At 43.5% G+C, this 258,321-nt stretch overlaps 1 protein-coding gene and 1 long non-coding RNA gene across 4 annotated transcripts; one reads left to right on the forward strand and one right to left on the reverse strand.

Moving 5' to 3' along the window:
* Positions 1-239: 239 nt before the first annotated feature.
* Positions 240-219,965, reverse strand: GFRA1 (GDNF family receptor alpha 1). 3 transcript variants are annotated; one of them, XM_005566515.4, is made up of 11 exons: positions 219,647-219,965; positions 218,774-219,059; positions 217,611-217,904; positions 216,286-216,369; positions 158,105-158,119; positions 68,489-68,825; positions 40,130-40,239; positions 37,186-37,320; positions 33,305-33,486; positions 9,773-9,826; positions 240-8,307 (listed from the first exon to the last, which is right to left on the reverse strand). In XM_005566515.4, exons 2-11 carry the CDS (start codon positions 218,811-218,813, stop codon positions 8,155-8,157), a joined length of 1,404 nt encoding a protein of 467 aa, XP_005566572.3. In that variant the 5' UTR covers positions 218,814-219,059; positions 219,647-219,965; the 3' UTR covers positions 240-8,154. The 3 variants fall into 3 exon arrangements, with proteins under 3 accessions (XP_005566572.3, XP_045217533.2, XP_073856909.1); XM_045361598.2 differs by lacking the exon at positions 158,105-158,119; XM_074000808.1 differs by lacking the exons at positions 158,105-158,119; positions 216,286-216,369; positions 217,611-217,904; positions 218,774-219,059; positions 219,647-219,965 and adding an exon at positions 95,750-95,945.
* Positions 18,630-52,111, forward strand: LOC135965194 (uncharacterized). The gene is made up of 3 exons (XR_010578097.2): positions 18,630-18,845; positions 39,984-40,082; positions 51,975-52,111. It is a non-coding gene; the product is annotated as an uncharacterized lncRNA (long non-coding RNA).
* Positions 219,966-258,321: the final 38,356 nt, after the last annotated feature.

A 258,321-nucleotide genomic window follows, 5' to 3' on the forward strand; every position in this document is an offset into this window, starting at 1 on the left:
CATCAACAATGTATAAGATCTGACAAGCCCATCCACCCAAAATATAATTATCTGGCCCTGAGTGTCAATAGTAGCAAGGTTCGGAAACATGGTCTGGAAGTATTTGTGGCAGCCACACTTAGTCCTTCTGATCTGCTGTCAAGAAAACCCATTGTTTTGACACTGGGGATTTCTACATGTTTGCAGATTTCAAGAGCGTTTTCCAGTGAATGGGATAAAAGAAAAAGACACCACAATGATTTTTGTTTTTTAAAAAAAGGAAACAATGTTTATTAGGATATTCAGGGGTGGGAGGATGGCCAAAGGGACTATGTACATTCTGTAGTGCTTGAGCAATAGGCTAACAGAAAATTCAGACATCACAAAACCACTTCCAAAGTCCAAATTGCAAAACTTGTACTTCTACAGGAGATGTTCTTCCACGGGTGTTGGCAATAAAGGCTGTTGCAAAACAGCTGTGTGAGGAAGCCGTGTGGGAGTGACCCCAGGAGAATGTCCCAGTGTCCTCTGGAAAGCAGATACATGGGAGTGACCCCAGGAGAATGTCCCAGTGTCCTCTGGAAAGCAGATACATGGGAGTGACCCCAGGAGAATGTCCCAGTGTCCTCTGGAAAGCAGATACATGGGAGTGACCCCAGGAGAATGTCCCAGTGTCCTCTGGAAAGCAGATACATGGGAGTGACCCCAGGAGAATGTCCCAGTGTCCTCTGGAAAGCAGATACATGGGAGTGACCCCAGGAGAATGTCCCAGTGTCCTCTGGAAAGCAGATACATGGGAGTGACCCCAGGAGAATGTCCCAGTGTCCTCTGGAAAGCAGATACATGGGAGTGACCCCAGGAGAATGTCCCAGTGTCCTCTGGAAAGCAGATACATGGGAGTGACCCCAGGAGAATGTCCCAGTGTCCTCTGGAAAGCAGATACATGGGAGTGACCCCAGGAGAATGTCCCAGTGTCCTCTGGAAAGCAGATACGCAGGACAATGAGACAGATGTGTCATCTTCTACCAGTGAGAAGCTCAGTAAACACACAATAGAACATGGAGACGTGCCCGAAGCCTAACCGGAGGCTCCTCAACAAAGCTCAGTCAATCCCTCACCCCTGTTCTGAGGAGACTGGGTGTCTGAACCCCTCACTCAGGAATGAATTCTAAAAATACCCTAAAAATCAGAAGCCGCCTTCTCTACTCCACCGTACTATAAACCTGCATGAAACAGAACGAACATAAGCTGAAACACACCCTCGGGTTAAAAGTGAAAAATGCAACACCATCCAAAAGAGTACAAGAAAAAAATCCCACAACCTAAATCTCACACAGCTTCTCAGCAGGAGTTGGATTAAACTGAGAAAATAATTTCAATATCAAGGGATAATGCACGCAAGATGGGAAAACTCTTTAAAGCAAACTCTGCAGTGAAAAGTGTTTCCCCCACTCCCTTGGGCGAGGGAAGGGAGAAGAAGATAGATCATGAGAATGATAAGGCCCTGGATTCAGGTTTCTGAAACTGTTTTTTCAACCCTCGGAGGACAATCAGCTCTTTCTGAATCCAGAAGAGCACATCAGAAATGCCCAATGATAGTAAGACCACAGCCAAATATGGTGGGGCAAACTGACTTGGTTCTGCAATTTCCATTCTCCTTCTCCACATTTGAGAAATGCCGTCAGCTACAGCTAAATAATAATAACAATAATAATTCCAGATCAAGCATGCTTGGCGCACCAGGAAGATAATGCTGGATCATATAGCCCTCCAATCATTTTGTGTGTGTGTGTGTGTGTGTGTGTGTGTGTGTGTGTGTGTGTGTGTGTGTGTGTGTGATAGAGAGAGAGAGAGAGAGAGAACCACGCATTATTGGCGGAGCCTTATGAGCCAGTGAACTGAGAAGGTCCAGGGTACCTTCACCTGTACTGCCACAGTCACCTGGTCTGGCCCCAGGTCATCAACCTTTACTGATTTTCAACAGCCCTGGTTCCCTATATTCAGGACATCCACTGGATTTTCTAATTCTTCTTCCCACTTCACTCTAGTCTTAGGATCTGTGCTATGCTTGCAAATATCAGGGGTCAACGTGCACATTCGAAGTTTTGCTCCTTTGAGCACTGCTGATTGTTTGCTTTCCTCAGCTAAAGCAGCTCTGGCATCTCCTGTTCCCACCTGCACCATGGCCGGTACCTGACAGTTGTGATTTCCCCACTGCTGTGCCTACCTGGCCAAGCTCATGGCCCTCTGAGGCCCAGACGAGTGGCCGCCTAAGTGCTCTGAGGTGCCCTTTTAGGCTCAGGATGAAGGTGGGTGTGTTTGCCTTCTCCATCATGGAAGAGCTGGATTTGTCATTGTTTGCACGTGGCGCAGGACTTACCCCCTGGGAGCCCGAGTCTGAAGTTTCATGAATGATTTGTAAAGAGAATACAGCGTCTCCGAAGGACGTGAAATGGAAGGATTCTGCCAATCTGGAAGGGATGGGCGTTTCCCTAAGCTGCTGTCAGAGGGCCCTGTGTTCTCAAATTCAGCTCCAAATGCTAGTTCATTCCGTCAGAGTACTCACTCAATAAATGTGCTGACTTGATAAGCATTTGATGTTGCTTCTCAGGATACTGATGGAGAAGTTGTCATCCCTGGGATTCGTCTGGGATCGGCGGAGTGGTCTACCTTTCTTGTCAGCATCCTGTGCTTGAGGCAGATTAAAATCTCAGCGGACTAACTGGCGAATTTTCCACAAAGTCTACCCCCATTTTGGGCTCTGTCCTTTCTGGCAGATGTCAGCCTGCTGGTAAAGATGCTAGTTTCTCACCTCTCAGCAGGAAATGCCATGGGCAGATTTAAAGTCACTTGGATCCCAATGCTTTCTCAGACCCTTTCTCCCAGGTCACCCTCAAAAACCTCAGGAGGACACGTTCAGGGTCAATACAGCCCAATGCCAGGAATATGATGCCAATAGGCCAGTTCTTGCTACTGTATGACAGAATAAAGCCCTTAAATGTCAAGGTTTTTCATTTAACCAGTTTCTGAGTACCTACTATGGGTCATGCTTTCTGCCGAAGAAGCCTGGGTGTGAGCAGCAAGAGATGTTCAAACTAAGGAAGAGGCTAAAGATCTCTGGTCAGTCTCCTGGCACCCTACAAAACAAAATTGGGGATTGGTAAGAAAGCCTAGCCTGAGACGAAGAGAAGAAAATCAGAGAAAACCTTCCATGGATGCCGGTGCTGGGCTTGGCAGCTGCCCTGGAGCAAAAATTAACTCCCCATGGCAGTGGGACAAGATGCTGATATTGGCACCTGCCAGAGGCAGACAGCCGATGTCGCAGCTGCGCTGGTCAAATGAGCTTGGAGACCTTAGGGGGCCGAGACCTCAACGACTATTAGCAGGCTGTGGTTCTCTGCAGGCAGTTTATTGGAATAGGGTTTGTGCGCCTTCTCCACCCCTCTGGGCTGGGTCTCAGAACAATCAGAAGTGCAGGTGGCACATTCTGCTGAAAACCACCCCTGCATGGTCCCTGGGAGGGAGGAGAAGCTCATCAGAGACACTGGGAGCAACAAAGGGATTCCTGGCAAGGATAAGAACATCCCCAATCCCAAAGCTAAGGAGAGAGAGCTCAGAGGAGAGTTAGCTGGAGGAACTTCGTATTTGGGGATTAGCATCATCTTCAGATCATCTGGCTCCTGAGAGAGGCTTCTCTGTCTTAAAAGATATCTGTTGGAACAGAAATTAATTTGGGTTGAACTAAATTTAGAGCGATTACGATGAAGAATTGGGGAGGGCAATATTAGGCAATAAAGAACAAAGTGGTGGAGGGAGGCCTGAATAATAACAATGAAAGAGAGCTGAATCAGCCAATATCCTGATATAAATGAAATGTCCTACAGAATACATCCCAGGAAGGAGGGATTGGCAAAAAAACACAGATTTAAGGCCTCTGCAGTGAGAATCTTTTTCAGAGGTCCAGCCCTTACAAAGAATTCTAGACAACAGACTTAAATGATCACTTGAGAAGCAGAGCTGTGTCAAAGTCAAGAGGTGTCAGATATACACTTGAGATATCTATCTTAGGGATGAGAGAAAAATGTAGCTTCTAAGGGTATCCAACCAAATCCCCACTTGTTTTATTTTAGAATTTCTAATAAGAAATTCCTTCCTCTGTCATTCGGATATTATTATTAGCTCTGGCTTCCTGTCTCTAAATAACTTCTGCCTGATTCAAGGAACTCTGGCTGTTCTGTTAGAAGGTTCCTATTCTGATCAGTAAGGAACATCAGCGGACTCTGATCCATTCACCCTTCGAACATGGCCCACTGTTGCACCTTGATTTTGCCTTATCGCTCCAACTCTCCAAGCTCAGATGGGCCTTCTGCTGTCATTGTGCCCAGGCCAGTGGTAATTCACTCCTGCCTGTTGTCATCGCTTTTAGGTTGTTCTTGAAAAGATGGGTGTCACACAGTCTGATTTGCTTTATCAAAGAGCAGAGGCAAAAGCAACACAGATCATGGGGTTATGAATCCAGGAGATCATCAACAGCCTCAAAAGAGAATTAGAACATGTGAATTCATTTAAGCAGCCCTTTTCTGGTCTGCAGTTTATTGATTCAAATACATCGTGCATGTCTAACTGCATGAATGAAAACTTATTTTCCAAAAGACAGCTCCTCTGAGGCCACAATTTTGTAAATAATAACAACAGAAATACATTTCTGCTGAATTCTGAGAAAAGAATTTGCTAATTATATAAACTCCCACTGCTCTTACATCTCTTTTCCCAGGCACTTTACACGGACTCCAAAATGCTTTGGCTCTCCCACTCTCCTAGTACAGCAGATGGAGTGCTTGGGAGTGTCTGATTTACAGACAAGAAGGCAAGAGGGAGATGGGCAGCAGCTAGAAGCGGCCCATCAGAGTGTATGCAAGATAGGAAGTGTCTGAATATGGATCAAATCAAAGGCTGGGGCAGCTCTGGAGGAGCCCTGTCTGGTGTTTGAGTAACTCGAAGACACAACTTCTAAGACATTCTTACTACAGCAAAAAAGTGTGTTTTAAAAAAATGAAATGGAAATCACACTCATCACATTCTATTTATTTATTTATTTATTTTGAGACGGAGTCTCGCTCTGTCGATACTTCATGAAACATCACCTATGTTAATCTCAACTTACACTTTTTTTATTAGAGACTTGAAAAAAATCAGGTATGGAAAAATAAATATGTAATTGGCATTCTCAATTCCTGCTCTATGTTGTGCACTTCTTCCTTCATGTGCTCTATTAAAAAGATACTCAAGCATATATCGGTCAAAAATATTCAACATCAAAGTGGAATGAATGTGCTTCTAATCAGTGTGGCAATACTGCCTTTATTCCCCCTCTTTCTTTCTGAAATAATAAGTAGGGCATGGCTAGATGTAATCAGGGAGTCATGGGCTGCATGGACCCTAGTTACTGTTTCATTTCATCGAAATTAACTGCAATGACATACTTCCTGCAAGACACCCAAACCTCAGCAGATAACCCTTGTCTTCACTGGCACCCCAAATGCCCGGACTGAAGGACAGGAAGTAGTGAATCATGTTTGCTTTTAAGCATGCCAAGAAGAAGTGAGACAGGTAAATGATTTAAATCATTGTGCTCCAGTTCTGGGGCAAATGGTGGTGGTTGAGGGTCACTATGTCAAACTAAGATCACGCTGAATGGCAGAAACCTTGCTTGGCTTGCTTTGATAAGAATCTCTCCAACGTGTTGTCCCTGAACAAGATGCTTCCCCTTATTTATTTAATCAGCAACTGATTTTCAAATTGAGGATTTGGTAACTTGAATATGCTTTTATCACTGAAGAAAAATGAGATCTTTGTTGGTGACAGATGAGGCTTTTCAAAATTTAATTTATATGTTGCCTACCCATGCATTCTTCAATGAAGGCTGCCCTTGTTAGCACTGAAACTCCCATTTCCTCTTTGGTCATCTGAAGCTAATTAGAGCTGCTGTTACTGCAGAAGTAATCAATAGTTTTCTACAGTGGATCACATAGAATCAGATCCCTATGCAATTAGTCCAGTATAGATACACAGAGATAACTTAATGAAAACAAAATATGCTCTGTAAGAGCTATGCACTCATAGATAACTGGCATTCCAAATATTTTGACACATTTAATGTGTTTATTCAAAGTAAGAGTCTTTATAGAACTTTTCACTAATTAAATACAGTTGAGTGTCTGCTGAATTTCCCTTGAAAACATTTTGAACTGAAAAAAGTCAGTACCGAGTACTGTACATTTGTGTTGATTAACATTTGGACACAAATGCACTTTGAACACCAATAGAGCTAAAAGACTATGCCTTTATCTTGGATTTCATAGATTTCCCCTTCCCCCTAGCAATTTGACTAATCTTACAAGGCAAACACCAGCAGGCAAAGGGGATCTGTAGAAACGTGCACCCTGGTTTCCTCCTCCATCTCTCTACCAAGGTGGGAAAAAAGCCAGTGCTCCCCAGCACTTTATCAAGGTGGGATCTCTGCTGCTTTACTTAATGTTGGAGAAAAGTGGCCACCAGTACTTGATCACTGTAGATTCAGAATCTCGCCATCTAAACCAGACTTCGACAGTGCACTTTCGGGTCTACTTAGTCAAGAAAGAGAATAATGGTAGATGATATGTGGTTAGCAAAGCCAGATGCCTTATCACCAGGGTCCTGTCCTGCTGATCTGTGCCAACCAACTCACCTCGCCAGACCTAATGTCAACCCTCTTGATCCACAAACCTTCCTTCTTTTCTAACATGGTCTGCAGTCTGTTACGGAGGACATAAAACAAGATACAAGCAGATCCTTAATGACCTTCAGACCAAAGTGCTCCAAACAGTGGCCAAGACATTGCAGTCAGGAGTAAGGACAGTCCTTAGGAAAAGAACTGGGCATCTCAGCATGGATGTGCTTCCAAAGAAAGGACAACCTGCCCATGCCCACGTGTCCCAATCAAAGCTGCCTTTGTCAGATAACCTGAAAACCAAGGTGCCGGATTGCATCATGACAAGGGTGCCATGAGATGCTGCAGAACATTTACAAGCAGCCACCAGTTCCCTCCACAGGTATGCATGCTTGCACTTCAAGAAATAATAAAAGACAATGCTTGTCTGCTCTGTTTCCTCCTGCCTGTCCACGGTCACGTGATGCAGAACTTTCTGCTACAGCACGAGGCTTCTCAGTCTGCTTTTGAAGAGCTGTTATTTGTGAAGTTCATATTGGAGCGAACACTACTTATGAGGGGAAACAAGCTCTGTGTATTTTGTATTAAACCATCAGTAAAAAAATGAGACAATATCATTACTTTCAAAATATAGAAAGCCAATAGCTGAAATCATTTAGTAGTAAAATTTTTTCTACATATAACCTCATAAGTGTAAAGAGTATTAGAGCGACGTTTCAGCTATATTGGACTCTTGTTAGGTAAAGGGCTTCCCACTCAGGTAAGGCTTAGGATTAGAAGAGTGCTGTTCAGGGATTGAGGTACTGACTCGGCACACTCATTCCCCACTCTCTATTTTGACTAAAAGACAGATACTATATTTAGATGTGACAGGTGTTTTTTCTTTTGTACAAGAGTGCAGAACTGTTTACAGTACATAAACATCAGCATGGAAAATGCTAGTACATATAGAAAGGTGAACATCAGTACCAGCTGTTTCCACAAAGCCCACTCTTGATAAGAATCTTCTTTGTGGCAAAAAAAAGCTTGGCATCAATGTCAGGTTGAAATTTGTATCATTAGAAATCAATGTCATTAGATGAGATATGGGAGTTACCTTAGAAATATTAACTCCTTCTCTAGCTAGGAAAGGCCAGAAGTAAAACTGTTAAAATCATCATCATCATCATCATCAAAAACACAGCCCCAGTTTGCTTTACAGCCCAATTTACAAACCGTCCCTTTAAAATACAGCATATCCCAAAGCCTTCTGAGTTTGGAATGGAGCACTGCGTCAGGTTTTTCACAGAAGCCCCGAAGGATCACAAGAAGCTTTCTTGAAAGAAAAAAAAAAAAAGTTCCAGTTGGATGGAACTGTTTCTCAACTGAGCTCCTAAAACTGGAATTTCAGCTATACAAGAGAACAGGAAACAGATAACTTGGTTTTTGTCTTTTTACATGTCCATATTGTATTTTTTTTAATGCAGCTACGATGTTTCTGCTAAAGATAAAGATAATAGGGTGGACAGAGCGGTTACCACCAGAACCAGCAGTGGGCTCAGACCGCAGCTTGGAGGAGCAGCCATTGATTTTGTGGTTATGTGGCTGGAAGCACCGAGACCTTCTTTTTCATAATTACCCTGTAAGAAAGAATGGTTTCATTATCATTCACTGCATGTCTTCTCTCTACCACAGTATACTTTACACTCTCTCTCCCCCCAGCTCCCCATTGGCTGACCCACTCACCAAAGCTGACCAAGATTTTACCACTGAGACTCAAATTCACTGACTTGCAGTTTTATGGGAAGAAACCATGAATCTGGATTAGCACCAGATACTTTTGACAAACTGGTCAATGCTTACTGCTTGCTCTCCCGTTAAGGATTATTAAATTCATTTTGGGGGAAGATATCTGAGTTCAGGTACCCCTGCCATTCTTTACCTCTCTCTCCAGGGTTCCATGTTGCACAGGTAACTGTTAGCTGTGCAGCACGGAACCCTTCTCCTATCACCAGCTGAAGAGGAATGCTCACTGTCTCTCCCCATCAGGGAAGGAGGACAGCAGTCATCTCAGGAAACTTGCCCGAACAAGTGACAGTTTGTGTAGAGATGGGTCACAGACAGCACTGGAGACAGGCAGAGCAGCCTCTCCCTGCATGAGCCAGTTCAATCCCAGATTTTATAGATGAGGAGTTGGAGAGAGCAAGCGCTTGCTTGCTCGTTGCTGGGCGAACCAAACCAGAACTCCAGCTTCTGGACTCCCAGCCAGCACAGCTGTCCTTCCTCAGGATAGATCCTCCATCCCCAGCACCTGCTTAATCCCATAATGCCAACCTCCTACACCAGGAACCAGGGCCCACACACAGCAGAATTATCGGTCTCCTCACCAGTAAACTGGATTGAGTAATGTACCTGCTCTAATCTACCTATGGGGGCCTGTGGAGGTCACAGGCACCACAGATAGAGAACATCTGGTGAGCAATGAGATTTGCTATGTATCTTCTCTGTGCTGGATGATTTTACATGACTGTGATTACAGAGAGGCTCAGGGCCCTGGAACACTTGTATTAATCCTGGGACAAAGATCCCGGGTCCCAGGCTTACTTCCAACTTTGTGAACTGGAATTCAAAGTGTTCACCTTGCTCAAAGGGCAGATGGTCATGGAGGGTGGCTTAGATTTCTTGTGGACTGGATACTCTTGTCTTTGAATGCTTTATGTGATACCCTGCCCCAGGGGCCCAAAGGCTATGTTTCTTTTTTTTTTTTTTGAGATGGAGTCTTGCTCTGTCGCCCAGGCTGGGGTGCAGTGGCCGGATCTCAGCTCACTGCAAGCTCCGCCTCCCGGGTTTAGACCATTCTCCTGCCTCAGCCTCCCGAGTAGCTGGGACTACAGGCGCCCGCCGCCTCGCCCGGCTAGTTTTTTGTATTTTTTTTAGTAGAGACGGGGTTTCACCGTGTTAGCCAGGATGGTCTCGATCTCCTGACCTCGTGATCCGCCCGTCTCGGCCTCCCAAAGTGCTGGGATTACAGGCTTGAGCCACCGCGCCCGGCCCAAAGGCTATGTTTCTATAAATGCAGGAAGCCTCCAAAAGAAACATACTCACATTGGAAATACAGAGGTGTGTATTGCCCGACACATTGGATTTTAGCTTCTGTGCCTGGAGAGAGACAAGAAAAAAAAATGCTCAAACATAATACAGAAGAGTAATTACTGATGATCCATTAATCAGCTGTCTAGGGCAATGCTCTCTGATAAATATGTGAGACACAGCTGTGAGCTCCATATATAATTGAACATTTTCTAGTAGCCATGTAATAAAGAGATATCAGGTGAAGTTAATTTTAATAATATATTTTATTTAACCCAATATATTACCATTTCAAAATGTACTCAATATTAATAAGATACTTTACATTCTTTTTGTCCATACTAAGTGTTCAGAATCTGGTGTGTCTGGCGTGGCACATCTCAATTCCGACTTACCCCATTTCAAAGCCGAGCGGCTCCTGAAGGAGCAGCCCAGGACTAGGTTACTAAAGAAAACGTTTTGAAGTCATCCCTCATTTCTTAAAGTTAATTTTTGGGAAATACCTCCTTCTAGGTAAAAATATTGCAATAAACATCTGCATTTATGAGTAATATAGACAGAGGCCTTCCTGAGCTTGCTTGTTTGTTCATTTGTTTATTTGTTGCTCCAGTCAACAAACCCTTACTGAGTACCTGTTTACCAATGCTGGGTATATGCTGATGAACAAAATAGGACCTGGCCCCTGGGTTCTTGGGGCTCCTCTCTAGTGAGGAAACCACTCACTAGTCACTGTTTAGGATCACATAGAATCAGGGGCTAAGGCACAGGGCAGGGACCCTTTCAGATGGGCATCCTCAGAGAATCACGCAGAGCATTACGGATCCTCAATGTAGCCATTTGAAAATGGCTTCCCGAGCAGTTGGAAGGGGACTGGGCTGTGAAGGCACTGAGCTCCCTGTTTCTCCTTAACTGGAACAACCCTCCACTGGGCTTCTACCTGATAATTTCATCATAGGAAACATCCCATTGCTCAAACAATGACAGTGTAAATGCATGTGAAAACTACTGACTCTGGTACAACCCTCTCATTTCACAAAGGAAAACAGCCCAGAGAAGTTAAGTGACTAATTCAAGGTCGCATAGCAATTTACTTACAGACTCACGATGCAAACCCAGTCTTTTCAGTTCCTAAATGAAAATGTGCTACCTCTTGCATCACAGTGTTTCTCCCCAAAATCCACACAAAGAACTCCCACAATGCTCCTCCCTCATCCCCAGCAACAGGAGCCATTTGGCACTGACAGACAGAGAGCTTACTTGTCAATGGGCTGAGCCCTGGTTAAGCGTTACACGTTACACTTGAATCAAGGAGGACCTGGGCAACCAGCTCTGTGGCTGGCACTGGCAGGCTGCCCGTTGTGACTTTTGCAACTCCTGGAAGACATGCTAAGCTAAAATGATAGCATGTTCACCCAAGGAGTAATTTATTGACCATAATGCTACTTGGGAGGCATCATAATCTTTACCTATATTTGCATATGCCAGCTGTGAATATGAAATAGAAACCTTTAAACAAGCATCAAGAATAAGACACTGTGAAGCATCCCTGGGCTGTTCAAAGGTCACTAAATGTTATGTATAAGAAGATCAGAGGGGAAATTGGAAGAGGAATTGAACCTGATTCAAAAGCCTGCTTTTAATCTATATTAATAGCAAATCTGGTCCACTGCATTGTCACCTACAGAGAGTAATGTGTAGTGCTTTACATGTTTTATTTCTGTTCAAGTTTGGAATTGTGCCCAGACACCAAAATGGCCCTAAAACATCACATTCTGCCTTTTCTAGGCCATAATCTACAAAAGACATAAGCCCTTGCTAAGGGCCTTTGCATAACTAACAAATTTACTGAATTGCACAGGGGAGGCAGTGTGATTTCTAGACTGGGATGCATTATGCTCTCAAGTTCTTTCTATGCTTGTGGTCACAGCTAAGTTGCACCTCAGTGTCCTAGACCACAGTAGCTTCTAAGAGTTCCAAGGGCTGGGAAGGCCTCCTTCCTACTTTGTTAGGTATGATTAGCACTAGCAGACAGTGTTTTATTCATTGTATACTCAATCTGTGACACTCATTAGCTATACTGCAGGAGTATAATCCTACCATTATTAAATGATTAGAAAGGGGCTTTCATCAATGGACTAGAAAAGGCCTCTATCTTAACAGGTTTTCTTAAGTGGACTCTGCCTGCATAGGTAGATTTCTGACCCTCATTAGTCACGGAGGGTTTCACACTACATTCAGAATTGATAAGCTTTCAACCAGGGAGACGCGCCCAGGTGTAAACTCCGCGGATCTTGTCTTCTATCTGGAAATGGCAGGCATAACTTCAATTACACAGGAAAATGCATTTAGATCAGCTCCAAGTCTGTGCAGTCTCTAAGTTCCTGTTCCCCCAAAGCGGGTACCCCCTTGGCCTCTGTATAAAGGAAAAGGTCAGTTTCTGGCCTTGTCTCCGTGGAGTCCCATTGGCTAAAGCTGGAAGCAGCACCTCTCAGGCTCATCTTGCCTGGAAGACCATTCGATTGGCATAACTGGGGGAACTGATGAGTCCAAGTAAGAATGTGCAGCCACATTCCTACAGGGGATACTCTGAGAAAACGCCTTCTCTCTCGTTAAACATCTTCCCAACCCACAGAGGCACTCAGCACTCTAGAGACTTAGCAGTCCACACACAGGACTCTAAAGACTCTGCTTACATTGTGTGTTAACAAGCTTCCTACAGAGCGGTCTGGGTGCTCAGGAAAGCCCTACAGCAGCAGAGGCTGAGCAGAGAGGCTCTGGAGTTCCATCTAAACCTGGCACGGGCTACTGTCAGCTCTGTGAGTCTGATTAGCAGAATCAAAGGATTGCATATAGGTTTGAGATCTCTTTAAATCTTACACCAAATGAGCTGAGGGCCAGAGTGTGCTGGCTGTCTAGACTGGATGGGGTCGACAACAGACATCATCAGGCTGAGAGTTCAGGACCTCTCACAGTGGGCCTGCTGCTGAGAGAGGGTCACAGCCTGGGATGCAGACCTGTGAACTTCTGGCTAGTTGCATGCTTATGAGTCCTGTATGCAGTGTGAACTTCCTGTGACCACTGAGGGTCAGAAATCTACCTCTGCAGATCCAGAGTCTACTTAAGAAAATCTGCATCTTAAAACCCACTTTGAAAGCCTGAGAAACCTGTTATTTCCACATTTTAAAGGCTTTTATCCCCAGCATTTCTGAAAACATCATCAAGCTATCACTGTCTTGCTAGTCAGGTATGATAAATGCAAACAGATAAAATTACAGGGCATCCCCCGCTTTCAACTATCACAAAAAAAGTACTTACACACTTTAAATGCTGTTTCAATTGCTGCAAAGTGGGATGTCCCAGGAAAATTAAAAGGAAAAAATAAACCCCAAACTCCTGAGACTTTGTAAGGTATAAGGTAAATTAGAAACTGGAAGCGCACCTTTTATCCCTGAGTTACACACTGGTAAAACGAAGGGTACAGTAATAGAAGGGCTGGCACAGTGTTCAGGCCCTTCAGTGAGCCTCACAGCCCTGATGATTATGAGAAATGCAGAGAGCCGACACAGAGCTCAGCCAGCCAGTACCTATGCAGACACCATGCCTTGCAGTTTGTGGTTTTAACACGATATGCCTTTTAACAAGAGATGAAGAAGAGAAGATGCATTTCATTTTTCAAAAAATCAATTTGAACTATTCTTACAGTATGTTGAAAAATGAATTATTTAATCCTTTTTAAGAAAGGGTGTTTCTTAACTCTAATTTGTAGCTATAAGGTTTAGGGGAAGCTGCCTGACTCTGAGTTGGGGAAAACACCACCACCGAAATATAGCACACCTTGAGGTTTTCATCTTGAGAACGGGAAGATGAAAATCATACTAGAGAAGCCCGTCCCCAAACCAAGCGCCTTCCCTACATTCTGGAAAACCAGGGAAACCTATTCTTTAGGCACGTGAAGCCTTGTCTCTCCAGCAGCCGTTGCTCTCATATTATAAAAGTGTCACTGGTGGTAATCCCCAAGTCCAGGCACGTCGCATAAATGAATTTCCAGGGCACTGTAATTGTGGGGGGCCAGACCTCGCCAGTCCCTGGCACCAGAGGGTTAATAAATGCATTAGATGCTGTTAACCTCTGTTACCTGGAGTCAGAGCAGTGCCTCTCCTGCTTTTTACCCCAGTGATTAGCATTTGGAAAGCCTGCCATGGTGCCAGCAGCTTTCCTGTGCAGAACACAGAGATGCACACATCATTTATAGCTCTCAGTCCAGTCCCCACGCGGGTTCTGCCCACAGCAGGCTCTCCCCAAGCTCTGGGGACAGGTCAGGCTTGTGAGCAGCATGCTCACTCTGATTATGGAATTGGAGGCTTAAAAGCACACTCGCCCGGAGCCTGGCCTTTGCTGCCCCAGGACTCCATTTCTGTAGAGAAGCCAGTGTTTAATCTCCGGATTTTAGGCAGCTGTCAGCCAGCAGGGCATGGAACATTTCTCTGTTCTCCTCCACGCATAAGAAAAGCCAGTTTCTGCTCTACCTCCAGAAAATAAAACCAGGGGAAGTTGCCCAATCCAATAGCAACAGACTGTCCAGTCTGCAGCCAGATAGTCATAATTAATGATGCTCTGGTTCTTTTCTTCCTTGCTTTACTGATTAGAGAGATTTGCTATATTAGGAACCTGTTTGCTTAATGACAGAATACAAGCAATAAACAGAGAAATACACAGACTGTAAAATGCAATCAACTTTGCTCTCCAGCACTCACTAAGTACCTAGCTGCATCTATCACACTTGTCAATACCCGTTTATTAGCATACGAGTTTCTTCTGCAGCACAAACTGGACCTTTGCTAGGGAAAACCACTGTATGAGTTTTTCACACAACAGTCCAGAAGCAGAAGTCCAGAGCTCAAAGCCATTTCTCAGTTTAAGTCTACATATTTTATGCTCCCTTGTAAGACAAACCATGGAAAGAAGAGTATGTACTTAATTGAGGTTAACTGAGCAGAGGAACCGGCTACCAAGTAAGCATCATTCACATTGTATCTTAGTCAGATAGACTCACCTGCTTATAGACTTCAATAGGTAATACTATATAACAATTCTATTGTGTACCTGATACCAATTTGACCAAATTAATTTCTGTACATACAAAGACGACACAAAAAAGAACCTCCTTGCCAGTGAATCCAAGCTAAGTAATGATGGCCCAACAGTGGTCTGGAGCCTTTTTTTTTTTGGCTTTTGGATTTTGCCTATTGACGTCTGGGATTGCTGGGAGAAGTTTTATTGCTGGTCTGGTCCCAAGCAGTTGGCCAGCCTTTCTAAAACGTCTGGCACTGTCTATTTTGAAACTCACCTTCCTGGAGGTTTGCTTTTCCTACAAACTTTGTAACGATCACTTGCAACCACTGGTCTGAATAATGTCCAGTAAAGTCAGCTGCGTAAAACAAGTGGACACATAAATAAAGCCTGCTCTGAGCCTGTGGGCTTGGGTGTTTTTCTTCCAGAGCCTGAGCTCAGCAAGGAAGGGATTCATTTCCTCCAAGTTGAATTCTGCCAAGCCCCACGGACCCTGGCCCAGGCCAGGAAGAAAACCAGGGGCTGTGAGGGCAGCCAGGATGAGTTTGGGCAAGCGTGCTTCTGAGAAGAGGCTGGAGTAGCCCTGGGTGGCTCTTCTACCACTGAGCCTGGGACTGTCTGGTCTCCTCTACCTGCTCCCCCCGAAGATGCTTTGTCTTTCTGTCGCCTGAACCTCAGCCAGAGGCTTTCATTACATTAAGCTCTTAGAAGGCCTTGTAAAGATATTTCACTCAGCACAAGTTTCAGGAAGGCTCAGGGGTGCCAAGTTTCGTTAGTCTGGGCAGGTCGAGTCACAGGATGAGGGATCTGCAGTCATACTTTTGTACTCAGAGGAGGCATAGCTCAGACAGGTTGGGCTACGTTTAGGTGAAGCCTCCAATAAAGGGTGCATAGCGAGTTGAAAAAAAGCCAGATTCCAGATGTGTGTGTTTGGGTGTGGGGATCCTAGCCTTGAAGCTGACAGACAGGCTCTAGTGGCAAAGGTCTTAGATTCCTGGCACCAATGGGACAGTCAGAGTTGAACTGTGCAATTTAGTTTGAGCTTAGTGCCAAGCCTAGATCAGAAACCCTCTTCTTTGACCTGATTGGGGACTGGGCCCCTAGGTGGTCAATTGGGAAATTAAATGAAAGAATAAAATCACTTAGAAATGGTGTATCTATATGAAACTTTAACATCTAAATATCATTCCTTTACTGATTTTTGGATTATGCGACCAGGAGCACCTTTATTCTATTTTTTTTTTTTTTTTAAAGAGTCTATTGATTGGAGTTCCCTGGTTAATGTTTTGCATAAGCCATGTCTATAATTCCTGGTCTACAGTTCCCGGTTGCAGTTTCCTTAAAACAGGAGTGACTTTTGACACTCGCAGAAGAATCTCAGTACACAATATTCCTGTGTTTTTATAAATGCACTCGGTCCTTTATAGTCATCTCACCCACACCTAATCCAAAGGCTTTTTTTTTTAATTTTATTTTTTTTAAGGAATTTACCTTTTCAGATATATTCAACTTAGTGTGCATTGAAGCGATTACCCTTTTTTTGGGCTCCTATTTCAGTGATTTACGTAATATTTCACAAATGATGTAAGCAAAAATACCAACTACAACCAGCACAAAAGGGCATAAGAACAAATACAGTTGATGCTTGTTAAGCCTGCATCCCAACTGGAGAGAGTGAGGGGCACTTGTGGGCAGAAGAAGCGAAGCCTGCTAGTGTGGTCCATGCAGTAAGTCTTGTGCAGTAGCCAGTATGTTTGCAGGGGAAGGGACAGGTTGGCTTCTATGGTGAGCTGGCTAAATGAGTGTCAGTTAAGAGAACTTCTGCTACAATTTAGAAGTTGCTCCTGGTACTGGCTTGATTGATATGGTATGGTAAAAAGAGCACAGGCTGGCCAGGCATGGTGGTTCATGCCTGTAATCCCAGCACTTTGGAAGGCCGAGGCGGGTGGATCATGATGTCAGGAGTTCGAGACCAGCCTGGCCAGCATGGTGAAAATCCATCTCTACTAAAAATATATCTCTACTAAAAATATAAAAAATTAGCTGGGCATGGTGGCGCGCACCTGTAATCCTAGCTACTTAGGAGGCTGAGGCAGGAGAATTGCTTGACTCCAGGAGGTGGAGGTTGCAGTGAGTCGAGATTGCACCACTGCACTCCAGCTTGGGTGATAGAGAAAGACTGGTCTCAAAAAAAAAAAAAAAAAAAAAAAAAAAAAAAAAAAAAAAAGCACAGGTTACAAGGTTCCTAGTCCTAGCTTTCCAACCATCATCCATGATTCCAATCATTCCTGCCCGACTGTCTAAATCACAGGGTTGCAAAAATCTAATGTGATACTCTAGATGGAAGTCCTTTCAATATTCAAGTTTCTCTTAGCCTCTCTGTGGTTGATGGTCATTCTTTGATCAAGGCAAAAGTGGGAAAAATGCAAAACCTCACGCTAATTGGGCTTGTGAACATTGTATTGAAGAGAACCGGCTTGTGATCATCTGTGATTCCTCAGATTTGAAAATGAATGCAATGAAAGAGACACAGTCCAGTAAGATATATCAACAGTCCTCCATTAGCTAAGCATTCCCTCGGGCTTCCCTGTCAGTCTCCAGCGCACCATAAAAGGATGCCTGCAGCTTTGCACTTGTAATTTAACACTAATGGCAAGATGGCAAGGAGTGCTGCGTGCAGACTCTTGTCTACAGCATGGAGCTTCACAGGGGGCCCTGGCTGGGCTTACTTCTTCTTTTCATACCTTCACAGGATCACCTTACATCTCTTTTGCTTTTACCCACGATGGGGCAAACACAGGTTGCAGAAATACATTAGAGAACTGTTTGTTTTCATTCATGGTTAACTTGCTTGATTAGTAAAATATTCAGACAAGAAGCAATTATGAGCTCTATTTTAGAAAATTATGCGCAATTAACAATAAGATAATGACAAAAATGTGTGAAAGACATTTTGAAGACGTTGTGGTTTGGGGTGAGGGTAGCTGTTTTGTATAGCGAACATTCAGCATTAATGGTATAAAGCAACTAGGAGGGACGGCCCTAAAATGAAACATTTGTTTTCTCAGAATGTGCAGTTGGGAATGCAAATGTGCAAGAGCAACAGAAAAGATTCATTGTTGTCCCTGATGAGAAGTGCATGAAGCCTATCTCATCAGACACGCATCCTCATCACCATCAGATAATATTTATTAAGGCTCTCATTCTCCTGTGCATTTATGTGCAGCTGAGTGCGGCCCCGTAATGGCTCTGTGACTTATGGTGGTAACTAAGGTTTGATATAAAACACCACGGTTTGGAGACATAACGGACCAGGGGCTTTTGTTCATCCTCTGGTTCAGAAGATGGAACATGCTTGGTGCTGCAAAAAAACAAGGTAAAAGCAAAAAACCTTTAAAAATTTTTTAGAATATGTGCTTTTAGAGAAAAATATTCTTGAAAGTATAGGAAAACCAAGTAGATGAACAGTAATGATGACTGTGATCATTACTATCACAAATAGCCTTCACCGATCATGATCCCATCTGCCTTTTACCAAATACACCCATCGCTGAAACAACTTTCTTTCTGAGGGGGGCACTCCCCTTTTATATGGGTCAGGAACAGGGGTTCCGAGAGGTGATGACTTGCTCAGGTTTCCACAGCTTGAAGAGGCTGTGCTGAGATTTGAACCCAGTCACTCTGACTCTAAAAATCAATGCATATTGACTCCATGCTAGATACACTGTTCATTATCTCCCAGATCTCACATCAACCCTCAGAAACAGCTCATTATCCTGGTGACAGCTAAGGAAGGTTCTGGGTGGTGCAGTCATAAGCCCAGGCTCACACAGCCAGCATGGACAGAGACAGCTCAGGCAGCGCAGAATCAACAGAGTCTGAAAAGGAATACAGAGCCCAAGGGTGTCCTCCCAAGCTTCATCCCAGAAACCAGGAGCAACTTCTGCAAATGCAGTTTCTGGAGGAAGTCAGAGGTCAAGCCAGGCCAGGAGGCTTCTGCTCCTCCAAGACGCCAGTGGTGAGTGCCTCTCCGAGGTCCCTGCAGCGGAGGGGCAGGCAGGGGACAGCCATCCTGGGGAAAACTCCCAAAATGTCAACTCAATGTCTACCGTCTTGAGTTTTCTCTCTAGACAGTCTCATTTCCTTGGGTTTGAAATATAAGCGGCAGAGAGGAGGGATGCTCTTGGTTGAATTTTACCCAATAAGAGAACCAGAGTTGTTTGCTTCCACATAAGGGAGTTCCATGGTTCAAGAACAGGCAGAACCTATTATTCAGGGGAACATGGCTGGCTAGAAGTCCTAAGGATAAAAGGTCAGTAGGGGATATAAGAAATTGGATTTATTTATAGTATGTGATCTAAGTGTGCTCAGAGGTATTCTCACAGGTTACCCAGAACAAGAAGCATATTTATAGCTAAGATGGTGCAGACGTCCTATTCCTTTTTATTAAGCATGTTTATTACCCAGCAATTGGGTTAAGCAATTGTCCAAGGGCTGAATTACTGTCCTTCTGATGGGCTGGCCTCACTGCCCTCTGGACCACAGGTGCAGGTGGCCTAATGGCTTTTCCCATAATGCACTGAGGAGGACCTTGTCTTCCCATCCCCTCTCTAAGTCTTTCTCATTTTTTGAGAATAGTGGTTTAAAAAAAAAAAAAGCGCTTAGGAGGAGACATCATAAATGGGTGATCAAATAATTGGTCTATTTTTGCAAGGTAGCACACATATATGATGCTCAAGTTCACTTCTCAGATGAATTTTGGGGTAAAGGTCACTGGATGCCACCTCAGCACGGGCTCCTCCTATGTCATCATCAGCAAAGACCACCCAAGAGAATAAAATAATGGTATAAATAGTTACTGTCCTGGAGGCTGAGTTACTGTGATGCAGGATTTTAATTTGTTTAATAATTATAACACTCCTAGGCAGTAGCATTTATCATTCTCATATTTTAGGTGATAAATCCAAGGACCAAAGAGATTAAGCTACTCTCCATCTTAGCCCGCAGAGGGTTTGAATTTTATTGTAGCAAGAGGCCTGGCCCTTCAGTATCTTCTCCTAGGTACAACAGCCTCCTTTTCTTAAAAAAATCAACATTGGAAACTAACCACCCTGTACTTCTTTGCATGATCACTTGTCAGGCATCAGTACAATTGATGCTGTAGTTTGCTTGAGCTCTATTATCTTAAAGTGAGTGTCGGACTGGAGCAAAACAAAGGATGGTATTGCCTCCATTCTCCATGGGAACACAAAATCACTAAATGCTGTCCATTACATAGTACTAACATAGTACTGGGGTACTATAACATAGTACTGTTCTGGGGCGAGCAGTGAGAGGAGACAACAGCTGAAGCCCAGAGCTAATGCCTGTAGGCAGCGAGAATGTCTTCCAGTTGTGGCATCTTTGCTGAGATGACTGAAACCTGCCAAAAGATATCCAAATGACAGGCACGGACAGCTTTACATTGTTCCCAAGGAACACCAAATTTCCACAGAAACAGCCTGGAGCCAAGCTGACAAAGATGGGTCAGACGACTACAGAACTGAATGAGAAACAGAAAAAAGGAAGCCTGGGTCATTTCAGGGTAATAGAACAAAGGGGTTCTAGGCGCTGCAGGTGACCTCTTCTCAAAGTATTTACCAGGTGGAGAGTTCAAAATCAGCCTGCCCTTCGTTCACATAAAGGTACCACTGCTTATAGGAGAGTGGTAATGGGCTGTGAACCCCGGGTCACCAGACTGCACCTCAGAGAGAGAGGAAACAGCCCAGCCACATGGGACTTCCTTTGACCTCTTCCATTTCTGTGTAGCAGAAACAGGCTCTGAGCCAGAGCTGGTTCACTCAATAATCACACTGTATCCAAGGGTCCTGGGACCTAATACCCCATGATGTGCTCCCTGAGCTATGTGATAACTGTGTTTGTATCCCTGGGCCATCTCTTTCACTGGCTTTTGTTGCCTGAAAATATACCCATGGCAAATTCCAGAAATATAAATAACATGAACTATAATTCCAATGACAATGAGATCATGCCTTCTCCCAGATGCTATAATATATGATAACACTTGTATTATTAGGAACGAGAATATATAATTAAATGATCAGGTAGGGCTCCCTTTCTGCTATTCACTTTGTAGAATAGTAAACTATGAGTTATTTGGAGGCATTCATAAGAGACTTTACAAGAGTTAGGAGCTGGGGTTCAGGCAGTGTGATCAAGAGGCCATCTGTAAAATGAAAATATTCTCTGGAGAGAACCAATTTATCGCCTGTTTAAGCTGGAGTTCTCCTGGCCTCACTGGTGTTCACCTAGTGCTTGGAAAATAGGCTTATTCTAGCTATAGGAGATTAGGGATAAAAGAGTTTTTAAAAAGAGAAAAATTATAATTTAGAGATACCGCACTGCGTGTGCTTAATTGAGAGGGCATCTGGCTACATTGCTGCAGAGAAAAATAGATCCCATGACCTGCCTTTGTTGAAAAGGTGACATCTGGGTTCATTAAAGGTGTGCAATAGATTTTGATAAAAGCTATTTTTCTAAGTCATTAAATTGGTTTTTAGGAACTTTACACTCTCCTTCATTTGAACAATTATTAAACTATAAAATAGAATTGCACAATTGCTAAAACCGTAATCTGAAATTTTACAGCCAGCTATAAAATGCTGTATTATTAAACTATACTGAAGATGCTCAAGCCCATTACAACTTTTAAAATGAATTATAAAACCCTTTACTGCTGATAAAATAATCTTAAATTACAGTATTATGTATTCTAACAATATGTTGAACCAAAGTTTGCTACAATGCAAACACGCCAATCACGAAGAAATCATTTTTTGAATTAAGTCTGCAGAAGCTGGCAATCTGATAACAGCTGCTTCAGCAAGGCAGCCCAGCACCTGATGTCCGCAGGCTGGGCGGGACAGCTTGTCCTCCGTGGGAGCTGCCTTTTGCCAAGTTCCTGCAACCACAGGACTAAGAGTCAGCCTCCTGTTTTAAAGTCTGCACAACGGACACTTAGTAGGGACCCGGGGATCAAGAAAAGGCTTGCAGTAACAGCACTGTTTTCCCTTAATGTCTCCCCACGAGTGAGATTTTGTAAATGCAAAATGCTTAGTTACTAAGTAGCTGACACTTACATGTATGATACCTACGATGTCGGGTGCCACACATATACATACCTATCATGAGGCCTGGCCCCCAAGATTAAATTCCTATTTTTTTCTACCAGTTATACCCTGCATGTGTCCATTTCCAATTGAGTTGAATATACAATTGAAAATGTAGTTGAGCATGCTGGCTTGTATGGCAGCCTTAACAGGGTAATACCCAATTCTGAGCTCTGAATTCAAGCACTTTCTTGGCTGAAGGGCTTTGAATAACTGCTCTATAAGCAGTTATTACAAACGGTGTTTTTACAACAGTCTCTTTCCTCCCAAGGCTGACGTGGGTGGATTCTGGAATTCAGCTTCCCTCTAAGCTCCTCTGCTGGCGCTTGGAGCCAAGAAGATGAAGTCCAAGGAGGTCACTGGTAGCCTGTCCATGCTGGGAGCAGCAGGTTCACCACACAGGGCCTGGGACCACTTGGCAGCCTGGTCCAGAGCTCTGTGATGAAGCTTCCAGGAGGGCCCAGAAGGAAGCAGTCTGGGTGAGGGGCCCTGCAGCTTAACACTTCTGCTAAGGGAAGATCCCCCAACAGTTCATTCCTCCCAGAGTGGGGAAATAAGCTCAGTCAGAGCAGGAGACCATTACGCAGAGAAAACGCTGGGTATAGCCAAGGTTTGGATTTTTTTCTCTGTGACAAAAACAACAGCGGGTGCTAGAAAACAGTCTGTATCACACAGAGACAATGAAAACGTCACAAACACCATAAACCAAACACCACAAATAACATGCAGCCCCAAGACCATTCTCTCAGATAAAAGGCCCAGGCAATGGTATCCATGTTGCTACAGTCATTTAGATTCTATGCCTGTGCTATGGGCTCAGTGTTGACATGTCTGGTGCTAGTTTTCTAATCTCATTCAATCCCACCCCTCTTAAAGCTCCTCTGTCCTCAAAGCCATGTGTGAGAAACCTGACCACGGTTTGGCACAACACTTCCATCCACTAGGGTCGTTGGGCAAAAGTCTTCTCTGAGATGTTCTCTGCAGGGTCATCATCCAGCGTGCTGGATACACAAAAACACCAGAAGGTGATGGTGTGAGGATGAGACACCAGAGCTCTTTCTCTCCTCCATGTGAGGATACAGCAGGAAGATGGCCACCTGCAACCTGGAAGAGAGCCCTCACTGGGAACGCAATCTGCCCACACCTTGACCTTGACCTTGCCAGCCTCCAGAGCTATACAATATAAATTTCTGTGGCTTAAGCCACCCAGTCTACAGTATTTTGTTATGACAGCCCAGATGGACAAAGACAAGTAGCAACCACAGCTTCCCTTCCTTCTCCCTGCCTACACTACCTAGGAAAGATTTGGTCCAATGCACCAGTTTACACTTATATCTTCCTATGCTCCTTGCCACATAAGGAGGAAGAAACATGAGGATTCTCAAACGCCCCCCATTTTCTTTTAGTGTAAAGGAAAAGGGGGTCTCTGAGGCACCCTTTGCTTTGGGCAGTGATTGTCAAGCAGGTACGCTTCTGCCCCCTGGAGACATTTGGCAATGTTGGAAGGACATTTTTGGCTGTCATAGTTGAGGAAAGGTGCTATTGGCATCTGGAAGGTAGAGGCCAGGGATGCTGCTAAATACCCAGCAATGCACAGGACAGCCCCCTGTAACAATTATGGAGATCAAAATGTCAATAGTGCCAATGTCAAGGAAGCCTGGTCTGGAGGAACTGTTCAACTCATAGCCAAGAGGTTACTAAACAATCCTCCCTGAAATCAACAGGGTTGGCATAGGGGTGTGCAGCCCACCTTCAGCAGAGAATACCAGGGAAAGCAAGTGACTTCCCATGGAGAAGCATCTATCTCCAAACTCCATTTCAAAACCCCCACTCTAACAAGACCTCATCCTTTGTCTTATCCATAACAAGTTCCACTCCACACACTGGAGCTCCACAGGTCACGAAGACCAGAAAGCCTACTGGAAAACAGGCCCCATAAAGCAATGCCTCCTGAGTCCCATGACCCAACCTGATCCTTCAGCACTTCTCTGACAGTGAAGGTGGGACGTATCCAATTGCTGGGCCGAAAGCCCCTTGAAACTTACAACTAATAAAAATTTACATAGTACTACTTTTGAGCTGGGCACCATTCTGAGCATGCTTTACACTCACAAACACATTTAATCAGCAAACACCCCAGGAAGCTCTTCTACTGTCATCTCCATGTTAAAGATGAGGAAATTGAGGCAGAAAAGTTAAAAATTTGCCCAAAGTTTAATGGCTACTAAGTGGTAGAGTGCAAAATTTCAACTCCAGCTACCTTATGAGAAGTTTCACAGTGCTACAAATGGAGTTCAGTGTATACTGCTTGGGTGATGGGTGCACCAAAATCTCACAAATCACCACTAAAGAACTTACTCATGTAACCAAATACAACCTGTTCCCAAAAAACCGATGGAAATAAAACATTTAAAAAATAAAAGAAGAAGTTTCACAGTGCATCTCTAGAATCAAAATTATATTTTAAAACAACCAACTCTGATGAGGCATTGTTGCATAATTAAGAATTTGACTGGCTTTTGTCCTTCGTTCCTGAGAGATGACTTCTAAATCCTTGGAATTTCTTGAGTGCTAGGAGTGCCTATTATTCACGAGTTCTCCGGATCACACCTGAGTGTCCAAGTAATGGGATGACTCAGGATTAGGTCAGGTTACCACAAAGACCAACCATGGGTCACAGGTTGAGACTTTGAGCCACAGTAGGTCAGCCTGACCTCCTGATCCCCATGGTTTGGGGAGGAGGGCTGATGACTGCCAGTCATATGGTTAATGATTCAATCAATAGTGCCTATTTAATAAAACTCTAACAAAAACTTTGGAAACTGAGCTCCTGGGCAGCAAATACATTAATGCGGCAAGGGGGGTGACAAGCCCTAATTCCACAGGGAGAAGGCAGAGAAGTTCTCCATTGGAGAACCCCCCGCCCAAGACCTTGCCCTAGGCATCTCTTCATCTAGCTGGTTCTGATCTGTACCCTGATCCTAAAGCTGTAATCCTAGGTTTTGTAGCACTTTCCTGATTTCTGTGAATCATTCTAGTGAAATGAACTTGAGGGGGTCATGGGAACCCCTGAATTTGTAACTAGTTGGTCAGAAGTGCAGGTGGCCTGGGAACCCCGAAGTGTGGCTGGCATCTGAAGCAAGGGCCGTCTTATTGTGGACCACGCACGCCCATAACCTGTGGAGTCTGACACACCCTGAGAGGTTAGCTCGGAATTGAGTTGTACTGCGGTCTACCAGTTGGTGTCAGAATAGGCATCATTACTTTTCTTTACGCTCATTTATGAACCAATCTGACACTTCAGTCTGCCAGATGTTCAACAAGAATTTAGGGACTGATTTAATCTATAGCGATGCATAATGTTACCCAGAAACACAATGTTTAAAGTGCTCTGGTTTCGGCAATACGGTGTAGCCATTTATAACGGGGCAGGGAGGAACGTTGCTTTGCTCTTGCTCCTCTTCTGATCAAGTATCTCTGTGCCTCGGGTCTCTTGTCTGAAAAATGGGAATGATAATAGTACTGACCTTCTGAGGTTACTGTGAGGATTACTCAGGGGAGGCACTGTGTACGCATTTGCTTTATTAATGCCTGGCCATAAAAAGCTGGGGTGACCTAAGTTATCAAAGCGAATTGTTCTGGGATCTGTCATAGGATTAGATGGTTTATAATGTTTTCCAAAGTGGGGCTTGGGGACTGCGGGTGGTACATGACATCACTTTAGGTAGCATGCAAACTTTTTTATGGTTTTAATTTTAATATTTATATATTGATTTTAATATAGAGAAAGCACATTGAACTCATGCTTTCACATATGTTAGTAACAGCTTCAGATGAGTCTCAAAGGCAGTGGTGTGCATATAAATAAGTATAGCTCATAATTGAATTTAAAGATAAAGATGGAGCAAATAATAGGATCAGTGGAGTGCAGATATGGCAAAGACTGCAAAGTCCTGGGCTTTGAGGCTAAGAGGCAGGGCTAGTTCTCAAATACTGTCTTCTCTGCAACCAAGAATGTTTCCTGTTAACAACTACATCACCTCTTCCCATTGTCGGCACTGGTTAAAAAGATGTGGCAGGGACCCTGGCAGCCAGTTCCACTCTGGTCACCAGGCTGGACCAAGATCTGACCAGAGTGGCAGCTCCAAGTCACAGCTCCAAGAAGCAGATTAGTCAGATGAAGCTCCCAGGAGATGCACGGAGAGATGGAATTTGGATCAGTTCTAATCCAAGACCTAGTCCTTTTTTTATTGCCTTTGGTTTCCCTTCCTTCTTGGTCTGGTGTCCAAAGAACATTCTCCCCCTTCCCCTCCTCCCTGGGACTTTCTACCAAGACCACATCTTAGAACTGGCAGGATATCATTCAGCTTAAACCTTTTTTTTTGAGACGGAGTTTTGCTCTTGCTGCCCAGGCTGGATGGAGTGCAATGGTACAATCTTGGCTCACCGCAACCTTCGCCTCCTGGGTTCAAGCAATTCTCCTGGCTCAGCTTCCTGAGTAGCTAGGATTACAGGCATGTGCCACCATGCTGGCTAATTTTGTATTTTTAGTAGAGAGGGGGTTTCTCCATGTTGGTCAGGCTGGTCTCAAACTCCTGGCCTCAGGTGATCCGCCCGCCTTGGCTTCCCAAAGTGCTGGGATTATAGGCATGAGCCACCGCACCCGGCCTCAAACCCTTCTTATTAATTAAGAAGGCACAATACAATCTAAAGAGCTCCATCTTTCTTCCTCTGTGCCCTGCCCCCATCCCCGCTCCTGAGAGCAGCTCTTCCTTTCTGGCCCCAGCATCCTGTGTCAAAATCTCTAATGCATCTCACCAACCATGTCAATAGTGGAGGCCGCTTCCCCCAGTGCCAAGGGTCAGCCCATTGTTGTGCCTGGGCTCTTTGCATACTTGCACTGTTCTTTTATTCCTCACAAAAAACCAAGAGCTCAGTGGTGTTTTACAGCAGAGATTCAGGGTAAAAACCAAGCAATGGTCATGGAGCCACAGAAGGTGAGCCAGGATTCTTACTCAGGTCCAACTAACTCCAAAGCTGAAGCTTTTCCTGGAAAACCAACTCTTAGACTGTCAACCATGGGTGAAAAGGAAAGTGCAGAAGAAATGCTCTCAGGGTTGCTTCACCCTACTTGGAGGGGAAGGGTAAGGAGAGGGGGTTAACCCCCTTCCTGGAGTTTGATGTGGAAATAAGCACCTCTCTTTCCTCACTTCCATCGTCCCAGGCCTGCTCTCCTCCCGGTCTATCACCCTGTGCAAAATCCCAGCACCCTTGACTGGCTCTCAAGTGCCTCTTCTCTGGTGGAAGATTAACGGGCCGCCAAAGCACCCCATTGCTCTGCTAGCATAAATTGCAAGAAAAACATTTAGAATATTGATTAAGTGCTCCGTGCTAGAAGATTGAAATTTACCTCCTGTATTTCCAGGATTAGCTGACATAATGGGGTCAGTCTGCTGGCACAAATGATTTACAGAACGCCCATTGGCAGCTTTCCTTTTAAAACTCGACACTTAAAATTTTCACTTGGTCACAGCCAGTGGAGTCCTGGGTATTTGGTAGGCTTGGATAATCGCCTTCCCGCCGCATCTAGACTTTGGGGGTTGACCCCCACAAAGAAGAGTTTTGAAATTATGTCTGGTCTGGTCTGGCCCCATCTGGAACAAATGGACTTTGGCTCTGAGGAAGTACTGGGGCCGTGGGGAGAGGGTGGAAGGGACCATCTAAATATAGATTATTTTCAATATTCGAATGCAGATTAGGAGTTAAACAGATTAGGTCTGCCCTCCATCCCTCCTGCCACTCTGCAAACATTAGGCTGCATCCTACAAGTACCTGTTTTCTAAGCTTGACACGACCCCGGGGGGAGAAGGAAATGTACTGAGGCTTTGCTGGGAGGCTGGGAAGGAGTGGACCTAGGCTGAAATCCAGTGAATGTGGCAGGTTCTCTGCTCCAGGCGGATGCCCACCCCCCAGGCCTCTGCCCTCACCCCGCACAAAGAGGGGCCCGCAGTGTCTCTACTCTGAACCCCTTAGGGCTAGCATGGTCTGACGGCCAGAGAAGACCAGGCAGCTACTGGTGGAGTGGTGGGGGGACAGGGCAGCTGCCCTCTGCATGGCTGATTTTAACAAGAAGCATGCTTTCGAAGATTATCCACATGAACCCTTCATCTCTTTCATGATTGGGTGAGCTGCTTTGTGGTTTCTTTCTAGAATACTGTTTTAAAAGTCCCACCAGGATGAGCTGTGTCACACTGGTCCTCCATGTCTCACCCACAGATGTGTTTTATGTGACTCACAAAAAAATTATCTAACTTTGAATGTGGTTAGTGCTGTTTACTGGAGCCCCTGCCAACTGCCCACAGCTATCCTCACCTACCCTGCTCGCCCTGGGGCTTAGCGTGTGCCCTATGGTCTGTCACAGCATTTCCAGGGGCAAGGGGCTGAAGGGGCATAGAGGCAGTGAAACCTTCTCAGGGGGCCGGAGTCCCAAGGCTGTAGCTCCCAATCCTTGTTACTCTATTTGACCACAGAAATCAGAGGTTGACCAACACCACATTAAGACGTCTTCACTGTAAGCCACCAGAGTTAAGCAGTGTACAGTGATGCAAAATAGAGAATTTTTCTAATGCTCCAAAGATATTTACTTTAAATAAGTCACACACACATACACAGTCCATTCGGTTTAAATATCCTGAGCTTTTTCCAGCTACCAGACCACTCCAGTGCACGGAAGATGAAGTAATTGGTAGGATTATTAATGTTTCTTTGTTTTCCATATGACCATTTCGTACAAGTTGAAGGAACAGGCCAACAATAGCACAGCCTGTGCTATGCTTGTCAGTAATATGACTGCCAATTAATCCTGACATGGGAGCTTGGCGGGTTACCCAAAACCCGGTATTTTATCACCTCAGGGGGTTAGCACTTGGACATTTCTGTAACATTTTATACTAATCAATCAACTTTCCTTTTTTAAAGCAGAGCCTTTCATAGGAACCATGGATGCGTCCTATATTCTCCACATCCAAAGCCACCTAGTTCCCCAAACAGAACTGCGTTTGGTTTGTTGATAATTACACTTCAGAGCAGACTTTCGAAAATGTTTATTCGTGTTTCTTCCCTTCCAAGGGGGAAATCTATCTCAAATGTTAAGACTGAAACTCAAGTCCCCAAGAGTTTTCTCATATTATTGTATATTTTAAAATATTACAAGAGGGCGCTTCTCAAGGGAAGTGAACTTTAGAGCTGCCAAAGATAGTTGACTTTCTCTGAATCTGTTACCAATGGATCCCAAGCTGGTTAAAGTCAGTTCTATTCTGAGTAATGACACATGTGGCTGGGACAAACGCCATTCTAAGATATTTCTAGGACCCCCTCCCTCCTCTCCAGCAAATGGTAATTCATCTGGAGACGGCCATGCAGGCAGAGGAGGGTCAGATGGGGAGAATGAGTCTCCTGGGAGCCCTCCGCCCAGGCAAGAATCCTAAATCAGCTGGAGGGACCATGTTCTCGGGATGAAGGCCCTTCACTCATCACTCTCTCATTCCCCCGATCCTCTAGCCGCAGATGATCCTTTCAACCATTCTTCATAGAGGTCACCCTAGAAAATCAGCAGCTGCAAAATGTTACTGGCAAACTTTCAGTCCTTCCCCTATACTGTCTCCTGGAATTGAGGCATGAAGAAAGAAACCCAGTCTGAAGTCAGAACTTTGCCTCTGTCCCCCTTATTTGCATTAGTGAACCTCAGGAGGAACTGGGACATGCGGCTCTCTTAAAACCAGCTTCTCCTTTCTTATTCTTTCCTTCTTCCCTGCTGTCTGTTCTTCATCCAAAGAAAGAATCCCAGTTGTCCAGGGGTCATGGAGCAAGGCAAAAGTGCCTTGGCCTCAAAGTTAGAAATCTTGGTCTGCTACAGAATTACTGTGTGATCCTGGATATGTCACAAACCTCTCCCTGCCTCAGTTGCTCCATGTGTAAAAGGCAAGGATGTCTGCCACACCTGACTCACGGGGCTGCTGTGAGGAGTACAGAGGGCAAAGCACACAGAAGGTTTTGAAAAATAAAATAAACTACACACCTGTTAGTGTAACCTCCCACCAATGTCCCTAGCACACACCCAACACCCGCCCCCAAGGAAGCACAGCACCACCTTCCATCTGTTATAAAGGGACTAAGTGGCCACTGACTTGGGATCAGACACCAAATTGCATGTGACATTCATAAAGCACCATTCTGGAACATTCACTCTGTTCCACTGAATCCTAACTCCAGCAGCTAAGCCATATATGTGCTTTGTAGATGAGGAAGCTGAGGCTTGGAGAGGTTAGCACGCTTTCAGAGGCTACCATACTGGTGAGGACAAGAGCAGGGTCTGAAACAGACTTGGCTGCCTCCCCTGCCCTTATCCCTTATTCCCTGCCTCATTTGTGCAAAAAGGGGCTCATGCAGGTCATCACCTTAGGAGTCAAAGTGAGGTTCCATGGAACCCTAAGGGCTCCCTGGGAGTGAAATGCTGTTTAGCTCCAGGACATGTGGAGATGGTGCGTATTACAGGGAAGTGAAGTGTGGTTAGAGCCACCCTTTGTTCCTCGACAGCCCCAAGTCTTCATGTCCCCCTCTGCCAAGGAGTTAAACAGCAGCCCAGAGATAAACGTCATGCTTTACTTTTTGTTCTGTTTTTGTTTTGATACACAGTCTTGCTCTGTCACCCAGGCTAGAGTGCAGCGGCATGATCACGGCTCACTGCAACCTCCGCCTCCAGGGTTCAAGGGATTCTCTTGCCTCAGCCTCCCTAGTAGCTGGGATTACAGGCGTGCACCACCATGCCCAGCTAATTTTTGTATTTTTAGTAGAGACAGGATTTTACCATGTTGGCCAGGCAGTCACAAACTCCTAAGTTTACTTTTGTCCTTCTGTTTAGAAAGCAGAGTTCCTATCACTAACAGGAAAGGAAAGGCATGGTTTCTGGGGAATAGAGCTCCTGTGTTCCCTGATGTTGCTGGGACAACCCTGAGGCAGTACAGATCCTCCTTGCAGGGAAAGGTGTCTGGACAGATCTGTGTTAGGGGCAAAACCTTGGCTATCTATGTGGCCAAGCCATGTACTGCACTGTACCACAGGGAGCTCAAGTTAGGAGCTAGGATTTGGGCAGTGGGGTAGGGGCGGGCGGTGTGGAAGAGAACACCTCCTAGGGCTGACAGACCCCTCTCCTCTCATGTGGGAAACTCCAATTTCATGGAGTTTCCAGTGATGGCTATTCTGAGATGTTGCCTTTTAACTTCCAAAAATGTGGACAAGTTGCATCTCGCCCGGTATTCTAAGTTTACTGACAAGGCAACTTTTGTTTTTGAATGCCTGTCTCCACAAAGTTTCTAAAACAGAGAAGGGACTTAATAAACACTGAACACTGTGTTTATTAAGTTCAGGCTGAACACTGAACGCTGCCTCTGCAGTTACCCTCTGTGCACTGAGACATGTGCAGAAAAGAAGCTGGTTTTGTGGTAGCCAGAACTTGCTTTTTCTTTCCAGAAACCACCACTGGCTTCCTATGATCACCTTATGATAATAGGACCCTGCCCCTCACCTGGCCACTTGTCTTTACTGACACCAGAATCTGAATGGGCCCAAGAAGCTTGGAAAGCTGACCTAGGAGAAAGCAGGGTACAGAGCACCCGCTGGAGATGGAGAAGAGACCCTGTTCCCTGCCTGGCCCTAGGCCTGCCTTCGACTCGCTGGAGGACTCTGAACACATCACTTCCCTGCTCTGAAACTCAGGGCCTCGCTGCAGGATGGAGCAATGCCATGCCATAGTATTTCCCAGAGCTCCTCCTGGCTCTGGCTTTCTCTGCACAGTGCTTTGGAGAGAGTACCTGCCCAGGAAATGCTTTAGAAGTATGAAGCACATCTGGTTGACCTTGGGCTGTGCCATTTCCTTATCGGCCTCTCCTTAGTGTTTTGTGTGTGTGAGTGTCTCTGAGACTGTGTGTCTGAGGTGGAGAACCAGGAGGACAAAGGACACACAAGCTCAGATGAATGGCATGGAGGACATCCAAGATGAAGAGGGGTCTTAAGATACCAAGGAAATCAAAACCAGCTTCCGACACTTTCTAGGGAATTAAGTGGGTTGTAGGTCAAGGTGATATTTGGTGAAAGAAGGCATCTTGTGAGAATTCTAGTCAGGCTGACCCTTGATGGGGGCTGGGGGCCTCGATGTGCTCCAGTGATGAGCATGAGGCGACAGCACAGTGCTTGGCACAAAGGCCACCAAACATCCCCTTCTCTAGCATAGCGGGAGGCAGAAGTCACCATGTGGTCACCACTGCCCTCAAAATACAGGAAAAATCATGGAAAGAATGAGGCTCCTGGGTTCCCAGTGCTGGCTCTGTGATGCATTAGCTCTGCAGACTTGAGCAAGAGTGATCCTTCTCTGATCCCCTGTGTCCTCAAACCAAAGAAGCTACAATACTATAGTGATAGCATCTCTCCGGCAGTCGTCAGGAGGATAACACTCAAAGGGCTAAAGAATGTGAGGGTACCCTGTGAACACACAAATAAGAAATGTCTTGCCAAATAGCTGAGTACTCATTACTATGAAAAATCAATAAAAAGGCAGGATAAAGACTCTGCTTTTGACTGAAGACAGGAAATCACCACTTCTATCTTGCTGTGGTTCTGCCCTCGCAGACCTGGATTAACCCCAAAGAATGTTCTTGACCGTTCTCACTGGACTGTGTCCACATGCGGGAGTTTGCAGGGCAGCTTGTGCCTCCTCGCGGCTCCTCCTACTGCCAAAGAGCACTTGTTTTTGCTTCGGAAGAACCAACCCATCAAGCACTCTGCATGGGAGTTAACCAGCAACACTGTCTCTGGTTTACCTTTAGAGACAGTTAAATACTCCATGCCATGTGGTGATGTCAAACTCAAGAGCTCCTTTCATTATATTATGCTGCTGCTTTGCAGAGAACACAGAATCAGCATAATAAATATGTAACAAGCCAACTTGACAACCCCACGCACAAAAACTTCAGAGACGCATCTCCCCAGAGCGCTCGTTTTATAGGTAAAGAAAGTAGAGCCAGAAACAAGCCACACTCCCAGTAAATGACAGAGTCAGTTCCATAGTCTGACTTTCTCTCCACTATAAGACACATCACAATCTTCACTGGCTGTGTTTAAAATGCAGTTTTAAGACTCAAACCTGAGCACCATTTGTCATCTATCTCTGCATACACTTCGGAAAATGAGTCTGCCCGTGTTTCCCCCACACCAGGAAGGGAGCCCTAACAAGGAATCGGGACGCATTTCTCACCTGTAAATTTGCACACGGTGGCAAAACGTGAGTGGGAATTTCATTCTCAGACCCTGCTGGCCCCAGGGGCTTGTTCTTGATCCGGAAGGCAGTGGTGGTAGTGGCAGTGGTGGTCTGCACTGGGAGGGCTGGCTGCCACACAGTCACATCGGAGCCATTGCCAAAGGCTTGAATTGCATTTTCTGCAGTAAAACAGGAGGAAATCCAATTTCAAAGTCAAGCAGCAAATGTAACAGACAGGATATACACAGCCAGAGAGGCACACTAGAAATTCTGATTATAGCATTGGACTTTTCTGAACAAAACGCATCCATCCATTTGCCCTATACGTACTGAGAGCCAGTCTTTGGAGTCAGGTGTTCAAAAATCAATTCAGTCATGAAACCCTGAGCTGGACACTTAGCTATGCTCAGAATGCAACAAATATTTATTATGTTCCTATTTATGTGCCAGGTGCTGAGCAAGATCCTTGCCCTGAAATATCTATCAGTCAAGCCCTTTGAAACCCAGACTCAGTACTGTTACTTGGGATCATAACTGTCCTATTTTCCAAGAAAATTCTTGTGCTCTCTCAATATTCTATATTAAAAGGAAACTAGTGCTTTTTAAAAAAAATCCTAATCACGAAACTGAGGCAATTCAATGGCATTCCCATTAATATGGCAGGCAAAATGGAACCAGTTTCTTTAAAAAAAAAAAATCTACCCCAAATCTCATCAATGTCTAGTAAACATTTAAGTAGGATTATTTTTTCCTTTTCTGCTCCAGTCTTCCAAACAAAATCTGCATAATTAGGTAGAAGCAGCCCTGCTTAAATGAAAAGTTTAAAATGTGAAACTTTAAAAGCTTATTACAATTTCATAGGATTAGATTGTTTTTATGGCAAGAGTAAATTGGTTGTGTGTTGTTCCGCTCCCCAAAATGAATAAAAAACAGTTTCTAATCAGGTCTTTGGGGATTTGGCCTGGATTTAGGATTTTTTTTTTAAATTTCATATTCATTGTATAAAAAATCAAACTCCTCCATTTGGGACCTGAATGTGCAAATTGTTAATATATGACTCTTAGCTGGCATTTTTCGATATACAAGACAGAATAATTTAAGCCTAATCTTCCTCTTAGAAGTGACATTTTGTTCTAAAATTGTTATCCTTTAAGTTCAGTAAATTGGAAGCTTGTTTTCTGCACCTTTACCTTTTTGGGGGCTGTAAGAAACAGCTTCAAATTAATGTAAATGCTTTTTATGCTCCCAGCTATGTTCCATGGCTTAACTGGTGAGTGTGAGGCAGGGAAAGAGGCGCACAGGGACCAGTTCCCTTAATGCCCAGAAGAACCACCACTGCTACCCTTGCTTTTGCTTAAAACATGGAGATTCAAGAGACTCACAGTTTCTTGCAACTACCTGTGCTTTTCCCAGTGTGTTTGCCTTGCCAAATCAGCGGTTCAGTTGTTTACTTGCTCATTCATTCATTCATTCATTCAAATGTTAACAGAATATCTACTAAGTGCCAGGCACTGAACTATGCATGGGGCACACAGCAGTGAACAACAATAGCAACAAAAGATAAAAGTCCATGCCCTCATGGAGATCACATTCTGATTGTGCAGGCAAATAAGTGAAATATATAATACATTAGGCAGTGAGAAATGCTTGGAGAAAATGAAGCAAGGGAGCACCAGAAGCACTGAGTGGGGAGAGAGAGTTGGTACTTACATAAACGGATCCAGGAAGGCCTTCTGGTGAAGGTGCCATCTGAATAAAGACCTCAGTGAAGGCCACTGATACCTAACCTCAGCTCCATCCCATTTGTCTCTTCCCCATACATCTGTCATGCACATGGCTTAAAAACAACTGTTTCCTCCCCCAGACTAGAAATAAACAATTGGCTAGAGTTGTGTTCATGACAGGAAAATCTGGGAGAGGTTAGGCTTAATCTGAAGGGAGTGGAATTAAGTTTCTACATTTGGGCTGGAATCTACAAACTGCAATTCCTTCTAGTTGCAAGAGATTGAACTGATGGCCCTGTGTCTTTGGGGCTCTGTGCCCCACCTAGTCACAGTGGAAATGGAATGACTGTGGAAAATTCTGGCTGTCTTTGGCCCCTGATGCAGACAAAATGCATTTATTTTTATTGAAAAGTCATTAACAATGAGATATCAGACTATTCTCTCCTTCGTCAAAAAGGTTATACAGCAGGAACAACTTTAATTTCCCTGTGAGGGAGAAGTTTTCCAGCCAGCGTGAGCAAAATCTTTTCCTACACTGACCTCCATTGTCATTGCTTTATCTTCGTTAAAACTTGCATTCTGCCAGAAGACTGTGGGATGTGAAAGAGGAAATACACACACACACACACATTTTCGGTCAAGACCAAACAAGAGGTCCAAGTTGTGATTCCTTGGTATGCCCCAATGTCGTAGTGAAGGTTTCCTTACTTGACACTACTTTTGTGGGTGTGAATTTCACTTAAGAATCCAAAAGCTTGTTTTATTTTTAAGAGGACCAAAGCAATTGACTACAGCCACATTATTTGAAGTGCCTAGTAAGCAAATGACTTTCAACAAAGTAAATGATGAGGAAGTTTTAGAGTAACACTCAAAAGCTTTTTGTGTGTGTGTGTGTGTGTGTGTGCATAGTAAATTATAGCTACCAACCAAGCATCATGGAGAAACTGTCACTTGAAGACAGGGCTCTCAGAGGGGTGGGTGGCTGAGCCTTGATTCCTATAAACTTAGTCCACCCCTCCCACCAGGAAGTCAGACTGACCTGGTTCCTGAAGTTCAGGCCTATGTTCTCATCCAACAGGCTCTTCAACATTGGGGTGAACAAAGCTCTTAGGACACAGGGGACTGCAAAAGGAATCGCACTTTGGATCCTAACTGTGGCATACATGGCCTATGTGAATTACCAGGCTGTACTCAGCTGTATGGCAGGAGAAAACCACCTATGTCTGTGAGAACTCTTGTGCAGATTACAGTAAATGAGAATGTATATTTTACGCTCGCTATAGAGTGCGTTTGAACACGCAGAAGATACCCAATAAATGGTAACTGCCACAGAGTGGGTGGAAATTTTCAAGTATCTCAGCTGGATCGTCATCTAGGGCATGCACATCTGGGTGGATATATGTGAGTCCTGGCACTGTGCTTTTGGAGTTTGATGAATGCCCATTGTTCGCATCCGACCATTTCTCTCTATCCCTGTCCCTTTGGGAAACATGTTTCCAAACTGCCTAAAGGACATTGCAATAAGAACTGATTCTGCTTTCAAGCAGGAGCCCCCTCCCTCCTCCCCAGTGCTTATCTCGCCTCCAGAGATAACGGGCATCCCGAGCCTCCTGCCTGCATCGCCAGTTTATCCTACTCAAGAATTGTTGCTTCTCCTCTGAGCCAGCCCTGAGCATCCAAGGGGCTATTGATGTTAACATTCTAATTTTTCTCAGAGTCCTTGGAGGCCTATCCCCATCTAATTTGTCTGAGCTTCTCACATTGTATATTCCGCCCAGGTTTCAAGAACCTTTGGAACAGACTCTCCGCAGGCTGCCAAGATCAAAATTTGATCTGCGGGTAGAAGCGTTCTTTCCCACATAATGTACCCTCAGTTATTTGAATCTCTTGCTCTCTCAGGCCTTTGGATTCACAGTCTTAGAGGCACCCAGTTCATCACTTGCTGGGTTCCCTGCTGCATGACACGGGGTGGCCACAAAAGGAGCTGGATTTACCATCAGTGACTAAGAGGAAAGAGAGAGAGACAGACAGAGAGAGGAAGCAGGCACAAGAAAAAAGAGGTACAGGGACAAGGGACAAGGTACAAGAGGTACAGCTGGAGCTCGGAGAAGAAAGCGCGTTTCCTCGTTTGTTTCTTATTTTTTACAAACTCACTAAGACATGTATTGTCCTTGAAGAAATTCAAAAATTTCATGCACTCTTCTAGGTCGTTCCCACTGTTGCTGCAGTCACACCATGGGGCCACACTGAGGCTACTGGAGTCTATGTAGTTAGGGGTCATGACTGTGCCTAAAAGAATAAAAACAAGGCAATTTATTGTTGTACCATGATACTTTTTCCAGAGCCTAAAAAGAAACCAATATTCCTCTGACGGCGGATGCACCGTGGATAATTACAAACATTGTGTTTGCTGAGTGGGAAATTATGTTAAGCAGTGCATTTTCTCGGCAATTTATCTTGAGCACATAAAATAATTTACACATTTACTTTAAAAATTATAACAGAACTCCTTGAGCTGCACTTAGGGTATTCTTTTGTGCACAAATGGTATGGATGCTGTGGAGTAGGAAAGAATTAACTTAGAGAATGCATGAGTTGCCAGATCCCTTGCATTTTCTTGAAAATGTCATTAATCTTCATAAATAGATACAGCTGGTTTACATATCTTAAACAATTTTGTTTAGGACTTTGAGTCCACTTCTCCCAGAAGCAAATGGTTTCTTTGGAGTGACATAGGGAAGCTAGAAGCTTCCTAGTGGTTATCCCGCACCCTGAATGTATATACGTATATATGGGGTCTTCTCAACTGATCTAAACAAAGTCTTCCACATTGTGAAAAAAACTGGAAACAAACAATGGAAATTCTCTAAGCCAAGGGCCCCTAGAGTCTTGCCTGTGGACTCTCAATGGTGCTAACAGAAATGCTGGGTGGTCCCTCCTGCCTACATCTTGTCATGATATTTCTGATGAGTTCTACACTGGCGCAAACACACAAAGCATTTATACTTAATCCAAACCAACTGTCTTCTCCTGGGTGGCTGACACCAGGCAATGCCCACTGATGACAAGAAGGCTTTTGTTTTCACATATTTTCTGGATGTAAGAAGTAATAGGTGGTCAATAGTCCGCAGGGTGTATTTGGATCACAAACAGAAAAATAAGTTTGTTCTAAACTTCTCTGAGTAAAGGGCATACTGTCTTTGCCCTATATTCTTTACTGACTTAAACCGCATGATACCTTGGGATGAACATTTTAACCTACTGCATACAGGGAACTCCTAACTTTGATTGAGAAAGGAACTGGTACCCTAAACACTAGGGGAGGAGGTTAAGGCCATTGGATATGCCTGGTGCCACGGTGGACCCCTGGCATATATGGAAGAAGTAGGAATAAGCCTTGTACAGAAAGAAGTTGGAGAAAGAGATCCAGACCCAAGAGAAAAAGACATTTTGGTCTATGCAATGCATTGCCTCTGCCATTGGGCCCTCCATTCACCATCCTTAGGTGTGTAAGGGTTTGCCAAGTCTAGGAATAACTTCACGGAAATGCTGGCAGTACCTGGCCTTGGCCCCTCCTAAAGGGGTTAAGGAGCAGGTACATCTGGGAAGGGCACTGACTGAAGTGTTAACAGGGACTACATCCATTGACTTAGAGGAGCTTGGAAAAAAATTGCTTTTCTTTTTGAACCAAATATACCCTGCGGATTACCGACCACTTATTACATCTTATGTCCATAAGATGTAGACACTGTTAGCAGATGCAGCTAGAGTTGAGTTGGAGATACTCAACATTTTCTTCTGTGGGCTTCTCTGTATTTTAAAAACACTTTTTACAATGAGAATGCTTTGACTACTTTTGTTATTTCTGCAATTCCATAGTTGGTAAGTAATCCCTAGTAGAGATTAACTTACTCAGGAAAAGGAGAGAGTGAATGCAAGTTTGGAGTATTGGCTTAAGGAAGGTACACTCGTTGGTCCAATCAATAAAAATAGAAAATACTTGGGAATCTGGGGAAAGCTATTACCCACAGCAGGGCAGGTATCCTTCCAAAAAGTTGGGAGTAAAGAGCGTACCAGGAACCTGTCCTATCCCTGCATTAAGTACTGTTGTTGATTTTCCCAAAGCTGCCTCCTGAAGATGCTCTGGTGACAAAGAATGTAGTCTGTGCTGTCATTCTCAGGGTAGGTTCTTCCTGCTGGTGACGTGTGTGACCCTGACACAGACAGCCGGCAGGAACACACACCCTGGCTGAGCCATTGTGCTTCTGACAACTGTGATTTTCCTCGCCCTTCCATAGCCTTCACTTTGTGTTCCTTCTCAAATGCCAGTTGAGATGAGCCCTGCCACCAAGGCTTCTGCTGTCCCTGGTACCTGGGACACCTGCCTTTCCCCCTGACAGCCCTGGTATCCAGGGGTCCAAGTTTGCTTCCCTTCTGTCTCTCACGGTGGTCATGTGTAACCACACTGCTCGGAATGCTGAGAACATGGTTCTTCTAAAGCCTTGGGTCTTGAAAGACAGAAAATACTGTTTCTGCTATGTCTGTTTTCAGGAAAAAAAATTTAGCCTAAATCACCCTCTGTGCACTGGGAGTTGAATTACCAAGAACATTAACAGCAAGCAGGGCCCCTGTATTTAGGGTTTTTATTTCCAAAGGGCTGTTTCTGGGAAACAGCCTTTTTGATTTCCCCACCCTGAATGACTTCTCTTTCTCCAAAGTTCCCTAATTCAATTAACTTTGTTTGACTCACTTTCTTCTTCCATAACCAAGCGCTTTTTTCTCTGCTTTTGTTCTGCGTGGTCAGTTTCCCAACTGAGACGCCTCGCCCATCTGAGCACTCATAGCCTCCCCACTCCTTAATAATCCCCGCTTCCAGCCTCTGCCTTTCGCGCATCCATTATCTCATTTTTTTCTTTTCCTCTTCTTTTTTTTTTTTTTTTTTTTCTTTCCAGGCATGTCCTCAAGGATTTAACAGCCAAACCCCAGCCCAGAGGTTACTGTGAGATTTTCACTTCTGCAGACATCAGCAGGGTGCAATGGAAAGAACACAGGTATTTGCAAACCACTCTTCTCCCATCCTGCTTCTCCCGGATCTTACCAATAAGCCCCGAGTAGGCGAGGAGGCAGTCAGCGTAGTTTTCCTTTAGACAGCTGCTGACAGACCTTGACTCTGGCTGGCAGTTGGTAAAAAAATCCGCAAGGCGAGATCTACAATAGGAAAAAAAGGGTGGGGGGGTGGAAATGTGCTTTAAAACATCCTAAGCCTCTGGACAGACATGTTTTCTTTATTCCTTTGTTGATAGGCCTTTCTCTGCACACGTGCACACACACATACACACAAAATACATAGAAAACGTGAGCTAAGAAACTGTTGGCATCCTTTCTCATTCAACCACCTAATGTCCCTTTCCCCAGCCCTCGCTCACCTGTGTGTCTCTGTTTATTCAGATAGAAGTCTTCAGGGCCTATAACTGGAGGAATCTAGAGGCTTTGAAGTTTCCATTCAATATTTATTTCTGACTAGACTTATTTGCATCTTTAGGAAATATGCTGCTTCACACACTCACCGGAGATCCACACTGGGAAAATATTTACTTTATACAGAAACATGTCCCTGGCGTCAAAATAGGATCCTACAGCCCATCTGCTCCTCTAATTCCTACTGGCTTTAAGAATGTGTGTTTCTGTCTTGTAAGTCACCTCTCATCCACCAGCCCAGGGGTAGTGATTTATTCCAGCCGAGTGGCACTGAGGAGGAGCCTGCCTTTGGGGAACAGAAGGGGAAGGAAAGAGGGACAGAGAGGCTTGCTCTGGGCGGGTGGGCCTGTGGTCAAGGCTGTGCCTGGAGAGGCCGCTGCAAGATGCAACAGCTGCCTGCACGTTGGAATCTCTCCAGGGGCCGGCGCAGTCCGCACAGAAGCCCTGGGTGGCAGTGAAGATGCAGCGGCCCAGAAGGCGACAGAAGCCGCAGACACGCTGGCCTGGGGAGAAGAGGGCTCTTTGTGGCCAACTGGCTGTTTTTCAGTCTGAAGAGGATATTGTTGGAGAAATCCTGAATGAGAGCTGGGCCACCTCTGAGGTCATCTCTGCAGACAACTGCTCTGTTTCTATGGAAGAACACAATGGACTTCACAAGAATTTAAATTATCTGGCAATTACAGGAGACAATGGGAGGTTGTCTCAGTTTTCTTCTGTCTTTAGTTCACCCCAGAATTGGATGTCGACACACCCAGAGCTGTTTTACTTCTTTCCACCTAAGAGGCTGTGTTTTCTTGGCACGCTGTGTATGACATAAACAAGCTTGGTTGGGTGGAACCAAGACGGGTAGGATGTGTAGGGATCACAGAGGTTTCTAAGAGGCCCACAGGAAGCACGTTACACATCCATCTCCTGCAATTTTAACTAGAAAGGGCATTCAAAGACCTGATGAAATTATCCAAGTCCGCAGTATGCTGCAAAGTCATGTTTGTGTGGGGTTCTCTCCTTGAACCCTTGTAAACAAGGCTTGCCCAAGCTTCCCTGTCTGAGCCTATCTTCTGTGCTCCCTATGTTCTGGGGGCCTGACTCCATTGCGGTGAATGCCTGGGGCAGATGCTGAAGGTCTGCTTCATTTCCTTTGCACAGCACCTGACACTCCTCAGAGAGCTCCTGTATAAGGCTCCCCAAATGGCCATGTGCTGAAGCTAAGTGCCTTGGCAAAATCCTCCGAATGTAGCTGGGGTGTGCGCATGTGTATGCGCCTGAGTAGCAACCACGGTCCGTGCCTCGCTGGTGTTTCCTGACTTTAATGGAACACACTGAAAGATATAAAACCTGCCTATTTTCTGTAGCCCGGCTAAAGGATTTATTTTTCAGAGGAAATCCCTAAAGATGGCTCGGGCTTACTCAACTGGCTCCAGTGGCATCCAGCTTGGATTGAGTGTTAATTTCAAAAGAATTTTCCTGGTCATGAAAGTTAATGATCTAGTGGCACTGGGTTTCTAACTTTGCAAAGGCCAACTGCAGGTTCAGGCAGCTGGAGCTCCGGTTCTTCACACAACCTGGCTGCTGAACAGCTCTCTGACCTGGCAGTCCCATGCTCCCGGCTTGTCCCCCAGAGATAGACAAAAGGTCGCTCCTTCTCCACATCTCCTGTTTCTCACAGTCTCTCCAGCAGACTATTAACTGAACAACACTGTGATGAGGATTACTGTCCTTCAGTGAGAGACTAATGCCACCAGACTCATTTTGCTTAACAACCTCGGAATTGACTCACAATTGGACTCTGGAATGAAAGGCTAATTGAGTCAGTCTGCTGCAGAAAGCATAGCCCCGATTGGGAGGATAAAACAAAATATACTGCTCTGAGCAGAACTCTGGACAGGCTGCTTTTTGAGAGATCATCGGCACATATCCTGGCCTTATGACACACAGCCAGTGGATGGGAAGAGAGTTTCGATGTAAGGGTGAGCGCATGCGGCACTGTTAAAACACTAACATTTCCACGTTTCATCACATTTGACCACCTCCCCCTGGCAGCTATACTTGGAGACAGGATGCTCACATTATAGGATTCACATGTTACAGATGGAAACACTGAAGTCAGAAGTTTATACAGCGCTATGCTGGGGCCAGCTCATCACTGGTGAACTGGTACAATTTCAGGAATTTTGCAGGTTGGTTAATAACAGTGCAGTGGCAGCTTGAGAGTGGCCATGGTGGGGGGATTTACACCACAGTAACCAGCAAACACTATACATCAGGGCTTTGTGTTGTTCTTGGAGCACCGGTTGTTAAATATTTACTGGCATGACTCTATTTAAGAACCAGTATGATGTTAGTAAATCCCACTGATAATGCATGCATCATGTCTCCAGTTGAGTCCCAGCCCTTCTCAGACAGGCTTCCTCTCCCATCACCAGTCACCCTTGTGCCAAATGAAATAGGGCAACAGCAATTAACCTCCGCTCTTCAGTACTTTCCAAAGAAGGAAAAGAGCTCCACTCCCCCATCCCACTAAAACATCCTTCCTTCCCAACATCTCCTTCTCCTACCATCATAATCCTCTAACATCTCCTAAATTATGCACACAAATAGTCACATGTATTGACACAACAGCTGGATTCCTGTCCATCCCACTGGCTGACGTGTCAAGTGCCAAGATAAAATGATGAAAAAGACCCTGTCCTTGAACTTATATAACCCGCAATGTAGGTGCCAAGAAAAACAAGTAAAAAGACTATTATAATACAGTGATTTGTTCTTGATAAAAGGTAAGAATGAATGGCTGCTAACAAAAAACAAAACCTACCATGAATGAAGTGTTCAGTACATGTTAGGTATATTTTTACAAACTTACTTTTTATGACAGCAAAATAATTGGTATTATTATTTTATTATCCTAATTCTATAGACAAGGAAACCAAGGCTTAGTGAAGTTAGACTAGAATAAAAGAGTGAGTAGCAGAACGAGGATTTAAAGTCATACATTCTGACTCTACCACTTAAGGTTTTACTATTACACAGCTGCAGAAGCTGGTTTCCAAGAGGCTGTGATAATGGGATTGAGACTTAAAGGATGGGTAGAATTGGTTAAAGATCGAGTAGGGTATTCCAGACAGAAGGAAGCAGCAAAGTATAAAGTAATCACATTCATAATAAGACCTGCATAACAACTATGAAGTATTTGTACATGCCAGGTACTGATTTAATGACTTGACATGTATTCATACATTGGATTCTCACAACAACCTTATTAGGTGATACTTCCAATCAAGCCCATTTTACAGATGAGGAAACTGAGGCACAGAACCTTTAAGCAACTCCTTCTAGGTTGTAGAGCTCTGTGATGGAGCTGGAACATGACCACATTCAACCTGATGCCAGAGCCGGAGATCATTCTCAACCGCTGCACTGAATAGATGCATCGCCCAGAACATCACTGGTCACTCACTCAGGATGCCCAGGCCACAAGATACAAATGGGTAGCGATGGGAAAAGATGTTGATGAGGTCTTGAAAGCCTTTGAATGATCTAAGGGTTTAGGTTTTTATCTTAAAAGCAGTAGGAGCCACTGAAGGATTTTAAACCCAGAAGTAACATGATCAGATTTGCACATTAGGGAGACTCTTCGATCTCACCATTGTTAGCAAAGATATGCTTCAGACTCTGTGCCCTCACTGTTCCAGCAGCAATGGGAAGAGCAAGAAAATTGCCAGGAGGGGAAGGGATGGTTCCCTAAGAGACCGCAGCCTGAATCAGAGCAAAGAACCGAGGGCCAGAAGAGGAGAAAGAAAGGAGGATGCCCGGAAATGTGCATATCAATAGAATGAAAGTCAAGACTTCAGACCGGAGGGGTGAGAACAGAATCGGGATGAGGACAGTTCAGCAGACAGTGGGGCTCTGATGGGAAAGGTGGGGCCCAGGAAGATAATGAGGCTGGCGGTGGCTGTGTTGAGTTCATGATTCTATGGACAGCCAAGATGCTGACATGTTGTTAGAGCTCTGGCTGCTGCTTCTGTCCAGTCACCAACTGCTGCCTGAGCACCTACTGTATGCACAGCTCCAGTGCCCCAGGACAGCTCCTTTTGCGCACACTTCCCCCTGCCCACCCTGGGTTATGAATCATATTGTAATCAATGTCAATGGCTTCCCTGCCTGGGCTGCTGGAATACAAACAAGAAAGCTTAAATGTCCAGTATGGGATTAACAAAGAAACTCCTCAACTGGATTTCTTCTGGAGACATGAAATCTCCATGACGACAGCAATGATGAGCTCTGATTGTTTTTATCTGAGAAAATGAAAAGGAAATGAATAGGTACTAATGTAGAAATGTATCGCTCTCAGTAAGAGAAAATCTCCCACCCTTAACGAAGAGGAAAAGGCAGACAAAATACCAAGATGACCTTAGGAAATCTGCAGAAACCATGGTTTATGCAGAAAGCATCATATTAAAGGAAGTACACTGCTAACTGGAAATAGAAAAATTATAATGATAATAATATCTAGGAGACTTGTCTCAAACAGCAGATGGTCTTCTGACAACCGGGAGAAAATTATTTACCTACTTTCTCTGTGAAAGTTTTAGGAAAGTAGTATGATAGAAAACAGGTAAAAACATACCAGTAATGCCCAATTTAACTCATCCTGGATTATCATAATCCTTTAAATATTCTTCCAGAATAAATCCCATACTTGGATACAAGCCATGTGGTTGGTGGAATTGAGCCTTCAACTGAGAATTGTAAGATCTTGAATGGGATCCAGGCTCTGACTCTAATGAACCAAAATTTCTGAGTGTGTTGCTTTATGGTTAAGCTCCTAGCTTTCCCTTCCACCTCAGAAACACAGTCTATGAGATGCTCAAAGCAACACAGAGGGGCGGAAAACCCACTTGTTTTCAAAGCATTATTATTCTTACCCATATTCCATCCTACTGTTACTCATGATTTCAGTGTCAAGGGATTTGGTTTTCTTCGAGTCTTGAGAACAAGGTTTTTGTAGTGGATCCCTTGTCTCACATACAAGACAGGTAAGGGCCAAAGAGGTTAAGCCTTGCTCAGAGTCACATGGCAGGTGGCCACAGATGGCATTCACAGGAACAGGAACGGCCAACTGCCCAAAATGGCTCTGGAGAGTAGAAGCGTGGGGGCTGACTTGAATTTCTCTGGGATTTTATTACAGTCATCAAGTGTATACCTGCTTTCCCCTGCCACCATTGACTACATCGTTCTTTCTGATGTTCTGCTGGCCTTAGAGATGTGACAGACAGTCACTTTGAATATATTGCAGGAGCACAGCAGGGGCCAGAGGATGCAGATGGGACAGGAGGGTACTGAGTCTATCAGTGAATCAGGCCCCCCTTTATAAAGGAGTCTGTTGTACCCCACCAGGGACTGCACAGCACTGCAGGGTTTGACCACTGTATTAGTCTGTTTTTATGCTGCTGAGAAAGACATACCTGAGACTGGGTAATTTATAAAGAAAAAGAGGTTTAATGCATTCACAGTTCCACATGGCTGGGGAGGTCTCACAATCATGGCAGAAGGTGAAAGGCACATCTTACGTGGTGGCAGGCAAGAGAAGAATGAGAACCAAGCAAAAGGGGTTTCCCCTTATAAAACCACCAGATCTCGTGAGACTTATTCACTACCATGAGAAGAGTATGGGGGAAACTGCCCCCATGATTCAATTATCTCCCACTGGATCCCACCCACAACACATGGGAATTATGCAAGTTACAATTCAAGATGAGATTTGGGTGGGGACACAGCCAGACCATATCGACCACTCGGGAGAAACCCAGAACTTTGGGACAGGATCCCCTTATCAATCTACTTGTATAAGTCACTGGAGTTTTTCTCTAAACCCAACATGGACATTAGAGCTTCAAAGTCTTGGCTTTCAGTTCAAACCATTTAGTTTCTGAAAGCTTTCTCAGTGGGTCAGTTAGAGGAAAGAAAGTATGATAGATAAGAAGGTGCACAGGCTTGGGAGTGACACAATCTCGTGTCTAATCCCAGCTCCACTTTTCACGCAGCCTCTCACATCTTAGCAAATTATTCAACTTCCCCAAGTCTCAGTTTCCTTACCTGGAAAATGGCACCAGTGCTATGGTGCCATATCAGGTGCTATGTAGAGTCACTTTAAATGTCTGCTGTGAGACTTAAATGACAATTATATAAAGCTTCTCACCCAGAACCCAGAATACGCCACTTGCCCCCAAAATTTTTACTTCCATCCCTTCATATGTTCTCCCCAATTCCTGGTTCATTCTAATGTTCAGCCTTTGCTGCAAAAACACACAACAAGCTCAATAAAGAGAAACACATACTGTGTCTTAGTCTATCTTTTGCTGGCCGTTATATTACATACTTTCAACAGGCTACATCTATGTAACTAAAGGCATCAACTTTTACCAAAACAAATTTGAGAAGTCTGAAGTGAGGAATCTGTGGTGTTACTTAAAGCCTCTCCATTACATGAACTCATAAAATAAAGTCTCTTTAAGAAAAGCTACTTTTTCCCAGGGACTTAGAGCAAAAGGATATATTTTAAAAAGGACCAAATATCAGTAAGTTTGTTAAAACTGCTAATACCTTTTGCAGAAAAAAATAATTAGAAAAACATGCTGCTAATATTAGACCAGGAATGAAAAGGCTAGAACACTGGAACAGTAATTGTCTGGTATAGTGACACAAAACAGATTTTTCCTCTTTCTGTTTTTAGAAAATTACCTTAGCCCCCATTCTCTCACAGTCTGCTGTAACACACATCTGGAAAGCATCCTTCAGGAAACCAGGGCCTGTATTAAATACATTTTGCAGGGGGTGTTATTTTGTGTCACTATTTCTCTCTGTGCTGTGCATCTGGCTTCCTGGAGCAAAGACCTAGTATTTGCCTAGGAGTAGGCTGCAGAGCTTGGGAGCTGGGGAGCTGAGCCGAGATTCTCTCCCTGCCTAGGACTGAGTGTAGAGACACAAAGGCCCTGGGGAGGTCCACATACCCCAGGTGCAGATACGCAAAGCTCTGCACATCTTCATCAGTCCCTTAACACAGGTTCCCACCGGCAGTGGGATTATTAAAGCCTTGCCAACTGATGAGCATATGGCAATTTAGCAAGACTGTGGCCACATGTTGGTGAGAAACAGTACCATAAGGTCCAAGCAGCCTTCAAGCCTTTCCTAATGCCTTTGTTTCCTGGGACAGGAAGGCACCTGTGGCCAAGTACAGATCAATTCCTGCTCCCCTCAAATCCCTGCTCAGCCTCATCCTGATACATGGGGCTTCTCCGATCACTGTTGCTCCTCTGGCTCCTTGGCCAGCCTCCTCGGCAGCTGTTGGCTGCAAGGGTTCTCCTTGCAGTTTGCCCAGCACATGGGCCATGGAGGCTGCTGTCACTGTACTCTGAGCCTAACACACAGGGGGTCTGACAAAGCTTCATGGACTGAGAAGGGAGTTCCGGCGATACAGATGGAGTCCCCCGTCGTACGGTCGCTGCGTCCTGCCTTGGGTATCTCTGCAGGTTGAGGTTTCAGCAAAAGCAGGCTGCAGGACACAGAGGTGATGCTTTCTTAGCCTTTCTGATTGCATCAAACTGCAGTAGCCCCCAGAGGGAAGTCTAGGTTGGCATCTGATCAATTTTGGCATCCCTCCCGAAGCCACCTTGCATGAACATTGACAGCCATCAGTCAACATCGACAGAGCAGCTGACAGGGCTTGACAGGTACTCTCTACCTGGCAAATTTGAAAAGCAAGTCATGATAGTTGGCAAGAAAATTCATTCCAACCTGGAAGGGGCTTTCAGCAGCCTCAGATCAGATGTCCCTGAGCTGCCCTTTAGCCAGGAATCCACTGCCCTCCACCTATTTCTCCCAATGTGCAAACCGACGGTCGTGGTACAAGCAAATTCTAAGTAGTAATGGGAGCACAGCAAGATCTCAAACAACCCTGTGCTGCATCATGAAGTCAAATAAAATTGTTTTATATTATCCATACTATGCTACATCATTCATGCAGAAAACCTAGCTTCAGCTTTGGTAGTACTTGTTTTTAAGGGAAGAAATTGAAGAAGAAAAGAAATGTAAAGTTTTCTGGATGATGAAAGGATCGTAAAGCTCTCCGATATTCAATGGGATAACTGCAGGTGACAAATATGATAAAACTCTTTAAGAGTAAACCTTACCCAATAAGTCTTTTATATTTCTGCAGGCAAACTTTAGAAATCAGTTTTGTGGCTTTTGGCCACAAGAAAAAAATGGAAATCTAGATGTTCAATCAATCTTTCGCCAGCAGAACCACACCCTAAAACTCTAGACCAACAGTGTGGACTTGCTTCAGGCAGAATTCAGCAGCACCTCCACCTTCAGAAGTAAATCCCTGAAGTTGCCTGATATTTATTCTGGAACTCTAAGAGGCTCCATGTCAACTGCTCAGGAACCCTGGGCAGCAAAGGTCACCCACCATGGCTTCATTTAATTATTTACGCACACCCTATCTTCAGAAGGAATTTTGAAGTGCATTCAGACGTAGCTGTGATTTGGCAGAATAAATATAAAAATTAGCGAGAGAAATGGGGGCCACAGAAAGGTAAGATAGAGGCAGTAGTTCAGCTAGTACAAAATGTACACATGTCCCTGGCTAGATGAAAACTATGTATTTGGCTTGGAGATTTCCAGCAACCACTGGGAAGGGGGTTAAGATATTCATAACTAGTTCCACAATTAGTTCAGGATATCCCCCAAATTAAAAACAAGATAGATGCTCAGAAGAAAAACTACTGTGGCAGGCAGAATGCCTACCTTTGGGTAGGCTCTCAAAGGCATCTGGACCTGAATTCCTGAAACCTGAGACCATTACTGTTCATGGCAAAATGGCCTTTGCAGATGTAATTATGGTCATGGATCTTGAGGTAGCGAGAGCGTCCTGGATTTTCCCGGTAGGACCAGTAGAATCACAAGAGTCTTTAAAAAAGTGGAACAGGGAGGCAGGTGAGGGTGTCATCGTGATGTCATGTGAGACTCCACTGGCCCTTGCTGGTTCTGAAAATGGAGGAAGGGGCCACAAGCCTGCGTGGGGAAAGAAAGAAATGGATCCTCCCCTGCAGCCTCCAGAAAGAACTCAGCCCTGATGACACCTTGATTTCAGCCCAGTGAGAGCCGTGTCAGACTTCTGACCCTATAGATCAGAAAGAGAATAAATGTGTGTTGTTTGAAGTTTGTGGTAATTTGTCACAGAACCAATAGAAAACTAAAAGACTACTAAAAAGCAGTATACGATAGGGGTTTTTCATACAGAACTTCAAGATGCACTAGGACTTAAATTTCAGCTCAATGGCTTACTAGCCATGACATTCTGGGCAAGTATCTTAACTTCTCTGAAGCCTAGTGATATAGTTTGGATGTGTGTCCCCACCCAAATCTCACGCTGAAACGTGATCCCCAGTGTTGGAGGTGGGGCCTGGTGGGAGGTGATTGGATCCCGGGAGTGGACTTCTTATGAATGGTTTAGTACCATCCTCTTGGATAGTGAGTAGGTTCTTGTGAGACCTGATCCTGTACAAGTGTGTGGCACCTCCCTCTACTTTCTCTTGCTTCTGCTCTGACCATGTGTCATGTCTGCATGAGGAATACTTTTGGACTCTCAAAGGAATTCTCTCATTCCTGTCTTCCATCTTTCACTACTTGATATAGGTTGGACGTCCCCTCCAAATCTCACGTTGAGATGGAACTCCCAGTGTTGGAGATGGGGCCTGGTGGGAGGTGTCTGGGTCACAGAGGCAGATCCCTCATGGCTTGGTACTGTCCTTGTAATAGTGTTCTCGGGAGATCAGTTATTTAAAAGTGTGTGGCACCTCTTCATCCACTGTGTCTCTTGCTCTAGTTCTTGCCATGTGAGACGCTGGCACTCCCTTTGCCTACTGCCATGGATATAAGGTTCCTGAGGCCTCTGTAGAAGCTGAGCAAATGCCAGCACCACGCTTCCTGTACAGCCTGTAGAACCATGAGCCAATTAAACCCCTTTTCTTTATAAATTACTCAGCCTCCAGGTCTCTTTATAGCAATGCAAGAATGGCCTAACACACCTAATACACTCAGGTTGAGTGATAATAAGTCCCTCAAAATGTTCCTGGTAGGGTTAAATGTACCTGGCACCTTAGCACCTGTTGACATCTATTCCTGATTCCTAGATGAACAGTACCTCATCACAGCTGGTGTCTTCTCTTCTTCTCTGGATCAGCTCAGGGGGTCCACACTGACCCTGAGACCTTATGAAATCCTAGGGAGAGATGACCATGCTGGATGAATGCCCTTAGAATTCATCAAATAACTTGGCATATGAAATGCTTTGTCCTAAGGATATTGATCCGCTTTTTTTAGGAAAGTCATGATGAATATCAGCTTTATTCCCACCATTAAGACTAAAGAGAGATTTCTCCTGTGAGTCTTCAAACATCCTCAAGTAGCCCAATGCGTTTTATAGACCAATGAAATCATACTCCCTAAACAGGTCTAAGCAATTCTACAGGCCACTACCTGTGGACCCTCTACTGGTCTGGCAATTGAAGCATCAAGCCTGTGTTCATTTAAGGAGGTGCTGTCTGTACCCTTAGGAGGAAGTGCTGAGGTAGAGGCATCGTAGCATCTTGATGTTTATAGTCAGAGGAACTGAACTCTAATGAGCTTAGGAAAAAACACAGGTAAATTATGGAAATTATCCCTAATGCTACCTGGTCTTCTTCAGTTAAACTTTGCTTCTTTGGAAGTTCCCAGAATATGCAAAATTAAAATGGCATGGGTTCTCTTGATTTGAATAATTTGTGAATCCCCCCCCCACTTTCTCCAGTCCCCAAAAGACAAGACTAAATATCTCTGTGTACATAAGTCCCAAGTTCTACTCCGCAGAATATTAATTTACCTTCCACTCCTTAAAGGAGCCTAGTTTCTGAGAGCCCTGGGAGGGGGTGGGGAAGGGGGAGGCGAATGGCTTTCTGAAAGGCTAACAACCTACACTTGCACAAGTTCGCTTTAAACAGAAACACATTAAAATGAGATTCCCTATTAATCTTTAATAGGCTTGCAGACGTCCCAAGGAAAATTATATTCAATAGTAAATATACACTAGGTCATTTTTCTTTCAGGCAAGTTGTTTTAAGGTCAACAGAGATTTTGAGCTTAGCAAACAACTAGTTCCTAATATCTTCCTTCCTAGATAGGGCATTGAGAGTATCACTGTTACTCAGGAGACAGGGAATGGTGGCATTAGATGTCAAATGAATAAATCACTCCATTGCCACCAGATGATAATTCCCCCCTTTTGGGAAATTCCATAACTCCTATTAGTAACCCATTCTCACGCTTAGCATCCTCTTGTCAACAGCACCTCGACCCCAACCCCATTTTCTACATTTTCCCTAAAGCTCTTAGTGCTGCATTTAACATTTCTCCCTTTTTTATTTCTTTAGGGCAAAGAAGCTGATTTCCAGAGTCCACATAAGCCATTTTCTAATACATTGGCCCCTTCACACCTCCTCCCAGCCGAGTGGTCCCAAGGCTTATTTGGACCCATTCACAGTGATCCCAAAGGTCTCCCAGAGCCCCCCAACCAAGTCCTCTCACTGGCTCCGCGCCCAGAGCAGGGTGCCAGCTTCAGCCTTGCTGCCCACACCTCATGTCCATCACCTTCTATTCTGTATCTTCACATTGCTGATGGTCTTGCTTACACCAGGCAGAGAAGGACAGCACCTAGAATTATGCCCGGCACAGAGCGGATATCCTTTAAATAACGTTGAATGAATGAGTTAATGAATGAACGAATCTGACTGCCACAGACTAAGGCTCCAATCACCTACAGATCAACACTCATCACGGACACTTGGTGCTGAAGGTTCAGCACCATTAACAGGTACAGATGAGGACAAACAGCAGCCCAACTCTAAACGCTCCAACTACATTGACATAGAACCTGTCACTGTGCCCGGTGCTTTAAAACCTGTGTCATTTTTGTGCAGTGACCGTACTCGCCAGGTTTGCCTTATTTTACAGTTGAGGACAGGAGGTCCCAGAGAGGTCCACAACCAGCTGAAAGTTATGGAGCAGGCAAGAGGCAGAGCCAGGTTTTGGAAAGAAGCCGCAGCTTCTTGAGCTCATACGCACCCTCACAGCACTGAACAAGAATCAATGTTCCCTCTTTTCATTTTAATTCTCGGACTTTGGCTGCCATTTTAATGTGAATTGTGTGCTGCAGAAGCCCAAATCTGATTTAGTGGATATGTGATCTTTACTAGGTTCAATAAAAGAATGACAGAATTAGGGGGCATTCTTTTTGGTTAATAGCGCTTGTAGTTTAAAAACATAAAAAATAATATCTGTTGTTACTGTTCAGTAGGGCTCAAATGCAGTCCTGTGACAAAGCTGTGTGGGGAAATCATCCGGGCCTAGGCCTTGCCTCTCTGGGTACCCCTTCCCCGGGCTGTGTTTCCCAGACGGCACCCAGAAGTCAAGAAGTGAGGACACAACAGTCTTCCCCACACACTGGGAAGTAGGGTCCCTGGGCCCATGGGGAGAAACCCACATCCCCAAGCAGCCCTCCTTCACCACAGGGACCACTCCTGAGGCTGGAGACAGAGTGACCCAGGAGGGGCTGGCCTGGACCACCATCGCGGGCATCTGCCCTGGAATAGCAGACATACATGCAGAACCTTCCCAGAGCTGGTGGGCACGAGCACCAAATGTCAGATCAAATCCCAACTGCCCTGCAGGAGTGTCTCTGTATCTCAGTCTCCCCCCATATAAAACACAGACACTACCAGTATCTCCTTCACGGGCAGAGGTGAGGATTAGAGCCCGTATTCCAGTGTCTGGCACAGAGTTCAGTGCTCAGTGAAGTGCTACCTGTGAATATTGCTGTTACCACACTCAAGGTGTTTCCTGTGCCTGCTGCCTCTCTCCAACCACAGCCCTGAGAGGCAGGGATGCAGCAGGTGTCGCCTCCTTCCCAAGAGGGGACAAGAGCAGAGGAATCAGGCGGACTTTGGAATCCTCAGCCTGGGAAGCTGACCTGGCAGGGGGACGAGACTTCAGCTAAGTTCTGGATGCACCTGAGCTCAGTACCCTCTGCTGCCCACGATGACAAGGAATTTCACTGAGCACTGAACTCTGTGCCAGGCACCGGGCTACGGGCTTTAATCCTCACCACTGCCTGTGGAAGAGGTGCTGGTAGTGTCTGTGTTTTGTATGCAGGGAGACTGAGGTGCAGAGAGAAGAAACATGCCTGCAGGGCAGCTGGGGTTTGGTCTGACGTCAGGGTTCCTGCCCACCAGTAGGAGAGGACACTCTCATTCATGGGTTGGTAATAAAATCCCATGCACAGGGAGTATTTGGTGGCATCTCTTGTACACCAGAACACACCCCTTCTGGCTTTCTCTAAGCCTGGGAATACTGGGGAGCCACCTAGAGACAGTCCTCAGCCCAAGGCTTCCAGGATGGACTCATAAAATACCTCAGCATGCAGGAACCCAGGACAGAGACTGTTCATCTTCAACTTTGTAACCTGGCACCTAGTGCATGCCTGGCCCAGGGTTCGAAAGGCAACCAACCGTTCAATGACTGTGATCACTAAGCACCCACAATGTAAGATGCTGTGTAAAAGGTGGCGGCCGTGGTGGGACAGGAACAAAGATGAAGGAGGTGCAGTCCCTTTAGGATATGGAATCCAACCTCCTACCACCTGCATCCACCACCTGCCCTTGCCTATGACCCATCTGTGAACTGAGGGGTGAGATGTACCATGTACTTGTACAGGCAAGGGTTCATAGCAAGCTTGGTTCATCGAATCACAGCGCTTTTGCATCTTGAACACACGTGTGTGTTTGCTTGAGTCATCTGCATCCTGGCTCCACTGCAGGTACTGAGGATAGACCCTGTCCCTCCCACGTTCCCTCCTGACAACCAAGGGTGCTTCTACATGCAAAAATGACAAGAAGAGTGGAGCAAACATGGCAGCTTCCTTATTCGAATAGCCCAGACCAAAGACTGCTCCAAAGGCCATTTTAGAAGGATTTCATTACCTTCAAACCCTCTGTTTTGCTTTGCATTTTCAGGTAGAACCCAGCCAAATAGATTCCAATCCGAGGCCAAGGTCAGCCTAGAGACAACAGACTGTCTACTTCTTCATGTGCAGTGAGGGCAAGGCCCCAACTGCAGTGGGGCCAGCCCAGGCAGTGACTAATAGAGACACCATCAGCTTGTCTTAGTATCCTTCGTGTCTGAGGAACTACCAGCAGGCAATAGAGCCCTTCCAGTGGTCCCCACAGCCTTCCAAATAGAGCCCAACCTTGATGCAGCATGGAAACTTTCCATGTGTTGTCCCCACCCACAGCTCTGACTTCCTGGGCTACGATGTGCCCTCTGTGCCCCATACCCGACCTGGGCTGCCAGCCCACACCCAGCCACAGCAGGGGCTCCCTCTCCTGTGTCCTCTCCTAAGCCTACTCCCATCTGGTGCCTACTCCTCATTTTCAGCTTTGCAGACCCATTTGAGAGCAGGATGAAGCCATCAGCCTAGATCACCTAGCCAACATTCTCTAAGGCAGCATGGAATGGTGAACCCAGGCCAGCAGCAGCAGCAGCTCTGGGAATGCTTTAGAAATGCAAATTCTCAGGCCTTACCCTAGACCTCATGAAAAGAAAACAAATCCCAACATAGGCAAAAGCTGGAGATCCACAGCCCCAGAGCAAAGGCGCCTCTGAGAAGTCCCTGAGCCCATCCTTCCCCATGAGGCTGGGCTGGCACAGCACCGGTGACTGTCCCTGCATGTGCACTCTGTGGGCACAGGCACCTCCCTCATCTCTGGCCTTCGGGGCCCTACAAAGCACCTGGAAATCTGGTCCAACTGAACCAGTGAACAAACCAATCTCCGGCAATGACAAAACACCAGCCGGTCCAATAGGCAAAAAGCAAATGTTCTCAAGCCGTAATACCGCATTTGTAACTAAACATGTTTCACTTGAATTTTTTAGTGTGAAAGAGCTGTATCTGCATTCGCTTTTGCCTTATTTCTACGGAAAGGTTTCCTGGGACAGTGTCAAGCTCCTTTGCTGGAGTGAACATTCTTGGAGAGGCGGCATTCTCTCTCCAAGCTCTTAGATGAAGCCAGCAAACTCTCCAATAGGAATTCCAACTGCTGGCTGCTCCCCGGCACCTGAAACTTCCAGGTTCCCGGCTTTTCCAAGTCTAAGGGTTAGCCCAGGGATACTGTCATTGTCATCATTTAGTTGTCCCTGTGGCAAATGATTATGTATCAGAGCAGAGGGGGGCTGCCCCTGAGATGGCCCACATCAAGGCACCAGCCAGCATTCTAAGCACCAGAGGCTGACCTGTGGCATTCTCCCCAAACCCCTACTTGGTAAGAGAAAAGTTCCACTGAGCCCTTCTGGACACAAAGGTTTTTACACAGCAGCTCAGAGTTCTGCCTGATCAAGCTGAATATGACGGTGAAATCTTTCGGCATGCTAGACAAGAGAGGAACCATCTACAAAGGAGCTGTCAGGAGGGCATCTCTCAGAGCAAGAAACCAAGCTGGGCTCAGTGCTCCAGCCTGCCAAGCAGCCCCGAAGCGACTGCACAGCTCATGCTAGATGCTGCAAGGTTCTCTAATTACTCAACCCGTTTCCACCTGGAGGGGCTCTAGCGCTTGGCTGGGGCAGACATCTCACAGCCTCGGCGTCCTGACCCACTGTGGCTAACGGAGCTGGGCACAAAGCAGGCACACACCCCAGACTGTGCTGGTTCAGGGAGACCACAGGAGCCCTGGTGCACACACAAGTCTTCCAGCCCAAGAGTACTCTGGTCCATCTAGCACAGCAGTTCTCAAAGAGAGGTCCAGGGATCCCGGAAGTCTCAGGGAACCTTGTAAGGGGTCAGTGAGACCAAAACTGTTTTCCTAGCATATTCAGACCTTAGTGACCTTTTTCTCTCTCTTTCGATCTCTCCCAGCCGCCTTCCAGCCAGATGCTAAATTTGTAAACATGTAAAAACAATGCCACACTTTTTCCTAATTTTTTTTTTGGAGAATATAATGATTGTTAATAAAAGCATGTTCTGTTATTTATGGTAACATGTAATGAGCTGCTTGATGTTATTTTTAAATGAAGTAATAAATATGTAAACTGCTTTTCACCTTCAATCCACTGTGGTAAGTACCTATAGATTTAGCCCACATAAACAAAAGCCTGTTGAGATCCTCAGTAATTTTCTAAGGGTGTAAAGGATTCCAGAAACCAAAAAGTTTGAAAACCGCTGTTTTAATGATAAATGAACTATGTTTGCCAAGGAGCACTTAAGCCCTATTTTGACAAGACCCAAAGGTCCCTTATTTTAAAATTTTTGTTTTAAAATAAATAAGAAGTACAAGTCAAGTCACCCCCAGTATCCAATTCCACTCTCCCTGGGTGTCTCTGGGAGTTCTGTGGGTGGTTGACAAGACAGGCGCATTGTGTACAGAAATGGGCAGTGCAGCATTCGGCAACATGAGCTCCGCAGCCCCACAGACCCTCTGGGTTCCTTGACTGTGGAGCGGGGCAGCAGAGAGGGGCTGCACCTGCAGCATAATTAATTGCCTTTGGTTCCAGCAGCACCACTTGGGTGATGTGGAAGTTGTTCAAGATCTCACCTCCTCATCCAGCGACAGGGAGGATAACAGCTCCCACTTCCAAGGTTGCTGCAAAGAGCTCAGCCCAGGGCCTGGCACAAAGTAAATGTCAAGTATGTGTTGCTCATCTCGTCATCACCCGCACCACCGTCACCGCCATCCACTCGTTCCTATAACCATGTCCCCAGCTCTGCACATTCTGAGCTCCTGAGTCCTGTATGACAAGCCACTCTGCCCCCAGTTGTGGCTTTGCTTCCTAAGGGGAAGATGGGGTGATTCACAACATGGAAACAGCCAGAGGGAGGGGGCTTCAGATTCAGTCTCACTGAGTCAGTGGCTGCCCTTTGCTGGATCCCTCACATCACTGACTCAGACACAAGCACCTCTGAGAGCCCCTGATTCACAGTTACTCCAGGTCACAGAAGAAGCACGTGGCCAAGAGGCTGCCAGAGGGCTCCCACTGCCTATTCAGTCCAGACAATAGTGAATCTCCCCAGTCTGTGCCCAGTAGTCTCAGGGCCAGCTCTGCTCACATCTTACTGTGTATCTTTGTGTGCCAATAATTGTATATTCTGGGCAGAAATGTTCTTGAGATGACACATGCTCCAAACACCTCTAGACTCCGTCTGCCTCCGCCTCCACCCCCCCGTTTTCCCTAATGGTACAAAGGCTGAAAGAGGGTGATTATCAAGCTTAGCCATGTGGCATTTCCACATGACGTTTAGTGCTGTGGGTGCAGAGACGTGTAGAGTAATGGGAATCTGCCCGCTCATAAATCCTACTTTAATTATTATTATTATTATTTATTATTAGGGACAGGGTCTTGCCATGTAGTCCAGGCTGGACTTGAACTCCTGGACACACGTGATCCTCCCACCTCAGCCTCCTGAGCAGCTGACACTACAGGCACATACCAACACACCAGCTCACAAGTTCTACTTCAAAGATCTGTCTGTTCTGGGGGATATCACATTTAGAATCTTAAGCTTTGTCCTCCCTGATAAAAACTTGTGGGGAAAAGTGAAAGAGAAAGGAGGACATATTTATTGAGAGTTTTCTGGGTTAGATGGCAGGCACATGCTGATGTACTTGCACAAAAATATCTCATTTAGTCCTCACCGCAGCCCTATGAAGATGGAGTCATTATCTCCATTTATGGATGGGAAACTGAGGCCTCCAGCAGCTGGTGTCACAGAACTAACAAAATCGCAACGCAAGCCCAGGTCCGCCTAACTCACAAACGCTTACGCTGACAACTACTGGGGAAGGGAAAAAAATCCCAAGACTCCAGCATGGCATGGTACTTTTTCACATTGATGGTTCTTTTAAATTCTTGTTTTTCTTGGATGCAAAATTTTCTGCATAATTAATTGCCTTTGGAAATGACGAGCAATTTCCCATTCACTGAGTTGGAAATGCCCTGTAGAAATGTAAATGGCAATGTGACTGCAGGATCCTCACTTGTGGTAATGCCTGGGATGGGTGTGGGGGAGTCTGGAGTCTCCCTGGGTGGAGCAGGATTCTAAGCCTGGCTCTGACACCCAGGCCCACACTGGCCTGGCAGGTGGGGAGGCCAGGGGAAGAGGTGACTGCCAGAGGACCCTCCTAGCAGCATGGAAGAGGGTGCTGGCAGGTTCCCAGGGTCAGGCTCCCGGGGTGAGATGAGCCCATGCACGGGAGGAGGTGCTCTGGTGTCGCACTGCCCAGCCCAGCCCTGCCCTCCACGGAGCCCTCCTTAAGTCACTGAATGTTAATTAAACACAGGACATGCTCCTCTCCTTAAATACAGTCAGCCTGTAACTAAGGGGGCAGATTTCCCCATGCAAAGATGAGACTGCTCTGGGTCACAGGCTACTGACATCTTCCTTCTCCCCATTCTTTTGCACCCCAATTTGTTGCTCCGTGGATGAAACACCTTTGAAAACAGAGCTATAGGAAATGGAAACACCCCCTTCCCTGGGAATTAGAAAAAAAAGGATCATGAAATCTGGCTGGGTTAGGTTGGGCCTGGGCTTGAGGGGCCTGCAGCTGGTGTAGTATGCCTGTGAACTTCATGAGTGCTAGCAGGAGGTGGCCGGTGGGCAGAGCAGAAGGGTCCTCTTTGAAGAGAGACAAGCTGCACAGAGCAGTAGAGGGGATCAGCGGAGGTCTCCCTCCGCCACCTGCAGTTGAACAAGGTGGTCTGAAGTCCACGGACCCATAGACCCCCTTTGAGTCCCCCCGCCCACCTCCTCTTCTTCATGTCTGGTAAAGATCCAGAGGTCTTGTGTCCACCACCCCTTTCACCAGCACTGTACTCTCTCTCTTTCTTTTTTGAGATCGAGTTTCGCTCTTGTTGCCCAGGCTGGAGGGCAATGGTACGATCTCGGCTCACTGCAACCTCTGCCTCCCAGGTTCAAGCTAATCTCCTACCTCAGCCTCTGGAGTAGTTGGGACTACAGGCGCAGCACCGTACTCTCAAGATGCAATCCATAAAATGGAGGGTTTCCTGATGATTCACGTAATGGCCACAAGCCAGGGAGAAGGCAGGAAGCTGAAACACCTGGATGACCCCAAACTGGTGACACCATGGATTATTTAGAGCTGGTTGTTGCTCTGTGACAGCAAAGAATTCATTTGCTCTGAGACACAGCCAGGTGCCAGACGTCCACTGCCTTCAGGTAGGCTAGGGTTGAGGACACTGACGGCCAGTGACAGTTCAGCAGGGAGTTAAGGAATCCAAACCAGGTGAGTGTGCATGCCTGGGAAGGGGTGCACCACCCACACATGCGGGACCCTCACTGTCCAGCGGATTGTGCCCAATAAATGTGCCTGGACCAAATAATTGAGCTAACAATATTAATAGTAAAGCCAGAGTGGTCTGGAGGGGTATTTTTTTCCTATTTGTAGAAACGACTCTTTTGAAATCAGTAAGCTGTCACAGAGAAACCACTCTATAATAAGCAATGAGTGTTCAAAAGGAAATTAGATAAAGAACCTAATGAGCTTGTATTACCTGAGCAGCTTTTATTTTTTAAATGACGCTAAGAGGCTCTTATGGACATGATGTTCTACCTCTCTTTAAAAACTGCCTTTAACACGGATGCTGTCTTAGTTACTGAGCCATAAAGAGTGTCTGGATTCAGAGGCTGGCCAGAATTATCATTCTGGCTGTCTGGAACTAAAGGTAGTAAAGGCCGAACAGTGTAAGAACATTGTATTCCCATCATGAAAGACAGTCATCTGGAAATAGTGACAGACACCAGGTTTCGGAGTTAGGAAGACTGCGCTGATTCCTACGTCCTCTGTGTGGGAGCGGGGTGACCCTTGGGCTGGCCACTCCACTGATCACCCCCGTGCAGGGTGGCTGGGTTGATGAGAGATCACGTTTGTGAGGTGTGTACCTCAGTGCTGATCAGCAGCAGCACCTAGTGAATGCATTGTTGTTGTTGTTGTTTTGTTTTTTTTACTTCCTGTGCCTTCCTCAAACCCACAGCTCTGGGCCTTTGCCTTGTGACTCTCTTCCATGCCAGTCATTGGCTAGTCCAGCTCAGATGGCGGCTTCTCCAAGAAGCCTTGCTAACAGCCACACTCAGCTGGCTGTTCTCAGCACTTTGTCCCTTCCTGCCAGAGACTGTCACACCATGCTGTCGTGACTGTGTGTGCTTGCCTTCCTCTCTGCACTGTAGCTGAGATATCAGGTTGTTATTCCTAGCACAGTAAGTGCCGGCCAGATGGATGGATGGGTGGAGCGAGGGAGGGAGAGATGGATGGGTGGGTGGGTGGATGGATAGATAAATGGATGAGTGGATAGATGAATGGGTGGATAGATGGTGGGATGGGGGGATGGAAGTAGGTATAGATTGATGGAGAGAGGAATGAAGGTATGGACAGATGGATGATGGATGGACAGATGGATGAATGGAAAACTGAATGGATAAATGGAAGGAGAGAGAAATGGGTGGAGAAACAGATGGAAGGATATACTTCCTATGTACTGAATTGTTTCCCTGAGTTCTCCTGTGCTCTCTGAGTGATCAACACCAATGACCATCTCCCTTTTCTTCTTAAGACTCTGTTCCCCTTTGGCTTTTCAAGGTCCTTTGCTGGGTTCTCCAACTCTCCAACTTCTAAGTCCCGTTCAGACACCCCCACCATACACCTGGTGCTCCCAAGGTTCAGACTTTGGCCGATTTCTCATTTCACCCACTTTCTCTAGAGAACAAATCTTACCAAGCATCTTTTACGACAACCTCTATGCGGACGATTGGAACCTGACCCCTATATCCCAGCCCCTTCTCTGAGATCTAGTCATGTTTTAAATGTATTCATTCAGTAAAGATTTAGTCAGTACCTCCACAGTGTCCAGCGGGTCTCCCATATTCCTGTCCTGTTCATGTGGGCCTCTGTGCTCATCACTTCTCATGGGGTCAACTGCAGGAGCTTCCTAACTTGATTCCAGCCGCTATATCTACCACTCCAACCCTCCCTCCATGTTGCTCCCACCTGGGAGTTTTCTGATGCTCTCCTAAACCTTTGATAGATAAAATCCAGCACCCCTCTGACACAGGAGGCCCCAGTAGCTCGCCTTTCTATGGCACTGAGTTTTCTCCCTCTGCCGCCATGACAGTCCCCAAGGCCCCTTCTTCCCACCTCAACCACTGTATCCCCTTCCCCACTCCTTGGCCACCAAGGCCTGATCTGAACATGGCTCCTGAGGCCCTCTGCTGTGACACCCCTTCCCCAAAGAAATACGGGCCCTCTGTTTGGGCCTCCTGGGTGGATTCCATTCCATTCCTTTTCCATCCGCATTCACACTCAAAGATGATAAAAGATGGTCTGGTGCCAAGAGTCCATCTGTCCACACAGATCCAATGATCAACACAATATGCAAATGCAAAGACAAGGAGTCCCTGCTTCTTTCTCTCTCTGAGCCAAGAGTGGAAAAAGTGATTGGGAGGACTTGGGCAGGTGAAGGAAGACATAGCAAGGAAAATGAAGCAGAGACCCTGAGCTTGGGCAGATGCAGGGAGGGGACTGGCTGGAGAGAGGGAGAACAGGGAGTAAAACTAGACAGGGACAGGCTCCAGCAGGGGCAGACAAATGGCTTCACACCCACCTCTGCCAACAGAGAGATAAGGAATGAGATAGAAGGCGAGATGGGGCAGGTCATAGCTGGCTCCTGTCTGGTCCAGGGCTCAGGTTACCTCTGAGAGCCCGAGCTGATAGAGCTCTGCCACTGCTGAGTGGAGCTGAAGGGCCACACATCAGGAGGTGGTGCAGGCAGAAGGGGCAGGCTGGAAGAGCCAGCAGGAAGGTGCTCCTCCCCACAGGATGGAGTCAAGGAGCACGAGGGCGGGCAGTAGCAGATGTCAGAGAACCTGCTTGCTCTTCTCTCAGGGTCTTGATGAATCTGCTGCAGGCACATAGGAGTCCAGCAGCCCCCAGAGCAGACAGGGTGGCGGGTGGCTTGTGTAGGTGGGGCATATTAAAAACGCGCCATTCGGCACTCCGAACGCATTGCTAGAGACACCCATGTAATCATTTGAAATGAAAACTGCTCAAATGAACTGGAAAATGTTTTACTTGTATTTTCTCATATTCCCGAACCTTTCTTTCCACGGTTCAAAAGTTTGCATTGTCTAATTGCTGATTTCCATTTGTGAATGAATCAGCGTAAAATAAAATTAAGTGCCAAATTAATCTACCCATCTAGTTTTAGGCATTAATTATCCTCTGAGCCATTTTCTCCTGCGCTTGCTGCATGTCAAGGCAAGCCTGGATACAGTGATGTGGGATCCAGTATTTGACTCAGGAATTTAAGCCCAAATAGTAGAGGATGTCCTTGATCTCTAAGATCCACAGTTTATTGTGAAACGGGGTTCTCATTCCAGGCAAATGAAACACATTTCTCACCTTTTAAAGGTGCACTAACACTGTCAGACCAAATAAATTATGGGAGCAGAAATTCACTGCATGGTTTTATGACACATTTCCCCAGTTGCCCTGATCAACCAACTAACAACATTACATTTCCTCTAAGTGTCACGGGGTCAACCCCAGTGTGGCAAATGCAGTGCTGGTGAGGGCAGAATTTTGGAAATTGCATGTGCTGTTCTCCTGGAGTTATGCCAAGGAAGGCCTTCTTGGTTCTGCTAAAAATCCCCCAGGCATCCAGGATACAATTACAGGGTCCTCGATCCCTGGGGAATGGGAAAACCATATATGGTGATTTCGTCAAAGCCACCACTCTTGAAGACTATGGGGACAGAGAGTTGGACACCAGGAAGAACAAGTGTATCATATCTCCAGCAGGGTCAAGAGAACTTTGGGGACCGAGGACATAGAGCCCCTGACCCATTTCCTTTTGAGGTTCAGCATTATCAGAATCTTTCTAAAAGGAGGGAGATACCCTTAACCCAGCACTGTTGGCGATAGGAATGCAAATGTAACATTCAATTTCCAGCTACTCAGAAGGCTGAGGCAGTAGGATCACTCCAGGCCAGGAGCCCAAGAGCAGCCTGGGCAACATAGCAAGACCCTGTCTCTAAAATTAATTAATTAATTAATTACAATAAATTAGCCAGGCATGGTAGCATGCACCTGTAGTCCCAGCTACATGGGAGGCTGAGATGAGGGGATTACTAGAGCTCAGGAGTTAGAGGCTACAGAGAGCCTCGACTGCAATACTGTACTCCAGCCTGGGTAACAGAATGAGACTCTGTCTCTAAAAAATAATAATTAAACAAAAGAAAAAAGAGAAGCATTCAATTCCACCTAGTAACACACTGCCAGAAAACGTAGAGCCTGGGCTACTGGTGTTCAAGGTGGAGGGCTGGCTCTGATTGGAACCCCTTAGAACGTAGCTCCCCAGAGCAAAATGTCATGCTTCGGAAACAATGGCTGCATACGTGAGTATAAACTAGGTGTTGTCACTCAGGCGCCCAAGGATGCAGCAGGTCTGCCGCACATGCTGAATGCCCCAGAAGGAAAAGGCCACTAAACCACCAAGCATACCCTGAGTTTTTTCTCAACAGCGACACCATGTGGCAGCAGCTAAAGGCACAGGCAAGCGGGCTGCTTAGCAGACTTGGGTTCCCTCTTTGCTTGACACTGGAAGCAGAAGGGATTTTGGAGTCTACCTCTGTGGTTCTTTGATGAAAACATGAGGGAACTTGCCCAGGAGGAAGGCGCTGGACTGCCTGGTAATGAAGAATAGCTGAGGTACTTGAGCGATTAATTACAATAAAGTGATAGGAACTTATTTGTGGTACCCAAGCCAGTGCTTAGACAGGAGGGAAGATATAAGTTTAAATTATACAGATTTGCATCAGGAACAAAAGGTTATGCTTCCATTCGGACAAACCAGTCCTGATATCTTTCCAGGCACTAAGAAAAGCAACCAGAGGAAACCTGGCAGGGGAGACATTGCTTGGGGGGAAGACTGAGGCTTTGAAATTCCATCTCACCCTTCTAATAATACCTCTGCATTTGCTTTTCTGTAGACAAGCTTGGAGGCCCAAACAGTCAGGCTCTGACTCTCCCCAACTACCTCAAGGGGAAAGGAATCTGTCAGCTTCCCTAAAAGGGAAAAGGAAAAAGGAAAACAAAGTCAAACAGAAAAGCTAATGTTGCTTCTCATCTGTTTGAAGGCATAAGGCGGAAGAGACACGGGTTCTGTGCAGAGGCACTGTTGGACCCTGGGGAAGGAAACCTGTAGGCCCTCAGTTGGAAAATATTAAATTCAGGGAGCTTTTAATGAGCTTGAACAGCTCTTTGATGGTTGCTGATGTTAAGATGTAAATGGAGCATTTGAAAGTGTGAGCTTTCCAAGAATATGGTTTTTAGGAAGCAAGTTTCCCTCTTGCCATCCCTTCCCTTTGGGGCTATTCAAATGAGACCTCAAGTCATCACATCAGTGGTGGGTTTAGGGTTATAGCAACTATAATGTGAGACCCAAAGAACCCCCAGCTCCAGCTAGTACCAGCTGCTACTCTGGGTAGAACAGCAATGGCCTCACACAGATGGATTGAGAAGGGATGGGATAAAAGGCATAAAATTAAAGGCAAGAGTAATAAAATGTGATGGAAGCAAACACTGCTAGCCAACCTAGCAGCACAAATTACATTTAGCACCTCCGACAGGGAGGGGGTAATCATGAGTAATAAATCCAGGCTCTGGAAAGAAATTATGGGCTAAATCACTTGACAATGGGTAACAGCAGGGAAGTCATGGATTCAGCTTCCCAGGAAAGGCTCAAGACAGTGTATAAAACCCATCAATCACACTGAGACAAATTTCACTGGGTAGGGCCCCAAGACAGTCTAGATCTGGATTCCTAAACAGCCTCTGAGTTTCTCCCAGAGCCAGAAATGTGGCAGCAGCACAAACACGCCTCTAGTCCCACCATCCAGCCTAGGGATCCTTCACCCCAGTGCATGGTGGCTGCTGTCCACTCCAGGAAGATCAGGCAAAGTCAATACACAGACAAGGGTCGTCTGCTTCCTGTTGTACATTTCTGTGCTGTCAGCTGAGTCCGCTCCCTGCTATCATGGATGTCACAAACAGTTCCTGGAACTTGTTCCTTCCTCAGTCTGAGGCCCCAGACAGCACCTAAACCATCCTGTTATCTGCAGGTTCCTCCCATCGCCTCCTCTAGAGCCCTCTAAGTTCTCAACTCCCAGCTATTCTCACTACAGCTTAGCAGGAAAGCAATTTGATCTAATGAATTCTCACCAACCCTCAAATGATTATCTCTTTTTAGAAGAACAAGCCAGAGAATGCAAATTATCTGCTCAATATGGGCTTTCTCAATATGTGTAGGGGAGGTTCCAGACCTTCTCTGGCCATCTTGTGTAAGATAAACCTGGGAGAAGAGGAAGGAAAAGCTCCATCACCACCACCTCTCCCACCTCCCAGCCATCATTCCATAGATGGAATACTCATCCACAGCTCCATTTCTGCCCTATACAGCTTCCCATCTTGAGGCAGGACCGAAAGCCCAGGTCTCCTGGCTTGGAACCATCAGTGGACAAGATCCCATCTTATTATAGAGACACAGAGGAGCTGTCTAGCATTAAGCCAAGTAAGACCCTAGAAATCCAGTCCTGCTCCCAGAAGGGGGATCCCTTCTGCTCAGAGACTAAAGGGGCCCCAGGAATTGGGGTTTCACATCCAGAGATCTTCAGGATCTCTGCTCCATCCCATCCCTGGACCCCGAGCAAAGCTCCCTGCAGCTTCTTGGCTGCATTCATTTTATTCATCTTCAGCAGAAGGTGCTTCAACACCCTAACTGATTGGCTTCCCCAGGTTCCTGGCTTGCTGAGGATCTGCCTCTTTCTCAGGACCCTTCTAGCACACCTATCCCTGCTTCTAGCCCACAGCTAGAGTGCCTTAATGAACCAGGGGCTTGGAAGTGAGGAAGCGTCCTTGTATTGTGCTGCTGGAACACCGGTTTCTTCCCAAGATGCAAACTCAGTTCATAAGATGCTTGGTCATCCGAGTCCTTCCTCATAGAGCAGGTCACTTGCTTCCAACTTGTTTTAGAAAGGAGGAGAAACATTACTCCCAGAAAGTCTTCAGCATGAGAGGGTTATACAGATAACGAGGACTTACAATTTTCTTTGGTCATTATTACAGCTGGTTTAAGGAAAGAGTGGATTCCCATTCTACCGGAATAAAACTTAAGTTGAAGAGAAACTCAGAATCTTCAACATCGCAGACTTTTTTTTTTTTTCCTGCTCTTGGCTTTTTAGAAATGGGGAACCAATAGGAAACAAGTACATGGTCATACTCCCATCTGCTTGTCCACTGGCTTAGCATATATTGAGGGCTTCTACCTGGGGACAAAGTACAGTTGTTTTTCAATATGATACCCCAAATCTACTTGCTTCAATCAGCAACTGAATTCAACACTAAGTTCTGGGAGGACACACACGGAATGGTTAACAGTGACTGCCTGAAGCTTGGGGGTGAATGGGAGCAGAGTGAAGGGTAACTTTCTCTTTTCACTCTACCTACATCTATACTGCTGTGTTTGTGGTTTGTGTTTGTTGATTTGTTTCTTTTGAGACAAGGTTCTACTCTTTCACCCAGGCTGCAGGGCAGTGGCATGATCTCTGCTCACTGCATCCTTCACTTCCCAGGTTCAAAAAATTCTCCTACCTCAGCCTCCTGAGTAGCTGGGACCAAAGGCATGTACTACCACGCCTGGCTAGCTTTTGTGTTTTTGGTAGAGGCAGGGTTTCAGCATGTGGGCCAGGCTGATCTCGAACTCCTGACCTCGAGCAATCTGCCTGCCTCAGCCTCCCAAACCGTTGGGATTACAGGTGTAAGCCACTGTGCCAGGCCTGTGGTTTTTCTTTTTTTTCTTTTGAGACAGATTTTCGCTCTTGTCCCCCAGGCAGGAGTACAATGGTGCCATCTTGCCTCACTGCAACCTCCACCTCCCAGGCTCAAGTGATTCTCCTGTCTCAGCCTCCCAAGTAGCTGGGATTACAGGCGCCTGCCACCACGCCTGGCTAATTTTTTGTATTTTTACTAGGGACAGAGTTTTGCCATGTTGGCCAGGCTGGTCTCAAACTCCTGACCTCAGGTGATCCACCCATCTCAGCCTCCCAAAATGCTGAGATTTCAGGCGTGAGCCACCACACCCAGCCAGTTTTTTGTTTTTTAAACACAGAAAGTGTATTCATGGACTCCTTCAGATATCAAAGTAAATTCAGAAATGGCCAAAAAGCAAAAGGAAGTGAATATTTTTAACAACATGGTCCAGGCTTATCAAATTTCTGATGGAGGCTGAGATCTGGGAGATCAGCTAAGTGGGAGGATGACCTCTTCATAGCCACAGAATAGTCCAGAGCAGACCCAGGCATTCAAAGTTCACCCCAAGGCTGGACTCTGCTCAATCCCTCTCACTGGTCTCTTCCAGGTTTCTGCCCCTGAAGCTCAAGAGCCTCCAAAGCTCCAGCCAGCTCCTCTTTACTTAATCCCTGGCAGCCCTCAGGACCTGAGGAGCAGGTGTGTGCCTTGAGGTCACTGCCCCCCAGGTGACCCTCTCACCTGAGAGGTATCCAGGAAAGGCAGTGGTATTTTACCTCATTCTAGCATCCCTCAAAGCATTTCCGGGTTAAAGATGGGAACTTTCGCCAGCACAGAAGCCTGAGCAGCTTCTGAAGAACTCCGTGGCAGACACAGAGGTCAGATTTTTGCCAGTTCGTTCAAATGAACTGGGTTCCCCTCCCTCTTCTACCTTGGTAGAAGCACAGAAAAGGGAGTTTAGCAGCCAATGCAGCCACCAAGACTTTCCCTGTCACCTCATTAATCACCGGCTGCCAGTGCCCGCTTACCTGCAGATGTAATTCGTCTTGCAGGAGTCCTGCAAATTCAAACAGTTGGGCTTCTCCCTCTCTTCATAGGAGCACACAGGCACGATGGTCTGTCGCCTCCGCTCTGTGCAGGCGATGTCCCGGCAGGAGCAGAAGAGCATTCCATAGCTGTGCTTGGCCGGGACCTTGTCAAAGAACTGCCGGAGGGCCTTGTGGCACTTGCGGCGGTTGCAGACATCGTTGGACACGCTGGTGGTGCACGGGGTGATGTACGCTGATCTGTACTTCTTGCAAGTGTCGTCGAGGTTGCAGGCCTTGGCTGCATCCAGGCAGTTGTTCCCTTTGGGAATGTGCTCCACTGCAAATGCAGAGAAAGACAGGCATGGTCACAGTGCTTGGCTCTGTGTTCTCACCTACTCTGTTTTAATTGAGATCTTGCCATTTATCTGGCATTGCCAGTGGCTCTAGAACTTAATGAGTTTTGAAGCTAATAACTTAATGACTTCATGACAAGAGAAAGCTAGGAGTACAAATACTAGGAGTCTACAGCAGCACAAAAACTCCTAACATTCCCACAGATGTAGAATTAGGAGGTGCTAGGTGAGGCCAAAACAGAGGCACCTGCCTGGCTATGTACATACGAGGCAACAGGAGAATAAGCTTCCAGCCCCTGGTTAGTAAACTGAAATGAGGATAAAAGAAAAAAACAACAAATTATATACTTGTTCATGATATGCTGAATGCAAGTATAATTGCCATACAATCCTCCAAGAATATAATTATGTAATAAATGCATATAGTACATGCTAATTACTATATGATTACAGAGTAATTACATGGTTATTTGAGCCCAGAAGACAAAATATTATGCCAGATTCTCTAAACAGGAAGAAGCAACCACAACGAAGCTGTATTTAAGTTTTAGTTCGCAGGATGTTGAAAGAAAACCAGAATAAATCACATAAAAATTGGCAAACCTCTCAATTACCACTTAACTTACCATAGACAACACGTGGGCTCTGTGAGTACTAAGGTTCTAGATTAGAAAAATTCAGCTTGTATTTTGAATAGAATTTCAATGGGCTCCAGGAAACTCACAACCTATACACTCACACCACCAGAGAAGCCAATGCTGTCTACACTGCCTGCCCTCTGCTGTCTGCAGCAAAAGCATAGTGGAGGCAGGGCCCATTCGGTGCTGGGCAGGCAGGCCAAGGCCAAGGCCAAGGCCAAGCCCAATAGCGAGGTTAAAGGATGAACGGACAACAGGAATTCAACCCTGTCCCCGTTAGAAGGATGTTTCTGCTGGGAGAGGGAAGTGATGGAAAAACCTTCCAGAAACAATGTATAAGGTAGTCCATGGAGTACTGATGATGAAGTGTAGCAGTGATTCTCTGGAGCGGGCAGGGAGCTGTTGGACCAGCACTGTGCAGCCGTGGGATGAGATACCCAAGCAAGTTCCTCCTCAGGCCTCAGCCCCTCCATGGATTCTATGACTGCCTTTCATTCTGTTTATGTGCCTCCAGTTGATAGGGGCCAGGAAGGCATTTAGGAAATGACAAAAGGCTAAAAAATTGACAAGAGACAAGGAACAGTTGGGTTAGGTGGGACTGAAAGATAGAGCAGTGTATTTGCTGCCTGTCTAAAGGGCACACGGTATATTATTCAGCCTTAGTAAAAGAAGGAAATCCTGCAATGCGTGACAACATGGATAAACCTTGAGGACATTAAGCTAAGCAAAATAAACCAGTCACAGAAGGACAAATACTGCCTGATTCCACGTATAGGCGGAATCTAAAATAGTCAAACTCACAGAAGCAGAGAGTGGAATGATGGTTGCCAGGGGCTGGAGAAGAAAATGAAAAAAAAAATGGGGAGTTGCTCTTCAAAGGGAATAAAGTTTCAGTCATGCAAGATGAATAAGTTCTAGAGACGTGCTCTACAACACTGTGCCGATTATTATCAATATTGTATTGTACACTTAAAACTCTGTTCAGAGGGTAGATTGCATGCAAAGTGTTCTTGCTACAATTTAAAAAATTGTACATAAATAAACAAAGGGCACACAAAGCAAGTCCAACATTTTAGGAAAACAACTCTCCCTGTTCTACTGAAGATGTGTCTTGCTTTCAGAAAACCCATATGTAAATATCTGAAATCACACCATGATACCCTGGCACCATGAGTCATATTTTATTGTGCTCCGGGTTCATGTGTCTTCCTGTGACATCAGAGTCCAAGAAACTTGCTGTAGAGAGATATAGACCAATGGAACAGAACAGAGCCCTCAGAAATAATACCACACATCTACAAGCATCTGTAAATGGGAAAAGGATTCTCTATTTAGTAAATGGTGCTGGGAAAACTGGCTAGCCATATGTGGAAAGCTGAAACTGGATCCCTTCCTTACACCTGATACAAAACTTAATTCAAGATGGATTAAAGCCTTAAATGTTAGATCTAAAACCATAAAAATCTTAGAAGAAAACCTAGGCAATACCATTCAGGACATAGGCATGGGCAAGGACTTCATGTCTAAAACACCAAAAGCAATGGCAACAAAAGCCAAAATTGACAAATGGGATCTAATTAAACTAAAGAGCTTCTGCACAGCAAAAGAAACTACCATCAGAGTGAACAGGCAACCTACAGAATGGGAGAAAATTTTTGCAATCTACTCATCTGACAAAGGGCTAATATCCAGAACCTACAAAGAACTCAAACAAATTTACAAGAAAAAAACAAACAACCCCATCAAAAAGTGGGCAAAAGATATGAACAAACAGTTCTCAAAAGAAGACATTTATGCAGCCAACAGACACATGAAAAAATGCTCATCATCACTGGCCATCAGAGAAATGCAAATCAAAACCACAATGAGATAACATCTCACACCAGTTAGAATGGCGATCATTACAAAGTCGGGAAACAAGAGGTGCTGGAGAGGATGTGGAGAAATAGGAACACTTTTACACTGTTGGTGGGACTGTAAACTAGTTCAACCATTGTGGAAGACAATGTGGCGGTTCCTTAAGGATCTAGAACTAGAAATACCATTTGACCCAGCCATCCCATTACTGGGTATATACCCAAAGGATTATAAATCATGCTGCTATAAAGACACATGCACATGTATGTTTGTTGTGGGCACTATTCACAATAGCAAAGACTTGGAACCAACCTGAATGTCCCTCAATTATAGACTGGATTAAGAAAATGTGGCACATATACACCATGGAATACTATGCAGCCATAAAAAGGGATGAGTTCATGTCCTTTGTAGGCACATGGATGAAGCTGAAAACCATCATTCTCGGCAAACTATCAGAAGGACAAGAAACCAAACACCGCATGTTCTCACACATAGGTGGGAATTGAACAATGAGAACACTTGGACACAGGAAGGGGAACATCACACACCGGAGCCTGTTGTGGGGTGGGAGGAGGGGGGAGGGATAGCATTAGGAGATATACCTAATATAAATGACGAGTTAATGGGTGCAGCATACCAACATGGCACATGTATACATATGTAACAAACCTGCACGTTGTGCACATGTACCCTGGAACTTGAAGTATAATAAAAAAAAATAATAATAATAATAAAAGAAAAAAGAATTTTGCTGTAGAAGGCAATGAGCAAGACAGGAGCCCTTCTTGGGTGTGGAGTACAGGAAGCTGGCAGCTGCACATCCATCCTGGCTTTAACAAGCACACCTGGTACTGTTTCTCCATCTTGCTCTTTCTATGTCTGCTCTCTGGCTCCTCTATTTCTACACTCAGGCTTCCCAGGAGTCAGGAGTGAAATATTCACCACGTGTCCTGACAGGGCCACCAGGGCCTCTGGGCCTTGGTGACACTTCTAGCCTTCTCCTCTTTTGAGACTTCTAATATTTTGCTATTGAGCCCAAGAGCAGTGATTTATATTATTGAAAGTCAACAGTTCTCTAGATTTCTAAATTATGCATTTTTGATGATAATCTAAAACAAATTAAGATGACCATATTCTGGATCAGACTTTTAAGGCTGGGTACTGGTACACAATTTCACTACCTGCACTTACATTTGTATTGATGTTGAGTGGCACTTTATAATCTCTAGCCAAAAGGGAAAGAACAGAGGCACAGAGCTAGATGAATACTTACAGGAAGTGGCCAGTGAGATAAAAACAAACAGTTCAAATGAAGAAAAATGCCTGAAGAATGGTGTCAATACGTGGCACCCTAGTAATACAGGCCTGCCAAACTCAAAAGGACCCATGGAGAAGCCGAGCACTGCATTCAAACTGCAAGCACCAATTTAGTTTCAGCAAAATAATATTATCTCTTACACTAAATTAATGTTATTAGCCTGCATTTCATTGTTTTCAAAGTTCTGTTCGTATTTATGTGTGTCGTTTTCATAGTTGTGTAAAAGCCAAGAATAAGAGCTTACAGTTGTATGTTTATAAATGTCAAATAACATCATAATAAAAATAATGAAAGTCAACACGTAACATCTAGGAAATTAATTTTTCTCTGTAAGGAGTCCACCAACTTATACACAGGCTTTAAAAAATTTGGCCTAGTGTGCCAGGTGCGGTGGCTCACGCCTGTAATCCCAGCACTTTGGGAGGCCGAGGCAGGCGGATCACGAGGTCAGGAGATGGAGACCATCCTGGCTAACACGGTGAAACCCCGTCTCTACTAAAAATACAAAAACGTTAGCTGGGTATGGTGGCCGGTGCCTGTAGTCCCAGCTACTCAGAAGGCTGAGGCAGGAGAATGGCGTGAACCTGGGAGGCAGAGCTTGCAGTGAGCTGAGATTGCATCACTGCACTTCAGCCTGGGCGACACAGTGAGACTCTGTCTCAAAAAAAAAAAAAAAAAAAATTGACCTAGTGTATACCTTTTTTGTTATAATAATACCTTTTTAAAGTTGTTAAAACTACATATGCCATTAAGGTTTTCCTCTTAATGTTATCAGAAAAGCAATTGTTTTTTAAAAAAAGGCTTTGTACAAAGTTGGAACAGGGTGAATAATTTTATGTCTAAACCAATTGCTCAAAGTTTACTTCATGTAGCAGTGGGTGTGACTTAGCCTCACTTTCTACTGATTCTATTTTCATCTATGTATAACTCTTGCCAGAGCACCATCGCCTTACATTATTTCAGAGCCCATGACAAATTCTAGAATGCACAACCTGGCACATTCAAAGGGGAAAAAACTATTAATTCATTTCTAGCTCACAGGTGAACATGCGACTTCCTTTTTATTTCAGATTCTCATTCACACAAAATATTTTTATAACCCTTGCCAACTTGACATTTGAGGTCAGCATTACCCAAATACCAGAACTGAACAAAGACAAAAGAAGAAAATAATAGACTGATACTGCTTACAAATACAGATGCAACAATATTCCCCAAAATTTAGTAAACTGTATTGAGCAATATGTTAAATGGCTAATGCATCATGACCAATTTGGGTTTATCTCAATAATGCAAGGGTAGTTTAATACTTAAAAATATATGTAATTCACCACACTAACAGAATACAGTAGGAAAACTATAATTATTTCAATAGATAAAGAAAGAGCATTCAATAAATTTCAATACTCATCCATGATAGAAAAAAGTTCAGCAAATTAAGAATTAAAAAGAATCTCTTAAATCTGATACAGAACAGCTATGAAAAACCTATAACTAAAGTCATATTTCATGGTAAAATACTAAGATCAAGAACAAAGGATTCCCCTTCTTACTGCTTATAGTCAATGTTGTTTTGGATGTCCTATACATCTCTAAAGAATCCACAAAACAATTATTAGAAATAATAAATGAATTTAGCAAAGTCATATGATACAAATTTAATATATAAAAAGTAATTGTACTTTGAAAAATACGTACTATTTTTATTGATATATAATGTTTGTACATATTTATAAGGCATATGTGGTTTTTCATTAATGCATAAAATGTGTAATGAGCAAGTCAGAGTATTTAGGATTTTTCTGAGTCTACAAGCTTCATTTTTAAAAATTTTATTTGTAATTAGTAAATAATAATTATATATATTATGAAGTAAAATGTGATGCTTTGATATATGTTTAATGTTATGGAATGACTAAATCAAGCTAATTAACATAGCCATCACTTTCATATGTTAGCTGCAAAAAATTAGAAAATGAAATTTTAAAAAATAATTTTATTTACAGCAGGATCAATGAATAAAAAATATAAAAAGCACTTAAAATGAATGTAACAAAAGACATACAAGACCTCTACACTGAAAACTAAAAACACTGCTAACAAAAATTGAAGACCTGATAAATTAAAATATATACCATGTTCATGGATCAAAATACTCAATACTGTTATGATTATTAAGGCTCAATATTATTAAAACTTAATAGCTTATGTAGTTTTAACAACTTTAAAAAGGCAACTAATATTATTATAACGAAGAAGGTATACACTAGGCCAATTTTTTAAGCTTGTAAATAAGCTTATAGATAATTATCTCCAAATTATAATACATTTTGAAATTGTCAAACAGATTCTAAAGCTTATATGGAAATGAAAAGGACACAGAATAACTAAAGCAACTGGAACAAGGAAAACAAAGTTGAAGGATTCACACTAACCCTTCTCAAGTTTTACTATAAAGCTTAAGTTATCAAGACAGTGTGGTACAGTATAGGCATAGACAAATTGAACAATGGAAAAGAAAATAGAACTCATAAATATCCCACACACCTACAGTCATTTGATTTTTTTGAAAGCAACACTGAAGAAATCCAATGGGGGAAGAAAGTATTTTCAACATATAGTACTAGAATAATTGGATAATAATTTTTAAAAAAGAAAAACCCAAATACAAACAAACAAAAAAAACCTCAATCCCTACTTCACACCATACACAAAAACTAATATAATATGGATCACAGACTTAAACATAAAAGCTAAAATCATAAAGCTTTTAGAAGAAACATAAGATAATCCTGGAGATAGACAAACATTTCTGAGACAGGACCACAGAAAGCAATAACCATAAAAGATAAAACGTTGATAAGGTAGAGTTCATCAAAATTAAACACTTCTGATCACAAAGGACACTGCTAAGACAATGAATAGACAAACCACAGACTGGGAGAAAATATTCACAAAACATACGTCTGACAAAGGACTGGTATCTAAAATATATTAAAAATGCCCAAACCTCAATATAAGAAAACAACCCAATTAAAAATGGGCCAAATCTTTGAACAGACACTTCACAGAATAAGATAAATGAATGGCCAAGTAGCATCTGAAATGTGTTCAACATCATTAGTCATCAGAGAAATGCAAAATAAAACCACAATGAGATACACTCTACACTCACCACAATGGTTAAAATTTGACATCAAATGTTGTTTAAAAAATGTGATGTCTCTAGAATTCTCATACATTGTTGGTGGGAATGGAAAATGGTTCAACCACTTTGGAAAAACGCTGGGTAGCTTTTTATAAAACTAAACAGACAATTACCCTATGACCCAGAAATTCTACTTTTAGGTTTTCATCCAAGAGAACTGTGAACATATGTCCACAAAAGACTTGGACAAGAATATTATACCAGCATATTGATAATAATAAAAACTGGAGACAGCCCATGTATCCATTAATAGGAAAATGGCTTAACCAACGGCGGTCTATCCACAGTTATCCACCTGGACTACTACTCGGAAATAAGACGAGATGAACTATTGATACACAAAATAGTGTGGATGAATCTCAAAAACACTCTGTTGAGTGAAAAAAAATAAAAGACTACACACAGAAGTACACACAGTATGATTATATATGTAGTTCTAGAATAGGCAAAACTAATTTATGATTTTTTAAAAAATTAAAAGACTGGCTCCTTCCAGGGAATGGGGGTGAGGATTAGCTAGGAAGGAATAAGAGGTAACTTTTTGGGGGTGATGGTAATGTTCTCCACCTTGAGAACGGCTTGTGTTGCACAGTTTGGGCCAAAACTGAGAGAATAGTATGCTTAAGGTTTGTGCCTATGTAAACATTACCTCAAAAATGGGGGGAAGGCCAGGAATGGTGGCTCATGCTCGTAAACCCAGCACTTTGGGAGGCTGAAGTGGGAGGATTGCTTGAGACCAGAAGGTCGAGACCAGCTTGAGCAATATAAGGAGGCACTGTCTCTACAAAAAATTTAAAAATCACCCAGGCATGGTGGCATGTGCCTGTAGTCCTAGATACTCAGGAGGCTGAGGTGGGAGGATTACTGGAGCCCAGAAGGTCAACGCTGCAGTGAGCCATGATCCACACCACTGCACTCCAGCCTGGGTGACAAGAGCGAGACTGTGTCTCAAAAAACAAACACCACCAACAAAATAACAAACCACGAAAAGAAACAGCCTAAACCAATATTGAACACTGGTTAGTGATATGTGTGCTGAAGCATTTAGGGGCAGTATATTGATAAATGAATTTTAAAAATTTAGAAGATGGACATACGGGCGCTCATACAGCAACCATATTTAGATGTGAATATGGAATACAGGTGTTGGGTATATGCATTAACCATATTTTTTTCCACTTTTCTATATGTTCGAAAATGTTCATAATAAAATATTGGAAAAAATAAATTCATGCCTACCTTATTATTACTCTTTTCCAAAAGTTTCACAGGGGCAATTGCGCACCGCACATGGGAAATCACTCTTGGCCCCTCCCCTCCTTTCGCCTGCTAACTTAGTCCCTCACAAATCCACCTCCAGCTCTCTCCGGGGCCCTGATGCTGCGTATCCTACTGCAATGAAGTTCAAAATAAACACTGCTGAAATCACAGGATATATAAATTAGGGTTGAGTTTTCACCTGGTAAGAAGATTGATCCTCTATATCTATTAAATGGATCCCCCAGTGCACGAAAATACTACCTCAATGACTTGAGGGCACCGGGAGGAGAGGGGAGAATGATTCGATTTACACCCTTGGAGTCAAAGCCAGCCTTCCATCAGCTCGCACACCGCACAGAGGATCAGGAGCCCGCCTGTGTTTTACGGTCTGGGCACAAGCGCCTTCTCGCCTGCGTGGGAAGGCTTCTGAACAGCTTTACCATAACTCTAACTGCCATCCTCTCCACAGCTCATTTTAGAGCTCAGCATTAAAATGTTGCTTTCCCCCTCCCCTCCCCCTCTAATCTCTCCCTCCATCTGCTGTTATTCATTCTTTAACTTGGTAGAACGTCTGGGATGCTGTCTGAATGGGAAGTATTCTCAGAATGAACGCTGTTTACTAGAAATCCTTTTTTCTTGGGGGAGTGCATATGCGAGTGGGTTGTGCTCAGCTCATGTGCTCCTCTCCAGCCTCGGCTCTGTATTACGGAGAATGCCATTTAACCAGATTTTCATTTCAAATTCCACACAGCCATGTTGTTACTTTGCCAGTTACGTATTGCTTTCTTTACCATCATTCTAAGCCTCTCTGGCTGTGATCACATCTGGTGGTGACTTGTTTCTTGTTTTCTTGGCCATGGGAGGTATAACATTCATGGCAACTTGAGGGCGAGATCCCAAAACCTGCGATGAAAAGGGTCAGGTGCTGCTGAAGGAGCCATGGATTAGGAGTGAGGGGCATCTGGGTTTTAAATGTGGTCCAATCATCGGGGCGTCTTTGTACAGTCAGCTTTCCCCCCGTGGACGTCAGTTTCCCTATTTGTGGGATGATATATCTAAGGTCCCTTCAAGCCTTAAGACTCTTTGATTTAATGGTTCTAATATAATTTGCCTTTTCTAAGTATAACGTCAAATATTTAGAATAAAATGTGGTGATGAGGGACAGAATGTAAAACCCCAGCCAGAGGCTCTATGCACTTGAAGGCACTGGCCTCTCAGCAGTCTGCTACTCCAAAGGAGTACATGGACCAATGATTTTAGCCCTGACTTGCAGGCAGAGCAAATGTAAAAGGTCCCTCCAACACCGTGAGATGTGGAAGTGTCAGGGATGACTTATATAATCAGAGAAGCTTTCATATTCTAAACTCCTCTGGAGCAAGGAACTGCCTTTATCCCAAATACAATCCTCACACTGTCCCAAGTAAGAGGCTATCACTGTGGCCGGCAGCCCTGATTATTTACACTTAGAAAATGCCACCGTTATTGGCAAACACCAGGGCCAACTAACCAGTTGAAACGATTCAGGATGAAACACAGATGCAAGCAACTAGAAATCCATTTCTATAGATTATGAGGTGGAATAAAACAGTAAATATATTAAAATCTGCATGACCTGCATGAGATATGATTTACGAAGCAAAAATTCACAAGACGGTAAAAGAATGTTTGTTTGCAAATGCTTGCCAATTTCTGGTATCTTTCTGCCTTTCTTTTTAAGGCTGCAGAATTGAATTCACAATTTGTTTCCTCTTTTTCTGACTTGATTAATTACTATGTTAATATAACTACTGTTCTTCTTCTAATAGGCTCCCTCTAATGTGTTGTCCCAGAAAATTAAAAAATGGGTAAAAGATGCCAGATCTTCATAGGTGTAGGCAAACTTTTCTGGAAGCTCACAATGGCAGTCTGGGCTTCTGATATCCACACGGATCGTATGGCAAATTTGATCATACAGGTTGTGACCCTTGTAAATGATCCTTCAAGAGCTTGGTATTTTCCAGCTAGGGTGCTAAAAATTACATTTAAAAAGCACATGTTGGCTATTTGGAACCCATTTTGTCATTCGTACACTGTTTCAGACATACTGTATTACATGATGATGAAATTCCTCCTAGTTCTGTTTTTTCATACCTTACACAACTATATTAAGCTGCAAGCCATACCCAAGTTTTCTCTGGGGTTCACGGTGACTGAATTATGTTCAATACCTGTAAGTTTGGAAATAATTATTTGGTCTGGTGAAGACAGTTCCCCATGTTAACCACATGTCACGGGCTAGCCTTATCCATTAGAGCTTCCATTTCCTTAATGCACATTCTGTCGCCAGCCTGCACCCTCTGCTGTGCAAACCTTAAAAAATTGGATGTCTCCTGTAAGTGGTGTGCAAGTCACATGCTTGCTGCTGCACAATGATTAATAGTGCTGTCCCAGAAAATGGGATCATTACATTTTTAATTAACCTTTCCAACCTCCTCCACCTTTTCCTTTTGTTATACATTGGATCTCTGAAGTTTTCTACTTGTTTATGTTCAACTAGGTTTGAAACAAAGGCATGAAAAATGGTTGCAGGTGACACAGGAGTCGATGCTTCAGGTGAGATGCCTGGTAGGGTGCAGTGCCTCATTGTACATCAGATGGAGGGACAGGCGCTTGGAACTTGGTGGCTGGGTTCCCACCTAATTTTTGTTTTGGCAGCTTAGCGTTATTTAATGGCCTTGGCTACCAGAAAACTGGCTTTTTAAAATCTCTTTCAACCTAATTATAATTACGGTGTATAAATCATACAATGATCAATTATAAAAATCTCGGGTTCATAAATATTTAACTTAGCATTTAAATCCACACTGCAGGAGTGCATGAAATTTCTGAGCCCGTCTCTTCGCAAACAACTGCTTTATTACAGTTCCATTGCCAATTACTGAAAACTGAACCAAGTTTGTCTTGCCACACACTCAGGCACATATTTGAGCATAATGCCTTTCTGTGCGTTAAGCTGGCACAATTTAGTTATTTCTAAAATATGCCAGGTCTCCCATTAAAAAGATATTTTGCAAAGACTTCTATGGCCATCTTTTAATTCCTCAAGTATGGAGAGGCACAATTATAATATTAGACATAAAAACACTCATTAAAATAGATTCTATCTAATGTAAGATTGATTCCGAGATAATTGAGGTCAGATTTGTTTGGAAAATGTATTGTGACATGTGCAAATGGTGATGCAAAGAGGAAATGATCTTCTAGGAGGACTCAAGCACAACAGCTAAATATTTTTCAGCAAAATCATAAAACCATAATTGGATTTCAATTTAGTAATAGCCAGTCTAAGACAGGCCATTTTTAATAATCTAATTATGTGTTCAGGGCCTACCCAGAACTCTACAATGGCTACAGAACTATTAATTGTACTCAATCCTGTTGCATCTTCAACCATGAAATTTGCTATTACATGTAGGACTGGCTCTCAGTTATGGATACTTTTTTTTTCCCAATCTCAGATCATCTTTATAACATCCCAAAATGCCTATTCGTTTAATTTTCTAAAAGTGAAATTTTTTAATGACTTTCTCTGGACCAGAAAAAAATAGCTCAGATTTGTGGTCCTTCTACAGACAAAATTCACAATGAGATCTACAAACATTTCCCCTGTTTTTATGAAGGCTCAGAGATCAGCCCTTGCTTTTGTCTGATTTTCATTAATTAAAGGTATTTAATTGCTAACATCTCATTAGCAGTAAAATTAATGAGTACTTCAACTACAGGAAAAGATCTGCATGATAATATAAACCTAATTCATTTTATGGGGTACAAACTGTAGCTCCACTAATATTTAGCCTGTGCAAGCGCCACTGATACTTAGCTATTTCAACAGTAAAAGGCTAAACATGTCTTTAAAACCAACGCTGCTTCTCCCCAGAGAAAACAACAAATGTGAGCCAGCCGAGTAACAAAGAATCCAAACCCCCCCTTCCCCCTCCTTTTCCACCAATGTATTGGCATGGAGAAGACTAACTGGAAGAGAAATATGGAGTGATTTGCTTTTAACAATTTTCTAAGTTGCTACTAAATAAAAAGGTATCCTTAAAATAATGTGCACTTATAAACTAGCATACCCAGCTTTCAGAGTATCTCTGTGTGTGCCATGCTGAGCAGCCAGACAACACTTGTCCCAAAGAGGCTGCCAGTGCTTGGGACATTTCACGGAACTCTTTCCTGGAAGCCTCAGGCATGTTCTTTGGAATCCCTGAATGACATCGAGTTCCCTGCATGGAGGATGGACTTTAAAAGCCAAATGTCGTTTAGCACTAAGTGTGATGAATAAAGGAGGCCATGATGTTGGACAATGCACAGGAGTAGAAAACAAGGAATGAATATATGTAAGGATTTTTTCCTATGGGTGACTGAGATGTCAGCTCTGAAAATATTCACTGGCTTTCCCAAAAAGCCATTGCGTCAAAGATGGTCCAGGAATAAGTGTTTCGCTTCTCAAGGTGACTACTTTGAAGGAGAATATTCATTTGAATGTATGTGTTCTTAGTAGGCTCACTATCCATAGTCACATTGTACATTTGCTCTGCTCCTCCAAACAGCTAGAGCAAAAAGATGCCACCAGAAGGCAGGCTACAGGTCCGAATGTCACTTCTACTACACAATCTACAAACATTGTTCTGGCCTCAGTATGCATAGAGAGAAGGAAAAGCATGCATTCTAAAGCCAAAGAATCAGCTGAAACAATGAAAAATGAAGAGGCTGAAGATCCTATTAAGTAGCCTAGATGATGCTGAGATAATAATGAATCATTGATGATGTCGGCAGTTGTCAGGGCCCTCACAGTGTGGAGTTCAGCAAAGATAAGCTAAATATCAGGTCTTTATTTTTAGTTAAAGAGCATAAAATTCAATGCCTTTCCTCCCACGAGCCTATTTACATACCTGCTGTGCTACCTATTTGCCTTCACCTGCTTCCCAATTAATACCCCATTAAGCCACTCCACCTGCGGTGGCTTCTACCTTCACCACAGCCCTACAACCATCACTCATCTGCTACAGCTCAATTGTTTCTTCCGGAAAGATAAACAAAAGCTGCATGAATAATAATTGCAGTACTTCACATTTACAGGGTTCTTAAAAGACAGTAGCCAAAAGCTTGGCCAGTTTGTGAGGAGAGAGCCAGGAGCTGGGCAGAAAGTCTAGAGTAAATGGAGCTGCACTCAAGAGGACCAAGGGAGCAGAAAGGTCCATCTTAATAGATATGTGAATTCTGGCTGTGTGTGTGTGTGCGCACGTGCATATGTGTGTTTATTATTGAGACGGAGTCTCGCTCTGTCGCCCAGGCTAGAGTGCAATGGCGCGATCTAGGCTCACTGCAACCTCCACTTCCTGGGTTCAGGCAATTCTCCTGCCTCAGCCTCCCCAGTAGCTGGGATTACAAGTGCCCAACACCACACCTGGCTAATTTTTTATATTTTTAGTAGAGATGGGGTTTCTCCACATTGGTCAGGCTGGTCTCAAACTCTTGACCTCGTGATCTGCCCGCCTCAGCCTCCCAAAGTGCTGGGATTACAGGTGTGAGTCACCATGCCCGGCCTGTATATATATTTTTAATGGTGTTTTGCTTCATTCACGAAGGTGCTTCCTGTCCCTTTGGGTTGATAAAACTTTGGTTAAGCGCTTTTCATCACCTATTAGTACATTATTTCTTATTTATATAAACAGGTTTTAAGTGTTCCAAAATTTGGTTCCTTCAGTGGCCAAGCCTGGCCACCATCTGAAAATGTGTATTTTTACACAACTCCCAGGCACTTCCGATGATCAGACTTGGAATTCGCTTTCTGTAGGTTAATCTTTTTATACCCACCTGCACTCTTACTTACTTTCCTACTAAAGCCTGGCTTTCTATTTGGTTTTCAGGAATGTGGTCCTTAAGAGCTACCTGCTAGTGGACAGTATATTCCATCCTCATTCCATGAAGATCTTGTTGATGGGAAGGTTTTCTTTGCCCATGTTTCATGTGTGACTTCATAATTAAGGCTAGACTAGATTTACCAGGGGGTCCTAGAACATACATTTCCAGGTAGATTAAAATAAAGCAAGACGGTAGGACCCCCCTCCCCCAACACACACACACACACCTCCACAACTGCCCCACCAACCCCCCATGGCCTCTCATGAGCTTGAGATGAAGGAAGAACAGCAGAACTGGCGGCCCAGCTGCATGCCTCAGTGAGCCTTCATGTTTTGCTTTAATGGAGTGTTGGCGAGTCTTCCTGTTCATTTTGTTTCAAGCTTTAAATTGGTTCCAAATGCATTCACACACTTAACTGTTTGAGCCCTGGTATAACTCTTGTTAGATCCCCATTGGAAGGACGACACCAGTTAGCTGAAGAACGAAGTTTAAGCCCTGGAATTTTTACATTAAAATTCCTTAGTCAGGACCTCCATTGTGCCTCTGCAGCTGAATCCGCCACTCTGTCTCCCACGGGAATTGCAGAGTAAATTCGGCAATATTCTTGTGGTGTTGGGCACCAAGCCACCTCTCCACAGGACGTGCTCTCCCACCTGGCTCCTGCCCGTCGAATGTGGCTGAGAGTTTGCTGAGGCAGGTGGAAGCAGGTGAGTAATCCAGCACTCTCAAGTTGCTTCTATAGGTTGGTGCAAAAGTACTTGTGGTTTTTGCCATTACTTTTGCACCAACCGAATAGAACATGGCATTCCTGAGCTTTTCACACAAGTGTGTTGGTTTTGGGGTTGTTGTGTCCCTGATTACATGAGCACCACATCAATTAAGATCCCAGGGCTAAATAAGAACAAGCCCAGCATTCAGAACTGACATTTCCACCTAGCGATTTGCTCAGTAAGAAAGTAGGTACACAGTTTAGGTAAAATGCATGCGTTCTACCAAGGACTCCTTCATGCTTCAAAGTGTGCCTTTTCTAACAGAGATTTGGACTTGCACACTAGCTAGTTTCTGTGAGAAATGCTTGCTTGAATGGTTCCATTTAAGCATGGGTGAGGCTGAAGCCAAATATGAGTGTTAGGGTCAAGATGATTCCCTCTACTTTATGCCTGGAGATATCAGAATCACATTCAGCACAAGTGCCTGGGCTCAGTCCAGCTGCTAATGCTTCCAGCAGCACCCCAGGACATGCCAAAGGGAAAGGGTCGCCCTTTGGCTAGGGCATTCAGGGACGAGAGGAATGAGGACTATTGGCCTCAGAATGGTCAGCCATGCTGCCCTTCAGTGGGGAGGGGATAGAGGGCTGAGAGCAGCAGTGGATTTCCGCTCCATCGGGGGACAGCCGGGGTCCCTGCACTTGCACTGGATGGATGAGGCTCTGGATTGCAGGAGGTCCTGTTTTAAGACACAGGAAGACTCATACAAAGCCAAATTTCCATCATTTAGCATTCTTACCATGATATTGCCAACACAGGTACTAATTAGCCTTTTACCCTTTGGCCTTCAAAAAATGAATGATAAATGGCTCCTGAGAATTTCTCCTGGTGTGTCTAGGACTGCCTCCAGTGCCAGGAAAGATTGGGCAATCTTATTCCTACGGCATTAGCTAATGAACTTACCCAAGAGAACTGAGAGAGTCCTAAGGTAGGAAATATGGTAGAACACAATTCTTAAGGTAGGAGTGTGAAGGTTGGAAGTGGGGGCTGGCTTGACTCAGGAAGGAAACCGGCATTTCCAAGGACTATAGTGAGCCTTCCAGGAAGTTCTTGAATAAAAACAAAATGGAAGTCCAGTGGCTTTTTGGTGGAGGGCAAGGCTTTCTCAAAGTTTCTGTTTGATCTATTATGTGAAACAGATGATCTCCAATGGCAGATTTACGAGCTGTTAGTTTTCACTGAAAGGAAATCCATCCCTTAGAATCTTCTTCAAGCCCTTCAAGTACCGCACATGAGAAGTTCTATTTGATAGTATAAGTCGGACCACATTTAGTGATGTTTGGGGATTGAAGCGGTAGTGGTTGAAGTGTATGCAGTTCAAAGATTTGGCTTAGAAATACATTTGTAAAAAAAATTGAAAATTAAATGTGGCATTAGGAAAGACAGGTGAAATAGCATAATTTCACAGAAAGCCAAAGTTCTGGAAATCTAACATATACTCTGAAACTGGTAATCCATTTCTGGTATGGAGTCTGCATGGTAGAAAGAAAAAAAAAAAAGCAAATGTCTAAATCTATTTCTTGACACCAGCAAGTGGTCCTCTTTGTGTGCTAAAGACTTCTTTAAACTGTCAATAACTCAGGAGTGCTTCCGCATTTGAGAGAGAATAGAAAGGAAATTATAAATGTGATTACAAGCCCTCCATGGTCTTCTAAGGAAAGGAATCACAATCACCTGCTGAAGCTGAACACTGCAGAGGGGGAAAAGGTATCTACAGGAGATTAGTGTGTCAGTAAATACATAAAGTACCGAAGTCCCACATATTTGACATTTGAAGAACAAAGCTATCCATCAATGTCCTGGCACAGATCGATCAAGCAGAATGCTACTGCTGAAAACCTAATAGTACGATGGTAATAATGTAGCCATAAAACCTCTAGTCTATAATTGACTGCTTCCACTTGAAGCTAACATGTCTAAAACAGTGACTAATGTTCACGTAAAGATTTCACTTGCGTTGAATGACAATCAGTTACACCTCACACGATTCAGTAAATGGCTTGCGCTGGATATAATGGCCCAGGGACAGACACCAAGGTGGAGAGGGAGAGTATATCCCAAAACGAACAACGCAGGTATGTGATGTTGAAATGTGGGTCTTGGGTATTTCTTCTTGGCCACCTCCTTTAGATGTGATGAGGCTGCCACTTTCTGACAAAGTAACCCAATTCAAAATGTAAGTGGCTGCAGAGTCCAGTACCATTATAGCAAGCTCCTCAGGGCATCCAGGTCTTAGTTGCAAGCTTTGTTTAGTGAGCCTAGGACTATAAATCACATGCCTGTACCTTGAGAGTATACACTCTGTCTCCTGGCAATGAGTAACTAGAGGCAGAGAAACCAAGGGGTTTGGGGGAGAGAAGAACAGCATTCACAGATTTTGGACTTCTGTCATCTTCTTTTTTTTTTTTGAGGCAGAGTCTCGCTCTGTCACCCAGGCTGGAGTGCAGTGGTGCAATCTCGGCTCACTGCAACCTCCTCCTCCTGGGTTCAAGCAATTCTCCTGACTCAGCCTACCTAGTAGCTGGGATTAGAGGCACCCGCCACCATGCCTGGCTAGTTTTTGTATTTTTAGTAGAGACGGGGTTTTGCCAAGTTGTCCAGGCTGGTTTCAAACTCCTGACCTCAGGTGATCCACCCGTCTCAGCCTCCCAAAGTGCTGGGATTACAGGCATGAGCCACTATGCCCTACCTCTTCTGTTTCTTTTCTTTTCTTTTCTTTTTTAAAGCTCTAAGAACATCTGTGAATGCTGGGTGCCAGGCTGGTAAATAAGTTGGTTAGGCAGATCTTCTTAGACAAGAGATGTATAGCTGGGCTGTTAGCAGTGAGAACTGAAGTTTGAAAGGAAAGCTTATTGCTGTTGGTAGATGACCAAACAAAAGATTACTTACCTCTCGGCACAAATTCAGAGCCTTCCATTAGTATGAATGGTTGCTGAATGGACGTGGACCAAGCAGTGCAGGATCATTCATTGTGGGCATTTGCTACAACTACATTGATCAGCAATGCCCCGCCATGCAGCAGGAGGGAAAAATGGCTGTTTGTTACACACATCTCGGTATTTTGGTGTGTTGTGTTTTAATCTCAAAGGAGGTTTTGTATGCACTCTTTGAAAGCCACTTCCACTCTGGTCATGTTTAATTTCAAAATATGAGAATTCCCATTTCCCCTTCAACAAATAGGAGAAAAGCCCTATGCATCTTTGAGTTCACAGTCCTGAGTTAAAGCCCTTTTATAAGTTGGATTCAAGTAAAATAAAGTCATCTGTGGATTTTATTTTCACAAAATCCCCAAGACCTTTCTGTGCTCCAAAATGTTATTTGCAAACTTCAGCGTTTCAGTTAGCCAATAACTGTTTATTACCAAAAGTAGAAATGTGTCCCCACACTGTAAGGTTCATTGTAACTAAAAATTTTAATTAATATGTCTGGTAGCTTCTAATGGACTTTGCGTGTACGTCAGATTGCTTTGTGGCCTTTGATATATACTTAAAGGTAATTGGGTAGTCTAACTGATGTATTTTTAAAGAGCAAACTATTGATTAATAATGTTTCAGTATTAATATAACCACTTTGTGTGGATCAAGAAACATCAACAGTAGAAAACCCATATTTATCTACAAATTAACAACTCTATATAGATCTGTTACTTTAAGCTAAATGGGGTGCATCCACTCATTACATTCCAACAGGGACTAGACTCCTCTTAACAAAGATTAAAGCTGAAATTGGCCTTATTTTTCCACTGCATGAAATGAATGCTATTCACCACTTCATGCCCTATTGGAGCTGAAAAATAGTTGCAGTAAAGCACAGGTCCACTTCCTGCTCTGACAGGCCGGGATTTTTAATGCTTTACTTGATGAAAACACTCCATATTTTGGAAGCTTTAATTGCTGCCAGTGCTGAACAGAATGAAATAAAAAATGATTGTGCCATACAGGATGGAGGTGGGGACGATCCCAGCTTTGTCCCTACTTAAAACCAGTTGTACGGTTCATATACTCCAAGTGTATGTTCATTCAAATTGAATTACTACAAAGAGGGAAAGCTGGAGTATTTCAGAGACTTGTGATGAAGCAGTTCCCGAGGCTGGGTTTTAGGATACTGGGCAGAGCACTTCTCAGACAAACTGGAACTGTCAGTTCAATTTTTTTTAATTAAAAAAAAAAAAAAAAGTACCTAGAAGGCTTGAAGACTCTACTACAGAGGGTGGTTTAAATGAAATTCCTTAGTTGTCTTTAGTATAGGATGACGGATACCCCAACCTCCAGGCAGTCTGTGTAAACAACTGTCTGAGTGCCCAAGACAAGCCACAAACAGCAGCAATGGCAGTTGCCCAAGCCAAATTTCTGAAAGGGTCACTTTGCTCTGAGCCGATGACAAAATATCCATACATTGCAACTGCTACCTGAATGTTATTTAGATTTATGGAGAGAGAAAAAGATACCAGCTGGCAGGGTTCCTTGTCCTAGTTTAATTCTCATTCATTCTCTCTCATTCTCTCATTCTCTCTCTCTCTCCCCCATGCAATGAACATGGCAAATTTAACTCTAACTCTCTAACAAGCTGGAAGAGCCACAGATGGGAAATTAACATACAGAGAACTAAGAAATTTGCAGGAGGTCACACGATGAAGTTATCAGCGACCTTAGAAGGGGGCTGTGATATAAAGCTCAAGTATCCTGGTCCTAGGCCAATGTTCTCTCCACTCTAATGTGTTATAACCTGCAAGTGTTGACAGCTTTGCAAAAAAAGGTGTGCTGGCCTAAATGTTCTTTGTCACTGCTTGGTTTGGTAGAACATCTGAATAGAGGCTCTGAATGACATCCTATTAAACTAGTGATGCTTAAATTTTTTTGAGCATAAGAGTCGCCTGGGGAGCTTGCCTCTGACTCCCACATAGACTGATTTAGTGAGCTGGTCTGAGGTAAGACCTTGAAATCTGCATTTTAACACACTTTGCATGTGACTCTGCTAGACCATGTTTTAAGAAATACTGTACTGCTAAAAGAAAATGACTTCCTAGAAAGCTAAGTTCATTAATGAGATAGATATATTTTCTGTATATAAAAGCACATGATAAGCCAATAATAATCTAAGTTATAACAAGTATGTTTCAGTAATTCTATCACATTAACTCATTCATTCATTCACAGTGTTTACTAACATGCCAGGCCATATAAATTTTGACCCTAGTATTCCAAACTACACATTCAAATTCACTTCAAGCTAGTGAATATTAACTGAACAAATGATATGGTATAAATGCTGTGCTAGTTACCTATGAGGAATACAAGATAATGTCAGCTAAGCAAAACATAGCCCTTTCTTGTTTAAAACTAAAGAAGCAAATATACCCAAGGAATGATATAGATATCATAATATAATATTCATAATCTATATGTATGAATTGACAAATACTATCAGCTGGCAAGAATGAACTACTTAAAAACAGCCCTGTGACAACTGAGTATTCCCTTGAAAAAAGATAAAATTAGATTTCTAAGGTATCCATGCACAAAAATAAATTCTAAATAAATTAACTAATTAAAATGTGAAAAACAAAATGTTAAAACTTTTAGAAGAAAACATAGATTACGATTTTGAGATAGTAAAGCAATTTTTAAACAAGACATATACCTCCACACCATAAAGAAAAGACTGATAAATTAACCACATGAAGGTTAAAATCTTGGCCAGGGTGGTGGCTTCCACTTGTAATCCCAGCACTTTGGGAGGCTGAGGAGGGAGGACCACCTGAGGTCAGGAGTTCGAGACCAGCCCGGTCCACACGGCGAAACCCCAGCTCTACTAAAAATACAAAAATTAGCCCAGCATGGTGGCACACACCTGTAATCCCAGCTACTCGGGAGGCTGAGACAAGAGAATCTCTTGAACCTGGGAGGTGGAGGTTGTAGTGAGTCGAGATTGCGCCAGTGCACTCCAGCCTGGGCAACAGAGCAAGACTCTGTCTAAAAAAAAAAAAAGATTAAAAACTTACAACAACAAAAAAAAAATTCTAAAGGCAAAGTAAAAAGATAAGCCACAGACCAGGAAAAGATAGATGGACTCACAAAATGACAAAATAATGATTTCCAGAATCACATAGAACTCCTATGAATCAATATGAAGGAGAGAAATATGAGGAGGTAATCAATAAAAAAGACTGTCAAGCATAAAAATATGTTGCACCAAGAGAAAATTCTGAGGACAGGAAAGAATAGAATTTCAATTTCAAAGAACAAAGGGAACTTCATTATTAAGGAAAAGCTTAGTAGTGTACTGTTTAAATGGATGCTAGTGAGAGTTGAATCATTACACTATTTTCACTGGTTGCATTGAGAAGGGTGATCTTTAGTTTTATCTTTAAATATCTGTATTACAATATCATGCAAATTACATCCTTTCCAACTACATAAACTTATGTTAACATATTTTATATGTTAATGTAAAAATGTATGAGGAGGCAGCTTTCCAAAATTCTCTTAGAGAATACCTGAGCAAAAGAATTTAAAGACAATAGCTATAGAGAACTTCTCACACATATTAGTATGTACAAGTTTGTTATTGTACATTGTTTACTTCCAAATAGTCACTATTATAACCCAAATGCCCACTGATGGAAGACAGGACAAATAAATTATGGTATATTCACACAATGAAATACTACAAATGGCAATGAAAATGAATGAACAAGAGCTATAGCATATCAACATGGATAAATCTCAATGTTTGGAAAGGAGGCAAATTGTAGAAGTATTTGTACTAAATGGTAACATTTATTTAAAGAATAAAAACCTAGAAACAAAGCATACACACACACACAAACACACCATTCACATTTGTGTATAAATAATATATACTTATACATATTTATATATTTATTCACATATTTATATATTTATACACATATGTAACAATACATGATAATTTTATCTATTTCATACATATGAATGTATTAAAACATGCAAGAGAATGATGAACACCAACAAATCAGAAGGAAAACACAATTCACTATCTGAGTAGATCCCAGGTTTTATGAAAATAGATTTAGGGGACTCTCTTTAAGAAAAAGAACAGATAAATTTAAACAGAAAAAAAATATGATGTGTTTATAATTGTATATGCTACATCATCAAGTACATCCCTGATAGGAGAACCATATTAGTTTGAGTAATTGTCAATGAGACTAGAATCATTTGCTTATCATTTGACATATTTAATGATTTAATTTATCTTCCGTAGACAAGCTAATGGCTCTACACATTTCAAACTCTGCTTCTCAAGCATCAAGTGTTGGCACCACAGGACACATTCACGTCCCTGTATGACCTCTAATCCTGTTCCTCCATGTCATGTTGCTGGTGAGTCAGAACCATAGACAGTGGGAGTATTCCTGGAAGCCATCCACCACTCCACAGGGACATCTAGCAACAACCTAAAAATACATGGAATCGCCACACTGTCTTCCACAATGGTTGAACTAGTTTACAGTCCCACCAACAGTGTAAAAGTGTTCCTATTTCTCCACATCCTCTCCAGCACCTGTTGTTTCCTGACTTTTTAATGATCGCCATTCTAACTGGTGTGAGATGGTATCTCATTGTGGTTTTGATTTGCATTTCTCTGATGGCCAGTGATGATGAGCATTTTTTCATGTGTCTGTTGGCTGCATAAATGTCTTCTTTTGAGAAGCATCTGTTCATATTCTTTGTCCACTTTTTGATGGGTTGTTTGATTTTTTTCTTGTAAATTTGTTTAAGTTCTTTGTAGATTCCAGATATTAGCCCTTTGTCAGATGGGTAGATTGCAAAAATTTTCTCCCATTCTGCAGGTTGCCAGTTCACTCTGACAGTAGTTTCTTTTGCTGTGCAGAAGCTCTTTAGTTTAATTAGATCCCATTTGTCAATTTTGGCTTTTGTTGCCATTGCCTTTGGTGTTTTAGACATGAAGTCCTTGCCCATGCCTATGTCCCGAATGGTATTGCCTAGGTTTTCTTCTAGGATTTTTATGGAAGACAGTGTGGCAGTTTCTCAAGGATCTAGAACTAGAAATACCATTTGACCCAGCCATGCCATTACTGGGTATATACCCAAAGGATTATAAATCATGCTGCTATAAAGACACATGCACACGTATGTTTATTGTGGCACTCTTCACAACAGCAAATACTTGAAACCAACCCAAATACCCATCAATTATAGACTGGATTAAGAAAATGTGGCACATATATACCATGGAATACAATGCAGCCATAAAAAAGGATGAGTTCATGTCCTTTGTAGGGACATGGATGAAGCTGGAAACCATCATTCTCAGCAAACTATCGCAAGGACAGAAAACCAAACACCACATGTTCTCACTCACAGGTGGGAATTAAACAATGAGAACACTCGGACATAGGAAGGGGAACATCATACACGGGGGCCTGTTGTGGGGTGGAGGGAAGGGGGACGGATAGCATTAGGAGATAGACCTAATGTAAATGACGAATTAATGGGTGAAGCAAACCATCATGGCACATGTATACATATGTAACAAACCTGCACGTTGTGCAAATGTACCCTGGAACTTAAAGTATACATACACTAAAAAATAATAATAATAAATACATGAAGTAACTGGGAGCTCTATAACTCTATCCTGCTAAACCAAAACCAAATGTATCCCCAACATCAACTGCCCCTTAGCCAGATGCTCACATATCTGAGGCCTGTCCAATACTGTTGGACAGCAGGGAACATGGAGAGAAGAAAGCTCAGAGTGAAAAGTGACAGTGATCTTCACCAATTGCAGCTAAAATCTCTGACTTTTGCAAATTTTACAAATTTTTACAAAAACATATATTCATGTAAATGCACTACAAGAGACTCTCCTAGGGCTTGTGGAAGGGAGGTGCCACAATCTTAAACTTCATTCGCTTCACAGTAAAGACACCCCTGGGGGTCATGGGATGAAAAAAGATCTGCAGTGATTCATTTATTTGTGTGTGTGTGCGCGTGTGCATGTGTAAGTGTGTGAGAGAGAGATCAGATGCAAATATGTCAAAATGCTAAGATTTGATAAAGGTGGGCTTGTATATACATTTCTATTATTGTTGTTTACACTTGTTTGCATATTTGAAATGTTCCATTAAGAGGTAGAGATAGAAACAAGAAACAGAAACAGAGACAGAAACAGAGAACACACAGAGTGTGCTTGTGTCCCGAAATCTCCTGAGGAACAGCTGATGAGAGCTCTGCAGACATAGCTTTGAGAGAGGCCTTTGGCCCTAGGGGGAGGGGAGTAGTAGGAGGGGCAGCCTGACAGATCCTGTGGCAGCTGTCAGTCACCAAAGGTCAAGCACATCTGCATAATTGATTGGAGCTGGTGGTTCACACTGCACCACCGCATCTAAAAACATGCATGGTGTTGAGTCCTTTTTTTTTTTTTCTGGAAGACACCAGCTTATGCCCCAGCTCTTGACCCCCCACAGAAAGGGCTACCTGTTTTATCAAGAAAAAAGAAAGCGCTAGCGCCTAGTGTGACTCTGTCACCACAAGTCACTTCACGTCAGCTGGCACATGTCAAAGAATGACACAGAAAGCTGCCACCTGCCATCTTCACACAGAGCACATCAAACTTCTTTTTGTAAAACACTTCAACAGCAACCAAGAGAAAATTTCCTTTATGAACCACAGAGCAATCTCTGAATGAGAGCAGAGGTGAAAGCTCCTTTCCTAGAACTGGAGACAACAGAGGAGGCAGCGACTCTGCAAAAGGTCTCAGGTTAAAAATAGACCCTCCACTATTCTCACTCGCAAACCTCACACACGCTCCTCCCTCAGATATCTGCTTCCTGGGGACCCCAGTGGAGGTGTCAAAAAACCACAGGTGGGTTTTTTTTTTTTTTTTTGGAATACAAGTTGTAACATTTTCTGCCTAAAATGAAGGACAGTAGGATGTGACAGCTGAGATTCTTTTTACTGTGGTTTTATCTAGTGTGAAAGCAAAGAACATGTGTGTGTGTGTGCATGCATGTATGTGTGTGTGTGCGCGCGCGCGTGTATGTGTTGGGGGGGTAGGGACCGTTTTGAGGATTTTGCCTTTTGTCTTCTGGTTTCACCTTACAACACTTTAAAATAGTTACTAAGAATTAAAAACTTGAGGGCCAAATGTGACCTCAGAGAGAATCGAGTCCAACATTCTAATTGAAAGGTGAGGAACAGTAGTTAGCTAGCTAACGGCAGAGTCAGGAGGAGAACGCAGAACTTCTTCCCACAGCCGGAAGCATGTGTGGTATGCAGTGATTAAGGGTGAAGACTCTCAACAGGACTCCCGGGCTGTACCCCACTTCTGACCCCTGCGCTCATGCAAATGTGGGCAAGTCATTCACCTCTGTGCCTCCATTTCCTCATCCGTGAAATGGGGATATGATAATAACAGTACAAAGCTCAGAGGGTTGGTTCAAGGATTAAATGAGATAATATATGCCTAGCACATAGCAGACGCTAATAGTCTTGGCTGTTGTTAGTTCTATCATTCACCAGTCACTTGCTTCTTCCACCCTGCCAGGACTCCCACGCTCAAAAGACTGTTCCAGAATGAGCTTTACTAGGGGGTGCATATGGACAGCCTCATAAATATAAAACGATCATTTCCATGTGATGGCTTTTTTGAAGTAATTGGCTGTGATCTTAAGAAAAATAATCATTAAACACAAGAAGCAGCTTATTCCAGGGCGTGAAGAAAAGAGAAGAAGGATGAGAGAATAAAGAGTTGGCTGAAAGAGAAATGGGACAAGTGAGAAAAATGCAGCTGTATTCTAATGGGATCAATTTTTAACTTGATTCAAATTAAATTTCAAGCGCCTTATTTTTTAAAGGAAAGAAATTGTTCTAATAAGAGCACACTGGGTCTAAGGACTGTTGCACACATTCAGACAAGGGACTGGCTGGGCGCTGTCACCTCCCATATGCCCCACAAGCCTGTGGCAATGAGCAGTGAGTTCTCTGGATCAACTACCTCCAACATTAGACACATCTTTAAAATATGTTTCCAGGATGCTCCTGGAAAACGGGAGATGTTATAGCCAATAATTAAGGATCTCAACATGCTCGAGAATACTTATGGTATAACAATGAAGTCATTACTCTTTATCTCCTTGAATTCCAAGAAAGCAAGAAATAGCAGCACAATAAAAAATCCTTCATAATGGTTGATTAGAAAATATGTCCGGCGGAAAATCAAGCTCTTTGCACATTAAAAATCCAAACGTGTTAGAGAAACAGGGATTTTCAGCCCCACACAGCTTTAACACAGAAGCTCACATTAATAAGATACAATTTGGATTTGCATTTTTTAATAAGCTAGGGATCAAAGGGAACACATAGCTGAAGGGGTGTTAAGCTGTGTGCAGGCGAACTGCTCACTACACACTGGAGGAAGAAGACACGTTCCCCCCTGCAGGAAGACACCTATAATTTTAGAAATATAAAGTCTATTCTTTTGTTAAGACATCATTACTGATGAACAATTTCCAAGCATTCTGAATAAGTTCAGGTAGATTTAATCTGCCTGTCTACCTAATGGACTCAGTCTATCTTAATGATACTGATTCCAACGATTTAATTGAGGATATCAATGAAGGAATTGATGTAGGACTTTCCCTCCTATGTACATTTTAGTTATGTAAAAACAAGTACCAGTCCCTTAATTCCTCAGGCTGGGTAGGATATGAGTGTGGCTTCCTATTATCAAACCATTATGATTAAAAACAAAACCACTATTGTTTTAAAGCTTGAAATCAGGGTCCCAGGGGCTGGGAGAGACTCATGCAGAAACTCTACTTCTTAGTACGTTCCAAGCACTCCACAAAGGATCCCTGGAAGGCAGATGCAGTTATATTCTTCTAGAGCTTAATTATTAGTATTTGCTGATGGCTAACTAAATGTCCAACGTAGTACCAACTCACCACTCTTCATGGATTCTTCTTTCGACACTGTTCCTCCATTTTCAAAGCAAGGAAGTGGAGGCCCCGAAAGGCTAAGTGGTAGGGCTGGGATTTGAATTCAGGCAGATGAACACCAGAACTAATCTCTGGGTCTGCTGCATTCCTGAAGGCCTAGTTACTCCTCCTCTCCCACTACCGCCATCCTCCAAGCCATCCCAATAGTGGTACTTGGAGTCCAGATGGCGCCTCCTCCTTCCACCCTGATAACCGAGCTTCCTCTAATTAATGTCCTTGCTGTCACACTGCTCTTCCTTAAAGAAAAACTCTGGCCCTACTTCATTTCCTTCAGGAGCCTTCCCAGATCAGGCTGCTCATCCTTTCCTGCTGCAGTTCCTGGCCAATATGTGCTCTCTCAGGTGGGAGTCATGGAAATGCTTCTGAGACGTCTCATAGGACGTGCTCCTCTGGGTTTCCAAACAGTCCATGCCTTTCTAAGAACGGTTTCCCATGTAACCATCTTCCTGTCTGCCCCCAGAATATTCGCCAGCGGCACTTACAGCTGCAGCATTTACCCTGAGATAAGTCTGCCATGAAATATCTCGCTTTTATTATTATGTTTGCATCACTCTAGTGTATTGACTTTGGAAACAAAACACATCGTTTTATTTATAGCATTCTGTTTTTAGTAGTGACATTTCCATTTACAAAATATAGTAATTCTCGATTGCTGAAAAATGTCAAATCCTAGAAAATGTAGCATTCCTACACTTGATGTTAACATTGTGCTCGAACAGTTGTTAGCCAAAAATCCATTTGATGAATCTGATTTTTCTGAAATAGACGATTCAGATGATTCAGATGTTAGTTCTGTTTAGAAATAACTCCAAGAACAGCTTTTATATTTTATTTTCACATCAAAAATCAGTCAGATTTGCTTCAGCCTCAAAGAGCATGTTTATGTACAATTAAATGAGCACTGGCAGTGAGCTGCACATTTTTTTCCCCTAAACGGGAAAAAGGGTTAAAGAGCATCCCCTGGGAGTCCTTCCCACGAGCCACATCTGACTAAACTGGGACGTACCACCTGGATCAATGGAATACTGTTCTCCCAGAAACCTGGTACTGCTACTCTCTGTGGACTGCTTACAGATAGAACAGACATCAAGGCAAGCACCTGCACAAGCTCCAGATATGCTTTCTGCTCCTCGGTTTCCGGAGACATGCCTGGGTTCTTATTCCTCTCTGTGAATGAAGCAAGTTGGGTTGGTCTCTGTTAGCTGCAATCAAGAAACCAGTGACTAAGAAACACTCCAAGGGGACACTCTGGCAGTTTATGTTAGTGAATTGGTAACAGGAAACCCCTGGCAGAGATGTCAGGAACCCCCACACCTGTTAGAAGGCCAAATGGCGAAGGGGCACCCCACTACATCACAACCACTGACTCTTCTCTTGAGGGGACGTGGCCAATGTTCATTAACTAGAGACCAGAGCAGTAACTTTAGTCATTGGATGAAATGGAATTTAAGGAGAGACTTGAATGAAAACATAGATCTGCTAGGGAGTTGAGGGGCTGTAAGCTCCCATTGGAAAATAGAGGGAAGAGGGACGGCTCATGTGGAATTTGCAAATGACATAGAACGGGGCACCAGGAACTGGTGGTTAACAAGGGGAAGAAGCAGGAGGGTACGCACCACATGGTGAAGACCTGGCAGACCATTGGCCTTAAGGATAGCCAATGGCCATTCATTTCTTTATTGAGGATCTACTGTATTCCTGAAACGAGGCATACATTTTAGATACTAGCGGAAGAGAGAAGCCAGGCAAACAAGCAAATAAATAAACAAGATTCATTTTATGGAAGGAATAATATGATAAATGAGGAGACGACTCCTCTACTCCACTTTAGGGAGAGTAATCAGGGAAGAGCTCCCCAAGAGGTGAGTTGAGAGGTGGGGTGAGTTGAGAGGTGAAATGAGTGGAGGTAAGCCCTAGGGTAGGGTAAAGCTTGGCGTTTTGGAGAAATGAGGAAGGAGATTGCTGTGTCTAGAGCACAGCGTGTGAGTGGGCAGTGGTAGGAAACCAGGTGGGAAAGGCTGACGGGGCAAGATTAGACACTGAATCATCTGTATGGAAAGGAGTTTGCATATGATTCTAAGTGCAATGGGAAATCACGATTCGATTCATGTTTTAAAGAGATAATTTTAATGGATGGGCATGGTGATGTAAGGTGGACCAGAGAAGAAGCAGGCGCACCAGTTTGGAGGGTATTGCAATAACCCAGTACCCCACACTGTGGAATCACACAGAACCGTCTTCACGACCTTTTAGAAACGTTCACCAGAAAGCACGTGCACACTGTGTCCGTCTGTTCTTGTGCTGCTGTAAAGAAGTACCTGAGGCTGGGCTCAGCAAGCTTACAGTCATGGTGGAAGGCAAAGAGGAGCAGGTGGTGTCACATGGTGGGAGTAGGGGCAAGAGGCCCGGCAGGGGGCAGGCACCAGATTCTTAAGCAACCAGATCTCATGTGTACCGAGTGACAACTCACTCATCACCAACGGGATGGTACTAAACCATTCATGAGGGATCTGCCCACCTGACCCAACCACCTCCCACCAGGCCCCACCTCCAATATTGGAAATCACATTTCAACATGCGATTCAGATGGAACAAACATCCAAACCATATCACATGCCCTCAGCAGCAGTTGGATATGCTCCAATTTAAATATCCAAGGAAGTGTCTTTTGCTTTGATGATGTTTCAAACTCACACACATTTGTGACCATGATCACGAGGCAAAGATGCACTGTGAACTTCTTAAAAGAATTTAGGTTTCTTTTAGTATGTGCTACGTTAGATTCGCTAAGCTGATAACATTTTAGTATTCAGCAAGTAATTACTGTTTATTAGGAAGACAGTAGATGACAAGTGCTTTTATTGAGCACTGAACTGTGTGTCAGAGCTGGACTAAGTGTGTTATAAACCTGGTCTTATTTAATGGTTAGTAAAACCAACCATCCATCCATCCATGCATCCATCTATCCATCCATCCATTCATCCATCCAACAAATAAAAACTCCGAGGGGGCCTCCTTATTGTCCCAATTTTATAGATGAAGAAATAGGCTAAGGTAGTTACGGGATTTGTTTAGCACTACAAAGCCAGTCGTCTATGAAGTTCTAGAGCCAGGAGACTGGCTTTAGAGGTTGGACATGAAGGTTCTCAAATGATGCAGAGACAGAATGAGCTACGCTCTGACTGCTAAACAAAGAATGAAGCATTTCCCAGAGCACCCAGGGTTACCATTTCACCATCCTTCCTCCCTTTACATCCCTGCAGAGCAACAAGCTTTGTCAACTACATCCCACTTAAACCACCCCAGAGTTCCTGACAGGTTGAATGCTATCTGCTGGTTTAGAAATTAAACCACCATTGCCTTAAGATATTACTTTTTGGCTAGCTTCCATTTATTTGAGAACCCTTTAAAAAGTAGTGGCTCGACCAAGTGTGGAAATAAACTATAGCTTCTAAGAAATGAGAAACTATATTAATGACTTGGAGTAAGCAAAGATTTCTTCAACAAAACACAAAGAATGCCTAGCATAAGAGAAAACTGACAAATTGGACTGCATTAAGTAAACAAACTTTTGTTCATCAAATGATACCATTTGAAAAGTGAAAGGCAAGCTACCACATAGGAGGAGATATTTGTAATACATTTATCTGACAAAGGACTTACATCCAGATTTTATAAGCACTCTATAAATCAATCAGAAAAAGACAAGCAACCCAGTAAAAAAAAATAAACAAACAATAAGCAAAGCACTCAAACATGCACTCAAACAAACAAACAAAAGAGAACTTTTAAATAGAGAAAGAAACATACAGAAAGGTGCTTAACATCATTAGTCATCAGGGAAATGCAAAAATAAAACCACAGTGAGATACCACTACACACCCACCAAGATGGCTAAAACGAAGAGACAAAAACAAACATGAGTGTGTCCGTCCATCACTCTTACAATCTGCTGGTGGGCGTGTCAACTGGTAGAATCACTTTGGAAGTCTAAACTGTTTGGCAGTACTAAAGCTGAATATAAGCATTCTCTTACGATCTAGCAATTTTACTCAACAGGAATGTGTCTATATGTGCACCAAAAGACACAAACGAGAATTTTCATTGCTGCTTGATTTATAGCCCCAAACTGGATACGACAAAATATCCAACTGTAGAAAGGATAAACTGCAGTGTAGTCACATGATAGAAAAATATACAGCAATTAAAATTAACAAACTATCGCTACATGCAACAACATGGCTGAGTCCTATGAACTCATGTTGGGCAAAAGAAGCGAGTCTCAAAAAGTATGTATTTTATTATTCCATTTATATAAAGTTCAAACAGGCAAACTTAATCCATGCGACAGAAGGCAGAATGGTGGCTACCTCTGTGGGGAAAGTGACTAGAAGGAGTTAGGAGGGTGCTTCTGGTTCCTGGTCACGATTTATTTCTCCATTGGGTGGGCTTCAATAGATTGTGTTCACTTTGTAAAATTGCATCTAGCTGTACAGTTATGATTTGTTCACTATTCTGTGAATGGCAATGAAAGTTAACTTTTAAAATAGTGACTCCTAATGCCTTCACCACAAGCCCTTATTGAGCACCTACAGTAGACCAGGTCCTAGGCTGGCAGAGAGAGGAATGGGGATCTGCCTATACATAAGACCAGGTCCCGGCCACAGTGGACCTTCCAGCTTTGAGGTCTCTGTGCCTCCGTGCTCTTGGCCACTGCTGACTCATCAGTGGAGATGATTCCATGCATAGGGAGCCCCTCCTCAAAGGAACCCTGCTAGGGCTTCTTCAGAAAATACAATCGACTGCTTGAGACCTTACATACTTTCTGGAGGAGGGTATTTATGTATCACATATATTAAAAGTAAAGCAAAAATCCTTGCCATTTTTAGCCCCATTTAAAAATAATGATACTGTGAATAGCTTCCCAGAACTCTAATGTGTCAAGAACTTTATCTCATTTAATACTCACAACAATCCTATGGTTATGTATTATAATTCCCATATTAAAAATAGGGAAATAGATTTAAAATAGGCAAAATAACTTGCCAAGGTCACCAAGCTGATGACTGGCAGAGTAAAATTACTTCATCCAGTCTCTTGGGCTCTCAAACCCTGTTAGCAATTAACAGAGCCATTCCAAACACAGCCACATACCCTCCCTCTAAATCTTCCCCGTCTAGCGGAGGGAAGGAAGAGGCAAGCAGCTGATGCCACCCGTCACCTGTTTTTCCTCATAGGTTGCTGATAGAAGGTCCGAAGATGAAAATGATTTGCTGCAAGTCACCTGAAAGCAGCTAGAGAAGGCCTCAAGGAAAACAAAGGTTTGTCTCCCACAACCCAGAACTGATACATATCAATGGAATTTTTTACAATTATAAAATATGATTGTACATATCGCCACAAAACTAGTCAATTTTTCTGAGCACCTTTTATCCTTAAAGCACGGTCAGGTTCAGCAAAACATGGTAACAAAGGCAAAGCTTGGAAACCAATGCTGAGGAAAATGGGAAGGAGCACAATTATTTTTCCTAGTGCCTCATGAAAAATGGAAGGTTTGGCTGTTGGGGTATAAACAGCTCCTCTCTGTGCCACCAAATCATCACGCTGGACGCATGCCGGAGCCACAGGCAGTGCCAGAGACAGAGATGTTTATGGGCTTGGTGAAAAATAGATGGTTGTAAAACCAACTCTGCTTTATGAATCTGGCCAGTTAGAGAGGGAGAAGCCTTCTCCCGGGACAGGCTCTCCAGCACACCCACCAAAAGCAAACGCTAGCAAACAAAGAAGGCCACGATCTGTCCTGTGCAGGCCTGAGTGGCCCATGTGAATCAGCCTCACTTGGAGCAGGTACCGAAGGAGACAACATTTCCATTCAGAAACGGGCCTCTTTCACCACTGAAAGGAGGCAACACAAAGCTCAGTCAAACCAAGCAAAACTGTGTGCTCCTAAAAGCAGGGAACAGAGCCATCGCTTTCTGAATTCTCCTTGGTTGGAGATTCTAGATGGTAGATTGGGAAGGACAACACAAGAATATTCCTTTGAATGAGAATAATCTATCACCACTACATCAATCTGATTAATGTAATAGGATCATTTCGAAAGGAGGAAATGACAGGTCATTAGGAGGAATTTCAAATGAAGTTATGGGTTTAAATGCTTTTCTTCAGTTTTGTAAAGAATTTAAACAGAATTTTATTTTGCATGTTTCATTCAGGGAACAAATGATATTTACATGCTTTTACAAACCTTTCATGTACCCCAAGCAATGTGGAGGCCTGAATTCTGGAGTACAACTAGAACTGCTTCAAAAATCTGTTTTGCCCCAACATGGCCCATGCAATGTGTTTCTGGTTCAGCCAAACATGTTATCCATCCCCACTCATTCTTTATTTATCATATTCAGTGATAAAACAAACACCTCAATTCCAGGTTGTTTACAAAATAGTCTGATAATCTGATTCCAATTAAATGGTGAAGATCTACAATAAGAATAAAAATATAAATCCTGTTAACCATCTGTTTTCAGCTGATAAAAGCGGCAAATGGAAAGGTTAAGTTGATATTCTGCATTTAATCTGTGCTATTGTGGAAGGAAAACCCAATTAGAGATGATATTTCATTGCAGGCTTTACACTGTTTCCCTTTTGTTCTTTAATTTGAGCTGTACCCATTGTGTTTCCAAACTAGGTGGAGGGTTCATTATCTCCTCCCCCAATGCATTGCAAGGGGGTGCCCTCATTTATAAATTTAACATTGCCAATGCCAGCTAATTATAACTAGCTACTCTCAACTGCCGAAATAACTCCTTCGCAGAGTCTAGCAACAGAGCTGTCTTCAAATGATCAGACAACAATGGACTCAGCTGTAACCCGCATTGCTCTCCCAGATACAGTAAGGTGGGAACTCAGTGAAAAGGTGCTTTTAAACATTAAGAATTTAAAGGAAAGGTTAATCCAAACATTTCCTCTGGCATTAGCTCTCTGGGCACCATTTGTGAGTGGACAGTGAAGTCTGGAAGTAGAACATTTGGAAGTCATTTATTGAGGAAATGCTGCTGGCTGACTTGAAATCAAATTGTCTTCAATGTCTATGCCAAAGTAGAATTTTAATGACTTCTTTTAAGGGCCCAATACTCAAAAGCTGCTAGATCTGGGTATCAAATGTCTAGAAGGGGCAGACACGCTGCTGATCGCACCTTGTGGAACCAGCTGCTTGGCAATGCTTCGGCATATCCAGCACACCAGCAGTCCGGTGACTGGTAGCTAAAGGCACCATCCTACCCATCACAATACCCATGAATCCATGCCTTCCAGCCCCTCAGAAGGGATAGAGTTCTCTGTTCATTCAAGCCTTCATGCTTCCGAATATGCTGTCCCTATGCCTTGAACATCTCCAGGTAATTTCCTATTCATCCTTGAAGAAAGAAGCATCCCCCGCCTCTCCTCACCAATCTACCCTCTCCTCCCATGAGACTCCTCCTCCCCCTCCTGTGCACAACACCATCACATGGTCAGTGGTACTTGTCACAGTATCTGTTCACATGAATTGAATGTGAAATTGGGAGTTCCTCGCTATAGAACTACCTTAGTAAGCTTTCTATTTCCAGCACTGTATACAATGAACGACAGCCTGACAGAGGAATAAAGGAATGAATGAATGAACTGCCATTGTCCAGTTTTTTGTCCTGAACCTCAGAGCTGGTGATTGGGTGAGAGGAGCATCTCTTAGATGCTCTGATGGTCCCCTGGCTGCACAAACACTGCAATGTGAATACACAAAAGTCCTCCATTCCTTACTCTGTAAGCCTGGTGGGTCAGAAGCCTTCCTTGTAGGAATGTTCCTGGTCTCTGGGTTAATCTCACTATCTAGTCCTAGTGGCACATGGCTTGTCATTCCTACTTCCTCAGGAATAGTCCCTGAACTGTGTTGATGCGGACTTCCCATCAGATCACTTCCCCTCACCAGCAAAGGAAGTAAGATGTTCTCTGCAAAGAGTAAATGGCCATGCGGCTGGAAAGCGGAATCATTATTCCTGGTTGATAAGCTGCCCAGAAGGCAATTTAGTGAGAGTCACCCCAGGATTGAAGGTTTCCCTGCTGCCAGGATCACCAAGTACATAAAGAAAATATACAATTATAAATAGATTGTAAGCTCCATGAGGGCTGGCACTGTGGATGGGCATAGTGCCTAGCTCAAAAGATACTTGTTGAGTGAATGAATGATTCAGGAAAAAAATCTTAGGAAAGGGTAGAAAAGCTGGCTTCCCCATTTTATTCATGAGAAAACTCTGCATGCCCAAAGAAATTGCTCTATGCAACCTAGAATTACACTTCAAGCCTCCGGTGGTAGGTCAGGAGGGGGAAGGCCGTGGAGTGTGGAGTAAGGTCCAGTCCACAGGAAGGGACACCATTATTCCAGAGAAAAAGCCACCAGTGCTGGGAGGACATGATCAGCCTGGGAACAGTGACGTCTAGCCACTACTCAGCAGGATGCTGGAAGCCACCACGAACAAGGAAGTCAGGGAGATTCTCCCCACTGCAAGAGGCACTCACAGTGAGCAAAACAATGAGGTGTTCTGCAGAAAGCTAGAGCCCAGTACCAGAGGGGGTCACCCTGGCTGCAAAGGCAGTGGGTGCCAAGGTAAGCTTAGAGGGGCACAGGGACAGCTCTGTCAGCAGCACTGAGGCCTCAACACAGTCTCAGCCCCTGTGAGCCATGCACATGGTCCTTCCAATCACGGCACACAGAATGGACCCCTGGTTCTCACCAAATGCAGGGGCATCCCATCCTCCGCAGCAGAGGCTTTGCGTTTGAAGGAAATGGTGCATTGCCATCCTCTAAGTCATCAGGCGTGATACAGTCACATTTTTTTAAAAAGTGTGAACATGCATCCTGGCTATATTCAACTATGGACAATCCAACTAAGGACTAAAGTCAGTGAGTAGGGACCAAAACACAAACCAGTTTCTCACCTGACTTCAGAGTTACTAAAGTCAGGATCCCTAGTAGACAACTTCAGTTACCTTCTGACTCTACCTCTCTGAGGAGGGCAGTGTCTTCAGGACCCCACACTGGCCCAGCTTGTTCTAGTCTCATCTCTTCCCTAACCCAGAAGTTCCCACGTGTGTCCCTTGGAACTGAATAAAGAGGTCACTGGGTCATTCTGGTTTAAAGAAAGCTTAGCACTTTCCATCACTGCAGAACTTGTTGGCGCCTTTATATGCTACCATGTAGTGGATCCTCATGCAGGCCACACTATGCTGTCTGCTGTGTTCCCCACTCTTACTTCACAGAACAGGGGAAGTACTGATCTGATGCCACACACAGAGCTTAGTGTCAGGGTGTCCCCACAGCAAGGCCCTCATTTCAAAGTGTAAAGTTCAGTGTTTCCTGGGCCCTGGCTCTGGCTGTGAATGCAGAGGGCTGGCTGGAAATGAGCACTCTGACTTTGCACTACACCCTGCACCGCTTTTGTTAGGTTCACAGCCCTCCATGAACAAGTGAAGTGGGAGAGTGGCTGCACAGGAGACTGAGGCCAGAAGCCCTGCGGTGTGCAGGCCACAGGTAAGTACACATAGAGGTTTGAAGGGATAGCACATCCTCCTTGTCTTCCCACCCATCAGAGCTGCCCTTAGGTCAATTCAGAAAACAAAATGTGAAGACCACCTATCATTCCACAGCTTATCAATCATATAAAATAGTCACTAATCCCACCTCCTACTGATAACTGAACCATAAGGATTCCAATAGACAGAAGTTCTTTTCTTTACAAAAACAAAATCACGTGAAATTTACTTTTTCTTCACTAACCAGTATATCAGGGACATTTTTCCTGGCCAGCATATAAAACTGCCTCATCCATGCTATCAGCTTCATTCGAATCCATTGTGAGAAACTGTCATTTATTCCCCAGTCTCCTATTGCAGGATATAAAAGCCTTTTGGTTTTTGTCTTTTGGTTTTTATTATTAGTTGTTACAAATAATGTGGCAGGAAACATTCGGGAATTTATGTCTTTATGTACCACATTTCTGCACACTAAATTCCTAGAAACAGTACTACAGAGTCAAAGGAAAGATATTTTTAATTTCGAAAGATATTGTCAAATTATACTCCAAAACTCCTATAACTATTTTACATTCCCACCAACATGACAAAAGAAGGGTGCTTAGCACTTTCCCGTAATAGTTATTTCGGTATATGTCTTTTTCTGCAATCAGTCAGAAAATGCCCCGAAGGCAGCAAACATCACTTATCCATCTCTGTGTATTCACGTCCTTGGTATTTCGTCTCACTCACAGTAGATGCTCAAGGAATATTTGCTGAATGAATGTCAGTAAGAAATCATTAGACATCATTCAAGTGCCTGGGATGAAACCATAATCCACAAGCAATAAACGAAGATCCAGTGTTATACAACATGACAAAGGCATACAATTATCTGCAAGAATAACTGTCCTAAATGGGTTGGAGATCAATGACCAATTAATGGGCAATATAAGTTTCACAAAAGGATGTATTGCCTTTAACAAATCATGCATCTAGACAACCCCCAAGTGGCGGGGACCACCAGGCACACAGCCATGAATACATCTGGATATTCACTCACATGCCACATCCAATTCTACGCAAGCCAGTGTGGGTTCCTCAACTACTTAGAAAGGAGGGCACCTGTCAATAACAACAATAAATTATTAATTCTTGGGTTACAGGATCTTAATTTACTGCCGAACTCCTCAAAGGAAATCCATGCAAAAGTAGAAACCAGGACATACTCCTTTCTCAGGAGAATTCTGGGCAAGATGGTCTCATGCAGCCAGAGAGATCAGATGGCTTCCAACCTGGAGGAGAGTGGGAGGCAGAACTCAGGAGCAGAAATCAGAGTTGGGATGCCAACTGGGAGGTGAGAGGTGAGCCCTGGTGCTGGGATTCATCTGTGAGGGTGACTGGATAGAGAGGAGGACTAGGACAGGCATCTTTAAGCACAGTCTGGGAAGCAGATGCTCCATAATTTTCCAAAACTCTAGACTTTCTCCGTGTGGTCACTGGAAGGTCAGTTCTCCAGCCCAGTGCTTCTGCCCCAACACACAGTATTTGATGTGCTATGTTTTTCCAAGATCCTTACTTTCTAACTCCCAAATATGGAGATTCTCATTTATGATGAGGTCCACCATGTTCTGCAAGAACCAATTTGGAAGCAGCAGGGTCTCCATAATAAAAAGAACATGGGAAGCTTCTTACATCAAAAAGGAAGTCGATGACAACTTTGGCATGAAAATGTATACTCTATTGATATGGTTTGGCTGTGTCCCCACTCAAATCTCACCTTGAATTGTAATAATCCCCACATGTCAAGGGTGGGGCCAGGTGGAGAAAATTGAGTCATGGGGGCGGTTTCCCCCATACCGTTCTCTTGGTAGTGAGTAAGTCTCATGAGATATGATGGTTTTATATATGGGAGTTCCCCTGCACAAGGTCTCTTGCTTGCCGCCATGAAAGACGTCCCTTTTTACTGCCTTCATCTGCCATGATTGTGAGGCTCCCCCAGCCATGTGGAACTGTGAGTCCATTAAAGTTCTTTCCTTTATAAATTACTCAGTCTTGGCTATGTTTTTATTAGCAGTGTGAAAACAGACGAATACACCTATATAGAATTTCACTGCCATTGGTGCAAAAGAAAAAATTGTAGGCCAATGTTCAAATGGGCCACTTGGCCCTGTACAAACAAGAAGCACCATTTATGGCCATTTATAACATTGAGAATTATTTCAGGCTCCAATCTCAGATAATAACCCCCTTGCTGGGAAGAGGATAGTCTTCCAGAATGTTTTCTATTTGCCAGCTCTTTTTCAAGCTCAAGCTTTCTGAACAACATTCTCTTTCCCGACTTTGTTTGCTGGAATTTTCCCAAGTGCAGCCCACATCATGTTTCATCAGCTCTCCCAGAATCTAAAAGGCACCAAGACTGGGTTCATCAGCAGTAGTTGGACCTAGAGGCAGCCAAGCCAGCCCTGATTTGACCCATATCATGGATCTAAGCAGGCAGCATCAAGCTGGAGAAGAGTCAGGGACCAGAGTCTAGGGAGAAAGAGACCAGAGATCTGAAAGGACCCACAAGAGCATTAACTAGTCTTAGAGTCTAGGGGATGTATCTCTCCACAGGCCAAAGCCACGTTAATGGTGGTCATGGGGTGGTTGGAGGACGGGGGCCTCCCCAACCACCTCTCCAAGCGGTACTCGCATCCTTGGCAGGACTTCCCACCCTCAACTGGCTCTGGGGTCCCTTCTTGCCACGCTTCTGTGATCAGGCCTTACAGGTTCCTCTGCAAAGCGGTTCATCTGTGGAGGCTCTGGAGCATGTGAATGTACAGGGTTGCGTGTGCACATACATATGCACTCGGACACTGTGCTTAATGGAGGAGCTCACAGCCAAAAATCCGTGTTGAAAACTTTCCACTAATAAGACAGATTTTTAAAAAGACAATTATACATTGTTCCAAAGAACTTTGCCTTGTGATGATTGCACAACCTTATGAATATACTTAAAAACCATTTTAAAGGGTGGATTCTATGGTATGTAGATGATATCTCAGTATAAAAGAAAGAAAGAAAAAAAAAGGACTGTGACTTAGAAAAAATCCTGTGCCTGCTTTTGGTAGATGAGCAATATGTCTTGAGTCACAAGGACAGATTTGGGCTCTCAGTCACCTGTCTGAACATATATCTGCATGCGGAACAGGATGGGAAGACGACACCTCATTCTCTGTAACAGTCACATGTGCTGCTGACCATTGTAATGTCACATGCTGCTGCTGGCAGGCGACCCCTGGTCCACAGTGTGGGAAAGGCCACCTGCCTCGCTCTTAATCACCCCAGGCCTGGATGAGGAAAATCGATGTAATGACCCATAAGAGGAATCTGTTCATAAAGAAGGTCACTAAACACCTCTAGTTATTCTCTGGCTCTAAGGAAAGAAAATACCATAAAAATCTATGGGTAGGGCATAACCCCATGCTCCATTAACACACATGATTTGGGGAGGAAAAAGACTCATGGGTGCTCATGCCAACATTTTCTTCCTCATTCCTGTCCACACCAAGTGCTCACATGCCAGGCACTTAACTCAAGAAACACCAGAAGCCAAAGCATAGCTTGACATTGCAAACAAGCCTTTTTGTTCTCAACCCATTGAAGACGTTGTTGGGAAACAATTTATCCACAGACTCAGATTTCCAGCATCCCTGTGGTGCCTTCAAGGCCCATTTCTTCTTGGGCTGTCAGTTGCTAAGTGCAAACTCCAAGCAGCATCTTGAAATTCATGCAAATTCGTGAATAAATACAATTTGCTCATTGGAAGCATGCCTTCGCCTTTCCCACAAGGCCACCATTCCCGCGGGCTGTGCTGCGGTCACTCCCCCAGCATGGGGTGACTTGCAGCAGGGCCACAGACCCAAAGCACACAGTCCCCGCTCGCACAGCCTGGTCTTTAGCTTCCCTTTTCAGAGTGGAACGCACATGGTAAGTCTGTGAGCCACCGAGGGAGGGGATCTGGATGAGCCATAAGGTCAAACTCTCCACCAATGCTGGCCACACATTTCCTCCCCATTGCTCCACTCATTGAGGGGTTCTAACTTGAGTGAACCTCCAAAGGTCTGTGTCCCCGAATTTGATCTGTCTGTCCCACCACCAAGGAGATGTTAGACATGGGATGCCACCAGACATTGTGCAATGTCAGGAAGTCCTTGCTGGATATGCTTCATAAATGCTCCCATCGAACCCCTTGGTGCTTCCTTTGTGCTGACACCATTCCCACTCCCAAAGAGGCCTGTGGCAGCAGTAGGTCAGGAGATCCCTAAGGGAACCAGCAAAGGACGGCCACTCTTCTCAGTCCTTCTCCAATGTCATACAGGCCCTGCTTGCCACAGATGGAATGCTGGCTAACTCAAGCTGACAAGCCCACAGACTAGACTTTACTGGATGGCCTTCATACCCCAACTCCTCATTGCTAGATGTCTCAATGTTCTGTATGAATTAACAGCAAGACATAACCTGCGGCATCCTACCATTCACCGGGTTTAAAAATTAGCAGTACTAGACAAGTTCTGCATTTTCCTAAACAAAAAAAACCAACAATCCAACACTAACCTCCAAAATCTCATATTGTTTTGCTTTTCAGTTTTTGTGTAACCAATTAGTCTCTTTTGTGCTCTTGGTTCTGCTTTGGTTTGGGTAAGAGTGAACCGCATTTGAAATGAAGGCATTGTTTATTCACAAATCAAATAAGCTCCGGGCAGCTGCCCCAGTGGCTTCCTCATTCAGCTAAATTAATGCCCAAAGCCTCAGGGTGAACAGTCTTCTGGAGAGAACGTGGGCATTCATTTTCGGATTCTCATTCAGTGTTGGGTCTTTTAATGCCAGATCCTATTTAATATACTTGTGTTATGTTAAACTGTGTGCAAATTTATTCTATGGACTACTTGACAGAATTCATACTATTAAAGTCACATATGATTTGCACTTGAAAAATAAGGTCTTTACTTCACTTTAGCAGCAACCCAGTGTTGCCTTTAGTGGAATTTAAGCCCTACCGGACCCTGCCATCCCTCTGAAGCCGGCCCTCGTTTTCTTATTTTCTTTCTAGTCGGAGAGGTCACTGCAAAATATTGCAGGCATTCTGTCCTCCACCTGCGAAACCATTTATACAATTTTTAAAATAAGTTTTTCATAATAACTGTTGCTCTTTTTAAGTATGTAACCAGCACTCCTTTCCAATATTGTGCCTTCTCATTCCACCTTGCAAGGGACAGGTAGTTCTTAATAATGTGTTATTGGATTTCAGAACTATCCTTCAGACTTTGTATTCTCTGGAAACATGGAGCTTCTAAGAGCTTTGGGTCCTGAAATCTCGGAGTCCGAGGTGAATTTTGAATCAAGCAGAAACTCAGTGTCTTCAGCAATTCTATCTTAAGTTTGATTCTGCCTTTAACACGTCCTAGTCCCCAAACACAGCTCAGGAATGCTCAAAACAGCAGCCACACATGGAGACTGTGTGGCGACATTTTGTCTCCATCTCTCAACTATCCTCCCCGTATTGTGGATAATAAGAAGTCACTTCCATATGTTTGAAAGGTTGGGTCCATTTCTCTCCTTATAAAACTGAGGCTGTCCCAAGGGAAAAACTCTTATTCAAGCACAGGGCCAGGCTATAACTCACATGAAACTTACTTCCCGTTCTCTCACATGATAATGTACATCAGCTACTCAATCACGGCCATAAACAGCATTTCCCTTGGTCCCTGAAATCACTTCCAATCAGAAATCAACCTGGTGAATTGTGGTTACTCTCAAAGCTCAAGAAACCCTGGCCCTCACTGTGTACTTAAAGGTTTCTAGTTGTTCTGCCTTGGTGTCTCTGTCTGTCTCTCTCTCTCTCTCTCTTTCGCTCTCTCTCTCTCTCTCACACACACACTCACTCACAAGAGAGAAACTTACATTCTCTCTCATGAGGGAAAGAGAGAGACAGAGAGAGGGGCTAGCGAGGAGAGGAAAACAGGACCTTGTGGTGATGTATTTTTATTTTATTGTTTACTTTTAAGTTCAAGGGTACAATTGCATGTTACACAGAAAAACTTGTGTCATGGGGGATTGTTGTACAGATTATTTCATCACCCAGGTATTAAGCCTGCTATCCATGGGTTATTTTTTCTGATCTTCTCCCTCTTCTCACCCTCCACCCTCTAAAAGATCCCATTGTGTGTTGTTCCCCTCTATGTGTCTCCCACTTACAAGTGAGAGCATGCAGTATTTGGTTTTCTGTTCCTGCATTCATTTACTAAGGATAATGGCCTCCAGCTCCATCCATGCCCCTTTCAAAGGACGTGATCTCAGTCTTGTTTATGGGTGCATAATATTCCATGGTGTATGTGTACAACATTTTCTTTATCCAGTCTACCACTGATGGGCATCTGGGTTGAATCCATGTCTTTGCTATTGTGAATAGTGCTGCAGTGAACATAAACATGCATGTGTCTTTATGGGAGAATGATTTATATTCCTTTGGGTACATACCCAGTAGTGGGAATGTTGAGTCAAATGGTATTTTTGTCTTTAGTTGTTTGAGGAGTCACTGCACTGTCTTCCACATTGGCTGAACTAATTTATCTTGTGGCTATTTAAATCCACTACACCACTGCTCCTGGGTCTACAACCGTTCTGTGAGACCACTTCTCTTCTCTCTTGCCTCTTCATCAAATCTCTGTCCAAAATGTTTTCTTCTGGGCATAAACACATTCGGATCTCCTTTTCCCAAAAACGCCTTCCCCTGGCCCCCGCAGCCTCTACTATGTGACCCTGAGCCTCAGTCTTACTGTGAACGCCATCCCACTGCCAAGTGTCTTCTATCACACCCTAAGGAGGCTCCAGTGCACTTCAGTCTACTTTCCTCCCCTGCCAGTTCCTCCCACTCCTTAAACTCTGATTCCAGCCAAAACATGGAACTCCCTCCCTTGAAGGATCCCAACAATCTTCTTAATCTCAAATGCAATTGTGTCTTCTTGAGCCATATTTTCTTTGACCTTTAAATAGCAGAAGAACTTCCTCCCCAACATCAGACTTTCAAGGTTTTCCTAATTTGCCAATGGCTCCAAAAGCCTTTCCCAAATGAATACTTTCCAGGACTCAAACTTATCCTCCCATCAACAATGATTTAAATCCTACCCAGCATTGCAGGTGGGGCTCCAAGAGGCCTTTGGAGGCTTTGCCCCTTCATATTTTCTCCTTGGAACAACTCTAACATATGGTCTGGCATAAGCCTCCTACTTTCTCCTTGATGGTGATCCCTAGTTTCATCTCTGTCTGGCCAGATCCTAAGCTTATAGAGGGTGAAGACTGTCTCAATCCTGTTAAAATCCCTGTGGGTTGGGCCCAATGCCTGGTATGAAATGTCTGCAGAAGGCCAAATGAGTTCCTTTTCAAAATTAGTTGTAACCAAAGTCCTTTTTTTTTTCCTTCCCAGTTTCTGCATTAGACTCTCACTTGGCACAAGCCAAAGACCAAAACTCTCAGTTTTAATGTGCAGAATAGTCCAGAGAGCCTGACTTTTAAAATAGAGGTCCCTGGGCTCCAACCTTAGATACTCTCAAGTTGCAGGTCTAGGGAGGATCCCAGGAGAGAACATTTTTATCAAGCATTCTAAGTGACCAGGACACAACCTGAGGAATGCTGCTTTACATCCATGATCATCAAAGAAGCACTGCTATGAAATACTCAGGAGAGTCAGGCTTCATGTCAAGTGCAAAATCCACTCCTGATTCATGAAATCTTAAATTGTTAAGAGTCCATATTTAAATTGTTAAATCTCTTAAATTGTTAAGAGACTTTGGGGACTTGGTGGGGAAGGTTGGGAGGAGGGTGAGGGATATAAACAACACATTGGGTACAGCGTACACTGCTTCGGTAAAATCTCAGAATTCACTGCTATAAAATTCATCAATGCAACCCTAAACCACTTGTATCCTATTAAAATAATAAATAATACATAAATAAGAGTCAGTGGTTCAAACCTTCAAAAACCAGTGAAATTTTTTATTTTAGGTCAGACAGGCAAGCATGATTGTCATTCAACAATTATTTATTGAGGACCTACTAAGTACAAGGCACTGCTCTAGGTTCTTGGAATAGGGCAGTGAATTACACAGACAAAGCAGAAATGTCTGCCTTCCTGGGGTTTGCCTTCTGAAAGAGCTGCCCTCTCCCGCTACCATGTTACCATTAAGATAGGGTTCAAAAGAAGATTGAGCAAGGCAGGGAAAAATCATCTCCTGCAGTTTCCAATGCGATCAAAACAGAGTTTCCATAGCATGTGTAAACCAGTTCCCATGCTGGATGGTCCTGGCCCAGAGTCCTTCTGGGTCAGCTATTTCCTTCTGCAACTGTCTACCTGCTGTTGTGTCACTCTGCAGGCCTGGGCTCACTCCACTTGCTCATCAGGCAACAGGAGGAAGGGTATCGTGCTGGTCTGTTGAATTAAATACTCAAGCTCCCTTCAGGTGGATCATGGCCAGTGGGGAAGAAGGGCCAGTCTTGGGGGACTGAACAAGAAATTCTTTTAGGGCCCCCAAAGAGCTTCCCCTTCTCACCGTCTGTCCAGCAGAGGCTGTGGCCTCTGCTGAATATTTCATATGTATTGTCTGCTGCTAGGGTTGTTTTATTCATCATTAGTTTTATTTGATCCAACCGTTTCTTGAAGCCATCTGCATCCAGCATGCAGATTATACTCATACCAGATTTTCTTTCAAATATAAAACCCACAATGAACTCTGCTATATAAACAATTTCTCAGTATTTCAGATAACTTTAAGAGCTTCTCTTTGAAAACAAAACCCTTAGTGATATTTAGACATGGGTTCCAGATAGGGCAGTTAAGTATACCTTGCCCCTGGGAAGTTTCTCTGCAGCAAGGGAAGTGGCCTGGGCCCCCTCCGTCACCTCCCACTGATTTCCCTCATCACCCCTGAGGGATGATGCCTCCAACTCCAGGACACAGGACTAACTCCAGGGCCACTTGCCAAGAGGGACCACTGTCTTTATGGGACAAGAATCTGACAAACTCAACCAGTGCCCCTAAGAACATCAAGATCCCCTGACTTGATCTTAAATGTTAAAACATAAACTAAAAAGTACCTTCCCCCAAAGCTGATCCTAATCATTTTGATATGAACAGGAGGCAGGGAAATACTAGGTAGAAGATGGCAGGGTCCCTGGCGAGGGCTCCACCCTCAAGCTGGACCTGCAGCCCTAAACAAGAACTTCACATCCCTGTTTTCTCCCTGAATGTTGACTTTTGGCCCACCATGGCCCATATCCTGTGCCCATAAAAACTGAAAGCTCCACTGGCAGAGGAGCACGGTGCTGTGGCAGAAAAGGAGAGAAGAGAAGAAGTGTCTAAACGTCAAGAGGAGAAGAGGCAGCTGGACGGCAGAGACTACGGTCACAGAGTTTGGCCAAGGTCAGTTGGAGAAGAATTCTGTCCCCAGCCGAACTCCAGGGAAGATTATCTTCCCACTCCATCCCCTTTCCAGCTCCCCATCCCACTGAAAGTCACTTCCACCACTCAATAAAATCTCCACATTCACCATCCTTTAAGTCCATGTGACCTCATTCCTCTTGGGCACTGGACAAGGACCCAGGTGCAGGTGCAAGAAGCTGTCACAGTGACCCTCCACTGAGCTGTTTAACACTTAGCCATCCACAGACAGCACATGCTAAAAGAGCACTGATTATAAAACACACCCTCCTCTGGGGCTCCAGAGGTTGCTGGCAACCCCTAGACATTGCTGTGGGCTGGTACGGGGGTTTGTTCCTGCCGGTGCCCAAAGGCACTCGCCCCAGTTCCTGCACTCACTCACCTGCAATGCACCACCACCATAAGGGGTTTGAGCACACGTAAGCAGCTGAGCAAACGAGCCACCCCTGTTGCAAGTCCCACCAGAGGGTCAAGGGAGCTCTCCTGTCTCAATTGCTAATCAAAGGCCTCCTATGAGCAACGTCAAAGTTTAGGACAGGAAGAGAGTCACCACCACGGTTATCTGCTATGTGCTGCTGAGCCTGTCTTGATAGGAATTTAACTAAAAGGACAAATCCAAGGAGAATTCTTAACATGTTTTAATCACCTACTAGTTGTGTGGCATTGAAAAGGAAGTGGGGCAGTCAACTCCATTCTCTCTCTGGGTTACACTGCTCCCAAATATCTTCTCTTTACTTTCAAGTTTTCTATTGAGATAATTCATGTAAAATGCCTGGAATATGACCGGGTATCATACCTACTCAACAGATGGTGTTTCAATTTGCTCTTCTAAATTCCTCTGTTTTGGACCAAACCAAAGGAAACCTATACGCTATTTGTTACTGAGTAATGGAGCAGAAGTCTCTTTGGACTCCCTTTTCCCCTTTGAGCATTTAAAATACAGGCTCCCTACCCCATGACTTTTCATGGAAATTTATTCACATTCATTAAGGCTTTGGGAATTTTGAATTAATAACTCAGGGAAATGCAGATTCAATTCTCCAATAGGCCTCCGCTTTTTTTTAACCTAATCTTAATAAATCAAATAAAATAACCCACACTGTTTATGTAAATGTAAACCTACTGGTTCATAAAAGTGGGCTCAGATAAGCAAGAAAACCCCAAGAGTTTAGACCAGACAAAGAACTTCCCCTGAAAGCTTATCTGTTCTCCAGGGGCCTTGATTTCAACAGCTGCTGTAACCTCCTGTCTAAAAATCCTGGTAGAATACATTTGGAATTTTCAATATTCACAGGACACATCCTTTGCTAACACATCCCAGCCAGGTCTCCAAAGTCACCCTCACAGTATTTGCAGGCTAATCTTTCTACATTTACTTATAAAAGCTGTCAATTAGGAAAACCTGTCTCTCTGACAGTCAGGAACTGCATCCTATTTTCATGTACATAGACACACAATGAATCACAGGCTTTACTAATCCTTTAAGAGTGTTAGAGGTCCTAGGGGACTGTTAGAATGAAAGCAAACCCTGCCCTGGATTATGCTATTTCCGACTAATCCTAGGAAAATGAATGTTAATTTATCATGAAAAAGGGTTAATTATGCATTTATTTCCGACGTAGGTACATGAGATCAGGCTCAGAAATAATACGGAGTATAATTCTCTTTTAAATGAGGATTCCATTTTAAGCATTTTTATCAAACAGACGCTAAACTCGAAGCAACCATACCAAAGAAAAAGAGTAGCTTGGTAATGACAAGACCCAACTATAATTTTAATTAACCTTCTGATCCTGCTTAAATATATTTTGCCTTGTAAAAATCTGTAATAACATCTATTTCAATCTCCTCTGCTATTAGTTATTAAATTGAAAATGGATGCCTAGACTGATTTGGCAAAGATATTCAAGAAATTTTTCTTTTTTCTCTCTGGTTTATTAAAGTAATAATTTGTAGCATAAAATTTCTCTGATTAAGTAATTTAGTGTAATTAAATCACCAGATTTATTAAGCTTCCTGAAACAGCACACACACAGCTGGAATGATGGTGACTGTTAGCAGCTGCTGAGACACAAGCACATCTTGGCAGTGGCTTTCCTTGAATTTTCCTTCTGCTCAGATCAAGGAGTCTTCGGTTTCACCTGCCATCTCCCATGGTCTCTGAGGTTCTGAAGGCTTCTACCTACTGAGTCACTCCTGCTCACAATTAAAGAGGAGTCCTCATGAGAGGTCACTCTGCTGGTATCAGTGTGGTATCAGCAGAGGGAGGCTCAGCAAAGGAACTCTGTTTAGCCCCGATGTAATCATTGAATGTCCAGCTTGGTAGTTTTTCTTCTTCCCTCTCCCGTAATCACTCGGATCCCCAAAGCTCCATTCTGAATGTTTCCCTTGTCCCGAGGATATGCGTCAAGTCCTTCCACTGTGTTCACCCTCAGCCCTGAGAACTCTTCAGAAGATGAGACCCGGTTAAATGTTCCCAATTCTATCATCTTTACAAAAAGCCTTTGGAGCTTTGCTGGAAGACATGCAGGAGCCAGGATTACTTATGAATATTAATAGAATATACAATTCCTAATCCCTCTGCTGTGCCGTTCGCTCACAACTGACACACTAGACGTTAGAGGTAAGACAAGGGAGCTTACATATACCCACCCATCCATCTGCCCACCTACTTGGGAAATATTTACCAAGAGCCTATGATCTGTTCCCCATTGAAGTGGTATGGGGGAGCAAGGAAGGCCCAGGAACCCTATTCTCAATAGGTTCAGAGTCCATTAAGGAAGGCAGATATAGAGACTAAAAATTAGTCTGTCAAATAGTAAGGTTGTCAGTGGGAGATGAGGAGGAACTCCAGATTCAGTCGGAAGAGGGGATGCAAAGGCTTCCAAGAGGAAATGGCACTTGAGTCCCTTCTTGAAGGAAGAATGGGTTAGGGGGCAGAGGGTTCAGAGAAGGCAGGCCAGGTTGAACAGAATGAATGCAGGAGGCGGCCAGGCAGGGCACGTGTGCGGAATTCTAGTAGCTCCGGCTGGCTGGCAGATGGGCATGTGTAAGGGGAAGGTGGAGGGTTAGCAGGACTCAGCAGATACAGGGCTGTGTATCCAGGCCGAAGTGTGGGGGCCTTAACCTCACAGAGTGGGTCAGTCACCACCTGAGGGTGCCCACGTCCCAGCACCTCCAGTGGGGACAGACCCGCTGGCTTAGTTTGCACTTTGGAACATCTCTGGCAGTCATGAGGAGGTAGGTAGGTCTAAGAAAATGCATAGTCAGAAGCCAAGAGCACGAGACTGCTGCAGACACCCAGAGGTATGAGAATTTAAAACTGACATGAAATCATCCTGAATGGGCTTCGAGCAGAGGTCTGCTTTAAAGGAGACAACAATAATCTGGATACAGAAATTCTCCTGTCATAACACACACATTTGTGGAATATATTCTATGAGCCTGGTATTGAATGCAAGTATTTCTTTTTTAAATTGGAAATTGCTGTATGTTAAGTTTCGTACATCAATACACATTTAAAAGCACTTCCACATAGATGATTCCATCTCGTCCTCACCTGAGCAGCCATGGATGCTGGGCACACCTCAGAACCTGGGGACCAGTGCTGTGGGACCACTGCTTTTCCTGGTGGCTGAGCTCATGCTGTCTGCCGACCCTGTATGGGAGAGGCTGGATGACAGTCCTAAGGCTGTGCTGAATGGAGGCTTGATGGGGGTATGACGTGGCTTCCGTTTGACAGATAAAGACAATGAGGCACAAAGTATCCGGTGTCACACCTGCCAAGGGGGCTTAGGCAACATGCCCCCTTCTAATTTTCCTAGTTCCGCCATTTCTCCTACACACATTGCCTCTGGCATATGGTACACTTCATATTTTAACCCATATATGATGAAGAGTATACCTACTGCTTTCACCGTATCCCTTTCCAATAACTATTCATTGTTTTCAAGGGCACAAGATAGACCATGACTCCCAAGGGATTCAGAATGGCTCCTCTATTCTAAACAGAGGCCTAGAAACTGATTTAAAACAAACAGAACAGAACCGCTGCCTTAAATACCAACCCAAACTAGAGAAAGTTTTCTGACATATATCTGTTTAGTTGGGCTGAACAGGTTTTTTTTCCCCCAAGTAAAAAAAGTCAGTTGGCTGGGGCAGTGGTTCACACCTGTAATCCCAGCACTTTGAGAGGCTAAGGCGGGTGGATCACCTGAGGTCGGGAGTTGGAGACCAGCCTGACCAACATGGAGAAACCCTGTCTCTACTAAAAATACAAAACTAGCTGGGCAAGGTGGTGCATGCCTGTAATCCCAGCTACTTGGGAGGCTGAGGCAGGAGAATTGCTTGAACCCGGGAGACAGAGACTGCGGTGAGCCGAGATCGCGCCATTGCACTCTAGCCTGGGCAAAAACTGTGAAACTCCATTTCAAAAAAAAAAAAAAAAAAAAAAGTCAGTCAGTAGCTAGGTCTGCCAACCCTGATCTTTTCAACAAATTAGGCCTTCTCAAAAAAAAAAAAAATTGCTTTGCCCTTTCTCTGCAAACCTACCAAAAGTGATTGTGTCCTTGTGGGCTAAAATATGATTCCAGTATATTTTTGGTCTATATAAATTTGCCATGTAACCAAGTAACACTTTTCAGCTTCAGATATGTCTATATTTCAGAAAAGAGTGCTAAGTGGAATCTAACGGACAAAATGAGCTAATTTTGTGAATCTTCCAACTAGTCTTTTCCCTGCATTCTTCTCCTTAATAACCTATAAATTTTAGTCACAAGAATCATTCTTCAGCGTCTGGGGCAGTAAAACTCTTGCTAAAAATCAATAGTCTGCCTACTTTTAAGACTTCAATGTGTTGTTAGGCAGCAGAGGCCTTTCTTTATAAAACTCCATAATGACCTAAAACAGATTTGATTCTAGAAATCAGAATTCTCACACTAATAGGCTTTCATTTAAGAAGGCTCTCGTAGCTGAGAACAGACTACCAAATGGGTTAGATTTTTCAATTTTATACCTTAGTCCATAAGTGCTAATTTCTCAGTGGAACAGTCAGATAATATACTACTAGAGATTACTGAAACCTCTAGTCACAGCTCTGAATTATTAATTTAAAAGGTTATGCACCAGTGCTAATATAAATTATCTTTAAAAACTATCTATATGGGTAACATTTTAATAAGCTTTAAAATATGATTTTTCTCTCTCAACGTTGAAAGCAAAATATAATATAGAATTGGCTCTGAGTGAGCTATGGATTTATTGCATTTTTTCCAAAAGATTTGCACCACCTTTCCTTATAACTGATGAGAAAGGCCCCATCATGGATCCTGCCTGCAAATGCGCTGTCCTAATCAATTTAAAGGGGCAGGTACACAGTCCTTGCTCCCTCTATCCTAGGACTCAAAATGAAATCTCACTCAGGCACACCCCGAGTGTTGGGGCTTCTTTCTTCCGCAACCTGTTAGAAACCCTGTACGTGGCATTTAAGCTTCACCCAGGCACATCACCAGGAAGGGGAAGGATGCAGTCAGGCCCCAAGGGAAGCAAATAAAATACCAACACTGCGGCAGCCGGCAGAAATGTCAGCTTTCCTCCAGGTTAACAGTGTTTGTTCTGTGCCTAGTGTGGAATGCTTTACCCTCAACACGGTGCCATATCCTTGGGAAGGAGGATAACTTAGAGGAAATATGTGACTTCTTAGCTGTCTAACTACGTCCCAGCTCCAAGAGATGGCTTGACATTTATCAGGAAGCCTGAGCAAGCAGGAGCTCAGCAGGCTGCCTTCCGCCAAGGACAGAAGGAGGAGGAAAATAATGCAATGTTAGATGACCATGCATAGATCATTAACAGACGAGATTAATGTTAGTTGATTTTATACTCGTTACAAGCCTCGCCTGGGAACCTCATCCAGAATTTCCTTGCTGGCTTTGCTTCAAGAGCTACATTCAAAGTTTCAGAAAAATCGGTAAGGTAGCTAGCCCAGACCTCTACCATCGTCAGGGTCCCTTTGTTTGGCATTGTCCTATCCTGGGGAAAGGGTGACCTCCCACCCCTCACCAAGGGACTGCTCTATGACCATAGTTACAAAATGTAAACATCATATGGTAATAAAAGGAAACAAAGCATTCAGCTGCACCGCTTTTCAAATTCAGGAGGAAATGAAAGTCTTGGTTATTCTCCTTTTATGTGTATTGCCTTATTTTCCAAAGGGACCTACCCATTTCAACTTTGCAGGGCCTAAGCATGCAGTCGAAAAACAGACCCGCATGTGAGATGGAGTTCCTAGCTGGTTACCAAATGATCTGTCTTCAGCTTTTTCCTAAGTGGATGAAAAAAAAAAAAAAATAGGGGCTAGTAATGTCTGATGCAGGCTGACCGTTTCCACCACAATGCAGCAAATGCAGTATCATTTGGAGAAGATGACAAACAGAAATGTTAATTTATCAGCAGAAAGAGTATCAACCTATGCTTTTATAGCCCAAGGATTTTAAAGCTATAAATGTCAATTTGTGACATTTTTCACAAACATGTGTCGATCTGCCAATATTTACTAAGAGCTGACTATGTGTTAGTGCTCTGAAAAAATTATGTGACATGTTTAGACCTTGGGAAGGTGGAACAGAAGTGCCTGCATGAACATTTCAGGAATCTTAAAGGCATCCCCTTATTCGTTTCTTCCATCTTTCACTCCTTGAGATAGTCTGGACGTACCCTCCAAATCCCATGTTGAGATGTAATCCCCGTGCTGGAGGTGCAGCCTGGTGGGAGGCGTTTGGGTCACGGGACAGATCCCTCATGGCTTGGTGCTGCTGTCCTCGCAATGGTGTTCTTGGGAGATCTGGTTGCTTAAGAGTGTGGGGCACCACCACTCTATCTCTCGCTCTGGCTCTTACCATGTCAAATGCCACTCCCTCTTTACCTTCTACCATGATTGAAAGCTTCCTGAGGCCTCACAGAAGCCGAGCAGATGCCCAGCACCATGCTTCCTGTACAGACCCCAGAACCGTGTACATTTCTTTTCTTTATAAATTACCCAGCCTCACATATTTTTTATAGCAACACAAGAATGGCCTAACACACCCCTTTCTCCCTCCCTCCCTCCCCATCTTCCTTCCCTCCCTCCCTCCCTCCCTCCTTCCTTCCTTCCTTCCTTCCTTCCTCACCACCAGCAATGTTGGGCCTACCATGGACAAGGCATTGGATTTAAAAAGGTAACACTCTGTGATAGTCCTCAGGAAGTTAACTTCCATGAACAAATAGACAAGCAAGGGATCACCATGTAATGTGGCAGTGGCAGATGCTGGAGTGGAGCGGTGGTCCAGGCACATGACTTCACAGAGAAGGAATTTTTAAGTTGGTCTTGAAGAATGAACTGGTCTTCATTAGGTAAACAAGGGAGACAGAGACCAATGGACAGTGGGAACAAAAAGAGACAGGCTGTAATTTACCTGACTTGTTCAGGGCCAGGTAAAAAGTCAGGTGTGTCTAGAACACGGAGGATGTGGCAGAAAATGAGGCTGGAAAGAAAGGTGGAGGCCTGACTATGATGAATATCACAGGCTCTGATAAGAAATGCAGGCTTCCTACTCAGACAATGAGGAGTCATCCAGGGTCCTCCGACTAGACAATGACAGGAGCACATCTATGAATTAGAAAGGTGACCTGAGCGACGGTGTAGAAGACAGGATGCAGGAGACAGAGAGAAAATGGCCCATTAGGAGGCTCATGCAATGGTCTAGGCAAAATAATGAGGCCCTGGGCTAAGAGAACAGACACAGGAATGGCAGAACAGGCTCAGGACAAGGTAGCATCACCATCTGCAATAGGAAACACAGCAACAGGGAAGGCCTTGGGGTTAGCGGTGCTCATGAGCCTGGGAGGCTCAGAGAGAAGCTTTAGAAATAAGGACCTGGAGCTTGGGAGGAGGGTCTTGGCTAGTGTTAGCTGTTGTCATAACATGGGTGGGTAATTGAAACCCTGGGAGTAGATGATAGTATGAAGAATGGGGAAAGGAGGCACAAATTCTCCACTCCCATTCTCCAAAGGACCAGGAGATGGCAATTAGCTGGGAAAATGAAATACATGCAGAAGAAACATGAAAGTACTTCCTGAATATCCGAGAAATATCCCTATAACTTAATAGCACACAACTTGCCCCCTCCCTGCTATTTCTCTCTACTGACAAAGAAGTGTACACACTTGCACACTTTGGCCCACTGAGGACAAAGCCAAGTGTCCCAACACCTGAGCTGGAAAGTGAATGTGCCATGAAAGTGTCCACCAAAGAGCCAGGGTCATGGTACCAACTCAAAGCCAGAAGAAATCCCCCTAGAGACCCCAGGCCCCCGAGCGAATTCTGCCATATCCAATCCAACAGTTACTGCTACAGTTGCATTTTCAAAATCTAGACTTTGGTATCGTTCTCTGAGTATGTGCAGTTGACATATAAACTTAGATGTATAAAATGCACACTTTGAAAGCAGAGGACAGTCCTGCCTGTCGTGTTCCTAAGGTTGAACTGCCTGCAGATCTTGTCTGGGCTTGGCTCCTTCCCAACTTGGAAACTGGGAAGTTTTCAAATAAAGCTGAATTACGCACTATTTGTTTTGCATCCCCTAAACACAAGGATCCTGGCTGTGCCAAGAGCCCTTCCCTGGAGCGTACCAGCCCACAAGGGCTCGGGGGGGACTTTTACTCCCCTCAAACTCCTATGGTATGTCCTGTCTGTACTGTCTTGTGCTGTTAATTAACTATGTCTTGAGTTTATTGTTATTTGATTGTCTCTTGGCCAGATGTCAAGCTTCTTGAGAACAGGCTGAGTTACACTTTTCCGTGTGTTACAAAGTAGGTACTCGGCGAGTGCACCACTTCAAAAATCGAATGCAGCAGTCTAGGGATGCAATCTAAGCTTTCAAAACTGGGTGCAGAAAACACATTCATGCCCAATGAACAACTTCACTAAGAGCTCTAGGAGAGGTGAACACTGCAGTAGATGCCCGGAAAGAGGGCAGAGATGAATCCCCACTCTGATCTGACTGGGGTCACCCACAGTGTGTATCTTCGCCAGCGTCAGCAAATACACTCAAACCAAGAGGGCCCTGAGCAAGGCTGGAGAAACATACTCCAGAAGGAAGAGCGTTATTCTAACCGAAAAATACCATCTGATCTCTTCTGTAGACTGAGGGCCTTCTCTCTTATTCTCTTTTAGGGTCCTTCTCTGATGGGATCTTCTCCTCCGGGGCACTAAGAGAAGAATCTCAGTCAGTCCTCTGAAGCCCCGGTGTGCATCGAAGCACTCTGTACTGTGGCAGAGAGCACTTGCTTCAGGAGTCTGAAGCTCTCCCCAAGCCAGGTACCTGCTACCTGGTTGGATCCCTTCTGCTCCCCTCGTTACTGACTGCCGATGCACGCAGTGTAGTGTTCATGCAGAGGAAGTTACACAACAGAAGCAGAGGCTGGCCAGCCCTTCAGCAACTTACAGTCCAGATGAGAAGACCAAACACAACCCAAAACCCAGCCAATCACAGCCTCAGCACCAAATGGCTATATGCTCTGGATTTTATTTCATATATTAAACCTGCTGTCTGGAAGGCACTGATCTAAACACCTTCAAAATGGTAACTAATTAACTCTTCATACAAATCCTGTGAGGTAAGTACTTTCATCACTATTTTCATCACCACTGTCAGGGAGCATAGATTCACAAAAGAAAATGTTACATTTGTGAGGATAGTATAAGTATCTGGCTTTTATTTATGTCCTCACACACCACACAAATAGGTTTTCTGTCCCGTGTGCCAGAATTGATACTGCAGAGTTTTACTACAATAAGAAAACTGAAGAATGGAGATGAAGTGACTAGCCCAAGGTCTCGTAGCTGGTAAGTGGTAGTGCCAGGATTTAAACCTGGGCGTTTTGGTTCCAGAATCCAAGATCTTCACCACCTCGATATACTGCCTTTTGCTTACACAGACACCTGAGCTGGACACTGGGGACAGAAGATATGGTGGGCCTTTTGGGTTGAGTGGTTTAGGACACAGAGATGTGCTTTGGGCACAGAATGATAAATGGGTTTTTGGTAGGAAGAGAGGGCTTGGAAAAGACACTCCACACAAAGACAGCATTAGGAAAACCTCTAAATGGTGGCTAGAGGTGAACTGTCCCATTCCTGAAGGTTCAGAAGAGTCAGCAGGGGTTTGGAAGTGAGCAGATGCTATATATAGAGGTGGACATTTTGTGCCTACAGAAAGGCAAGGTGCAAATTCTAGAGTTTCCAGGGTCATTAACCCAGAGAGGTTGTCCTTGCACACCATGCCCTGGAAATGAAACAGGGATTCTTGGTGTCACCCACCGAGCAAGACCCGGCAAAGGAGATATTTTGTTTCCCACACTGAGAATTTTGTATCTCTGGCAATCCACAATTTGTCAAATGAATTAGATTCCTTAATAATCATTATTCCAAACCATGCCAGTCAGCAAATATTTCTTTCTGAACAAATACATAATTAATTCAGACACCACCTTTTTGACTCAAAGGTTTTAAAGCGCCTGGCTGAGGTGAACACTCAGAAAAAATAATGGTATTTCCAAAGGAAAATTCATACATAGCTCAATTTACAATATTGTAATAAGGCTCTGCAGCATAAATTCTGGCACACTGGACAGAAAACCTATTTGTGTAGCGTGTGAGGACATAAATAAAAGCCAAATACTTATACTGTCCTCACAAATATAAAATTTTCTTTTGTGAATCTATGCTCCCTGACACATATTCCAAGGAAGTTGGGTCCCATGATAAATATTGTGCCTTGAAGGTCTTCATCAATATCAACTCTCTTGCTCATTATTCAGTTACTAAATAAAAAGGATGGTAACAGAGTAACAAATAACAGAATGATATAATTAAAGTTATGTATCAACCTTCACTCAATATTCAGTCACTACCAATTCTGTCACCAACTTCGTAACTTTTCTCTCTACAGCTAATTATCCTATTCTCACTTCCTAGATTCTACACCCACCCATGGCCAATCATCGGCCTCTCTCTAGGCTCCTTCTATCCCTTTCTTATATGGTTTCTTTTTAAGTGCTCTGTTTGGGTTTTGAATTTGGGGTTGGAGTTCATTCCATCTGGACGTTCCATCCCCTCTGGGTTTCCACCACCCCTCCACCACCCCTCCAAATAACGTTCTTTCTAGACCCTTCCATAAGCTGTGTCTGCAGTCTCTTTTTCTAGAAAGCATCCTTTTCTTGAGATCTTTGTTGTATTTCTGAATACTTTCTATAAGCCTTTTATGGATCCATAATTTTGCAAGAAAAGGGATTGGGTTCAGAAGCCCAGTCTTTCCCGTCCTTCTAAACCACCCCACAAAGTTACAGTCCATAAATAATGTTCCTGGTAGAGAGGCAATTTTGATGACGCTCTTGAGGTAGATGACAATAATGAGCTGAAATAAGCCTACTGGACTCCATTTCTGGGAACCCAGGTACAAGGATGTTATAATTATTCTTTTTTTTTTTTTTTTTTTTTGAGATGGAGTCTCGCTCTGTCGCCCAGGCTGGAGTGCAGTGGCACGATCTTGGCTCACTGCAAGCTGTGCCTCCCACGTTCACGCCATTCTCCTGCCTCAGCCTCCCAAGTAGCTGGGACTACAGGTGCCCGCCACTACACCCGGCTAATTTTTTTTGTATTTTTAGTAGAGACGGGGTTTCGCCATGTTGGCCAGGATGGTCTCGATCTCCTGACCTCGTGATCCGTCCGTCTCCGCCTCCCAAAGTGCTGGGATTACAGGCGTGAGCCACCGCGCCCGGCCGGATGTTATTATTCTTATGCCTATAGGTATCATAAGGTGCTTGTGCTATTACTTTCTGCCCTGGTGTGTGGGAGGTACTGCTATCTCTTGTCGAGAAGCAGAGATCAGGAAACGGAGGCAGAAATGCTTGCAGGCAGTCACGTGTGCAGACTGAGAGAATGGGGCAAGGAGAGGCCAAGAGCCCAGGCACTCAGCCTCTGGCCCAAGGAGTTGAAAAAGATGCACCCATAGGACCACGAAGGCCAGACTCTTACAGACACAAGTCACCACTGCTGGCCTCACAATGGAAAGGGCCCTGGGCCAGGAGACAGGAGGAAGGCCCAGCTCTGCCATCCATCTCAACATGTGTCCTCATGCTGGAGGACTGAGCTTCTTAGTTTAGTTATCTATAAAGTGGCCACAATAATATCTCAATGAGCTATTCATTTTTTCTTTTAAGAATTTACCAAAAACATCCTGAAGCAGAGGCAGTGAGCTAGCTATGTACACAAAAACATGAGTTTTTTTTTTTTTTTTTGAGATGGAGTCCTGCTCTGTCGTCCAGGCTGGAGTGCAGTGGCGCTATCTTGGCTCACTGCAAGCTCCACCTCCCAGGTTCATGCCATTCTCCTGCCTCAGCCTCCCAAGTAGCTGGGACTACAGGCACCCGCCACCACGCCCGGCTAATTTTTTGTATTTTTAAGAGAGACAGGGTTCCACCATGTTAGACAGGATGGTCTCAATCTCCTGACCTCGTGATCCACCCACCTCGGCCTCCCAAAGTGCTGGGATTACAGGCGTGAGCCACTGCCGCCGGCCAAGTTGATTTTTTTTTTTTTTTTTTTTTGAGTAAAAATGGAAAGAAACTAAGCAAGCTCTGTAGTGAAATATCATTTGCATTTTTTAAAAGATGGGCACATGAGTATCTTGCTGAAGGATGCATATATATTAAAGAACACAGATTTAACACATGTAACTGGGGTCTGGGGGTGGTGGGGAGGTCAGAGATGTGGAGGGCAAAGGTGGGGAGGGCAGAAATGGGGAGTGCAGGGAGAAAAATCCAGATAAACCAATGAAAAGGACTGTCCCTTGTATAGTGCAATGATGATGGTATTCCATAAGCCAAAGGGAATGACTAACTGACCTAATGATTGCAATAATAGCAATTAACACAACAGCTAACTTGCTGGAACTATATTTTATGCAGAAACCACACAAAGAAAACACGTATTGTATATTTAGTAAAGAGCAATTGTTTTCAGTGGCAGAGCTTGGACTGAACCTCACTCTTTTTGTAACCTCTTCCACACCCCCAACCCCTAGAAGTCAAAAGCCTAAACAAACACTTGTGAAAGTTGCAGAATGAGCAGATCTGAAAAGCCCTTGATACTGTGGCAAGTAACATTCACCGAACTACATTCAGGAACTCCCTAGATGCTAAGACTGGTTCCAACCAGATCAAGCTGTTCCCATCTTCTAAATCAGAAATGACCCAAAAGCAGCTCAGTGACACAGGTGTCAACAAACTGCCATCTGCTTCATGTCAGATTTCTAGGAGTGCTAGAAATCCAGCTGATCCCATTCCCAAAAATCAGAAAAGGAGATAAATGCAATGAACCTGACTCTCTTTGCCAGTTCCAAGAGATGCCCAGGTCCATTCTTAGATGGGCAGCAGGAAGTAAACAAAGCCCAGGTCTGAAAGTTACAGTCACTAAGGTATCAAACAATGACATCCACCTTCAAGTATCAGCCAGAGCTAAGCACTCCAGGAAGACATCTCCAGATGCTGGTTTCCCCCATGCATCCATCCAGCCAAAGGCAGCCCAGGTGTCTGTCATGACCTGGCACAGTGTAACCGACCTTTTGGAATCAAGGCTGCTCAAGAGCCTTCCCAAATGTCTGGCTGGACGGATACATTTTGCCCTCTTCATTTCTCTTTGCCTTCTTGACTTTTCCCAAGTCTTGAATATTGAAGGGAAACATGCATTCTTTTCTTCATAGGGAACAAGTACAGCATGTGTTGATCAATTTCCTTTCATCCTTCCTCAGTGCTCTTCAGAAACATGAGGAAACTTGTTTTGCTGCTGGGCCTGGGGTTCAAGGTTGACTATCCTCAGTCAGACAAGACTTGGTGAGTAAAGACAGTACCCCGCACTGGAAATCAGCTCCCATTCAGGGAGCTTACAATTGGTCCAACCCAATTCTAAAAGCCTATCCTCACTGAGACTTTAAATGTGTTTGTCAGGGAATCATCTCCACAGCCCCATGAGCTTCCCTCCATTATATCCATTCCACGGGGGAATTTCAGGCTCACAGAGGTTCACTTCCTCAAAATCAAGAGCAAGTTATGTGAATGTGAAACCTGGGTAGCCTGAACTCATGGCCCCACTCTCACCTCAGAGTAGTTTTAGGCACCAAGAAGACAGAGCCTGATGGATGAAGACCAAGGCATGGCACAGGGAGGGTAGAGAACAGCACCGCTGGTTCTCCCTTTTCCCAGCCCTCTCCTCTCCAGAAAGGCCCTGGGCTCTGGCAGGCTGGGACACTTGGTCCTCTCTCTTCTTTTGCTTCCTCTCCCTTCTCTGCCTCTTGCTCACTCACCTACTCTTACACTCAGCATCTTGCTTCCAGGCTCCTCTGTAACAGGGCAGGCAGGACAGCATCTCTGCCCACTTACCGATCCCAACTTCCGTCTAAGCTCCTGAAGGCTGAGACAGTGTTTGGTCCCTCTCGTTATCTCCAGGGATATGCTTCAGTCTCGTTATCAGGACCTGGGACAGGTCTCCAGTTCCCCAGATGAATCACTCCACTGCCTTCCTTGGAATTTACTAGGTGAAGGTCACTGCCTTGGGCCAGCTACCCTGCACAGCACTGCTTAGGAGTACTCCAGGGCATTGGCTGCTGGAAGTGCTTCCCAAGGCTGCATGGAACATTTTCACAAAATGTGGTACCCACTCCTTTTGGAAGTCTTCTAAGAAAGTTATTTGTTTTTGTGATAGCCCAATTGTTCATGAAATGCATAGTAACAGACCCTGTGATTCTCCCTACACTGTAAAGACTGACTCAGACAGACAGTTTTCCTGACCCTCTAGCAACTGGTTCATGAAATTTCCAGGCATCGGAGGAGCTGCCCACCAAAGCCCCCAGATGGCATAGGGGAGCCCTCAAATCTCATGGGCTGCCCATGCCAGTCACCTCCTGGCCAGCTGCCAATGGAGAGGTCCACACAGCTTGAAGGAGGGCAGATGACAACCTTATCCCTGGGCCCACATGCCAGCATCCATCAGTGTCCCCAGTTCCCAGAGATTCCCTCACTTTCCATGCTAATGACCAATGACTGTGCTTCCCCAGAGGAGCAACACATCTTCCTTCATGAGGCCTGGCAGGGACCTGTGGCCCTGGGTACAGCCCCAAACCAACACCCAACAGGCCGGGGGTGACATCTGGCCACCAGAAAAAGCTGCCTCGCTCACAAGGCTCTGACCTCGAGAGGAGGTGGCACTACAGGTGGGCCTCCCGGCCAGCTGCTCAGGCTCTATGTCATATGTCTCATCAGAGGGTCACAGCAGAGAGCTGGGGCCTGTCTCAGGGCAATTTCTCTGCCTGGACACGAGGCTAGTTCCAGTTCTCAAACCAGGATATCCTCGGAAAATCGGTCACATTGGTCACTGATGTTTCTGGCTGTTTAACCAGAGCCCTGGGTAGAGTCTCCCTGGTGGGACAGCTCTCACCAAGGGCCCACATGTCCCCAACAGACACAGTCCATCTGCAGGCAGTGCAGGACACAGGCCTTTTCTAGGCCCTCATGTAGCTCCAGAGGCATCAATCCAGCACCCCTGCGCCTCAAAATACAAGCTTTTTGTGTGTGTTTTTCCATCAAAAAATGTATTTTTTTCCTTGAGGCTTTTAAAGTCTGCAGAGTGTAGCTGTTCTGAATGTAAGGAAAGAACCTTGCTCAAGTGAAGGCCTGTAACTATGCAGCGTAACATACAGCACGGTGGTATGAGAATGCGTCGGTAAGGGAAGCAGATAGAGAGAGACTGAGAGGAGAGAGGACCTGGACTTAAATCCCAGCTCTGCTACTTCCTAACTTTGTGATCTTGATGCCTTACCTAACCTCTCACAGCCTCAGTTTCCTCGCCTGGTTTATGAAATCTCCAGGCTTTGGAGGAGCTGTGTATTTGATGCACAGAGGTGCTAGGCTGATGATCTGTAAGACAGGCTATTAATAGTGCCACCCACATTAATTGTGATGATACATAAGACAGCACCCCATCCCGGCGGACCTCCTTTGAACCCACTCACCAGCTTCTGTGCTTGTTGCTGCTCAGAGCCTGCACCTGTGGCCCTCAAAGGAGCACCCCGGGCAACAAGCTACCCAGCCTGTTTACACTCCCACTCCCCACTGAGGCCAGGTGCCCCATTAACCAGTGACTGACTCGTGTTGGATTCAGAAGCCCAGCTCTTTGCATCTGGGCAGGACACATCTCGGGGATTATTTATGCTCTAGAGCCCCTCCTGGGATCAGAGAGGGCCTCATTTGAATCTGCTCCCATGCGTGGCTTCTCCCCCTCCCTGCCCTGCTCCCCACCCCAACTCCGTTATTAGTTTCTTCAGGGAGCGCTTCCTTAATAAATCATTGGCACAGGAATTCTAATCTCAGAGTCTGCGGAACACCAGCAGGGCAATAAAGGCTAGGTGCCATTATTATTGTCGCTGTTTTAATTATAACGGTGCTGCTCACGATGTCCCACAGGACTGGACTGATAGCTAGGCATGGACTCTGGTGCACCCCAAGTTGACATCCAGACATGGAGTCTGGTATGCTTCCAGGAAAGCCGCTCTTTCTATCCTTTAAATTTTATTTTACTTTATTCTTTTTTGGGAGGTTGGGGGTAGTAGGTGGGAGAGCAAGAACCCAGGGGAATTCCTTCCCAGAGCTTTGGAACACAGGAGCAGCCTGTGGCTGCCATTCTACAGCCTGCCCAGACCCTGAGTGCAGGGCCCAGAGTGGCAGCACAGGGAGGAGAGCCCCCAGCGCTCACGGAGAGGGCACCAGGCTTCGCTGTACCAGTGACAGTCCCCGGGAAGGAGAGGTGCTTCTGAGGGTTAATGTGGTTAGCACAGTCCCAGACAACCTTGCCTTTTCCAAACAGGCTTGTGTTTCACCAGTGATGAAATGTAACTCCCTGATGCAACCTCCCCGAGGAACTCAGTGACAAGAGAGAAAAGCCACATTACTTCACGCAGAGGTGGTGGCAGCTCCTAACGACTGATGCGCCACTAAGCAAAGTTTTGCCAACAGTCAATTGAGCAGACACACTTACAAAATGAGGGCATGGGGCAGGCACAATGATTGGTTTCCACATATGTCTGTGACATTACACAATTCTGAAAGGCCAGTCTTTCTTTACCTGTATAAGGCAGAGGAAAGGCTCTTAAAAAAACAAAACAAACAAAACCAGCCCATGTTTAAATGCCATACTGTTTCCCATCCAATTACCTTTGTATTCTGTCTAAACGTGGGGGGCAGTGGGAGGTGCTGAATGTTCATTTTAAGTGCCATTTATCATCTGCTTAATTAATCACAAGCAAACTCCTACTGTATTTCAGGTGAACATAACATAAAAGAAATAAGATTCTCTTGACAAATGAGAGTACTGCATTTATAAGGATTAGGACTTTCTCCCCAGAGAAATGGAACAATTTTCACTGCAATTCATACCCCGGCCCTTGTGAGCTTTAAGCAAACTTCAAGTGCTTCTTGCACCTCAGCTCAAGCTAGTGCCCCTCCACGCTGTTATGGTGACAAGTGGAAGGCAACCTGCTCACACAGGGTCATGTCTCTGTCCCTTTTTCAAGAACCACTAATGGTCCTGGGAATTTTAACGTTAAAACTCAATGAAGGAGTAACGTGAGGTTTTTCACAGTTGTGTTCAGATAACTGTGCTATTTAAATTATCAAAGTATTACATTTGAATGGAAGACAGGGTTTTAAAGGCAACAAAGTAGAAAAAATGATGACTGCAATACTTGCATTAGTTAATAAAAGCACCAAGTAGTCTACAAAAAGGCTTAACTCCTCCTGAATGCAAATATTCTGTGAATACTTCATATTTGTCTATTATTTTTTCATTCAAATAATTTGAGGTCATGAGGCTGGAGCCCTAGGCTCCAGTGTCTGCTCGACCAGCATCTCTGGAAGACCCTGTGTGGCCCCTGATGTCACCTGCCTGCAATTTTCTTCATACAATAAGTTGGATGAGGTGCTCAGTGATGTCCCTTCTAAAATTAACAGTCTAAGACATCAGCCTTATTCAAGGAGTTATGTTCTAATTCTCCAGGCCTGAGAGCTGCTATCTTATTTTTAATATTAATAAAGCCAAATTAACATGATAATCTAGGAGTTAGTGGCACTGATAATCCAGTGAAGGAACTCACCCAAAAGCCATTTTATCTGGCCCAAGAACGCAAGGGTTGACTTTTCTATAGCAGGTTTTAGCTTTTAACTATGTTTTCTTCAGGTTAATATTAAAATTCATTTTACCTTCCCTGAGCACCCATCCACAGATGGGCACAAAGCAAGCATCCAGACCCTTGTCAGGCTACGAAAGGGAGCAGTTGAAATCTAACTGTTGAAATTTCAACATTTGCCATGGAAAATCTAGATGAAGGCAGCGAGGATTCTAGTAAAAAAGGCAGCAGTAAGTTTGCGTTGACCTCTGAGGCCCCCAGAGCAGAGCCCTGGCCAGGGCTGGAGACAGAGATGCATTCTTCACCCCTCCCCACGCCCCGCAAGTACTTACTGAGCACTGACTGGGTGATAAGTACTGAGTGTAACTGGCAGATATGAATCTAGACAGTAGACATCCCAGGCCTCTCAGATCTTATAATCTGGCCCTTATAATCAGCCAATCAGGAGAAAACCATAACTCTATATATAATACATACTGGGACAGAGGAAATGAAAGGGAGCAAGCAGGATGTAGGGGCCAGCAGAAAAGGACTTGTTCAGATGGAATGGTTGGGGGAGGGACCTCTCTGCAGTATTTAAGCTGAGACCTGTGGGATGGGGAGTCAGCCCCATGCAGAGGTGCCCATGGGATCTGAGGGTTCAGAGGAATGAGGACCTGCGTCCCTGCTCCCTAGCATGCAGTCTCTTTATCTGTGATAAACCTGTCTTCAAAAAGGTGGGCGATAGTGGAACAGGCTGGACATAAAAGGACAAATTGTTTATCATTCTACTTCGAAGAGGTATTTAGAACAGTCCAATTCATGGAGCTAGAAAGTAGAACAGTGGTTGCCAGCTTTTGGGTGGAGGGGAGAATGAGGACTCTCTGTTCAATGGGTATAGAGTTTCAGTTTGGGATGATGAAAAAGTCCTGGAGATGGATGGTGGTGATGGCTGCAAAACAATGTGAATATACTTAATGCCACTGAATTGTCCACTCACGAACATATTAAAATGGTCAATGTTGGGCCGGGCACAGTGGCTCACACCTGTAATCCCAACACTTTGGGAGGCCGAGGTGGGCAGATCATTTGAGGTAAGGAGTTTGAGACCAACTTGGCCAACATGGTGAAAATCTGCTAAAAATACAAAAAACTTAGCCGGGCATGGTGGTGCATGCCTGTAATCCCAGCTACATGGGAGGCTGAGACATGAGAATCACCTGAACCTGGGAGGCAGAGGTTGCAGTGAGCCGAGATAGCACCACTGCACTCCAGTCTGAGTGACCGAGTGAGACTCTGTCTTAAAAAAAAAAAAAAAAAAAAAAGTAAATGTGTAAATGTTATGTTATCTGCAGTATTTATTACCACAATTTAAGAAAAATAAGGGTCGGGGGCAGGCATGGTGGCTCACATCTGCAATTCTAGCACTTTGGGAGGCTGAGGCAGGAGGACTGCTGGAGGCCAGGAGTTCCAGGACATCCTGGCCAACACAGGGAGACCTTGTCTCTTAAAAAAAAAAAAAGTAGACAAGTGATTGCAGCATGCTCCTTGGTCCAGATAATGAATTACCTGCAGGCTGAAAAGTGGTTATGCCTCTTCATAGACTTAAAGGTGGAATACATCTTCTTCCCCCACGAAGGGCAACTGTTTTGGGGGGGGCAGATCTTATCAGGTGGCACCTAATGCCACAGTGCCTTTGTTCATTCAAATCGTAACTCAAGAAATACTATTTCCAAGGAACTTCCTTGACCAACACATCCTGTTTACCCAAGGAATAACATCCCCTGAGCCCCAGCATGCTCTTTGGTGTATTCATGTATGTTTCTCTTCCCACCTGTCTTAGAGAAGTGACACTCATCCCTTCTTCCCTCCTTTTTTGATTCCCCCACCACCTTCACTCCAGCTATGCTCCAAACACGTTTCACACTTTGGTGCAACATTTACATTTATCACTAGATAAATGAACTACCTTAAGTTTAATTCTCTTTAAGTGTCCATCATAGCAGAATTATTACATAAACAGGTTCTGAAATTCATTCATGCATTCATATTATTGAATGAAATATCTTTTAAGCAATGGAAATAAGAGAAGGAGGTTGAGAACCACTGACTTCTACAATTTTATTCAATGCTTTGAGTTTGATTTTCTATTACAGTTTATATTTCCAGTGTTATCCAGTACAATGCTTTTTTTCTTAGCCAAAGACAGAATTTTCTTTAAACCATCGATATATAATAGTTATCTATTTCTCCATTTATAACACTCATCATTATAGAAGGTCAAGGCAAATGCATTAGGCCAGGGTTTTTTTTTTTTTTTTTAAGGTCTCTTTTCCTGATGAAGGTGAAGATGGTCAAAGCTCTCTCTGAGAAGACAAATGCTCCCTAGGGAGGCATTTCCAGCCTGATGAGAGCCCCAGACGAGGCAGAGAGGGGGACCAGAACTCAAGAGAAAACCAAAGAATATCAACTGGGATGCAGCTGGGGAATGCTTCATGAGCCAAGCCTACAGCCAGCATGGCACTGGACACAATAGCATTCTCCCACCAAATGAGAAGCCATTATTCATTCAACACATTGACTGTGCTTCTCTTCAATAAGCCCTGTGTCAACTGCTGGCAATTCCCCTGCACTCATAAAGCCAAACCTTTCAAGTGCTTGGTGCTCAACATGGCACAGAGCAGGTGTACTCAACACTTAGAGGGTGTTTGAAATCAAACTTCTAGAGGTCAGTAGTCACTAGATGGCTCCTCTCACTACCTGGACCATGAGAGTGCATCAGTGGACTCCACTTGCTGAAATTCACAAAGAGCAATGGGCTCTCAAGAAGTTGGCCTCCATCCCAAGCCAGTGTTCTACAGACAAGAGAAGGAAGGGGAGCCTGGGAATATGGCCTTCCCCAGAGCTCCCCTAAAGATGCAGGCCCAGAAACTAAAGGTCCTGCAGAAGCCTGAAGAATGCTGCCAGGATCCCACCCTCCACTCCACCTCCCCTTTGGGAAAACTCCAGGATATTTGCTTCATTCAAGTACTTTCCCAGAAGTCTCAAAAAATTCTTCCCAAAACCCCAGACTCATGATCTACCAATTCCCCAAAGCCATTTCAAGAGGTTCTGAAAGTGAAAGAAAGGAAAAGAAGGGAAGGAGAAAGAGAGAAGAAAGCTAGATCTGTCTTTGTCAAAAAGGGGTAGGAAACAAAGCCCTTCCTTTTCTCTTTGTGCACCAATGTGCACTGTTTATTTGGTAACAAAGCTCCAAATGTTAATTGAATGCATTAAAGGCATAATAACACAATCCAGAGAATTATTTTGCTGTATTTTTAAACTTCCAATGTGCTTGGCTACCTATAGCTGAACATGAACAGGTAAAAGATCTCCCTGAAATAAAAAACAAGACAGCCCAAGGGGAGGGGAGCAGGCACCTACTTGAGAGTTCACTGGGTTCCCATGGAGAAAAGGGCAACTGCCTGGTGCAAGGCAGTTTGGTATCAATGCAATAATTTCTGGATAGCTGCCAATGCTAAGGTTAAAAAGCAATATTACAAGCCTTCTATGATGACAGCCTACTGGGAGACATTTGTTGAAAATTGCTTTGCCTATCATTTAGTCAGCAAAAAAAACCCCCACAGTACTAGTTATGCTAGAACTCTGTTGAGTGTGCATCTATAAATGATTCAAATTGTAAGTACATAAAGCCCCCATACAGGTAGATGTAATCACCATAAAAGGCTAGAGCCTCGGCTCTGTTCTTTCACATTGATAGGCCGTATACATTTTCACCGTATGTTGCCAAATAAGAAGCATAATTATAAAGAAAGTAGATTCTGAGTTTTAAATTCAACTTTTGAAAATGAAATCAGAGTGGCTTTTTTGTCACCAGGCAATAAACTTTTCAGCACATTGTGAAAAACTGACGCTATACACAGTACAGCATCACACGGACTGACTTAATTGTAACTCTACCTTTTCTGTCTACAAGAAAGGGCAACTTACAAATTGCCAGGGGAAAAAAAGCACAAGCTTTTAACTAGACTGTCTCCTCAAGTCTCCAAATACCCTCAAAACATTTTAAAGCGAGCTAAAGCATGTAAAAGAAAAATAAAGGCCTAGTTATTCAGGGATCAGGGCAGTGTGAGCAAGTCTGAGTTAGTTTTCAGTTAAAGGTAGGTTAGGTAGCCAGGTGCGGTGGCTCATGCCTGTAATCCCAGCACTCTGGGAGGCAGAGGCAGGCAGATCACCTGAGGTCAGGAGTTCAAGACCAGCCTGGCTAACATGGTGAAACCCTGTCTCTACTAAAAATACAAAAATTAGCCAGGCATGGTGGAGCCACCTGTAATCCCAGCTACTCTGAAGGCTGAGGCACGAGAATCGCTTGAACCCAGGAGGCGGAGGTTGCAGTGAGCTGAGATCACGCCATTGCACTCCAGCCTCAGGGACAAAAGCGAGACTTCGTCTTAAAAAAAAAAAAAAAAAAAAAAAATAGGTTAGGAGTTGCCTGGCTAACACTACATAGTCTAAATGAATCATTTCTTTTGTCCTTGTCTGTGACTTAAGGAGTAATTTAATTTCTTAGTAGTTTGGGGCTTTTTGCCTGCTCTGATATCAATGCAAGCTTTGAATGGGCACCCCCATTCCTTGTCCCTATGGGCCAGGAGTATCTACCTGAATGCACACAAATAAATCTTCATTCCTACCAAAGACTAAGAGTTTAGGTTTGCTGGTTGGGTGTGCACATGTGTCCATATGAGGCTGTTTGCCTGCAGAAAGCGGGTAGCATAGGCTGCTAGGGAACCCCCAGGTGTTAAGGGCATTCCGCGGACCTGCCCTCAGCATCACCACCAGCTCCAGAAAACCCATCTGAATGGTTCCCCCCAAGAGCCCCCACTTTCAGGGTCATTCCAAATCACATCAACACAATTCATGGCCTGGTGAAGGGTGAATGAATCATCCAAGGCAAACACAGAACTTGCTTTGTTTGGAGGCTGAATCCACAGAGTCAAACTGCAGACTCTCAGAATTGAAAGAGGCTGCCTGGAGCACCTTCGCCCCTGTGGCAATCCCCTATCTCAAAGTTGACCAGCTCCTGCCCATCTGGTGTCACCCTGAGCACATCCTGTTAAAAGCATGGTTTCAGAAAAGCAAAGACAATTTCACGGGAGTGTGGGGCTGGACCCTCCACAGTACTGGAAACCCCACCCGGCCAGCCCTGCAAGCAGTTATGGGCACCAAGGATAGAACAGGAATCAGAGATGATTCCCTTCCATTTTCAGCCAAGGCTGGGGAAACAGAGGCAGTCCCGGGGGAGTGTTGGAAAGTGCATTTTCTATACTTTATGCTTCCTTTGAAGTGGTCAAGCGAAGGCAGAAACAGCTGCCATCTAGGACTCAAATCCCCACCGGCTTTGTACAACTCCTACCCCCTCCCATCTCTCCCAGGCCCCTCCACACACGCAGCCAACCCCCCCCCCCCCCCAACAAACAACTGTTCCTTGGTCAAGCTGGGAAACCGTGTTTGTCAGGCTAATTTTCAGAAGTTACTAAAGTGGCCTGGAAAAATGGAAGCCAAGGAGCCTCAAGATTACAAAATAAAAATAGATTTTTTTTTTATTGAGGCATTTTAAGAGCAATTATGTTGCTGCAGTCATAACAGCCACTTCTACAAACAGCAGGTTTGGAAAATACAAAAGACTCCTGCCACCTCCACACCCACTCCAGGGGCTATTAAAGTTTGGGGACGGAAAAGAAACAGAAAGTGTTTTTAAGACTTTGGGGTTTTTTGAGTTGATTCTTAAAAATCTATTAACATATCCTTTACCATTCAAAGGGAAATAAAACCAAACACACTTTGGGGAGGTGAGATGAACAAAACCACACTTTGGGAATAAAAGATAAAGGGTTTCATCAAGTCCCAAGTTCACGGAAATATCACTAATCCCTTACCATCAATCACATCTGTGTTGTATTTTCTGATGTAGCCAGCAGAGAAGAACCAGTATCCTAAGAGACACAAATCCTGCTTTTGTTGGGAAAATTCTGTGTCCTGTTACCTGAGAAGACAGACAGAGGGATGCAGACCCTCTCTAACCCAACCATGAAGGGGGTACTCTTGCATTTAGACCTGCTTACAGACCACTCTGCCTCCCCAAATTACCTGTGCCTGCACTGGACCTGAGCCAAGGAGACTCAACCTTCTATAAAAAGGTGTCTCAGGATAAAACCTTAAATGAAGAGCCTCAGGATAGCTGGTGAGTTACTAATAATTTGCAGTCTCTTGACCTGCTGAATATGCAGAAAGTAGTTTCTACATATCCCGTGAGTTTGTTTTACTATTTACAAATTGAGTCTCTTCGGTAAATCAATGTTGCCAAAGTGGACTGATATAAATAAGAACAGAATATCTAAAAATAACCCATGAATTCTTCCCCACCAGATAGTCAAGCAAACAAAGCCATTTCCAATGAATCATTCCTGACCCCTACCCTCACCTTGCTGGGTCAAATATAAACTACCCCTGTCTGCAGATGAACCCAGTAGACACTCTATGTTTTCTAATTTATCCTGAAGAAATCGAAAGGGAATTTGAAAGGTTAATTAAAATTTCTGGTATAGATTTTGTCAATATGCAACTAAGTATACAATATTTAGCTAGATCAAGAGCTGGGTTTCTGAATGATTAAGTATTCTGGTTGATATAGAATTACCCTACATATACGGATTACCGATGTTCAATAATTACAAAAGAAACAAACACACTGAGCAACTTTAACTTTTTTTGGTCATTCAACCCTTGGCCTACTGATTCACACATAGCAGGGCATCAATAAGTGTTTGTGACATGCCTGAATTAAGAAGATACATCAGCATTTAGGAGCACCTTTGAGCCATTGGTCAGCTCATCTCATCATCAATATCTTCATCTTAATTCCCTACACAGACTAAGAACCATTTCTGAAATTTCCACTCTTTATGACTTCTGATTAAAAACCTGCTATGAAGACACAGGAAAGAAGTCAGACAAGGAACAAGAGATGTTTCCCTGGCATTTTCTGTAAAGAGCCAGGTAATAAATGTTTTCAGCATTCATCTTGCAGGCCGGACAGTCTTTGTGGAAATCATTCAACTCTGCCACAGTAGTGCAAAAGTAGCCAGAAACAATATGTAAATGAATGGGTGTGGCTGTGTTTCGATAAAACTTTATTTACAAAAATAGGTGGTCAGCATTTAGGCCATAGTTTGCCAGCCCCTGCGCTAAAGTACTGTTTCCTTTTCCTTCATGGCCAAGCATAGGAAAAACTTCCCCCACTGAGCTTTCTTTAATACCTTCACAAAGAACGCCTTTTGTTTTAAATTGCCCTGCTAACTTAATACTATCTCTTTTGTTATACTTTCACAGCCAGACTGAGACACACAGCATGCCAGACTGCTAATTCTGTGTCCTTCAAACTCACGGCCTTTTAATATTTGCTTAACATTCTTGAGAGCAGTGGTCACCAACCTTTTTGGCACCAGAGATAGGTTTCATGGAAGACAACTTTCCCATGGAAGGGGCAAGGGTATTGCTTAAGGATGAAACTGTTCCACCTCAGATAATCAGACAATTCTCATAAGGAGCATGCAACCTAGATCCCTCACATGTGCAGTTCACAACAGGGTTCAAGCTCCTATAAGAATCTAATGCCAGTGCTGATTTGATAGGAGGTGAAGCTCTGGTGGTAATGCTCCTTTGCCAGTCACTCACCTTCTACTGTGCAACCTGGTTTCTAACTGGCCACAGACCAGTACCAGTCCATGGCCTGGGGATCTCCAACTCCTGTTGTAGAGGGCAAACTGATTGCTATGTCAGGGAAAGGTAAGAGAGACCAGCATTTGGGCACTCAGATTTTTCTGCCTGGTTCCCAGCAATTCAGCTCAGGCCCAAACTTGCAAACCCTACTCAGTGAAACCTAAGAACAGAAAGTCTGAGTTTGAATCCTGATTCTGCCAAACGTTTGATTTGGGGTGGGTTACTAAACTTCTCTGAATGTATGTTTCATCAACCAGAGATGAAGACAACCAATCCTATCTCACAAGGTTAATTATTTTGACAAATACTTACTGAACACTCATAAGGTTCAATACACCTGATTCAATAACACCCGGCTCTGTTCTAGACACTGCAATATGGGGATGAATATCACAGCCAGGGACCTGTTCTTCTGTAGCTTGTATTCTAGCAAGGAACAAGTAAACCAAAAAATGAAAAGCAATTTCAGACAGTGTTGAGTACTGTATTTGCTTACTAGGACTACTGCAACAAATTACTACAAATTTGATGTCTCAAAAAAAAAAAAGAAAAGAAAAAAAGGCCAGGCACAGTGGCTCATGCCTGTAATCCCAGCACTTTGGGAGGCTGAGCCAAGTGGATCACAAGGTCAGGAGTTCAAGACCAGCCTGGCCAACATAGAGAAACCTCGTCTCTACTAAAACTAAAAAAATTAGCTGGATGTGGTGGCAGGTGCCTGTAATCCCAGCTAGTAGGGAGGCTGAGGCAAGAGAATCACTTGAACCTGGGAGACTGAGGTTGCAGTGAGCCAAGACCATGCCACTGCACTCCAGTCAGGGTGACAATGCAAGACTCGATCTCAAAAAAAAATGTGTGTGTGTGTGTGTGTGTATATATATATATATATATTATAATTTATATCTAAATATGTATATATTTATGTTATTTTCAGTTCTGGAGTTCGGAAGATCAAAATTAAGGTGACAGGAGGGTCATGCTGAAGGTTTCTCTGAAGGTTCTAAGAAATCACTCTTCTTTGCTTCTTCCTGCTTCTGGTGGCAGTACATCTCCAGTCTTTGCCTCTGTTTTCATGTGGCCTTCTCTCCGTGTCCTCTCCTCTTAAAAAAACAACCAGTCATTGGATTTGTGGCCTATCCTAAATCCTCGATTTTCTCTTAAGATCCTTCATTGCTAGGGTCTGAATGTTGGTGTCTCCCCAAAGTTCACAGGTTGAAACCTAATCACCAAGGCAATAGTATTAGGAGGTGGGGGCTTTGGGAGGTGATTAAGTCATGGAAGCAGAGCCTTCAGGAATGAGATTAGGGCCCTTGGGGCTACACAAAGGCACCAGAGATCTGCTTTACCCCTTCCAGCACGTAAGGACACAGCTAGAAGGTGCCACCACCTATGAACCAGAAATTAAGCCCTTACCAAACACGGAATCTGCCAGCACCTTGATCTTGGTCCTCCCAGCCTCTAGAACTGAGAAATAAAGCTCAGTTGTTTATAAGCTACCCAATTTATGGTATTTTATCATAGTTTGGAATGTATGTGTATATACTGTTTATGTATATATATGTGTATATCATTTATATATGTGTATGCACACGTATATCTGCATATGTGTGTATATCTGTATGTGTATTATATATATAATATATGCACGCACACACACACAGTTCCAGATGAACTAAGACATTGAACTAACCCTATTTCCAAATGAGGTCACATTCTGAGGTTCCAGGTGGACATGAATTTTGCGGGGGACACAACTAAACCCACTAGAAGTGCTGCAAAGAAATTAAACAGGGACATGGGGTGGAGTTTCGGGGCAGTGTGTTGAGGGTATACTTTAGCCACGATGGCCACAGCAAGCATCTCTGAGGAGGTGACTGCCTAATGAAGAGTGACCAGCTACAGGTGGATTGTTCCAGAGTGCTGAGGCACACATGGGCTTGGACAACAGGTCCCAGGGACCAGATGGAGGCCCATGGAAGTGAGTGAGCAGGTAAGGGAGTCACACGGCAGGAAGGCCAGTGCCGTGACAGCAGCGGTGGGTCACGGGGCCAGATCCTATAAGCTGATGTGAGAACTAAATGTGGTAAAAGATCCCAAGAACTAGGATGCATTAACTCCTCCTCCGCAAGGGCTAAAAGGACTGAACTTGTAATCCATCCACCAAAGAGAGTGGGTGGTCCAAGCCTAGGAAGCCCCAAACCACAGCAGGCTTCTGATCAGAGTCTGCATTAATTTATAGACGTCTCTCCCCCACGCCCCCACAAGATACAGGTGGTTTCCTGATGCAGGATATTAACTTTCAGCTGCTGGAGGTCCCAAACCTCCATGCTGGCCTAAAAGGTTTCGTCAGGTTTGGATAAGCCTCAGATAAGGAGCTGAACTTTTGCGGGCTTATGAGAACTGCACCTGCAATCCTTCAGAGATTCACTCATCACGAACCTTAATCCATCTCAAATAAAACCTGTGCATACAGACGTGCTTTCCCACCCATGGCTGTTTAATAAGGAAAAAGAACAGCTTTGTCTGTTCTGTAAAAGCCTCCTCTATTTACACTGTACCCATGGATTTAATTTCCGAGATTTACATTTTAATTCTTTAAGATATGCAGGAGATAAATGGATAGAGAGGCCCAGGTTGAGACACAGCCCTTTCCCGTAAAGATAGTCGCCTTGTTTTCCTCTCTTCCAAGCCCTGGTTTCCTTCTGTTGCCAAATGTAACCTGGTTTCCTTTTCTACCTTCCTTAGGGTGTCCTCCCTATCTGCCAGCCCTGGACTCTGTTTCTTGCCCCAGTCCTCCCTTGATGCTTCTCTTTTATTCTGGGCCACCCACGTTGGCTGGTCATCCATCTGTAGTGGTTGAAGAGTTCTTTCCCAAATTCTTGCCCCCTCAAACCTCAGAATGTGATCTTATTTGGAAATAGGGTCTTTGCAGAGGTCATTAAGTTAAAATGAGATCACGATGGATTAGGGTAAGCCCTAAATCCCAAATGACTAGTGTCCTCATAAGAAAAGGAGAAGACATTCAGAGACATGCAGAGACAAAGACCACGTGATGACAGAGGCAGAGATGGGAGTGGTGCAGCTACAGGCCAGGGAATACTACGGACTGCTGAGAATCCCCAGGAGCTGGAAGTGGCAGGACAGATCCTCTCCTAGAGCCTTCAGAGAGAGCATGGCCTGCTGACACCTTGATTTCAGACTTCCAATTTCTAGGACAGAGAGGGAATAGATTTCTGTTGCTTTACACCACCTCTTTTGTGATCCTTTATTATAGCTTCCTAAGTAACTGCAGCATCTAAGTCCAGAGCCTACTCTGCAGCCATCCCTCAGGCATTTTGGCCCCAAGCCTTCTTCTCGCCTGATGCTCTGCAGCCAGACCCCAAACCTGCCTCCTCCTCTGGGGTGGTCCACCTCTGACAGACCTCTGCATTTATGCCTATGGAGGCCACATAATTTCTCTTTATCTAGAGGACTCCAACTGGATGGGATCTCTTTTTCCTCAACATTTTACTATAAAGTTTTCAAATATGTAGCAAAGTTGAATGAATATTACAATGAACACTCATACTCCTACCCCCAAACTCTACCACTCATGTTGTTCTATACTTGCTTTACCACAAATGTATCCATCCATCCACCTCTCTATCCATCCAGCAGTAAATATAAATACATCTTATTTCATATGCATTTCAAAGTAAATGGTAGATACCAGTATACTTGTCCCTAAATATTTCAGTGAACACATCATTGACCAGGGTTGGTATTTGTTTCATTTTTTTCCTTTTAAAGTGAAATTTACATACAGTGAAATGCACAAATCTTAAGTGTATACTCGCTGAGTTTTGACAAATGTATACACCTCTATAGCCAAAACCCTACTAAGATAGAGAACACTACCATCATCCCACAAGATTCCCTCTTGCCTTTCAAGTCAATCTCTACTTTCCTTTCCCCAGAAGCAAATCATGTTGAGTTTTTTTCATCATAGTTTAGTTTTAAGAATTTCACATAAATGGAACCATATAGAATGTTGCCCCCTTTTGCGAAGGACTGCCTTCACTGAGTGTAATGTTTCTGAAATTCATCATGTTGTGTGCAACCTTTGTTCCTTTTTATAGTTGAGTAGTGTTCCATTTGATGAGTATCACAGTTTGTCCTTTCTCCTACTGATGGACACCTAGACTATTTCCAGTTTGAGGCTATTACGAATAAAGCTGTTATGAAGATTCATGTACAAGTCTTCTTAGACACATGCTTTCATTTCTCTGGGGTCTGGGTGAGATCTCTGGCCCGATTATGGCACTGTCTCTATCTTGATCCAGTGGCAAGCACCACTCAGCTTACTAGTCCCTCCAAGATGACTGTGTAATGTAGTCATAAAGAATTCAGACCAATTTCCTGGGTCTGAACTCAGATTCAGTCCTTCACTAGCTGTAAGACCTTCTGCAAAGTTTGACTTCTTAACTTCTACTTAAGTTGTGGGAATCTATTTCAGCATCTGAGACCTGGGGATAGAAATGGAGATTAGTGAGTATGTAACTCTTATGAGGATTCTCTTAGTCAGTTGATCTGCTATAGCAAAATATCTGAAACCACAAAGATTTATTTAGCAACTAATATTTATTTCTCACAGTTCTGGAGATTGGAAGTCCAAGATCCTGGTGCCAACAGGGTGGGGATCTTGGTGAGGACTCTCTTCCTGGCTTGCAGATGGCAGCTTTCTTCCTATGTCCTCACATGGCAAAGAGCAGAAAGCTGAAGCTCTCTACTCTTTTTTTTATAAGGGTGCTAATGCCATTCATGAGAGCTCTACCCTATGACCTAATTATACCCAAAGGCCCCACTTTCTAATGCACACATTGGGGTTAGGATTTTAACATATGACTCTGGGGAAAACAAAAACATTTAGTTTATACCAGGGTCATTCTGGGGAGAAAGTGAGTTAATGTATATGGAGCGCTCATTGACATGCCTGGCACACACTAAGTCAGTTAGTCAGCAGAAACAACCATTATCTTCTGCCACCCCACATACAATATGGACAGTTTTATGGTGTGCTGACAGTGCATGCTATTTCTCTGCTTCAAGAGCTGCAATGACTTCCTTGGGCTTTCTAGAACAAGTCTAAACTCTGCTGCCTAGGTTTTTAAATAACCAAGAAAATCATTGTTCAAGCTATCTAAAATATCATTTGTTTCCCTCTTAAGGAGGTGGAATTTCATCAACTCAGGAGTTTAATACTCATGCTGATTGGGAGTGCTGAGTCACTGACTGGTAGTCCTTGAGTAACTAAAGGAGTAATAAAAATGAGTAATATAAATGAGAAAACTCAATAGCCAATACTACTCACTTGGTAGACAAAAATCTCTTCAAATCATACTGAGAGTGTTAGGGGGCAGAAGAAAAGAGAGGGTTTTTTTTTTTTTTTTTTGCAGTAAACACATTAAACACAGTAAACACAAAGGCTCCATCACTGGCTCCATCCAATCCTAACCCAGAGTCTACCAGGTTTGCTGCCCTCTCAACATCCCATAAACACAACACTGTACTTGTTTTGGTCTCCACCTCCATTCAGACTGTCCTCCTCCCACCTCCTGCTCCCCGGGGTTGCCCTTATCCTGCCCAATTAGACATTCAGCTTCCTTCAAAACCATCTCCCAAACCATTCTTGTAGTAGCCTCTCCTTCAGGGTCACCTATCTGTAAAGCTTCCTCCTGCACTGGAAGAGGACAGCACCCACAGACCAACCAGCCTTGGGTCTCCAATGAAACTGTTGGTGCTTAGAAAACAGAGGCAGTATCTGCTAAGTCCCCTGGAGTCCCTGCTCACGCCTTGTACAAACCTGGGAAAGTAAATACTTGCCGATTCATTCTAGGTCCAAACACTGTCCCCGCCCCCCTCACCTCTGCCACCCACTCCAAAAAATGGTGGTGAGGGAACAAAATGGAGAAAGATTTTTAGATTCAAGAATAAGATAAGATTTGGATTCACTGTCAACGTGATCATCAATTACACTACCAGAGTTCTGCCTCACCCTCATAAAAGAACCTAGGCTACCAAATATGAACACACAAGAAGCATGTGCATACACTCAGCCCACACAAAACACCGATTCCTCTAAACTTTGTCATCTTTTCCACTTTCGTTCATCAAACATCTATTGAGCCCCTACTATGTGCTCAGCACTGCACTGGGTGCCAGGGATTCAAAATAAAAGACAAGGTCCATCATCTCTAGGAGCTCAATCTGGTGTGGGAAGCCAGATGTGCAGATAGATCATTCTGAGGGTGGGAGAAAAGTGCTAACAGAGGGGTGGGCAGAACTCCCACTTGGGGGGTGGGGTGAGTCAGAGGCAACCTGACTTCCAGCAGAAAGGATTTGGGCTGAGTTTTGAAGAATAAGCAAAAGCAGCAGTATATCTATAAGGGGCATTGGGTGGTACCTTCTCAAAGATTTCAAAGGAAAATGTCACAGTGGCTGTGAATATGGTCATAGTAAGACATTAGAGAACCGTGTGGAAATGAGAGTATGCTCTCCCCACACACACCAGAGACAAGCACCTTGTATTCATCCATTCTCACACTGCTATAAAGAACTAACTGAGACTGGGTAATTTATGAAGAAAAGACTTTCATTGACTCACAGGCTGAACAGGAAACATGGCTGGGAGGCCTTAGGAAACTTACAGTCATGGTGGAAAGGGAAGCAAGTACATCTTACCATGGCGGAGCGGGAGAGAAAGGGAGCTGAGGGGGACGGGCCACACACTTTTAAACCATTACATCTCATGAGAACTTACTCACTATCATGAGAGCAGCAGTGGGGAAATCCACCCTCATGATCTAATCACCTCCCACCAGACCCCTCCTCCAGTTTGATATGAGATTTGAGATTAAGGGGAGGACACAAATCCAAATCATGTTATATCCCCAGCTGGGCCAGCCTCATTAATGGCAGACCCTGGCTACTTTTCTGAGGATTGGGTGCTGAAAAGAGGTAAAAGAACTCCAGGTAGGGGAATCAATCCATCCAAAGGCATAGGAGCAGGTGTGGATGAGCATTTTGAAGAACAGGGATCAATCTGGCCAAGCCTTATGGAGATGAATGGGGTGAGATGGGGGAGGAGTGCTAGAAATGAAGGCAGGTATTAGGGCTGGAGGAGGTCCGGCCCAGTATCCCCTAGAAGAAAGCCACTTGTCAATGAGTGGCCACACCCAGCCATCAGCAGAGCATATTACCAAACCTACTGTCAAGTGTAAAGAACACATTTCTATCGACTCCCAAAATTCATTCCAAAAGATCGCTTCAGCTACAAACAAAAAATTCATATGAATCAACTACAATTGTTTGTAATTCTCTGCGACTTCCAGCAAGCCAGGCTCCAAAAACAATGCAAGTGGGGCTCCCAGACATCAGGGGTCCAAGAAGCCCCCACTTTCTGACTGCTGGGCTGAAGGGAACCAGGTGCACCAGAGGCAGCAGAAAGAATCAGAAAATAGGCTCCACATATCTCCACAGGCACCCGTGTCAGCCGGCTGATAGATGCAGCCTTCACAGCAGGTCTCCAAATAATAACAGCTCTGGCTGGAGGGGACTGTGCACCAGCACAGGCATCTGGGAAGGGGCATCAGAGAGAGGCAGCTGGGGGAAGTTGACACATGGGTGCCAGTCCAAACAGACAAACATGCTCAACCAATCATGCACACAACCACCCTCCTGCCCAAGCAGGAGATTCCCAGAAGCCTCATAATCTAGCCCCAGGACAAACTCAGAGACTTAAAAGATGGCTCTATCCTGGTTCCCAGTGAGCTACAATCTCAATTGAGAAAAAGGTACAGACGGTTTAAGCACTCAATTAGGGAAGGTACAGAGGGTTTAAGCACTCAACAGCTGGAGTATTATAAACAGTTCTGTTGTTTTGTCCCTGGCTTGCCTAGGCTACGGGAAAAGTACAAATGCCTTTGCACAGAAACAAGACACTATGCAATTGGCCTCCGCTCTAGATAAGGCAAACCCACTGAGAAGCTAGCAAAGCTAGAATTGGCTGAGAAGTCCTGAGAATAAGCCTGGGTCTGGCATAGGAGCAGAAGGGCATGCAATAAACTTGTACTTCTACATCTGAGCAGTCATGTCTGGCCTTGGAAAGGGTCAAGGATCTGTGATTCTGTCCCACTGTGGGTAGATGAAAGCCCTTCTCTAGGTGTCAAGAAAGCAGATTGAACCCAGGCAGACTGATCCGAAGTCAAAATCCTGGTCCAGATGACTTACCATGGGAGTGGGAATTTACAAATAACCAAATTAGAGGAGGCTAGAATGATCCATGTGGTAATGGGTTAGAGTTGAACACATCACGAGGAACTCATGCTTAATTTAATATTTATATACCTGGTTATATATATATAAATATTTACAGATATGTGTATTTACACAGGTCAGTGTACATGCATCTACTTCTTTGCTCTGTCAGCTAGGAGGGCCTAAAAGAAAGGACACCCCGGTAGCAATAAGCATACCTAACACCCAGATCTTGGTTTCTTGTATGATTCTTCAATGATCAAAACCATAACTCCTTGGAGAAATGATTGTACAATCCTATTGATTGTGGGATTGCGGTGGGAAATATAAATGATGAGCCTGGGGCATCTTCCAGTGCCATAAGTATTACAGAAGTATTCAAAAAGTTACTTTTGTTAAGGAATATGTCAAAGGGGCATAGAAGCCAGCTGAAAGAGCTCCAAGTGGCCAAAGCAGGAACAATTTGAGCAACAAAATAAAATAGTAATAGATTAGAACTCAAAGCATAACGTAAATATCTCTGAGTTCATACTGATGTAAGTTATTGAATAAATTAATACATGAGGGATAAGAGGCAAGTCTGCAGTGCAGAAGAATAATTTATGTAGATACACGACCCTCAATGAGGTGGAACATAACTCCCCACTCCTTAAAGGTAGGCTGTGCCTATATTTCCTTCCAAAGCATATAGTATGGAAAGGAGGAGGAACGTAACCACACCAGTGGAGAAACCTGACACACACTATTTCAGCCAAGTGATCAAGATCAACATCAGCTGCTATAAATCACACTGATAGTATGTGCCCTTGATAGGATGTGACGAAAATGGCACTTTGCCTTTGTGATATTCCTTACAAAGACCCATAACCCAGTCTAACCAATAAGAAAAACATCAGGCCAGGTGCGGTGGCCCATGCTTGTAATCCTAACACTTTGGGAGGCTGAAGTGGGAGGATCTCTTGACACCAGGAGTTGAAGTTTGCAGTGAGCTAGGATCACGCACTGTACTCCAGCCTGAGTGACAGCGAGACCTCTGTCTCTACAAAAAAAGTGTTTAAAATTTAGCCAGGCATGGTGGTGCATGCCTGTAGTCCCAGCTACTCAGGAGGCTGAGGCAGGAGGATCACTTGAGCCCAGGAGTTGAAGGTTGCAGTGAGCTATGGTTGCACCACTGCACTCCAGCCTGGACAACAGAGTGAGACGTTGTCTCTTTAAAAAAAAAAAAAAAAAAAAAAAATTGGACAAATTCCAAGAGAGGGCATCTACAATATACCTGACCAGTACTCCTTAAAACTCTCAAGGTCATTCAAAATCAAGGAATGTCTAAGAAACTGTCTACTGCGGTCTGAATGTGAGACTCCTCCTACCCCTTTCACATGTTGAAAGTTAATCCCTAGTGTGATAGTATTAATAGGAGGGGTTTTTAGGAGGTGATGAGGTATAAGGGCTCCGCCCTCACAAATGGGGTTAGTGCCCTTTAAAAGAGGTTTGGGGCCACCATTTTGCCCTTTTGCCATGTGAGGACACAGCTAGAAGGTGCCATCCATGAAGCGGAGAACAAGCCCTCACCAGACACCACATCTGCTGGCACCTTAATCTTGAACTTCCCAGCCTCCAGAGCTGTGAGTAATACATTTCTGCTGTTTATAAATTATCCAGTCTACCAGGGATTTTGTTATAGCAGCAGGAAGGGACTAAGACACTGTCACAGCCAAGGGGAACCTAAGGAGACATGAAAACTAAATGTGATGGTGGGATCCTGGATGGGATTTCAGAATAGAAGGATATCAGAATAAAAAACTCAGAGTAGCCGAATAAACTACGGACCTTAGTAATAAAGTATCCGTATTTTAACAAATACACCAGACAAACGTAAGATGCTAATGAGAGGGGAAACTGAGTACTGGGTATATGAAAACACACCATACTATCTTCATAATTTTTTATATCTTTCAAGCTTTTCTATGAAATAAATTCTAACAATTAAAATATAATCCTGGCTGGGCGCAGTCGCTCACGCCTGTAATCCCAGCACTTTGGGAGGCCAACGCGGGCAGATCATGAGGTCAGGAGATTGAGACCATCCTGGCTAACACGGTGAAACCCCGTCTCTACTAAATAATTAGCCAGGCATGGTGGCGGGTGCCCGTAGTCCCAGCTACTTGGGGGGCTGAGGCAGGAGAATGGCATGAACCTGGGAGGTGGAGCTTGCAGTGAGCCGAGATGGCACCACTGCACCCTAGCCTGGGTGACACAGCGAGACTCCATCTCAAAAAAAAAAAAAAAAAAAAAAAAAGAAAAAAAATATTACTCCTGGCTCTACCACTCACTAGTTCTCTAACCATCATTAGGTCAATTCTATACTGTGCCTTTGTTTTCTCCTCTGTGAAATTGGATTATCAGTTAAAACTATAATCATGTGTCACCTAATGATAGGGATATGATCTGAGAAATGCCTCATCAGGCAATGACCTCATTTGTGCAAATGTCAGAGTATACCTATACAAACCTAGGACGTGTTGCCTATTCCACACCGAGGCTATATGGTATAGTGTATTGCTCCTAGACTACATACCTGTACAGCATGTTACTGCACTGAATATTGCAGGCAATTGTAACACAATGGTAAGAATCTAAGTATACATAAACATAGAAAAGGCATAGCAAAAATCCAATATTATAATCTTATGGGACCACCATCATTTAGGCTGTCATTGACTGAACTATTGTTATGCAGCATATGACCGTACCTTACAAAGTTTGGGGGTAGATTCAGTGAGGAAACATGTGCAAAATACTTAGCTCAATGTCTGGAATACAGGGGCACACAAATACTAGCATTATTATTATCCCAATAAAAATTTTAAAAGGGGCTGGGCATGGTGACTCACACCTGTAATCCCATCACTTTAGGAGGCCAAGGTGGGTGGATCACAAAGTCAGGAGATCAAGATCATCTCGCCAACAAGGTGAAACCCCATCTCTAGTAAAAATACAAAAACTAGTTCTCTAACCATCATTAGGTCAATTCTATACTGTGCCTTTGTTTTCTCCTCTGTGAAATTGGATTATCAGTTAAAACTATAATCATGTGTCACCTAATGATAGGGATATGATCTGAGAAATGCATAGCGGCGCGTGCCTGTAATCCCAGCTACTTGGGAGGCTGAGGCAGAAGAATCGCTTGAACCTGGGAGGCAGAGGTTGCAGTGAGCCAAGATCACACCACTGCACTCCAGCCTGGCGACAGAACTAGACTTCATCTCCGGAAAAAAATATATATACACGTATATATGTATGCGTGCGTGTGTGTGTATATATATATATATATTTTTTTTTTTTTTTTGAGACGGACTTTTCTTTTATAGATACCACCTCAACTAAAAAATCTAAAAGTTCTCTTCTTTCCTGATTAGGAATTTTGGAAGACAAGTTAGTGGTAGGAGACCCTCTAAAACCTCACCCCAAACTGATGCCCTTGGATGGCAGTGGGCACACAACGAATCTGCGACAAGGAAAGCTCCACCCCGAGGTCACCTGGCAGGGAAGAGGCAGCCTCACACAGCCCCCATGGAATGTGATACAACATCTCAGAGAATGTGATTGTTTAAATCCGGTTATCATTTTCCTCACACATCACACACACACACACACACACAAAGTGAATCTATGCAAAAATAAATGGTAATGTCGTTCCGTTTGTGCCGGAAAGATGGATGCATTTCCTACATGACTTCGAATATTCTACTGATTCTACTGAAACATTTGCACAGAGGAGTGTGACTGGGGAACCAACCACTTTCCACCATAAAAGTGCTCATGCATTTTTCTCATTTCCTAGTTTGCCATCACATAACAACTTGGAATGTCTACCTGGAAGTGATAACAACAGATTTCATTTATTCACTCAAATCCCGCACTCATAAAGAAAACAATCTTTCATAATGTAAAACATTATCAGGGGGAGCATGATTCATGGCTGAGGGGTTGTACCTTTATAATAGATGGGTTTTCAGAAGTGGCGAGTAAACCTAAGACAAAGGCCCAGCAGTTTGACCCGTAAGTTTGAAATATGCAAAAGAGCTCAAGTCAAGCTCCTGATAAATGGCAGTGGGCCCATCACCACAAGCCCACCCCAACAATTAACAGGCTTGGCGCTCGGCTGCCAGAAACCAAACTATGATTTATTGTTCTCTTCAAATTAATAAAAGCAAGGCCGTCCATTGTGGATTCCAGTATGTATCCATGTGAGAAAGAGCTGCTGTTTCAAAATGGCCATGTGAACAGGTTATACTTCTGAAACCACATTCTTTTAACCTTAATTCACCACCACGAGGGAAGCCTCTGCTTTCACCCAGGTTATCTAGTGTATAGCCAAAACCTGCACAAGGGATATTTCTGTACTCTATTAATTCAAGTCCACTTAAAACGTCTCAAGATAGAGCATCTACAGAAAGACAAACAGGATCTCTCCAAGTCTCTCCTTTTACAAATGAGAAAACTGAGGCCAGAGGCCAAAGCACCTGGCCCAAACTCCCCCTGCAAAGGCAGCAACCCTGCTGGAGAAAAACTGAGGTTTCCTAATCACCAGCCACCAATCTGAGATCAGAAGCCATTCTGGCCATAGATGAGTTCAGTTTGTTTGTTTAACCTTTAATTAAAAGCTTAAACATTGTAAGGTTTGGCACACCATTCCAGATTCCTGGCTTCTCTTGAAAATCCTGGCTATGTGGCCATCATGGGTCCAAATTCCTGCCTGGCCTCACTCTGCAGGGCTGGGGAGTAGCTGCCCATGGCAAATGGGCATGTGGTGCTACAGCCCCCCCAAAAAAACCCCTTTCTTTGTTGCCAATGGTCCTGGAGACCTTGGAATTGGTGTCTTTCCTCTGCATTATACTCAGCTGAGGCTAAAAAATATATGATATATATATATATATTTTTTTACCTCATATGCATGTAATACATATGATACACACATGTATGTATGTATTGTAGAAAAGTGGCTATTTAAAATCTGAAGATACATATAGGAATATTTTAATGATGTCTTGATGAGCATATTTGCCAGCTTTAAGGAGAGCAGATGTAAGTCATGGGCACAAGACCCTTTTGAGGCAAAACGAGCAGAAAGTGGGCACTCAGCAGAGGTGAGCTGGCTGGGAATGGGGCTACCCGTTCCCACCGCCTGAGAGTGCAGAGACTCACAAAGCAAGGCAGTCAGAGCCTCCCACTCAGCACTCAGCCCTGGTCCTGATTTGTGCTTCTCATGTACTGTTTTTTTGCATTTTCACAGCAACCAGAGTGGTCATTTTTAAATGTGAATAAGATCACGCCATTCTCCTGCTTAAAACTCATCTCCGACTCCCTTTCTCTCAGCCCCCCAGATGCCTGCCCTGTTCTCCTTGTTCATTTCACACAACTTTCTCCTTCACTCGCGAGCTCCAGACACACCCCAGGCTTTCTTCTGAGCTTGGAACATCAGGTGTTCCTACCTTGTAAATCCTTCTGTCCTTCGCCAAGATACTTCAATAACTGGCCCTACTTGTCATTCTCTGGCCACTCCTCCTGCAGTGGCCCTGGTAGCCACTAGCACATCACCCTGAGATATTTTCTTCATTCATCCCTGTTTGAATTTATCACGTTTATTTGTAAACTTGGCTACAGAATGCCCCTCAAGCTAGACTATAAGTTTTCTGAAAACAGGACCCTGTGCTGTCTTATTCACTTATTCTCAAGGTCTAGAAAGTGCCCTGCACATATGTACCAGCTGCAGAATAAACACGTCATGCCCTGTGTTTGAGGGGTATCGCAAATTACTGGAGCCGGAAGAAAAATCTCTCCATTAACAAGATCCTGGCTCCAGACGAGAACAGGGGAGGAGGAAAGGTTATGCCTCCCTGGGCTCAGAGTCTTTAAGGGACTTCAGCTGCCAGTGCAGGGAGGATTAACTAAATGGTGAAATCTTTATACTACGCCCACTTACGCTTTAAAATGCTCTGCTGAGTGGTACTGCTGTGATTTCCAAGCGGCTTGCTCAGTTTCTGTTCGATTTCAGAATCAAGGTTGAGGCAACGGATGAGCATTCAAAAGGTGCTTCAGTAACTTCAAATGAGGCGTGCATGTGTGTCTGTGTGGTCCTGACTTCATCATTAGTAAACGATTGGCATTAAAGTGCTCTAAAACTCAAGACTCTAGACACGCATGCACATACAGAATTTTCAATTGCATTTGAAGTTGTGAAGAGCAATTCTATGGCACTCTGGAATTCCTGAGAGCCACCTAAGGTCTCTGTGGACAACAGGGAATGTAGGTCAATTAAGGCTCCTTGAAAACATGGCCCCGTGGCCCCGGAACTCGTATGTAGAAAGGCCCAGCTGCAGGCCTGCTGGTCCTTGACCATCCTCAGACTCTGTGGTCTCAACGTCACAGCAAGTGGCATTTACAGATGAAAGAATAGAAAAAGCTATAAAATGGCATGAGAGCAGGGTAGAAGCACACTCTCATGTGCACATGCCACAGATACAGCAGAGCAAAACCCAGCAGTAACTGCTGTGCTGTCACCTACTATAACAAGATTGATCTGTAGTGAAATATAAGATAATGCAATCCAGAGGAAATAACTTCTGTTTCCTCTGAGAACGTCTGATGTTGTCAGCTGCAAGCCTGCTTCCCTCTTCTGCCTGCCACAGTGCACAGCAGCCCAAATAAGCAGGGACTCCACTGGGCAGAGTCCTCCCTCCCTCACCGCCAGAAGCACACATTTATCAAGCAGTGTTTCCCCCAACTGCCCGTGACTCCTTGGCCACGTCAAAGCAAGCAGGGCCTGGATGCCCATGGCGTGTCCAGGAAGGCAGGGCCACTCAATGTTGCTATTGTGTGCATGGGCCTCAGACAACGCAGTGGCATCTGTTCATTTGAAGCTAAGTCGTTTTCTGCTTGTGGATTTCTAGCACAATTCATCATCCCCATATTTCAACTTAATGGTACAATTCTGGCCCTGAGTTTCAACCACAGAAGACCTTGTGGAGATCACGGTTTTAGACTCCACCTGTAAGACACAGAGCTGATGTGACTGTCACCGGCTGAACATTTTACGGAGCAATATTTTCATCAACAGGATGGCCAGAAACAAAGGTAAGGAGGGGGTACCAGCAGGCGAGCTCTTTGCCATTATTTTAGAGAATGTCTCCATATGAAATGGTCCAATACGGCCCCAGCCGTGTAAATAATTCACAAAAGCAAGTTCAGTTCCTTCCCTTTGAAATCCGAGTAATACCTTATAAGGGAGCTGCTGCCCACCGACACACAGAGCGATGGGTAGCTAGCAGCTTCCATCTCTGGCAGTTGTTATGAAGTCTCCATAGCCGGTGATTTGTAGATGATTATAACTTTTGCTCTGCATATCATTGTTACTGGCAGGCAAATCCCATCAATCGAATGGCATGACTGATTAATAAAGAAGGCAAACTTGACAGAGGCAGTCTGGTAAGCCATTTTTTTTTTCTGCCAATTACAACCACCATGAACGCTCACCATTGTGTATAGAAAAGCCAGATCTGACACCGGCCTGTCCTCTCCCCATTCTCCAGGAGCCTCAACACACATGTTCTAGAAAGCCTTTCCAAACTCAAATGTTCCGTGTTTCAAGAGGAAAAATGCAATCCGGCGTGGGGTTGCTTACATTCTAGTTCACAGGAAAAAAATGATCTGCCCAGAGCGCCCCACTGACCCCCCAGTTTGTCAAGGAAGAAAACTCACTACAGCCACGGGCCCTGACAGCAGCACTTTCATTACACGCACAGTCACGACACCTTTTCAATTCTGCTCATCTCTAGTCTCTAGCCAAATGGAACTTATTACTTACAGCTTGTTGGGATTTATGAATTATTTATCAAAGTAAGTCTATGACTCCAGACTCTTAAAAGACAATACAACAGCACCCTCATTGTTATCCACAACTGCACGTCTATCAGAGAAAGCAGATATTCTCCATAACACACGCTGCATGTTTGGGGTGAAATAACAGTTGTGAAAATACCAAGCCTGTAAGATTATTTGGAAGCTATTTATGGAATGCCTGGGTATATTTTTAAACCAGTCTCTTTTATTCGAAGCCAGCCTCAGATTCCAGAAAGACACAGCAGATGTGTGCTACCAACATATTTCCCAGCTTGACTACAAACAGTGATACCCTGCTACTTTTACCCAGTAGTGTCAAGCTGTGATTAAAAAGGCAATTCCCCCTTGACGTATATCCAGAAGGTTCGAGGAGGCCATGATCCATGAGTCTCCTGCCGCACCCCAGAGCACAATGGCTCTGCATCCTAAGTGGGGATTAAAACATGGGCCAGTGTGGGGTTAGGATTTCACCTCCAGCTCCTCAGAGCACATGACCTTGCCCAGTAAAACAGACGACACTGCACACCCTCACCTGGGTGACACTATCTCAGTCACAGACCCAATTGGTGAGGTTGAAAGGCACGAGGTGGCCAGCCAGCCATGGCCTTGCCACACCTCTACAACAGTGGCGTGTTTGCTTGGCAAAGAAATCTCCACTGGCTCTGGTACAGGGAGCAGCAGCTGACCCAGAGATGCAGGAGCCCCAACGGACAGGGGCCTTCCCCCAGACTCCCCTCCAGAATCTCAGTCCTCACCACGCCCACAGCATCCCTCCCTCTTTCCAGGGCCCAGCCACAGACCCCTCTCCAAGTGTCCCTGCCCAGCTGTCCAGTCTACATCCTACCCCAAAGCATGGTTTAGAGGAAGAAGCAGAGGTTGGACAGCAGAGGCCCAGGGAGGCTGATGGCACTTTAAGCCACTGTCCTCATGGTGTCCCTGAGGTCCCACATGACGTGTCCATAGAGGATGAGAAGTCCTATAACCCTCTGCACACAGACCATACCCATATTCCCCAAAGAGCACACAGCCAGTGAAAACGCAGGCAGGAAACAGCGAACTTACCTTGCTGAAAAACATCTGCCAAGAGAGAAGAAAAATAGGGGAGGGGAGAGGGGAGAAAGAGAGGAGAAAAAATATTAATAACAATGTTGAAAGTCACAGTATGATGATAACATACGCTGACTTTGCTAAGCACTCTATGCATATTTCCTTTAATTCAGCAGGCAGTGCTTAAGAGCTCAAGATCTGGAATGAGGCTGCTTGCATTTCAGTCCTGGCCTCACACTTACTAACTCTGTGACTTACAGTTCCCTAAACCACAAAATAGATCTAAGTATGGGAAAAATTAAACAAATGATGACATACATTTTAAGAGCTTAGACCCGTGCCCAGTACATAGTAAACACAGAAAAATCAGCAGCTATTATTTATATTGATATTACTTTCACAACAATCTTATAAATTGTTTTATTATAGTTCTCATTTTATAGATGGGGAAACTGAGGCTCCAGAAAGTTAAGTAACTCATTCAACACCATAGAGGAACAAGCATGGTCGAAGTCTGTTAGAAAAGTTAAAAAAAAATTAATGTATTTCTTCCAGCAAATATTGAGAGGCTACCAAATACCCTAAATGCCAATTACACTGACACCAGGAAACACAAATCTAGGGCCAGGCATGGTGGCTCACACCTATAATCCCAGCACTGTGAGAGGCTGAGGCAGGAGGGTCACCTGAGGTCAGGAGTTCGAGATCAGTATGGCCAACATGGTGAAACCCCGTCTCTACTAAAAATACAAAAATTAGCCAGGCATGGTGGTGGGTGCGTGTGCCCAACTGGAGTGAAAACTGCCACCATAGATCTTCTCTTCTTGCAGGCTGTTAACCTACAAGGTGCGTGTCTCAGCCGCACCACTGATGGACCCCTGGTTCTATGGTGGCAGCTACTCGGGAGGCTGAGGCAGGAGAATCACTTGAACCCGGGAGGCGGAGGTTGCAGTGAGCCGAGATCACGCCATTGCACTCCAGCCTGGGCAACAAGAGCGAAATTCCATCTCAACACACACACACGCACACACACACACACTCTAGTTAAAAAAATAAACAAGCAGTCACTAACTACCACCCCACCAGAAATTCAATGGCCTGGTTTTGAATTTTATGTAAATGGACTGATACAACATGAATTCTTTTCTTGGCTTCTTTCGTGGTAGCTCATTCATTCTCACTGCCATGTGGTATTTCACTGTGGGGTTATACTACAGTTTATTTCTCCACTCGACTATTGGTAGATATTGGGTTGTTCTCAACATTTGGAAATTAGGAATTGTGATGAACATTTCCGTACATATCTTTTGATAAACATATGTACAAATGCCAAGTACTTTTTGACATCTCCCACGTGGATTCAGATTCACCCTGCTTATACCACCTCCCACTCACTCCAAAAGTACTCTCATTTGCTCATGCTTTCTCACTCAGTAACTTAAAGACAAAAGAACACCAGCAGAGATACAGATAGCACCACTCAGACATGAGCCGGTTCCTGCTCTGATGGTAGGACTATAAAAAGGAATGAAACTTCTAGAAGATAGTTTGACAGTATATTAAAAAAAGATTAAATATGCACTCCTTGGCCCACCAATACCACTCCTAGGACTTTAATCTAATGAAATAACAAAATATATAAAAGAAATCTACATGAATGTTCCTCATGACATTGTTTATACTGGCAAGACACTGGATATTGCCTGATTGTCTGGCAATAAGGAATCAAGCCAAATATAATATATCTCACACAATGGATTATTGTGCAGCTCTTTTAAATGGCTATTTAAAGACCTTGATTATTTTGAATGAAAATATTAGATAGCAAAATGGCACATATAATCCTGAGCCCATTTATGTACCTGTATGAAGAGAAATCTGTCACAATGGTCACAGAAATATTGATTATTTTCAGGAGATGGAATTTAGGGTCACCTTTTTTACATTTTATGCAAGCATTTCTGTATTAATTTTTAGCAATGAACATGCCTTACATTTACAACCGAAATTTTAAAGCTAACGTTATTTTCATCTTAAAAATTAAGTAGGAACTATATATCATCAACATCTAATTTTGCTCTGTCATTACCAGAAACATCAGCTCCTACATAGTCACAAAGAACCAAGGGTCCACCAGTGGTGTGGCTGAGACACGCACCTTGTAGGTTAACAGCCTGCAAGAAGAGAAGATCTATGGTGGCAGTTTTCACTCCAGTTGGGCACACGTGACCCCACAGGGAGTTGTTCATACTCCCAAGGGTACACTGAGGCCAGTGGTTGTGGTGCAGGTAAAACAGATTGCAGGCTCGTAATTCCCAGGGAATTGGCAAAAACACCGCCATTTCTTTTACACTCAACAAAGCCAACTGGGATTTAAATGGCTCCTATCAGTGCCACTACAGGAAACCTTGACTCTGCTCTAATTGATACACACTATACAGTAGTCTCTAACCTCAGTAATTCATCATTAGTACAAATTCTGATCCAGCAGTGTGTGGGATGCCACTGCCCAGAGACTGTGAGAATCATGTGCAGCTCCCTAAATATACCACTTTCACATGCACTTGCTTCCTGGAACCCATAGTCTGCACCACCCACCCTCTGACCAGCCAGCACACCTGGAGGAGCCCTCCTACTCAGCCTTCAAATGTCACAGCCACTGTGAAGTCTATTCCCACAGAGAGGGAATTCACTGTTTCCGCCTCTGTGCCCCTGGAGTAATTTGTGCATGTTGCAATTATAGCTCTTATTATAATGAGTTATTTATATAGACCATGAGCTCCTGAGGACAAGAGCAATGTCTCTTAAACACCTTTGTGGATCCCACCTGCCTGGGCATGGCAAGCTCCCACCTACGAGGGAGGGAAAGAGGGCTGGTCTGTCTTAGCACTCATCTGATCCAACCTCCTTTTACAGATGAGGAAACTGAGTCCCAGACAATTCAGAGATTTTTCTCCAGATCACACATGGAGTTAAAGGCTGAGCTAGGACTACATGAGATTCATTTAACCTTAATGAAGCACAAAAGCTCATGACTATTATTAGCAAAGTACAAACTAGAGATTTATCATTCCCCTCTAATGAATACAGACAAAAATTTCCAACCCTGAAAACATTAGTGAAATAAGATTAGTGTTTGAAATATGGACTCCGTCTCGACATCCGTCCAGAATCCTCAACCTCCTCTGCGTGGTTTTGACAAGGAGCACTTCCTTCAAAATTCAGTGCTGATCTGAATTACTGAAAAGTATCAGTGGACAGGGAGGATGGAAATTCAGGGAGGGATTTAGTGACCTTATTCTGTCCAATTCCATTGTATATTTCACGCTTTAGCAGACAAATATACATGGAGTAACTATTCATATCTTCTATTCTAAAAACTCACAGTAGCTATTTTAGATTTTTCCAAAAACTCTTTTTCAGCTTTGTTTACATTTTGCACTGTTTTATTCAACTGTAAATTTTAATAAACATCAGTATGAATATTGCAACAATTTTGCACATGAATTATCTTGGAACTTAACATTCGAAGTTTATGTCTTTCGTTGTCTGAGGTATAAATCATTCCATTCTTATTACTGATCTTTTTGGTCTAATAATGGTTTGGGTACCTTCTTTAAAATTTCACTTTTCCAGAATGAAATGGCAATCCTGGCTCACGCACACATGATTCATGGGCAGACAAACGGGAAATAAAGGAGAAGGTGGTGATTTTTGTGCTGTTAGCTACATTTTAACTTCCTCTCCCAAACTGTGGATGTCAAAGGATATCAGCCATTGAAATATTCTTACCATTCGCTACACTGGTGTTCCTGTCCACCACTCCCATCTCCTAAACTATAGGGAGTAGTCACTTACAAAAACCAAAAGGCCTCGAATTTGAGCGTGATATTCTTCTTTCAATCTAACCAACCACAAAGTCAGCAGTCCATCCATTACACTTGCTGAGCGCGAGTTTCCTTGTTGAAAACCCAGGCATATTCTAATACCCCTATCGTGGTGGTGAGAAGGTAAAGTTAGATATACAACAAATGTTTTCCCATTCCATCCGTTGCTGTGGGGAATTACTCTGAGAATAAGACTCAGGACCATCTTTTCTGCTGTTGCAGGAGTTGGAAATCACGCCAGTATGGAGTGGGGAATTGCCACGGCTGCTCTAGCCAGAATCAGGTTGAGCCCAAAGGACACCAGGGACACTGGTACAGAGGAAATGAACTCCTTCAGACAAAGCTCTGCTCTTACTCACTTCCCAAGGGAGAAAACCCCAACCCCAATCATTCACATGGACAAAGGAAAGCCTGTTCTTCCGCCTGCCCCGCCTCCCCAGCCCCACTGGCCCCTGGAGCCATTCTGGTCCTATAGATAGATGAAAGGGTGTGTATAAGTTGGTGATTCAGATGTGGGAGGAAGAAAATAAGAAGGAAGGAACTCAGATTGCCTTTCTTAGCCCTGCTGTCCAATGTCTTCAGTTAGGAATGAGCATCAAGGATACTTGCCCCTTCCCCCACAGCTACTAAGAGATTCACACCCTAGAGATCTTTAATGCACTGAGTCCTCCAGAGACAGGGGCCATAAAAAGATGCGATTATTTATTATTATTAATAAGTTATGGCAATTAGGCTGGGTGATTCCTAAATGTTGCTGATTAAAACTTTCTTGAGTGCTACTCATCCACATGACTAGTGTTTACCTCGATTAAAAATGACTTAACTACACTCCGGGTGAACCCCTCTCTCTTGCGCCTGGGTTAATAATTAGCAGTGCACAGAGCCATGCAGGTTAAGTGAGTTGGCTCTGCTTTATTTATCTATTGCTTTGTTTTATGAGGAGAACTGGATGGCAGTCTTATTGCCCATTCAGTCTGCCAGGAATAATTTACTATTTCAATCCATAGTCCATAACTATGGTTAGAGAAACTCTCACTATTATTACAATATCACACTTAGCCCACACCCTACAGTATTAAAGGTATGGCAAACAGTGAAACCGAGCATGACTTCCATAAAACTGGGGGAGGTAAAGTTACTAGTTCTCAAGCAATGTAATCATACTACTCTCTCAATTTTGCTTTCTTTTCTAGGTTAAATTATAGATGAAGGGAGTTTAGTTTCTTGAAATGCATGCACTTAACTCCCATTTAAGAAGTCTCACCTGGGGAGACAGCTGTCTTGCAAGTCCTCCTGTGGTTTGAGCTACAGAAAGAAAATTCTCTTTCAAGTACAAGTGCTTTTACAGTAAAGCGCTGCGAATTTTACTGGGACCCAACTAACCAGGGCTGAGGAACGAAACAGCTGGAATGAATGCGGCTTTCTTGATGGAGTCAGTTCACCATTAACCAAAGTCAGTTTCACAATCGGCTGCGCTGCCGCCCTCACCAAGTTTAAAAATCCAGCAAGCTCTGTACATAGACACGAAGAGTAATGAGAATTCAGTCGGTACATTTCTTCTGCAAATCTCTGCGAATGGAGTGAATTTTTTCTTTTTATGTTGAAAAGTGGGGCCCATCAATGCCTCCCTACTTGTTGAGTACCCGTGGCACTCCAGGGAAGTTCTGTTTTCAATTGACAAAGCTCAGGTCCAAACCTGCAGGTCGGCTCTCCAAAGGTGATAGGATGAGTCCTTATTTGATCCAGTGCTGTGGCACCACAGAATTATGGCCACTGGATCTCAATGATCTGGGATCAAGTCCCAACCCCTTACCAAATGGACACCCGGAGTAATCACTGAACATGTTGTAGCTTACATTCCTATCTATAAAATGGCAACAGTAGCGAAGAGCTTTTTCCCTACCGTAGGAATATCATGAGGATCAAGTGGGATAATTTAATCAGCACAGAGCACAAGTACTTTGTAGTCAAATAATATTCGTTCAATCCTGGAAAAGGTCAGCATCCTAGCCACACTGGACTAGCTATTTAAACTCTATGAGTCTTCATTTCCTCACTTGTACAATGAGGATAATAAAATTTATCTTGCAGAATGCCTAGGAGGACAGTCAAAAGTGTATATGTAAAGCACTTAGCACATGGTGGCTGCTGTATGCTGCATGTTCAATAGGTGAAAGTCAATGTTATAATAATAAGCAATAGAAACAGGGTCATAAAAACTCAGATTCTGATGTCAGAGCTGGTCCTATGTTCGTCTGTGCGATCTTGGGCAAATTATTTTATTTCCTCAAGCCTTGATTTTTTCATCAGCAACATGCCAATAACGATAGGTAATTTTTGTGGAGACAAAATTTGCCATGGAGACTGAATGAGAGATTGCCTATAAGAGAACACGATGACTGGCACCCAGAAAGTCTTCTATAAATTATAGTATTATTATTCAAAAAACATTTATTGGTTGTCTACTATTTGAAAAACCTCTGTGACTTGCATAGGACTATAAGGGAATCATGAGAGGAAAATTCATGAAAATAAAATAATCCTTCTAATTCCTTCTTGTCATCCTGTAGCTATATGCCATTCAGAAGCCACAAATCAATTCTCAGATATTACCTATGAATGAATTATTTTTAAGCCTTGACATCAGTGATCCAATGACATCCTACCTTCAAACACCAGCAATCTAAGGAGTTGTGGTTAGAACCCAGAGGGGCCAGAAACCCAAGGCCTGACCTTTGTTTTGGGTACCACTCATTCCTTTAACATTACCCGTCTCCTCTGGACCTGTCTTTGTTTCTCAAGACACCATTTAGGGGGCTCAGCTAGCCCTGTCCCGGGCTTTGATCAGCATCTCAAGCCACACTCCCTGGTGGGTAAGGGTCAAAAGAGGTAGGAACTGTATGGGGGCAGCTGAATTGGCGGCACTCAGAGAGAGCTGTTCTGTTCCCTATAACGGGGTTCTATGGAGAATTTGCCTGAGAAAAGGGTTCCATTGTTTTATTAAATAAAGTTTGAGCACAGCAAACCACTGAAGCAGAGCCCCTTCCTGCCCAGGTGCAGGTCTGCCTCTCCCGGAGCATGGCCAGAGTCCAGAGCTCCTCCAGAGTCCCGGCTCAGCCTCAGTGGCACCACATAGGGGCTGTGATTAGTTTTCCATGTCTCCAAAGCCAGACAGCTCAGGCAACCATGTAGCCACACGGCCAATATTCATGACCCTCCTGCTTCCTCCAGGCACACTAAGGTTGCTCAAACTGAACAGAGCCCCAGTGAGCCTTGGTAATAGCTTTAAGGACTAACCGGAAGGCCTCGCTCCGCATCTCCAGCTCTCTAAGCCAAAAACGACAACTGCTCTTTAATGCTGCAAGATCTTTTATCTCACTCTGCCTTTTCTTCTCTACCTGGTTTTGGATGTAGGCTGGAGAAAGTTCTCTCGTTTTCCTTGCTTCTGGCCTCCCTTCACCTTTTATCATATTAGAAATGAAGACCAATACTTTGCCTGTCACTGTTGTACCTCTGAAGGCACAGAGTGCTCAGTAAATGTCTTTTATTTGTGGATAAGAAAAAAATTTTTTAAAAAAGCCTGAAAGAATCTTCCTGCTACATTTACTAGGGAATGTACTACCAACATCAATCTTGGGCTGTGTGCTTGTAACCCATCAACCTGCGCTGACTTGGAAAGGCAGTGCAAGAGACACGAGCTGGTGAGCCCCTACCATGTTTACGACATCCTATCCCTAGTATATCTCATTCCTAGCACAGAGGAATAAAGCTCTTAACTACTGAAAGAACATAAAAAAATAGATTTAGGAATAATACTTTTTATGATTGCATTCTGTATACTATGAAAGTTATGTTCGAGTCTGCTAGTACTTTATAGAGCTGATAAAGTAGAACAGTACGGCTTCCCAGCTCACAGTGTATTTTATATCCATTTAAAATGTTTTCTCTTAAATTGAATTACTTTTTGAGTAATTATAATAAGACTAATCTGGGCTTAATGAATTCATGTACAAATATTTTAGACTGCATTATTAAAATCTCTATGATATGAAACTATGTTGAAATTGATCCCTCTAGCAACCAGTGTTTTCCTATGAAAACAGCAGCACACATGACCTTCTCTGAATTCTTTCGAATCAGCTGAGAAATCAGAAGAAGCCACATTAAGAGCCTAAACAAAAGAAGTTGACAAGTAACATTGCTTCAATTTTCCTAAACTTCTATCATCGGATATTAATTAGGAGTCACAAAAAGTATTTGTATTAAGTATCCATATATGCAAAGGGCTGAAGAGATGGCCCATCTTCCAGAAGAAATTACATTATAGCTGTGATTAGCAATGACATAAAACTAATACTGGTAAAATACTAAAAGTGAGCCCCTGGATATCAAGCTTTACAGTGTAAAAAGTCTCCAAATGCAGTTGTCTAAACATCTGGATTCTAGTTTGCAGTGCAGGCAAAGCCACTCACCTTCCCTGGGATTCCGTTCTTCCATTTGCAAAATGATTCCTACTAGATGATCTCTAAGGTCCCTTCCAGTTCCAAAGCATGACGATTTTAAGTTTAAAATTACACACATTGTATCAAATGGACTCTTACTGCATATAGCTTATTTGTCATCTTACGCATGCTAAATTACATTCACAAAAAAATTTCATTCTTTGCAATTCACATACATCCACAAACACATCCATAATACAGCCTGTGATTTCAAATTTATTCCAAGATATTATCTCAGTGGTAAAGTATTTTTCCCATTACAGATAAATTATAAGCCATCTGAAACCTTTAAGGTTCTATTACCTGCTTGAATGAGGTTTTAATCCCCCAACCCGCCCACCCAACATACACTTCCTGAAGATGCTTTTTCATCTCCATTTCCAAGTCAAATGATACATTTTATCCACATGTATTCCTCAGCCAGCTCTGCGTGATCCAGGTTTTAATCAGGTTGGTTACCCAGTTTCCAAAATTCAAACTGGATGTTTACAAATGTCCAGCAGAATAAATCTCTCTCTTTACCAGGTGATCATTATCAGGATGGACAACTTTAAAGTAAATAGAAGACAATGATTATCATCATTACCTGATGCTTGGCACAAATAACCATCAGGACAGCTCCCAGGAGCCAGAGACAATTCAAGTTTGAATTCTGAGAAGCTGCTCTAAAATCAAGCGTTGTTGATCATCATGAAATGGGCCCAAGACTTCTAGGAGGGGCTTTGATGACGTAATACACTCTAGCTTGACCTCAGTTTCAGGAGGTACAGGTTCTGGCCTGGCTCTACTACACATCACCTGAATGAACTTAAATCATTTAAGCACTCTGGGTTTCAAAGGAGCAGCTGACAAGAAAATAGCTGCAATCTTTTCCAGTTCTAAAGTTCTATAATGAACACTACCAGGACCTTTCATTAGAACTCCCTGCTATATGCTCCCATATCTACTGTACATCTCCTTGGTGCCCTAATATACACTTGTTATTTTCTTTCTCTTTCTCTCCAACTAAGCTGAAAGGACCATGATGTCAGGGACATTCTGTCCATTGTAGTCCCAAAGCCCAGGGCAGAATATTAGAGCATAAAAGTCCATATTAACATTAATAATAACTAATGTTTTCAGAGTTTTCTGTACAGCAGGCACTATTTTAAGTAGTTTACATAGACTGCCTGAATCCTCTCAATCACCCTAAAAGGTAGCTATTCTCATTATCCTCATTTTACAGATAAAGAAACACAGGCCTGGCCGGGCGCAGTGGCTCATGCCTGTAATCCCAGCACTTTGGGAGGCCAAGGCGGGCAGATCACGAGGTCAGGAGATCGAGACCATCCTGGCTAACACAGTGAAATCCCGTCTGTACTAAAAAAAAATGCAAAAAAATTAGCCGGGCATGGTGGCAGGTGCCTGTAGTCCCAGCTACTCAGGAGGCTGAGGCAGGAGAATGGCATGAACCTGGGAGGCGGAGCTTGCAGTGAGCCGAGACCAAGCCACTGCACTCCAGCCTGGGCGACAGAGTGAGACTCTGTCTCAAAACAAAAAAAAAAAAACCACACACACACACAGGTCCACAAAGGTTAACTAAAGTTGCCAAAGGTCAAAGGGAAGCAAGTGAGCTGGAATTCAACTCAAGCAGTCTGGCTTCAGAATCCAAACTCTTAACCACTTTGCTACACTGTCTCTCAATGAAGACACCATTGATAGATGTGTGGAAGGAAGAAGGAACAAATAAATATGCCTCATCCCTTCTAAGACACCCTAAGCAGAGAAGATAATTCATGTTCATAATACCTTTTTTTTTTTTTTTTTTAAGAAGATGCGGAACCAGAGTGAGCAGCAGCAAGATTTATTATGAAGAGCAAAAGGACAAAGCTTCCGCAGCATGGAAGGGGACCCGAGCGGGTTGCCCAATACCTTTTTTTTTTAAAGACAGAGTCTCATTCTGTTGCCTAGGCTGGAATGCAGGGGTGTGACCTCGGCTCACTGCAACCTCTGTCTCCCAGGTTCAAGAAATTCTCATGCCTCAACCTCCCAAGTAACTGGCATTACAGGCATGTACCACCACGCCCAGCTAATTTTTGTTTTTAGCAGAGATGTGGTTTCACTATGTTGGCCAGGCTGGTCTCACACTCCTGACCTCAGGTGATCTGCCCACCCTGGCCTCCCAAAGTGCTGGGATTACAGGCATGAATCACCACACCTGGCCTGTGTTCATAATACTTTTAATACAATAATCCCCATGTTTCTAGATCCCCAGCCACATTTTTCTTTCTGTAACTTTATTCTCTGTGGATTTCGGGTCCAATTGCAGAAACTGCCTAGATACACATTTACTTTTTTAAAACTTTACAAATTCTCTTCCTAAAAGATTGCAACTGTTTCAATAGGTTTATGGCAATTGCTAAGGTAAGGTAAGGACATGGGGAAAGGATGTCTCCCTGGACTAAAAAATGAGAATTCCAAGAAGAGAGTGAGGAAGAAGAGAACAATACGATACAAGGAAATATGACCGAGCTACAAAGATCTATGCAGCTGCCCTGACCCAGGGCCATCCTACTTGGGTTTACGAAAAGGAGGGTGTGAGAGGTGGTAGAAGGGGAAAGAGCCAGGCGGGAGGTAATGCAGTGCAGGCAATGCACATATGAGTGCAGCAGCCGGAGGGCTTTCTTTTCTTCTTCTTCTTTTTTTTTTTTTTTTTTTTTGTTTTTTTTGCCCTGTCGCCCAGGCTGGAGTGCAGTGGCATGATCTCGGCTCACTGCAACCTCCCTCTTCCAGATTCAAGCTATTCTCCTGCCTCCGCCCCCAAAGTAGCTGAGATTACAGGTGCCCACCACCATGTCCAGCTAATTTTTCTATTTTTAGTAGAGAGGGGGTTTCGCCATGTTGACCAGGCTGGTCACGAACTCCTGACCTCAGGTGATCCGCCCCCCTGAGGCTCCCAAAGTGCTGGGATTACAGGTGTGAAACACCGTGCCCAGTCAGGGATTGTATTTTGACCCTGGATCTGCCACTGGGAAAGCAATCTTTCTGTTCTAAGCCTCAACATCTCCATCTGATATAGTGGGGCAACAGTGATATGGGGCTGTTGTGAAGATTGCAGGAAATCACGTTAATAAAGACTTCACACAGTGCCTGACACATAGAAGGCACTTCACAGAAGCAGGCAATTGGACAGAGATTTATAAGAAATCAAGTTGCAGGATATCATCAGGATCAACCAAATTCTTTGGCATGCTGGCAACTGCGCTTGTCGCAATGAATAAAATATACAGTCAGACCTCCATATCCACAGGTTTTGCATCCACAGATTCAACCAACCATTGATTGAAAATATTTGAAAAAATAAAAAGTAAAATTAATGATACTACAATAAAAAATAATACAAACTAAAACAATAAAGTATAACAACATTTATATAGGATTTATATTGTATCATGTATTACAGGTAACCTACAGTTTAAATTACCTGTATACAGAAGGATGCGCATACTCAAGTAATTAAATGCAAATCCCACACCATTTTATATAAGGGGTCCAGATATCAATCTCCTGTGGATACCGAGGAATGACTATACTTACCTGGATTCTAAAACTCAAAAATAAAAAATCAGAGGTGTGCAGCAAAATATCACAGCCTACTCCCTCTGCCTACTAGCCCCCCAGCATGGAATGATGTCATCCAGGAAAAAAATGTGAGAGAACATCTCTGGCAATAGAACATTCATATTCTCCTAGTCATATTTGCTTCTCTGGAAGCAGGATCAATGTTTACCATGTGAACAAACACTAAAACCAGACATATTACCCTACACTCTATATCACATAAGCGCTAGTATTTTTCAGAAGTAGTTGTAAGCAGGTAATTAAATGTAAACTACAGGTATTTCACGAATCTTTCAGAGCACAGGCCTTTCTGCCAGAAGGTAGTACATTTTCTAGAGTCACCCACTTACGGGCTGAGGTAGCCTATGTGGCTCCTCCCTCTCCCTCGTCCCATGTCATGACTGTGCGTGGCAGGACTGCATACTGGGCTGGGCTCCTCTACATTGAGGCCAAACATTTCAGAAATGGAGAGTAACCAGAGAGCTGAGAACACCTTGCAAAAACCTCTGCAGTTGCACACAGGGAGGACCACCAGCAAAAACGTTTCCCTCCTTGTGAAGAACAGTCAGCAAGCAGCAAATGTGATCACCACAGCTCATACCCCACTGAGTGCCTCTGCAAAACAGAAGGGAAAGTTCATTTGGCAGTTTAAGATTCTTCTAAATCTGTATGATATCATTCACTGGCTCAACACAATCATGAAATGTGAATGTCATTTTCATGAAGAATTTAGGTGGCAGGCTTGCCAGAAATTCCCTGAAAATAAAAAGGGATTCCAGCATCTTACAGAGCTTAAAAAATGTTAATTGTCCTTTATACATATACTTCTTCAAGCATCACAGTTGACACAGCGTTCCTTCCCTCAAGAGAATATGGCAGCAAGGCGCCATCTTGGAAACAGAGCATTCCTCACTAGGCAATCAGACATGCTGGCGCCTCGATCTTGGACTTCTCAGCCTCCAGAACTGAAAGAACAGGGATTCTGTTCTTTATAAATTACCCAGCCTTGGTAGTTTGTTATAGCAGCACAAACGAAGAGATGGCTCTACTCAAAAAGATAATAACAAGTGCTGGTGATTATGTAGAGAAACTGGAAGCACATACACCGCTGATGGGAATGTCAAATGGTATAGCCACTTTGGAAAACAGTCTGGCAGGTCCTCAAATAGTTACAAATACAGTTTATCATATGATCCAGCAATTCCACTCCTGGGTATATACCCGAGAGAAATGAAAATATGTCCGTGCAAAAATCTGTACACAGGAGTTCATAGAAGCATTAGCTGTAATAACCAAAAAGTGGAAATAATACAAATTTCCATCAGCTGACAAATGGATAAATAAAATGTAGCACATCCACACAATGAAATAATATTTGACAACGAGAAGACATGAAGTATTGATACGTGCTACAACATGGATGAATCTTGAAAGCATGATCCTAAGTGAAAGAAGCCAGACACAAAGACCACATATTGTATGGTTCCACTTATATGAAATATTCAGAATTGGTAAATCAAGAGACAGAAAATAGAGTAATGGTTGCCTAGAGGTGGAGGGGATCAGGGGGTGACAGCTAAGGATGTGCCAGATTTTTAAGGAGGTAATGAAAACACTCCACAATTGACTGTATGCTGAATAGAAAACTCTGAATATACTAAAATCCATTTAACTGTACACTTTAAATACAGCTAGGCAAGCCAGTCTCACAAATGCATCTAGCTCTTCATCCTATGAACACATCTGAAGAACCACACTCAGATGCTAGACACTATAGCTAGAGAAAACTATGCTCAGATGAAAGACAGCATCTCTTCTCCTCAGGGGTCACAACCTGGTGCCTCTACGGACATCTATGCTGTTCAATACAGTAGCCCCCAGCCACATGTGCCCACTCAGCCCTTGAAAAGTGGTGAGTGGGAATTGTAATATGATCTAAGTAAAACTCCGACACCAGATTTCAAAACTTGGGTCACCAAAAAAGGTAAAATTGCTTGTTCATAATTTTTTTATATTAAATTACATGCTAAAATGATATTTCGGGGCCAGGCATGGTGGCTCATGCCTGTAATCCCAGCACTTTGGGAGGCCGAGGCAGGCGGATCATGAGGTCATGAGATTGAGACCATCCTGGCCAACATGGTGAAACACTGTCTCTACTAAAAACACAAAAAGTAGCTGGGCGTGGTGGTGTGCGCTTATAGTCCCCACTACTCAGGAGGCTGAGGCAGGAGAACTGCTTGAACCCAGGAGCGGGAGGTTGCAGTGAGCCAAGATCATGCCACTGCACTCAGCCTGGTGACAGAGCAAGAGTCCGTCTCAAAAAAAAAAAGAAAAGAAAAGAAAATGATACTTTAAATAATCTGGGTGAAATTTGTTATTTATTTTTTTGAGACGGAGTCTTGCTCTGTTGTCCAGGCTGGAATGCAGCGGTGTGATCTCGGCTCACTGCAGCCTCTGCCTCCAGAGTTCAAACAGTTCTCCTGCCTCAGCCTCCCGAGTAGCTGGGATTACAGGTGCCCATCACCACACCCGGCTCATTTTGTATTTTTAGTAGAAATGGGATTTCACCATGTTGGCCAGCCTGGTCTCAAACTCCTGGCTTCAAGTGCTCCACCTGCCTTAGCCTCCCAAAGTGCTGGGATTACAGGTGTGAGTCACTGCACCTGCCCGAAATTAAATATTATCATTAAAATTAATTTCACCTGTGCTGTTGCTATTTTTGAACGTGGTACTGGAAAATGTTCAATTACAGATGTGGCTCACATTACATTTCTATTGGACAGTGCTGGTCTAGTACTGATCTTTAAAGTATGTTCAGATCTAGTACTGATTTTTAAGAATAAATAAATGAAATTTTCTTGATCTCCAAGGTTTTGGAGGGGTATTTTATTCAGACTTCTCAGTGGTAATTAACTTTGAAGTCCACTCAGCAGTTATAAAATGCCCTCTGCTCTGTGATTACGGAGGCACAAACGGTCTCTTGTTTGCTGCCCTCTGCCAACTCGATCCTTGAACTAGGGTGGAAGATGGTCGGTATGGCCTTTTAAATACTGGCATGCCCCAAGTCTTTACAAAGCACAAATGTTTCCCAAATAAGCCAGGCCCAGAAAACGTCAACTGCACCCTCGAAGAGTCGTGATCAAAGGGTTGCCTTTTGAAAATGATGAAAGATGAGGCCAAGATGACAGACCACTATTCACAGATAGGAAAGTTCTTCTAAAAGGGATTTCATCGAGAAGGGGCCTTGCGTGTCACCGTGAGGGCTTCCCCGCCTAGCTCCACATTTGTGAGCTCTGTATTGTTCAGAGCGGCTTTTGCTTCTCCTTCTCTAGATCAGCGGTCCCCGACCTTTTTGGCACCAGGGACTGGTTTCATGGAAGACAGTTTTTCCACAGGCAGGGGGTGTATGTGAGTGTGTGTGAGGAGTGGTTCTGGATGACATAGTGCATTACATTTATTGTGCATTTTATTCCTAGTATTACTACATTGTAATATATAATAAAATAATTATACAACTCACCATAATGTATTATAGAACCAGTGGGAGCCCTGACCTTGTTTTCCTGCAACTAGTGGGTCCTACCTGGGAGTGACAGGAGAGAGTGACAGATCATCAGGTATTAGATTCTCATAAGGAGCATGCAACATGGATCCCTCTCATGTGCAGTTCACAAAAGGGTTTGCCCTCCTATGAGAATCTAATGCTGCCTCTAATCTGACAGGTGATGGAGCTCAGGCGGTAATGTGAGCAATGGGGAGCGGCTGTAAATGCAGATGAAGCTTCACTCACTTGCCCGCTACTCACCTCCTGCTGTGCAGCCCGGTTCCTACTGTCCAGGGTTGGAAACCCCTGCTCTAAATTACTCTTTGAGCCACATGTCCAGGGCATGGCAAATAGGACCTATAGGACAGCAGCAAGCTCTAAACCTCTGGCCCAGCTGGAACTCTATAAAGAATCCACAGGTATGTCTGCACCCAAAGAGAGGAAACAGAAATGGACCTTAGATGTAGTGGGCTCTAGGGATCAAACAGTTATCATTAAGTAGCTGGGCCAAGAACCCCTACCAAACTGTCTGGCTGCTTCAGTAGCCAGCCAATGCCCAAGGAACTATGTTTACTGCCTTTTTCAAACTCACTCTTTGGAGTTAAGAAAGAAGTGGAGGTGAAGTAATGTGGCCAGAGTCACAGTGCTGGCAAGTGGCACAGCCATGATTCAAACTTGAGTTTGCCTGATCCCAAAGTTAATGCCTTTAATAAGCACAGAGCTATATTGTCATTATTTCCTTCCACAAACACTATTCCCTGCTGGGTGCTGCGGGAATAGAAGATTAGAGTGATTTATATAAACCAGCATCCTGCCTTCTCAAACGAGACAATCTTAAATTCCTGTATCTACTTTTGTTCAGCATCTCCAGTAAACTGAAGTAGAAGGCAGTCTCATTGACTCATCTCTGTTCTGTGCATTATGGAAACAGAGACAAGATATCTAGGAGTTCTTAATCTCTTCTGGACACACAGTGGGTCCAGGTGAGAAACAGAGCTTAATTCCATCTCCTGTCACATCAGATCCATTTCCTCCACGTGCTCATAAATGAGAGTATACCAAGTATCACGCTTGTTCTGGCACTTAGAATGGGCCATGCAACCGGCTCTGTACTGGGCATATCCAAAGATGAATATACCCCAGTCTCTGCCCTCTGGAATGTTCCTCAGTTAGAGGCTATCAAGTTATTTTAAAGTGCCTATGTTTTGGGCAAAGTGTGCTATAAAGAACAAAGCTCATTTCTGGAGCCAGTCTGTGGCTTGAGGCATCTTCAAATTATAGCAGTTGTTACAAAATGTACCTGACTTCGCATTTCAAAAGAACTGGCTGGAACATGGCTATTTCTAGATGGACTTGTTCAGGGCCTGGGTAATCAAAGCCCTCATTTTCCACTCTCCTCCCACCACTCCCATTATCTCCTGGGCCTGGTAGTCAGTAAGCAATTGGCTGGCTTCGCAAGCACACATGGTGTGATTTAGAAAGTTAAGGGAATTATGAAGAAAATGTCATTGCAAACCACCAAAAGTCTGGAGGCCTCTGATAAAGAAGTTTAAAGGTGTCTTCATCATCTTCCAGCTGGAGATGCCTAGGAAGACAGCCAGGATTGCTCCAACAGATGGCCAGGAGGTCCAACCTACTCTCTATTTCTGGCTATGGTGCACAGACCAATGCTCCCTGCCCAAGATGCTCATGTTCTAATCCCTGGAATCTGTGAAGAGGTTACTTTACATGGCAAATGAGACTTTGCAGATATGATTAAATTAAGGATCTGGAGATGAGGATGTTTTCCTGTATTATTCAGGTGGGCCCAGCCTAATCACATGAATCCCTAAAGTTGGAGAATCTTCCCCCAGAGAGTTATTATGGTGAAAAAAGGTCCAGAGAGATGCTGTGTTGCTGACTTTGAAGATGGGGAGGGAAGCCACAAGTCAAGAAAGGCAGGTGGGGCCAGGCGCAGTGGCTCACACCTGTAATCCCAGCACTTTGGGAGGCCAAGATGGGTGGATCACTAGGTCAGGAGTTCAAGACCAGCCTGGCCAAGATGGTGAAACCCTGTCTCTACTAAAAATACAAAAAATTAGCCAGGCGTGGTGGCAGGCGCCTGTAATCCCAGTTGCTCAGGAGGCTGAGGCAGAGAATTGCTTGAACCTGGGAGATACAGGTTTCAGTGAGCCAAGATAGTGTCACTGCACTCCAGCCTTGGTGACGGACCAAGACTCTGTCTCAAAAAAAAAAAAAAAAAAAAAAAAGGAAGAAAGAAAAAAAGAAAGTCAGGTGGCCTCTAGAAAATGGAAAAGGCAAGAAGACAGATTCTCCATCAGGGCCCCCAAAAGTAACACAGTCCTGCCAACTCCTCGAGTTTAGTCCAGTGAGACCCATGTTGGATCTGTGGCCTACAAAACTGTACACTAATAAATTTGTATTGGTTAAGCTACTACATTTAGGGTAATTTGTTGCAGAAGCAGTAGGAAATTAATACACTGGTTATACACAACCAAACAGTGGGGTGGCCAGGCAATGAGGGCAAGTGACAAGGAAAGTGATTACATAGAAAAACAGCCAGCGTAACTAACTAGTCAATTTTACCCAAACTCAAGTATTTCTACAGAATGACCCAGTCTAAGTTGAAATTGCAAGTACAAATTGCATCAAAGTACTGGGTCATCGAAATTCTGTTTGTTCTTATAGTCCCTACAGAATCCTCAGCCCTCCTTCATCTGGGGCTCACCCAGTGCCAACAATAGCATCAGAGAGAACTCTTCTCAGGTGGAGATATTAGAGAAAGGAAGGGTGGTGTTCCCAGAATCTTATTCCTAAGAGTGCCACCCTTCCCACCCCTCCTTAGGAGCAGCATGATGTTCTGTGAAGAACAGGTATTTGGAGCACATGAAGATGAGGAGGTGGCTCCCCTGCAAGGTTAAAACAGACCTATGATGCTTCCATATGGACAGTCAGCTGTAGGGCTGCCCTTCCCCCTAATACATCCACATTTTAAGCAAATATGTTACACTGTTGGGACTCAGTCAATGATGGAAGGCTGGGTGGTGGGAGGGATGGCTGGGCCTCCTTCTCCTTCCTTTTACCTGACAGATGAGATAATAGTTTATTTTAACCAGCTCTCACTTGGTACGGGCAGTCGTGTTGGAAAGGAGGCTGCTCTGCAGGGTGGTGTATTCCTACCAGGCACACCTTGGGGAGCTGCCTTCTCCACGGGTTTCCCTGGGTTGTTACCTGAGCAAATCCCTGCTGTGTCTTTGATTCAAGCTTCCCAAGGAGCTTCTTTTTACCCTTTTCTATTTTACCAAAGCATCCATCCAAGAGTGTAATCGCCCACCCATTTGGCCACTTTCTGAAGGTCTCAACAGTGTTTAATCTCATCAACTCAAAGGGCATAATCAAAAAGGAAACAGGGTACCTGAGGACTTGGAAATCTGTCTAAAGTATGGTTCCTAAAAAAAGGATACCTGATACATCATGATGGTCTAAGTGGCTCCTCTATTCCAAGCACCTCCTGTGTATTTTTCTGATGTAATTCTTATGCTATCCCTGAAAGACGAGTACTGTTATCTCATTTTAGAGCTGAGGAAACTGACGCTGACAACTTGTTCAAGATCACAGTGATAGCAAATGAAGGAGCTGGATTCCAAATTAGTCTCTCTCATGCCAAAGGCCAAGCTCTTCTCACTATGTTGAGTGGCTTTCCAAGATGGAAATTATTTGCTCCTCGTAAGTTCCTGGAAACATGCTACAGTGAAGACACCCACATATATAAAGGCTATTACAAGTCAATTCTCAGTAGAAATCTAGCTTTTCCAGATAGTGAAGGGAAGAGTTCTCGATAATATAAACAAGACTGGTTTCAACTCTGAAAGTATTTATTGAGCAACTATTAGACAGAGGCCATACGTACAAACAGGCCAGTGCCCCCTTCTATTAAAGAAACTAGGCACATGTGGACAGACAGACAGACACACACACACACAATTTAACACAAGAAAAAGAATAAGTGCTTTATCAAAGCTATCAATGAGTAAACTGTTATGGAAACAAGTAGCAGCTACAGCAATTATTTCAATAAGTCAAAGAGGAGGAACACTCAAAGTAGAAGCAGAAGGAAAATATGGGGCTGTAGAAAGATGGAATATCTCTGGATGGGTGGAGCAGCCCAGTGTTCTTAGGAGAGAAGAGAATGAGGAGGAGTCTGGAAAGGTGGGTAGGACAAGGCTAGCTTACTGATGGGGAAAAGGACTTCGAATATCATGTTAAGGAAAGTTGGAAATTTATTTTCTATTTAAAAAACATTACTACATATTTTGAAGTCATGGCATGAGGGGTCATGAACACTTCTTAGCAGAGAAGTGAAATGTTCACAGCTGGGCTTTAAGCCAATGCCTGAAAACAATGCAGGGATTGGCAGGGGCAGATGGGTCCACAAGAAGATGACCAACCAGGCACAAGACCTGTCCTAACGACTTTGTCCCAGGAGTCAGCCAGGTCTGACGGACAACCTGGGTTTCTAGGCTGGCTCCGTGACATGAATTCAGTTATATGAATTTCCTGAGCCTCAGTTTCCTCATGTCTTACATGATAAGGTTAAACTTAATAGTGGCTCAAATCATATCTTCCTCCAAAATATTATAATTAAAAGTCATACATTTATATACAAGACAGAAAAATGACCTCATATCATATAAGGCATGGGGATAAGTATTCCTAAAATTACTTGAATCTCATTTTGAATTCAAATTATATAATCGATACAAAGCATTTTTTGAAGTGTGCCTATGTTAGGTAAATCCAAGGTAAAGCTTTTTTTTTTTCTGAATTCTACATTAGATTTAAACAATGCTTTCCATTCTTAAAAAGCATTCTCCTTTTCCTTTTCCCCAATGCTAGACCTTTGTCTTCTGCTTTAACTAAAAACAGCTGCCAGCCTTTTCTGGACTCACCTGCTTAGTGAAGAAAAATAATCTGTTGTAATACACCATAAATTTAAATTCTAACTACTATATAAAAGCTAATGCTCTGTGACAGGCATTACTTCACATTTCCACAACACCTAAATCAAGACCTGGGCACACAAGCTTATTTAAAACGAATTCAACCAAGTTGTGAATCAACTGCACTTCCTTCGGCAAACAGGGACTATTGCAGAAGAATGTCCGTAAAATACGGCCCTGTCTAGAGTTGAACAAGTAGATGTTATTCTGGGATCAAATTAAGACCCCAGTATGGAGAGGGCGAACAAGAGAGAAAGAAAGAAAGGAGAAGACACACTGACCATCTTCTTCTTCCTCAATGGCTTACATTCTCTTCTCTCCAACAAATAATCTGGTAATTCAGACTGGTCAGGGTTTTAGGTAAGAGTGCTGCCCTTTTATGTCAAACCATCCATACCTGCAACCTACTAAAACAAACATGTTAAAAAGTAAACATATTCCATACTATGCAGAATTAATGTGAGCAAAAACACCAGTGATTTCATCCTCCCAAGGAATGTACCTTACAGGGTGTACGTTGGCATCCCTCCAGAATCTTGTCTCGGATAGCAGTTGGGTGATCTTAAAGGATGAGTATTTTAGTGCCTCGACTTCTCTTTAAATATACACCATTTGAATGAATCCATTTATTGTAAATATCAAGGCATTGTGTTTACATTTTTATACCTAAAAAAAGTTCTCGGCCATTTTTCTTTGAACCTTTTAAGACATTTGAATGATTCCTAATACAAAAAAAAAAAAAAAAAAAAAAAAACTAATCCTGGTGTTTAATGATGATAAAGGACTTGTCTATTTTTGTAACAAATCACCAGAACAAAAAGCTATTATGGAGTAATTAAACACCACATTCGGCATAGATAGAGAGAAAAGGAGAATTGCGAATTACTTTTTACAGCTTGTTCTGAAGTTTTCTGAAGTGGAACATATTTTAATCATTAAACTCCTCAGAGGTGTTAAAAAGTAATCAGAATGATTAAGTGATAACCTCCAATTCCAGGGCTCCAAAGCCTCAGATCTTGCCAGGGTCTCCAGCTAAGCACTGTCAGGCTGAGGCCCCGTCTTTGATAAGTCCATTCAGAGATAACTGCAGGGAAGTCCACTTCTCATGGCTTTTCTGCTTTGGGAACCCTTAATGGGGGGCACAGAGATCTCTGACCTTTAATTAAATATAGATTGCTAGTTCAGGCCAAAGAACAAGTTATTTTAAGTTCAGGCCTAAATCAGGATTCTAACAAGCCACCTTTACTTCTTTCTTATTATTTAAAAGGCATGCTTGGGCCAGGAGCAGTGGCTCACGTCTGTAATCCCAGCAGTTTAGGAGGCCGAGACGGGCAGCTCACTTGAGGTCAGGAGTTCGAGATCAGCCTGGCCAACATGGCAAAACCCTGTCTCTACTTAAAATATACAGAATTAGCTGGGCATGGTGGCGCACACCTGTAATCCCAGCCACTCAGGAGGCTGAGGCAGGAGCATCCCTTGAACCTGAGAAGCAGAGGTTGCAGTGAGCCAAGATCGCACCATGGCACCCCAGCCTGGGTGACAGAGCGAGACTCCATCTCCAAAAAAAAAAAAAAAAAAAAATGTATTTTTAATTGAGTTAATCAGCTTTCTGAGTACACTTGGAAATGTGTAAGCATATTAAAATATAAGGATTCCCTGCCTTAGGGAGCTCTCAGGATTAATTCCCAGCATCTCAGAGCAATCGAGTTTATGATTTCCTGCACAGACACCCTGGGCAGATACTACTGCAGCCTGGCCTGGTCCAGCCTGGATGCAAGTCACCTTGTTTTGAGCACCCACAGCCCATGGCCCCCGCAGTGCTGTGACTCATCAGGTGCTCCCCCATCTATCAGGATCTTCCTCGTTCAAGGTCATCTATTCTGCTCAATTGGCTTACTCTTTCAAAACTGGGCGATCTAAATACTTTGCCTGATTCCTTTTAACAAACACACTTGATGTTTCCCCCCAGTACAAATTATGTCTAAAGGCCCATCTTATATAAAAGGGGAAAAAAATTATTTTCCTTCGACTCCACTGAACATGGCTTTGGGGAAGACTGTCATTTACTATAATTGATGCCTCTTGCCAGGGATATCGGGAACAGGCAGCTGCATATCGATTCATTTTTGGATATGGTTCCTTTTTCCTCTTTCCTCAGCCCCTGGGTTGAGTGAGCATTTTAAATTCTCTCTACTCTTTGGGAGAAGGCTGAACTGTACTTATGTTTACAACCCTGATAAATGCAGGCTTTTTGTGCTAAACCAGAACAGAGCTCAGCTATTCAACTGTCTTTCTTGTTGTTGTTACCTTTTTAAGGAAAATACCTATAACAGCTTTGCCTTTTTTTCCCCTTCAGTGAAACTTCTAAAGTCCCTGGAAAAACTAGATATGGAAACCTATTCAATTCTCATCTGGCTTAGGTCAAACCTACTCTTGACTGGACAGCATCCTGGGGACCCAGTGAAATGAAGGAATAAGGGTAAAGAAGAAACCAGCTCCAGCTGGTAAGGGGAAACAGGGCCTAGAATCCTAAAATGCAGCCAGTGTTTTTCACCTGGAACAGGTGTTTCTGAATCCACAGGATATAGCTTCAACTTAGGACACACAGCAAAAGAGACCTCACTCAAAGAAGGTCCATTCATTTGGATCCAATTTAGCCAATTCATCATAGACGTGGGGCTGTAAACCTAGTCATGGCCCTCTGGTGGATCACTCCATGGCCTTGGGGGGGCAGCACACTTGGCCTCTTAATGTTTCTCTAGTATATATGAACATTCTGTAATGTAAATTACATTACATATATACAAAAAATGTACTACTCAAGGCTACTGGAGAGAGCTCTGGGGTGGAACACAGACCTGTGCCACTAATCTGGAGAACCGGGACACTCTCAATATGTGAGATGTGGTTTGGCTGCGTCCCCACCCAAATCTCATCCTGAATTGTAGTTCCCATAATCCCCACATTTCATGGGAGGGACCCAATGGGAGGTAATTTAATCATGGGTGGGGGGTTCCCTCAAGCTATTCTCATGATAGTGAGTGAGTTCTCACGAGATCTGATGGTTTTATAAGGGTCTTTTTCCCCTTTAGTTCGGCCCTTCTTGCTGTCGCCATGTGAAGAACGTATTTGCTTCCCCTTCTGCCATGATTGTAAGTTTCCTGAAGCCTCCCCAGCCATACCAAACTTTGAGTCAATTAAATTTCTTTCCTTTATAAATTACCCAGTCGCAGGTATGTTTTTATTAGCACTGTGAGAATGGACTAATGCGGCACCAGATTGACTGAGTCAGGAATATCTGTGCCTCTCTCGGCAAGCAACCAAATCCAGTGATATCCCTGAAACGGGTTTGCCAAGGCCAGGCAGAGGGAAGACACATGTGGCTAAAATGGCCACTGTGGTTTGCCCAAAACTTATGGTTAGCTACAGTATTTTTAGGCTGTTAAAGTTTGGTTTTCTGACCCATGAGTTTCTTTTCATAGGAAGCAGATCTTGAGGTGCCTATTCCCTCTTTGCCTAACAAGGAATAAATCGGTGTTGACAATATTTGATTGGATATCCAAATGCCTTACTAAAGTCCTGCACCAAAGCTGCTGCCCCTCTAAGCACCAAGAAATCACCCACCATCACCACCCATCACCATCATCCACCCCCAACCTCTAGAAGATTCTGCCTGTTACTGCCCCATATTGGGTTGAGAGTGTGGGGAATGGTCCACCATAATTCAGCTCCAGCAACTGCCCCTCCCTAAAGCTGGCAAATCCCCATCCCTCCTGTTACAAACTGGAGATCTGTGTTCGCCTTTTAAGTCATATGTTGAAGCCCTAACCCCAATGTGATGGTATTTGGAAGTGGAGCCTTTGGGTGGTAATTCGAGTTAGATGGGGTCATAAGGGTGCAGCCGTCAAGATTGGATTAGTGCCCTTATAAGAAGATACCAGACAGCTTGACTGATCTGTCATTTTCTGAGTCCACATGAAGAAGAGGTCATGTGAGCACACAGCAAGATGGTGGCCCCCATCCCGTAGGAAAGGCCTCAGAATGAAATTCACCTTGCTGGCACACTGATCTTGGACTTCCAGCCTCCAAAACCATGAGAAATAATTTTCCATTGTTTTAGCCACTCAGTTTATGGTACTTCGTTATGGCAGCCTGCACAGACTAAGTCACAGCCTATCTCTGTGAGCTTTGTCACTGCCCTCGAAACAATGACAGGAGAAGAATTCAAGGATGAGAACAACAAAGGTGCCACCTCTGTTCTGACCAAAATTCACCTTTGCTTTGGCGATTGCTACAAGCACAGAACCAACTGGCCATGAACATGGACAACCCCTAGTGCCCTCTGAGGATAACAACCCCAGCCCATGGTGCCCAAGGGGGACCTGCATGCCTCGCCAACTCTGCTCTGCCCAAATCACTTCCTATAGGCCCTGAAGACACTGCCTCTGCCAGGAACCAGAGAACTGGAAACAACAACCCCCTTTCAGCAGAGAAACGTGCCTGAGGTGGAAAATTTCCCCTCCACGCTCAAAAAGGTTGCCAGGACTTTCTCAAATGCAAAAGGAGAAAAGTTCCATATTTATAAAAATCACCCAGAAAGAACAAAACACTGTGAATAAGAACTAAATTAATATGGTCCCTGCCTCCCAGGAAGCAGGCAATCTGAGAAAAAACAGACCCAGAAAAAAAAAAAAAGATTAGAAGCAGGCAACTGATGAAAAATATTGAATAAACCCCTAATGTATATACAAATTAAACATACACCATGTGTCTCTCATATGAGGGAAGGGGCAACTGTTAGGATTAAAGAACATATTTATTCAACCAAGAATGGAGTTGAAGAAGGAAAATGGAAGTTTACCACCTCACAGAAAGATTTCCTATCTTACCCCCAAAAGCTGGGGTACAACCTCATCTGGGCTCCCCTAGCATTTTGTACCTTCCTCTGCAACCGCCTTGGTGAGATCCTGTGATTATCTGTATTCTCCACTAAACAGGAAAAGATTACTTCTTATATGCAACTTTGTTTCAATACTACCAGGGCAACAATAATAGCAAAAATGTAACGTGCCTGCTTATTTTGAGCCAGGCCTTCAAATAAGAACTTAAAGTGCATTATCTCATTGAACCCTCACAACAAACTTGCAAAACTGTACTACTATTATTTTATAAGAAGTAATATGTGTATATGCACTACACGTAATACATATACTATACATATGCCAAGTTCCCACACTGCCTTCACATACAATTACTATTATTATTAGTGTCTTATGAATCCATCCATAGTTTCTTTGGGTATACACAAGCATCTTTTTTATTTACAAAAGGCAGCAAGCTATACGAACTGCTCTGCACTTTGAGATGTTCACTTATCTTGAAGGTCTTTACATAGACAGCTATCTCATACCTTTATACAGCTTTGTACTATTCCGCTCTGTGGTTGAACCATAAAACATTTAACCACATCTCTGTTATTGTAGTTTACAGATGAGAAAAATGAGGCTCAGAGAGGTTAAGTGTCTTGTGCAAAGTCACACAGCTGCTATGTGGCAGAGGAAGGATTGAGGCTGAAGTTGGTTAGATTCCAACCAAAGCTCTTAAGCAATTTGCTGTATTTACTGCCTGGCACGATGCCTGTTATGCAGCAGACACTGAGTACATACTTGAATAGATTAATGAACCAATAAACTAAAGGCAAAAAAAAAAAAAAAAAGCAAGAAGAACGACTCTGCTCTCTTTCTTCTATACTTCCTGTTCTTCCTCTCTAGATAGCTACATCCACAGGCAGCCACCCTCTGTGTATTATCAGAGCAGTAGAACAAAGAAGTTTTCAGTCATTCAGCATCTTGCAAAGACCTGGGTCCTGCCTGATTCCTCATACTTACTTAATCCCAGCTAAGCTCTGGATAAAGGACATCCTAGAATGTATGCAAGCTTTGCCTTTGCTGGCCAAAAGCACCAAAGCTCTGCGCAAAAAGGTCACGAGGAAGTGGGGAAAAGGGTTCCTAGGGGCAAACAACACCTGTGCTTCCACCTCCAGGCATCACAGGGACACATCCAAGCTGAGCATCAGCGCTGATGAGACAGCCAACTTTCACTCCTTTCTTGGGTGCTCGCGGCACAGCTCTTCCTCAACCAAGCAGACATCTTGAAAACCTTCAACTCCTTCCAAATGCGCTATAAAGCTGACACACGGAGCCTCGTTTTTACTCTGTGTTTTACATTAGGCTCAGTCTTCCAATAAATTTAACACCGGAATTATATACAACATTAAGTGCATGCAAACCCAGCTGATTTCTTCACAGGCTCTTTTGTGCGCAGCTGCTGGGAAGGTGCAGCGTTTGACAACAGGAAAGCCGTGTCTTTCAATGTGGCAGGCCCCGGGGAATGCCGTCTGCCAGGTAACCTCCCAGTGACCTCTCAAGGTATCAGAAAGGTTTACTTCATCTGACTTCTAAGTGTTAGAAGAACATTGCAAACTTCACTATCTGCATTCAGCCTGCAAGACCCTCAAAACACATGCAAGGCCTGCCTTCTGAAGGGCCAGATGTAAAACAACTCAGAATGTGCATGTCACATATATTTACAAATGCAATATACACCATTCCCTGTCCACATTGTCTGTGAATGCTCCATATATATGGAATTTCTGGAGAGCAAGGGACTGATCGGAAAATGCACACCCATCTTTCCTCTGATGTTTTGCTGTCATGATGGATAACAAGCAATATTTATTTAACAAGGTCTCAGAATTACGACTTAATTGGTTATAATCCGCTCAATGAAGGAATAATGTCCTCTGCAATTATTCCAATCTAATCCATTTAATCTAAAATCTATAGGACATTACAGATTTCTCCAAGAGAGAATATTTAAATCTCTTCCTCCATGTTTAACTTTCAACTATTGACATGCAAAACAAATGGTCATTTTCTTAAAATGCTATGATGCCAAAAAAAATCTATAATTTTTGCCCACGTTGAAGGCTAGCTTATGAGCTATGGGATTAGCCTCGCATTTGCAATTCCCCTTAAGTGAGAACATCTTAAAGCTTGCATGTTTTTCAGTTCCTTTGACTGGGTTCACACTGAAATATGTGAAATAGAAATCTCAAAGCAAGAGTATCATCAGCCATGTCCAGCTGTATTGGAAGCAAATCGGAACATGCATTTTTACTAAGGTGACCAGAGACAGAGAAAACGGCATCAGCTAGCCAACTAACGAACAAACATCTCATCTTCATTTGTGGGTTTCCGTTTAAAATGTTTATATTTATGGTTCTTCCTAACACATCACATTGATAAATTCTGTTCAAAGCCGGTGTCAAAACACTGATAGGCATTGCACAACTTGTATTTCTCATATATAGTCAAAATACAGATCACGATGGAACAACTCCTTGATATTTTTGTTTTATAATTATTATTATCACAGTGAAATTCCCACAGGGCGTTGCTGGATATATATCAGAAGTAAAAATCTTTTTAAAGTAAATCACTATAAAATCCCTTTCCTTTATACCATGCTGGAACTGCAGTGTCTAAAGGTCTTTTGGGAAAATAAATAATGGAAATTTTGTTATTGATCTCACGCAGAGGCAGCGAATCTAATGAGTTATTGTTATTCTACCCACAGCAAATATTATGAGGTCCAAAATAATAACATTCAATTAAATAAAGAAAGCCAGATAAAATGGAAGATACAAACGTAACTTAACAATGAATTACTTTCAGTACTTCCTAAACACTAATTTTGTCTGTCACACATTTAGAATGAAATTCTTTTTAAAAAGTAGTTTCCCATGCCACAGTAATAATTAAAATTATTATTTATCTTGTGATAGACACGTATCATCTTCAACAAAAGGAGGTTGCTGATCTTCATTAAAAGATAATTTATACTTGGGTTTTTAAAAAATTTAACAACAAAAGCCTTAAGCTGATAGCTGAGTCTCCTAGGATTTACCAAAATTTTTGAGAGTGAAATTTGAGCAAAACTATCAAAGCAGTTTTGAACATGTTCACAATAGCACCCTGTTAACATGGATCCTTGTTACATGAGTCGAGGTTCATCAGACTGAAAGGTCACACAACGTGTCCCTCGGAGCTTAACTGGATCCAGGAAAGCACAGCAATTCACAGACGGAGAAAGGATATCTACAAGCAGGTGTTCGTCGATTTCTCTATGATGTATTTTTTTAAAAAAACGGAAATCATTGCATTTTCAAATTCCATATCTGGTTCATCAAGCCACCAAGAAAATTCAAGTGACCGTTGAGCTTTAGGAAGCAGCTGGTATAATCTTAAATCTTCAGGACAAAGCCCCCACTGTTGTTCCACAGGCTGACCTAAGGCACCGGCCTCCTACCCCCATTATGGTGACCCAACTCCTCCACGGCTTGGGTTCTTGCTGAAGGAGAAGACCTCTTATCACTGTGCTCCATGGCTGAACTTCATCCTAGCATCATCCTTCCTGTAGCTCAGCTGGTGCTCCACCCATCTCCCTATGCAGTGAAAATTAAGACCGAATCCTTGGCACCCACTGACTATTTTCTTTCTCATAAGCTGTAACAAAATCACATTCTCAAAGAAGGATTTTCTAGAAATGGATTTCTTTTGAAGGGTGTGAGTCCTACCATTTCTCAAAAACCAAAGCATCTAATGAGAAAATGAATCATTTTGAACTTTTTACTTGGGCAGAGTGAAACGAAGGCCCTTAAATATGTGGGAAATGACTAGAAAGGATTATGCCTAAAGAACTCCAGGCATGATCTGCCCTCCAACATGGCATCACAGTTAACTCTTTAACCCATTCACCCGCCCCTCAACTGCTTGATGGAGGAAAACGAAACCGTCTGCATCTTAGCCACCTGGCATTCCACACAGTGCTTGGCATAGAGTAGGCTGTCTCGACAAACATCTGCAGACTGAAAGGAATAAACGAATGAATAGCAGCTAACACACAGGGTGCGCACTCTTTATGAGAGACTATACTAAGAATTTTAATCTTCAAAACAATCCTAACAGGTAGCTGTAGTTACGATCGTCCCATTTTATGGAGAAGGAAACTGAGGCTTGCGGAGTTGACGTCTGAAACCAAATCATCTGCTCCAGACCTTAAGCTCTCAACCACTGTACTAAAGTGCATAATGGACGAATCTCGATCATCAAAAACAAGCCCTTATTTAAGATTCACATATTTTCACATACTGGATAATTTAGAATTTCATAATACATTAGATTTCTAAAACATGTGTGTTTTTGCAAGCCAGTACTCTCAGATATTGAAGTGATAGTGTCTTTTGCCAGAACTTTTAAAACCAACAACATGGGGAGAAAACCAATTCACACATGTCCAAGAACCTGTCACCAAGAGGTTCATGGTCCCCGTACTTTCGTCCAACTATCTTGCAAGCATTTCAAATTTCCTGGAAGCAACTGAGAAAACAGAGAGGCCTTGGAGAACCAAACCTGTCAAAACAAATCTCAACCACACAGTTTTAGTTTGTGTGCTGCTTCGTTCATCCTGACATAAAAATGCATGGTCTCAGGAGCCTCTCAGTTGACTGTCTCTGCAACGTCTTCCTTCCCGATGTGAGCATCCTCACCCGATCCAAGTGGTAGCTCGATGGGCGTTAATACGTATTGCCACATGATGCAGATGAGTTTGGGAATGGAAATAAAATGCATTGGCTGAAGTTCCACTTTGGCAGGAAACAGGGGTTCATCTAGAACTGATAGGATGGTCAAATTGGATATTTTTCTAAACATGGAAGCATTTGCCATGCTCCTTGGGATTTTCAGACACAGGTGGAGACTGACGCTTTCGTTGTTATGTACAGGATTGGGCTGCCCTGGCTGACTGCTGCTGTATTTGTTCTGCAGGCTAGCTAGAAATATCACTAGATCCAGAAGGAAGTTTCAACACTAAGAACAGGAGAACCAACTCTCTGCCCAGCCATTCTCACTGGAAGGCAGCACATAGTAGCCAAGGATCCCGAAAGTGAGCTGACAAACCCTAAACAAGAGTTGTGAGCTTGAAAAAATGGCCATTTCCAAAAGGGAGCTATAAAAAAAAAAAAAGTTGTCAATCATAAAACAGCTGTGTTTACACATACAAACTGAAGTAGAAAAACTCAGGCAGTTACCCAGATGATTTTAATCAAAACATCCCCTCAACTGAAATACCCAGAAAATTGAAGATATAATATAGGGGCATTCTTATTTTTTGGCTTGAATTATTCAGATAACTGCTTCATCTCTCCACTATTCTTGTTTAGACACAGTCTAAAACCCTGTGCGTTGGCAATGGAAAGCACAATTATTTGCAGATGCGCATACTTAGGGAGACAAGTGTCTATGGTTACAATTACGTGCAGATGTAACTCAGCATAGACTGGCTTCAAGTTTAAAGTTTTGGAAGCCTATTTTGAAAATGTGATCATAAGCAGAGATAACTTCTTTTTAAACACAACATTCTATAAAAAGTCACATAAGCAGGTAATGATAATTTGTTCCCAAAAAGCTAAACAATATACACTAAATGATTTCCTTAAAACTGTCCTATTTTGATTTTGAGAAGAGAAGGTATCCATAAAAACGTGTGTGTGTGTGTGTGTGTGTGTGTGTGTGTGTATTTGTTTGTTTTTTGAGACAGAGTCTCAGTGCGTTGCCCAGGCTGGAGCGCAGTGGTATGGTCTTGGCTCACTGCAACCTCTGACTCTGAGTTCAAGCAATTCTCCTGCCTCAGCCCCCCAAGTAGCTGGGACTACAGGCATCCACCGCCACATCTGGCTAAATTTTGTATTTTTAGTAGAGATGGGGTTTCACTATGTTGGCCAGGCTGGTCTTGAACTCCTGACCTCAGGTGATCTGCCCACCTCGGCCTCCCAAAGTGCTGGGATTACAGGCATAAGCCACCATGCCTGGCCAAAAACAGAATTTTTAATAACAGAGTCCTTACCCAAACTGGCCCCTTTTGGCTTCAGAAACCACATTTCCATCAAATATGCTTTCTTTCTTTTTTATATTTAAGGTGTACAACATGATATTTTGATATGCATAAACATAGTGAAATTACTACTACAGTCAAGCAAATTAATATACCCATCTGTTTTCTTAAATCAGCTGGAAAACCTACCTCCCTTCCAAATATCACTTCTTTTCAGCTTCACTTTTGAATGATCTACTTTATCCCCACCAAGGAAAATATCTACGTCATTTCTTATATTGCATTTAAAATCTTACTACATTTATGCATCTCAAATTTTACTTATTTTTGAATATATTCTCCAGCTATAGAATATATTCAAATATTTGTATCACAAAGGAGAAGCAGAGAATACCACTAACTCAAATGCAGCCCCAAACTATAAATTCATTTTAATTAAAGATATTTGATAAGCAACCATGCTGAAAGAAATGAAGTGGGGAGGGAGGATGCCAAAAAAAAAGAGTTATCTTTTACAGAGAAATTAAAAATTGCAGGAAGAATTCAATAACCCAAGAAGGCATCTAGAAACCTTCTGTTTGAATCCTTTTATCTAAGCATGCTGATCAGAATTTGGTACTTCTCATTTCTAGTCAGTATGGTAACCTGAAATGATACAGGTATATAGACAATCTTCCCCCAACCTTGCCCCCCCCAAAAAAAAAGAAAAAGAAAAGAAAAAATAGAGAGAATAGTAAATGTGATATAACAAAAAGGGTTTTGTTTTGTTTTGTTTTAAGAAAAAAAATGGGAAACTGGGCACGTGTCTATAAGGCAATAATGTTCAACCTGGGCTGCACATTTAGAATCACCAAGAAGCTTCAAAAAAATATGTCTGGGAGTGGGTTCCAGGTATCAGGGCACTCGAGCTTCCAGTTGATTCCAATGTACAGACTGTCTTGAGAACCACTGTGACAAGGCCTTGAGAGAGCAGCCACTACAGCCACAGGCCCTGGTCAAGGAAACTCTCACAGAGCTCCCTGCGTAAAACCAGCAGCCCAGAAGAGACATATCTTGAAAATAGGCTCAGAATATCTCTACTCACTGGTCTGGGGACAAGAAACAGAAAGAAACGTGAATCTTGTAAGAGTGGAGTCCCAAAGATATTCCTCCATGGAGTGAGGAATTAACTTAAAAATGGCCCAGCATCCATGAAACCTGTAAGGCCCAGCAAAGAAAATATAGATGACTGCATAAGGTTGCCTTAAAGAGCCTATGTAGGACTACTAGAGAAAATCACGGTTACTAAAGATGAACTTATAGTTGAAATAACAAAACACACAAGAAAAAAACAGTCATGACAGAGCCTACATGAACAAGATATGGGAGAATATTTCAGATTGATCTATTACAGATCTAGTGATCTATTACAGATTTATTAAAAATTGATCTGAAAAAATGCCTTATAGTAAATATTTTCAGTGAGATAGACAAGCAATAGAAACTACAAGAACTCATCTCATCAAAAAGAAGAAAAATTGTAATATATAATATATAATTTTCATAATTATAATTAATTTAATTTTAATAATTTAATTTTTATATAATTTAATATATAATAAATTTTAATAACAATTTAATATATATAATCCTATATATCAAAATATATAGGAATTCTAAAACTAAGATATATAGGCATTAAAATTTTAAAAACTCAATGTCTGGGTTCAACAAAATATAGAAGGAGAAAGGATTAATGACTAGGAGGAAAGACTTGAACACACCTGATCCCAAATGTATGTCAGAGAAATAAGGAAACTGCAAATAGGATTCCAAAGTTGAGTGAAACAGAGGAAAGAGGAAGAAGCTTTGTCTGATAGAAGTTCAAAAGGAAGAGAAGTGAAAGAACAGAGAAGTATTAGAAGAAGATAATTGCAAAATTTTCCAGAACTAAACAAAAATAGATGTATTCACATAGGAAAAACAAAATCATACCTAATGCCAAAAATGAGGAATCTTTTTAAAAATCACACCTAAATACCAATGAAATTAGTAATCAAAAGCCAACAGGGAAACCTTAAAGTATGAGAAAGAAAGCTAAAAAGAGAGCTTAAAGAAACAATACTTAGACATTCTAGACTATCAGCAACTACAGATGCCAGCTGGCAGTGGAATAATATTGTAAAAATGCTGAAAGAAAATAATTGCCAAACTAGAATATTATACCCAAGTAAATAATTGAATGAAGACCAAATGAAGACATTTTCAATCTGAAAAGACCCAGTGAAATACATATCTGAAAATGAGTTTGTATCCAAAATATACAGAGAACTCTTAAAATGTGACAATAAGAAAACTCAATTTTTAAAATGAGTAAGTGATCTGAGCAGACATCTCACCAAAGAAGATACACAGATGGCAAATAAGCATATGAAAAGATGCTCCACACCATATGCCATGAGGGACTTACAAAGTAAAATAAAAACAACCATGAGATACCCCACACACCTATTAGAATGGCTAAAATCCAAAAGCCTGACAACACCAAATGCTGATGAGAGCACAGAGCACCAAGGACTTTCCCTCAAAGCTACTGGGAATGCAAAATGGTACAGCCACTTTGCAAGACAGTTTGGACAGTTTTTACAAAGCTAAATATAGACTTTAAATATGATCCAGCAATCACACTCCTAGGTACTTACCCAACTGAGTTGAAAAGTTAGGTCCACACAAAAAAAACGGAACACAAATGTTTATAGCTTTATTCATAATAAAACAGACAACAGCCAAAACTGGAAAGACATCCTTCAGTAAGTGAATGGATAAACAAAGTGTGGATGGACATCCTTCAGTAAGCGAATGGATAAACAAAGTCCATCTATACAATGGAACACGATTATTCAGCAGTTGAAAGAAGTGAACTATGAAGCCACAAAAAGACAGAGGAAACTTAAGTATATATTACTAGGTGAAAGAAACAGTCCTCATGGCTCTGATTCCAACCATATCACATTCTGGAAAAAGAAAACTATAGAGACAGTAAAAAAATCAGTGGCTGCCAGAGGCTTAGGAGAAGAGGAGGGATAAATAGGGGAAGCCCAGGTGGTTTTAGGGCAGTGACACTCTTCTGTGTGATACTGTGATGGTGGATACGTGGCACTGTACATTTGTCAAAACTCATAGAACTGTTTAACATAAAGAGGGAACACTACTGTAAACTATGAACTTTGGTTAATGATAATGTATCAATGACTCATTAATTGTAACAAACGCACCACACTAAAGAGACATGTTAATAATAGGAGAAACTGGGTGTGGTGGCTTACTCCTGTCATGCCAGCACTTTGGGAGGCTGAGGCAGGCAGATCATGGGGTCAGGAGTTTGAGACCTGCCTGGCCAACATAGCGAAACCTGTCTCTACTAAAAAGTACAAAAAGTTAGCCAGGCATGGTGGCAGCTGTCTGTAATCCCAGCTACTCAGAAGGCTGAGGCAGGAGAATCGCTTGAACCCAGGAGGCAGAGGTTGCAGTGAGACGAGGTTGCACCATTGCACTCCAGCCTTGGCAACAAGAGCCAGACTCCATCTCAACAATAATAATAATAATAAGGAGAAACTTTTGGGGCAGAGGGTATATGGGAACACTTTGTACTATCTGCTGAATTTTTCTGTAGATCTGAAACTGTTCTAAAAATATAGTCTAGTAATTAGAAAAAAATGAAAAGGAAAAGAAAAAAGACAGTGATTGCCGTGCATAGACACTGAATGGACTATTAAAAGATATGCATCAGCAAAAAGGACACTCAACACGGAGGCATAAGCAAAGAAATAGGCTAACAAACTAAAATAGTAAATTAAAAGCCAAACAGCAATTAGTAAATTAAAAGATGCCTTGACTACTTAAAAAAAAAGTGAATTTTGAAGGATTTAAAAATGAGGGGAAAATGCATATCCCCTTGTATGGTATGTGAATTATATCTCAATAAAGCTGTTACCAAAAAATAAAAAATAAAACATACATGCCTCATAACCCAGTAGTCCTATTTCTAATTATCGATTTCCTTGATATGCACAGAGAAACCAGAATAAAAACAACAGTATTATTTGTAATTTCAGAAACAAGGAATGCCCATCAAGAGTGGAATATTGTTCATGGACGTATATATGGTAAAACATAAAAATGGGGATAGCGCGAACAACAGCTCTGCAGAGGAAAAGAGGTTCAGATTTACAAAAAGCATTTTAAGGTGTCCAAAATGGAACTCTAAGTCTGCACCGCTGGATGCAAAAATAGCACTGGCCCCCCACCCCTGCCCCATCTCAGAAAACGGCACTGTCATTCACCCAGGTGAATGACAACATCAAAATTCCTAGAAGCCATCCCTGGCTTCTCTCCTTCTCTCACTCCCTGTCTGCAATTCATCAGTACAACATGTGGGTCCCTTGAATCCAACTGCTTCTCATCACTAACCCAAGTGCAAGCCCCCATCAGTTCTGGAGTTGATGCTACAACAGACTTCTTTTTCTGTTTCTCCTCTTGCCTATTTACAGTTAAGAGATTTTTCTAAAACATAAGTGAGATTATGACATTATCTTCTTCAAACCCCCCCACCCCAGTCCTTCAAAGAGTCCTTCATCTGTTTTGGAACAAATCCCAGAGTCTTTATCCCGTGGTCTTCAAGGCCCTGCGGCCATGTGCTGGGGCCCCTGGCTGGCTCTCCCAGCCCTCACTTACTGGGGTGCATTTCCACTGCTCAGCTTGCTCCTTGGACTCCCCAGCCTCTTTCCACCTCTGAGGCTGGGCATTGACTGGTCCCTCCATCTCAGAGGCTCTTTCCCAGACTTCACAAGCTTGGGACCTTGATTTCACTGTGTCAAATGTCTCAGCAGAGAAGACTTCCTTTATCTAAAATAGTACCCACTCCCATCACTCTCTACTCCCTACCCTCCTCTATTTGCCTTCATTATATATTGATGTACCATCTGCCTCCCCCTAGACAGAATGCAGACTCCTTGAGGACAAAGGCTTTTAATGGCTGGTTCCCCATCGTATCTCCAATATACTCGGCCCACAGAAGGCACTCTGAAAATACTTGTAGAATGAATCACTTATGCAATGATACTTTAAGTAGACTTCAACTTTCCCTGTAATAGTTTCTTTTTTAAATGATGTGGTTTTAAAAGGCAAATAGTTACACTGGTTCATTCTGGGTGGTGGGTACACAGGGGTTTGCTGTCCTCTTGACTTTTCGGGTATTTGACATGAGACCGTAATTCCCCGCCAACTGGGGAGCTGACTTTGTGTTCCACAGGCTGAATCCGACCAGATCTGTGGCCCTGAACTTCTTCTAGAATGTGGCCTAGGTGTGGCAAGGGCAAAAGGGGAGAGCAAGGGAGCAGCCTCAGAGCTGGAGATCTCAGGCTCATGGGGCTTGGCCTGCCACTTGCTATGAGGCTGGGCCAAGTCTCATAGTGGCCTGCACCCACTAGACCTGAGCTGCACCTCCACCATGCCAGGCTTAAGGCAATCAGATAGGAAAGGGAGCGCTGTTCCTTTCCCTGGAGCCTTAAGGGACATGAAGGGGATCCTCAGGGGAGGAGAAGCAGCTGATCTCCAGACAACTTCGAATCTCCAACAGGCCCCACAACGAGTCACAACTCACCTTCTGCACTTTCACTAGAAGGACCCTCAGGCTCCTTCCAGCTCCAAAGTGCTAGGGTTCATTGTTTCTAACTGTCTTGAATCCATTCTCTTCCCACAGTTGAAGGAAAATCAAAACAACCAAAAGTGACTTGCTTTAGAACTGTGGAATTTGCAAAGCATTTTGTTATGTGTCAGCTCCTGTAGGCCTGCCAACAAGTCCATAACCCCAGTTCACAGTAGAGAAAACTGAGGCTGGGGGTTGGGGCGGGCAGTTTCAGGACTGGCCTAAGAGCATGGGGTCTGTTCGAAAAGCAGCGAATTAAATCTCTAGCATACCAGCACTAATGCTCCAGGGGCCTCTTCTCCCCAGATGGGTGTAGTTGGTCCTTCTCAAATGTGACAATGACGACAGTGGACTGAGAAAACCATGCACACCCTGCAATTCCTGCCACGGTGAATTCCAAGATTTAGGCATCCAGGCTGAGTCTGCAGGCCAGTTCCGGGGCTGCCACATGGCCCCACTCCTTCCCCCAGTTCCTAGCCAGCTCAAGATGACACGTCCAGTCTCATCTCACACTGGCCACTCTGGCTCACTCCCTTGCCCCACACAACCTTGGCCTTTCCTTTGCTGGAACATTCTTCCCACCCTAAGCCTCATCGCCGGTGCTCAGAGCATCACCTGTTTCTCTTTGGGATCACTTTTTAAACTTGGATTTTCTAAGTATTTATGTCTCTCCCCTCTGCTAGACTATAAGCTCCATGGGGGGAGGGGCCAATCTGACCTTGGTCGCCATTCTACAGCCAAGTACTGAGTCCAGGATGGTGTAAATGAGGCTGTGAGGCCTGCAATTGCTTGGGTCCGTTACTGAACACAAGAGACAAGTGTGGCACTGTTGGGAGGTCCTACCCTGTTGGCGCTGCAGGTGTCACCCCCAACACAAAGAGCACATCCAAGAACTGGAGGTCCAGGAGGCATGGTCCTGGTGACAGCAATTTGCCAGAATCCTGTCCTACTTCTGGCCTTCTGATAAGTCCTCAGTGCTGACAAATTTTCTTTATCATCCAAGTCTGCTTGAGATGAGTTTTCTGTCCTTCATGAAAGAAAGGCTCCTGACAGATGCACCTCCCTGGCAAGACCGTAGGCTCCCTCATGTCATGACCTGTACACCTCTGCCCTGCTTCAACTAAGTGCTGGGCACCAAATAGCTAGTTAGTAAGCATCTTCTACCTACCTAGCTCCCACTTACTATGTATTTGTTCATTCATTCATTTATTCAACAAATATCTACTTAGCACCCACTACATAGTTTTCTTGGGAAAACTACCCAGGTACAGAGAATTGAACAAGCCGGATGGGGTCCTTGCTTGCACGCAACCTAACATTAGTTAGAGAAACAGGCACACGACACGAGTAAATCTACAAAATAGCTGAGGACAGCGGTAGGGTCTGTGCAGATAATGAAACAGGAAAATATAATAAAGAATGAACAAGGAGGGAGTGATATTTAGCAAAGTGGTCTTCTCTTTATGGAAGACCTCTGGGTTGAAAATGACAAGGAGGAGCCAGCTAACTGAAGATCATGGAGAACATTCCAGATGACAGGGGAAGGCGAGAGCAAAGGCTTCGAGGCAGAACAAGCGAGATGTGTGTACCAGGGAGGAGAAAGGCAGACTGTCTTCAGATCTACGATCCTTCGTGGGAAATGGGGCTCGATGAGGCCAGAAAAGTGGGCAAGGACCTGATTCTTTAAGAATTTCTCCAATGATAGTACAGATGTGTGCAGGGATTGCCTTCATCTCCTGGGGCATCGCCATTCTTCAGGCCTGTCCTACATGGACACTACATATGTCAACCAAGGAGAGAGGACCCAGGGCGCTGGGTCCCCACTCCAGCCCCATTTTGTCTCCTAGCACAGCCCTCAACCATTCTGGTCTTTAATTCCGTTATGAACTTGGTGATCACAAAAGACTCTTCCAACATCAGGATTCTGTAATTATCTTGCTTTGTGTTATATTTTTAAAAGAATGAGATAAATCAATACAAAACATGAGCCCAGCACTAGAGGAGAGCTATCATTTAAGGATTACATTTTCAAAGCGAACATCTGAAGTACAACAGGGCAAAGCTGGCCCCTCCAAGTCACACTCGAGCACAAAGTCTCCGGTTCAGACGGCTGTTTCACTCATGTCTCAGAATTCTAGGATAGTGAAACGCAGCCACAGATACTTTTCTGGGTACAGTTCATGAGCCCCATCACCCAAAAAGCAGGTGCCATCGCTCTGAAGCTTCCTGGTGTCCCCTGGCCATAGCTCCCTCCTGAGCCCTGGTGGTGGCCTGGTCACATTGCTGGCCCCCTGCGCAGGGCAGCAGCAGGAGATAATCACTGGTAAAAAGGGACCAGGCTCCCACCTTATTAGCCCCCTGTTTCTGGGGAATGTACCAGGCTCGGTCCACCTGGGGTCCTTGGAGCTCTGCACAATGCTCTTCAGCAGTGCTCAGAACGGCCAGTTCCCCTTTGTCATTTAGGTCCCAGCTCAAAGTCACCTTCTCAGAGAGGCACATTCTGACTTCCATGTGTAAAAAGGGTCCCCTTCTCCCCTCTGTTCCCTTACCTATCATATTGGTCAGTTTTCTTCTTCAGAATACTGATAGCCATCAAAACACATGCATTTTAATTCATATGTCTCCTCTACTAGACTATAAGTTTCATGAGTTCATCCTGCCCATGCCAATGTCCCCAGGACCCTAGCACAATGTCCAGCCCACAAAAGTTGGCTCAGTAGACATTTGTTGATGGACTGAAGGAAGAAGTCATCCAAAGATCCTTGACCAAGCTCCAAAGAGCACATAGCAGGTCAGAGCCAGAAAATTCCTGGGCAAATCATCCACCATAGCATAGCAGTTTTCACCTAAGACAGCACACCTGGGGTAAGGGTGGGGGTGGATGTCTCAGAATATCATACACCTCCCCCACGAGACACTGATGCACAAAATGTGTGAGGTTGCTAGGTTAGAACCACTGGTATGGTCCAAACACTCTGCTTTGCCAGAGAAGAACAGAAGGGTCTGGCAAAAAACGCATAATGGGACATTCGGAGACTCTAACTCAGGTGTCTGACACATACAAAGAATATCTCAAGTCCAATGCCAGCCTTCTAGGAGTTTAAACACTTTGGCCAGTAGAGTTCCTTTATACCTGGGAGCTGGTGGGGAGGCAAATCTGTCAATTCCAGCATCCCATGCTCAGTTTCAAGAGGAGAAGTAGGTGAAATGGTGCCAAGGCCCACAACCAGGGCTTACCAAGCAAAACACGCCACAGTCACCTGGATGGGCGGAGGAGGTACGCGTCTGAGAAGGGGCTGGAAATGCAGTCATGAGGCTAAGGGCAGAGGAGCAAAAATGGGCAGGAGGGTGGGCAAAGGAGGCTTTGTCGTCATTCCACATTGTAAAAGCCAGCTTAGAGGACACAGACAACAATAGGCCTTTTTTTTTTCTTTTTACAATTACCAAATATAAAACCCTGAGCATAAATTTTCTATTTTAGGGTTTTCTAAACAACATTTGACTTTGTGAGTGTTTTACATCTAGAGTAAATATTTGCCAGGCATTTCTGGCCCACGTCAGAGTGCTTATCTAAAAACCTGTTTTGTTCTGCTCTTAATAGGAAAATTCTACATCCAACGCAGGGTACTCACTCTGCCTAGGAACTCACAAGCACTTCACCTTCCCTCAGTCTCCAAGGCTCGCCCACAACACGAGCAGCAAGCCGGATCTGCATGAGAGCCATTTCTGAGAGGCTGTTTCTATCTACGTCGACTGCACTTTCTCTTAATGAAGGGTAAGCACGTGGAGGAACAGGTCAATGGCTGCCCTCACGCTCAGGTGCATCTGCCTCAGCTCCACCAGGCTGCAAGAAATGTGGAAAAATGTAGTAACCCTAAGGCAAGGCTGCAGGTGATACCAAGTGAGGTATACAGCTGGTGCCTATTGCAGGATGATGGGGCTGCTTTGTCTTATAGGCAAGCCAGGCTATCAGTGGTCATGCATCTCAGGTGGCAAGTACAAATGTACTGAGCAGTCTCTAGAGAGCAGCCACGAAGTCTGAAACGCACCCTCACCACTTCCGCCCTGGAAAGCTGGAAGGACCAGCACACGGACCACCTGCCCTTCCCAGGTGCAGTGCGATCTCTCGAGGCCAGTAAACAGATTCTTGTCTTCAACTAACAACTTCTATCACTGTGATTGGGTGATAGGCTTCAACACGCTGTCTCATAACACAGATCCAGTCCTTACAATGACACGGCACAGCAGATACTGTCTACATTTTACAAATCAGGAAACTGAGGCTTAAAGGTATTAAACAACCTGCCTAAGTTATGAAAGGATGAAGTCAGGATGCAAACTTAGTCTGACTCCAAATCTACATCCTTTCTACTATAGCACTGTTCCCCCTCCACCCCCCACAATATAAAAATATCTCCCTAAGGTTCTAATGTGCCTCTTCCTCTGTCCACAAGATTAAAAGAGAAGGCAAGTTCAATACAGACCATGTTTGAGTTATGGCCAGCATATCTAGATGGGACTACCTAGCACGCAGCTGGATAGGCCTGTTCGAAATGAGGGCTTCACAAAAATCAGAGTTCATCCACAAATTCCCCGGAGGACTCTGCCACATAAGAAATAACAGAGCAACAGATGCCACAGAAACTGCAGAACTGGAGGTCATGGGCACCTAGGTGGAAGCACAGAGTGCCAGGATCCCTGGAGGGCTCTGCAGTGAGTCCAGCCAGTCAGGGCAGGCACCGGACAGAAACCAGGGTCAAGACCAGTTGCGGTGGCTGAGGCCTGTAAACCCAGAACTTTAGGAAGCTGAGATGGGTGGATCATTTGAAGTCAGGAGTTCAAAAACAGCCCGGCCAACATGGTGAAACCCCATCTGTATTAAAAATACAAAAATTAGCCAGGCATAGGGGTGCATGCCTGTAGTCCCAGCTACTCGGGAGGCTGAGGCAGGAGAATCGTGTGAACCTGGGAGGCTAAGGTTGCAGTGAGCCAAGATCGCACCACTGCACTGCAGCCTGGGCGAGAGACACTCTGTCTCACAAAATTAAAAAATAAAAGAAGAAAGAAAGAAACCAGGGTCAAGGACAGAGAGGCATCCAGGAAACCTTCTGGCCAAGTCCGGGGCCTTCTTCCTAAGCCTCTCTAAAATAAAAAACATGTAATTTTGTTTTCTATTCAAATACAAACAGTGCTTAGACCAGAGGTAGCTGAGGATCCATCTTGCATCTAGCTACTTTTGTTCTTGACAATCAAAACGGCAACAAGGGGGATAGCATGCAAGGGGCTAGGCCTTTGCAGCTGAACAAACTTGGCTCGAATTCAGGATTTGCCACCAACTAGCTATGTAGCCTTAGGCAGGTCACTGGACTTCTCCAAGTTTTGGTTTCCTCTTATGCAGAATGTGAATAATGCCCCTCATGCACACTCAAGGCTAACACTCAGGCTTTTGTGAAGATTAAATGAAATAGCCTATGAGACCGGGTGCAATGGCTCATGCCTGTAATCCCAGTACTTTGGGAGGCCAAGGCAGGCAGATCACCTGAGGTCAGGAGTTCGAGACCAGCCTGGCCAACATGGTGAAACCCCGTCTCTACTAAATATTAAAAAAAAATGAGCTAGGCGTGGTGGCCGGTGCCTGTAATCCCAGCTACTCAGGAGGCTGAGGCAGGAGAATTTCGTGAACCTTGGAGGCAGAGGCTGCAGTGAGCCAAGATCGTACCATTGCATTCCAGCCTAGGCAACAAAGAGAGACTGTCTTAAAACAAAATAACAACAAAAATAAATAAATAAATAAATAAATAAGAAAGAAAAGAAAAAAGAAATAGCCTATGAAAACATCTCCTGTTTAGGCATGGTGGCTTATGACTATAATCCCAACACTTTGAGAGGACAAGGCAGGAGGATTGCTTGAGACAGAAGTTTGAGACCATCCTGAGCAACATAGTGAGACCCTGACTGGAAGGAAGGAAGGAAGGAAGGAAGGAAGGAAGGAAGGAAGGAAGGAAGGAAGGAAGGAAGGGAAAGCAGGCATCCCCTACCCTACTGATGGGAGCCCAGCACACATTTCACAATTAATGTTCTTTGACAACTGCCCTTTGGCAACCAGAGCCAGCTGTCACTCTGACCTCAGGGCTGGAACTTGAGTCGAGGCATCCCAAAAAATGCTCCTGGGAACCAGAACAGCTAAATCTTCAAGTCTAAAGTGGACATTCATGGACATCTTGATCCTTGCTGGCAATGCCTATTTTCCTAAAGAGGAACCTTGTCACAGGAAGAACATCTCAGGGCCAGATCCTCAGAAAACTGCCACATGACCAACCAGCCAGTATTCAAAAAAAAAACAGCTGCCACCAAACCCCAAAGGAAGTCATTTCCGGGCAATGCCCTTCCACAAGAGGATTCTAGAGAGATCTCAAACCCAGACAAAGAAGACGGAGATAAATGTGTGGTACTCAAGAATTCTGACCCTCACCTGACCCCATGCACAAGATAGTTGCAGTAAGTTCACTTTCTCTGCAGACTGACAAAGCCACCAACAGCTGTGGAATGTCAAAAACAAGGCTGCCTGGGTCTAAAGTTACCCCCTCCTCCACCATGAGAGGAAATAAAACACATTTCTGGGCTTCAGCTTCTTTATATTTTGCTTATGAGGAACAAATGTCGACAAGATATAGGATATGCTGCTCTGTTTGCCACCAAAATGCATGGAACATAATTTTATATGAAGCTACACCCGCTTAATTATGATGCATTAAGTATTATGTTCATTGTTTCTGAAACTGAGTAGAAATGAATAATTTATTTCAGACAAAGGAAATTCTTGAATATGAAATGCCTCATCTTTTAAAATTACAATTTGGAAAGCAAGAAGGAAAAAATACCCATAGCCAGTGAACCTTATACTGCTAATAGAAAACAATGCTTCAACTGTTTCTACTTTGTTTGCAAACATTGCATTTTTTAAACATTCTTGAGAATCATCAGAAAAAAAAAAACTAGGTTTCCACCATGTTCACATCCACTCAACACAGGGCTAGCATATTCAGTATTAATTTTCTGTGCTGGCTGGGTACACGCCCTTTCCTTTCCCACTGATGGGTTAGCTCACCTGGAATCCACTCCCCACATCCCTGCATTCTGGTCTCTGCCATCCCCTTCCAGAACTTTCTTTCCTGCATCCTAGGTCTCTGCCATCCCCTTCCAGAACTTTCCTTCCTGCATCCTAGTTCTCTGCCATCCCCTTCCAGAACTTTCCTTCCTGCATCCTAGTTCTCTTCCTCTCTCCTTCTCCCCTTCCTTTACATGGCATTGTACTCTGCACTTTCTGGCTCACCACCATCTCCCCAGCATCTAGCACATTCTCTGGCGCACAGTAAGTTCGCAAGAAACCTGAGTTACTGCTTAGGCGTAGAGTAGAAAATCAATGTTTTGGACTGACTGGTAATTGTAATTTCGGGTATGGCTATTGGTGTTTCTTTTCAGAGCAGAAGAGATCTGCATGCACTCAAATCATCTACTATTCCTGTTTCATGCTAATAAATTGAGGGAGGAGGAGAAAGGGAGTGAGAATGCATAGGAAAGGAAGGCACTGGCAGTCACCCCACCCGTCCACCCCTGTTTCCTGCACAGTTCAGGAGGGCCAAAAACGAATGAAACATTCCCTAAGTGTTACTTCTAGCAACCCTATGAACTGGATACTATTATTAGCCCCATTTACACATACAGGACCTAGAACTTTGTAAGTATTTACCTGTGGTCTCACAGCTACTAAGTGCTGGAACATGGAATTCAAACCCGAGTGCGCTTAATTCCAAGGCTTTTGCTCCTTGCCACTGTGCTATTCTGCAGCACATATATTTTTTGGGATCATCAGGACCTCCTCCCCTGCCCCTCCCTATTCCCAGCCCTATCTCTGGGATGCATGCAGAGGGTTAGCCCGGTAGGTCCTGACCTAGGAACGTGTTGCCCTTCCTCCCAGGGATCATCAGTAGCTGAAAAGGGCAGCACCACCTCTTCCCACCCCAGCCCCATTGATGTCATCGGTCATCAAAACAATGTCATAACACAGCATGGGTGCAGGGTAGGACACACAGAGAGGGTTTAGTAGCTTCTTAGGAGCCAGCTCTGTGGGCTGCATAGGCACTCCCAGCCCTCCCTCCCTTCCTCCCCATCCTCTCCCCTCGAGCAGGTGCTCCCTGGGGTAAGTGGGCACTGCTTTCAATTAACACAACTCTCTTTATTTAGAACCCTTGAGTTTTCATTGAGACATTCTCTTGCGAAATGTTCTGAATCCAGTTGAGAATTTGGCACAGTAAACAGCTAGGCAAGGCAGAAGACTGGAGAGTCAGAGGAAGAAAACAGCAAATACAAAATAAATGAATAAACAAGCCCATACCTCAAGTCCTCCAAACGGGTGCCAGCAGGTTTCCAGAGGTCCAGGAAAGGCTGGACAGCACCATCCCTCCCAGGGAGGAGGACGACACTGCCTAGGGAGCCAGGCACCCACACCTGAACCACCGCTCCCAAGTGACAGAGCAGAAGTCCGACCTGAGCCCAGGACAAAGGGCAGTGCTGGGGTTGAGGCTGGGACCCTGCAGAAAGGCAGATGGGAGCCATCCTCTCAGGGACCCATACTGTGCACATCCCCACTGTCCACCAGGGGAGGCCTCCTAACACCAGCCATGCCACTCAGCATCCACAGTGTCCCAGTGAACCGTTGTCAGAGACCACCTTTCTCCTACCACAAGCCAAAACGCCTCCTAGCAGCCAAGGCCCTTCAGGATGACCCAGCTTCTTAGATTGATTCCTGCTGGCCCCTGTCTGCTCTGCTGTCTTTCTGTTTACCTGTACTCCCCCACCTCGCCCCCACCGCACCTTCCCAGGACCACCCAGGGAGACGCAGCCAGCCTGCCTCAGGGACTCCTGCTCCTCTGTCCTCGCTGCCCTCGGCACCTAAATGGTGGGCTCCGTGCACTTGGCCTTTGCCTTCCGAGCCTGTGCATGCTTTCTCCTCAAGAAGGTGTATCCGGAAGGGAGGAGCTTGAACTTGACCCACACTTGCTCTTGCTCCATTTCCACCTGGAGCTGAGGCTAATAGCACAGTGCTCCTGGCCTCATTTTTTGTTTTCCCAGAAGGTACCTTCTATGAGGAGGGGTTACTCACCCACAGCAGGTCTTATGTCCTTCTCTGGTCTAGAAGCATCCAGAGCCCCTGCGTGTGCTTTTATGACACAAAACTATATTAAGTTGAACTGTCTGAAATTGTTACTATTCTACCATGTTGACCTACTAAAATGGCAATTTCATCCGATTCAATCTAAAAATTTCAGCAATGCTGAGACAAATTAGCCATCTTCCTTTCCTGTCTTCTATGACAAAGGCCAAGCCCCTGAGTGTGACAAACCTGCCTCTCTGCTCAGCTCTTCTCACACCACTCCTCATACCTGCTGCTCAAGCCACGGCAAACCCTGGACACACCATGCCTTTGCCCAGGCTGTTGCCTCTGCCTGGAATGCTCTCACCAGTCAGCTCTCCTCACCAAACTCCTATCCATTCCATAAAAGCCAGCTGAAAAGTCCCCTTTTGCAAGGTTTCTCTGACCCACAACACCATCCAGTCCATTATTCCCATCTTAGGGCCACATGTGAGCTTTCTACAGGGTTCTACTCATTCATCATAATTTATCTTGTTTATATCTATCTCTAATGCAAAAACGGGAATTCTTAGAGGACAATTCCTATTTACCTCTGAATCACCTGGGCCTCCCACTGTGCTCATAGTAAGTTCTTAATAAATATGTGATGAATGAATTTGGCAGAAATGAAATTCTGTCATACTGAAAAACTGAAAACTGATAGAGACTATAAAAACTTACCTCTTCTTCTCTTCATTCCAAAATAAGTATAAATATATGTAACATAATATGTAATGTATACATAACATATATGTAATATATATAACGTAATATGTTATATATATTATATGCATCATATACCCACATACATATCACTCAGTAAAAAATATCTAATAATCCTTTATGCAGTTCGTGCACTTCACTTTCATAGGATATTTTCATGGGCTATTTCTCCCATGCATGTTATATACATGCAAATGGGTGCTACTGCATGAGTTCTGAAGCCAGGCTTCCTGGATGAGAATGCTGGCTCTACCACTTCTGAGGTGTGTGCCCTCAAGACAAGTTTCTCACTTGAGCCCCAGTTCCCTTATCCACCAACCAAGTGGGGCTAAGAGTACCTCTACCGAACAAGGCTTAAGCAAGTTATGATACATAAAACACCTGGCTCGCTACAACTCACAGCTGCTGTAATTATTATTTTTACTTCTCTTTAAGTATCATGGGGAAGGCAACTATTTCGAATTGGGAGTATGTTCAGCCTGATCGCTTCTTTTCCCATTCAAATGCCACTTGCCATTCCCAAACTTGGAAGACTATATATAGTGGTTCCATTGAGAACTCTCCGGAATTCAGGGATCTCCTGGTATCTTCTTCATCAAGTGTTTTATTCAAAACTCGTAGTAACAGGAATCAATGAAACATTTCATAAACATGGGCTTTAAGAAACCTGCTGGCCTTCTCCTACAAAGAATGCAATCAATACTTATTTTCATACATTATTAACTGCACACAAAACGATCATGTGCAAAGGGCAACAGAAATCACAGCCGGCATGGTGCTTCTTACACAGTTCACAGGGACCTAGAGGAAAGTGGCACCAGCATGGTGGAAGACAAATGAATAGCACATTAGGTCACCTTAAAGTGGAACTAAACTATGTATTCCTTTTTTTTTTTTTTTAATCACTGTGTAATGCTATTTATACAACAACATGACAAAAAAATGGCCCTAGGCATTCTGCTCCACTTTCGAAGCCTTCCATCTCACACTGAAATGAAAAAAGATACAATCCAGAAATTGCTTCTTTGGTTAATATTGCTGCAGTTCCGCAGGAATGGTTTTAATAGCACGCGTGCTCTGGATTTTGGTTGTCAATTAATAACCCATCAGACTGCAGGCCCAAATATTAAAATAACAGGTAGTGGTGTATATTGCAACTTTAAAGGCCCTTTGTCAAACAGTGTTTTAGGGTGGAAGACCGAGGAGAAAGCTGGGAATTAAGGAGGGAGAAAAGGGAGTAGATAGCTCCTTCTAAATAAGGGATCCTGGTCTGTGCTTAAAATTTCATCACCTAACAGCAGAAAGAGCACAGGTTTTGGAGTCACAGGAACAAGAAGTGAATCGGAGCTCTTCCATGTATCAGCTGTGTGGCCTTAAGAAAGCTACTCAACCTCTCTGATCCCAGCTTTCCTCCTCAGAAATCAGAGGGCACAATACGTACCTTTTAGCATGGTGGAGGACCAAAAGAACATAAGTCTGTGAAAGGGCAGCTTAGTGCAGGACACACAGCACGGTAAGGGGACACAGGGTAGGGGCTTCCCCAGCGGGATTCCTCTTTGCTCACTCACCTCCCCTTTCAAGAGACTGAGGATTCAATGAGGAGAATACACAGTTCTGGGATGGGCAGAGTTCCAAAGGGAACTGCAGTTTGACCAAAAATAGGCCACTTGACCAAATGATTAAAAGTCTGTCATATGCTAATGCGTGGATGGGGCGGACCCTCGGTCAATTTAGTAGGAGTAAATTGCAATTGATTTTCGAAGAAATTGCTTGTTCTCTTGCCTTTCCTCAGCTGTGTCACACTCGCACACACAGCTGCCTTTGTCACAGCCAGGACCAACTGAAACATGTGTCAAAGAAGATCTTTTTGAGGCAAAATTTTTTATCGTGTCCACACTTAACACACACTATAAAAACATGCACATGTGAGCAGGCAAATATACAAATGTATATATGCCTGTATGTCTGCATAGCCATTTATAAAGATGTTTTTGAGAGCTTGTATTTAGAAACAATTCTGCCACCATGGCTGCATACTTCTATATGGTTTGCAAATCCTCCTGTGGCTGGAGAGCTATCCTGAGTCATTTTTATTTTTACAATAGCCTACTATTTGAAGAAAGATTGTAAAAGGGTACACCCCTAAAATCTCTCCGTATACCCCACAGCCCTGTCTATGTAAATCCTGGATATGAAAAGAAAATGGTTAAAAGATTACAGAAGATAAAAAATCATAATAATAAAGGTTAACAATAGCTGCTTTCACCCCTAATTTCTGATATGGCGATAGACCCTCTTAGAACATTAATTAGAATGGAAAGAGAGATGAAAGAAATGCCCGGGAGACACAATAAATTAGCCCCTTATGCAAATTACCCATTCATTTTCATCACTGACCCAGCTAGTTGAGTCTCTAAATTACAGGAAGTGGTTAGCTCCTTTAACAAAAAACTCTGAATGAAAGATTATCTTTTAAAAAAATCTGAGGGCTGACATGGCTTAAAGCAACAAATAATTTCTCACTTTTCCTTACAGACAACCCTGAAGGGTGCCAAGAAATATGAAAATTAACATTCCAGCCACTAGTTCTTGTTGCCAGAGACCTATTAATTAACGCTTGTTCCAAAACAATGGACAACTACCTCCTTAAGTCAAAGGCTGTGGCTCTCAAGCTAAAAGAAACAAAGAAAAAAAAGTGTTGTATCCTAAGCGGGGCCACAGATTTGAAGAGGTGAAAGACAACTGAACTGAGGTGGGGAAATGCCAAGATATGGAGAGTTTCAAAGACCCATTTAAAAGCAAACGCACACCTAATTTTACTTGTCATCACTGTTGTAGACAATTTATGTTCCATTGTCCTATCAATTTATGGAATTCTGCTTTCTTATCAGTAAAATAAGGGGACAGGACTAGGATGACCTCCAGATGTCCTACTGCATCTACAAATCCAGTGGTTTTATTTATCCTTTTGTGAAACAAACGTGGCACTTCCGATCATTTAATTTATTGAAATATAATCTTGTAGCATGCATTTGTGTACTGAGCTCACTCCTGGCTTCATTTTCTCTTTTCTACTCTCATTTTCACTTTTCCCCGTTTTCTCCATTTACTTATTTTCTTTTGTACTTTATCTTCTTCCATGTATTCAAATAAGATGCCATTCTAGTTCAAAGTAAGGTATACGTTGAATAAATCATACTTTATAAAGGTTATTAACATGAAAGACATATGCTAAGATCCCAAGTTTCCTTGGCATGAATAAAATGCTAGAAAGAAAAATAGTTCCAGAATAACTAACTGAATAACTACGCAAGATTCAACATACGGGCTCTTCAAAAAGGAATGAAAACATTAAAAGTAATGGTAAAAACAGTAATTACTTTTGCACCAACCTAATATGTTAAAATTCACTCTAGGCCCCTGCCCTCAAATTACAAAAGGAGCAGATGACCCTCAGGACCTGCAGACACTGGCCCAAGGTCACCCAGCTAGTTAGGGGTAAATGATGCTGGAAGCGGAACACAGATCTCCTGACTGCTGGATCCATACTCTTTTACCAAACAAGCCCCAATGGATACATCCTCTTGAGAATTTGCTACTATGTCCCAGAGAACAAAAAACAAAAAGGACATCCGTTGGAAAGAACAAGCTTCGACAGCAGAAAAATTAAGAGATGGCAAAAAGAAATACTTCAGAGGACTAAGAAGGAGGAATGAGGACAGACATATTGGCTATAAATAATTTGCACCTTGTAACAATCTTCAGTTCACGCAATTACCTGTCACTCACTGATGTTTTATCTCCCTTCTTCTGGTAACAGCACCTACAATGACTCTATGCAAAATATTTAACTGTCTGTACCTTCACAGCCTTCGCTGGAACATTCGGGTCTTTGCCACAAGTGTACAGATACTAGCTTGTCCTACTCCTTTATTCATGGACCTTCTTGAGGTTGACATTTAATCTAAATAATAAAATATTGCCTTTAGGAACTGGTCAGTGAGACAGAAAGACATAGGTTTTTCAGATCATCATGCAGGTAATCAGAGAGTAGATGTAGATTATGACACCATTTTTGTAAAAAACATATATGTATGTATGCATGTATGTACTTACACATCTATGCATATTTACATATATAGCAAAAATTGGAAAAGGCTCCCATTAGCATGTTTACAGCGGTTATTTTGGGGTGGTAGGACACTGGGTGATTAAAATTTCTTTTCCTTTTTTACCTGTTTGCAATTTCCTATTGTTCTACAATAAAAATGGATTGCTGAGGGGCAGAAGAGGGAGAGAATAAAAACCAAAAGTAGTGGTCTGTGAAAGTGAAATGTAAGTGTACTTAGCAGAGCCTTTGCAGACGGAAGCATCTCCCAGGTTTAAGGCATGCCCTTCTCAGGGAGCAGTAATTCTTGCCGCTATGAGGGGTACTGGAAAGAAGATTTATGGGGAGAGGTTAGAGGAATAGGAATCAGCCAAGCTTGGAAGGGAAGGCTGATCACAAGAATCCTTAAGCACAGGAAAAGCTCCCACCCCAGGTGATCTCCAGCTGCAACCAACTCACTTTCAACCACAGGGCATGAGGACAGGGGTCCAAGGGAAAAGGAGAGACTCGGTACAGGAATAAGGAAGACCTTCCCCACAGGGTAGCTAAGCCTCAGGCCGGGTGATTAAGAGACAGGACTTGGCTCTAGGGCCTTTTGGATAGAGGATAGATTTTCCATTTCCTGAAGGCTCAGGTTTGCTACCTTTTGCAAGACATAGAATCATCGTTCTCTGATGAGGCAATGTGGTCTGCTGAAAAGAGTCCCAATCTTGAGTCAGGAGCAAGCCAACATCGCCTTAGTGTAGCTTTAAAAAGGACTGAGATTTATTGAGGACCAAGTATGTTTCAGGCACTATACCTGATATTTGACATATGGCATCTTTAATCCACAAGAACCTATACAGTAGGCATTATCATCATCCCATTTTACACCCATGGAACCTGAGGCACAGTGAGCTCAAGATAAGGTGAGTGGCAGAGCTGGGATTCATTCACCTAGGTTGGTGGAACTCCAGAGCATGCGTTCTTTCTCCCAGCAATGGCAGGTGCAAAATGTGGAGGGATGAAGCTGCCCAGAGTGCTGGTAGAACGGCAGCTGCTCAGCCTGTCTAGTCTATGATACATGGTGGCTGGGGCGAGATCAAAAGCCAGTTAGTAAAGGAATGAAGGAAGACTGAAGCCAAAGTGTTCCTGGAAGTCACCAAGGTGCACAAGACCTGGAAATGAGGAGGTCATATTGGACTGGGAGAAGCTAGGGAAGTCAGTTGGAAAAGCCCATGCAGAGTTCAAGTGAGAGATAAGACAGTTATATCCATGATGTGGAAAGAAGGGAGCAATTCAAAAGACAGCAGGTAATTTCAGCAGGGCTTGGTGATGAGTCAGACTGAAGGGTTGAAGACAGTGGAAAGGACGGAGATGACTCCACAACTTATAGTGCAGATCACTAGGAAGACAATAATGCTGTTAAATAAAACTGGAGATCCAGGAAGAGAGAGTATAAGGAGCAAAGGAGAGATGATGAGATCCATTCTGGACATGCTAAGTTTGAGTTAACTGATACACCGCCAAATGGAGTCGTCCAGGACTCAGCTGGAAATGCTGGTTTAGCGCTCAGGAGAGGCTGCAGTAGGAAGGGAGGCTCTGAGTCATCGATGTAAGTGGTGGCTGAGGTCTCCAGAATGAATGAGGCTTGTCCAGAGAGTATGCAGACAGAAAGGAGCCAACGCTGGCTCCCCCTACACCAGTGCCATGACCTGGCAAAGGTCCCCAAGCCTACCCTCAAGCACTGTGACCCTGTCCAATCCCCTCCCCTCTCTGAGCTTCAAGTCTATAAAACAGAGTGCTGGACTAGATCTCTAGGGACCCTTCTTCTCTAACATTCAACTACTCGTGATTGACAGAATGCCGGCTCAGGATCAAGAAGGATGCTTGGTGCTGAGTTGACACCCGGCATACCAAGCAAGTCTCCGACTTTCCAGTGGGAAAAACAGACACATAAATAAGTCCTCTCGATATGCTGTGATTAATGGCTACCATAAAGGCAAGAGCACGACGGAGCACGAGGGAGTCCTGAGTGGAATTGCCTGTTTGGGGGGATTCCAGCAAACGCCTTCAGAGGCGAAATTTGATCTTGGTCTTAAAGAACTGATAGAAGTTTTCTAAGTAAAGGCAAGGCCATGTGCAAAGGCACAGGAAAGTGAATGTACATGAAATACTTGGGGAATTGTTCGGCTCAGTGAGCTTGAGTGGAGAGGGGGTGTTGGGCTTCAAGATGGAGAGCAGGGCCTCCACTGGCCCACTAAGGAGTTTACCATATGCCAGAGTAAATAACAGGAAATGAATGGGGGTTCTCAAATATAGGAACCAGGATTAGACAGCTGAGTGGCAAGAAAAGGACCACCACGACCCCTAATAGCTGGTATTTACAAGGCTTTCTCTCGTCATGACCTGACAAGAAAGCAGGGGATGTTACAAGGCTCTTCTCCAACATGTAAACTGTGTAATAACTTTTTTAAAAATAATGACTTAAATATGATGGTGCATTTGAACAGAAATGCTAAACATGGCTAATTATTCACAGAATCACTCAGAAAAAAAGAGGCAAGACTCAAAAGAGAGTTTAGGCGCATCTCATCCTGGAGCAAACCACTTCCAATTACTTGGGAACCAATCTGGAGATCCTAAGGCTTCCCAGGAAGGTCAAAGTCACTCCTAGGACTCGGTAGGAAAATGACGAGCGCTAGAAGCTGCGACCTTTTCTTCCAGAAAATCAGGATGTTCAAAACCTAACATTACTCTTTCCCTACAATCTATCCACTTGATTCTTGCATGCAATATCATTAACTTGCATATTAAGGAAAGCCTGGCATCTCCTGACTTCTCTACAAAAATCCAGTCTCCCAATCAATAGTTTTAAACCTTGCTGCCAAAGAGGTGCTTCTGTCCTCCCTCTGATCCCCATCCTCAGGCTTTTCTTAGCACTTACTGCATTTTCAAAATTTCTCACTGCTTTGTTCTTCCACTCCAGAGAGTCCAAAAAAAAAAAAAAAAAATTGCCAATTGGTTCATTATCCTTTCAAATCCCTATTTACTTCTTGCTGTGTCTTGAACTTTTCTGAGGAAGAAAAGCAGGGGCAGAACAGAGGTGCAAGAGCAGAGAGCTTGGCTGAGAGAGACGCAGATGCTAAACAGTGCATTGCGCATACTAGCTTCTGCCTCTGAGCCCCTGAGCGCCCACACAGCTCTGCCCTCTGGGATCCCAGGACGCTTCTGTGTTCCTGCCTCTCCTCCGACATCCTCTTGCACTGGCTTACTTTTTCCTGTGTGTGCTCCCGCTCACTTCATGTTCCAGGCCCCTAAAACCCACACTAGCCTCACTCCACAGGAAACACACCTCCTTAAGCCCTTAATCGTGCCCCAGGGGCCAAAGGCTTCCGCTCTCAGGTTTCTGGAAAGCAGCCCTCCACCCTCCCTCTGCAGTTCTCTCCTGACTTGGCTACTTGGTTTCCCTTCTGCATTTCAAGCTTCAAAACAGAGAGGACGGTTTTTAGATTCCACCTTATTTTTGTTCTCCTGCTTGTTCCCAACAGACCACTGATAATACATCAGCAAGGCCTTTTATGTGGTTAGCAAGCAAACAATGGCTAAAATGACCGTGGGTTTGAGGAATCCAAGGAAAATGGAAACACAAGAATGTCAAACATGTCTTGTTCCTTGGGAGGATTCAGCTCACCCTTAGTGTATGTGGATAAACATGCTCTTCATGTTGGGCAGAGATATCCAAATATGGAAACTCTGATTGCTACCATATCTGTGAAAAGCAGAGACACTATTGTCCTGGTTTCCTCAGACAAATTTTCAAGACAGAAGGGATGTTCTAGAAAGCTCAGATTCAAACCGTGAAAAGCAACATTTATCGTCCTGTTCCTCCATCTTTTTCCATCCTACAAAGGCCAAACTGGATAATATGCATTATTCAATGACTTAAAGCCTCTCGAGGTTCCATTTGGCTTTACTATCCCACTTAAGGAGCACAGTCACTGTCAGAGGTCAAAGCTCATTAGTGCTGGAACCTAAAGCCAATGCCCTTGAGATAGAAAATGGAGCTCTAGACAAGGCCTTTCTGGCTCTGGCTGATTCATTATGATTTCTGGGTTCTAGGCAGGAAGGGCTCACAAACTCCAGATCATACTTTCTGTGAAAAGAAACCTGGCCTGTGAATGAGATCCAAGGAATGCATAAGTGAAACTCGGCCCATGCAGAAGAATGTCCAGTACTCATAAATTCAGACAAACCTGTGGTATCTGAGAATGACCATGCCTCCTTAAGAGTTGAAATGATTGCAAGGCTGGAGAAGGTGACGTAAGAGAACTGTGGAAGAATTCTAGAGATGAGCCCAACCTTTTCTCAGATCCACGGACTGTAACGATTAGAGATTATTTACTCCAATTACCTCATTATACAAATGAAAGAGCAACTCTGAGAGGGAAAATGAGTGTCAAAAAACTCAATTGCTAGCCGGTGTAGTGGCACACCTGTAGTCCTAGCTACTCGGGAGACTAAGATAGGAGGATCGCTTGAGCCCAGGAGTTCGGGGCAGCAGTGACCTGTGATCAAGCCACCGCACTCTAGCCTGGGCAACAGATGAAGACCCTGTCTCTAAAAAAAAAGTTAAAAAAAAAAAAATAAAAACCCCATTGTGGCCAGGCATGGTGGCACACACCTGTAATCCCAGCACTTTGGGAAGCCGAGGCAGGCGAATCTCTTGAGGTCAGGTGTTCAAGACCAGCCTGGCCAACATGGTGACATGTATTTCTCTACTAAACATACAAAAATTATCCAGACATGGTGGCAGGCGCTTGCAATCCCAGCTACTTGGGAGGCTGAGGCAGGAGAATCACTTGAACCCAGGAGGCAAAGGTAGCAGTGCGCCAAGATCATGGCACTGCACTCCAGCCTGGGCCCTGGGCGGCAGTGCAAGAAACAAACAAAAACCCATTGCTCGTAGAAATTCTGAAATTAAAACCCAATGGCCCTTCTTCCTTGCCTGTTTCCTCACTATCAGTGACCATGGAGAGGCTCATACCCTTCCAAGGGATCAGTACAAAAGACTGAGGAGTCCACAGGGCAGACAGTAGGTAAGAGGCATTGTCCCTCAAAAGCAGGATGAAGGTCAGATTTGCCTCTGGCACTCCACTGGCCACACTGCATCCTAGTTTCTACAGATCTGCTCCCAGGAGAGCTTAGGTGGTCACATACGTTTGTCTGTACATCTCCTCTCCACTGCTTAAAACACTGTCCTGGCTGGATCAAAGGGACAGAAAGCACTAGAAGTGACATGGAGTGGAAATTATTGGTATTACACAGAGAAACATTTCAATTCCTCTTATACTAAGCTTGTACCCTTATATCTTATGCCAAAACAGACTCTCTCTCTCTCTCTCTCTCTCTCTCTCACACACACACACACACACACACACACACACACACACACACACACACACTTTTCCTCTGAAGGAAAAGACAGAATGATGTAGAGGAACGCTTCTCAAGCTTCATGTGCATATGAAGCACCCAGCCCAGGGATCTTGTTAAAATGTGTATTCTGATTCAGTAGTTAAAATGAGATCCTGTATTTCTAATGAATTCCCTGGCAATGTCAATGATGCCAGTATAGAAACCACACTCTGAGTGGCAAAGGGTAGATGTTACAAAAGCTTAGAATCAAACAAATCCAAGTTTCAATTCTGGTTCTACCATTTAAGACTTTCGTGATTTGGCACTGGTTTCCTAACTTCACTATGCCTCAATTTAATCATCTATAAAATGGAAATATTAATACCTAAGAAGCACTTGATGATTACATAAATTAATGATGTAACACTGTTAACACAGCGCTTGGCAAATAATAAGGCTTGATAAATGTCAGTTCCTGTCTATCTCTAAGATTCATGAGGGCAAGGTGATGACTGGCTCACTGCCCAAACCACAATAGCTAGAACATAGTAGGGGCTCAATGGATGTTTGGTGAATGGATGAATGCATGTATAATACACCTAAATAAAATATCAGTATTTATACACTCTCTTGATCCTGTGGCTTTTCTACAAAAAAAAAAAAAAAAAAAAAAAAAAACACACACAAAACATTTAGAACACCAGGACACTCACCAGTTACAAACCATAATCTCATAGAATCAAATTCAACATTAACCATCACGTTTAACCACTGAGAGACATATAATTTGTGGTGGCTATATATACTTGAGAAAATGTCTAAACTGTAAATAAATAAAGACAACATTAGTCTGGAATCTGTATGTCATAAAGATAAATTACTGCCTTGCTTATTTATGGGCTGTCTGAAAGCAGATGTTATGAAAAACTTAATTCTAAAACAAAGTTCATTTCCAAACCACACATAGAACTGCAAAGAGAGACAAAACAAACCATGGGAAGTGAGACCACATTTAAAAGGGCCGTTGGGGCAGGAGTACATTCTCTCATAAATGCACACACTTGCTCAGGAAAAAATAGAAGCAAAATAATTCTTAACAAATGGCAGAGCTTAATCTTTTAAATCAAAGGCAGACAAGAGAATTCATCCCAAATTTTTCAACAATCTAAGATTATATTCAGGCCTCTTGTAAAGTAAGTGGCATAATCTGAACAGATCCCATTTCCAGGGAGGCACTATGTAAGGTATGCAGCAAAAGAGAATACGATTGCCACCTACAGACAGAAGTGGCACTCCCTTTGCAAGAGATGGCCAATCATATTTTAATGTGGAAAAAAAAAAAAAAAAAAACTCAACCAAGTCATCTCCCTCGAACCTCTTCCAAACCACCACACCACATTACTTCATTTAGAATTACTTTCAAGTCATACAATCATCTCTAGGCATGCTGCCTCTTCATTATCATCATCCTATTTCTAATTTCCCAGAAACACTGTGCCATTCAACTATCTACTTATACGCTCTTTGAGAGCCAAAGAGAATGCAAGCCAACGAATTCAAGCACACAAAAGCATCGGCGTGGAACTATAAATCTGCTTACCTGATATGAATGGGACCACCCGGAATATATCTGACAATCTGCTGTTAACTGGTTCATATGGGGAATCCTCCAGCAGATCATTTCCTAAAAACAACAGAAAGACTGGGCTCAGATATGAAAATCATATATTTCAAGCAGGTTTTTGCTGCTGAATCTGAATTCTAATTATGTTATGATTGTGTAACAAAAAGATGCTGAAACTTTGAAAGATTTCAAATGCATCTCTTTCTCTATGGTTATTTCTTCTCATTCCCTCTGCTTTTGTTGTCCTTGTTCTCCCCAGAGTGCCATGAAAACATTGGAGAACAACCCAGCCCGATCTTGCCAGAAAACTCTCCCACTCTTTGCAAAGGAATAGAAATCAGAGAGGAAAGCTGGAGCCGATGACGTCACGAGCCCTGCTTGCCTCCAGGAGCCAATGGAAGAAAGGTGACCCAGGAAAGACCCACATTTCTGCTTGCTCCCAAAACTTGGCATACAGTTGGAAGGCAGGTACCATGGCTATTAAACAGCCCATCTCTGAAACAGGTTTTCATTAATAGACTCTGGAGGAAGTGGCTGCTGACAGGTCAAATCTGTATAATACATATCTCCCGTGTGAGTCTCAGTCGAGAATGAACACACAAGGTGTTTGTGTTAGGTTTACAAACATGAGCCCCCTCTGGCTTACGAGGACCAAAACATTCCCATTGGACTGGATGGTTGTGACAACTGGTTCTTTCTCTCCCTGAGCTACTTCTGTGATAACCGAGGTTGAACCACACCAGCTGGTTCAAGACTCAGCTAATGTAAGATGACAAACGGTTTTTCACACATCTGCCTTTGATCACGTTTGGTGGGGAGGGTGAAGATAGAATGGATTTTCCTGGACCTTTTACAATACTCTATCTCAGGTCAGAGCAGACTAAAGGGAACAAGACCGGGGGAAAGTCCAGACCAGCTGCAGGGCAAGCCCTCCTATTATTATTCTGAGGCCACCGAAAGCTCCAGGCTGGCTCTCCTTGGAAAGAAGTTGTGGGTTCCTTGGGGTCCTTGAGTGGGATCCTCCTCCTATGCTCTGACCAGGTTTCAGAGAGGTCAGTGGGGTCCCAGGGGTGCCCCCCGCCGCGCCCCCGACCTCCTCATGGGTTTTCCAACAACCAGGCTCAACAATGCTGGTCAGCCCAGCAAACACCAGCTGCCGTTGTCCCTGGGGGCCAATGAAAGGTCCTCATTCCGCAGCTGGGGAGAAGTGAGTGGAGGATGAGATCAGCTGGCCGGGGGACGGAGGGCCCGCCTGCCTTCGGGGAGGGACGCAGGGTGGTGTGGGGAGGTTCCGGGCGTACCCTGCAGGCTCTGGTACATGCTCCAGTAAATGCGCAGACAGTTCTTCTCCTTCTTCATACCCCGCTTGCAGCGGCAGTTGTAGAGCGACTTCTGCTTCAGGGCCTCCATGGCGCTGCGGCACTCATCCTTGGCCTCAAGGCCGGATGCCAGGCTGAAGTTGGTCTCCTTGCCCGCCACACACTGCCTCAGCGTGCGGTACTTGGTGCTGCAGCTCTGCTCCTTCAGGCACTGATCACTGGCTTTCACGCAGTCCAGGCGGTCTCCGCCGCTCACTTTGGCCGACAGGAGCAAGTCTGTGGGGTAGAGGGGAGGGAGCCTGAGTGCGGCGGGCGGGGACCCGGGACGCCACTGATCCGGGCGAGGGCGCGCGCCCAGGTCAGGGATGCTTGACCAGCCTTCGGGGGCGCCCTGCTCAGGGATCGAGCGGGTCCACCTCTCGACCATCCGGGAGTCCATTTTCCCGCCCCCAGGAACTCCAGCTCCTCTCCCTTCCGGGCCCGTAGGGAAGGGTGGCGCAGGCTCAGCCCGCGGGCTTTAAGGGTTTGCTCCAGAGCCTGCGCTGCCCACCGTGCACGTCGGCCCTCCGCCCCGCGGCATCCTGGCCTGAGCGACGACCCGGGCTCCTGGGCCACTCCCAGCTCCAGCCACCCGCTCCGCCCGACTAAAACTCAGGGTCTTTCCGAGGAGAAGCGCGGCGGCGGACTGGGCACCCGGCGCGCGCTGGGCTTGGGGCAGGCCAGCCGTGGTCAGCGGTCGGCCGGGCGGAGAGCGCTCAGAAGCTACTCGGGAAAAACTTTTCCAAGTTTGGTCTCCCGCCCCCAATGCTCCCCAACTCCACCTGCCTGCCGCGGCTCCGCGAGCTGCCGGAGACTCTCTGGGGTTGCAGGGCCCTGGGCTGGAGGGCTCCTTAGTCCCCCGCCAAGCTGGGTCATTAAAAACCACAGGAAATCAAAACCAAGCCCGAAAAGCTTCGGGCAGCGCCGCACCGCCACCGCCTCCCTAACCCGGGGATTCGCGATCCCCTTCCCCAAAACGAAACTTCTTCCTCCCACATCCACCGCACCCGCGCCCCAATTTTGGTGCGGGGGGCGGAGTGGGCTGCTGCAAACGACCCTAGGAAAGACTCAGCGGGTAAGAAAGCCCGCGGCGGGCCTCGACTTACCCAAGAGTGGCAGCGCGAAGTACAGGGTCGCCAGGAACATGGTGCCGGCGCGGGGCTGGTCCCCGCCCCCCAAAAAAAATCCTGAGCCGCCGCTGGGTCTTGCCGAGGGAGCTCAGCATGCAGCGATCCCCGGACAGCTGTGCTGCTCTGGCCGCCCAAAGTTCAGCTCCATCCAGTGAAAGAGGAAACTCCGGGTCTGGCAGCCGCCACCGCCGCCGGCGACTCAGCTCAGGGCTGGCGAGGGCGGGAGGCGGTTCCGCTTTTAGGGGTTCAGGTCCGACCCAACCTGGAAGGGAGGGCGCACTTTGAGATGAGAGCGGAGAGCGCAGGAGACTCCCCCCACAGCCCCTCTCCCCTCCCCCGTTCCCGCCTTTGGAGACTTTCCAACGCCAGGGTGAAGACCCACCCCCACCCGGGTCGGGGTGCATGTGCGTGTATTCCAGGGGCCGCTGACACGGGAATGGGGGTGAGGGCTGGAGAGGTCTGAAGAGGGTTCCTAAAGTCCAAGGGGGTGTCTGTTGGGTTCAATCCGAGAGGCTGAACACGAGCAAATAAATAAATAAACGGTACTTTCCGAGCGCCGTGAGCGGAGCCGGCCGCTGCCTGGAATACAAGCCCTCGGTGGCGGCGGCGGCAGCTCCCCAGCCAGCCCTGGCGCCGAAAGAGCCCCTTCTCCCGGGAAGTTGGCCTCCCCCTCCTCCGTCAGCCACCGAGCTCCCTCAGCCGCCGGCCCTCCCCACTCAGATCGCCAATCCCTAGCCCCTGTCGCCGCCCTCCCTCTCCCCGGGACTCGTCTCCCTCCAGAGGCCGCCAAGCCATGGGGAACCGATGTCCCGACTGGGGCTGAAACCCAGTTCTTGCGCCCCTACCCACCGCGTGTCCTCGGCTCCCTCCTGAGTGTCCGCACCTCTCACACCCTCGCCGGGTGCCCGGACTCGGGCGCTTCCGCACCCCCGCCCAGGGCGAGCGCGCTGGCCCGCAGTCCCCGCGCGCCCCGGCAGGTGCAGCCCGGCGCCACGAGCGCCCCCCGGGCCCCAAAGTTGGGAGACGCCTGCAAAACGGAAAGAGGTGGCCGGGGGAGGGAGGAAGAAGGAGTGGGGAAGAGGGACAGGAAGCGGCAATGGGTTCCCAAACAGAACGAAAAAAGCTCCAAATGCCACCAACCTGGACTCAACCGACCGCGTCCAGCTGCGGCGAGGAGCCAGTTTATTTACTTATTTATTCTTTCGGGGGGAATGGTGTCCCCGCCCCCTCCTTCCCTTTCCGGGCTCACTTTATTTGCCCTAGGAAAAAAAAAAAAAAAGAAAGAAAGAAAAAAATAGATGCGGCAATCTTCTAGAGCTCCAAGGGCCGAGTTGGACCAGGACGATTTCCGAGCAGAGCCCTCGGCTCGGATGCTCATTAGGGATGTTAGTGGTTATTGGAAGTGGCGCGGGGAATGGCGTGTTCCGAGGCCAGATTTCTTCTGGCCAGCGGACCCTCGGCCTGCTCCTGCTCCCGCTGCCCCGCAGCTCCAGCCCCCTCCTAAGCTCGCCCTCCAGGCAGCCGCAGCTGCACACGCTCGCTTGCGGTGAGACCCGCGGCCGGACAGCACGCGCGCACAGGACACACAGCGTTCTGCAGCCGGCCGCGGGTGCTGCCAGACACTTTCTCTCTCTCTCTCTCTCTCTCTCTCTCTGACACACACACACACACACACACACACACACACATACGGGCACAAGGGCTCTTTCTTCTTAGGGCAATTGAGCCAGACCCTTCTTTGGAACACAAAGTTTTCCCCCCACGTCACTAGTGGCTGTGATTCAAGACTTGGTGCGTAGAAGACACACTCAGATCCAGGACGCCGGAGCGGCGATCCTGGGATGCGCCCACCCGTTCGTCCACGCCAGCGCGTGCACACTCACACTCACACGCACACATGCACACGCAGTCTCTACCTATCTCCTCGAGCTCCGACAAGGAGACAAAAGCCGAGCCCCCAACCCACTGCATTTAAACCCGGCCAGACCTGGCTTTAGGAAATTTATAAGCTGACCTCCATCTTGGCTGTTTCGAGAATAAATTTAAAAAAAAAAAAAGAAAGAAAGAAAAGAAAGCCTAAAAAAGCCTAACATGTACATAGCCCTCGTTCCCAGTCGTGCTGCTCACTCCCCGCCCCCCACCCCTGACACACGCTCCCCTTCCCGCACGCCGGGGGGCGCCCGGGGCACCGAAGTCTACACTGGGTCCGGAGACTGGTCTAGGAGCCAGCCCGCAGTGCTCGGGATCTTTGCTGATGTCCAAGTTCATCTCTCGGGGAGACCGAGTTTGAATCAAATATGTGTGCGCCCAGCTGTCAAATCAGCAAACCTATCACGCCACACAATGGGCCGCCGCGGAGGAGAGAAAAGAATGGCTCATTTTGATCGAGGGGGGTTAATTGAAAAGGGCACGGGCTTTGGTTGAAGTTTGAGGCCCGGGTGTCAGGGCGGGGAGAAGAGGAGGAAGGAAAAGGATTGGGCCGCTCTCCATTCAACCACACATCAGCCAGGCGCGCCCCTAGGCTGCAGCGGCTGCTTGCAGGCAGGCTGCACATTGTGTGGAGTCGCCAAAGAGGGTCTGTGTCTCCGGGCGCGCCCCAAACCCGGGGGACATCCTACGGATCCGCACTCCTCTTGTGCTGTACGCGTGTTCCTCCGGGGTAGGTATGAGGAGAAGGACGCCCTCATCAGACACCCCTCCTCCAATACACACACACCCATAGCCACACCATTCAGGGATCCTCTAGTTCAGTGTATCAGTTTACACTTGGTTGTTGAGTAAACAAAGCAAACATATGTCACATTTTCGCGACAGATGGTTCAAACTAAGGGCTACTTAAGTTCTCTCTCTCTAACAGTCTAAGTTACAGGGTGGACTAAGCAGAAATGTAATTAAGTCATCTGATCAGTTTCTTCTCCTTAAAGTGTTTTCCCATATTTTCACGAACAAACCAGATAAATCCTGGGGATGTGGTTTCAGGGAAAGGAGGGCTGAATATGAACTAAGACTTTGTGTGAAGACTCCGTTTCTCCCTGGTCACCAGAAACAGAAAACCCTCTTTCATTGTTCCATTTCTTAAGTGGAGGAGAATGTCTTCTTTTGGAAAATCAGTAATTGGAATTTCAATTTTCAATAGAGGGACTAGTGCTTACCGGTGCTGACTACTTGGGATAGTTGGACTACAATGAGGTTTAAGACATCATCCACATCTTTTGTAAATGTTCTTGGTTTAGAAATGACTTTATGTTACCCTATATATTCCACAGAATTCTTTTGAATCAAATTTTAACAGGGTCGGGGAAGGATGAACTAAAAGCTCTCCAAATGTAGAATGTGGGACTTCTTTTTAAAATACAGATTATCTCCAACTTGTGATGCTTCTACTTATATTTTTAGACTTTACCATGGTGCAAAAGCCATATACATTCAGTAGAAACCATATTTTGATTATGGACCATATATAATCATTCTGTTTTTCACTTTCAGTTCAGTATTGAATAAGTTACATGAGACAGTCAACACTTTACTATAAATTAGCTTTGTGTTAGATAATTTTCCCCAACTGTAGGCTCCTGTAAGTGTTTTGAGCATGTTTAAGGTAGGCTAGGCTAGGCTGTGAGGCTTGGTAGTTTAAGGTATATTAAATGCATTTTTGACCTATGATATTTTCAACTTATGATGAGTTTATCAGGGCATAAGCCTCATTGGAAGTCAAGGAGCATCTGTATTTTTAGCTTCAATAACATATTTCTGAACCATTCACTCACACTAGTCCTTATTAAGTTCCTGCTACTGATGAAAACAGAGCTTTGTTTTTAAAAAGGTAACAATAACCCCCAGAGGCTGTAACTGTGTTTTCCAATACAATAGTCACTAGCCATGTGGCTATGTCAATGAAATTAATTAAAATTAAATAAAAGAAAAATGCCGTTCCTCAGTCGCATTAACCATATTTCAAGTGCTCAATAGCTACATGTGGCTGGTGGCTACCATATTGGACAACACAGATATAGAACATTCCCATCATTGCAGCAAGCTATAGTGGACAGCACTACCCTATAATGTTGGTGTGGAATTAGTTAATATGATATATATATATATATATATATATATATATGAATAGTAGAATAGTGCATAGAGTGCTTACTTCATAAGCAGCAGCAGTAGTGGGGGTTGTAGTTGGAAGGATAATGATAACGATGATGGTGATGATGATGATGATGATGATGATGTTGACAAAGATGATGATGCCTTGTTAGTCTCTTGTGGAAGTCAAAGAATCCATGAAGACACAGCCCACTTCTGGTATGTCAGGATGAGATCAGCAGGCAAAGAAGCTAAGGAGTAGGAGAACCGATATGTCCAAAGCTGATCTTCCAAGGAAAGCTGTGAACAGAAAGATGTGGCCTGTACTGTAGCCTAAGACTTCTTGTAGTAGGAGCTAATAAAAACAAAAATTAAAAAATCACTGCTTTATAACTACATCCATTAACTTTTTTTTTTTTTTTTTTTTTTTTTTGAGACAGAGCCTCAAACTGTCGCCTGGGCTGGAGTACAGTGGCGTGATCTCAACTCACTGCAACCTCCGCCTCCTGGGTTCAAGGGATTCTCCTGTCTCAGCCCCTCCTAAATAGCTGGGATTACAGGCACCCACCACCATGCCCAGCTAATTTTTTTGTATTTTTAGTAGAGACGGAGTTTCACTATGTTGGCCAGGGTGGTCTCAAACTCCTGACCTCGTGATCCACCCACTTCAGCCTCCCAAAGTGCTGGGATTACAGGCGTGAGCCACCACGCCCGGCCTACATCCACTAACTTCCAAAGGTGAGAGAAACACACGGCCAGAAAGCCCTTGGAATATGGAAGAGAGAAAAGCATTGTGACTTAATGTATTAATATCATCTCTGTTTCCTTGGAGCTTATCTGTTTCTGTGTGTATGGCACTGATCTCAGGATGAAAGGTGACATCAAAGTATCAAATATTATTAATAATTATAAAGGTTCATGTAATCCTCTGTGACATGTTTTCTCAGCAGAAAATTGGTTTTAATGCCACAAAATTGGGTTCAATCTACCCATAAGCACGTGAAGTGAGCAATTTTCTGGCATTTCTTGATGTAAGTATATTTTCCTAAGTTAACAGATGAGTCAGGATGAGAATGACAGTTTTATTCCATGCAGCATTTTGTCTCTTTCTCTCATTGCTTTCCTTGGCTCTTTATTTTGTAAAATTCTACTGCGCAAAAAGCATTCAGATTTTTTTTAACTCATTCTAGTCCATGAAAGTTCAATGTTTGACATCAGACAGCTTGACAGATTTACCGCTGTAGTTACAAAAAAAAAAAAAACCACTCACCAGTCCCTAAGGGTACCATGACGTTTTTGACTGCTATACCTTTGCCCATTCATTTCCATCTGCCTGACGCATGCTTCATCCTGATATTTCAAGGTTCAGCTCAGCTCAAACAGGACACTAGGATAATACAGGCGTCTTTGGTCAGAATTCATAGTTCCCTGCAGTATACTCCATGGCCTCATCGAAGTCTCTGCCATATCTATTGTAACACTGCATTGTAGTTAGTTGCTGCATCTGTCTCCACATCTGGAATGTGTGCTCCTTGAAGGCAGGAAACTGTCCTAGTCTTTTTTTTTTTCATCCCCAGTATTTAGACTGATAACCAAGACACAGTCACCCCCAATAAATGTATATCGATTGCATGAATAATCAGTGATGCTGTTCCTCATTTTCCTCTGATACAATAATTTTACTGAAGGGTTTACATAAAATCCCTTTACTGGATGAACAATGCAAAGTATAAGTACCTCATACAATTACTGGTATTGCTGTTCTACTAATAGTATCAAATATGTATTATTCCTTTGGGGATTTGACATTTGAATTTTTTTAAACAAAACCCATTATTGTAATAGAATGCTCTTTTTCTGGTTCACTTTAATAGCAACATATGACATATTTCATTTCTGGGAAATGATAGCTTGCCTTAGGTCATATTTTAAGGCATAAAGCCAGAAGCAGAGTAAGGTTCCCACCTGAAGTTCTCTAATCATCTAGAAATGTGCCTCTTTCTGGCTGGGAGGCAGGGATTTAGAAGGGCTAGATTATGACTACCCTGGAGCATTCATTCACAAAGGCAAATTTTTAAAAGGCAAATTGGTCCCAAAGTGTTAAAAACTCTTTTATAAACACACGAACCCTCTTGCAATCTTTTAGGAGAAATGAGAAAATAGGAACCATCTACACGCAGAAAGCTGGTTTAAGGGTCTACATGCTGACACAGATCTCACCTTCTAATGCTATGCTTTGACATTTGCCCTTTGGCAATACAAGGAGAACCAGTTGCTCTCAGATTTCAGAGCCCTTTTCCAGGCTGACTATATTAAGAAGTGTCTTTTGAACATTATTTGCAAATGGAAGTTTCTTATTGGCAATCTGGGCACCTGACCCCCAGGAACCTATCTTAGAAAATCTTTCTTCCTCCTTAGTTTTCAAGTAATTTTTATTTCTTATACTAATAAGCCGGTGCAATGATTTTAATGCCTTTGTGGAAGGATATTGCATTTCGTGAGAGTTGAAGTCATTTGTACTTTGGCCTTATGCCACAAAATGCATTCAAGGTGTGTAGCCCTGATGAAATAAAGTGCCTGTCATGTCTTATTGCCTGAATATATGGCAAAAGATACCCCATCTTCGGGGGACTTGGAAGGCTTTTCTCGTGATTGCCATAGGTGTTGGATTAAAAGCCCTGTACATTTCAGTCTTCTTTATCCAGTAATGATGGAGAACGCCTGCACGGAGAAAACATCTTTTCTCTCCACCACTCTCCTAATAAGCCCTAAACCCTGTTCCAATGGGATTGTTCCTTCATAAGGGCAAGAGGGAAGCTTAATCCCCAGCTTTGTCCAGTAATTAGCCTCTCTCTCTCTGGAGGCAGCAAACACAGATGCCAATCCGGATGAGCTTTGGGACGTGGAATGAAAACAAGACTGAAAACACTGACTCACTTCTTCAGAAGCCTTTTAGCAGCCTCGAAGACAGCAACAACCTCTGATTTCTATTGATGCACGTTTGTTCTAAGTGGTGGGATGGGGCCTCTCCCATCGCTGATGAAGCAAGAGAAGAAGCAGAGATCACCAAAGACGTGGGGATAAGTGACCCGAGGCCCCTCTGCAACAATGAAGGCTCTGTAACGCAGCACTGTTCTTGTTATGCCACTTACCCCAGCATCTTTCAAGAAATGCCATGGAAATGCACTGTTTACCAAAACCAAAACCTCTGGAAGCGCTATAGTATGAGCCCGCTAACACAATTAACTCGCAGTTAATGATGATGCCCCCACCAGAACTAATTAAGCCAGTGGTGCTTGTAGCACAAAAGATTGGGGCCTGTTTTAAAGCATCAATTGTGACATCATTTAGAAGTCATTTCAAACTCCTCCAAACTCGAAAACTATTCCTCTGAAAACAAATGCGGTATAATGTTCTTAGAGTTGTTGGTTTTATTTTCTGCTGTCAAAAATCTGACAAAAGTCAGTTGAAACTGTCAAGGAAAAACATCACACAATATGAGGTTTTCCTCAAGTTTGAAGTCTATGGAAGGAATGACAAATCTGTTATATAGATTGCTCTAGCACAAAAGCAAATTAGGAAAGTCTAGGAGATACACTATCACAATACACATATGAAGTTTCCCTTGACACAGTTCATAAATTTGAGGCCGTGACAAAGAATTAAAATTACATCCATTTGGTTTTGATCTGAATTATCTGTTAAGCTTAAAGTACAGAAGGATCAATGGGATGGATGTTTTTGTGCGTATTTTTTCTACACACAACTCATATTAGGAGACAAGAAGAATTTCTTCTGCTCACACCCCTAGAGGATCTCTTTGTAAAGGCCCCTCTGGCCTTCATTTTTTTTTTTGTCTGAAGTATCAGTAAAGACTATACCTCTGCTGTGTAATATTTCATTGATTGTTTGATTTATGGACTGATTGCTTTGGTTGGCTATTTTCTTGTATCTATCCAGTGTCTAATACTGTGATGTGCACTGCAAGGAATTCAGGTAAATTATTTTGCCTATGCTCAAGTACTTCCTTCTCCATGGTGGAGACCCCTAGTTACTCTCTTGATTTCCTCTTTCATCCTTCTGTAGTAGCACACTTCAAATTGCAGGCATCCCCCATTCGTTAGTCACAAGCAGCATTTATTTTATAAACTATAAAAATATTAAATGTTGGCAGAGTGTGGTGGCCCATGCCTGTAATCCCAGCATTTTGGGAGGTCAAGGTGGGCGGATCACTTGAGGCCAGGAGTTTGAGACTAGCCTGGCTGGCATGGTAAAACCCCATTTCTACTAAAAATACAAAAATTAATTGGGCATGGTGGCAGGCACCTGTAATCCCAGCTACTCAAGAGGCTGAGGCACGAGAATCACTTGAACCCAGGAAGTAGAGGTTGCAATGAGCCAGGATGGTACCACTGCACTCCAGCCCGCAACAAAGAGAGACTCTGTCTCAAATAAATAAATTAATTAATAAAAAAATATTAAATGCATCACTTAAAGTAGTGGTAAGTATTGTTTCATAAAAGTTTTCTATGTGTTCATGGTGCCTGTATTGGGTCATTAGGTAAAATACATTTATTATTATGAATCATGGTTTTAAAATTTTGAAAGCTACTGCATTTTATTAATGGTACTCTGATGTTTTATTTAAACATTTGTCACCCAGTATTAAGGCTACATTTCCCATTCTCCACTGCATCCAGTTATGGTCATGTGGCCAGATCTGATGAATCAGATGTGGCAGAAAGGATGCGAAGAAGCTCTGAGGAGGTACCCTCCTTCTACATGTTCCCACCATCCTGCATCTTTGTGCTGCGCTGGACCAGGCATGCAAGAACAACACACCAGGAATGGCGGAGCAACAAGATAGAAGAGGCCTGAGTCCCAGAATGACTGCCTGGAGTACAACTGTCTGCCTGCCCAGAGCCTTGCATCGCATACTATAATGTGAGAGACAAATAAACTTGTCATATTTAAGCCAGTATTATATTGGGTCTTCAATACATCCAGACAGTCTTTGTAGAGCTCATGCACCCAAATTCTAATGAAAGAGAAGTAAAGGAAAATAAATTCAAAAAACAATTATTTATTGAATATCCATCATGGACTAGCCCTCTGTTAGGCTGCTATGGGAAATACAGAAGAATATTGACTCTGAAGGAAAGTGTAATTTCACTGGGGAGATGAGCTGCATATCTGAAATAATCAAACCATGTTGTAAAGAAGTGTAGGAATAATTGTCAACATGAGTGGAAATAAAAATAACAGAACAGATAGGAAGAAAGGTAGAAAATGAAATGGAGTCATGTCATTGAGAGAAGGGGAAAAGAGAGAGTAACAGAGTAGGAGGAACATTCCTGAGAGCTAAACGAAATTGAAGGTCTCTGAAATAGAAGGGGTACATTGCTTTATCCCAGGTCTCCCCTTTCCAGCCCTAAACCGTACTCAACCAAGGTGATCAGCAGGAGTCCATGCTATGGCAAAGCTGCAATCTACAGGCATGCTCTTCACCTAGACACAGACTCATGCTCCCTTGTCAAAAACCCTCTCAACACCAGACGGATCAAAGGCCCAAGCCTCCTTCATCACAATCTTATGCAGAAGAGGATGCTCTCTCTGCGGGAAGTCACTCTGGATTTGGTGAGAATGACTTCCTCGTGGGGAGGAAGCCCGTCTACCCAGACACACCTCTACTTGAGGATGCACTGGTCTTTGCCCTTTTCTACAAGACTTTGGTGAGGCTTCTAATATTTCTCCAAGTAATTTGAGCTGCTAATGATGTGGATATTCTGGAATTCAGTTTTCTGCATACCAGCTAAAAGCCATTTAACACACGGGCCTCTCTCCTTGGAAGATGCATGACTCGGAGATGCCTTGCTGGCAAGGCTGGGGTATGTTAAAAGGAAAAGTGTTATTTCAGCAGACTTGCCACAGAGGTATGTGTTAATTAAGTTAATTGTGCCATCAGTGATCTAGACAATGACAGTAACTGCTCCCCATAATGGGGCTGGGTTATTGCCATCATTTATTAAATGTGCTGGTTTTCTTAAATGCAGTTTTCCCTTATTCTTTAAGCATGCATACCCCCCACACGCACCCACCCACACATACACACACACAGATGACTTATAGTTTATCAACCACTTTCATATGAATCCAATTACATTATTGATCTTTATTGCTACTCTGTGATGAAGGAGAGGTTACTTTCTTCATTGAGCAGATGAGGAAACTGAAGCCCAGAGTTGTCTACTTACTTGCCCAAAGCCACCCAGCTTCTTAGTCAAGTAGCCAAATTCCAAGTCCAAGGTCCCTTTTTGTGTGCCACACTGTATGTCCAGGAGTCTCAATATCCTGTAAAGCAAAAGCCAAGTTTTTATATTCTATATGCCCTAGCTAGCACATTGGATTGATAAATGTTAAATAAATCATAATTTATCTTTGGAAAAATTATTGGTGAATTGTATAATTGCTGTCTTCATGAAAGTCTAAGGTAGGAACCTTATACATATGGGTTGATCAAAACCAAACATGATCTATATAAACAGAAATCTGGATAATTTAGAGAGTTATCACAGACCCTTTCCCTCCTTGCCTCTCCAAAATATTAGTAGATATTTGACTTAACCTGAGTTATTCTCACTGTAATTACAGTGAAGACTAAAGCATAATTTAGAATGCCAAATCAATTACAGCCTTTCAATGGACTTAACTCAGACTTCTGTTGAGTGCTTCCGGTTCCACAGTGATTGTCCGTTGAGTGGCTTACCCAATGATTGTCCCACCAAAATGACTCCCTACCTTGCGGCTGAGGGTCTATCTTTAAAGCTTTCGTATAATTAGTGTCACCTGCCAAAACATAATCATCCTTGGGACAATTAATGCAGAAGCATTTTGGTTAATGGTACTTTAGCATGAACGAGCTTCTAGCCCCTTTGTTGGAAGGAGAAAGGGCTACAACACCATCATACATGATGCTCTAGAGTGGATGAGCTCTGAGCTCCCTGAAAGAGCCTCATTTCTGGAAACTAGTGGTCAGGCTTGGATTGGTGTGCAAGAGCCACGTCTCACAGCACCCGAATGCTTCAAGGTAACACTTCTAATAAAGGTGCATTGAACACTGACTTCCACTTCATGACAAAGTATATTCTAGAAGCAGAGATAGAAAGATTTCCTTGCCAAATAACTGAAATGCCCTTGTGTATCATCTTTTACAAGCTTTCTAGAATAATCACCTTAAGTTGTTGAACAGAAGAAATCTGAATTGATTGAGTGCATCCACTGAGCCTCAGCAGGAGAAAGTGTCAGAGAAGCTGTTTTGTGCCTGAACTGGCTATTTCCTGTTAGTGTAAACACTGAGGAGCACAATTAGAATTTGGGCACATGCCAGGCACAGGGTAACTCTATGACCAGCCACCAGTGGAAAGCCTGGACACTGAATCCCTAATGAGTGTCCTCAGTAGATAACATTTTACATGTTGTCAAAACTCCTTGCTGAGGGAATTAAGCATGCTCTGTGTGACTCCTCTCTGGGAGGACTCTTGGAGGCGTGCACCTGGTTTCCCTTGGACCTTGCTCCATGAGCCTTTTCCTCTGCAGAGCTTGTTTTGCTCCTTTCCTTATAATAAATCATAGCCATCAATACAACTATACACCAACTCCTGTGAGTCCTCCCAGAGAATCATCAAATCTTGGGGTGGTCTTGGGGCACCCAATGCAGAAATGTTCTTAATATAGTTCATAAAATAAACAGACAGCGGTGTACGATTGTAAAGGATTATATTGGACTGACCAAAGTGTAGCTGGCTTTATAAACGTGAGACCTGTGCAGTCACGCAGCATCCCACGCTTAGGAAGTCCCTGAGCTTGGTTTCATGCTCTGCTGTCACCATTTTGAAATTCTTAATAAGCTATGAACAAAGGGTCCTGAATTTTCACTTTGCGCTGGGTCCTGTAAATTATAAAACTGATGCCCAGTCATGGTGATGCTTAGAGATAAAAGAGTGGAACATCTTACTGCCTCAGATGCTAACTTTGTCTCTGCTGGGAATTATTCACTTACCTTTCCCGAGGGCCTAAAATCTACCCATTATAGATTCGCTTTGTGGAGGAGAATGTCCCAGGAAGGTTAAATGGCTATCAGTGATTCACAACTTCGGGTGAACCTGATTACTCATTCCCTCCCCGCACATTCTAGTCCTTAACCCTTAGCTGAGTTTAGAGTCCTGGGTCAGTACTTCCCAAAGTCTGTTCTTTAGAATAATAATCCTTGTGAGATGCAAGCGGGGAGGGGATGTTGTTGTCAAATAGGCTTGGGATGCTCTGTCCCCTCTTTTGGAGATTTAGGGCACATGAGCTTAGTACACACTCTGTAAAGTCTTGCACTGAAATAACGTGGTTAGCTATGTATTCGTTTCCCAGGGCTGCCCTAGCAAAGTGCCATAAACTGGGTGGTTTAAACAACAGAAATTTACTGTTTCAGTTCTGGAGGCCAGTGTTGGCAGGGTTGGTTCCTTCTGAGGGCTGTGAGGGAGAATCTATTCCATGCCTCTCTCCTGGTGGATTGCTGGCAATCTTTGGTGTTCCTTGGTTTGTAGATGATCACTCTGATCTCTGCCTTCATGTTTTCCTGGGCTTTTCCGTGTGTGTGTGTGTGTGTGTGTGTGTGTCAATGTCCCACTTTTCCTTTTTATAAGAACACCAGTTGTATTGGATCTAGGCCCACCCTAATGACCTCATTTTAACTTGATGTCCTCTGTAAAGACCCATTTCGGAATAAGGTCACATTCGGAGCTACTAGGGGTTAAGATTTCAACATATAAATTAGGGGTGATACAATTCAATTTTATTATATTTTCCCAACACATTTGACTATTGGGGGCTGGCCTAACTACCATTAACATCTCATGAAACCAGCATTTCACAGCATAGAACCAGAGATCCTCTATCAGATGAAGAGAGAAAAGTCCATGTGACAGGGGGAGCTGCAGTACAGGGTTGGGGAGGTTGGGAAAGGTGGGGAGAGGAAGGGTGGGAGGTAGGCCACTGAGGTTGGTTTGGGCCAGAAACTACTCTGGATTCTGTACTCTGGGCAAAGCAGATTCATCAGAGATTCACACAGGACTTCTCAGGGATTTCTAAGAGGGAAATGGCATCATGAAATGAGGCAGCAGCTTGGAGATTGAAGAGTTGAAAGACTGGAGGCAGGAAGACTGAGAGGCCATTTCAACACCTGGTGGAGGGAAGAAAAGAAAGCCTGAGCCAAAGTAATGGCCGCGGCGAAGGAGGAAGGCTCAGCCTGAAAAGTAGAAAATGCAAAGATGCACACACACATTCATAGCCATGTATTAGCTTAGCTTGGGGCACAATTAAGTGCGGTTTGCACCAACCTAAGATATGCATCTATGTGCATATATGTATATATAATAAAGCTCTATATCTATATCCCTGTATAATTAAAAGAATCTCAGAGGAGGGGCCTTTGCTTTTCCTTGCTGGTGATTTGGGAATGTACATTAACAGAATACAGACTCTGTGTTTGGGTGAAATGCTCACAGAGGGCTAGTCTGGAGATGTGTCAGGCTGGAAGGATCCTGTTTTGTCCCCGTTAGTGGCCTTGAGTGTGCTATGAATTCTAAGAGGCAGATGGGCAAACGGGGTCTTGCATGGTCTTCCCCAGCCTCATCCTGCTCCCCTCCCTGCTCACTTTCTTAAGCTCCAGCCCTATCGACCTTCTTTATGTTCCACTCCAGAGCTTTGCACCTGCTGTTCCCTTGGTCTCGCTTTTGACATGGTCCCTGTTTTGCTTGGCTGAGAGTTGCTGCATGCAGGATGCTTCCTCTGGAAAGCCTTCTCTATTATCCTGGCATTCTCTCATCAGATGTGCAAACCCTTGTGCAATCTCTTTCTTCTCTGCTGGACTCTGCGTCCATGAAGGCAGGGAGCAAGTCTACCGTGTTCTTCTTGTATCCCCAGCACCTAGCACAGCCTGGGACAGGTAGGCATTTGTATCTGTTGAATGAATGAATGATTTACTATATAAAAAGGACTTGAAAGAATGTAGTAAAGAAAATGATAAAAATAGATGAGGGTCTAGAAAACATGATATATTTAGAAGTGAGTTTAGAACCCACCCTTACAGAAATGATTTATTTATTTATTTATTTATTTATTTATTTATTTATTTTGACAGAGTCTCCATCTCCAGGCTGGAGTACAGTGGCACGATCTTGGCTCACTGCAACCTCCGCCTCCTAGGTTCAAATGATCCTTCTTCCTCAGCCTCCTAAGTAGCTGGGACTACAGGCATGTTCCACCACGCCCAGCTAATGTTTTGTATTTTTGGTAGAGATGGGGCTTCACCATGTTGGCCAGGATGATCTCAATCTCTTGACCTCGTGATCCACCCATCTGGGCCTCCCAAAGTGCTGGGATTAGAGGCGTGAGTCACCGTGCCTGGCCATGATTTTTTAATTTTTTTTTCTTTTTCTTTTTCTTTTTTTTTGAGACGGAGTCTCGCTCTGTCGCCCAGGTTGGAGTGCAGTGGCCGGATGTCGGCTCACTTCAAGCTCCGCCTCCCGGGATTACGCCATTATCCTGCCTCAGCCTCCCAAGTAGCTGGGACTACAGGCGCCCACCACGTCGCCTGGCTAGTTTTTTTGTATTTTTTAGTAGAGAGGGGGTTTCACCGTGTTAGCCAGGATGGTCTCGATCTCCTGACCTCGTGATCCACCCGTCTCGGCCTCCCAAAGTGCTAGGATTACAGGCTTGAGCCACCGCGCCCGGCGATTTTTTAATTTAAAGACAAAGTCAGATTTTAAGGGATTCATATTAATCTTATCCAAATAAACTTATTTATTAGAGAAAAATGGGGGCATAACCAATATTTATTTTAGAAGCTTTGTAGCATCAAATCACTTTCATTAACACCAACAAAACACCAACAAAAAACTTTAGATGTTTGAGTAGAAATGGTCAGAAACATGTGGATTGCATTTCCCTTAAACTCCCTTGGGTTTGCAAATTGGAAAAAAGGGTTTGGAATAAAATCCATTTTCTATTCTCCTGAAGTCAGTATACTTGGGAAACAGTGATGTTTGAGATATTCAGGAAACTGAAAATACGTGCGGGTACTTGTTTAAGTAACGTTATTGCCAATCCTACACCAAAGCGGCTGATAAGAAACCGGAAGTGGGCATTTAGCATCTGAAAAGAACCGATTCAACAACAACATATATATATATATATTTGGTGTAGCTTTGACACAAGGGAAATCTCCCTCCCTCTGCCTCTCCCCTTGACCACGATCAATACTTTTAGGGGATGAAGGCAGGAGGAGGAAAGAGTTTATTCAGTCTTTTGTATGCGACTGAGCTGTGGAAACAGGATGAAGATTTTGCTAAATCTGTCCATTAAGTGCCTCTAAGTGCTTTCAAAACATGTCCTAGAGCAGAATGGAGGGCACAAGAAAGAGAAACTGGGAATTAAAGCAAAATTATTACTTTTAAATGTCTTGACAGTGGAAATGTCAGAAAAAATAGCAGGAGTGGCAAGCAGATACATCTTCAGATGCTCCACTTACATCTTCTGTTGAACATCCCAAAAAGCTGAAACGTTGTTCTGGTTTTAAGAAAAAGAAAAAAAAATTAAAAAATCATGGCCAGGCACGGTGACTCACGCCTCTAATCCCAGCACTTTGGGAGGCCCAGATGGGTGGATCACGAGGTCAAGAGATTGAGATCATCCTGGCCAACATGGTGAAGCCCCATCTCTACCAAAAATACAAAACATTAGCTGGGCGTGGTGGAACATGCCTGTAGTCCCACTTAAAACCATAATTTTTATGGAGCGAGAATTTATTTTGCTTGTTATTATATTAGTATCAATGAACAGTTTTTCCCTAAATGTGCTAGATAAATGTTGGGTTAAAATATACCAACCTAGCTGGGCATGGTAGCTCACGCCTGGAATTCCAGCACTTTGGGAGGCCAAGGCACATTTGAGGTCAGGAGTTTGAGACCAGCCTGGCTAATATGGTGAAACCCCATCTCTACTAAAAATACAAAAATAGGCCAGTTGCAGTGGCAGGTGCCTGTAATCCCAGCTACTCGGGAGGCTGAGGCAGGAGAATCACTTGAGCCCAGGAGATTGAGCTCACATATATACATACACACACCAACCTAAATGCTTAGTATGATTACAAAGCATGTCAATAATTTCACCCATGAGTAGAAATTTACTTTCTAATTTAGATTTTTAGAACACTTTGAACATAAAGCCAAGAAGCTTAATTTTATATAGAAAATAACTTTTAATAAAAAGGAGAAAAAAGATGAAATAAAGAGAATAATTTTTGACCAAGAATGTCAGTAATTTTGCATGGGAATTTTGAAAACTGTTTAGATCATATTAATCTAGTAATATTTAGAGATAACAATGAAAAAAGAGTAATTCATGTTTAGACTTGCAAATTCTAGCAAATTTGTGTCTGAAAGGTGGACTGCTAGAGCCCCCTAGCTGCTGGAAAGAATTCTGTCCTCCTAGGTATAGATAAATAACCTAATTGCAAAGGCAGTTAGTAAGTAGCACACCAAGAAATCTAGTGGAACACAATTAAACAAGAGCGTACAACATGATCCTCCACTACTGTCCTACTTTTCAGGTTGGTGGGCAATGTCAACGCAGCTGTGAGCATCCACAGACATCTGTCCTGGGCCCCCAGCCCCACCACCCTGAACTTATTGACAGATCAGTTGTAAGGACACCATTAGCACCCTACTGTTTTGATTGGTTTGAACTAGATGGTCTCTCAAACTCAAAAGTGCAATGAGTTCAATCAAGGTAGACATTTCAATTCCATTTTTGGTAGAAGGAGAGTCTATCCCAGGAACCTGGAAAGCTCTGAGCCTTGGGATGGATGAGAGGCTACAAACTCTCAGCCATGGACAAATGTGTTTTGTTTGGTTTGCACAGAGCTTTCAAAACCTTTAAATAGCTTACATAATTCTCTTTAAAGGCAATTTACATAGATCAGAAATGTTTAGATAAAATTCATATTTCCAGCTTCTCTTGAAAAATCAGAAGATCCGGTAACTCGGGGCCTGAGTACTCACACAGTACTGATAGGCTAAGTAGTCGTAGTCTATCTAAAGTTTATATCACCATATAAACTTTTATATGGTGAATAAAAGTTTAGTCCACCACAGTTCCCACCACTTCATATTGGATAATATAAAACCAGCATGCTCAATGTAATTACATAACCTGCTTGGAGCCTGTAGGAATCTATGTCTGTAACTCCTGGTCTAAACTATGAATAATTTTATTCCTCCGTCTACTACTAATAATAATCAAGCTTCTAGTGATTAAACACTTACTATGAGTCAGGTACAGTGGAAGGTCTTTTATGTACAGTGTCTCAAGTCTTCGTATCAAGCATTCAAGACAATTATTATATTTATTTTGTAAATAAAAATATGAGATTTATGTTCAAATTAAATAATTCAAAAAATATATAAAGAGTGCCACTCTGAGCCAGGTATTGTACTAAATATTGGGTATAAAATGCTGAATAAGGCAGCCAGAGCCCCTGCCCTCATGGAACTTACAGTCGAATTACAAGCATGATTACAAAGTAAACATGTAGATTGCTGTGTAGGTATAAAGCAGGGGGGATCTAATGTGGTACGTATCAATGTCCTCACATTTTTATACTAGAGTCACTTGGAGAGCTTGCAGGTTCCAGCTGCATCCCTACCTGCTACATTTCTCTTTCTCTCTGTCTGTCTCTCTCTCTCCCTCTCTCTCTCTCTCTATTCTTCCTTCCTTCTCTCTCTCCCTCTCTCTACCTTCCTCCTTCCTTCTCTCTCTCCCTCTCCCTTCCTCCTCCCCCTCTCTTTCCCTCCTTTTCTCTCTCTCTCCCTCCCTTACCTTTCTCTCTCCCGCTTCTCTCCCTCTCCCTTCCTGCTTCCCTGTCTCCTTCTCTCTCTCTCTCTCTCTCTCTCTCTCTCTCTTTCTCTCTCTCTCTCTCTCTCTCTCTCTCTCTCTCTCTCTCTCTTCTCTCTCTCTCTCTTTCGGTTTTCTGATTTTCTAGGCTTGGGTGGCCAGGAGTCTGTACTTTTCAAAATTGTGGTGAAGTATAGATAAAAAATTTACCGCATAGACGTTTTTAAGTGTACAATTCAACAGCATTAAGTACACTCACATTGTTGTGCAGCCATCAGCACTAGCCATCTCTAGGACCTTTTTCTAGATCTTCTGAAACTTCTTCGGAATCTAAAACACCATAAAGCTCCCCATCTCCATGCCTGCCAGCAGCATAATGTCTCAAGGTTCATCCAGGTTGTAGCATGTATCAGAATTTCCTTCCTTTTTAAGGCTGGATAATATTTAATTGTATGTATATGCCACGTTTTATCCACTCATCTATTGATGTGCACTGCTGTGAATAATGCTGCTACGAACAAGGGTGTCGAAATACCAGTTCAAGTAGGAATCTACCCTTTGTTTTTCTTTTTTAGGAATTTCTTAAATTTTATTTTAAGCTCTGGGTTACATGTGCAGGATGTGCAGGTTTGTAGCATAGATAAACGTGTGCCATTGCGGTTTGTGGCACCTATCAACCCATCACTTAGGTATTAAGCCCACTATGCATTAGCTATTTATCCTGATGCTCTCCGTACCCCTGCAACCCCACCCCTCAGGCCCTAGTGTGTGTCATTCCCCTCTTTGTGTCCATATGTTCTCATCATTTAGCTCCCACTTACAAGTGAGAACATGCGGCATTTGGTTTTCTGTTCCCATGTTAATTTGCTAAGGATAATGGCCTCCAGCTCCATCCATGTCCCTGCAAAGGGCATAATCTCATTCTTTTTTATGGCTGCATAGTATTTTATGGTGTATATGTACCACATTTTCTTTATCCAGCCTATCACTGATGGGCATTTAGGTTCATTCTATGTCTTTGCTATTGTGAATAGTGTTGCAATGAACATATGCATGCATGTGTCTTCATGGTACAACAATTTATATTCCTTTGGGTATATACCCAGTAATGGAATTGCTGGGTCAAGTGGTGTTTCTGGTTCTAGGTCTTTGAGGAATGAACCACACTGTCATCTACAATGGTTGAACTAATTTACATTCCCACCAACAGTGTTCCTATTTCTCCACAGCCTCGCCAGCATCTGTTGTTTCTTGACTTTTTAATAATTGCCATTCTGACGGATGTGAGATGGTATCTCACTGTGGTTTTGCTTTACATTTCTCTAATGATCAGTGGTGTTGAGTTTTTGCTCACATGTTTGTTGGGTGTGTAAAGGTCTTCTTTTGAGAAGCGTCTAATCATGTCCTTTCCCCACTTTTTAGTGGGGTTGTTTTTTTCTTGTAAATTTGTTTAAGTTCCTTGTAGATTCTGGATATCAGACCTTTTTTTTTTTTGAGGTGGAGTCTGGCTCTGTTGCCCAGGCTGGAGGGCAGTGGTGTGACCTCGGCTCACTGCAAGCTCCGCCTCCTGGGTACACGCCATTCTCCTGCCTCAGTCCCTCGAGTAGCTGGGACTACAGGCATCTGCCACCACGCCCAGCTAATTTTTTGTATTTTTAGTAGAGACGGGGTTTCACCATGTTAGCCAGGATGGTCTCAGTCTCCTGATCTTGTGATCCACCTGCCTCGGCCTCCCAAAGTGCTGGGATTGCAGGCATGAGCCATCGCGTCTGGCCATCAGACCTTTCTCAGATTGGTACATTGCAAATATTTTCTCCCATTCTGTAGGTTGTCTGTTCACTCTGATGTCAGTTTCTTTTGCTGAGGAATCTGCGCTTTTACCAATAACCCAGGCGAATCTTGTACAGGTGGGTCATGAGACAGACTTTGATCAATGATAATCTAAGGGTCAGGGAAAGTATCTCTGAGAAATTGCCATTGAAACTGAGTCTCAAAGCATGTGTAGGAGTTGCCCAAGTTAGGGGAGGTAACGTCACTGATCCTGGAAACTTGAAAATGTGGATTTTGAACTTCACCTGAAATACTGAGATGTTGGAATTGCCACAGGAACATTCATCAGCACCGAGGTTTGCAAATGGGTGTCATAACTTAGTTGAATAATTAAAACAAATGTCACTGGTCAATCACTCTTAAAAATTATGTGCTAAGTGTCTCCTATATGTCAGGCACTTTGGTAGGTATAAGAAATATCATGTGTCCATTTATCCATTTACTTCCAGCGAGTCAGGTGATGTGCTAGGTGTTGAAAACTTACAGGAATTTTTGTACTATATAATTTTGTTAATTGTTTTTACAAAATCCACATATATCACTTGTCGATAATATTTCTCTATGCTGATCCCTGGGAACATCAAAGAATTAATACTTACACACTTATCTGTAGGCTCCTGAGCTGATGACATGATAATTTTTTTTCCCTCAGCTCTAAGTGATGGAACTTATCATTGGTGATCATTGCTGAGTTTTTAAGGCATTCTTTATTTCAACTGTTAATCTATCCTTTTGCTACCATTGATTTCTGGGTTTCCACGTTTAAGGATGACTTGCATATTTACCAAAGTTCATCAAAGCTGTAAGATTTATCTTGACACATTGATAGAAAGCTGTGGTTCTTTGAGAGGGAAGATAGAGGAAGTCATTTATGACTAAATTACTTTTTAAAAGCCTGATATTATGAAAAGAATGTCTAATGATACATAATTTTAAAGCACATGTCAAAGATAAAAGGTTTAGACTGAGGAGGTCTCAAAGAAATTCAGGAGAACACTTTTCTGAATATTTACATCACTTAACATAGCTGATATCATAGTCTACCTTGTATTAAAATTATTATTTTTACCTTATCAGAGTACAAGTTTCTTGAAGGTAGGAACCATTTCTTAATCTTTATCTTTGAATAGCTCTCAGCATTAGCACTGAGTAACCTCCAGCATTGAATAACTCACAATATATCATGTACCAAACACTCCGTAATAAAATAGATACCCAATAAACGTTCAATGATCGGACAAATAAATGAACATGATTCATGGAAGAGCAATTTGGAAAGAAGCAAACATGAGTTACCATTTGCTTAAAATAAACACACTTCTGTGTCACAGCAAGTAGGTGGCAAAATAATGATTTAATATAAAAACAAAATACTGCAGATAAAACATTTACTTAATTTCAAAGGAAAGGAGTTTCAAAAAGCTTCGAGAAGCTTGTCATTCATTCTTTAGAAAAAGCCCCTCTCAGAAGTGTGAATACTCCGATCTGGAAGGGTAAACCAGATTAAATATCAGGCAGAGAGAAGTTGAGTGCCCTGTGCTGCTTGGAATAAAGTGACTGCTTGGTGTGGGCTATGGAATCCAAGAAGGCTAGTAGACATTTTTTGTAGTTTGTGCATTGATGAGCCCAGTGACTCAGATTGACACCTAATCAGTGTTTCTTCAGGGGTAGGTAAGGAAAGAGGAAGAGGGTAGAAGACAAGGGATGCGGAGGAAAAGGAAGGAGGAAGTTTTAACTTAAATTTGAAAGACTCTTTCTTTCCCTTCTATTCCAGATAAAGAGCGTGATTTGAAACAAAGCAGTCAGTAAAACAAAAGATGAGCCTTCTATTATTTTCAATGACTTTGCAACATCTTCTTCTGGAATAACCTTTTTGAAAATAATTTCATATTTGGTCATTTTGGGGAGAAAAATTCTTGCAAACAAAGTTGTTTATGTTGAAGCTCACACATACCTGCTTATCTTCCATCCACCATTTCTGAGAGCTAAATCATGTCCTGGTTACTTGCTTCACTGGCTTTCATGAGAAGGAATTCAAGAAAAATTTTGAATCTGTTTATTTCTACAGATTCTTGGGAACTGACTTCCTGGGACTTTTTCCTCTATGACCCAGTGATTCCTAGTTTTTTGGCCTACGTTTAATTGGAACACTTACTTTTAGAGAAACTTCAGGTGAAGCCAAATTCTCTGTAAACTAGGGGAAGCAGAAATAGCAAAGTGAAGGGAGAGGCTAAGAAGTCAAGAGAGAAGACTTGGAATTACAGAGAGATGAGTTTGTAAAGTCCTCTGATTCTCCCCAAATGCAAAAATGAAATTTGGCTGATGTACTGTAACTTAAACCATATTGTTTCTGGTGAGTATAATGCTATATAAATTTTTAAATCCTGTCTTCTTATGGGGCTGACTCGAGAAGTCTGGACAGAGTGGGTTTACAGTGTATGTCGGAAAATCAAAATCGAGTGCAAAGGCTTCATTTCAGCTTGTTCTGGGCTGCATCTTATAGAACCAGGACTAAAGCCAGCAACACAACAACTTCTCTCCACTGTCTGATGCTCCCTTATATATCACTCCTGGTATGTCACTGGCTCTGCTAAAAAATGAATTTTTAAAAAAATCTGGGAATTATCAATGTAAGAAAATGATCATGTGCAGCAATCTACTTCCAGTGATTTCTTGTTTCTAAATGGACACAACCCGAGGTGCAGATTCAGTCACCAGAGCACTCTGCTCTGAAGCAAGTCCATGCTGTGGCAGGCATCTGGTCTCTTATTCATCTCTCCAAACCTGGCACAATGGGGAATCTTCATAACTGTTTGTGGAATGGAGTGCGATGATATTATGCAAATTATTGTATGACACATAATTAGGGAGAGCCTTCTAATTTGTGAAGCAAGCAATTGCCCATGTGAAGTGATTGCCCAATATAACAATTGTTAATTATTCAGCCCTTTGGATTAATTCAATGTTGCCAAGAACATATTGTTTTGATTAATTTAAACCGCATGAAATTGCCAACACTTGACCATTTTTGATCTCCCAAATGGCAGTTTCATATGGTTCCATCTAATATTCTAATTATCATATTAGTTGTAAGTTGAACCTTATGCGGTTGCTATTTGTATAGGACAAACACTGTTAACTACCAAAAACATCAGAGATTTCAACTATATTGTAAAAACAGCTACCACTATCTATTGAGTATGTATTGTGTTCACATGCTTTGTTAAGTAGTTTGTATACTTATTTTATTCAATCTTATGAGGTAGGTTCTAATATTATCCCTCAACTTACGCTGAAAGAGACCTTAGCAATCAACAGATCCAATCTTTGTTTATTTATTTATTTATTCATTTTTTTTCTGAGACGGAGTCTCACTCTGTCATCCAGGCTGGAGTGCAGTAGTGTGATCTTGGCTCACTGAAACCTCTGCCTCCAGGGTTCAAGTGATTCTCCTGCCTCAGCGTCCCAAGTAGCTGGGACTAGAGGGGCACACCCGGCTAATTTTTGTATTTTTGGTAAAGACGGGGTTTAGCCATGTTGGCCAGGCTGATCTCAAACTCCTGACCTCAGGTGATCTGCCCACCTTGGCCTCCCAAAGTGCTGGGATTACAGGCATGAGCCGCTGCACCCAGCCAGTGACAGATCCGATCTTTACATTTGACAAGAGGCAGAGACTCAAAAAAGGTTACATTACAGCTGGGCTGGCCAACAGCTGGGTTATGGGCTGCCCTTAGGTCAAACTGAGAAGTAGGTAAAACTGTTCCCTGTCCTCCCACCTCCCTTTCCCAGGCCTGTCCTCTTTTTCTGTATTATTTATAGGAACATTAATAGCAGTGTCATTTATGGAGCTCTTTCTTAGAGACATGGCATAGTGTAATGTTGAAAGACTTTGGAGCCAGACAGCCTGGACTCAAATCTTGGCCCCTCTACCTCCTCATGTTTTTATTCTCTGAGCCCTGATCATTACATAGCATTTCTCTGGCACGCCCTATCCTTTCAGAGTACTTCTTTTTTTTTTTTTTTTTTTTTCTTGTTTCCTTCCTGGTTCAGCTTCCTGTGTGCTCAACCTCTGTCCTCCCTCCATATGGTTTTTCCTTGATGATCTCATCCATTTTGATGGCTTCAACTCACACCTCTTCGTAGTTGACTCCCAGATCTTTATCTTCTCTCCATCTTCTCTTCCAAGGTCCAGGCCTAAATTTCCAGCTGTCTGCCAGACTCTTGTAAATATCACACCAGAAACTTTAAGTCATCATGTCCAGAATCAAATTCATTGCCTCTGGCCATCCTTTTATTACCCTCTTGTGTCTTCTGCATCCTCCACTCAGGCAGCTGCTGAGCCTGACAGTTTCATCTCTGCCACTCCTCCTTTATTGCCCCCCTTCTTTTCGTTCCACCTGCCCACTCCAATCAGGCCCTCACTCTCTTCCTTCTGGCCTTTTCCCTCCAGTCAGCCCCTACCTTCATTGCGGGGATGACCTTCCTAGATTCAACCTAGGATTCTGGCTTTCCTACCAGAGAACATTCAGTGGCTTCTGGTTGTCTGTAGAGGAAAGTTCAAATTCTGATTGGCTCCAACATGCTTTTCCAGTCCTTCCTTCAACTTCTCTACTCCATATATCTTACATGCACATGTACTGGACTACTCACTCCAATGCTTCCTGTATATCTATCTATGTTTCTACCTTTCGTCTATGTTATTCCCTTTGCTTCACGTTCTTTTCTCCATCTGTATTTACCCATCCTTCAAGACTCAACTTAAATGTCCCTTTCACATGTCTATCATACCATCACACACTAGGTCCTCAATAAAAATGTGAACACTAAATTGCTCAATGTGACTTTTTAAAATGACATCTGCAAAGTAATGGAACTGTACTTTTGAGTCAGTGAAAGAACAGACTCCAGACTACCTTTCTCTCTCTCTCTCTCCCGAAGTATAGTCATCATTTCAGAAGGGTGTCCCTGTCTTTTAGGCAGCAATTATTAGGGACGAGCTGGCCTGCCCAGCCTAAATCCTGTATCCCTTTGAAAAGCCTGAGAACATCTCATCCCTCATGAAGAGTCTAAAGTCTTCCTTCCTTTCTTTGCAGAAGCTCCCAGGATTCTTGGGTGGCAAATCTTTGACCTTCCTTTTCCCTTGGGCATGCTAAACTCAGCTCTCCTTTGTAAGGGTTCATTACTGAGAGTACTCAGTTATTTCAAACCCCAAACCTGTAGGGAAGAAGGATTTTTGTTTTTGTTTTTGTTTTTGTTTTTTTTTGGTTTTTTTTTTTTTTTTTAATACTATCCCTGTGTGTTTGTGGAGAGGCTGGTATAATTTGATGAGGGCAGAGAAAGGTTTTGAAAGTAATCATAGGCTGCTCTTATGATTACCAACTAAAAACACTGGTGATACTTAGAAATGGCTAAAGATAACTTTCCACACTATATTTATATTTAGGCTAAGATCACACACGAGAAATGAGTTAGAGAGACAAGTAAATATGAGCTGATCATGAAAGGTCATTCATTCTTCATCTAACAGCTAAGAGGCAGCACTGAAAAAAAATGCACTTCCTGCTGAAGTTTGTCCTTGAACTAACAACTGATTACGGAATTTTAATTTAATATTACAGCATATGTTGTCTTTCTGAATTTAAAAAGCCATGAAGATGTCAAATCTTTTCAAGTTCTGCAGAAGAATAGTGTCACCAAAATAAGGTCATCAGTGGTAGTATTTATAATAAATTTACAATTTCTGAAAAAATGAAATCAATATATACAATTAATATTGCAAATAAACGTCAAAATGATATACTTCCTGCCATATAAATGAACTCTGTTTCACACATAAATGTGCTTTGTGGCAATAGTTCAAAATTCTTTTTCTTCAACAGTAAGCAGATTGAATGAAATAAAAAATGATGTGCCAGGACTTAAAGGTACAAATGGTACAAATTTCAAATTATTGATTGCTGACTGTGCTTACAGACATCAAACAATACTTTTTCAGGCAGCTATAATAGTCCACTTCAACAGAGACATGATATATTACAGGAAAATTGAAAATATAGGGACTATTTGACTGGTCAATGGTCATTTTAAATTATTAAGGTTTGGGGGTGGGTTTTTTTAGGTTGTAGAAAATACAATGCAAACTAAATGAAATCTCATTAACTTCAAACCTTTTTTACCGAGTACCTTTATTGTAGTTTGAAAAGTACCAAGATGTTCAGCCAGAATATAAACTCACTTTGCATTAGAAGAAGTGCACATTTCGGCAAAATCAATAGTCAGTGACATCCCTTAATGGAAATCCTAGCAGGCCAGAGAAATCACTCTTGAGGGACCAAGACTGTATTCATGCAGGCAAGAAGTTTTCTCGGGGACTAACTTCTGATGTATAGGTGAGACATGTTCTCTAACAGAGTGTGAATCTGAGCTCTCTCAACCTGCCCACTCCTTCGAAATTGTTCTTAGGTAACATCTTCCCACAAGTAACAGTTGAGTACAGCATCAAAATTAAGTCAGCAGTCCTGCATCATTGTACTTGAAGTACTCCTTCCAACACCTGGAAATAAGAAGCAGATTTGTGTATTAGAAAAGATCTATTGGTCAGAACTTTTCTAGTTGCAAGCAACAGAAACCAAACCCAAACCAGCTCAGGCCAAAAAGATAATTTATTGTAGCAGCTTATCAGAAAGTGCAAGTTAGGCTGGATCTAGGGGTTCAGATGATGTCATCAGGAATGTGTCTGTTTCTTCCTATCTCTCCGCTGTGCTTCCTCTGTAAGGGATTCATTCCCAAACTGGCTGTAGCCGTGTGGAGAACACTTGACAGGCAGGGCTGCTGAGAACTGGTGCCGATCTGGAGGCAAGTTTTGTCTTCAGGCATTTCCGGCAAGGGTTAACTGGTTTAAAACAATCTTTACAACTGACTTTATGTTGATCTATACACTGGACTCTCTTTCCCAGTAACAGGTACTATCTTCGTATCCCCTTCTTCCTGCCAACACACACGCTCCCAACTCCATCCCCTCTTTGGCCTAGCTCATAGGCTTGCATGGTCCTGCACTTATGATTTCACTAGGCAACTGTCTCTGTCTCTGTCTGTCTGTCTGTCTGTCTCTTTCCCGGGCCCCTCCCAATTTATATCAAATTTCAAGGCATTACACCCACTGGCCCTGATTGAATATCCCTAACTCTGGCCAATCACTATGCCTGGCAAGGTGGAATATTCTAGTAGGCCCAGGACATGCTCATCTCCATAAGAAGTAGAGTCTGCTTTGATAGACAGCCTCACCAATTACACACACAATTAGGGTAAGGGGAGCAATGCTCAAAAGGAAGTGTTCTACCTTACACAAACAAGAAACAAACTCTACCTCAACTACTGAAACCATTGGAAGAATCAGGACTTACTGTTTTGTGTGATTTTCCCTGAGACTAGTTTTCTGGCCTAGCTGAGAGCCATAAAATCAGTTGAAATGAGTCGAATCTGGAAAACCTCTCTAGGAGCTAAATGGGGAAAGGAAGGCTTGTTTCTTCCTCATTCTGTGGCATTAGATCCAACCTCACCAGTAATATGTTGCTCAAACTTGTGTGTGTACCTAGACTTCAACATGTGGACAGGGCACCCAGCTTTGGGGTAGTGAAGCCAGTGGTTATGGCAGGACAGGAGAGGAGGCTTCAGTACGGGGAAAATTCTCTTACCTTGGAATCCGGCTAAGGTAGTGAATATGGCAATTCTGGTACAAACCTCATCAAATAAAGATGCACTGAGCATCTCTATGTACCAGGCAATATGGGTACATATTCATGAATTTTTTAAAAAAAAATTCCTGGCCAGGCGCGGTGGCTCGCGCCTGTAATCCCAACACAGAGGCTAAAGCAGGTGGATCACAAGGTCAGGAGTTCGAGGCCATCCTGGCCAACATGGTGAAACCCCATCTCTCCTAAAAATACAAAAATTAGCCGGGCATGGTGGTGTGTGCCTATAATCCCAGCTACTCAGGAGGCTGAGGCAGGAGAATTGCTTAAACCTGGGCAGTGGTGGTTGCAGTGAGCCGAGATCATACTACTGCACTCCAGCCTGGGTGACAGAGCGAGACTCGATCTCAAACAAACAAACAAAAAAATCCGTGCCTTCAGGAAATTCACAGATGTAGGGGATCACAGAAAAGCAAATTGCTAACTACCACACAATGTGATTAGTGCTACGAGAACGGTCTAACGAAGTGTTAAAGGAGCAGAGAGAGGAGTGATTCATTTTTCCAGGGGTGGAGGGAATGAACACCATCGGGAAAGTGGGATTGCGGGGCACCAGTGGAAGTTCCCAGAGGAGGTGGCATATGACCTGAAGAATGAGAGGGAGTGTGACAACTTAGAAGCAGGAGAACAGCATTTCAGGCAGAGGAAACAGTAACAAAAAGGAGGGGTGAAAATCAATCCCACATCTTTTTAGTAGTTGCTGGCCAAGTTTCCAAGACCAGTGGGAGGATTGAAGCAATTATTGAGAAAACTGTCTCAATCTTTCCTTTTTGCCTGGCTGTGGAAATCTGGCCACTGCTGCACTTTTGTAAGAGAAAGAGTCTTGATTCCAGAGACCACACAATATTAAGTGACAGAAAAATTATTTTTTAGACAGAATGGAGAAAAACCACAGCACCTGAATTCAACTGGGAAAACTAGATTTTACGAGAAAGGAAAACAAAAGCTTTCTCATCTTTCTCTGTCTTTGTCTCTCTCTCTATTCATTCTTCCCTGTTCCTTTTTTTATGGTAGAGGGGAGTTTGATTTGAGATAGCAAGTTCATTGAGCAAGAACCATATGTATATATGCATTTGCTGCTTTGCGAAAGCTTAGTAAATACTTGGAGTAGGATGATGTAATTATTCAAATATTTTTTCACGAATATACTAGCATGGGCCAGGTGTGGTGGCTCATGCCTGTAATCCCAGCACTATGGGGTGCCAAGGCAGGTGGATCACCTGATGTCAGCAGTTCAAGACCAGCCTGGCCAACATGGTGAAACCCCGTCTTTATTAAAAATACAAAAATTAGCCAGGTGTGGTGGCATGCCCCTGTAGTCCCAGCTACTCAGGAGGCTGAGGCAGGCAAATCGCTTGAACACGGGAGGTGGAGGTTGCAGTGAGCCAAGATCAGCGCCACTGCACTCCAGCCTGGGCGACAAAGTGAGGCTCTCTCTCAAAAAAAAAAAAAAGGTGTATACATGTATATATATATATACACACATATATATACATGTATACACATTTTTCATATATATATACACACACACACACACATGCACACACACACACTAACATCAAAATCAGAATCAAAATGAAGTACAACTCCAAGAATTGTTCCCCATACACTCTTCTCCATTATCCTATCTCCCCAAATGTCCAGGAAGCTTGTTAGCATGCAGTAAGATTTGAATAAGATTTGAAGATTAAACAACATTAAATTTTTGTCTTGCAAGAAAGAGACTATAAATTTATATGAAACAGGACATTGGTAGAAAGGCATGTAGAAACATGATGGAGGGAGAAATTCCAGCTTAAAGTCCACAAAATGCACTTCAAATGAAGAGATACCAAATGGAACTCAGTTTGCGTTTCAGCCCTGTGATGTCTGAACTGTTTAACTTTGGACGGTCTCTTCACCTCTTTAAATCTCAGTTTTAAAATGGGGATAATGACAGTGCCTACAGCATAGAGTTGTTTTGAGGATTGAAAGGAATAATCCATACAAAAATGATTCACACAGTTCCTAGCCCACAATTTTATCTTAAAATCAGCAGAGCAATGGCATGCATGCATACATCTGAGATATTGCGGATTCCATTCCAGAACACCACAATAAAGCAAGTTACATTAATTTTTGTTTGGTTGCCTAGTGCATATAAAAGTTACGTTTAGCGGGTGGATCACCTGAGGTCAGGAGTTGAAGACCAGCCTGGCTAACATGGTGAAATCCCATCTCTACTAAAAATACCAAAATTAGCCAGATATGGTGGCACATGTCTGTAGTCCCAGCTACTTGGGAGACTGAGGCAGGAGAATAGCTTGAACCCAGGAGGTGGAGGTTGCAGTGAGCCGAGATTGCGCCACTGTACTCCGGCCTGGGTGAGAGAGTGAGACTCCATCGCAAAAAAAAAAAAAAAAAAAAGTTATGTTTATACTATTCTGTAGTCTATTAGGCGTGCAATAGCATTATGTCTAAAAAATGTAAGTGCCTTAATTTAAAAATACTTTATTGCTAAAAACTGCTAACAATTATCTGAGCCTTCAGTGAGTCAAAATCTTTTTACTGATTGGTCTTTCTCCAATGTTGATGGCTGCCGAATGATCAGGATGGTAGCTGCTGAAGGTTGGGGTGGCTGGAACAATTTCTTAAAATATGATAGCAATGAACTTTGGTGCATCAGTTGACTCTTCCTTTCAGGAAAGATTTCTCTGTTGCGTGTTGTACTGTTTAGTAGCGTTTTACCTACAGTAGAACTTTTTTCAAAATTGGAATCAATCCTCTCAATCTCTGCCTCTGCTTGATCAACTAAGTTTATGGAATATTCTACTACATCTTTTGCTGCCATTTCAACAATGTTCATGGCATTTTTACCAGGAGTAGACTTTATTTCAAGAAAGCACTTTCTTTGCTCATGCATACGAAGCAACCCTCATCTGTTCAAGTTTTTTCATGAGATTGCAGCAATTCAGTCCTATCTTTAGGCTTCACTTCTAATTGTACTTCATTTACTTTTCCCACAATATCCAAAGTAACTCCTTCCACTAAAGTCTTGATCCCTCTAAGTCATCCATAAATGTTGGAATCAACTTCTTCTAAACTCTTGTTACTGTTGATATTTTAACTCCTCCCATGAATCACAAATGTCCTCAGTGGCATCTAGAATGGCGAATCCTTTCCAGAAAGTTTTCTTTTTTCTTTTTTTGTTATTATACTTTAAGTTTTAGGGTACATGTGCACAATGTGCAGGTTTGTTACATATGTATACATGTACCATGTTGGCGTGCTGCACCCATTAACTCGTCATTTACATTAGGTATTTCTCTTAATGCTATCCCTTCCACCTCCCCCAACCCCACAACAGGCCCCAGTGTGTGATATTCCCCACCCTGTGTCCAAGTGTTCTCGTTGTTTAGTTCTCACCTATGACTGAGAACATGCGCTGTTTGGTTTTCTGTTCTTGTGATAGTTTGCTGAGAATGATGGTTTCCAGCTTCATCCATGTCCCTACAAAGGACACGAACTCATCCTTTTATATGGCTGCATAGTATTCCATGGTGTATATGTGCCACATTTTCTTAATCCAATCTATCATTGACACCAAAAGCAATGGCAACAAAAGCCAAAATAGACAAATGGGATCCAATTAAACTAAAGAGCTTCTGCACAGCAGAAGAAACTACCATGAGAATGAACAGGCAGCGTACGGAATGGGAGAAAATTTTTGCAACCTACCCATCTGACAAAGGGCTAATATCCAGAATCTACAAAGAACTTAAACAAATTTACAAGAAAAAAATCAAACAACCCCATCAAAAAGTGGGCAAAGGATATGAACAGACACTTCTCAAAAGAAGACATTTATGCAGCCAACAGACACATGAAAAAATGCTCATCATCACTGGCCATCAGAGAAATGCAAATCAAAACCACAATGAGATACCATCTCACACCAGTTAGAATGGCGATCATTAAAAAGTCAGGAAGTGACTGGAGTGCTAGAGAAGATGTGGAGAAACAGTAACACTTTTACACTGTTGGTGGGACTGTAAACTAGTTCAACCATTGTGGAAGACAGTGTGGTGATTCCTTAAGGATCTAGAACTAGAAATACCATTTGACCCAGTGATCCCATTACTGGGTATATGCCCAAAGGATTATAAATCATGCTACTAAAAAGACACATGCACACATATGTTTACTGTGGCACTATTCACAATAGCAAAGACTTGGAACCAATCCAGAAGGTTTTCAATTTACTTTGCCCAGATCCATCAGAGGAATCACTCTTTATGGCAGCTATAACTTTATAAAATGTATCTCTTGAGCAGTTAAGATTTGAGAGTCAAAATTACTCCTTGATTTGTGGACTACAGAATAGATGTTTTGTTATCAGGCATGAAAACAACATTCATCTCCTTGTACATCTCCATCAGGGCTCTTGGATATTAAGGTGCATTGAAAATGAGCAGTAATATTTTGAAAAGAATCTTTTTTTCCTGAGAAGTAGATTTCGACATTGGGCTTAAAATACTCAGTAAACCATATTATAAACAGATATGCCGTCATCTAGGCTTTGTTTTTCCATTTTAAGAGCACAAGCTGAGTAACTTTAGCACAATTCTTGAGGGGCCTAGAATTTTTGGAATGGTGAGTAAGCATTGGCTTCAACTTAGAGTGGCCAGCTGCATTAACAAGAATCAGCCTGTCCTTTGAAGTTTTGAAGTCAAGTATTGACTTTTCCTCCGTAGCTATGAAAGTTCTAGATGGCATCTGCTTCCCATATAAGGCTGTTTTGTCTACATCGAAAATCAGTTGATTAATGTGGCCACTTTCATCAGTTATCTTAGCTAGATCTTCTGGATAACTTGCTGCAGCCTCTCCATCAGCACTTCACCTTGTGCTTTTCTGTTACGGAGATGGCTTCTTTCCCTAAACCTCATGAACCAAACTCTGCTAGCTTCAAACTATTTTCCTGCAGCTTTCTCACCCGTCTTAGCCTTCACAGAATTGGAGAGAGTTAGGGCCTTGTCCTGGATTAGATTTTGGCTTAATGGAATGTTGTTTCTGGTTTGATCTTCTATCCAGACTGCTAAAGTTTTCTCTATATCAGCAAGAAAACCTTGTTTTGTTTTTTGTTTGTTTGTTTGCTTGTTTTTTGCATTTTTATCATTCAAGTCTTCACTGGAGTAGCATTTTTAACTTCCTTCAAGAACTTTTCCTTTGCATTCACAACTTAGCTAACTGTTTGGTGCAAGAGATCTGGCCTTTGGCTTACCTTAGTTTTTGGCATGGTTTTCTCAAAAATCTTAATCATTTCTAGCTTTGTATTTAAAGTGAGATATGTGAGATTCTTCCTTTCACTTGAACACTTAGAAGCCATTGTAGGGTTATTCATTGGCCTAATGTTAATATTATTGTGTCTCAAGGAATCGGGCGGCCTGAGGAGAGGAAGAGAGACAGGGGACTAGTTGGTGGTTGGAGCAGTCGGAATGTACACAATATTGATAGCTTAAGTTCACTGTTTTATATAGGCATTAGTCACGGTGCCCCCAAACAATTATAGTAGTAACACCAAAAATTACTGGTCACAGATCACCATATAATAATTTAACAGTTTGAGATATTGCAAGAATTACCAAAATATGACACAGAGACATGAAGTGAGCCTGTGGTGTTGGAAAAATGACACCAGCAGAATTGCTTAATGCAGGGTTGCCACAAACCTTCATTTTGTAAAAAGCACAATATCTGGGAAACCCAGTAAAGTGAAGCGCAGTAAAACAACATTTGCCTGTACAAAAAATTGTTCCAGCATTGGTACTAGCCACAGAGCAGACATTATAGACATTATCAACATTATAATCTGATACCATTGATCCCATCTCCACCATTTTTGTTCCTTCAACAAACCTTTTCCCTACCCCATGGCAGAACTTCTGGTGTCTGAAAATGTACCTCAGATATAACACATCATCTTATGGGCGTTAAGTTTGAGAATTAGCTAATGTTTGACATTGGCCTTGAGTTTTGTATTCTCTTTATAAGAAGAAGGAAGTCTAAGCTTCCTTCTGAAGTGTAGTGTGGGTAGCAGTGGTGGTGTCTATAGTTCAAAACTAAGTGTGAACATTCCCTTTATGTTGCACATAAGAAGTAAGTACAAAATTAAGTACATAATTCAGTGCTGCATGTCCTTAAACTATATTTGCCCATTGGGCTTTTGACTTGGAATTTATTTATTACAAATGAGCTAACATGTGAATTTAGGTGGAAACAGGAATCATGACAATTTTCAGTAAACTGCCTAGTAAATAAACCTTCTTGAACCTTATTTTTATAGCTAATTCTTCCAAAATATTCATAATTTATCTCATTTACTATACAGGGAATTAGGTATGCCTGATTAGAGATATAAAATTAAAATAAATACTTGGAAGGAAGCACTTAGGACTGTGCACACTGTGGGCAGAATTCTCCATGACTTTGTTCACATACCTGCCATTTAAATTCACTCTTTGCTGGATATATACACTAAAAGGATGTGTTGACTGTGATTTATTGAAACATCTGAATTGTTGCAAAATATGGATCCTTCTATTTATCTATCATTCCAAATGAACATTAATTATAAAGAAAGTGACAGTTTAGAAAAAGAGGAGCATGAAGTTGGACTAATAGAATGGGTCATGTTATGATTTGTATTCACAATGAAATTTGAGGAAAAATACTTGACTGGAAAATCGTAAAAGATACGTTCAATTTTACAAAGTCAAGTAAGGGTGACTATGCACAAGGGGTAAAACCCGTGATTTCTATTCATAGTTAAATACTGGTTTCTTAGGTCAGTTTTCCATGTGACATTACAATAGTCTTGGCTGTGATTACACTGAGTTCTCATCTTCCTTAAAATCGTGAAATTGAGGGCATTTTTCTAAATGGACAAAGATGCTGTATACTTTTAGGCTTCTCAGTTCAGAAAAGACCCATTAAAAAGTGGGTGCTTTTGAGTCTAGAACCAGTTCTGTCACTTCTGCGTTTGAGCAAATTAGAACCTCAGTTTCCTGATCTGTAAAATAGTGACATGCACTCATGGTCTGTCCCTATGATGGCCAACAGTTTAGCAGAATACTAGCCTAGACCGGAATCCCACATTTTGGAACTTTTGGCCACAGGGAAGCTAAATGGCCTGTGACCAAGGCCTCAGTAGCAGCCTAAACAGAAATCCAGACCAGGGTTTGAACAACTAATCATATTTTGCAGAACATCATTGATCCAAACATGGTTAAGGGTGCTTCATGAAATAAAGGGCTTTGTGGCCAAATAAATTTGGGAAGATCATATTAAATGGAATGAATCGGGTTTCTTGATTGCAAGATGTCTCAGAACCTTTAATAAACCAATGTGCATTGTGAGTCCCCAGGGGGACTAAAGAATGCAGCTTCCCAACTTGTTTTCACATGGAATCACTGTTTTTGTTTTTAAAGAAAATATGAAAATCTTGAGGAATATTAGGCATTCTTTAAGGCACATCTCGGAAAATATTTCTTTATGTAATTTTTCTCAAGTTCAGATATTTTAGCCTGGTACATTTTTAATAACAGGATGGTAAAGAACCACAATTATTCAGCAAAATACTCTTTGGGAAGGGGATTTCTTAGAATTTTACATCTTTCACTGGAAGATCATGGGGTTGTCTTCATTGATAACGAGTTAATTATGGCTTGTCAGTGATTTAACATTTTCCGAGTCGTAGAGATTGTTGTAGACATAGAACAATATGGAACGTGGAAATTGGACTTAAGTGTGATCTTTTGGGAACCCAGTTGCACAATTTAGAGGTGATAAGAATTTCTTTCTTACGAATTAAAGCAAAATTGTTAACTGCAGAGTAGAAGTCAGGTCAGGCAGATCTACCGCTCCTGAGAATGTGCTGATTGTGATTTGTATTTTATGGTAGCTGAAGAGTTTGAGTTGCTTGCTAATGACATCAAGCACCATTACATATATTACTAGTATCCTCAGAAGCTGCAGTTCTATTTTGAAACATCTTTATGCTACATTTGTTCAAAGCATTGTCTTTCTGTGAAAAGACTTCACCCGTGCATTAATTTTTCTTTATAAATAAACTACTGATAGTCTAAAAAAGTATTTCTACATATCTCTTTGTTGGAATTTGGAAGATATGCATTTTCTTTGAGTTCTATTTCTTCTGAAAACTAGTTGTTGAAAATTACAACTGTCACAATGATTGTAGGACTGAATGATCCTGTTGATTTCCTAATTTGTTGTTTGAATTGTAATGCCTCAAAACAAGAGCAGCCTCTTTATAATATTTGTTATCTTATACTGTTTGGAAGATAAATTGTCTTAAGTGGAATAGTTGCTGAAATCCTTTGTAGAATTGAAGTTTTAACATCAAGGTCTATATTTGAGAAAATGTAGGTGGCAGGAATTTCTCTTTTTGAGGGAGGTGTTTCTAATCCAGGTAGCATAAAATTCTGGAGTTAAGTCTGATGTAAAAAAGATAAGATAAAGGAGATGAATTTCCAAGTCAAAAAGAGAGCTGGAATGCATATTAAAAAGAGTACAAGGAGTGCAAGTATCTCTGGAAGATACTGATCTCATTTCCTTTGGATATATACCCAGAAGTGGGATTGCTGGATCATATGGTAATTCTATTTTTAATTTTTCAAGGATCCATCCACACTGTTTTCCATAATGTCTGTACCAATTCACAGTATGTTCTTTGCAGTATTATTCACAATATTCAAGACATGAAAACAACCTAACGAATGAATGGGTAAAGAATATATACAAATGGAATATTATTCTGTCTTAAAAAGGAGGAAATCTTACCATTTGTGTCAATATGAATGAATCTGATGGACATTATGTTAAGTGAAACAAGTCAAAGGTAGAAAAACAAATACCACATGATCTTACTTATATACGGAATCTGAAAAAGTCAAAAATCATAAAAGCAGAGTAGAATGGTAGTTGCCAGTTGGCTGGGCATTTCAGAAATGGAAGATGATAGTCAAAGGGTACAAAATTTCAGTTGTGCAGGATGAATAAATTTGGGAGATCTAATGTGCAGCACAGTGACTACAGTTAATAACACTGTATTATATAATTAATATTTGCTTTGAGGGTGGATCTTAAGTGTTCAGACCACACATATGCAAAAGGTGCCTATGGAAAGTGATGGATGTGTCAATAAGCTTGATTGTGGTAATCATGTCACATTATCAAATGTGAGCACCATTATCAGGTTGTTCACCTTAAATATATACAATTTTTGTTTGTCTAATATATGCCAATAAAGCTGGGGAAAAAGAGTGCAGGATTTAGGTTCAGATTCACCATGAAGCCTAGGGGAAATCAGGCGGCTGTCTAGGTGTCAATTTCTTCATTTATAAAATGAAGAAAATAGACATCAGTAAACTGTGAGGTAAAACATTTTTCATTAGACATTTGGTATAGAAGGAAAGAACAAAAAGAAAAAATATGGACTCTAGCGACTATAGAATTCTTTCCACATGTTAAATGTGAAAAATCAGTAATACCGCTAGGACTCATATTTTCTTTATTCTTTAGTTACCATTTCACATGTAGATTAGCAATGGCTATTGCTTTGGGGGCAGAAAGCATCTGCAAATTTGACTCAATTTTCCACCTGGAATTTTGTATGTTGTTATATGCCTAGAATATGGGTTTTATTATTTTTTATTTTTTATTTTTATTTTTGCCATTTCTCATTTGAAAGGCTTTCACTTACTATGCCTCTAAGCTATGATATTAAAGCTCAATGCCAGTAAAGTTTCAGGGAAAAGAGTGAGAAAATTATTTAAAAGGACTACTTTTGGATAATGGCAGTGTTTTGACAGTTTTGACAGGCAATTTGGAATAATGCAACCTCTTGGATTACAGCCAACCTCTGAAATGGGCTGTAATTTAGAATGATGGCAGCTTCTATGACCTCTGTATTAGAGAGTCACTGGAATTAAAACAGAAAAAAATTCTCCAAACAGTTGAGGTCTATATTTGAAAACCTGGTTTAAATGTTCTGATACGTAGGCATTTTATTTAATGAAAGAATTTTCTTGTCCTATGTACAACTCCATGTGCTTTTCCTAAAGCTAGGGAAGCTTTTCTTCCTTTTTGTGTATGGCGAAACTCTTCTCTAATGAGTTGGTTATGGGCATGTTTGCCCCTTCTCGTCACTCGATGAAATTAGACACTTAGGCGTGGGTAATTGTATCTTGTTATCCCACAGAGGATGGAAGTCCCAGGCTGTTGCAGTTCCAACTTTCTTTTTCACACAAATGTGCTGTCTCAGGTCTGAGTTTGGTCCTTAAGCCTTCTTTGAAAAATAGATTTTATTATTCCCCTAATTCTGAGAGTTAAATGCTTTTTAAAGAGTTGTGTAATTTAAATATGAGCCGGGTGGGTGGTGTAGGATTTTTAACTGAACCGCAATTCTCCAAACATACCAATACATTCCAAAATTGCCAGTTGCAGGCCATAAAATATTTACATTACAGAGTAAATAATGTATGTTTAGTAAGAAATGATAAAATATTTACAGGTTTTCTAAAGATACTGTATGGGATTTTTCCTCTGCCACAGTCATTTTTCTTGAAGTAGGCAAAATAGGCAACTTCAAGGGCTCTGAGAGTGATGGGGAATCATCTACGAAGGAGAAGAATGGTCCAAGGCAGTATATGGAAAAGTCTCCATGAGGAAAAGAAATGCCAGCTGATCCCAGCTATCAAGATACATATTTCATATGGTTGATGGTCTAGGGAGGCATTAGCAAACAATTTTGGTACCCTTACCATTAAATTGAAGGGTTGCTAGGCTCAGTTCACGTGATGCAGTCATTTGCCAAAGCTGTTCTGTGGGAGTGTTGTAAACCTCAGAGGATGACCGTATGACCTCCCAAGTTTCTAAATAAATGCCTTTTCAAAACCTCCCCTACACATTCACTGACCCTGAACATGATACACAGAACAAAATCACAGTGTCACTAAATCATCACTGCACCTGTTTGGGAAGGAGCCTGAAAAAGCTCTTAACAAAGGTTTTCAACAGAATCTCCTGGGAGAGTCTTACAAACAGAGATTCCCAGGTCCCCCAACCTCCTAAGAAATTCTGATAGGACTAATCTAGTGCGGGCCCGGGCAATCTATTTTTGAAAAACTTTCCAAGTGGTGATCATCCAAGTTTGGGAACTGTTGTAGGTTGAACAATGGTCTCCAAAGATATCTGTGTTCTAATTCCTGGAAGCTGTGAATGGCAAAATACCTAACATGGCAAAAGGGAGGTTGCAGATGTGATTACATGAAGAATCTTGGGATGGAGGGGTTATCCTGGATTATGTGGGTAGGCCCTAAATGTAATCAAAGTGTACAAGAGGGAGGCAGAGAAAGATTTGACTGTGGAAGAAGAAGGTAAAGTGATGATAGATGCAGGATGCTATGAAGTTGACTTTGAAGAGGGAGGAAGAGCCCATGAGCCAACGGATATAGGTGGACTTGAAAGTAGGAAAATGCAAGGAAAAGGATTCACTTCCAGAGCCTCCAGAAGGAAGCAGCCCTGCTGATACTTTGAAGTCAGCCCAGTGAAACTGATTTTGAACTTCTGACCTTTAGAACTGTAAGAGAATAAATGTGTCTTGTTTTAAGCCCCTAAGTGTGTAGCAGTTTGTGACAGCAACAATCGGAATCTAAGACAAGAACCATTGCCAAAACCATGTCAATTTTAATATCCCTTTATTGCTAAACACAGTTCTTCAAGCCAGAACTTTAAGGCCCTAGAATTTAACCTGTTCCCAACTATGGAGGGACACAAAAGCAGCATTGCCTGCTGGAAATTTTGCTGCCCCCTCTTGCCATTTGTGTTGAGCACTTCCCCTCCGTGTTACACTCCCTT

This window comes from Macaca fascicularis, chromosome 9 (assembly GCF_037993035.2).
Source record: "Macaca fascicularis isolate 582-1 chromosome 9, T2T-MFA8v1.1".
NCBI lineage: Eukaryota > Metazoa > Chordata > Mammalia > Primates > Cercopithecidae > Macaca > Macaca fascicularis.

What these genes read in the sequence shown, in the direction of transcription:
- GFRA1 (XM_005566515.4), bottom strand. Translation starts at nt 218,813, where the DNA reads ATGTTCCTGGCGACCCTGTACTTCGCGCTGCCACTCTTGG. An exon ending in AAGACGAATTACATCTGCAG is followed by an intron (nt 40,240 to 68,488) that starts GTAAGCGGGCAC and finishes TTCCTATTGTAG; the next exon opens with ATCTCGCCTTGCGGATTTTT. An exon ending in CAAGGACAATACATGTCTTA is followed by an intron (nt 33,487 to 37,185) that starts GTGAGTTTGTAA and finishes GTTTTACTGCAG; the next exon opens with AAAATGCAATTCAAGCCTTT.